Here is a 210,082-nt window from a genome sequence, read left to right on the forward strand (position 1 = left end):
GTCCTTAGGACAGCAGGTGCAATCTCAGATCTCTTTTTGTTTTGTCCTGCCTGCAGAGTGCAGAGGCTGAAATTGATAAAACTTTCTTTAAATATCTTGTATATTTCATGAAGGCTATTCCAGTTGTCCTTCATTCACCCCTGACTTTCCCTTCCTCTCCTCCTTCCTCCTCCTCCCCCCACCCCCGCTCCCTCTCTGTCTGGCTGGCTGTGGTTTTTGCCTTGGTTACTTACTCCTTGGCAGACCCAGCCCAGCGGCACCTGCTGGCTCTCTGCAGGCAGCAGCCCACAGGGGCCACACATACATATACATACTGTATGTATGAATGTGTCAGAAACAATGCAGCTGCAGCCTGCCACTGACCGCCCCGACTCCAGCAACCGGCTCCTACTATTATATCTTAGTAGTATTGGAGATCCCCCTCATCCAGGGGGCAGAAAAGAACTGCCCCTGCCATGGTCACACACAGCTTCCCGTCTACCCCTCAATAACTAGGAGTGAAATTACCAAAGATGCCAGAAACCTCTCTTAACCCTGGAGGCTGAACCATCAGGGAACAACTGAGTTTAAACTGTTCTTATGCAGGAGGCAATCACCCTGCTGCAAGCTAGAGGGAAGCCTCTGCAGCAGCTGCTGAGTGCCAGGCAGGGAGAACGCACAGAGCCTAGCATCGCAGTCTGGCTGGAGGAGGAGAAGGAGGGAAGACACAGAGAAAAATGTGACAGTGAGTTTTCAGTTTTTCAGGCTTATTCCAATAGTAAAGTTTTATTACAGACAGTACTGGTAGTAGTAATAGCAGCTTTATTTTCTCGATCTATGTCATGCAATGGGAGGGATCCATGAAGTAGGTAGGAGATGTGGGTGGGTTGCTTGCGATTGGACCATATGGGTAAGAAATGTAAATTACTTTCACCCCTGCCCAAACCCCAGGGCTCCCAGCAGCCTCTGCAGCTGGTAGCTCCAGGGTTAATTTAAAGGGCCTGGCTCCTAGCTTCCACCGAATCCCTGAGCCCTTTAAATCCTGATTTAAAGGCCCCACCTCTTCTGATAGAGGCCACGCCTCTTCCAGTTGAGGCCCATCCCCTTCCGCAGAAGTCTGGAGTACAGGTAAGTCCTTTAAGTTACTTTCACCCCTGACCCCACTGAAGTCAATGGAAAGACTCTCACTGACTTCATTGGAAGTTTGATGAAGACTTAATGCCTATATATATTTTTAAATTTTAATAACTCCCCTGCCCCTTTCCCCTCACAAATGCTAGCTTGTAAAATTTCACTTTAAAATACATTATTGAACGCAACACCAAAAATAGAGTATCTCCTCACTGAATATATTTTTACATTGATGGGATTTTTACTTAGCTAGGATGTCATAGTGATCTGAACAGAGGTGGAAAAGCTGTTTGTATTTGCAGAGGTATTGCAGTGAGCTTGATGTGACTCACCACGTGGAAACTAGGGCAAACCACTGCTCTCTGTTCACACCTATGAAAACTAAGGGCTTGCCAACAAACTAGTATATTAGCAGCTTCACTCCTGAGTGTACATGCTGTACTGGAGAAAGGGAAGAAGATGGCAATTACTTGTAATTGGATTATTACTGCACTAATCTCTCCTCTTTTTTTTTTTTCCCTCTCCCATTTAGGGGCTTACTGGGACATAGGAGGGGGACAGTTTTTTCCAACCCTAAGCAGGAGAAATGCTCCTGTGCTCCTTTTTCAGCGCTACTCATATACTCAGTATGTTGAAACTGAACACGGTCATGCCACTTTCCCTTTGGTGCTCTTGCTAGCACCCTGGGGAAAACAGCATATTTAGAAGTAGCAGCAAAATGGTGATCCTGGGGAGAGCAAATGGGGACTAAGGAGGGAGAAAGATGCACACACAGACAAACACGCACACAATGGGAGTGAAGAGAGAGAGACGCACAATGGGAATGGAGGGGGATGCGATGGGGTGAAATGGAATAACTGCTTAGTCAGGGAGGTATCCAAAGTAGTGGCTGATGTTTCAGGTGTTGGTTTTGGTAAAAGGGTGAATAAGCACAAGGTCCTGAATATATTTTACACTCTAATCAGCTACAGTGGGGTTTGTTTGTTTGTTTCCTGGCTTGTATCATCATTTTCATCATCATCATCATCTATATAGTAGGTTTGATCATAAAACAACCACAATAATGGTTTTCTTTTACATATGAGCACAGTAGTGACCCGATGGCCTAGGATGCCCCCTCCAAGCTGCTTGGCTCAGCTGCATCCTGCCTTAGAGCATGGGTATCATTTGCACAAGTATTACTGAAGGCCTAACCCTGAAGTTCCTTCTTAGTGCTACTCAGACCTCCTCACTCTAGCCAAACACCCGATTCATCTCAAACACAGAAGAAGTCAACTGACTTTGCTTCTCTATTCACTGGTATATGAGGTTCCACGTACAGTTAATCAAATATTCCCTTCCCTTTGGGCTGACAAAGGTGCCTTAGAAAAAATGTTGTTCAGAATTCATTTACGGTGTTTTATCTGAAGCCTTAAACACTTACATTGCTTGAAGTGCTATAATTGGTTTCTGTTCTCTTCATCTAATTCCTGTAATTGTCACCAGGGTAGTTCTCCTCCCACCCCTCCCAGCATTTCACTGCAATTACTGTCAAGTAGCCAGGGCTGTAAAACAAACATATTTTTGTATAAACCTTCCCCAGACCTTATCTATATCTAATCTACAATTATGTATTTTATATTGGGATTATCACCATGGCCAAAACTTAGATTAATGAAAATAACACTGACTCTCTCTCTGTGTATGTTTATAAAATATATATTTTTTAAGTCAATACAAAAGTGGTCTTTTATAGCGAGACACATAAGGCCACAACGTTCAGATATGGAACCTTCCAAACTTTGATCTTGTTCAGACCTGGTATTTTGGTTCAGTCCATGGTCCAGTCTATAACATTTGGACTAAAATACAAACTTTAATGAACAAGGCTGCTGTCTGCACTGCTGGATCAAAGTTTGGATAACACAATCCCTTCAAAGAGGGTTTTATTAATGCCCGGGTTTGGAGATACTGTCATTTTGTGCACCCTACTTATTTGGAAAGAGGAAATCCAAAGAGAGCTGTGGTTCCTAAACACATGTAGTCAGGTACATCACCAGAAATTATAACCCTTGACCTAAATACATGCAGAAGTAAAAGAAGTTCAGCCTGAAGAATTGAGGTTAACTTGCTCTGTGTAAATTGCTTCTGAACTGGCAACATGATGGACAGCCCTGGAACATTACTGTTTAGGGCTCATGATGGACAGCCCTGGAACAGTATTGTTTAGGGCTCCTAGAGAAAAGCTGGTAGGAGTAAAGTTTTCAGCATTCTTTTTGTAGTTAGGTAGAAACTTTATTCATCTGTAAAGGCAAAACAATGGTTATGATCTGCTTACGTGTGCGAATAACAAAAATGTACCAGCCTATCCAAATACAGCATAGCAATAGCAATGCACCCAAAAGGAGGGGGGAAACCTGGCACAAGATTACTTTGGAATAAATGTAATAAACAGGGCACTGTTTCTAATAGAACTGTTTCTAATAGAACTGAAGGGCAGCCCGATCTCTATGCTGTGTAAAATGACACAATGGGAAAACTAGGATTTAAGGCATCTCCCTAAACTCTTATCTTTCCTTAGATTGATTCACATCTGCACTAATTGTTATCTATGGAGTTCACATTTGTTTTTCTTTTGTTAGCCTGTTTCCTTTTCTTGTTTTAAAGAATAGTTTATCTGCACACCCTGGAAGGGTGTTACTCATAAAGATCACAAGCTTTTAGATCAAGCAAAAACATTGGCACGTTGACTGAAAAACCAAAGCATGCTGAGGCTTTAAAACAAAAGTGCCGCATTGCATTTGCAATGAGGCTGTAACTGTCTCTTGTTGTGCATTGCCAGGGTTCTGCTAGATCTCAGAGTTTGCATTTCCATGGTCAGCTGGCAAGTATATTTTTTAAGTAATCTATGCATTTGAGAATAACTGCACTAGTATTTCAGTGTTCTTAATCTCCACTGTATTTCACTATGAAGGACAAAAATGTTAGGGCTTGGGTTTTTTGTTTTTGAGTGGGAGTGTCAGATGGTTTCTATTTGTATTAGTTGGTAATTAAAGGTCTGGGAGTCAGGGAATGAGAGATTTATTCCCAGCTCTGTCACTGTTCTTCTGTATGACCTTGGGCAAATCACTTAACCTCTCTGTGCTTCATCTTTTATCGCTAAAATATAGATAGAGCTACAAGTCTTTACTTCACAGGGATGTGTGAGGCATGTAAACCATGGTGAGATCTTCAGATGGGAAGCAAAAGAGAAATCCAAAGTATAATTGTTCATGATTATTCAGTGTATACAGAAACACTCATCTGTCTTTATTTTTATTCTCAAGGTGATTTTACAATGGATGGAAGAGCAGACTCATTGGTGATGACTGTGCATCTTCTTGCCACCTCTGGACATTCATTACTCTTGCAGCAAACTCTTGATCAGCTTCTGGGGTGGATCTGTCTGGATGTTCGCCTCTTCCTTGTATCCGAACGTGTTACTCCACTGAAGTATTACGAGAAATATCACCGGAAAAGCTCTGGATTTCCTGGGATGTCCATTCTCCTTTTCCTGCATGAGGACTTTGGGGAAGAACGGATTTTTCAGGTCCATGATTTTTTCCAGCACCCTCCATGGCAGGATCACCACATGCAAAATGCTAATGGGAAACTCTGCCCTTATGCACCTGCTGGGCAGGAATTTTATGGTCTGGATGAGCATATGCCTGTATGGGGTGTACGACAAGTTCATTATGGCACTGAAATTCTGCGTGTGACTCTTTACTGTAGCTTTGATAACTACGATGATGCAGTCAGACTTTATGAGATGATCCTACAGAAAGAAGCAACTATGCAGAAGAGTAACTTCTGTGTCTTTGTGCTGTATGCAACACAAACTGTTGCTGTTCAGCTCTGCTTGAAGCAGCTGCCCCCTGGGGTCTCTGTTGAACTGAAAGAATCTTCTGTGTTGCAATTCAAGGTGCACGAAATTGGGCAGCTGGTACCTCTTCTGCCTAATCCATGTATTCCTATCAGTAGCACCCGATGGCAAACTCAGGACTACGAAGGAAACAAAATCTTGCTTCAGGTATTGGGTTTTTTGTGTTCTGTCTTTAATTCAGTAGGTGACTTGCCAGCTAGGAAGAACACAGGGTCTGATTGGAAGATATTTATTTCTTCCTTCAAATTTATCAAAAATTTATAGCTGTCCATCCCATACTCTGGTTGATTTCTCCATTAATAAAACCACCCAAAGTAACACAAAAAGATTGCCAGATATTTTTGTAATATCTCCCCCTGGGCTGATATGGCATTGTGCAGTTAGACCTGATAAATGATCACCTGAAATGCAAGTACGGTACTTTGCAGGCTGGTCTGTAGACAGTTTCACCCTCAGATGAAATTACTGTAAGTGCTTGAATTATTTCTTTATGATAAGGGTTTAGAGTGGACATGTTTTCAGAAGCTGCTTTCTAGCTGTGCTATTGAGTGCCACCCAAGGAAGGGTATGTTTGGGTGTATAGTATCTGTCAATTTTTGTGGAAGTTTTAGTAGTTAAACTGAGCAGTGAAACTGTACTGCTTAGGCTGGAGTGAATAAATCATAGTGAATAAAGGCTTGTTTCTATGGGTAGGTTTTTTCATGTTAACTTTGTTTTTTTGGCTTAAACTGACTTGTGTTCACATGGCACAATTCTTTTTAGAATAATCTTGTGTCCTTTTGCAAATTAGTTTTAGTCCATTTCAGGATGAATTATTCTGGAAAATGGTTCAAGTGGACCTGTCTGTATTTTGGATGAACTTTTCCACCTCTGGCAGTCCTCCTACTGCTATCCCACACTGCGATGCTTTACAACTGATTTTGACCTGTCTGCCTACTTATGTGCAATCTACTGGTCTGGAAGCTGGAAATTTGCGTTCACCTCCCACTCGATATTTCCCAGGAAATCCACTTCAAACGTATTGTCCCAAAAGTCCATTCTTGTTTGGCACGTTGCTCAATATAGTTCTGTGATCATTCGGGCCTTGCATTACATCTCCTCCCTAGAGGTTACATATGATCCCAGCCCACAATAACACAAACTTTGCAGAACCGTTAATTCAGTAAGGTTTCTTCAAGGCTATGGCAGGCTATCATGCATATCAACTGTTGTGCAAATCTGTTGCAGGTAGCATCCCCATTGTATAGATGGGGTAATGGAGGCAGAAAGATTAAAAGCTTGTTGTGTCTGAGGGTCTTGTGATAAGCTGGAGATAAGCATTATACACCCTGCAGGAAGCACCCAGCACTTAGTGTTATTGGGCAGTAAATGACTCACCCAGAGCTAGAAATGAAAACAATGAATTCAGTGGCTCTGATTCTCCACTTACTTTAAACCAGTTTAACTCCCTTGACTTTAATAAACGAACTCCTGATTAGCACCAGTGTGAGGGAAAGAATCAGGCTGAATAGCTTTTAGACCGTACGCTATTTGAGGCTAGAACTGTCATGTGGATGTGTTATATAGCACCTAACGCAACGGGGCCTTGATCTGTAGGCTCTTGGCATTGCTGTAATACAGTAATTATTACTAAGAGTTACCCTTAAAATGGCTTCACCTTCAAATGGTGGACAGGAGTAAGAGCTATGAGAGCAGGCCTAGTATTTGTAACATGCTTTTGAATCAATTTACCTGAAAATTTTAGAAATGTCAATTTTGGGGTTGAAAAATTTTCACAAATATGTTTGTTTTCCAGCTGGTTTATAGATTTAATAGATTTTTTTTTTTGAAAATTCAAAATTTCAATGAAAACATTTCAACTAACTGTATCGCTGAATAATTATTCCTTTGGATCTAAATTACTCAGCATTTTCCATTTAAGTATCTTCCATTTAAACATTTTTATGTCCTAGTATTTTAATTCATTTTCTCATACTTCTGTGTATAGTATAGTTTGGATTATTTCAATAATTTGTAGCAATCCTGTGTAGTTTTTAATTTTTCTCTGATTCTTTGGCAGAGTAATTTTGCCTTCATTTTTATTTTTTCTCTTTCTATTCCTTCTAGAGATTATTTGGTACAATTCCTGATAATCCATCTGCATGGCTAATTTCTTCACTGATCTCTCATTGTTCATCCTCAGTGCAGCTTTTGCTTTTGTGTTTGTACTTTTCAACCTGTCTTTCTGCAAACTAGGTGGCTACCCATCTGCTGTAGGCAAAGGCTTCACTTTGACAGATGCATTTGAATTCCCTGGCAGGAGAGGGTTAGGATTTGTTTTTTAGCTGTGACTCATCCTCCTCCTGTCAAGGGAACTAGGAGCCAGTCTGAACTTGGGGTTTGTGTTTTGTTTTGTTTTGCTTCAAGCAGCACATTGATATGCTGATAGTTTGGCATGAAGAGCCTGATCCTGTGATCCAGGGACTCTCATATCCCACTAGAGGTAATGGCAGTCGAGGGCTCTCAGCACCTCCCAGGATTGCATCTTTCATGCTGAAGAAACCACAGTATCCCTGGTTTGTCAATTAAGAAAAGGAACAAATCCTACCTAAGTCACAAAGGTTCCATATGATCCCTTACTAATGACTAGTTAGCATTAGTTAGGATACCTCCATGTTGAATGATTTTTTGGAAACCAATTTAATATTATTTAATAGTTTGTCTCTGTTAAGGGATCACCTTCCTTCTTTTCAGTCTGTCCTCCCCATTGCAGAATATATCTTGGATGGCAGTTGATCAATTACAAGTATAAAATGTCCTTGGCTTATCACACTTATTAGTTAGTCTGTCTATTCTTCAGAGAATCATAGGTGAGCATTTTTCTATTACAGCAAGTGTCAACAGGCGGCGCTGTTGCACATAACCTGCCAAGTTGTTTTGTGTTATGACTTGTCTACATGGTGACACAGTTGCAGCAAGGTGTGAATGTAAAGTGCTGCATTAGCTTTCCTTGCGCTAAGTGGACCCTGCTACCATGCACTAAAAGGTCTGTAGTGAATTTTGACATTAACAGCAGTATGAGGAAGCACACTACAGAATGTTTAGAGCATGGTCCACATGGCAACTTAGTATGTCAGGTTAATGTACAGTACATTCACACCCTGGGTTGTCACACATTAAGTTGCTGTGTAGACAGACCCTAAGTGTTTGAACAAATGTTCAGTCTTAGAAGGACATGGCTATGTGGTGTTAGTGACTTAGTTACACTAGATTCCATGTATAGGCAGTCTAAGGAGAGAGAGTTGTGTGAGCATTAGGAAAGTTTGCTCACTGCCTTGGTCTCTGGTTAGTCAGTTCTTGAGGCAGAATTGCTCTCTGGGTGTTAGTGTTGAGTTGAGATGCCTGAAAGAAGGGATTGCCCTGCATGCTGTTTGTGATTGTCTGTTCCAGGACTGGCATATGTGTGTAAATAAAACAAGTTATACTTAGAATACACCCAGACTCTGTCACTGATTTCTTCACCACTGGGAAGCCAGCTTGCAATGCCTCAAACATCTGCTACCACTTGGCAGAGGGGCAACTCTAGCATCAGACTGAGACATGGATAATGTAATGTAAGAGGGGGCAACTCTATTCAGATAAAGATTCTTGGTTATCAAAATACATTTGGTGACTTAAGGCCTGAACCTGCAAATCCTAACTCACATGACTTGTGTTTACTTGAGTGAGTAATTATATTACTTCTGTGGACTTTATTCCTTACTAAGAACTACTTCCAAGACTCAGGGTTGGCAGGCTCTCACCCATAACGAATTACCATTCTCCTTCCGATCCCCCTGGTTTTTTTTTCCTCTAGCAAATAAATGATGCAAATTGAAGTCCATTATTATGCTTATATGTGGGTTATTTATTATGAGATAGCTAATATAATTGATAAGAGACCTGATATTTCACATGCTCACCCATCCTCAGTGTTCTCAGTATCTTCCTTGAGTTATCTTTAGTTACTTTACTATTCCATTCTTTGCCCTTTACTGAAGGGTTTATAGGTGTTTCCTAATGCTCGTACTTTGTTAATATAATCATAGAAATTTAGGGCTGGGAGGGACCTCAAGAGGTCATCTGGTCCATCCCCCCATGCTGAAGCAGGACCAAGCATCCCTAGATCATCCCTGACAGGTGCTTGGAGGTTTTTAAGACAAGATTAGACAAGTATAGGGATTCCACAACCTTCTTTGGTTACCTATTCCAGTACTTAACTATTTTTATCATTAGAAAGTTTTCCCTAATATCTAATCTAAATGTCCCTTGCTAAAGATTGTCAGCTACTTCTTGTCCTACCTTCAGTGGACATGGAGAACAATTGAGCGCCATCCTCTTTATAAAACACCTTGACATATTTGAAGACTGTTATCAAGTCCCCCATAGCTGCTTTTTCTCAACACTAAACGTACCCAGTATTTTTAACCTTTCCACATAGATCAGGTTTTCTAAACCTTTTATCTTCTTAGTTGCTCTCCTCTGGGTTCTCTCCAGTTTGTCCAAATCTTTCCTGAAGTGTGGTGCCCAGAACTGGACTCAGTACTCCAGCTGAGGCCTCACTAGTCCCATGCAGAATGGGACAATTACCTCCTGTATCTTCCATATGACTCTTCTATTATAATACACCCCAAAATGATAGTGGCCTTTTCTGAACTGGCATCACAGTGTTGGTTTGTATTCAATGTGTGATCCATTATAACTCCCAGTAGTACTGCAGTACAACTGTCTAGCCAGTCATTTTCTGTTATGTAGTTGTGCATTTGATTTTTTCCTTCCTAAGTGTAGTACTTTGCATCTGCCTTTATTGAATTTCATCTTAAGAACGTAAGAAAATGCCATACTGGGTCAGACCAATGGTTGGTCTAGCCCAGTATCCTGTCTCTAACAATGGCTAGTGCCAGAGCTTCAGGGGGATTGTACAGAACAGGGTAGCTGGAGAAATCTACCCCTGTTTTCTCCTCCTGTCTTCTCACAGTCAGTGATTGAGAACTGTCCCAAGAGTGAAGTTGCATCCCTGACCGTCTTGGCTAGAAGCCATTGATGGTCCTGTCATCCATGAACTTATCCAGTTTTTTTTTGAACCCAGTTATATTTATGGCCATCACAATGTCCCCTGGCAATGGGTTCCACTGGTTAATTGTGTGTTGTGTGAAAAAGTTACTTCCTCTTCTTTGTATTAAATCTGTTGCGTTTAGTCATTTTTCCCACATCATTCATGATTTTTAGACCTCTATCTTATCCCCCCTTACTTGTCAATTTTTTTTTAAGCTGAACAGCCTTAATCTTTTTAGTGTCTCCTTTCATGGAAGCCATTCCATACCCTTTATCACCTCTGTCACCCTTCTCTGAACCTTTTCCAGTTTTGCTATAACCTTTTTGAGATGGGGAGTAGGGGAGACCAGAGCTGTGGATGCACTGTGGATTTACATAGCGATTATGATATTTACTGTCTTACAGTCCATGGTTTGGCCATCTTCTCCACATTTGCATATCATGCTATCCATTTGTGTAGTAGGAAATTGTGATGCCTGTGTAAGGTTCTGAGGCATTTCACTGTGATCCTTCTCTTATACGGCCTGGCAAAGCCAGGTAGCTGGTCTGTAGGATTCATAATGAAATCTTGATTCTTGACTTTGCTATTTTCCCACAGCGTCTGCCATTTGTTTTTGTTTTTTGGTGTTTTTGGTGATGGTCCCAAGGTTTTGAGAGCTTTGACCATTAACCAGAAAGGATTTCAGGATTTAAGGCATCATTTTGGGGACTTATGCAGGCCTTCACAGAAAAGTTAGTCTGCATTTGTTATCACACAGGTAGATTCTCATATTATTGCAAACCACTGATAAGTATCCTGAGTATGGTTTTTTTTAACTAGTTGGGTACCCACCTTATAGTAATTTAATCTAGACCGTATTTCCTTAGTTTACTTATGAGAATATCATATGGGATTGTGTCAAAAGCCTTATTATATCACATCTACAGCTCTTCCTTGCTCCAGTAGTCCAGTAACCTTGTCAATGAAGGAAATTAGGTTGACTTGGCATGATTTGTTCTTGAAATCATGTTACTTATCACGCTATTATTCTGTTGGTGCTTACAAATTGGTTGTTTAAACATTTGTTCCAGCATCTTTCCATGTATAGAAGGTAGGCTGACTGGTTTATAATTCCCTAGGTTCTCTTTGTTCCCTCTTTTAAAGATAGGTACTATGTTTGACCTTCTCCAGTCCTCTGGGACCTCGCCGATCATCCATGAGCTCTTGAAGATAGTCACTATTGAGTCCAAGACTGCTTCAGCTAATTCCTTAAGGAGCATAGAATGAATTTAATCAGGGCCTGTCAACTAGAATACATCTAATCTATCTAAATATTCTTTAGCTTGGTCTTTCCATCTTCTGGCTTGTGTTCCTTCCCCCTTGTTAATATTAATTGTGTTAAGCATCTGGTTGCAAGTTACGTTTTTAGAGAAAACTGAAGCAAAATAGGCATCAAACACCTCTGCCTTCATAATATCATCCATTAGTAGCTCTCCTTCCCCGCTAAGTAGTTGACCTAGCCTTTCTTTCTCTTATTCCTAATGTATTGATAGAACGTCTTCTTATTTCCTTTCATGTCCCTTGCTAGGTGTAACTGTTTTTGTGCCTTAGCTTTCTGATTTGTCCCTACATGCTTGTGCTAGTCTTTTGAACTCTTCCTTAGCAATTTGTCCATGCTTCCACTTTTTTGTAGGATTCCCTTTTGATTTTCACTAATGGAGTCATTAATGAGCTCCTAATGGAGCCAAATTGGCCTCTTACTATTCTTGCTATTTTTTCTTTGTCAGTATAGTTGGCTGTTGTGCCTTTAATACTGTCTCTTTGAGAATCTGTCACTTCTCCTGAACAATTTTTTTTCCTTTCTGTTCTTCCCCTGGGACCTTACCTATCAATTCTCTAAGATTGTTAAACTCTGGGGGGGCGGGGGGTTAAGTCCATTGTACTTATTCTGCTGCTTTCACTCCTTCCTTTCCTTGGAATCATGAAATCTATCACTTCATGATCATTTTTATCCAAGTTGCCTTCAACCTTCAGATTCACAACCAATTCCTCCCTGTTAGTCAGAACCAAGCCTAAAGTGGCTTCCCCTGTCAAGGTATGATTCCCCACTCTGAACCTTAGCGTTCAAAAGATGGGGTACCTGCATGAACCCCTCTAAGCTTAATTGCTAGCTTAGAAATGATAGAGCTGCCACCACCCAAAAATATAGTGTTTTGGGTCACTTTCTGACTCCCCAAACTCTTCCCTGGGGACCCCAAGATCCAAACCCCCTTGGATCTTAACACAAGGAAAGTAAACCCTTTCCCCCACCGTTGCCTCTCCCATGGCCGTCCGCGCCACCCTGAGTTTTATCCTGGGAGACTATAACAGATCAAGCTCCATGAATCTAAACAAAGAGGAAATTCGCCTTCCCCACTCCTCTTTTCCCCCCACCACTCCCTGAGAGAGAGAGAGATTCCTAACACAGAGAGAAAATCAGTTTTTCCCCCTCTTCTCTCCTTCTCCCACAAATTCCCTAGTGAGTGCAAGACCCCCTCCCTGAGTCTTAACAAAGGAAAACAATCAAGGTTCTTAAAAAAGAAAAGAAGCTTTTAAATAAAGAAAGAAAAAGTAAAAAATATACTCTGTAATATCAAGATGAAAAAATGTTACAGGGTCTTTACAGCTTATAGAGACTAGAGAGAATGTCCCCGCCAGCACAATACAAGTTGCAGCAAACAGGCAATACAATCCTTTCCAAGCAAAATACACATTTGCAATAAAGAAAAATAATCAAAGAACTAAAGCACCTTTCTAACTAGTACTTACTAAATTTAGCAGAAGAGACTTTTTCAGAAAGATTGGAGGAACCTGGATGCATGTCTGGCCTTCCTAGCCCCCAGAGAGAACAAAGCAAAAACCCAAAAAACACAAACAAGGCTTTCCCTCCACTGAGATTTGAAAGTATCTTGTCTCCTGATTGGTCCTCTGGTCAGGTGTTCCAGGTTTACTGAGCTAATTAACCCCTTACAGGTAAAAGAGACATTAACCCTTAACCCTCTGTTTATGACATGGTTACTACTTCTACCTTCTGAAACAAGAAGTTGTCCCCAACACACTCCAAGAACTTACTGGACACTTTGTGTTCTGAAGTATTACTTTTTCCAACAGATTTTAACCTTAAAACTCATACGAAAAGTGCTAGATATTTTAACACAAATCAGACTGGATTTTTGGAGTCTTAGAACTAAATCAGCAAACTAATTTAACATTTGTATGAGACCATAAAATTCAGTGCATGTGTGACTTAAAATAAGATTAGAATTTGACTCTAATGGTATCCCTGAATCTTTGTTTTTGTTTTGTTTTTTTCTTTATCAAAAGAGTGAAATTTGTGATTAGTTTCAAAGTAAAATGAAAATTTATAAATGTAATGGTACATTGAAATGAATGGATCAGCTCATTCATAAATTCTTTAGCCTGGGTTTCCACATCCAAGTTGTAGAAGATAATAATGGAACCCGTAATCATTGATGATTTCAGCATGATAGCTGCAGTTGAGGACAGAGTAGTCACTTCATTGCTGTTCAAGCAATGATTTAATAGTGTTCTCATCAATCTTTCTTTAACAGGTTCAAGGCAACTCAAAACACAATGAAAAAAATGATGGGCTTTCCAATCAGCACAATAATGCAGGTGAAGAAAAGATCCTACAGAATTCCACGCTAGCCCCCTTTCCCACAAAGTGGGTTAATCCAGAGCAGAAAAGCCGGAAGATCAGAATGATGAAGTGTAAAATCAAATCAGAACACAGAATTATTTCTGGGAGCATTAGCAGCACCCCACAGAATAACTCCTGGTCTTCATCCCAGGCCAGCAGTCCAGCAGCTACTTCACAGTCTGATACCACCTCTTTCAATGTAAGTGCAGGAACTAAACTGAACATCTCCAGCCAAGAAATCCATTTTCAAAGGCAAGAAGCAGAGACCAATGTTGACACAGGATTTACGGTAGTAAATTCTGAATACAACCCATCTCCACTTAGCAGGTTTTCAAGGGACTTGCAGGACAGCCTTCCTCAACCACAAGCACCAATCTATTCATTAGCTGCTGCTGGCTCCAGAATCAACTTGCCTTCTAAGGATAGTATCCATCTGTCGTTATCTGCTGTCAAAAAAAATAAAGGAGCAGGGCAGACAGCTTCAAACTTTCACTTGCAAATATCAAGAGCAAACCATGGAAATGAAACTGAAGAGGAGGAGGAATTCTTTATTTGACTTGAAACAAATGTGCCTGACAGACTGACTTTAAAACTGATAGATAAATGCTTTATTCTGGAAACAGAGAGAAAGCAATCTGCAAGCTGTTTAACTCTGTGTTTATACAGACACCAAGATGCTTAGGCTACCTGTTCTGTTATGTAAAAAGACTTCAGTGAGGTTTTATTGCAATAGTCACTTTATGTACAAAAATGTAATGAGTCAGAGGGCAAAACCACAAAAAATAATCATATGCAGTTACACAGTGAGTCTGATTCTTTTAAATACAGAACACCCAACAGTGTAATTGTGCAATGAATGGGAATAAGCCATGTGAGTCCTATTACTGTTTGTAAATGTTAATCAGTAGCCTGTGACACATTCTGTCTTGTGTAGTTGCATTAGAGGGCTTTGGCACTGGGGAGGCAGTGGAATGCTACACTGCTAAAAATAGCAATGTGGACATGGGAGGCACTGTATGAGTGTGTAGAGAGTTGTGCAGGGTACATAGAGTTCAGGTGGGTAGGGCACTCTACTCATCTAAAATAGTGCCTCAGCATCTACTCTGCTATTTATACCTGTGCTAGCTGGACGTGGAGCGTCTGTACCCTACATGCTGCCATAAGTGTATATTTACCTTTGGTGGTGGCATGGTCACAACGTGTGAGCAGGCTTGCAATGTCTTTCTCCTTCTAGGTGCCCTCTCATTTCTCCCTCTGCCATCATCCAGACTTGAAAAGTGTGAACATGATCATTCATATGCATTTAAATGACACCAAATCACACCCTGACACACCCCCATCAAGCTACTTTTCATATTTTTGAAGAAAACTATTTAAAATCAATCGTTTGAACTCTGTTTTCTCCCCACGAAGCACATGCCCCCTGCCCTCTCAATGCTCCATGGAATAAAGTTAGAAAAAATATGCATGATCTTTGTTAGACCTCTGTGCAATTATCAGCATGGTGAAAATCCCAATTGAATTTTAAATGGCAGGAGACAAACAGGAACCATTGGAGCTGAGAGAGCTACCAGAATGGTAAAAGGTAAAAATTCAGTAAAGGGTGCTCACCAAACGACAAATGAAACCATTCATTTAAAAGAAACAAATGTTTATCAAGATTGGATTTATTTAAAGTTTTCCTAATGGAGAACGATTACCTAGGCCAGAAAGGAGGAGAGTTAGAGGGGGCTGGACTGAAAGGTCAACAATTACGAAGAGCATGGCAAAAATCTGATAAGCCCATTTTACTCTTGTCCAGAATATGAGGAACACATGGACCCTCACTGCCAAAAGAGGGTAAATTTGGAGTCATGACAAGGAGATGCTACTTTATACTGTGCCCTCTTGAAAGTGTCTGCTCTGTCCTGGCTGATGGAATATTTCATAACAGAGGAGGAGGGCTTGGCTAGGTTTACGTTTGTCATAGACTCATAGACTTTAAGGTCAGAAGGGATCATTATGATCATCTAGTCTGACCTCCTGCATAATGCAGGCCACAGAATCTCACCCATCCACTTCTATAACAAACCCCTAACCTATGTCTGAGTTACTGACATCCTCAAATTGTGGTTTGAAGACCTCAAGCTGCAGAGAATCCTCCAGCAAGTGACCCGTGCCCCATGCTGCAGAGGAAGGCGAAAAACTTCCAGGGCTCTTGCAATCTCCCTGGACGAAGAATCCTCCCGCCGAATATGTGTGATCAATTAAACCCTGAGCTGTGGCATATCTGCGTGATCACCGTCAGCACTCAGGAAGATTCTTCGTAACTCATGTCAACCCATCTAAAATCGTCACGACCAATGGGCATACTTACTGCTGTAATCAAAGTCAATTTTGCTACTAATTGCCAAATTAGGCCTATCCTCATAGCATCCCCTCCATTAAATTTTCAGTTAGCCTTTAAAGCCAGATATGTCTTTTGCCCCATTCCTCTTGGGCTGTTCCAGCATATTCCTCTAATGGTTAAATTCGTTAATTTCAAGTCTAAACTTCTAGTGTCCAGTTATTATCCATTTGTTCTTGTGTCACATTGGGTATAGCTTAATTTTCTCTTCCTCCCTTGATTTAATCCCTCTGATATATTTTTTTAAAGCATCATTCCGTCTCGCCTTTTTGGTTAGGCTAAACAGCCAACTCTCTTGAGTCTCTTCTCTGACAGTTTTCATTTCTCAGATCATCCTAGTAGCCCATCTCTGACCTTGTTCCAGTTTCAATTTTCTTCTTAACTATGGAGGGACCAGAACTGCACACAGTATTTCCAGATGAGGTCACCAGTGCTTACTATAACATACTAAACCTCCTTATCTTTGTGAATACCTCGCCTGATGCACCTAAAACTGTATTGCTTTTTTAACGGCCTATCCATTGGTGGCTCTAGTTCTCTGTGATCAACAATACTCCAAGGTCCTTCTCTCTCTGTTACTTCCAACTGATGTGTCCCATTTTAACAAATTTTGTTATTAATCCCTAAATGCATGATCTTGCATTTTCACTATTAAATTTCTTCTATTATATTACTCCGTATTACAAGGTATTCAGATTTCCTGTATGATATCCGGTCCTTCTCTCTTGTTGCATATACCAGCTTTGTGTCATCTCTCAATTATTGCCTTTCCACTTTTTGTGCCAAGATCAGTAATAAAGTTAACATATGATTTGTCCCAAAACTGTCCTAGGAACTCACTGTACACTCTTCAGTCCTGCCAGTTCATCTTTCAGTACGACCATTTGTAGTATCTCCTTTAACCAGTCTCTTATCCATCTTTAATTTTCATGTTGATCTCCATCTTCCAATTTAAACTATTAATTCCCATTGTGACCTGTTCAAATGCCTTACTGATTCGAGGTAATAGATCCACTGCATTGCCTTTGTCTAAAAAATCTGTTACCTTCTCAAGAAGAGATCAGGTGGTTGGCAATGATCTTACCTTTTGTAAACCATTGTGTATTTTTGTCCAATTACCATTGACCTCAATGTCCTTAACTACTTTCTCTTTCAATTTTTCCAGAACTTACATCTCAGATGTCAAACTACGCTGTAGTTGTTTCGGATCACTTTTTTTCCCTTTCTTAATAGATGAACCGTGTAGCAATTCTCCGTCATATGGTCAACTCCTGAGTTGACTGATCATTAAAAATTCTTGCTAATTGGGTTGCATTCATTGTGCCAGTTCCTTTAATATTCTTTGGAGAAAGTTATCTGGGGTCCTTGATTTTGTCTTAAGCTGTTCGAGTTTGGCTTTCTCAGGTTGTGGTACATATTCTACCACTATCTCATTCCATTTTCATCCTTCTGTATCCTAGTCCTCATTGCTTATTAAGAGCTGAGGCACAGTATTATTTAGATTTGGGCATGCTAGATTATCCTTAACCTCCATTTCATCCTTAGTGTTTGCAGTCTCATCTTCTTTCTTTTGTTTTTTTTATTTTTATAAGGCTTAGACCTTTTATATTGGTTTTAATTCCCTTGCAAGGTCACCTCCATTGGTTTTAGCTTTCTCACTTCATCCTCATGTCTGACCTCATAGGTAGCTTCCTTGCTAATCCACCTCTTCTATCTTTGTAGGCTTTCTGCTTTTTCTTAATTACCTCTCTGAGATGCGTGCTATCCGTTGGTTCAACTCCTGCCTATGATTTTTTCCCCTTTCTTGGAATGCAGGCTTTTTTAGTTTTCTGCAACTTTGACTTGAAGTAATTCCAGGCCTCCTCTGCCTTTAGATCCACAAGTTCTTCAGTCCAATCCACTTTTCTAACTAATTTCCTTAATTCTTTAAAGTTAGCCCTTTTGAAATAAAAAACCTTAGACCCAGATCTATTTTTGTTTATCCTTCCATCTAGTTTGAACTGCTCTTGCCTGCTCTGAGGAGGAGTGGACTAGGGAGGGGATGACCAGTGCTGTGCCCCGTTCATTTCAGATTTAGCCTCATCACCATCCCTAGCCAATGACTGGCCCACCTGAGACTTGTGAACTCATGCTACCTGTGCCTGAAGACCCAAGAATCCTGCAGCAGAATTAAGGTCCTGCTTACTGCTGAGTACCAGGGCCATGCATATAACACTCCTGCTGCTACCTCACAAGGGCATTGAGATGGCCACTGCAGCTTGCCTGTTACAAAGGGCTGGAAAACAACATATGAGTCTATGCCAGCTAAAATAAGGAGGGTAAACACACCCTATGCTTCAGTGTGTGACCTTGATTACCCATGCAGGTCCAAAAGGATTCTTTTCCTCTTTGTGAACAACCTAGCCTAATTAGCCAGAGGGGTGCTGTGGTTTGTTGGCGTTTTGTCTTGGGGCAGGCTAACTCCCACTTTCATTCCATCTGCTTTCTCTTGAATAAATCTGCAAAAGGCTCCTGCTTAGACTTTGAACTGTGGGTCTTCTCTAAAAAATAACTGTGATAGCACAGCATCCTCTCACTCAGCATATCTGCTCTGTTCCAGGTTGTCTCTAAATCCTATTTGTGTATTTTAGTGACACAAAATAAGCTGGGTCAGCTCATATATTAGCTGTCTTTGCGTTGTTTCAGTAGGAGTTCTTTCTTTATAGGATTAAATGCCTGATTCTGAGCAGCGCTGAGCACCCTGAGTGGTCATTCAAATTAACAGGACCTGTGGTTTTCAGGATCAGGCCTTAATACTGCCAAGATGGAATCAAATGAGCGAGAGCTATTCGGGCTGCTGTTCTCCAGCAGCAACTGTGTGTGTGCTGGGAGAATGTGTTCTGACGTGTAGAATGACACATGTTCCTAATATTATTTTCATGTGCCACATATTGTCATACCGTGCCAGGCTATCCTGAAAACATATTCTTATTTGCCTGTGTCCTGTGCAAAGGAAACCATGGTGTGTGGCTTGACATGCAGAGTTATAGATCCGAGTTAGAACGTCCATTGCCAGAGATAACTGGTCTTCCATTTTATACTGATACCACAAGACACTTACTTTTTTAAAAGATATTTCCTCCTACAGTCTGTAGTAGTTTTAATCATTTTCAATAAAACAATGTTACATTTTACTGCACACAAGCTGATGATTAATAACAACACAGAATGGTATAAATTTACCCAGCATTTCACAAACCCAGAGCATGGTGATTTGCCACCACTGGAGACATGCTAATATGAAGTAGCCAAGCTAATACAAGACAAGAGACAACAGTTCAGGCAAAGATTGGTGGTGGTGAATTACTGGAGAGGAGAATCGGGTGGTGGATGGATTCCTGGAATAAGAGGTTTTAAGAGGGGATTTAATGGCTAGTGCCCTAAATATAGAAGTATAGCTGTGATGCCATGAGTACCAGCAGGGGTAGCCACCCCAGTATGTGTCTAGAGTCTGAAATGGGCTTACACTTGGGGCAACTAATTTCTTCTGTCACTTGCATTGCTGTGCTTGCACTTCTATTTTGAACACACTAGCTTGATCACTTTCCACCTCCACTGAAAACAGACCCTGATTTGGGTGGAGCTAGTCCTAATTTGCCCTAGGAGAATCAGGCCTTGGGGGTAGGGAGGGGCAGAGGGTGCCTTATGGACAAAAAAAAGCCAATGTCTCTAGTAAATAGAAAAGAATGAATGATGGTTCAAATTTAACAAAGGGAAGAGCTACACTATGCTGGTGAGTGAGATTTAAATGACTTGACAGGTAAAAACAGTGAGGAGAGAACACAGGAGTATAGGAGCAAATAATGAGATCTACACAGGCCCAAGATCACCTAGGTCCTTGACACTGAGGGTTAGGAGTTATACTCTGAATTCTCTTCAGAGCAGTTTTTCCTAGTCAATAGAGCACTGGATTAGGACTCAGGAACCCTGGGTTCTATTCCCAGCTCTGCCACTGGTCTGCAGGGTAACCTTGGGTAAAGTCACATTCAGTCACTATGCTTCAGTTTCCCCCTCCATAAAATGGGGACAATGATACTGACCTTCTTTATAAAGTGCTTTGAGTTATACTGATGAAAAGTGCTAGATAAGAGCTTGGTGGTGGTATAACTTAATATACTGGTATTTATAAAAGATGTTATTCTGTTAACAGGTGTCCCCTACGACACGCTCCTCACAAGTCGAAGTCATAGTCTTGTATTGCCATTTGAAACAACAAATAATAAACTGTTTATTCCATTACAGGCTTCTAAATAGTTAAACATCTTCACCCTTGAATGCTCCAAGCAATGGGTAGAACAACTTCCATTTCCACTAGTACCTGAGAGCCAAGGTAGGCCTTGAAACGTGCAGAAAGTAAATGTATTCAGTTCCCACTCACTACATGGAGGGCACATTGGTGGTATGTCTAGAGCTCACAGTTATTCTCTGCTTACCAGGTTCATGAAAAGCAGAGTGTAGTTTAGAGCAGTCCAGAGGCTGCTCTAACTGACAGCAGGGGCTGGGTAGGCTCTTGGTTGCCCCAAAATATGAATGCAGAGGTATCTAAAAGCCACTTCCAAGGCTTGCACCACCCTGTTCCTATCTCAAATGCAGTAATAGAATCATACAGAATTGGAGCCAATATTTCCCCTCAGAAGAAAATATTCACAATTTCAGCAAAAGGAAAATTCCAGTGTCAAAATCTGAGTGACTGAATCTAATCACATATAAATGTAGTCATTCTATTCCCATCTATATGGGGTCAGTGCTTCATGTCTTCCTGTCATAAACAGATGGTTAAGGGTTAATGTCTCTTTTACCTGTAAAGCGTTAAGAAGCTCAATGAACCTGGCTGACACCTGACCAGAGGACCAGTACGGGGACAAGATAGTTTCAAATCTTGGTGAAGGATAGTTTTTGGTTGTGCTGTATGTTTTGTTTGTTTTTCGTTCTTGGGGCTAAGAGGGACCAGATGTACACCCAGGTTTTCTCCAATCTTTCTGAATCAGTCTCTCATGTTTTTCAAAGATAGTAAGTACGTAGCCAGGAAAGGGATAGACTTATGTTTGTTTTTCAACTTGTAAATGTGATTTTGCTGGAAGGATTTTATTCTCTGTTTGCTGTAACTTTGAATCTCAGGCTGGGAGTGGGGAAGTCCTCTAGTCTATATGACTCTGAATACCCTGTAGCATTTACATCTGATTTTAACAAAGATATTTTACTTTTTACTTTTTTAATTAAAGCTTTCTTGTTAGACCTGATTGATTTTTCTTGTTTGGAATCCAAGGGATTGAGTCTGAACTCACAGGGATGGGGGGAAAAGGAGGAAGGAATGGTTATTCCTCTTTGTTTAAGATCAAGGATTTGGATCTGTATAGCTCCCAAGGCAACCCCAGGGAGGGGAAAGTCTGGGGTGGGGAAGAGAGGGGTGGTTTATTTCCTTTTTTAAGACCAAGGTTTGGGTCTTGGTGCAGAAGGTGGGGAACAGGAAGTGTGCCAAACACTATATTTTTGGCTGGTGGCAGCGTTATCAGATCTAAGCTAGGAATTAAGCTTAGAAGGGTCCATGCAGGTCCCCACTTTTCGGACGCTAAAGTTCAAAGTGGGAAAAAAACCTTGACACTTCCATTCCAGTTTTCTTGAAGTGGTTCCTCAGAAACTCTGCAGCTAATACAATCCTTTTATATGATATCCACCTTTCTACTTTTGGGTCTTCCAACCCTTCTCAGACCCTCCACTTCTAATTTTAACACCCAGTTTCCTATATATCCTTCTGATCCTCTTTTCATACGCCCAAACCATCTAAGCCTGTATTCCCTCAGCTTTTCTATAATTGGTACCACCTTTGCACTTCCCCTAATTCGTTTATTCTAAACATGATCTATCCTTCTAACTTCAAACATCCATTTTAACATTTTCATTTCCACTGTATTCAAGACCTGCTCTTGTTTAATCACATATAAAAGTAAATAAAAAATTGAATGCATTTAAAAGAATAATTGGCACTCCACACTTATCAAAGTGGAGGCTTGCTATTTATCAGGCTGGATCTACTGCAAAGTATCCTTACAATGGTATTTTCCACTGAGACCATTTACAGCTATGGAGATGAGGAAGTGACAGGTATTCTAAGAATAGTTCTGAATGATCACATGCAATGGACATCGTAGTAAATAACGATTTCTATAACAAATCACTGCCCTTTTCCTTAGCCTTATTGGTCTAACTTTCTTGGAACTGCAGGTTCAGATCCCAGCAGATTCAGATCCTTTGTCCTTCAAGACCAATGAACAAGAATGTGAGCCTTCCTAATATGATCCCTTAATAAACAAGGCTGATCTGCCCAGGCAGTGAGGGCCTCTGCCCAGTCATTTTTTGGAAGAGTAGAGATTTAGCTCACTTTTCACAGTTGAAATGTCCTTCCTTTCTGTAGGATGCTGTATGTTCGTTGGCCCATAACTCCCCAGCTTGAAGCATTTCACTAGTGCTGTTTGTCTGCAGTTTTGTGAAGTACTTGTGGGTCTTTTGGGACAAAATGCCCTAAATAAATGTTCGTATCCCAAGCTCCTGGAGCCTTTATTCTATTGCTCCATGTAAAGGCTGTCTCTAATATAAATGGGAATTGTTATTTCTTTTCAAAATGAGCAACAGTATCTTTAAAGTGAAGTTCAAAGTGTCCTGAAGAGAGACACACAAGATAATGGCCCAATCCTGTTTCCACTGAAGTCAAAGCCAAAATTCTCATTGACTTCAGTGGAAACAGAATTAGGGCCTTAGACTCTCCAAGAAATTTTACGCTAAAATAAAAAAGGTATTTCCATAGTAATCCCCCAATGTTCAGTTCATAACGGGGCCTATCCAAACTCTGTGCTTAACATGGTGTACAGAAATGGAAAAGCGATAGCTTGTTAGAGAAAACAATGTGATGGTCAGAGGTGGTCCCTGCACTCTCCTGGAGCCTTGTAGCCTTGTTGTTTTGTGGATCCAATACAGGCAGACTCCTGTCCCTACATGGAGCCCTGCCTAAGGGTTCACACACATTCTTCATGCTGCAAACCTGGGTCCAGAATCAGGAAATAATGCTTCAAAGCAATTAAGGAGTTTTTCTGAGCTGTTCGGAGTGCTGGAGTTTTTGCCCAGGGTTTTAGCATTAAATTGAAGGACACTTGGACCATGGTGGTTCCTCAGTTTTTGGTTCTTTAAATACTGTGCAGCTTAGTATAAGATAAAATCAGTCATATGAGATCTCACTGCCTTACATTCACATTTAATGGTATTGCACTGAATAATTTAACCATCTGGTTTTCTATCGCAAGTTAAATTCCATACTCACTTTAAGTTTCACCTTGCTTAAATACTGGGCCACTTTGTCTCCAGTGCGCTAGTGTGGGTATCTCACTGACTTCAGTGGGGTTATCTGAGGGGTGAGTTTGGGCTCCCACTGTGTATTGTCTCTGCCTTTTCCAATTCAGAGGCATGAGTTGTTTCCAGTGTGAGTTAATCAGAAGTGCTAAATTTGAGCTCAGCACTGCACAAGGCATGGACTGAAGACAGTGCTCTCCCCAAGGAGCTTCCAAAGAAGATAAGGCAAAGTGCAAGTAATAACTTTAATTATTTTGACCCCTAATTTGTGAACATCACAAATAAGTCTTTAGGAAGCACTTGAATGTTGGAGGTTGATAGTGTGGCAAATCAGAAAGGGGAAGCATTGCATGGATGCTGGGTGGAGGTGTTGGGTAAAAAGAGAGAGGTGGGATGGGATTGGATGGGGTATACTACCCCTGTAGGTTTTGGAAAGGCCCCATGCATATTGGCCAGAATCACCCAGAGATAGAACTAAACTCCACAGACATTCCTGTTTTCTCAACCAGGGACAGAGTGCCAGGGTGCATCTAGAGAGTAGATGTAGCTTATAAAACTCTGTGGCCCAGATGCCATACGTAAAGGGGAAGCAGAAGAAAGGAGTGACTTAGTGGTGGGCTATGCCTGAGCAACCTGGTCAAGCTTGCTAGGGCCTTGTAGAGCCCACACAAGTAGTGTCTCCCACTGTTTGTGGGTGAAGTCCATAAACAGAGTATCTAGGTTAGCATTGCTGGCTGAAGAGAAGAAAAGCTTTTATCCATTATCTTTTTTACATAATATTTGTTCTACAATCTTAGTTATAGCAAAACAAATAAAAATAAACATGCCTCAATAGAGAGCTGAATAATGATGCGCAGTATTATGCCCGGAGACGCTATGGAATTGCAACCGAGAATAAAAAGCAGAACAGAGGGGAAGAAGTGAGTCACATACTTTGTTTATACAGAGCCTGAAATGATGTAGTTCCAGTTTGATTTGCCCCTAGACTCTTGGCACTGTAGAAATGTTAAACAAGAAGGGTCAGCAGAAGAAAAGGAGGTGAGAAATTGAGTGATAAGGAAAGACTACAACACAATATCATAGAGAATTGCTAGAGGAGTAGGACAACTGATATTACAGGCTTTTTGTTTTCAAAACATTAGGCCAAATTCAAATTCTTCCCTGGTGTAATTTATTGGCTTCTTTGCATTCACACCAGAAATGGATTTGGCCCAATGGACATGATTCTAACCTTACCCTGGTTGTAGATTGAACTTGGGCCTAACTGCTGTGGAGATGCTTATCAATCATATGGTCAATAAGTTATATGTCTATAAATCGTGTCTTTATCTAGCGGTGCTGGATGCTCTTTAATGTGATGCCATAATTTGTGCTATAGATCAGCAGCCAAGCATCCCCAGAAAGCTATCTAGGCATATTGGGCCTGATTCAAAGCTTGCCTAGACTGCTTCAAGTAAGGAATAATGGCTCTGAAATTTCAGAGTGTGTCCATTTGTTTCTATTGCTGCTTTCTTGCAACACTGATGATGGTGAGCTACAATGCATTAGTCTGCAGGTGGTGTAGCTCTGGCACTACTTTGAGTAGAGCAACCAGAAGTGTGAAAGTGAATGATGGTTTACAGAACAGCATGGATTTAGGCTACAGTCTGACTGGCTGAAGGGGGTGCGAAGACATGTAATTAACTTCCTAACAAATGTACATTTTATGTGAGGGCTATTGTCAGTCTTCAGACTGCACTGCCCTTCACACAGTGTTGATGATGGAAGCAGGACTGTGACCCAGTGACTTATGTGAAATGATTTTGGTTTTCTCAATCTAATTCTCGGTAGACAATTATCCATAGGTTAACTGGCAAACTTGTTAGCATTCTCATCAGAGAGGCCCAGGATTGACTGGGCGTGGGGAATGAAATAACCCTTGACCTCTACTGGTGGTCCTTTTAGATTAAGTCTGAGGAAATATCTGCCATTTAACGGTCAGGGTGGGGGAGCTAAATAGACAATTCCAGCCTATAGGGCTGTCAATCTGGAACTCTTTGAGCACTACATTCACAAACACATTATCAAACATTTCCAAGACACACACATCAGATTTCAGTTTCACCAGACCAAAAAGATATCTAATATGAAGGACAAATTCATTCCCAAACCAAGGCCAATAGCAGTATAATCTCTGAAGGGAACATACTAGGACTATATTTTCTTTCTGTTGTATCACATTAATATGCATCTGCATCTGCTCCCATGCACCCTGCCTATTGAGCAAATCACCCATTGAACTTTTTTAAACCTCTTCTAATTCTGATGGCTTTTGTAATTACTCACTTTGTAGAACCATTCTTGCCAAGCCACAGTGGAACTAACTCAAAAGATCGCTTTAAATGATGCCTAAATAATTAATTGGCCAGCCCTGCTGAATACAAAAATGCTGCAATGGCTTCATTTAGCAGGAGTTTCAACCAAACATTTTTAGCCTAAAATAAAAGGTTATTCTCTCATCTGCTCAAGTCAGATGGTGTCAGTAATAGGGAGCGGGCAATTCTGGAGATGAAAGAGCCTGTAAGTCTGACAAAAGAGCAAAATGAAGGTGGCATTTTGGAAAAGAGGGGAGCACTCCGTGGATTCTACTTAATGCAAACTTCAGGCACCGTTGATGCTGTTGCTTTCATTCTTCTAACCCCTGGCTACAGTAACAGCACCTTTTGTCTAGCCTGAAAGTAGCAGAAGGGTATTTTCTGAAGCTCAGGGGATGAGTTGCCAGGGAGAGAGAGAGAGCAGCGTTCTGTAGCATCCTAGATACAGAATATAAAAAGCACTGGGCTTAATGCCCAGCACATATTGGCCTTGGGCTCAGGAATAAGGTAGATAGCATGGGCTAAATTAGCCCCTGGTGTAACTCCATTGAAGTAAAGTTATGCCATGGGTTGCTGTGGCCTCTTATATTGAAAAAACCTTTGGAATGGAGGCTTAAAGACTTGGGTGGAGGAACAAATGCTGGATGAAGTTCTCGGTAGGGACTAAGGCTCATGTCTCAACATTTTGGATCAAATTCAGCTCTCATTTACACCTCTATGAATCTGGAGTGACATTAGTGAAGCTAGTCCAGATTTACAATGCTGAGGTTGACACAGGAGTTGATCTCTCTCCCTTGTCTTAGCGCTGGCAGGATAGATGCCATCTGTGTGTGTTTATAGTTTGCTCTCTTCTTTATGTGCTGACACCCAAGACCATTAGGACCTGGCAGCAGTTTGTGTGGTGTGCAGCACATGGGAAATCCAGCTAAGAGGATTAGCAGAAAGACAGGAAGAAACCTGTCACTTTAGATGAGCCCAAACAAGGAGCACTTGGCAAATTTGTATTGCAACCAGCTGCAGTTTTTAACCTCATGATGATCAATAAACTGGCTTATGACATAAGATTGCTGTTGGCATTTTAGCATATGTTGCATTGAGAGCCACTGTGTTATATATTTAACTAGTATCATTAAATGCACTATTACAATTTCATTTAAATGGCTGGTAAAGAGTGCAAACTGGAAGACATGAACAATGGAGCCCTCAGGTTTATCCAGTCAGGTACAGCAGGCAACATGAGCTTCCCCATGTTGCTTTGACTCTGCCCTGACCTACCTCTACAGTGTAACTCAAGTGTCAATCCTCTTCAGTCCTTGGGCTTTGCTGAGTCTGGCAGACAATTTGTTTTTATTACCAGTCTTTTGTGACCAGTCCACATGTCAATTCACTTCATATGGCTCATTAAAGAGCCATCAGCTGGAAAAGACTTTCAGTCTCTATTGAACTGGATCAAATTACCACCAGTGACCTAGATGTGAAAGGTTACATAGCCCATTACCAATCTCCTGAGCCATCCAGCCTCCTGTTCACTTACAGCTGAAAAATGAAAAAGCCCTTTCCTCTAGAATTTTGGCTGGGTAGAGTATGTATATTCCTCCAATTCAGAATATAGCACTCGGATCATAGAACTGAGTCTGCTAGATCTACTCTGGCTCGGACAACAGGCGGACTCTAAACCAAAGGAAAATGCAAGGTCCATGTTTCAGCATGAGTAGAGTAGTTTTGCTGTATTAACTATTTATCTAGGCCAAACAGGTACACACACTACTCTTGTGTGTTGGCTGTAGACATTAGGCCTTTGCCGAATGAATGATACATCTCTACCCTGAGCACAGGACTGAATGAAACAGAATAAAAATTGAATGGAATTTCCTCATTGGAGCTGGGACACAGCATGGAACAGGTGAGGTTTTTAGACCTTTACTGGAGGGCAGACTTTGGACAAGCTTTCCAGTAAAGAGCAGGCTGAAATGATGAAGTGCTAAATTCTGCCATTCTTTTAGTGACGCAAAACTTCCATTGACTTTGATTAAGAACTGCAGAATCTGGCTGTTGATGAAAGAGACAAGGTCTTATATTCCACTCTGGTGCAAAGTGCCATCATTTACATTAGGGCCAAACTGGAGGGGCCAGGAAAGAAGCTGTTATGGCGTGTGTCATGCTGTCTGGAGTAGCTCATGATTGAGAGTGCCGACTGTCAAAAAGTAGTCTGGGGCAGACACCACAAACAGATGATATGTTCTATAATTAGATTTCACCAACCCAGTAACAAATGTGAACTCCCAAAGTACCATAGTAGTCTTATTATGGAGTCACGGACAGTCCCATTAGATGTTCCAGTCTATTTTGCCACCAAGGCAAATTGGACTATGTGGTAAATGGTCACTTACACCAAAAATCACAAAATATTCAGGTTACTCCCAGTCCCTAGAGACCCATCACTTACTCCAGATCTATCTGTACCTTAGATCTCACACCAAAGACAATGCTGGTAATCAATCCTGTAATACACTAACTAAAGATTTATTAAATAGGAAAAAGAAATGAAGTTATTTACAGGTTAAAGCAGGCAGTGTATACACACAAGTGATTTCAGACCATGGTTTCAAAAAGTGACAGATATAATATTCTGTCAGCGCTGGATGTCTTTTCAGGGCTAACCCATGCCAGGAAGCATGGGGATCTCTAGGCATATGTTGAGGACCCCCTCAGAATCCAGACAGAGTAAAAGAGAGTTAGTTTCTCCTTGTTGAGGATTTTTATCCCCTTTCTCTAGAGTTCAAAACTGCTGGGATTAATTCATGTGTAGATCTCCTTCCTGGAGAGAGTTAGAAATACAATCAACAAACTCTCTGCTCTCTGATGCTACACAACATGTCATTTGCCTTCAGTGGGTCAACTTGGATGCCAGACAAGCACTTTAGCTCAATCAACGCTTCTTTTCCTCTTTCTTGAGTTACACAGTTAGAGAGGTTTACAGTGCAAACACTCCATAAAACTTTATATCATGGGCTACGGAGGTTATAAGTGAGATTAATACATGCAGCATCCTACAAGCATTTTATAAAGTCTAAGCACATTCTTATCAGCTTATATAACATCTATTTTGATGATGCTAACTCACAGGTAAGCCAACTTGCTTTCGAACTACACATTTGAAAGTGTTCAGTAAGGCCTTGGCACGAGCTGGTACCTGATCTGTCAAAGTCATAGTGTATAGGGAGATGCTGAAATGTAGGTAGCACCATAATTATTAAGTGCTGTGGAAGTGAAGAGAACCTTGAATTTAATGTGGAATAAAATGGGAAACAGGTGCAGAGTCAATGAGTGAACATAAAAATGGCCATACTAGGTCAGACCAAAGGTCCATCCAGCCTAGTATCCTGTCTACCAACAGTGACCAATGCCAGGTGTCCCAGAGAGAGTGAACCTAACAGGTAATGATAAAGTGATCTCTCTCCTGCCATCCATCTCCACCCTTTGACACACAGAGGTTAGGGACACCATTCCTTACCCATCCTGGCTAATAGCCATTAATGGACTTAACCTCCATGAATTTAACTAGTTCTCTTTTGAACGCTGTTATAGTCCTAGCCTTCACAGCCTCCTCAGGCAAGGAGTTCCACAGGTTGACTGTGTGTGCTGTGTGAAGCACTTCCTTTTATTTGTTTTAAATCTGCTGCCCATTAATTTCATTTGGTGGCCCTTAGTTCTTGTACTATGGGAACAAGTAAATAATTTTCCTTATTCGTTTTAAATCTGCTGGGCCCAATTAAATGTTCATTTCGGTTGGCCCTTAGTTCGTGGTACTAGTTGGGAGAGAAGTAAAAAATTTCCTCTATTCCACCTTTCTCCACACCGCAACTCAGGATTACTATACCTCATATTCATAATCCCCCCTTAGTCTTCCTCTTTTCACAAGCCTGAAAAGTCATAGCCTCTTTAAATCTCTCCTCAGTTCTGGGACCATGCTTTTTTTCCAAACCCCTAAATCATTTTTAGGTTGCCCACTTCTTCAGTGAACCTTTTTCTAAGGCCATAGTAAATATCTTTTTTGAGATGAAGCGATAACCACTCGTATACACAAATAGTATCAAAGATGTGGGCGTTTACCAGGGAGTTAATATAAGGGCAATAAGAGTATTCTCCCAACTATGTCTTATCCCTTTATTAAATGATTTCCAACATTGTTTTGCTGTTTGTTGACGTGCTCGGCTGCATCACTGTGTGTCTGTCTTCACGAGGAAGAAACTATCCCACGATGACTCTCAAATGAAGATCTCTTTCCTGACTTGTACCTAAATTAGCCCCCATCATATTGTATGTATAGTTGGGTTTTTTTTTTCAATGTGCATTACTTTACATTTATCCACATTAAATTTCACTTGCCATTTTGTTGCCCAATCACTTAGTTTTGTGAGATCTTTTTTTAAGTTCTTCACAGTCTGCTTTGGTCCTAACTATCTTGAGCAGTTTAGTATCATCTGAAAACTTTGCCACCTCATTGTTTACCCCTTTCTCCAGATCATTTATGAATGAGACAGTCCTGACCCTCTGGAAAGGAAGAGATATTGTAGCTGTGATTTGGAAGTGCGGGGTGGGGGTAGGCAGGGGAGAAGGAGCAGAGGTTGCAGTCATCAGGACTGAAAAATCACCATAGTATGGCTTAAGGTTTTGGCAACAGCGATGGAAAGAAAGGGATGAATCTGGAAAATGTAGAAGAAATGACCCCGCAAGAGTCTGGATGTAAGAGAAGGAAAAAGAAGGAAAGGTGACATCAGGTACTGAGTTTATAAACTGGAAAGGATGGGGCCAAGAAGGACAGAATGCGGGGAAAGGAGAAGGTCCGGGGTAAAGAGAAGCTGGATTTAACCCATGTTCAGTCTGAAGCAAAGGAGAACTATTTAGCAGACTGTTCTGCAGGGGGCTGACATGAAAAGAGATGCAGAAGTGGATGGTAGGAAAGAAGCCAGGGGATGAACTGTAGCGTTGGGAATCACCAGGGGACATCTGAAATTATGGGGGTGGATGAGAGGGCAGGGAGAAGAGGAGGTGGCTAAGGACAGAGCTCTAGGGCACTCCAGCCAGGAGGGAGAAAGAGGGATGAAAGGTAAGAGGAGAACCAGCAAAACACTCATTGGCACCTCACCTTCTAAACACTGTATGAAAATTACATTATGGAGATCAGCCTTGCTTTTATTTATTACTTGGCCTTTAAGATGTTACCTACAGTGCAAATGAGCCTTTTATTCATCTCCCCTGCTGCCTTCTGTTCCTGGTCCCAGAGAGAAGAATCTCCTGTTCCAAGTGTTAATCTCCTAAGCAGTTTCCTCTAAGGCATTTGCTATAGCTACAGGTGGAAGAGGCAGCACTTGCTACTGAAACCAGATTTGCTGGAAAGAGGAGACCCACAGAGCCCGAGAACAATAATCCACAGCCATGCAGTGACCTACAAGGCAATTTAGAGGATTGATAACCAACACCCAGAGCTCCCTAAAGTTCCATAACTAATTGAGAATCAAGGATGAGCTCACTTGCCTTACAGGATGCCTGCAGCTAGCTGGATAAATATGTATTTGTACAGCATGAGCCTGGAAGTTGAGATTCTAAAGCAGACGCAGAGCAAGAGACAGTCCTGTGTCATTTGGTTAATATATTCTTCTACACCAAGAGCAATGGATAATAGAAGAAAGTATGAAGGATACATGCACCAGATGTTCCCTGTGCAGATTATTATTGTATTGTTGCTTTATTACTTGTATTAGGATAATGGATGCAACCAGAGATAGATGCCTCATTGTGCAAGGACCACTACAAATAGATCACAAAAGATGGTACCTGCCCCCAAGGAGCTTGCACTCTCAGTTTAGGCTACGTTTCTTTGCATGGCAGACTTGCCTCCCAGTTGTTCATGCAATGGGTAAGGAGTGTGACTTGTCTCAAAAGAAAAGGGAGAGTTCCTGCATTGTTTGATACTGGTAACATCACAAGATAACATTACAATGCAGGTGGAGATTTCAGAGGCAGGCTCAGGTCCCAAGAATATGTTGTGTTGTATGTATGTTTGTTTCTAACCGTTACGTTGTTGCTGTGGAGAAGACAATATACTCACCTGTCTGAAAAAGTCAGATCTGATCTAACCTATCATAGTAGTGTGTGTGTAAGAAAGGAAGGCATTGCCTATCATTATTAGGTTGCTGGCTTTTCCAGCATGTTACCACAACTATTCATCATATCACCAATGCACCAGCACCATCTTGTGACCACAAATGGCACCTTTTTCAGAGCATTTCAAGTCCCTTTTGTGACCTAGGCCAGGTCTACACTGTGACTTTAAATCGGTTTAATGGCCGATATACCGATTTAACGCTGTAATCGTTCACACGATGTCATCATTAATATCGAGTTAAACGGCTCCTTAAATCGATTTCGGAACTCCTCCCAAACGAGAGGAGTAGCGCTAAATTCGATAGTGATAACTCGGATTAGGGTTCGTGTGGACGGAAATCGACGTTATTGGCCTCCGGGCGGCATCCCAGAGTGCTGCAGTGACCGCTCTGGACAGCAATCTGAACTCGGATGCAGCGGGCAGGTAAACAGGAAAAGCCCCGCGAACTTTTGAATTAAAAGCCCCCGCAACTACTTTTGAATTACATTTCCTGCTTGCCAGCGTGGAGCTCTGATCAGCAACGGCTGGCGATGCAGTTTGAATCGAAAAAAAGAGTCTCCAGCATTTAGACCGTACGGGGAGATACTATGTCTGATCGCTGTATGATGTGGAGAGACAAATCTGTTTGTATCCAGCTCCGTTACAGAAACACGAATGCCAAAAGCGTTGAATAAAAAACTCCAGGATACACAGCGCTGGTGTGACAAGCGTAACGGGTAAGCCAGAGACTCATAATGGATCGCTCATCTTGAAGGGAGGGAGGCGGGTACTGAGGACTCCACAGGCTATCCCACAGTCCACAGCAGCAGTCTCTGAAAATTATTTGCAATTCTTGGCTGAGAGCTCCCACATGTCCTGTAGGTTCAAACACAGTGTCTGGTGTGGTTCAGTGGATACAGCTCCTCAGTTTATTATTTCCCCACACCACCACGTGAAAAAAAAAAAAAGGGGATACGTGCTGTTGCTTATTGGCGTTTGCTCCAATTTGTGCACTTCCGCGAAAAAAGTGCGCCAAAGGGTTGTCTGCTGTCCTTCTACAATCGGGAGGGGTGAGGCCTGTTCCCAGCACCACCCGGCTGCAAGTGTTTCTGGCCCCATCTAGGTTTCACTGGTTCTCGCTCAATCCCGGAACTAGTGGGGAACTATGGATAGCTGATTCTGAGGAAACAGGCTTACCTCACTAGTCTTGCTATCCGCTCCTGAAATCGATGGTAGCCTTATTGGGACCATGGACTCAAACAATCGAGTGCAAACAATCGATTTCGTGATCCCACTGTGGACGCGCTAAACCGATTTTATTAGATCTGTTTTGTAATATCGGTTTAAGCTAATTCGAAATAATCGTGCAGTGTAGACGTACCCCTAGTTTTCTCTCATTGGAGGTTGATAATAACTGCACTTTACAGTTTCTTTTAATCTTGCATGTGTTTTTCAAAGAACATAATGTTCAGCAACAAGCATAGGAATGAGAATGGAATTCTGGCAGGAGGAGAGCACTTGGATGTTAATGATCTAGTTTGAAAGGGCTATGGTGGATGGCAGCAGGGAGCCCCTTTCTGTCTTTTCTCTCTGGCCTGTATCTCTACTGGCAAGGGAAATGCTGAGAGAAGACAAAGCTGTTCTACATAGCATGGGGTCAATTAACTTGTGGGTTATGCTAGCAGCATCTGCCAACAAGAACCAGGACTGTGCAATGGCAAGTCTGCCCAGAAGCATTTGTGCCAGTGAAAGATATCTGCAACCGCCACCCTGTCATAGAGACTGCAACTGGCCAGCACTGCTCCATGACAGCAAGCTGACATGACAGAGCACAGCCAAGGTAAAATGGGAATACCCTGATCATAACTTAAAGCTGCACTTCTGGGGAAGAACTTCCAAGACTCCCTGCCGTCCCCAAAAGCTGAATGTCCCCAGGGGATACAGCAGGCCCAGTGGTTCGTGGAAGTGCAATCTGTGCCTATTCATCCTAGTGGGGGTGAGGATGTACAAGACAAAGGAACTGGCAATTCCAGTCCTGGGAATAGCAACTGACAGGTGGAAGTTGGGTTCCCAGTGGAGTGCAAGTACATCCATAATTGCTCACAGAGTCTTGGGCCTTTAGCTGGATGCATATTTACTTCTATAACCATGGCACTGGGCAGCCTGGCATACAGCACCAGCTAAGTGGTCATGCTGGTTCAAACCAGAGCCAGGCAATCCCTTCCCTTAGTAGCATCCACTGCCTCTTACTTCACTCAAGTCACCTCTGGTTCTTCTCTCTCCCAGGTTAATAATCCCTGACTCTAGTCACTTGGCATCCAGAAGCCTCACTAGGGGTGTCTTTTTTTTTTTTTTTTCCCTTCTCTGGAACTTGTCAGCCTCCACGAAATATCTACCTAGAAGAGACGTGAATATCACTGCAATCCTTGCTGGGGGATAGGTGTTACCATCCTTTCACAGAATATTACAGCATTATTTTCTATCTGCTTTCACTTCTGTCTCATCCTAATGGCCTCTGTACTCAATCATCCTGCAAGTTCAACAGACATCTTCACTGACCTACTCACAATACACCCCTAGATTTTTTCCTCAGAGGATCTTGGTAGATCAGAACTGACTGGGATAGATAAATCTTCTTTGTGTGCAACGCCTCATTTCTTTCAATTGATATGTTATCTGCCATCTTGCTGCCCAATCCACCCACTTGATTAGGTCCTTCAGGAGTTTCTCATATGCTTCTTTAGTTATCTCTGCCTCCAGTTTGGGCTTTCAGCTCTCACCTTCATCAACACTAAATTCACCCTAAATGTAAGGAAAGAATAAAGAATGTAATAACAGAAGGAGGCCAATTTACCCTTAATTAATGCATTTTCAGTGCTAAGAAACCATCCAGGCATTAAGGAAGATTGTCATGGAGGGATCAGGAAAAAAAGGCAGTCCTTTCTCAGCAGGTTTTTACCTTTTCCTATAGTCTCAAATACAGAACCCACACAATGTAATATGCTGTTTCTAATTATATCAGCTGGGTGTGTGGATGAACGTGTGTACACACAGACAAGTGATTAGACGATATGGAGTTCAATGCCTAAAGCACTAACACTTTAAGAACTCTATAGCAGCCAGGGCCATCCTTAGGCATACACAGCAGCACCAGCCCCTATAACCAGTCCTATCACTCAGCCGCTCCCCCGCCCCGCAAGGGGCAGAGCCGGCCCTAGGGGGGTGTGGGGCCCCGGACAACTCCCTCTGCCCTGCCTCTTACCCTTCCCCTCTGCTCTGACCCCAGCATGCCCCCATTCCACCTCCTCCATCAGTGACCCCACACTGACAGTGGCGAGAAGTGGAGCAACCCGGCACCAGCCCGCTCCAGTCCACCGGTTGTGGAAAGTGGGGCGCCAAAGCTGGGAGCTGGTGATGTGGGGAAAGGATCTCCCCCCCGCAATCACGGGTGGCGGGAAGTGGAGACACGCAGCCCCAGCCTGTTCCACTTCCCTTGCCCCCACCCCAGCCACTCTGCTCAGGTTGGGGAAAGGATCGCCCCTGGCTCTCACCGGCGACAGGAAGCAGAGCACCATGGCTAGGAGCTGGCAGAGTAGAGCAAGCTGGGGCCAGGCTGCTGTGCTTTCTGACACTGCTGGCGAGTGGTGAGGGGATTCCTTCCCCCAAGCCCCCTCCCTCAAGCAATATGGCTGGGTCCAGGGCGAGGGAAGTGGAGTGGGCTGCTCCTGGCCCCCCCAGTAATCCCCTGGGCCACTCTGGGCCTGTGATGGCCCCCAAAATGGCCCCGCACAGCTCCTGCCTCCCAGACCCTGCGGTAGGGGGGAGGCCTGGAGCCCCACACAGCAGCCCCCATGCAGGGGCTGCATAAGGCACCCAAATGGCTAGGGACAGCCCTGGTAGCAGCACAACTTTTTCTATCAGTTAGATCAAACATTTAAAAGGAGAAGGGCCTGCTCCTGTTTGAAGCGGATAAGAGCCAAAGACCCACTCTGAGGTTCCAAGTTCCCTTCCTTACCATTTAGGTAAATGAGTGTTGCTGATTAGCATCCCACAGCATCGAACCTCAAAGCTGGCTTAGTTTGTGTGCATCACAAACTGCATAGAAAGGGTGGGATCCAACATCTTTGACTCATGGATAAACTAGGGGAGAAAAATCAGTTGAGCTCTAGATTGTTCTGGAGTTTGGCTTGTGACTAAATGGGTCTCCTCCCTAAGGCTTACTTGAAAAGGGATTTATGGAGCTAAATGCGTATTTGACTGGTTCAGAATTTGGTAAAATATATACAGGAGCCCTGTGGATTACAGCCATGTGTTATTCTGCTTACTGCACAAGAATGATAGCTCTCCGACCTATTAGGGGAGATCCAGCCCTAATAATTACCCAGTCTCCTGTTGGAGAGATGGACACACACCATCTTCATTGGCTATCTTGCCTTAAAGTACACAATATCTGGGCCTGGGCCTGGAACAACTTTAAAGAGACAATAACTTGTGGACCTGAAGGGTCTTCTAGTAGTAACATTACCAAACCTTCATAAAGAAGTCAAACTCTTATGATAAAATCATGAGTTGGCCATGCTTTATTGGATGGGATGCTAGAAGAAAGATCCATTAAATCAAACAAGTGGGCTAATTATCCAGCATCTTTATACACGATAGCCATAGTTGCCTTCTGGAAGTCTGAGACAAAGACTGGACAAAGAAGCTGTGACCAGGGTCCCAGTGGGGGGTCAGCTGAGATTACCCAGTTAGGGTGAACTGCAAAGAATGGGGCAGAGAAACCCCAAAGCTAGTGGATAATTGAATACTTAGATCTACCAAGCCAGCATAAAACAGCTTCTTTATTACCTCACTGGTTGTCCAGAAACTAATAGCACAGTTCCCTTAAAGCAGCCCTGCCTCAGGCCTCCATTCAGGTACCCAAGTCAAATCTTATTTCATCATATAAAAGAAAAGGTTCTACCAATCCCAAAGGATCAGACACATTACCTCCCAGCTTATTGAATACTCCAGCTCTTACTCAAATACATGCATTTATTTAAAAACAAAAGATAGATAGCACGGTTAAAAGATCAATATACATACAGACATATGTTCAATCCTTGAGGTTTAGATACTGTGGCAAGGCACCTTCTCAGTCTCCCCAGCCTCCGCTGCTTTTAGCCCTGGCGAGACAGGCTTGGGGAATATGGTTCCCCTTCAGACACAGGGGAAGTCCGTTCCCTCTCTCTACCAGTCTTTTTTAGCCTATTTTTCTCCCTTCTGGGAGAGGATACTGCCTCTCCTCCTGGTGAGGCTCACTGTCTTGCTGCTCCTAACCAACTGGCAGCAGGACTCCATCTCTCTCTTCTCTCACACCTTCCTTCCCATCCCCCAGGGAAGGGTTTAAAAAGGTCTCAGGAAGTCCTTAGTTGGAATCAGCTGATCCTAATTAACCTCAGGTAGCTCCCTCTCAGATGATTCTAATTGATATTTTGGTAACCACTTCTCAGCTGAACCTGATTGACCTGTTGTTACCCCCCAGTTGATAGGGAGGAAGGCCTTTTAACCCTCTGAGATTGATTTCTACCCCTCTCTTGCAGCTGTCTGTTCTGAGTTTATCACAATACATAGCAGAGATGGTGAGTTTTGTAGCTGCAAAGAGTTCTTTTAGAATTTAGTTCATAGGTTGTAGTCTAGGGGTCGGCAACCTTTCAGAAGTGGTGTGCCGAGTCTTCATTTATTCACTCTAATTAAAGGTTTTGCGTGCCAGTAATACATTTTAATGTTTTTAGAAGCTCTGTTTCTATAAGTCTATAATGTATAACTAAACTATTGTTGTATGTAAAGTAAATAAGCTTTTTAAAATGTTTAAGAAGCTTCATTTAAAATTAAAATTCAGAGCCCCCTGGACCGGTGGCCGGGACCCAGGCAGTGTGAATGCCATTGAAAATCAGCTTGAGTGCTGCCTTCGGCACCCGTGCCATAGGTTGTCTACCCCTGTTATAGTCCAATGTCCAACATCATATCCAGGGTGTACCAGAGTAACCGGGATCTCAGCTTGCGACTCAAACTTCCTCTGATGAAGTTTAAGCAGATCTGAGATAAACAGGATCAGGACCCAAGGATCTTCCATACAATTTCATGTGGTCTATGACAAGTTGGAGTCCCTTCAGGAACAATAGGCTCTTATTTCCTGACCATCGTCATTAATTATTCACACAGATTAACATAAGGCAGTTTATCCATCAGGCAGTCTATCACTGGTACTTTTCTATACGAATTAACATAAGACAATCACCTGTTCCTTCACCATTTGCTATACATTTCAAAGAGAGACAAATACAGAGCTATCCGTGTTTACAATTCATTTAAATGCTAGGATGTTCTTTAGATCTCTAAATTATCAGAATACAGCATAGACAGGGACTGTTGATTATATTGTTGACCCTACTCATATATAAGGAAATGCACAAAAACACAAACATTATCTCCTTTCATGTCTTTAAGTGTTGAATTTGAGTCTTTATTTTGCAGGATGTTTAACCCTTTCTGGCCATGCATCACAGAAGCTTGTTATACAAATACTGTTGATGGAAACATGCTAATGTTTTAATTAAAGATGTGGGACTAGATTTCCAAAAGGGCTCAGCACCTAACCTATGTCATTGTGAGGCTCAGTCTGGGTTTGTGTGAAGTCAGCATTCTGGTTGTCCAGATATTTGAAAGAGCTCAAAACATAGCCCTTTTGAAAACCTGGCCATTTATTGTGTTGTTTAACCAGTTCTTGGTTGTCTTGAAAATCTGACGCACTGTCTCCTTTTTTAAAAAATAACTTAAACTTCCCTGGGCTATAATGTCAGGCTCCAGACACAGATGTGGACATTCAGAAATGAAAATAACTAATTTGCATTAGCTTATAAGTGTACAATGCAGTGTAGCTGTAGGCAGGTCAGTCCCAGAATATTTCAGAAAGACAAGGTGGTTGAGGTAATGTCTTTTCTTGGACCAGCTTCTGTTGATGCACTCCTCCCCTCCCCCCATGTGTACTCTCTAGATGAGAAAAACAAACTTTCTAGCTCTAGCTCTAGCTCTCTGTGGCTTGAAAGTTTGTGTCTCTCACTGACAGAAGTTGGTCGGATAAAAGATATCACCTCAGCCACCTTGTCTCTAAGTGTACAAAGCATTTATAATATTAAATATAAATACCTCTCCCACTATGCCCCATTACCGAATGTATTTTAGGGGCTTGGATTCTTCAGTTGGGCTGTTGTTGACTTGCTCCGTGCCAGGACAATGCCTGGCAACAGGATCTGAGGTGATCAACGAATGGCATGAAAGCATAGGGCCTCCCAGGTTGTTGAGGCTGCTACCTAATGCGTGTCACCCTACACCCAATAACAACTTCAGAGTACAAGATAATTTACCCAGTGCTCTAAGGAGTCAGTGAACCAGTCAGGAGACAAACCGCAAGAGCCCTAGCACAGGACACTAGGAGAAAGTTTACTAGTGAAAGGGACTGTGACAGTTTTGGGAGTGTATCTGTGTCGGTTTATGAATTTCATTGTGTTTTATGAACACTATTTATGATTATAACCTTCAGTGTGGATTAGAACTTCCATTCTGTGGCAAAAACCCAGGCTGTTTGGGGAACTGAAACAGGGCTTTTTAGGAGTCCTGGACATTGGATAACTCTGCCTTGGTGGGACAATAGGAGATACCAATAGAACCATTAGCTGTTAACAGCCATCTCTGCCCAGCAGCCCAGGGGGAGAGGGTACGTGTTGGAGAATGGTCTATCCCAGCGTAAGAAGAGAAGCAGAAAAAGGTGACAAACTTCTTTTGAAATGAAATTCTGTCTAGCAAAGAGGGCCAGCCTCTTGCCAGAATCAGACTTAGCAGGAGGAGAGGTGACGGGGACAAAGGGGCTCCCCCCTCAAGGACACTGATCAGCACACATGGTCTCTCTTGAGTGGAAAGGACTCTGAGGGAGGGAATGGTGTTCAGGAATTTGTTGTTTTCCATAGATCTGTAACTGTTCTGTGCTCTCTAACAAGTCAGTGTGTATGTGTGTAAGATATCCCTTTGCTAAGCCCATGTTCTTTTCTTTAACTATCTTGGGGTGTAACTAGAGAACCCAGAGTTCACCCAGCCAGGTGGATACTGCAGGAAATGGAACAGGGCTTGGGAGAGTCAAGGCTCTGGCTCCAGCATCTAAGTGGCTGGACTGCCAGTAGGGTGTCAGACACAGACCTAGGGGTGTGCCTGAGTGACCCAGAGCAAGGAGCTTAGCAGCCCATGGGATTCAGCGGTTGGATCTCTTTACAACAGACTGATGTCCAGCCAGAGGGTGTGCCTGGAGGAGGGTATGAGACAGACAAAAGCTGAAACAAAGCAATCATTCATGAAGCAAATAAACGCAATCAATCCACCCATCAGTGCTCCCCGTCTCACCAGCCAGTCATTCCCCCAGCGGGCCTGAGACTGTGACCCTGTTGGTCTCACTGGGACATGTTTGCACACTTAACATTTACTTGAGCTCTGATCTCTTTCAGGTCATTGCTGGCAGACACATGGCTGGAAGGTGCAGTCAATAGATGGGAAACAGTTTTATACAACATTAGGAATTTAATCCCACTGGTAGCAGCAGACTGGGTGCTTCTCCTGAACACACAGCCCAGCATAGTATAGAACTGGGTGAACTTTTTCATACTTGAACCTGGGTCTTCTACATGCTAGTTGAATGCACTAACCTCTGGGCTACAGAGCGTATGGGGGAGGGGAATGAAGGTCTCACCACCGCCACCTTCTCCTGTTTGCTTCTAATGAAATTGTGGTTAAAAATGCCCCAAATCTAAACAAAATATGTTGTTCAACCCCCAAACTTTTTTTCACTTTTGTTTCACCAAGAAAACAAAAACATTGTTTGTTTAGGGTCAACCCCAAAGGGATTTTTTTGCATTGTTTTGTTCAGCCAGTGAACTGAAAAATCTGTTTTTTTTGCACATCTCTAATCCTATGATGTAATAGCAAGATCCCAGCCCCCACCCGGGTTGTCCTTCCACCAAGGGTTCTTTGGCCATACAGGCCTGATCCAAATGCCTCTGAAGTCAGTGGGATGCTGCATACTGACTTCAGCAGACTTTGGCTCCAACTGCTTGATCCTGCCCTCACTGAAGTTGGTGCCATTATTGCCAACTCCAGTGTGTTTAGAATCAGGCCCTGACTCAACAATGACCTGAAGGGCATCGTCTGTGGTTCCCACAAACCCAGCCACAGTGCAGGTGGGGGGCAGAGAGGCACTTCAGAAATGGAGTCATGTGAGGAACAGGAGCAGGCTCGTTAGGCCGCAGCAAGCAGCTCACTTCAGCTTTTCATGGGAGTTAAACGGGGGCTCGCTGTCTGAGCAGTGAGTCTCTCTCAGCCAGCTAGGCAAACGCCATTGACTGGCGGTCAGGGGAAATCACAGCAGGCAGTTTGTGCTGTGGAGCCCATCCCAGGCTTTTCCTTCCCTTCTCTCCCTTCCCTGTGGGGAGAGAGCACTGGCAGCAGGGCCAACAGCATGAGCTTAAGGGCCCAAAGAGCTTGGTCCCCCTGCTCCCCACGTGGCCTGAAAAGGGGCAAAGCAGAATAACGAGCTCCTCGAGCTGCCACCCCGAGCCTGGTAAGGAAGAAGAGGGGACCCTGCTGTGTGCTGCCCATCCCTGGTCTCGGGGAGGGAGGTGAAGATCTCCAGGCGGGGCAGAGATGAGGCTGGGGATCTGAACTGAGGTGGAGGGAACAGAATTGCAGGGCGGTGAATGGGGAGTGGAATAATAACAGGATTAATTGCTTGGCAGGGGATGGGCAGATGTGGGAGGTGAGAGCCCCTGTAGGTTCGGCCAGAATCCCCTTTCCCAATAAATGTGGGAGAGTGGGCAACACTGACTGTCACATGCATGCTGGGGATGGGCAGGGGAGTTCAGAAATCACTGATAGACCCTGTGATGCTGGCAGACCAAGGTGTCAGCTCATGCCAAGGCCTTGGACCCACTGAACACTGACTAATGTATAGCTGGAAACCCGTCTGGCTTACCTGCGTGTTAGTATAGTTACAATAGATATTAGTGTTAGAAGAATGTGTTTAGCATTTAGACTTTATGGAATGCTTGCCGGATGCTACTTATATCTGTGTCCCACGCTATAATGTAATACTCAAGTGCTGACTCCATAACTGAAGCAAATCACCAAACAGGAAAAAAAACTTCACTGTATGCAAAATTCTGGGTTCCTACCGAAGGTGTCATCTCCTGCCCATCAGGAATCACTATTGAATCCAAATGGGCCATTGTGGAACAAAGATTTTGTCAACTGTTGCCACCTCCCATCCATGACAAGGTAACCTTTGGAGGACAAGGTCAAAATTCAAAATGATCTGGACAAATTGGAGAAATGGTCTGAGGTAAACCAGATGAAGTTCAATACAGACAAATTCAAAGTGCTCCACTTAGGAAGGAACAATCAGTTTCACACATACAGAATGGGAAGAGACTGTCTAGGAAGGAGTATGGCAGAAAGAGATCTAGGGGTCATAGTGGACCACAAGCTAAATATGAGTCAACAGTGTGATACTGTTGCAAAAAAAGCAAACGTGATTCTGGGATGCATTAACAGGTGTGTTGTAAACAAGACACGAGAAGTCATTCTTCCGCTCTACTCTGCGCTGGTTAGGCCTCAACTGGAGTATTGTGTCCAGTTCTGGGCACCGCATTTCAAGAAAGATGTGGAGAAATTGGAGAGGGTCCAGAGAAGAGCAACAAGAATGATTAAAGGTCTTGAGAACATGACCTATGAAGGAAGGCTGAAAGAATTGGGTTTATTTAGTTTGGAAAAGAGAAGACTGAGAGGGGACATGATAGCAGTTTTCAGGTATCTAAAAGGGTGTCATCAGGAGGAGGGAGAAAACTTGTTCACCTTAGCCTCTAATGATAGAACAAGAAGCAATGGGCTTAAACTGCAGCAAGGGAGATTTAGGTTGGACATTAGGAAAAAGTTCCTAACTGTCAGGGTAGTTAAACACTGGAATAAATTGCCTAGGGAGGTTGTGGAATCTCCATCTCTGGAGATATTTAAGTGTAGGTTAGATAAATGTCTATCAGGGATGGTCTAGACAGTATTTGGTCCTGCCATGAGGGCAGGGGACTGGACTCGATGATCTCTCAAGGTCCCTTCTAGTCCTAGAGTCTATGAATCTATGAATAAATGTGGAAGTGCTTGTAACATCAACTTGGACTCTAGTGAGGTGAGGATAAGAATCCCTGTCCAGGAGGAATCAGGGTCTCTATGCTGTCTGAACTCTGAGAGGCAAAGATTTCTAAACATAAGCAAGAGTTCCCCAAGCTGCTTGGCTTGTGTTAGCCCTAAAGGACAAATAGATCTGCTATTAACTTTTGAACTTAAGACCATATCTCATTTGTGTATGTTTATTTGCTTTAACTTTGTAAGTAACTCTCATTTCTTTTTTCCTAGTCAATAAACCTTTAGTTAGTTTTATTACAAGATTGGCTACAAATATTGTCTTTGGTTTGAGATCTGAATATATATGACCTGGGAAAGTGACTGGCCCTTTGAGTCTGAGTGTAACCTAAATATTGTGACTTTTGGAATAAAGAACTGTTGGAGAAAAACTCAGTTCTCGCTTTTTGTTTGGGTGCAGCAGAGTCAGATACTTTATTCTGTTTAGCAGCTAAAGCAGGGAGAGAGTGCACTAGGACATAGGGTCTCCCCTTCCTAGACAAGTCTCTCAACAGGTAAACAATTACAGCAAGCATTTATACTTTTGATACAGACAATAATAAGCAACAGCTGCATTTTGTTTATACATTGGTCATCCTGATGTCTTGTTTTTCTCACTTAAGAGACTCCAGTCTACGTTTCGTATTATCTACACAAGGTCGAAAAACAACTTCTCACATACTTCTTTTCCACTCGCCTCATACAATCCTCGCTTCTACAAATCTCGCGTTATTAGGGTTACAGTTAGCCTAACTTTTGCTAACAAAGACTGTCATGCATTAAGATCCCCTACAAATCCCTGTCAGTTCTTTCTGTACTTCCACAGAACCATCTGTCACTAAGTCTGGCTTGCGTGAGTGGCAAGATAAACTGGAATGCCCAAGGGGACTGTGCATTGACTCCATGGTGAGACTGTTATAGTGCTTTAGGAATTCACACATGTTACAAGGCTAGTGAAACATAATTATAATATATACAACCAGTTTGGGGTTTTTGCTCTGTTTCTTGACAGTTTGCCAGGAGGTTGGCACTCACAGTTGTGAGCACCTCAAGAAAGCATGACAGACCTCAAAAGCAAAATATATATTTTTTTTAAATATCGTGATTTTTTGGCCCAATCTCATGATTTTTGGGACATCTGATTAATGATTTTTAATCTCTTGAGGTTGGCAATGCTGAGAACTAAAATATGTATGTGCTGTCTGTGTTGACATGAAGACCAATGTGAGGTCATTGCTTTTTAAAAGGGTATAGGGTAGTGCATTCAAGCCCAGGGGTCTCACTAAATACTAATGATATAATTTAAAAAATACTCATTACTGATTTTCTTGACTATTTTGCCCATTTTTACAGAGATTTCACTAATGCTGTTTTATAAATCTGGGGGCCCAGTTTTCCTCCGGAGCATGGAAGAATCCTGCAAATATAGCACAGCTGTATTATGGTGCATGGAAGCTTGGAGCGCTAGTAAAGTTTTCTGGTGAATTCTGAGTAACTTTTACAGAATGCCATTCATATAAACTCTGGATGGCACTAAAATGTTCTGAAGCAATACTCAACAGCACACACAGAATAGTTTATAACTCAGTATGTAGTGTAAGCCATTGACCACTGGGGAGCAGCAACCCTATTGTGCAACAATGAACTCCGAAGTGTAAATGTGGCTTTTCAGTATTTGTTTCATTATCGCTGTTATGTGTAGGAAAATGGAGACTTAAATAAATAGGGCTATTCAGTTAATCTTACTTATTTGATCAGTTTTTTTCTCTTGGCCTCCAATAGCCCTTCTAGCTTCCTTGTTAGGGATGTCAGGATCTTCCTTTGTTCTCAGAGGTATCTTTACACTGTAGCTGGGAGGTGTCATTTCCAGCTCCAGGAGATGTACACGCACAGCTTTGATGGAGCTAGCGTGCTAACTGCAGTGTGGCCATCGTGCTGGTGGTGGGATGGGCTAGCCACCTGAGTTTGTATCTAGGATGGGACTGTACTCCAGCAGCTAGCCTGAGCTGCTGCCTGCCCTGCCACTGCATAGCTATTTTTACTGCACTAGCTCAATCAAAACTAGAACACGTACGGCTACCTGAGCTGGAAATTACAGCTGTAGTGTAGCCGTAACCAGAGCTTCTGGGTGAAAACTTAAACTCTCTCTTTCATTTATTAAGGCCCTGATCCAGCAAGGTACTTAAGCACGTGCCTATTTTGAAGCATGTGAAGTCTCAGTGACTTCTGTGGGGCTACTCACACTTACAGATAGGCATGTGCTTAAGTACTTTGGTAGAAGGGGGCCTCAGCAATGAGATCTTTGAGATTCCTGGTTAAGCAATACAATGAGATATCTAAACTTAAGCGAGTGCTGTCACCCTGCCTTCAATAGGAAACCAGGTAGATGCAAGGATCCATTTTTGTTCAGCTAAGCACTATAAAAACTGTATATTTTCAGAGTTCATATCAGTTACAAAGCTCTCTGTTGGTCACTGATTTATTAATTTGCCATATATTGTGATTATATAGGGTATTGTTGGCCAAATATAGTCCAGTTGGTTCTATTTACTCAAATTCTTTTTTTTAATCAATAATTTGCTCAACTTAAAAATATAAATTAGCAAGAGATTAATTTTATATCAGTGCAAGCAGGCACTTTACAATACAGCTAATTTTGTAGTGTAGAAAGTGGTAGCATGCCAACTCACCTTTCCCTCCCAAAAGGTACTCAGTACCTGCATACAACCTATGTTTTCAGAAGTGACTAGTAATATTGTATCTCTGTTATTGAGGGTTCAACTTCTGAGATACTTGAAAGGGGCCTGCATTTCAGAAAGTACTCATCATCCTTTATATATATCAAGCTGGGTCCCCCAAATCACTAGTGACTTTTGACTAGGAGATTCAAATATCTCCCCTTTGGTCTCTTCTTTCCCCTCCTCCTCCCTTACAAACACATCTGTAGACTATGAAGCCCAATTTCCCAAAGGAAGGAGGTGGCCTATTTAGCCATGAGGTAGATTTGGTTGACCAGCTTCAGCCAGTCTTAAAATTCCATCGCACAGCATTTTAAATGAGGAAATTGAAGGACTTGGGTGAGGTCAAAAAGCAAGTGGGTGTTTGGGTGGTCCAAACCCAGATCTCCCATTCCTGATCCTGTGGCCTAACTAGTGGACTGTGCTGCTTCCTCTGAATTTCTATAGAATATACTTTACCTAGTCTTCCAACAGACCGCTCCAGTAGATGAAATTCTTCCCTTAATTCTTGCTTGCATTGCCCGCAATGCCATCCTGATTTTTAATTCTCACAAGGGTTTGACAGCCTTCCATCTTCTCTGGAGCACTTGCATTAACATTCCAGTTCAGAATTCCAGCTCTATTGCTAGTTATGGTACAGGTCTCATTTCTACGAGCTTCTTGTGTTAATGTTCTTTAAAAGTCCCAAAGACTTTCTTTTTCCTCATCGCCCTAGTTCAGGAGCTGGCAGGCTGGTTATGCTGAGAGATAATTAGGTATGTAAATTTACTCTAGCAGACATGGTAGCAGTGGCTTCCTCATCTCAAATGAGTAACTAAAATTGTGGCAGCCTAAGTTTTTAATCGCATCCTAACATCAGTAAATGCCTTGCAGAGAGTAAGTTTGACAGGAAGGAAGAGGGCTTTTCTAGCTATAAGCATTTATGAAGAATCTATCGCTCTGGCATCTGATCACTGTGCAAGGTTTTAAAATATCCTGACAGCTGCAGGGCAGAAGGAAAATACATCTGGTCTAATACTAACCCCATTCTGTTCAAATCTGTGATTCAGCATATTGAAAAGGAGGGGGGAAATGTTCCCTGCTGCCCACCCACTCTCCACCCCTGTTTTGTCTTTCATGTTCTCTCCTAGCCCAGTTTGGATTCTTTGTTGCTTAGTCTGGCATGCAGGTAGTCTTCATCTGACCAGCAGAGGGAGCCTATGGTCTTATGTTCCAGCTCTAAAATGACAAGGGAGTCACCTTCCCCATCAGATTTATGAGTCACACACAGCCCTTGTCATTACATGGGAGCACACTGCCCATGTGAGCAATGTTTCGCTACCTCACACTTGGCTGCTGGAGTCCTTTCCAGACAATCAAATTACTTCTTTCTACACCATCCTTGTCACAATAAATCTCTTCAGCCACATTAGCATGACATCACTTTAATGAACAATGGTGAATTATGTGTGGTGACCATTGAGGTGTAAAAGGAATGAGAAATTAGGTCTCCAGGCTGCTACTGAGCACTCTGTTCCGGGGGTAGGGAGCATCTTGTGCCTCTTCTCCTTTCTGCATTCTGATCTGGCCAAACCACACACTAGTATTCAGAGGAGGCTGCATCCAACTATCATTCCACCAAAGGAATGTATTGAGAATGTGAGTGAGTGTAGAGGTGGGAGTTAGCATCTGAGGATGGGGAAGTCTAAGGAATTTCACACATCCTTCCGACAGATCTGGCATAAAGTAGCTGTAAACAGCCAGGATCCATCGTCTGTGTGATGGAATATCCCTGGCAGATGCAGAACTGACATAACCAACACTATATCCTGCCCCTCCGCACTAACACTTAGGGCTGCTCTAATATGCGTCAGAGGCCTAAGTGGTCCTAGCAGCCCAGGCTTGGAGAGGCACAAGTTGCCCTGGCTTGGACCTTGTACTGGGACCAAACTCAGAACCCCTGCAGGGCTGAATTCCCTTCTCTGTCTCCAGTTGGTGCCTCTGTCTCAGGCTGGCTGCACTCTTGTTTTTTCCTAGTGCTTACACTGCACTGAGAGCCTAATCTGGATTGAAGAGGCCAAAGTTCTCTGGCTGAGGCTCCACGCAGCTCTGATTCAACCCATTCCATGATGTAATTGCACAACGTAAAATGGCATTTAGTCCTCTTGCCAGAGCTATGGACCAATCCTATGCAATAGACTAGCACTTCACTGAACAACACCAAGAGTGGCCTGTTGTTAGTAAGAGCACGGGGGCTTAACATAAGATGATGTCATCTTTACAGCGCACAAAACAAAGTGAAGACAAATATTATCAGGTTATCTTACTTGTATCTGAACTTCTTGTTCCAACATCACCATTCCCCTATTCTATGCCTTGCTCTCTGCCCCATTGGTCCTTGCGTAATAATAGTTATTGCACTTTTTAACATAGTAACCATATAAAAGCAGGCCTATCTTGACAAATAGTAAATGTTAGTGTACAGACAGAGAGGTGTGTGTGCATGTGTATGTACAATGAAGCCTTTTAATAGCCACCAAAGGGATCTTTTCTGCCCAATGTACTACAATTAGCATTGAAGAATGTCCACAGCAACTGAGATTTGACTGACTGCTAGCAAAGGTAACAATCTGTGTTGGTGGCATACCCATGAAAAAGAAAGACTTACTCTATGCCCATATTTCTAATATCCACAATTCTGCTGGTTGTTAATGGAGCAACTGACTTGGGCTCCAAACCTGTACATGATGGCATGCAGGCTGATCATTGCACCCACAATGAAGCTGCTTTAACTCTGTGCTGCTGCAGCAATCCACCTGCATGCTACATATTTAAGGCCCTTCATTTTTCTATTTTATTCTATTTAAAATTTCCTGGGAATTTTTAATGCCAGCAGCACTCAGAGCCAGAAAGCAAAGCAGCTACTGTTTATTATTTCTTTGTGTTTAGGAAGTGCCCAAAGGCCCACATCGGGATCGGGATCAGGATCCTCTATGATAGCTCGTATACAAACACATAGGTGTACATGGTCTGGCCCAAAGGGCTTAAAATCTAATTTAAAGCAAGATCCATGAAAGTCAAAAGATGCACTGCAGACTGGATGAAATCAATAGATCCCTTCATGGGATCTAGCGCTCATACTTCATTCTTGGCATCAACATCTATAATTCAGCCTTATCGTTTATACTTTTGCAGTTCCATTCTTGCCGCACACAACTTCATTCCCTGTTTCTGGCAGCACACAGCGATTCTTTGGCTAACACACTGAAACTTATAATTAAGCATTTGTCTAGTCTTGTGGGTTGATCTATCATGTAGATGTGAACAAATAGGTTTATTCATCTTGCTTACTGCAGTTGAAAACTCAAATTCAGAAAAAAGTACCATGATTAAAAATGGTATGAAAGTAACACAAGGTATCTCCTGTCTTGTTTTTGGCCATCATGTCAGATTGGGATTGGCATGAGTGGTACAGTACTAGACACCCTTCTTCATCTGAAAAAAGTGTAGCCTTACTTAGCAAAAGTTTCTAGGCTCTCTAGACACTGATGTTTCTCAGCCTGACATACTCTTCACTGATACACAAAGGCTAGGATTGTCAAAGGATCCGACAGGAGGCAGGCACCCAAAACCCAGTGAAGCTGGACATCTAACTCAGTCAGACTGCTTTGAAAATTCCAGTTAAGTCTGTTTGGGTTTCTTTGTTAAAGGAAGTGAAATTGCAACGTTTGTTTATTTTCTGGCTACTTTAAAGTGACCTTAGCTTTAGAACTGCCACATTTTGACCTAAAAGCTAATCTGCATATTTATTGCTGTTCAAGGATTGGTTTAAATCACCCCCAATGCTGAGTCAAACTGGTGGTATTTGTTCAAAAGCAAACAAAAGGGATTATATTCAGGAAAACTTCTAAGATATTCTTTCCTGGCCACTACTTATAATGTAATGCTTGTTTTAACAATTCTGTCCAAATGAAATAAACTAATCTTCTTGGCCACTCCTCAAATTGCGAGTTCTGTTTTACAGCCTGGTACTGAATATAAAAGCTAGAGGTAGTTTTGTTGTATTCCTTTTTCCATCCCATGTGGTGCATTGCCATATTAGATTGGAAATGCTTGAAGACGGGGACCATGTGTTTGAATTGCACCTAACACAACAGGAACCCTGTTCTGAAACCAAGGGATTTGGCCATTACTGCAATAGAAATCAATCACAATAATTGGACGAACCCTTGGGAGAGAAGACATGAACTCCAGAGCATCCAGTGAGCATCACAAAATGTACCATAACTCAAGGTCTGTTTTAGTGACCAGTAAAGGCAGCAGAAGTCTTTTCATTTACTTTAATAGGAGTCGAATCAAGACCCGCATAGATAATGTATGTACATTCTGTCATCAAACTAGTTCTTAAGGATGTAAAGTAATTTTTTCAAATGTGCCCAAGTGACTTAGGAGCTTAGGAGTTCAGTGAGAGTTAGGCACCTAATCTGCTTAGATGCTCTTAAGAATCCTACTATCTGCATCTTTAGATACCTAAATATTTTTTAAAATCTCGCCTAAGGTCACTTTGAAAATTGGTCTTTGGTTCCAAAGTCACTTAGGTGCTTTTGAAAATGATAGCCATGAGCTCCTTGGGGTAGGGACTCTTTCTTCAGTTGTTTTGTACAGTGCCAAGCACACCGTCAGGGTGCACTAATGATCATAATGGACTACGAGGATGGAGATTTTCCAGAATGCTTAGCATTAGCCCAAATCTGCTCCCAGTCAAGCCAATAGGGTTTTTACTATTGACTTTAATAGGTCTAGTGCAGTGCTGAATGCCTGTGAAAATTTCATGTTTAGTCTTCTTCCTGTGCCCTATTTCTCTTCTTTCCCCAGCTGTCCTCACTGATTTATTTTACATCCCTTTATTTTAACTCCTGCTTTTTCTGGTGTAGCTTTTGGAAAGTCCGCTCTAAATTAATAGTTTATAACTATTCATAATCATTGAGTACCTAGCTGCCAAAGCTGAATCAACCAGTCTTGCTGGTATGTGGTAAAAGCCTAATGGTCTAAAAACTATCTTACTACATGCCTTGTTATGGGAGCCCTAGTGTTTATACAGAAACTTTGCCCTACGGAGTTTTCCTGACTTTCCAAAATACTTTGTTAGAGGAGGCCATATTTTTTGTCTGAATCTGATAATAAACAGTGTTCCATGAGAGCACGTCATTGTTTTGAACACATAAATAAATCCCTAATGTTCTATTTCCTTCTGTTTTATTATGCTGCAATTGCTTCTACATTACTCAGCACTTAGGGTTTTTTCTGTCATGCCCTGTTTGATATGGTGGGTTGGCACTGTCTTGCGCTGTCCTTGCATGTGATCTATGATGTGTGCATTTTATTAAACAGGAAATATCTTTCGATGACTCTATTTCAAAGAGATTAAATTGGTCGTGCAATGTGTCAGAATCATTAGTACAGTCACATCTGTACCAGATGCTGTTCTCTTTATTGGATCTTTTGTATTTGGTACCAAGTTTTGTGGGAGGAGAGACTGCTTGTGCTCAGCACTGTTGATAAACAGCCTCTTTATTTATCTGTCTAACTGTGGACTTAAGGAACGGATCTTTAGGCACACACACACACCCCTTTTTTGGGGGCAGGGTAATCTTGGCCTTAACACCCAGCTTCATGGTTTCAACTTTCCTCATGTCAATTTACAGCACTTTAAGAAATACTGCAAGATTATTGTGAGCTGGAAGCCCATCTGAACCTAAAACAAGGCAGAATTGCTAGAGATGTTATGAGGTATTGTCTATCCTTTATTGTGAGAGATGGACTGTTAGAATCAGAGTTTCCAGGAGGACTGGGAAACACAGTGGTGTGAGAACCTAGCAGAAGTTGAGTCAGTATCGCCCAAATATGCTATGAACTATTTACTGTGGTTGTGCCAGTAAAGACTCTCCCTTTCTGTCTGTGGATGATCCTAACAAAGCCTGTCTCTGTAGAATCCGGCTGGGGGAGTACAACATAAACAAAGTGAAGCAAGAGTGAACTATAACCAACAGGCAGCATATGGTAGCTGTGAACAATTAGCAGGTCCTTGGAATCCTCTTTAGGGGTGGGAGCTCCTTAGTCACTGTAATGACATCAGCTCATTCTGATAAGTGTTGAAAATTTCCAGACAGCGAGTGTCACTGGAAGGCCTTGTAATTCTGAATGTTTTTTTAAAGGGCAGTCTCTATAAGCATAACTTCCGTGGTCTGTGAATTACACAGAAAGCAATGTTGCAATGAAAGTCCCACATGTTTACAAAAAGTCTGACTGATTTTTTTTAACATATTGCAGTTGTAAAGTATTGTACCAGCTGACTGACCGTTAGAAGTTTTTTCTTTCAATTATATGATTTATGATAACTTGTCTAAAACCCACTTTAAATTGCAAGAATTTACATTCCACCCAACTGAGTCATGTACTTACTATTTTGTGGTTAACGACGTAACATTTAAGAGTCTAACTGAAACCATAAAAGCAAGGAATTTCTTTGAGTTAAGCCTGAAACTCTATCCCTGACCCACCCAGTCACATCTTGGTATGGAAGCTTGCCTGCTAGAACTCTGCAGTACCTGGATATTGTAGGGATCCAACTCTAAGCCTTAACATGATTGTATTTGCTGGTTTACTTCAGTCCCTTATTGCTATTTGACTAATCGTTCTGGTTTTTGTGGTGGGCCAAATTCTGCTGTGTTAGTCTGGCATAAATCTGGAAATGTTCCAGCAAATCAATGAAATTTGTGCTTATCAGATTGAGAGGAGAAAGTGTTCCTAAGCTGTTGATATAGGAAAGTGGACGGAAGATGAAAATGCTTATTTAACATGATGTGAAAACCATAGTTACATCACTGGGGGAGATAGAATCTTATAACTTCAGCACTGGAAACACAGACCTCTGTCACCTAAGCTACGGGAGAATGTCCTTTTAATGAGTAGCAGGCTATGATGCGGACAGCCAATGGAAGGTGATACTGACACACTTGCTGAGCCACTGTATTATAACAACATGGGATTTGACTTGCCCTCTGGATGCTTTGTTTGAGTCTTTGCTTTGGTTCTAATTGAGGGCTGATGAGCTATGTGCACAATTACAAAAGCTGTTACGGTTTAGATTTAATTTGTAATGTGCAATTACTGCAGATAATGTGGCTATTTTAGAGCTGCTGTAGTGTATATTTAATATTTATCTGTTTAATTTGCTTCACATACAAACAACTGTAGTTTCATATCCATAATACATTCTTATTAGTGCACTGTGTATTTTTATTATTGTGTATTCGTAGTACAGTGTGTACTACTGAATGAACAGCGACAACATGAAAGTAGATACATATGTGCAACATCTACCTTTACATTCTTAAATGGCTAGTTTTTAAAGTTAAAGCAAGTACTCCCCTTTGCAGACTAACTGCTTACAAAAGATAATCTTGAGATAACTGCTAGCACAGTGTAGCTTTAGGAGGAGTGGTCTCTCATTAAATGTTGCTTTGAGACTTAGAATGCAGCACTTGGAGTGAATTTCCCACTTCCCACAGTGTTGGTAAGAGGCACAGCTGTAGCTTGTGTCAGAGCCAAACACAGTGCCATGCCTGGGCTCCAAGGTGGCTGTATCATATTTCCCATTGGAAAGCGTGCAGGAGGACTCCAGTAAACAGAGCTGGTATAACCCACACCCACTCCAGGTGACACTCTATCTATCTCTCCACTAGTGGTGGCTAGGCTGAGTAAAAAGGTTGATGAACCTGCTACAGCCTTGAGGACCAGTGTCTTTTAGCACAGGCAGTAGATGTTCATGGTTTCAGATCCAGAAGTTTTGGGTTCAGTGACCCAGGTGTAGAAGTCCCAGGTGTGTTGTACTACAAGTGGTGGCCTGTCTTTATGTGGCTCAACCACCACTAGAGGAGTACAGAGCCCTGTGCTGAGTTGGTCTGAGTTACGTAGACTACCAGATTTGATTTGCAGGTTTGAGTTGTGATTAAGCAGTCTTTTCTAAAACTAAAAAAGTCTGTTAATTATAATGCAGTTCAACTGGAATCTCTTATTGAGAGCACATGTACTAAAACAATGCAGTGAAATGCAAGGTACCCCTCCTGCATTTATGTTAAAGGGAGGCAAATGGGTTTCTGGAAACTATAGGGTGGATGACAATCTTTAACTCTTCCCCTTACATGTCGCTTCCAGAATTGTACACTGTAGGAGCATATCTTATTTAATATGAAGAAGATATCAGATCCCTCTGTGCATAATGTGGAGACAGTTTTTTATCTGCAGTGGTTGTTCTCCTCCTATAAATGAACACACGTAAATTGTCTGTTAATTTTTGACCGGTATCAGCAATATTATTAATGAGGGTTTGGTGACTCCTACATTGAGACTTGCAGTAGGGAATGGTCCTTCAGGGGTTCATTGCTTTTTCTCAGAGAGAAAATGTTAATGGGAACAATTCTTCACATAGCACACTCTCGAGGGTCCTTCTGGTCATTGCAACTGTGTGTCATTTTTTGTGAGACATTTTTATTTGCTGGGTCCCCAAAGTGTGTGCCACATTTATGTACTGTGTCACCAAAATGCATTTTCGATCTACACTTCATTTTTATCAGCCCCAGATGCTGATGGAGGGGATAAGGACAAGAGCCAGGGAAGAGGATTTGAAAAGGTAATCTGGCTGAAACACAATTCAGCTAAGATAGAAAAGATGCTAACAGGCCTGGTACTGGACTGTGTTTAGGTGAATAAGTTGTGGGGGAGAGGTCATGATGGCTTCTTCTGTTGAGCAATATAATTTACAGTATTGGAGTTTTATCGACTCAGTCACTGCATCTGGATTCTCAGATAGCAACTATGGCATATTGTGGGGTTGTTTTGCTCATTTAATAGGAGATTATGATGCTGTGACTGCTCCACTAATGACTGCAACCCCACCACATTGACCCATATCTTCATAATTGCAACACTGGATTACACCAATAAGGTCTACTAAATGGCTCCCCAGGGAAGGACTCTGCAGCTTCAGCTAGTCCAGAATGGAGCAGCAAAATTCTTGGGATGAGAGAAGCTTTTACAAGCATATAACTCATGTTCTGCACAGGCTGCCTGTTTATTTCTGGGTTGAGGTGTTGATTAAGCTCTATAAAGCCCTAGTTGCTCTGGAATCTTGTTATCTAAGATCTCCCTGTATCTCTCAAATAGGATCCACTGGGTCATTTTCAGTGCCAGTTAATCTCTTCACAGCAGGGTATTCTCAGTGAATGGCCCATGTATCTGATAACTGTTCCTGCCAGTCGTCCATCAGATCCAGAGCTGTTGTTTCTTGGTTGTTTTCTGGGTTGCACCATTTTCCCTTCCCACTTTATGCCAGTTCATAAGAATGTCCCTACTGGATCAGACCAATGGTCCATCTAGCCCAGTATTCTGTCTTCCAACAGTGGCCAGTGCCAGGTGCCCCAGAGGGAATGAACAGAACAGGTAATCATCAAGTAATCCATCCCTGGTTGCCCATTCCCAGCTTCTGGCAAACAGGTGCTAGGGACACTTCAAAGTTCAGAACTTTTATTTAAAGATCGGGATTGATTACCCTCCAGCTTTTAGATTTATTGCACAGTGAAGGAATGCTTTAAAATTATTATATTCTGTTTCCTTATTAGCGTGCATATATATGTGTAATGCATATGTAATAAGGCATGTGGTATTCTATATATATGCCAGTATACATATTCGTGATGGGGGCAGTGCGCAAATTGGCTACAGTAAAAGTACTGAGAACAGGTATGTTTAGCCCCATCCCCCCCCCCCCCGGCTAAACAATCTAGTAACCCCTGGTAACCAAATGCAGTTGCTCCAGTTGTAATCAAGGACACCTGAGATCGCATAGATCTTTCGTAGAAGGCAGTAGAGATAGCTACTTGGTAATTAGAAACAACTGCCAGCCAATCAAGGCAGGCGAATTGGGCACCTGGATTATAAAAGGACTCACTCAGTCAGCAGAGAGGAGCCAGAGGAGAAGGAGTGTTTGTGGGAGCTGGGAGCAAGAAGGCAAGGAGCTGAGAGTGAGAGTGTGTGTATTGCTGAGGATTGAGGAGGACAAGCTTATCAGACACAGGAGGAAGGTCTGTGGTGAGGATGAAGAAGGTGTTTGGAGGAGGCCATGGGGAAGTAGCCCAGGGAGTATTGTAGCTGTCATGCAGCTGTTACAGGAGGCACTATAGACAGCTGCGATCCACAGGGCCCTGGGCTGGAACCCGGAGTAGAGGGCGGGCCTGGGTTCCCCCCAAACCTCCCAACTCCTGATCAGACACAGGAGGAGCTGACCCAGACTGTGGGTTCCAAAAGAGGGGAAGATCACTGAGGTGAACAAATCCGCCAATAAGCGCAGGACCCACCAAGGTAGAGGAGGAACTTTGTCACAATATACACACAAGTCAATAGCATTACTTTAGATTCAGTCTTTCCTGAAAAACAGGCTAATTCATTCATTCTTCTAATGAGTTTGAAAGTTGTCTCATCTTGCTGTTAGGCAATTGGACACCCTGGCTTAGCCCAAAGGGACAATAGTTTTAACCTTTGTTACCTATGTTGGGGGAAAAAAAGTGTCAGTTGTGAAACAGTAATTTAATGCCTTAAAACCTAGTGTGTGTCTGGGTTTGTAGTTCAAAGAAGGATCATCTGATCTTGCACTATTGCATAGCATATACCAGATCACTGCAGTTCTTGGGACACCATACAAACTATACAAACTTGCTTATAGTGTCACAATAGCAATTGTCTGGTTATGGCTGAGAAGGCACTTTCATTTCAAGCCCAAGTCTTCAGAGGCTTCCAACTTTTTGAGAAAATTACCCTGTGAGGTGAAATTTCTCATGCTTATTCTTAGCTTAATGATGTGTGGTGGGTTTTGTTTTTGGAAGTTGGCTGAAAATCAATTCATTTGAATTAAGAAATTCAGTCAATCTGAAATGGTTTAGATGTGTCCATTATAACCTCAGACTTTATACACATTTCAGTGGCACACAATAGCATCAGAGCAGACATTAATGAATAAAACCTGACAACACCCCAATGGAGTGGGAAAGTATTTATTAATCCCATTCTACAGAGAGGGAAACTAAGGTACAGAGAGATTATACAGTATGTCCCACATCTCACAGGGAATCTGTGGAAGACCTGTAATGAAAACCTGAACTTCTGTCTCTTAATCTTGTTCCTTACGTATAATACTATCTTTCTTCCAGATGATTACTAGCTTAGTTAGTAAAGATACCACAGAGGACAGACTTGATCAATGGATCTCTTCACAGGTCTAGTGAATATTGTCATAGAGCATATCACCTAATTCAACATTTCTTCCTGTGCTGACATAATTTGATATCTGAATGGATTTCCAAAATTATATAGCACATATTTAATGTTTTTTAAAAAATCTCACATTGATTGAAATCTTCACTAGGCACATACTGAATACAGGTCATCATATATCTGCAGCATCTGCACTCAAGGCCCACTTCTCACTCCCTCCTATTTTAGTCTTCCCTTTGTAAGTCAACTCTACATTTTGGTTGTAAGCATTGTGTGGCGATGGCACTGGCACTGTCTTTAATTTTGTAATGCAAAGTTCCTAGCACATTTGAGTTGCTGTAGAAATAAGAGATGATAATGAAGTAGGCCTGAACAGAAAGCAAGCTAGGATAGCATGTCAGAACAATGAGGGGAGAGGATGGGCCACAGATGTCATGTTAATACCTGTGGAAAGAAGAAGATGAGGGTTAATAATGCCTTGCTGGGATAAGAATAAGGGTCAGTTTAATTCATCCTTCTTCCACACAAGTAGAAATGAAGGCATATGAAAATTCTTCTAAAGGAGTGGTCCCCAACGCAGTGCCCGTGGGTGCCCTGGCACCCATCGAGGCATCTACGTGCACCCGCATACTGGCCAGCAGACAAGCATCTGCCAAAATGCTGCCGAAAAGCAGCGTCGCCAAGAGCTGTCGCCACCGAAATGCCGCTGATTTTCGACAGCATTTCGGCAGCGACGCCTCTTGACATTGCCGCTTCTTGATGGCATTTCGGTGGATGCTTGTCTGCCGGCCGCAGTCCTCGGTGGGTCGTTGTCCAGTGCCTGTCACCTGGAAAAGGTTGGGGACCACTGTTCTAAAGCATCCTTTGGAGAAATTGCAATGGACACAATCAATAGTGTACTTCAGAAGGATGGAAGTGGCATGGTTAAAAACAATCCATGAACAGCTCACATACTCATTCCTCATGTGTCTACAATAACTGGGGTAGATGTTCCCTACTGTTCTCCTGTCTTTGCAGGTGCTTGTTATCGGTGGGTAGTGATCGCTCTATTGGGGATTGATTTATCGCATGTAGTCTAGACGTGATAAATCGATCCCTGATCGCTCTCCCATCGACTGTTGAATTCCAGCTCAGCGAGAGGTGGAAGCAAAGTCAATTGAGGAGCCGCGGCAATCGACCCCATACTATTCTCATAGCTGAAGTTGCATATCTTAGGTCGATCCTCCCCTCAGTGTAGACCAGGCCACAGACTGATAAAGACTTCTCTGAATATTGGTTATACTTCGGTAGCAAGATTGGTCATGCTTGAAAACCAAGTCTTCACACAGTCTATATCACAGCTGTGAATTAACCTCATTCAAGAAGTCCTCTAATCCACAGTCTGTTACACACATATATATTTCAGTAACTCAAATGTTAGTTAGGCGTATTTGAAAATATCTTTGTCTTACCTCTTCTCCCAATGAGCTCTAATTGGTACTATCAAGATATAGATTGGTACAAATTCCAGACTGACAGAGCTGCTGATTACCTGATTATACATTCATACCCAACACAGTGGAAGCCTGCATGCGGAACAGACCATTCGCATCATTCTGTAAGCAAGGAGTTATGATGATCACCAGCCTCTTCCGTGTGAGTGGAAAATAATGCAAGAAGCTGATCCAGCAACACTGTGTGTGCTTCCAGAAGCTTAAGAAATGTTGTGATGGCCTCCAAAACCCATGTGCCCCTGGTGCAGCCCTGTGCTGTATTGTTGATTTTGCAAAGACATTGTGTTGGCGAGTTTCATTTGCTTTTTGCAATATTATGCACAGGGGAATCCAGATTAGACATTACAATTGTTTTTTTAAAGCTATTAACCTCTTTGTTGCTGTCATTCTTCCACATGCTGAGTGCAGCAGAATACCAGAGTATACTTGATACCTTTGGCAGAAGCAGCAGCTGTTTTATCTAGGAACATACCAGCTGGTTCCCAACTTCATACAGAAAACATAGAAGGATGCTCCAGGCTGAATTATATATTTTGATCTTGGCCATACCTGATTCAATTTTAAAGGGGCATAGTTTGCGCTACCATAAAACAAACACAGGGGTACTTCCAGTGGACAACTTGCTATAACTAACTTGTTTGTTGTGCATGTGATTATTTAAATTAAGTCCCCTTCAGTGATAGCTGAAGACTATAAATCACTGTAATATATTAGTTAGCTGTAACCTATTTAAGGACTTTTAACCTCTTCATTCCAGTTTTGTGTGTGTTTGCTACACTGGGAACAGAGGCACACTTGTTCGTATGTCATATCGCTTTCTCCCACCCTTTATCTGGGTCCTCTCTTTAGAATATAAGCTCTTTAGGAGAAGAATTATCTCTAAGCACAGAGCTTGGTGTGGCATCTAGGTGTGATACTACTCATAATTCAGCTTATGGCAGGGAACTGTGTCGTTTTCTCAACCTTCTTCTTAGTTGTATAATTTTAAGTCTACTATAGATAAAATAGTTTCTCTCTCTCTCTTTAATTTTCTTCCATGTTCCTTCCTAGTTTGAAATAACTTTGTCTTGATGGAACAAATCCAGTAACGCTGGAGCTGTAGTTGGCCTAATGTCTTTAAAAAACCTCCCCTTTGGTCTTTGCTGCAGTGCTGCTTCCCATGGTGTTTGTTCTCAAGTAATGTAGCTGGAACAATGACAGCCCTGGAGTCTCTGATTGAAAGCATGTGACCACAGTTTTAAACCCCTGATGTGATTGCTCTTTTCAAGCCTGCTATGAGCCATGCAGAAGGTAAAATGTTTGTCTAAGGTAAATAATATCCTGTTTCATTAGTCAGCATTTACAGGAGGGAGTGGCATTGCCCACAGTAGCAAAAAGCGTTGCTCAGAGCTGCCAGCTTGTTGCAACAGCTGCATTGCACAGTTATGATATGTAGCATTGTGGTATTAGGACACTCTAACCATTCAGCATGGGCTGGCCTATGAACCATTCTATTCTTGATAAATATATTCACCATTTATGTTCCTAATATTAATTTGGAGATAGTACGTACAGGCAGCTCATTCTTGGTGTTCTCCAAGAACAAGAAATCTCGTGGGATTATGCAGAGGATTGGGCATGTGCCAGAAAGAGGAATGATGTAGACAGTAACATTTTAGAGCCAAACTGAAGCAGTTCCATAACAACTTCCCATCCAAAGGCTTTGAGATATAACTTTGATCTAGAAACAAATGTGAAGAAATGGAAACTGACAGCACATTGTAAGCTTTTCAGGGCAGGGCCGTCTTTGTTATTTGTTTGTACAGTGCCTAGCACAATGGGGACCTGGCCTCTAGATGCTACTGGAACACAAATAATAATAGCAGAAATTAGTACTGAAATAAGGTAAACTGCCCACTACTTGTTCTGTCTGATCTGATACATTTATTTTAAAAATATCATTGAGAAAAGCCTCGTTGGTTGGGCAAGGTCATCTTACATTGTACAACCTCACTGAATCAGACCTACACTGCCCCAATAGTGAGTTTAACGGGTCATTTTTTTTTAATGAAGTGAGCAAAGACCTGTGTGTGTGTGTGTGTGTGTGTGTATTTATAACAAGGAGAAATGTCCCTTTGGAAAATCCTGAAATGACTCAGCCGATCTCCCACCAGAACAAAGAAGCTGTCTGAAATACACACAAATCTTTATCCACAAGCCTCTCTCTTTCTGTTTTACTTGCTAAGTGGCTTTGTGTGAGTGCACCCACAGATGAGAGGGAGTCAAGACTAGAGATGTGACCATGATTCATGGTGAATAACTTGATTAATTTATCCCTTTCTGTGTTCATTAATCATCTGAAATTAGATTTTCATTTCTTATTAACTTGTTTATGGGAACATATTTCAGACTATGGGTTGTTGACTATGGCCCCGGTTCAGGAAAGCGCATGTTTTCCCCATTCAGACAAGCACTTATGTGCGTGCTTGATTTTAAGCATGTGTGTAGTTCCATTGTCTACACTGGGACTGTTCACATACGTGCAGTTAACTCAATGAATGTCTTTGCAGGATCGGGGTTTAACTGTTCATTTTTACTGTGCCGTCAATTACTCATTATTGTGGTGTTTGGTTACCTAAGTCACATGTTGAGACTTTTAAAATGACAAGCTTTTAAAAACAGAAGGATGGAATTGTCTGCATAAATACTTCAGGCCTGATATCAATACCACTTTTTATTTGGAATAACCCCTTTTCCCAGCCCTCCCCAAAGATGGTTTCAAGTGCACCTTTAATAGTAAGATTTAGAACCATATATCCTAGATGGTGACTTATGAACTGTTGTTATTCATTATTTGTATTTCTGCCATGCTAGGAGCACCAGGTATCCATTCTGTAAGGCACTATACAAATCGAGAACACAAAGGAAGTCCGTGTCCAAAGAGTAAAATTGCAGAAAGCTCCAAAAAAAAAAAAAAATACTGTTAACATTTTCTCACAGAAATCATTGGCAAGTTATGACAAGTTTGTGGTTAATTTCTCTGACTTTCCCTTCCATTAGTCACAGAATCACTGACCTATTCACAGGGTTTTGGTTTGCAGAAATGTGAGGCCCAAGTTTTCAAAATTGCATGTCTAAAACATGTCATAGTTAATAAGAGTAGCTGGATTTCAGAGGTGCTGACCAACTCCACAGCCCAATGAAGTCAGATTTAAAAATGCTGGACTACATTTTTTGTGCAAACTTAAGTCCTGTGACAATTACAGCTATGATAAGGAGTCCAATTCCAACGTGATATTCCATAGTATGTTTGTAACACGCTTCCCCCAGATATCTTAATTGTGTGTAGTAAGCAGGGCTGCTGGGAGTGGGAAAGACAAAAGAGGTACTTTGCTGTCATAAACAGATAGCTAAGGGTTAATGTTTCTTTTACCTGTAAAGGGTTAACAAAGGAAACCAAACGACCAGAGGACCAATCAGGAAACCGGATTTTTAAAGCTCAGGAGGGAATGTTTTGGTGTGGTGTCCTCTTTGTGTGTGTCTTTTGTCTGTCTCTCGGCTATGAGAGGGATCTTTCTATCTTCAAGCTTCATCTTCAGTTTCCAAGTTGTGAGTACAAAGGTAGAAAACAATAGGCTTTTTATTGTTTTTTGTATTTACATGTGTGTAGTTGCTGGATGTTTAAATTGTATTTCTTTTTGAATAAGGCTGTTTATTCATATTTTTCTTTAAGCAATTGACCCTGTATATTGTTATCTTGATATAGAGAGCATTTTATGTCTTTTCTTTCTTTTTTTATATAAAGCTTTTCTTTTTAAACCTGTTGGATTTTTCTTTTCAAGTGAGGCTCTAGGGGATAGAAATCCCTGTGCCAGGATACGGTCTCTCTCAGGGAAGACTGGGAGGGAAAAAGAAGGAGGGGGAAGGGTAAATTGCCTCTCTGTTTGTTAATTCAAGGAGTTAAGTACAGTAATCTTCAGGATAACCACGGAGGGGAAGCCTGGGAGGAAGTAAAGAGAAGACAAGGGAGGGTTATTTCCCTTTTGGGTAAGACCTTCTCAGGGCATCTGAGTCTTGAGGTCCCCCAGGGAAGGTTTTGGGGAGACCAGAGTGAGCCAAACACTGGAAATTTTTGGCTGGTGGCAGCGCTATCAGATCCAAGCTGGTAATTAAGCTTGGAGGTTTCATGAAAGCACCCACATTTTGGACTCTAAGGTTCAGAATTAGGAATTATGCTTATGATATTTGCTCTAGGTTCCCAAAATGATGTAGGGGCTGGGGGCAGCCAAGCCAAATTTGAGTGTGAGGAGTTGTGAGATGGTGCATGGGGTTCCAATACCACTCAGGTTTGACCCACTATTAATAGTATGAGCAGTGAGTCACCAGCCCTGACCCGGCCCATATCCCACAATCACTGTCACTGGCATCATCGCACCAATCCTGAGTTGACCCAGCAGGCTGAGAGCCTTGAGGTAGGAATTGGGCTGCAGCTTAGGGAGAGGTGGGAGTGGAGAGGGCAGCAACCCCACAGTCTTTACCCTCTCTGACCTCAACCCCTCTCCTCGTCTTACACTTTCATCTCCAAGGTACGTTTTTTGGAAGGGTAGGGGGCCTAAGTTTCAGATTTTGCCCTGGGTCTTCAAAACCCTTTGGCTTTTTTGTAGCATATGGCTATAATGCTTCTATATTACAAATAACAGAACTTCACACAACTTTGGTCATGTTTGGAACCAGGATCATGTAAACCGTAAATGTTTTGGAAAATATCTGTTGTATATTATTTGTGGCTCTTCTCTTTGTAGGCTATTAGGAAAGAAACTGATGGAAACAATAAATGAAGCCAGTAAATAGACTTGTGTACAGTGAACTTAAAATTCCCTGTTTTATAAAAAAATAACAATTGCACAGGGCCAACATCATTAATGTTGATCTCAGTATACTTCTGTTGACACTGATAATGACCAGATGTTCAGTGAAATCCTATTAACCTCTGTTTCACAATTTCAGATGCTTCCTGTGTTCGGGCCAATTCCAAAGCACATTGAAGTCAATGGAAATCTTCTGTTGACTTCAGTAGACTTTGGATCAGGCCTTTAGACATTTTCAAAAGCACAAAGGTTGTTCAGAAGAATACTGGAAATGCAGTCTCAAACAGATTTCACCATGTTGTGAGAACTGTACATTGGTGGGCTTTGCAACATGCATCAAATCACACATTCATGGTGATGTGTAGGTGGAATCTAGATAAGAGGACAGATCATCAGAATTAAAATGGTGCAGGAAAAAGCTTGGCTCCTTCAACTTATTTTACATCTTGAAAATCCTTTTTCCTCACCCTCCCAACAGAAATTTTAATAGATAGCACAGGGGAAAGTCAGTTTTCAGCATCAGTGACTTTGCATGAAAAAGGATAGAAAATTAATTTAGGTCATTCCAATTTTTTCCCATATGTTATAACTTAAAAACTTTTCACTTGATGATGATTTGCTTCAGCTTTTAATCACTAATCTTTGCACCTCCATTCAGCCACCTGGTGATGGAATTGCAGTGGCAAGTGACACATATAGCATTAAAAGGCAGCACAAAGTAAAAGAAGACTAGATATTTCAAAGCATTTTGTTCATATTGCATGTGCAGTACTTGTTAAGAAGCAAGCATTAAGAAAGATGACACTCACTGACAATCACTATTTGAGTTAACGCTAGCAAGACAATTCTGTTCCCTTTGGTTCCATGAAAAGCAGAGTAGGTACTGCAGGGCAGATTCTCTGTCCTGTTTTGTTCCCTTGCCCACAGGACTATGTTTGTTTTTTCTTTTGTTGTGTAGAAAAGGACCAGCACACACAAAATTAGTGAGGCCCCTGAGGTAAGCCAAGAAAAGATCTAGCAGGTGAATAAATAGCTGTCCATCAGAGAAAATTAGGAGGGGAAAAGAATCATGAACTTGCCAATGATTCAACGCTTTTGTCTAAGAAAATAAACGGTTTATTTGCCAGCCTGAACAAACCACTACTTATTCAGTATGGACTAGTTCCAAGCCAATGATGAGGGCATGTCTGGTACCAAATGGTTATAAGAAATCCTATATTCAAGCCCTTTTTTGGACCGCTTACTCATCTTCTGAGAACAGAAATAAAAGTAAATATTTTGTATCTTTTTTGCAAGATTTGTCAGACCAGGGTAATGTAGAAACTTTTTTGGCTGCTCCAATACTTTGGGAATATCTACACAAGCACTTTTGTTGATATAAGGTATGTTACTTAGCGACACCCCTCTGAGTGACATAAGTCACACCGACAGAAGTGCTGGTGTGGACAGCTCTATGTTGGTGGGAGATGCTGTCCTGTCAGCATAGCTACTGCCACTCATTGGAGGTGGTTTAATTATGTCAACGGGAGAGCTCTCTGCTGCCAGCATTGAGCAGCTACATGAGTGATCTTACAGCAACGCAGTTGCATCGGTACAGCTATGCTGCTGTCAGCTCACTAATGTAGATATGGCCTTTATAAATCTGAATTTTAGATGGATTATTAATATGGCTTGCTGCACAGTATTGGCAGTGCCGCTGGGGACTGCATTTAACCAGTTGGCAAAGTTTGAGTGATCTTTTGAATTTTTTATTCCTAGTTAAGGGGTCAATTGTGCCTTTTAGGAACAACCTGTTGTAAAGGGCAGTGCAGAGCCATAGTGCCCGAGAGGGAGAACCAGTTCCTCATTAATTGTGCTGGGAGGAGTAAAGTGATCGAATCACAGAGCTCAGGCCAGAAAGGACCACCAAATCATCTTGTTTCACCTCCTGTATTTCACAGCCCTCTGGAGACTAAACTATTGTTTGCAGAGAACAGGAGGGACCCCGAGGTGAACCATTGCTGGAGGGCCCTGCAGTGGCAAGGAACATATGTAGTGAACTATAGCCAGATGATCCTAGCAAGTGACCTGAAGCCTATGCTGCAAAGGAAGGCAACCCCCGCTCTACCAAGGTCACTCTCATGTTTCTCTCCTCTTACCCTTGCCCCCTGCACAACTGGCTCTCTCTGTTGGCTGGTTCAGAGAGGGAGGGATCCCCTGCTCCCTACCACTTTTTGTCAAGTTGCTTCTGGATGCGGGGGTGTTATTATGAGAACATGTTCAGATGAAGCAATTCAATAGCAGCCCCTGTGCAAGGGCTGTGATTCTGGGCAGCCTATGCACAGACTGTGTTAAGGGGAGGAAATAGTCCTTATTTTCCGCCAAAACGCACCCCACTGCATGACCACATAAAACCTGGTAACAATTTAGAACCGAAACCTTCCAGTGGTCTTCTTCAAAAATTAAGTATCTGCCTTGCCTTTGGCTTGCCTTTGCCTAGTTGCAAAAATAGGGGAACTTAGTGCTTTATAGAGAGTTTTCAATGGACATTCGCACTGATGGAGCTTTTATACCCCAAAGTTCTTAATGGAGCTGCCCTGTGTATCATAAAAGGCCACCGTGTCCTTTGTTCAGCTGTTTAAAACGAGTTGATTTGGACATAGTTATTGGATAAAGGAAACTGTTAGTATTTAAAATTTCAGAGTGATTGATCACATCTTAGAAGGAGGCAGACGGTACCGTTATGAATTCCAGATAATTTGTATTGTGCAGCTCCAGGGAGAACTTCTGTTTTATTGATTGGGGATGGGGCTCTTAATTGTTCAGTTCTTTTCTCTTCTGGTTTTTGTTTTTTTCTTTTTTGAATCAAAGTAGGATTTCAAATGAAACCCTTCTGGCACATAAACGGTAACTCTATATATTATCTATGTTTACAATAAACTGCTTTTGACGCTCTTTAAGGATCTGGGCCAGGATTTAAAACCCCTTATTCAAAGTTTGGAATGAGATCAAACATTGTGGCTTGGACTCATCCAGTGGTGTTCCCCCAACAGAGAGTTAAACTGAGGCCTGTTTCCCCACCACCTCCCATCAAAGGAAAAGAGAATGCTATGGAACTGCAGACTTGATAGGGTAGTTTTCTAAAGCCTATACATATCCAGGCCTTGTCTCATTCCTGGGTTCATAGAGTCAGAAGCTAGGCTGCAGGCCTTTTGTAGTAAAAGCCAATATGAGCTCCCAAAGTACCTGATGATCTCAGTCCACTGAGGTGCCTAGAATTAGCCAAATGGGGTGACTATGGCCAGAGAGGGCTTTGTTGTCAGGGCACCCAGAAGTAGGGCTGATCAAAATCCAGAATTCTCAGTTTGTCGGAAATTTCCAATTTTTTTTTTAAAAAGTTCATTGGACTAAAATCTTGATATTTCAATTTTTTCCACAGAATGAGAATTCAGAAATGTCATCTAAAAAACATGGAGAGCATATTTTTTCTATTGACTTTTTGAAACAAAACTGATGAGGCCCCTTGAGCATTCTGGAGACTTGGCAGCCTTCTTTCTAGGCCCCCTGCACCAGAACAGGGCCCCCAGTGTATCTCTACATTGCAGAGGAGTGGGCAAGCCTCCCAGCCCAGGGTTGATAGACTTGTGCCAACAGGGCTTGCACTTGTGCACTAAAAATAGCTGCGTGGCCATTGTGGCACTGGCAGAGGCAACCCGTGGGGCTAGCCTGAGTCTCCACCAGGGTTCTAGGGCTTCCAGGGCTCCCAAGCTACTTTTTGACCAGTTCTACCCAGGAAAGGCACAATGATAAAACCCAGGCCCTGTATTGTAGCTGTGTTACCATGCTGGAATGTGTGGGGACAGTAATGGTGACTCCTGTTCCAAGGATTACATGCTAAGGCAATGCACAGTTTGCACCCTCTAGTTCCAGGCCTCAGTCTCTAGAATATCTCATAGGAACAGTCGCTGTAACTTGTTTTCTGTATTTCTCTAAACATTCTTGTTGCATTAATGAATTTACTAGCCATTAGGTCTGTAAGTTCAGTGCTGATCAACTTTCACATGTTTAACTGTGCTATTAACATCTCTTGGTTGATAAGCACAAGAATAATTTTTTCTCTTTTGGAAAATAAAATCTTGTGTTTTTTAAAATACTTTCCAGTTACATTACTGAAAACCTAAGCTAGACTCAGTTAAAAATGAATTCTAAACAGGTTTTAGTGTTAGTGCTGCTTGTTCCTCTGAAAACTGACATGTATGTTTTCAATCTGTAATATTGGATCAGAAACAGGAAAAGGCTGCAGTTTCACATTCCCCTTGTGTTTTAATGACAACTTTGAGAGAGAGGAAGGATAAGAAATATCTCCCTTTAATGTGTTGGTTTTAGTTCATAAACTGCATATTATGCACACAGTGAAGAAGTTTGGTAGGTTTTTTAGATGCAGTTTATGGGCTTTTCAGAGTGATGAAAAGCTTTAGCTTATGTCAGTTGGAATCTGTGTCTCTTTGCAAAGGCCCATGCTGTGTCATCCTCACTCAAGGCATAGTCCCAATCTGTCAAAAAATCAGCTTCAAGTCTTTCTGTACTGTCTGGCCTGACTTTTGCAATTAGTTAAGGGTTGTTGTAGGTTTAAAATGTTGCTCGCTTTGACACTATCCAAAATCCCTTACAGCGAAGATCCCTGTTTATTGTTAAAACACCATCTAACCACAACGCGAGAAAAAGTTCCTGCAGAAATGAGAATTTCAGCAATGCAGATTTTGTTGAAGAAACCCTGTTGCTGGCTCTGAAGGCTTTGAATGCAAATGAAACTGTTAAATTAGGTTATTTTTCTCCATAAAGCCTGCTTTACAATTCTCATTATCCCATTCTCTGCCTTTTCTCTGCCATATTAACAACACAAGGTAAGAGCATGGACAATAAGGAGAAAGCAAGTACAAATATGGAGTGGAGTAGTAGTCAGTTTGGTGTTAGACAGTTAGTGAAAGGATTATAATTAATCTGGCCAGAAAACTGGGGGGAGACCTAAGGGAAACATCTGAAAAGACTGAATTCTGGGCAATAAAATGGAGGCACTGGAACTACTGCTGCAGGAGGCCAAACTGGATATTATAGGGATTATAGAAACCTGGTGGAATAGATCAGGGCCGGCTTTAGGATGATTCCCCCGATTCCCCGGAATCAGGCCTCGTGCCCAAGAGGGCCCTGCACCTTTGGCACCTTTCTAATTATTTAATTTTTTTTACTCACCTGGCAGTGATCCAGGTCTTTGGCAGCGGGGGGTCCACGGAAGACCTGGAGTGAGGGAAAGACCCACTGCCACCAAAGACCCGGACCACCGCCAGGTATTTAAATCAGGCCCCGCAGTTCCTAAAGCCGGCCCTGACTGGGGTGCAAATATTGAAGGGTATGTGTAGTTTAGGAGTGATGGGGTAGCATTGTACATTAATGTACAAGAAATATGAAGTGATAGTATGGACAAAACCAAATCTCTCTGGGTCAAAATCGCTTTGGGGAAGGATTGTACCAGACTCTATTAGGATAGTGTTAGGGGTCTGCTATAGATCCCCAGGGTCAATCTTGGCTATGGTTACAGATCTCTTTAATATTATTAGAGAGAGAAATATATAGAGAGAAATATCTGGGAATTGTGTCAGAAAGGGAGATTTTAACTTCCTGGGTATAAATTGGAGGACAAATGCCACTAATACTGGTAGGCCCAGTTATTCTTAGACATGGTAGATGACACTTATCTTCATCAAATTGTCACTGAGCCAACAAGAGTGATGCAATTTTAGACTTAGTTTTGGTAAGTAGTGAGCACATCATAGAAGATTGGTTATAGGAATAACCTTGGCTTACGTGATCATGAGTTGATTCCATTTAAATTAAATAGAAGGATAATTAAAACCAAGTTATTTGTTGTGGTTTTTTATTTCAAAAGGGAAGACTAGGAGATTAAGGGATTTAGTTAAAGAAGTCCACTAGATTGAAGAGGTCAGGGACTTAAATGTGAAAGGAGGCTTGGAATTTCTTCAAATCAGCTACACAAAACTGTCAGAAATTTGCATCCCAAGCAAGGGGGAAAAAAATCTGTAGAGAAATGCTCCAGACCAGCTGAATAAATACTGATCTCAGAAAGGTCATTAGGAGTAAGCAGAGACCCAATAAAGAATGAAAAAGAGATTGATTAGCAAAGACAGCTATATCTTGGAGGTTAGAAAAATGTAGGATTAAAGTTAGAATTTCTAAAAGTTAAGCCAAATTTGCTCTTGTCAAGGAAATTAAAATAATAAAAGTTTTTTTGCTATATATATATATATATAAAAGGAGGGATGAGGTTGTGTCACTATACAGTGTGAATGGAAAGGAGATTAAAGGTAATATAGACATAGTCTAAAAACTAAAAGAATATTTTCCCTCAGTTTTCAATAAGGATGATAACGTGGAATTTGGGCATGAAGGCAGAATGGCGGATGGAAATGTGGTCATTTCCATTTTCATACACTCATCTGAGGTAGAAGAAAAACTTTTAAGAGCTTAGTGCACTCAAATCAGGGCGACTGGATAATTTCTATCCTACAGTACTGAAAAACTGACACATGAGATTGCTAATCTGGTAGCAAGGATTTTTTTTTTAATCTATCTATTTTGGGAGTAGTATCATGTGACTGGGGAATAGCCAATGTCATCATACCTATATTTAAGAAATGGGGAAAAAAGTGATCCAAGCAACTCCAGACATATTAGTCTGGCTTCAATAGTGTTCAAGGTTTTAGAACAAACTGTGAAGAAAAGAATAATTAAATCCACAGAGCTAAATAGTAAAGGGGGTGTAATGCAACATGAGTTTACTAACATGCCAAACTAACCTGATTTTCTTCTTTTAGACAAGAACTGATTTTTTTAGATATGAGAAGTGCAGTGGCTCTAAACTACTTGACTTCAGTAAAGCATTTGATACAATACCGCATGGAAAATTATGAATTAAATTAGGGAAGACTGAGATCAGTACAAGCATTGTATGGTGGATAAGGAACTGGTTAAAGGGTTGTGCTGAAAGGTGAATTATTGGACTGGAAGGAGGTTACTAGTGGAGTTCCTCAAGGATCAGTTTTGGAACAACTCTTACTCAATATTTTTTTTAATGATCATGGCACAATATCAAATGAAATTTTTTGTTGACAAAATTTTTTGTTGAGGGCATCGTCAATGCAAAGGAGGATCAGAATGTGATACCTGAGATGTTGATGACCTGGAGGACTGGAGTGACAGAAATGGGATGGAATTTAGTAATACAAAGTTATGAACATAGGGTCTAATAATAAGAATTTCTGCTACAAATTGGGGGGGGCTCATTAGTTGGAAGTGACAGGGGAAGGGTGAGACTTGGATGTGTGGATCAATCACAGGATGACTATAAACCACCAGTGTGATGCAGCTGTGAAAAAAGGAAAATGCAACCCTACAATGCATCAGGCATCCGGTAGAGAGAGAGAGAGAAGTATTAATACATTGTCTCTCTCAGGTGCTTGTTTGCCTGGTTCTTGCTCATATGCTCAGGATCTAACTGATTTGCCATATGTGGGATTGGGAAATAATTTCCCCCCAGGTCAGATCAGCAGGGACTTTGGGGTAAGGGGTCACCTTCCTCTGCAGCATGTGGGTTTGGGTCACTTGCCAGGATTATCTGCACATCTCCCTTCATCAGTTCCCTGCCATTTCAGGGGCCTTGGCCATTGATACACCTCAATCTCTCCTGTCCTCTCCCTGTGACAAATAAGTCTCATTTACTGTGCACAGTAATACTTGCGTCTAATTTTGATGATTGGGTATAGTGTGCAGGGCCCAGGTGGTGTTGGTGGCCTGTGACACACCGGAGGTCAGACTAGATGATCTGATGCTCCCCTCTTGCCTTAAACCCTGTGATTCTATTAATGCTGATAAGCACTTATAATGCAATAGATTTCCTAACTTAGTTCTCTGGGGAGAAATCCTGGCTCTGTTGAAATCAATGGGAGGCTTGGCATTGAAATAGAGTTTAGTTGCTGAAATGTTTTGTGGTTGCAGAGAATCGTATGACAATTAAAGTCAGCCAATGGTAATCCAACAACTCAGTTTCTGTGCCACTCCCAATATTTAAACTCCTGCTGATAGCCTAGTGACACTTCCCAGGATGATATTGATTAGGTGAAGCTCATGAAGCGATGTAGATCTAGAAAGAGACATTTGTGTTCACCTGGTATGAATCAATAATTTTCTATAAATCCAGCGATGAAATTCTGGCTCAGCTGAAGTCAATGAGGAAGTTTTTTTCCACTGAATTCTCTGGGACCAGGATTTCACCCACAGTGTTTAACAGTAAATTTCCTGCCTTACTGTTTTAGATAAGAAGGTTCCCCCCATGTACTTTTCATTTATCAACATCCATGTGAGGTAGGGATGCACTGTCCTCATTTCACAAATGGAAGGAGAAACTGAGAAACAGAAAATTGTCCATAATCACAAAGAAACTCTGACACAGTCAGAAACATAACCCAGCTCTCTTGGTTCCCTTTGCCAGCTGACCAGGACGAGGGTGGTCAAGCCCAGTTGTTGGAGCAGGCATCAGTCTGATGCCAAAGCTAAGGGTCAAACTGTAAGGAAGGAACTGGATACCAGAGCTGAGGGTCAAACTGGAATCTGTAATCAGGAGACAGAGTCAAAGGGCAAACCAGAGGTCAGGAACTGGAGTGAGCAGCTTATCAGGCAAGGAAAGGTTCAAGTCAAGAGCAGGACAGAGGCAAGGCACAAGCAGCACGACAAGGTAACACAAGAGCTGGCACAATGGTGGGCATGAGTGCTGCAAAGCCAGCAAGCTGCTCCTGCTGCTGGCTGAAGAGCCAGCGTGCTGGTCCCTGTAGCCAATCAGCTGGCATGGCCAATAAAGCAGCCCAGTGCAGGCCAATTGTACTGATGAGGCTGCTTGGAGACTAGCTCTGCTGCAGGCTCTGATTCCTGACAGCTTTTACCTTAATTACAAGACCAGTCATCCTCCAATTCTGTTAATTTCAGTTAAAACCCACTTTCCCAATGACTTTCCACTTCTTGTCCCCCTCCATCTCTTTCACTTTCCTTCTTACAATTTTGGTAAGTTTCCTATGATTACAGCTTTAGGTACTACCCTGAATGAGTTACTATGCAATAGCACAAATGGAACTACTGAAGTCTGGGGGGTTTCCCTCCTCCTCCCCCACTTGAGTAAAGGTGAAACTTCAAATCTGCTCAGCAGTGTTAGAAATCGGTACCTCCAACAAAACAAAAAAGCCGTAAATGCTAATTCCCTGGTATCTCTACTCCAGAGTACAGAGAGACACTAAGTGCATTCTGAAAGATTCATTTATATGATTTTCTGTAGGCGGACAATAATCCACAAGTGCTGGGCTGAATACTTTCATATTTCTCAAAACTATTCTTTTCAAAAGCTGACTCCCTACGTTAGCTGTAAAGCCAATATTTAATTTTTAACAATACATTTTTATCTCTTTTCCTGGATCTGGAAACTGAAGTAGGGTGGAGTATAATTGGAAAGCTGAATCATGGGCCACAATTAATGTGATGATCAGCATTTTGCTGTGCATGTTATGGATTGCTCCAGGCTGGAAAGTTTGCGAAGACTGAGAGTACTGATTTTTTCTGCTTAGCTGAATGGACATCACGCTGCTTCCTAATTAGAACCTTGTGGTCTATTTTGTCAAGAAAATATCAAAATATCAAAAAATCTGCAGGAGTGGATACATCATGTTTCTAACACACTTTTCATTCTAAGAGAAATATTATTTTGTAATGGAGACAACTTTCAAAATAGCTTGTATTAACTGATACAAACATTCTATTAGAGATTGCTGTGCAATTGTTAAGATACAGATTTAGGGGGAGCGGGGAGTATTGATAACCCATATAAAGGGAACAGTGGCATTTCTGCTCTGCCAACTTTAGTTGCAAACTAGGTATGTCAGTGTTATGTGGGCTATTAAGAACATTAAATAATTTAGATTCTTGCTAGTGAAGCTAGACTTAATGTCAGTAGGTCCTGTAAAAAACACTATAATCCATTCACTAAAGCCTCTCTCTGTTTCTCCCCCTCTTTCTACTTCACTGTTGAGCTTTCTTTCAGAATTTTTCATGTTCCCCCTCGGTCCTGTTACAATTTTTAAGAGTATGCTACCTCCACATCTTTCTCTGCCTCCCTCCTTTTGGTTTGTTAAACAAACAAGAATCAACATTCAACAATAAATTATAGAGCTGGATGAGTTGCCAACACCACCACTCATCCAAATTTGGTTGTGTTCTGTCCAGGGGCAGCTCTCGACATTTTGCTGCCCCAAAACGGTATCATACCGCGGGGGGCTCTACTGAAGCCGCGGGACCAGCGGACCCTCCATAGGCACACCTGCGGGAAGTCCACCGGAGCCGCGGGACCAACGGACCCTCCGCAGGCATGCCACCAAAGGCACTCTGCCTGCCGCCCTTCTGGTGACTGGCAGAGAGCACCCCACAGCATGTTGCCCCAAGCATGCGCTTGGCGTGCTGGGGCCTGGAGCTGCCTTTGCTTCTGTCATGGAGGGGAGGAGGTTTTTCTTCTATTGTTTGTTCTTGGATTATCCCAAATCTCTGTTCTGTAGGTTTATGACTTTTCTCAGCAGGATTATTACCTTAATAAGGCCATGGTATGCTTAGTACTGCTACTATGGTCACATGAGAATTCAGCTGGGTTTGGAACCTACCTGTTTCTTCTCTAGTGAGCACCTTGATCTATCGTGATCAAATAAGAGTGTAAGGAACTATCTATGTCTAGTGACAGCAGCTAGTGTTATCCAATATTTTTCTCCATCTAGTTTTCTTAGGACTGGGTCTCCTGGTTTAAACTTGGGCAAGCTTTGGCTGTTTTCTGCTGTAGAGCCCCATATGCCAGAGTACACTGTGATTTACAGCTGGGAGTTGACCTTTTGTGATTGTCACCAGTTGTGGAGTTTAAAGCTCTCCAAAGGCTAATAAGATCTCCTCTGTGGCCAGTACAAGACCAACCAGAGGATCAGGGTTTCTCCCCTCTGTCCTGGGGAGACCTTTTCCTCCTACATATTTCATTGCATCTCTTTAGGTCTGCACCAGATATGGACATGCCTATTTTTTTACATTGCTGAACTAACAGGTCCCTGCTATGTACTCTGTTAAACCATTCTTCACTGTCTCATCAGCAGTTCCTGCACTTTTAGAACCTTCTGAGCTCTACTGTGCATTTTCTGCACTGGGCTTCTCCTTTAGCAGGACATTTTCCTCCCTATTTCTAGTCCTCCTTAAGACCATCTCAGTGTCTGCAGTTCAGGTGCTGACTTTTGTGGTGTGTGTGTGCCATTCTCTCCTTTCTGCCCTCTCCTTCCCTTTGCCCCCACCCCCCAATGCAAGTGGCAGGTAGGGCCTTGAGGAAAAAGCCAGGCAGGAGCAGGGCCTCGAGGCGGCGCACAAGCAGAGTAGGGGGAAGGGCCATGGTCTGGGCATCGGGGCCCGTAAAAATTAATCTGGCCCTGCGGGTGCTGAGAACCCCTTATTTTTTTTCAATGGGTAGTTAGGCCCTGGAGCACACACAGAGTTGGCACCTATGAGGCTAGGAGATTAATTGCAGTGGTCCCACTAATGAGAGAGGCTGTAACACACATTCGTTGACTTTATAGCGGTATAGGTTTTGAATGAATCCAACCAATTTACTTGTCCAACTAAGCTAGTAGAGAAAACACTAGCTATGACAAGAGAACAGCTTTCCACAAAGCAGTAATGGGGCTTCGCTGTGATCAGTTGATTGTATTTTGCACTTTGCCCCAAAACTGATGTGTTTATTTAAAAAAAAACAAACATCCCTGCACACAGCTTGTCTACTGTGGAGAAGGGAGAAGGAAAAATATCTCTTTGGTCCTGGCTTTTGTTCTCTCAGATTGTCTATGGATGAAGATGCTAACTACAAAAACAGAGGTTTGGAGAGAATGTTGACAGTTGATCTCATAGCCATCCTGCTGGAAGGCTTTAAGGCAGTGTGGCTTAGTGGATAGGACTCAGATTCAAGAGACCTGGGTTCTAGCCAGTGCTGCCACTATCCTGCTGGGAGACTGTGGGAAAGGTGCCTCAGTTTCTCCATATATAAATTGGGGATAATGATCCTTAACTCTTACATAACACTTTGAGATCTACAAATGAAAATCACAATATAAAAGGTAGGCAGTATTTTAATTAAGTTACATGTTCTGTGTAGGTCTTCAAGGCAACTTGATCCAACACAAACGTACTCAATAAACTTCATTTTTTTTGTGTTGTGGTAACTGACATGTGACAGGAAGTAAGAGGCACCAACTTCACTATCCAAATGCTGTGAAGTTTTGCCTTGGATCACCATGTGACAGATACTCAGCAATTTTTCTTCTGATGCTGAGCACTTTTGACATGAAATACCTGGTCATAAGATAACAAAGATATGCAGGAAATGACTAACCCATTCTGGGATGGGCCAGCATAAGTGGAGGTAATGGAGAGCCCCTAAATCTATTTTTAGTCTTGTCTTTCTTCCTTGGAGAAATTGGTATTTCCAGGTCTGTGTGGAAATGCCTGGTGTCCATTAATAGTTTGAAACTTTTATTGCACTTCACTTGGACACAGATGGGGAGGAAACTTTCTTGCAGTACTGGTTACTCTGACTTTTACAAGCACGTGTTAATATGAAGATAAGAATTGACATAATTCTCGTAGGCTACATCCATGCTGCAAGCTAGGGGTACATGTACTCTCATCAGCTGTCAGAGAGCTAGTGAGAGTATAAATAGTCATGTAGCTGTGGTATCATGGGTAGCAGCAGCAGAGGCATGGCATAGCCATATTTAGTGAATAATAAATCATATTCACTAAATATGGAATCATTGGAAATCATACTAATGGGGAAAACAAATAGAATGACTTATCCAGGCTGAATGTCATGTTTGCCAGTTTCTGAATCTCGCTGATTTCATATCTCTAATCATATCTCAAACCATACCAGAAGCCTCTGGAATAAACTTTAGAGTTTACTCTAGATGACACACATATATCGATTTGATCCTTTTAAAATGCTGACCAGTGGCAGGCAAGTGCAATGAAAATGGTAATTTCCTTGTTCTTTATGGTGTCTATCCTATGCAATTCACAGTCTTCCTGAATTTTCTGTTGCAGAAGCATTTCCAATGATCTGGTCTGTGAAGTGCTGTAAATGTGTCTGATTTCATTCTCACCCTCTTCTCTGCACACATAACTAGCAAAAAAAAAAAAAAAGAGCCAGACCCTCAACTGGTGTAAATGGGTGCAGCTCCATTGAAGTCATTATACATCAGGTGAAAATCTGGCCCACACTTCCTGTTACAGGCAGTGATTTGAATCAGACTTGTACAAAAATATGGTTTCTACCAGAGCACTGAATCAAAGAAGGATAGTCTCTGTTTTCCCCTTGCAGTAATGTCATCACTGCTTATGTTTGACATGAACTTTATCTTAATGTATTTCAACTCTCAACTCTGTGCATGTGCCTGTTCAGTTTTTAAATCCTTTCCAGTAAGGAGTAAGTCAATTAAACTGTCTTCTTAAAACTTCACAGGTGTGAAGGCTTAAGAGCAATGCCCCAGAAAACAGATCACAACAGGAAACCTATTAAAAGATGTATCACTGATTTGGCTTTGTCCTCCAAATGCAAAGAAATTCAGGGTTAAATGTGTCTGATCCTAAATTGTATGTGTTGTGCTTTCATATTGCTGGGGCTCTCAAAATATTCTTTCAAAAGAATCAGGTGGTGTGGAATATCTGCCTAGATTCTGATTGCATTGGTTTGTTTTAGTTTTGTGAAACTCCAACTATAGTAAGATCTTTCCTAGAAGTGGAAATTAATAGCCCCTCATATTGTAATCAATGTTTTCCCAAAGCACACTAGTGATTTTAAACCATAAAATTATTTTTTTTTAAATTAAATTAAATTTTAAATTCATTCAAATAGTTAAGCCCAGAGTCACATGGAGTTACTCAGATGATCTTTACTAAATACAGTGGGATCTCACTTAAACTGGTGTAATTCAGACATTACTCTACTGAAGCCAATGGAGTTATAATGGCGTAAAACTTCTGTAAGTCAGAGAAAAACTAACAATGAAATTGCATGACAAAACAGTGCAGTGCTGACACATGGCTATAAAATTACAGTTCATGTGTTAGCCTTTCCAACATTCAAGACAATAGCCATTGTCCTTCCTCTACCAAAGTTCTTTATCGATATCCTCATGGTAAAATAAAAAAATCCATTTTATACTGAGTATTGTACACTTTTAATCTGTAGCCCCAAAATAAACAGATGTGTAGTTTACACCTGGTCATAAGGCTAACAAGAGAGACTTGTGATTTATGGGAGGCACTATTTACCTGTTCTCCTAATACAAGAACAAGGGGGCATGCACTAAATACTTTCATTTTCATGGATCATTTTTGTTGATGTGTTCCAGCCCAGTAAATCTACCTAACTAACAAGAGGGCTGCTCTCAGGGCCTGAGTCCAGAAATGAAGCCTGACAGTATGTGACCTTAAAGCTACAAAATAATGATTGATAGCAGGACTGGTGTTTCCATCTGCTGAGTTTTCCACCGTAATCTCCAGAGCTGGGGGATCAAAGAGTGTAGGCTCTTCTATTCTGACTCATCTGTTTCCTTATCTTCCCACCCTGTCCTTCAAAACTGTGGTGTTTGTTGTTCAGAATGTAGTTTCCAAATTCACGCTTAGAGTGGGCATCTTTGGTGGGAAGGGGTGTTGTGGCTCAGATGCTGCCTCTCCTCCCCTCCACCATGTGGCCTTGCAGGAAAACTGAAGAGAGGAGCCAGCAAAAGGCTACAGCTTCTAGGGACAGAATAAGCAAAGCAGGGACTGCTGCATTGTGTGTGTTTTATGTAAAATGGGACCCAATCTGAGTCACTTCTCCTCCTCCCAGTGCTCTGGGGGCTCTAGGATCCACTGCTGCCTCCTCTCCACACTGCCTTGTAGCCCTGGGGAAGAGCTGCAGAGAAGAGCCAGACAGGGACTCCATTTGCTAGGCGCAGCTGAGCAGGAACCTTGTCCACCTTTGGACACCCCAGGCATTATTGTAGAATGTTCTCTGACAACCAATTAGCGCAGGCAGAGACTGTTTGCGCCAACCATCCACCTCCCTCACAGTCTCTTCACCTCAGCTTCACACCACACCTGCCCCTCCTTCCTTACTTCTCCTCAGCCCTGTCCCCCTGCCTTGCCTTCCCTTCACTTTTCATTTAGCCAACACCCTCCTAAGCAAATCACCTCACCCAAAACATTAAAAAAGTGGCACTAACATGCAGTTTGCTGCCGTCACATTGTTCATTCTGCTGATGTGTTCTGCCCCTTCCCCCACCCTGTATCTGTCTTATCTGCTGAGACTGTAAGCTCCTTGGGACAGGGACCAGCTACTGCTCTGTGTTTGTCCAGTGCCTAGCACACTGGAGCCCCATCCTTGTTTGGCCCTTGGTAGTAGTAAGGATTCCAACAATGACACAGAAATGGATGAAAGGTTTTCTTAAAGTCTGGTACATGTCCTACTCATTTTAACCATAGTCCATTTAAATGAGATGCATGCAAAGTGGTTTCCAACATAACTAATTCATATTGTACAAGGGTACCAGCTATCATAGCCAGCCCTGGGAATTAAGGGCAGGGGGCCAGCAGGCAGGGCCAGATTAACTTTTTATGGGCTCAGCACCACATATTTGTGGGCCCCCACAGGGCAAGGTGCAAGGGGGCGGGATGGTTAATCTCCAGAGTGAAGGGTGGGCTGGGGGCAATGAGGCACAGTGCGGCGGGAGCAGCCCTGCTCTGTGCAGCCCAGCAGGAGGACTCTGTTTACCAACCTGCAGCTGCCAGACGCACACTGGCCTGCCCAGCCCTGTGCTACCAGCATCCCCCTTCCCCTTGAGAGCAAGCATGCACTGCACCGCCCCCCTGCCCAGCGCCCCCTCACCCAGTGACCTCCACCACAGATCTCTATGCCCAGCCCTCCCAGAGACCTCCTCTGCTGGCCTCCCACCACAACTGCACAGCAGCCTGCACACCACACCACACCATCGCCTGCCACCCATAGACCTCCCCACTGCCCACCACCTTCTCGCACTCCCGCCATCACATCTGCACAGCACCCCATATTCCTGAGGGGATTCTGTACCAAAAAATTTAAAATTCTGTGCACAATATTTTAAAATTCTGCAAATTTTATTTGTCAATAAAAAACATGGAGGCTCCAACATGGCAGTGGAGAGCACAGACCACTGGTTGCATGGTGGTGGGAGATTACCCTGTAGCCTCCCCCCGACCCCATCCCGGGACAGAGACTTGGCAGTGAGGCTGCACCCGATCCTGACACAGTGAAAGGGCCAGGCCTGCCCCAGAGACACCCTGGGGCCCTGCCCCCCTGTGTCAGGTCCTCCAGATGTGGGTGCCAGGCTCAGCACAGCAGCAGGATCCAAGTGCAGAGGGACTCGGTGTGGGGGATCCAGGTGGGAGTAAGAGAGCTCTCTGTGGGGCAATCTGGGTGTGGGCTGCTCAGTGGGAGATCTGGATGCAGAGAAGCTCATTGGGGGGTTCCAGGTGCAGGGGCAATGGGACTCTGCAGGGGATCCAAGTGAAGGTGTTTGGGGCTCAGCAGGGGAGGTCTAAGTGCAGGTGGTTGAGGCTTAGTGGGGAAGGTGTCTGGGGGGCTCATCAGAGTGGTACAGATGCAGGGAAGATGGGGCTTCTCAGGGTGAGCGTTCGATGGCCATGCTTATCAGGGGAGCCCCAGCTTCTGCCAAGGGGATGCTGCACTCTGGGCTCCAGCTACCCCCCTGCCGCCTCTTCCCCCATCCCATGCCCCTTCTCCACAGCTCTATCGCCTCCCCACCCCACCCCCTTCTTTCCCCTGCCTCTTTCCCCCAACCCCCACTTCTCCTGCCCCCTTCTCTTCCCCATCCCATGCCCTTCCCCACTGCTCCATCTCCTCCCCATCCCATGCCCTTCCTTCCCCACTGCCTCTTCCCCCTGCCCCCACTTCCCTCATCCCATGCCCCTTCCCCACTGTTCCATCTCCTCCCCAGGCTTGGGGGGCAGAGGGGAAACTGCTCCCCAGTACTCACCAGCGGAGCGGAGTGGTTTTGGGCCGGGTCGCTCCACTTCCTGCCACCTGGTGCGTGCAGAGTGAGTGCAGGGCTGGCCACAACCCCAGATGGCATCATTGTGACCACTTGCTAATGGCATCCTTCCTTTACCAGGAGGTTTGATTTCAGTCTATCCCAATGCTTCTAATACATGCTGGGATTGGCCAGTGGGTTGCACTGGGCAGAAGCTGGCCTTCCCATGCTCTGTTCTCCTGTCTCTGCAAAAATTCACTGCTTGTTTTGTAGGAGGCTTGGCAATTGCTCTGTGCTGTAGTTTGGATGGGGCTGCAGGCCTTGATCACTCCATAGGTTAACAGGATGCTTGGGACATGAGTATCAGGAGAGGGACATCAGTGGCAGCTCAGAATGGCTGTTGCCTTTCCCTCCCTCACTACTGCCAGGGCAGGTGCCTGTAGGGTTTAAGCTTGCCTGAACTTAAAGGTTTAATAAAGTTGCAGCCATTTGGTCATAAGATTCCAAATTTGTTTCTCTCATCAGCACCCTGCCATTAGCAAGAATTTACTGATAAATGAAGGAAAGAGAAGTGAACTTCACTGCACATAAAATACAATATGGTTCCAAACTGGAAATGTAAGAGCCAGCATTTTCTCTTTGCTTTTCTCTTCAGGCATGGATGGTTTAGGGGCAGTTCACTTGTCCGTGGAGTACCGAAGGCCAGTGAGAATACAGCAGGAATATTTCTAGCACAGTCTAACAGAATTTTCATCCATCAAGACTCAAGGGACTTCAGTGATGCTCTGCCAGCTGCTCATCCTGAAGGTAATTTTGAAATACAATCTTTCTGCAATGTTGCTTTTATCAATGTTCCTCAATCTTGGCAGTCTGGAAGTTACTTAATTTGATATACATATCACATTCCCCGCTACCCTCCAAAGCCTCCTCCCAATTTTTGTTATTTATTAGTATGTTATGCGAATGGAGTAACTGATCGTAGTAGAAGGCTGTTATCTTCTGTGTGGACCAGGCACTGGAGGGGGATGGAGACACACACTTTGTCAGTGGGTTTTACAGCTATTTGCTATACAGGAAGTGAATGCTGATACTCAGGAAGCGTAGAGGAGCATGCTCTAGTGATTGCTGGCTCTTCAGCTCTTCCCCACAACTTCTCCCTATGCCTTTCTGTTCCCAGCTCCTGCCCACTGCTCCTGCCCCTGCACATCCCCCTGTCCATAGCTATTCTCCCTCACTTCTCCCCTACTCCTCTTCTTCCCTCCTTCCCTCCCTTTGCTTCTGCTCCTGCTCATGATTTCCCATTGCTGGCTTCTATCCTTCTCCCTTCCTCCTAGTTCCTTGTCCTACCTCCTTTCACCTCCTAGTACATATTCTGCCTGTCCCAGACCACTGCCTGCATCTCTTTCCCCTCCATCAACCCTCTGCATTCAAAACAGGCTGCCTCCTCTCTTCCCTGCTGCCTGGGAGACAGCAGCTAGAGAAAAGAGAGTACAGGAGAATCTCTCTTCTCTCAATTTGGGTGACTGGTGCCAAAGGAGCAATTTCAGGAAAAGCCCTGCTCAGGTCTTGCAGTCCTGGGCTGGAGCATGCCCAGTCTCTCTGTGGGGATGGTGCATGCACATTCTGGTTGGCATCTAGGAGCTGTGAGGGATTTAACATTAACATGCTCAGTGCAGATGGAATCTTCAGAGAATTTAGCTGCCAAATTCTTCCAAGTCTCTACTTGTGTGAACTGACATATTTCAGAGCCTTATAACTTGGCCAAATTTGAAAATTTTTTCACAGGAACAGCAAATTATCTCTTATTCCAGGTCAGTGCCCTTGCCACATTTTTAGCCCTTGCTCTAAAGATTAGAGATGCTAGAGCATCTCAATGAAACTGTTGTCCATATTTTTTAACGTGGGCAAAACAATATATTTTCCTCTACCTTGTTTTTGGAAATAACTGAACCATTTTTGCTGAAACTTTCCAGAAAGATTCAGCTGGAGGTGGGGACCTGGAATGGAAAATTTCAGCCTGAATGGTTTAAGTTTTGCAGTTATAAGCAATTGAAAATAGAGTCTTAAAATGGAAAGTGTTGGGCAACCTTAACTACAGATGTTGCTACCTCTGCTGCCCATCTCACATTAAACTGGTTATGCTAATGGGAACTTGTGAGGCCAGAATCTGCCTCTCATAGAGCTACTTGCATACTAAAATACTACCTGATGTGAGCAAAAGGGATTGTGAGCGGCGCTCTAGTCTGACTGTCTGGAATTTGAATCAAGTCTAATTTTGCTGGAGACACATTGACGTTACCCTTTCTAATACTTAATTTTGGGGGCAAATAAACATTTAGCAAGTAATATGCTGAGTATGTTTAGTCTTTTTGAAAAATATTCTTTCATACCAACCTTGAGAGGAAATAAGTCAACAGGAAAATTAATAAGTTACACTTGCAAAAAAAGGTTAAGAGATGTGAACATGTGCAAATGTAACCTTCATATATAAGATCTTCCTAAACATTCTAAGATAGAAAATATTTCTGTTTTGTGGGTTTTTTTAAATTAAATGAGGCTTTCCAGTTGTTTACATGTACACTCAGATTGCTACACAGCAATTACTGTTTCATGTAACCTGGAATACTATGTGAGGAATGTGTGCTATAGCTAAAATAGCCAAATCCTCAAATAGTTTTATGTGCTAACTGCAGGTTGAACCATAGATAGAACAGCATGGTCCTTTTTAGATTAGATCATTCCAATGGAGTTTGTTTGTTCCAGTGTTTTGTTAATGGAACCTTTCAAATGAGGATTAATATAGCTAAAATTGACAAATCCTGGTTCAAAGACATTAAGTGCCAGGTACCCTTCAGAAAATCAAAATCTGCAGCTTATGTTAATATGGTATTTGTAAAAGTCATCACCATGGTTTCAAAGTTAGAAGCCCACTAAATCCCTAAAACTTCAGTCAGTGAAAAGTCAGACTCACAAACAAGCAGTTCTTGTTCTTTTTCTCTGCTTTTCTAAATAATAGAAAATAAAGGTCTCCAGGGAGATACAATTTCAGTGACAGCAATTTAACAATTTTGTTTAAGTGCTTTCAGTATGGAAGTGCTGAAATGTTAGTAAATATTGGCTTCTCCAAACAAAAAAATGGCACGGGAGTCTGATCTACACTAAACATTCAAATACCAGATCTCTTCAGATAAGCAAAGAAAAATGGTTTAAGAGAAAAATATTAGAGTAGCTGTGATGGTGAGATACTTTTAAAAATTGGTTTCACACATCAGTTCTTAGTCATAAAGGCTCTGAGCTGATAGCTGTCAAACTGTAGATAGCTGGATACAACTCTCTTGGCTCCTACCTATTTTGAAAATTCTACTTCTATATCCCAGCGTCACATTCATGCTCTGTTGTGTCTGCCAGACATTTTCCCCATTTTCCAAACATCATCAAGATTTCCATGTTTGTCTAAAAATAGCTGTCAGCAATACTTTGGTATTTGGGTCATAGAATGCTCAAATTCATTGAACATTCATAAATATTTTAAGAGATGACAGAGAGAACACTTTTTAAGACCCTATTGCATTTATACTCAAGAAAATTACTATGTAAAAATGTGCCTTCTTAACGTGCCTACAGATCTGCTTCCTGTGTACATTCAGCCTCATCTGCTTATGTTACTGACAAATATAGTTATAGGTCCTGATTCAGGAAAGCACTTATGCATGTGCTTCAAAGCCATTGAAAGCAATTCTTATACACTGTTTGAGCTGGCATAAGAAATCATACCCCCATAGTGCTCATTGCTGCTCCTTGTAGACAAGCCCTAAGTTTCTGTCACAGAAAGTTCCCAAGTGGTGGTGATTTGTAAGCCAGAAAAAAAAAATGGTACTCAACTTTTGATCCCAGGATGAGTTTCTTTCTATTTGAGAACTGAACAAATATGGTCTGGAATCAATGAGAGGCTAAATGGAAAGCCCACATTGAAATCCCTTTGCAAAGTATAATCACACTTTTAAAACTTTGAGAGGTTTCTTGTCTGTTTCATTCTATTTCATCCTCTTTTCTCAGCTGTCCTCCAGTAAGTTTCTCCTCTCTCCTCTTTGGATAAATGCCGATGCTCATGCTGTTTGATAGTGACATGACTAAATTCTGCTCATTCTTCATGATCAGTCTGTAAACGTTTGGTTGAACTTTGCTTGTAACATCCCACAAGCAGGAGAAAAACTGGAATGTTTAAAAATGTAATTATCTAGAGCAAAGAGAACAAAATTACATTCCTAAGAATGTAAGTTGCAGACTTCCGGGTGTCTTTACCAGAATGACACCTCAAGGACCATAAAAATATTGAATCTTGGCATGCTAAATGTAACAGTAAGCTGTGGAATGAGATGCCTTGGTCACCTGACAAAGGTCACAGTTACAAAGATTAATCCCCTTGTCACATGACATGGGTTAAAATCTTTTGTACTCTGACTCACGTCAGGTAGTGATGGCCAAGAAATAAAGTTCAGTCTGTTATCAGCATGCCTGAGTATCGTACCTTTATTTTTTAAAAAGGGTTTTAACTTTTTTCCTCTTTTGGGATCTTATGTATGTTTTAGATTTCTAAAAAATCTTCCTGTCTGTAAATTTAAGCATGTGCATAAGTGTTTGCAGGTGTGCCTTTAAGAAACATCCTTATTTGGGGGCTTCTCACAACTATAAGCTCAGAAATCCTTTCAGTATCGGTCATATGTTACCAGACACACTTTCTCCATTTCCCCACAACCCTGTCAAGGGAAAAAAAGCAAACTTTAGTTATTTGATTACACTGTAGGTTATATAGGGATGGAATTAAACTTGTGGGCAACTTGTTTTTCTCATAACTTTAAGTATGATAGTCTTGCTTTAAAAACTTTCAAATATGTAAGCAGATATCCTTTTTCTATGTGCTGGCATTAAATCAAAGCAATGTGTATTGTATATATAGCACTGTTTATATTTCTGTGTCCAGTGCAAATTCCTATACAATTTGACAGTCATAATTATGGAAAACATTAATTTTTTTGTGTGCTTGATTTAAAGGTGAATTGCAAAGCAAAAAAAGAGTTTGGGAAAAAAACTCTGCCATGGTGTTGGGCTGCACTCCCACCCTCTATGGGTTTTGAGAGTACCTCAATAATATAGTTAGTAGCTGAAGAGAGGCATTGTAGTAATAGGAGCAAGCGCTCTCCTATTCAGGCAAAGTTAACAGATTTCACCCATTGGCTGGAGCAATTTGGCAGCTGGTGACCTAGATACATAAGATTTGCACTGCACATTAAAATCAGTGTGCATGACAGCAATGACTTTAATATCTGCCATAATTCACACCATTCTTTGACTCTTCTTATTAAAAGAAAACAAAAGAGGAAAAAAACCACTTGCAACCATATTAACATCAATGGTGATTTTGAATTTGTACAATCTAAGTTTATTTTAAAACAAATACTTATATGTAACATGCTTGCTGATGGTGTCTCCCAGAGCTGTGCTAAAATATGAATTGTATGGAGTTATCTTGTTAGTACGCAGAAAGGAATAAAATGTGCTTGCAGTTTAAAAGCTTCCCATGGGCATACTGCTTTGAAATTTGAATTCTGTGGGCAGCACTACATTTATAAAGATTTTTCCAGTTAGTATGTGACAGAGATTTGTGCATGTATGTTCAACAGTTCTTTCAAAATCACTTCTGTGGTGTAATGCCAATAAACCTATGGCCCCCCTACACACCGAAATGTCACAAAATGATAGGTTCCTGGAACACAATAAAACAGTACTGTTCTGCAAAGGGTTAACTTAAAAATAGCCCAAGAAGTTTTAATAAAATGCCATAGTGTATCCAGTTAGGCCTCAGTCCTGCAACTGACAGAGCCTGGGCTGCCATACTGAAGTCAGTGGGGCTCTGCCTAGCTGGAGCTGTGTGCCAGCATGTTCAACTGCAGAACTGGGTCCCTATATTGTAAATTCTTGCTAAGCATTTTTAAATACAACTCAGTTGGCCAGATCTCCATTGCTGTACATTGGTGTTGCTCCATTGACTTCAGTGGAGCTATAACCAGGGCCGGCTCCAGGCACCAGCTTAGCAAGCAGGAGCTTGGGGCGGGCACTCTGGAGAGGGGCGGCATGTCCAGGTATTCGACGGCAATTCGGCGGAGGGTCCCTCGCTCCCGCTTAGAGCGAAGGACCTCCTGCTGAATTGCCGCAGATTGCGATCGCGCATTTTTTTTTTTTTTTTTTTTTTTTTTTTTTTTGGCTGCCTTATAAAAAAAGAAGGATCGCGCATTTTTTTTTTTTTTTTTTTTTTTTTTTTTTTTGGCTGCTTGGGGCAGCAAAACCCCTGGAGCCAGCCCTGGCTATAACAATATACTCCAGCTGAGCATTTGGCCTACTCTATTTGTTCTTTTTAGTCAGTAATAGCAAAAGACATGTAGGTAGTCAATACAAGTCACTTTTCCCACTCAGACACCTGACTGGCTTCATGTCAAGAGATTCTTCAGTTTTCCCTTGAAATAAGTATCTGGGCATATAAACAGATTTCTGCTTAAGTTTCCTTTACATCATGGAACTCCATTTGCCTGGGTTAAGTAGCAACAGTTCAGAGTAGTTCAATCCAATCTCTTCAGAGAATGAGCAGGACCTTGCAGTGGATGGACACTACAACAATTTTCTCTCTACTTGAATTATTTAAATTATGTGTTAAATGACTTGATCTGTACTCAGCAGAATTCATACGCCAAAGCCAAATAAGTTCAGGATAATAAGAAACATCTAAATGCAAAGAAAATTTAGGAAACATTTTGGTTTCTTGCAACTTGACACTTGTTTGAAATAAATTGGGCAATTTTTTCCAGTTAATTAGTCTGTATAATACTGTCAACAGGGAGATAAAATAGTTTTGTCCAGCAAAGTGATGATCAGACAAAATATTTAACGATGTGTAAGTTTATGGTGAATGCAACATGCCCTTATTACCAATTAAGTAGGTATAATTGTATTAAGAAATATGACTCTGCAAAGACATGGTAAAGAATCAATTGTCCAGTCCAAGAGTTTAATAAGAGGTTACTTTCTGCATAAAATCCTAGCTTATTCCAAATTTCACATCCAAACAAATAAATAAAAGGCAAATGCTTATAGAAGCATGATTTATAAAGAAGTGCAAGGGAAATGAGGGAAGGGCATTACATATTCCCATTTCACCAAGTCATTTGTTTCATTGCCAAAACACAAAAATACTAAGTTGCCTAAACCAGTTTCTCTCGCCCGCCAAATCAATTGAGTAAGTAGGGCAGAAAAACAATCTGAATGTTAGTGTCCTTAAAATAGCGAGCACTGAAGATTTATTTTTCATTGAAAATGATCAAAATGTTCAATATATACTAGGAAACTTAATTTGAAATATGTAGATGCCACCTGGAAGCTGAACATTCTAAGTCACAGAGCAATTTCTATAGCAGTTGGAACCTAATTGTATCATATGATATTATGGAACTTTTCTAAGGATATGTCCATAATCTTACTCCTGTTTAAAACTTTCCCTAGAATGGGATATAGCCATGTGTGATGGTGAAGCAGGGGTTAAAGAACTGTTCTTGGCCCAAAAGGCCACACCCCCTCACCCCTCTCAACAGATGGCTCATTCAAAAGGGAGAAGCTCACTTCAGTCTGGGTTGAAGGAGGAGAAGAGTGGTTGTGTGTAACAGCCTCCTTCCAGGAAGCTTCTGGGACTCCAAGCCGACAGGGTAGATCTTCCTAGCTACATTACAGTAAGTCAGCTGGCCGTGGGATCTGTTGCCAGCAAAGGAGCTGCCGGAGACAAAGCAGAAAGGATACAAGAGACACCCCACGTCCAACCCTGGAGATGACACCAGAGTGAAAGGGACAAGGTTAGGAAGCGATGCAGGGGATGTGCTTGGAGGTATTGTGACCTGACTTCTAAGTCAGGGTACCATGTTTCGAAGGGCCCTGGGTCAGAATCTGGTGGAGTAGGGTGGGCCCAGGTTTCCCTACCTCCCCATTCTCGCTGCTAGGTGACTGATAGTGCCACTATGCCCCTTTGAATTCTTACCAGCAGGCATCACACCACGGAGTATCGCCGTTAGGTGATACTGCTGGTCCGGGACACCTAGAGAACCCCCGACACCACTGTGCCATTGATGACCATACTCCTGGTAATGCACAATGACGTAGTACCTCATCAGAAGAAACAGTCATGGTTTCTTCATGATTTGGCATTAATCCAAAATAACACTTGGACACAATCTACTATTGCATTTTGGAGTTTAAAAACTTTGTATGAATAACCATTTTGGGGAAAACATACACAGCAACAATTTACTTGACTTTTCTCTCTGTGGTTCACATAGCTGGCTGAAGCAGTGTTCTGTGGTCTCTTTAACATTACACAGTGGGCGTTTCATTGGAGCCAAAGCCAGCTATTTACAGCAGAGTGTTTGAGACATGAAAGAAAGAAAAGTTTATATGTGGTAATTTTGCTACAGTCCCCTCTTAATGTGAATATTGAGGAATTCAAAACACTCAGCAAATTACTGGAATTTGGTATGTTACTTTTTTTGTAGATCATTGATCAAACTGCTGATAAATATTTGTGATTTTTTTAGAATATACTTTAAACAAAGAAGCTAAACTGTTTTTTACACTGCAGACTGGGAGAAAGGTTGCCTCTGACTCTCCAATACAGTTTTCAAAACCCTTGTAGATACTTTTTCTGTCAGTACAGTCTACTTTGCTATTTCCCACATTATTCTCATCCTAGGTTCCAGGTTTCTTTTTCTTGGAGTTCAATAACTTGCTATTTATTTAAATGGAAGATAGAGGAAAGACAAGGTGGGTGAGGTAATATCCTTTATTGGACATTCTTCTTGAAGAAGAGCTCTGTGTAAACTCAAAAGCTCATCTCTCTCACCAACAGAAGTTGGTCTAATAAAAGATATTACTTCAGCCGCCTTGTCTCTCCAATATCCTGTGACCAACCTGGCTACAAAAACACTGCATACAAATGAAAGATAGTTAGTTTTCAGCTAAGCCCTGGTCTTCGGAGTCATGAGGGAACTATCATTTTGCTAAGAAAGCCCTTACTGAATCACTAGAATGCCCCATGGCTCCTTTTTCTACAGGTTTTCTTTTTTCTGGTGCCAGTGCCTTCAGCCAACAGAATGAAAGCACTTCAGGCCCTAGGGGCTTGATCCTCTCTCATGTGGTTTTGGGTGATCATGGAAGTTTATGGACCAAGTCGAGATTCTCCCCCACCTTCATATCCATTCTGGAGAGATGTTACCACTTTATAGAATGTCTTGGATACCAAAGTCTAGTGACTACCTAAACAAGAATATGCCTTAGACTGTCCATACATTTCAATTAGAAGAGACCAAGTGTGAGATTGTCAAAGGCACATTAACTTCAAAAATCTCCATTTGTGCCTTTGGATATCTCGCCTATAGCCTCTTCTGGTAATAATTTAATGTTCAAGCCTCTATGTGAACCATGTCTCTCTATTGTCTGATCTCTAGTCACTTGTTCTAGCTGTCAAGTATTGTTTAATTTTTTCTAGGGTGCCCAAATCACTGGATGGACATTTTGTGAACATAACTTAATGTATCTTGGCAGACTTCACTTCCAATGTTGCAGTGTGACACACTGTGTTAGACCACAGGATTTTCCTCTTGACTATTTTAATATATTTGTTCAGCATAAGATCAGGTTTGTTCTTTGCTGTTCATATTTTGCACTGAGAGTGTCCAGTTCTCTGCCTCCTCAAGGATTATGAAATGCCTCTGTAAACAGTTATTTTAAATGAGATACTTTTGCTTGAATGTTGCAGTTAGAAAGATGGCATCATCATCCCATTTGGCTGCTTGAAACCTGCATGTTGTGGTTCCCCCCACTCTCCACACATACACACACACCCTTTTTTTTCAAGTTACAGCCTCTGGCTTAAGGTACTCTTTGACAGTAGCTTCTGTGAATCACGTTGGAGAAAAGAACTGCTTACCTATAATTGATTTTTTCCTGAAGTTAATTGATTCCTTACCTACTCACTTTCTGTGAAGAATCAGAGATACATGTGTCTGCCCCTTAATGCTGACAAACCCTAGGGGATGCTACATTCTTTCAGCAGGATCATGATGTATCTCTTTCATGTCATGGTCATTTCATGGTCATGAGCCCAAATTGTAAAGGTACTTGAGTTTTGGTCAGTCATTTGCTGGAGTATAGGCCCAAGGATGTGGCTCCGTATAAGGTATGGGGCTGATCCAAAGCCCACAGAAATCAATAGGAAAACTCCCACTGACCTCAGTATGCTTTGGATCAGGTCCTAAATCCTTACTGGACAATTAAAGATAAGCCATTCTCTCTCTGCAGGCAGTGTCTACCTTTACCCAGTTCTTAATGTCTTCACCACACAAAGCTTTTTTTTTTTTTTGTCAACTCAAAGTATCACCATCCAAAGACATCTATTACTGGCTTCTAGGTTTTTTAAAAAAAATCTACAGTTGTCAGAATGAGAGTAGACACAGGGAGTGTGAGCTGGAGCTCAGTAATAAGGTATTTTATGTTTAATCAGTTTGTTTGCCTTTACATTTTTGTGAAGCTGTGTCTTCATTTTTAAAAGTGGAAAATCTGGGGGTGGTTCTTTCCATTCCTTCCCCCTTGCTAGTCCTGGGTCTAGTTAAATCCACAAAAATGCAGAGAGAAATTGCTTAATACCACTAAATGCTGTCTTATTCACCTAACCTTGGCTAAATATAACTATTTTCTGATTTTTGGAAAACTGCCTTTTAAAATATTCATTAGATCTAAAATACACCTTGTTTATTGCAAAATCAGTGTTCTTACAGTGTAATTTTTAAGACCTCAGGCACAGTAAGTTTCTTAGAGTCCTCAGGCTAAGAGAATTCAGTAAGCTATACATGAGCTATCGCAGTCTGTGCCATACATTAGTACTATGGTATATATCTCACTCACACCCTGCTTTGTGAAGCTTGAGTGGGAGCTAAATTCTTAATTCAAACACTCCTTTTGCAAGGTGTGTAGAATACACTCCGTGCAGTGGGCCAGCATGATGACAAACCTTCACTCATTTTGTATCTCTAATGTTCTATTTTACTTTGTCCTTGAATTCATTAGCCCCAAATTCAGTTTGTCAAAACGCCCACCATGCATTTTGCAATATCTCCTTGCTTGTTGTAACAGTTACTTCTCTAATTTTGTGCTGTTTCTCTCCAGCCTTGCATGGTGCGAAGGAAAAATTGCTTAATACAGTCTAAAACAAATGCTCACAAGAAACAGCTTCCTAGGTTATTTTAAAGCCTAGGCAATTGTTATTTTACTTGTAAATTAAGATAATTAAATTATTTTTAACTTATGAAAACAGGTCTGAAAAAATGCAATAAAAAATCCTAAATGTAATTGTTTGGAAACTTCTTTTAAGATGCATTAATCTGGTGATAAGTGTCTTAGAAAAGAAGATTAATTCTCATTAATTCATACTTAATTTGTAAATTTACTATTAGCAAATGCTTATCTAACTTAGCCAAACAACTATTTCTATGCTTTTTCACAAATTCAAATGAGCATTTCATACTGTTCAGAAATTGGCAACAGTTCCATTCTTTTTCACTTCAACTTCAAACTGATTCATAGCTTTCTCTGGCCTTATTCTTCAACACAAATTAATTCAAACTTTGTAAAGAGTTAATTGTGTTAATTGGCCCCCTGGAAGGCTATAATACCATGAACATGCTTGATATAAAATTCATTCTAGAATTATTCACTCACTTTAAGTTGAATAAAACAAATGTTAAATTTCAAATTCATTACATAAGGCAATTGTTTGTTATCCCTGTGCTGTGAAAATTGTGTCTTGCCACAATCTTTTCAATCATCTTGATCACAAAGGGAACATTTGACACAGGATGACATTGGGCCAGCCAGATTAACACCAGCATTCTTGGTTTCTTGAGCACAGGCTGTAAGACATTTCTTCAAGGAGGCAACCTCAGCCTCCACTAGCACTCGGCCCAGTGCTCCCCCATTGGCCTTCACCAGCGAAGAAGACATGAGTTCAAAGCACAGCTTCTGGAATGAAGTTCCTTCAGCTTCAGAGAGGAGCATCAGTGCCTGAAATTCTAGTAGAGATGATGCAGAGGTTTTCTCCTCAGAAGCAGAAAATTCAATCTGGAATCTGAGTGATTGTCTCTGAAAAGTAATCAACAGTTTCCTTATGAAGGAGGTACTTGAATCAGCCACTAAGTGAAGAGAGCAAAGTGTGTCTAACTTATCCACAACTCAGAATAAAACTGGATATTGAGTTTTCATGGATGCTGTGGTTGTGACAAAGAACTGCTATAGCAGAAGTATTCAAAAAATCTTCCTTCTCTCTTCATTTGTCACAAATCATTTGTAAACCAAGATAACTTGTGTTGCAACAGCCAGGGGAAAGGGCATTTATGGGCCTCATCATCAATGGCAATGGACAATAAACTGTTATAAAATTCCACTAAATGAGTGTAGGCAGGTGTGTTAGTCTGGATCTGTAAAAGCAGCAAAGACTCCTGTGGCACCTTATAGACTAACAGACATATTGGAGCATGAGCTTTCGTGGGTGAATACCCACGTCGTCGGATGCATGTAGTGGAAATTTCCAGGGGCAGGTATATATATGCAAGCAAGAAGCAGGCTAGGGATAACAAGGTTAGTTCAGTCAGGGAGGATGAGGCCCTCTTCTAGCAGTTGAGGTGTGAAAACCAAGGGAGGAGAAACGCTTTATATTGCAAAGCCATCACAGGGCTGTTAACTGAAGCTATGGTGTCAATCTCAGATGCAGACAAATCCAAGAAAGAAACCAACATGGACTCCACGGCCATCCACACAGTCCAAAGCAAAAACCCCTCCAACGCATCATCAGGATCTACAACCCATCCGGGACAATAATCCCTGCACTTCAACAGCTTGGGTGGCAGGCCAGTCTTGTCATTAAGGCATATGCCTCTACCATTAACTGCACACCGAGATAGTACTCAAGTCAGAACCAATCCACAACAAACCTCGATGCCAACTCCCCCATATTACTCCAGCAGACGCCATCTCAGGACCTAACAGATCACCACACCATATACCGATTCATTCACCTGCATGTCACCAAGTAATATACCCATCATATGCCAGCAATGCCCCTCTGCTATGTACACGGCCAACCTGAACAGTTTCTATGGAAAAGGATAAATGGACACAAATCAGATATAGGAAGAATATACAAAAAACCTGTAAGAGAACACTTCAGTCTCCCGGCACACAATAGCAATCTAAAGATAGTCATCAGCAGCAAAAAAACTTCAGGACCAGACTTCAAAGAGAACGGCTGAGCTTCAGTTCATCGCAAATTGACACCATCAGCTCAGGAAAACTAAAGACTGTGAATGGCTTGCCAACTACAAAGGCAGTGTCTCCTCCTTGTTTCACACCTCAACTGCTAGAAGAGGGCCTCATCCTCCCTGACTGAACTAACCTCGTTATCTCAAGCCTGCTTCTTGCTTGCATATATATACCTGCCCCTGGAAATTTCCACTACATGCATCTGACGAAGTGGGTATTCACCCACGAAAGCTCATGCTCCAATATGTCTGTTAGTCTATAAGGTGCCACCGGACTCTTTGCTGCTTTTACTAATTGAGTGGTCTGTCCTGGGAATAGAATTCTCCCCCAGATGCCTCTGGAAACATTGTATTAATTTCCCAGGACAAACCATCAAAGCAGTCCCTTTGCCTTAACAGAAAGTGTGTGTCCTACTTTCAAATCCAAGGAGGTAATAGTTATCCCACTTCCAATCACTAGACCAAGAGTGTGGCCGGCAATATGGCTTGAGCCAACAACTAAGTAGGATAGCACAACGGCTGTACAGTGACCATGAAATCCTGATTGCATTCAGAAAGCACATCATGAGTGTTTGTCACCGGACACAGTTAGCACTGGCAATTCTAACACCAACATGATGAAGAATTCTTGTAGTTCGTAGGAGGCAAATAGGAATGATCATAGCACACCATCTTATCACTATCCTGGAAAATGCAGAGGCTTTATCTCTTATCAAATTGTGAATTGTTACCTTAATGATAACCAACTTCACATTTATAAGGAAGCAACGAAAGCTAGTGCGCTGTTCACATGATTTCCAATCATCCTGAGAGAAATTAGCAGCCAAAAGGATTCATGATTCCCCAGTGCAGCACAAAATATTTCATATAAATGCTGCAATTGTACACCAGCCTCTTGCTAAGAAGTGAAACAACAGTACCAAGTGCTTTGGCACATGAGCTAATATACAACACTGTTAAAGTGGTTAAGTAGATAAACTTATAAATTGGCAGAGTGCATTCTCAGTTGATTTAAATACCATACAACTGAACCTACAAAGGTGAAAATCTAACTTTCCTGATGCGATTGGTTGATGCTAAACAAGGTTATATTCAAGGCCACATTCATGCTAACAGAACATTCTAAGTTCTACAGCTTTATGCAGAAAAGGTTTTTTAAGCAGGAAAAGAAGCTTGCTCATTTGAAAACAAAAACAACCCCAAATCCTCAAACATTAGTTTTGCAGAAGGGATGCAAAATCCAGTTGGACCTCTGTGATGTTGATGTTTTATATTCAGTCAGAACGGTTTAATCTCGACCACATATTTGCTGGAGGGTAGGAGGAATGGTTTGACAATCTTCTCTTTTATTCCAGTGAAATAAATCTGATGCCTTCTAGAGTAAAATGAGAGCAAGCCTGACCACCAAGAAAAGCTCTGTTCTGCATCTAGGCCAAAAGAAAATGTATACACGGTATTACATTTTCAATGTAAGGTCGTTTTGGTCTCATTTCATGAGTTTAATTTCTCATATCATCAATTCTATACATTTTTTGTAGACTGTACTTATAAAATGGGTAAAGCTTTCGCTAGTAAAATGTGAGTTCTGAGTTTCCCTCACTTTTTCATATGCAAATGCTTAGCTGATCTAAAGACTCTTGGAAGTTTGTCTAATGAGGTCTTGTGTTTTGCACAAAGAAGTGCCCTGTTCAGAAGACTGAAAGCAAGAATTCTTGTCTTAGAAATAATAATGCTAGTGTCAAGGTATGCAATGGAAACTTGCCTCTGTTAGCTCTGATGTACATTCTGAATGCGTGTGTGTAGACTTGCACCATCAAAACTGACCTTTTGGTTTGTGGTGGGCATCAGGAGGCCTCTGTTGCTTCTGATCTGGGAATTAACGTGGTGAGATAGTCTTTTAAACACAACTATGCAAAAGAAAGTGTTCTCTCCTGGGTTTATGAAAAAGAAATCTTGTAACTATTGACTATAGCCAAGATGGTAAAAGTTTCTGGTTAATAGGGAGTGCTATGGAAATTTACTTTCCCTGACAAACTATAAAAGGGTGGAACCTGGAATTAGTCTCCTTATGATTTTTCCAAAATTACTTCTTAACATGCTTGTCAAAGGTGTCCCTTTCAGAAGACAGTCCCAGTATTGCCTTAATGCAGAGACTGTAATTTCTTTGTCCAGTGCCTCATTCAAGAATGAGGCCATTGATCCAAGATGTCACTTCAGTCCACACACCTTTTACACAGTTGCTCTGTGAACCCATTCCACCATGTGCATTAAACAAGATAGTGAGAATAATAAAAGGCTTAGAGGTAAAAATTCTTGAATGGAATATCTCTGGGAGCACATATTGTGTTCAAATAACTTCATGTTGTTTTTGAACCATTGCAAGAGGCTGTTCATCCCTTTCAACAGACACTCGGGTACTATGATGCTGAGCATAGTATAAATGCCTAGATACACAGCTTTGCAGCTAGTGCACTAATAGTACCAAGGAGTAATGGTGCATTTTTAGTGTTTCCTTTTGCAGGTTTTACTGTTAGGCCGCAATGCTTTAGAACTAGGAGAACTCGTATCAGTAAATGGGAGTTAAGCCCCCAGCTCCTATTAATTGATCCCCTAACTGTCCTTTGATGTTGTGCTGTTCCAAACCTTGAAATTAATAAGTGTAACATTATTCATTCATACACTGATGGTGTGTCCTAGACTGTACTGAGAGATGAAGACAGAATCCCTGCCCTGAGAACACTATTATCTAAATAGACAATATAATGCAAATATTTTTCATACCTTGAGAGTGTTTTTTACATTAGTTTATTTATAATGACAATAAAAAACATGGTGGCTCAACACTTTCAAACTTGGATGCCCAAATTTAGGCATCCAGTGTGTGATCAGCACCTCCGGATATTATGTAGTTGGCTGAGTTACCACTCCTTGCGAGTAAAGCATGTTAGTTAATGGGTGGAATCAGGGGGGGTTTTAAATACAGGTTCCCCTGCGTCTCAGATAGCATCAGGGAAGACAGCATTGAAGAAGGAGTGATGGTCTCTTGCCAGAGAGTGACTCTGGGAGGCAGAATCTGTGTGGAGTGAGGTAGGGGTTGTTAGAGGCTCGAACTTTCACTGTTAATGAATTGGAGGGATTCTCGGGATTTATCTCAGGCTGGAGAACTGATATGTATGCTAGTCGTTACTGCTCATAGTACAATCAACATGTTGGTTTCAAGAAAATCCACCAGCTCCATCTATATGTATCCTACCATTTCTGAAGTGAGTACATCCTTCCTGCCACTCCACTACATGCTGTGTTCCACAGCAACCATCCACCAATCTCCCTGTGATGGGATCTGCTGGCCTTTCAATTTCAAGGAGGAAAATCCAACTGGCAGAAAGCATTCTGCCCTGGAAATAAATTCGGTTACTCCTGTTCCTATAGCAGGGATGCATTCAGGCCCTGCAGAGGCTAAGACATTAGGCTTCCTGGGCTGGCAGGTAGCCCTTATTATCTTTCTGTTAACTTAGTGGTCTATATCTAATCTGTTCGCCTCCCCTGGGAAGAGGCATCACAGACAAACCATAGAAGGTCTCTCAGTGGCTAGCTGGACCTTTCTTTGTGACGGATTATTTGTCTTTATCTACTGTAACACTTTAACTGCAAAAGAACCTGACCTGGGGTCCTAAGTAAAGAGTTTCTGTCATCTTTGTTTTATTAATGGCCAAGTCAATAGTGCATCCCTGCAAAGGTGGAGACTTTGCTGCCAACCAGACCCCAGAGTCTTTATGGCAGGGATAGGTGACTCATGGGAAGACACAAAGGGCAGCACCAGCTAAAGGGGGGCATGTGACTGCCCCACGTGACTCCTCCTCGCCCCGTCCCCAGGCCAGGTCCCCTGTGCTCTCCCTGTCTCCTGCCCATCCCACGTTACCTGCAGTGGGGGAGGGGGAAGGCTCTGTTCTCCCTCTGCACTGGAAACAGACTTCTGAGCTGTAGGGCTCTCTAGAACGGCAGCTCCTCCAGCAGGGATTTCCCTACAGACACACACACACCCAGTTTTATGAACTAGTTGCATGCAGTGTTGCCAATTTACAGATTGTTTGGAAATTGGAATTGAAATTGAAACATTAATACACACTTTGAAAGCATATAAAGTGTATGATAAATACATGTATCTGAAAAAGTATATAGATTTGAAAAGTATGAACATAGACTAGCTTCCTTATACAGCTGTCGTTTCAAATTATGATTTGTAAGCAAAGTCTAAATGAGCTTTCCCTGACAGCTAGTGATGAGCTAGAGGCAGGGGGAAAAGGCTTCAGGACCAGATTGTATTTACATTCAGACCTAATCTACCTAGATATTCAACAAATAGAACTGTGTTGCCCAAGTGATTTTGGCTGGGGTTGAGTTACAAATCACTTGAATTTGAGGGGAGGGGCGGTAATGCAATGTTGTTATTCTTATTGTATGAGTAAAGGGCAGTAGAACTGTACTTAGCCTGTGCTGATTGAGGGCATCAAGAGAGAGGGTGGGGACAGGTGTTTTGCTTGATAGTCTGCCTGAGTCACAAGTACTATTTGACCTGCCTCTCTCCACTGTTTAAAAAGTCTTTTGTTTTGTTAAGTGACCACTACAGCTGAAATCACTGATAATCAGGTCTAAGTGCTTAGACTGGGACAGCGTTTCTGTGGAAGAGACGGCCCAGTCTGCACTAGCAGCAAGGTTCCCCCACTGACAGTTCAGCTGAAATCACTGAGAGCTGGGTGGAACCTCAAGAGACCAACTTGCAGAGGTCACAGTGGCAGGTGACAGCAGAAGGTGATAGTGGAGGGCCACTGGCAACAGAACGATGAAGTGAACGGTGGCACAATGAACAACAGTGGCCAGAGCGAACAGTGAGCAGCTGGAGGAATGAGCAATGTGCCTTCTTGCCCCCCACCTGGGAGGTGAACTCATGTGAAAGCACCTCTGAACTCTGAGTCTCCATTGACCAAGGACAACACCGGTGAGTGTTAATGAGGCAGTTAAGAATGCTGGAGACACAACACAGTTCCCGTGAACAAATATGGCTGTGGCATCATACTTCCTATTTGAGCAAGAGATACCACACACTACAGACTGGAGGCCAATGTTAAGTGCATTGTCACTTATTCATCCTGAAGCTGAACATTGATTCCAAGCAAGACAAGCAAATGCTCACTGTCTTTCTGCAAGAAACTCAGCTGACTGGCTAGAAGCATGTGGTGCAAGAGTGAAAGACTCAGCAGTTGAAAAAGTGAAGAACTCTCTCACCACATTCAAAAAAATTGCATACAAGGCTGATGAATGCACTGCTGCGTCGGAAGAGTTGCCAGCACAGGGCGCTGGCTCCTGCGAGCAGCAGCCCCATGCCGGTAGCAATTCTGGCTTGGCTATTCCACCCCCACTCCTGCCCTCCAGTGGGGCAGGACACAGACCCCAGGAGACGCAGCTGCGTGGAAGGACTGAAAGCAGTGCAGCCATGCCGGAGGAGGAGCCACTGGAGGCTGCCAGGCAGCCCCACGTTCTGCTCCTTTCGCAGCTGCACTTCCCTGCTGATGACTGTGCCCCCTCCAGGCATCTGGGGAGAGGTCATGTGACCTTTTTTGCCCCTCCCACTCATTGCCTCTGCCAGATGGTATTCCACTTCCCCTCCCACAATGAAAACCAGGTTTGTTACAGAATGGGGCAGGGGATGGGCAAGCAGTATTCAGCCCTCTGTTTGCATGGGTGTGTTGTCTAACCCTAGCAGGCTGTGACTGGCTAGTGCAGATAAGGCCTTCTGATAATGAGCCTAGTTCTAGCCAGCCCACTCAGTACCTCTTTTAGGATCCACAACTTAAAAAATCCCTCATTAAGATATTCTGTTTCTAAACGAATGTAGGTTAAGCAGGCTCAATAACACAAGCTCATACTATCCCTTTGAGACCTATTACATATCAAGCATATCTAAAATTGCTGTAACAATAAATAGTGAATGGCTTGGTGCCATTCTTTCTACCCCATCCTTTTAAACTAATTAATAGGCACATTCATACATTTATTGCTAAGAGGCCAAATTCATTCGTTTCTGTGTACATTTTTATCATTATTATTATTATTTTCTTTCTCAGCTGAATTCTTTTTTTCAGATATTTTTCCTAAAGGAATTTAAACACACTGGAAAAGATTTTCTGATGTAGTCCTACACAATATATTTATTTATGCAGATAGTAGGTGATTTAGATTCAATCCTATGCCACGATAATAAATGATAGCTTATAATGTTTAAAATGTTGCTTTTGAGACCGACTTTAAGAGACAGGCCCAGGAAATAGACCTTATTACAATACACTAAAAACAAACAGTGGCCCAGAGAAGTAAAGAAAACAAGTTTTATATCTGGGCACTAGAATTCTCCCAGATGTCAGGGTCCATATGCCATGACTTTGTGTTTGGAGTAAGCTGAGGTCATAACTGCTACAAACCAGCCAATGAGTTTTATCTCTGCATTCCCACACTTTTTTGGTTCATAGGCATGAAAAAAAGAGTCATGTCTATGGGTCAAATTGTCTGTAGGTGTGAATGGTCAAATTAGTCAATAAGCTGTGCCCATTCACAACAGCAGAAAATTTGCCCCATAGATAGTACTGGCATATGCATTAAAAAGATGAAGTCCTTTTTAGCCACAGAACTAGCTCAGCATTGACATCATCAGTGCAAGCTTCACCTTACTGTCCAGGCAGTGGAGTGGTGTCACCTCATTATGAAAGGTGGGGGAGTACCAAGAGTGAGAATGCATTATACTACAGCCTAAAAGTGAGGGGCACATGTCCCCTCATCCCCCTGATATACTTGCCCCCCCCTCCCAGTTTCACAGTTTAATGTTAACTCTGAATCCTAGTGACTGTATGCAAAAAGCAGATTTTCAAGTAATTAAGATGCATACTTTTCACATGGATATACCACAATTATATGTGAAAATCAAAGATTTGCATATGCAAATAGGCCAATAAATTGAGGACATAAATAACACTGATAGTAAAATTGCCCTAAGTCATCTTTTCCCCACTGAGTTATGCTGACAGTAACAGTAACTTTAATAATGAAAGTTTATTTATTACATAAACCCCATTTTCTGCACTCTTATCTTATCTTTCTTTGGCATAAACTGCTTGGCAATTTCTCTTTAACTACAAAACCCAAGGGAATTATATTAAACTGAGATGAGAAATTAACATGCAGAAATAATATCAGTGATTTAAATGGATTTACTTCTAAAATAACCTAGAGAATATATTTCCTCCAAGCACGCATAAAGGGAAACCAAATGAAACCATATTTTGAAAGAATGTAGTTAATTATTGTTATTTTTGCCTTTGCATTGGCTTTGGCTTTTAGTTTAAAGCTGTGTCACATAATCAACAAAATGATTTTCCCACAGCTGTAATGGAAACACTTGCTGGCATTAGACAAGGATGTGTTAATCAGGGTGAGAAAGATTACATTCATTCAAGCTCTGCTTGCTTTCTGTGGTCATTGTTAGAGATTGGTGCTTCTAATTTGCAAAAATCTACAGCTCAGTAAACATCATTATTTTCAAACTGTCAGTGTTTCTATAAATTTGAATGAATAGAAAAAAGTGGCAGACAGTGACTAAAGGAGATGTTGATATATGTATAAATGTGAAATCATTACCCATACTAAAAGTGACAAGACGTGGAACAACATTATGTGCCCAGATACAAATCTATAGTACAAGTGGGCCTGCATTATTGGCACCACTGATTTCTGTGAATCTAATTTAGAGGAACATAAAAGATCCAGTATCAGCTCTACGACATCTGCAAATGCAGCCAGTTGGTAGTTTGTTGTGTTTTTTCTCATTATTTACCTAGTATGCTACATAATCCAAGGGCTAAATTCTCTGCTGGTGTTCACAGAATCACAGAAATGTAGGGCTGGAAGGGACAGTGAGAGGTCAGGAAGTCTAGCGCTCTGCAGTGACGGAGCACCAAGTAAGACTAGACCATCCCAGCCAGGTGCTCATCTAATCTGTTTTTAAAAGTCTTCAATGATGAGGATTCCACAATCTCCCTTGGAAGCCTGTTCCAGAGCTTAAATATTCTAATAGTCAGAAAGTTTTTCCTAATATCTAATCTCAATCTCCCTTGCTGTAGATTAAACCCATTACTTCTTGTCCTACCTTCAGTGGACACAGAGAACAAATTGATGACCATTCTCTTTATAACAGCCCTTAATATATTTGAAAACTGTTATCAGGTTCCCCTTCAGCCTTCTTTTCTCAAGATTAAACATGCCCAGTTCTTTAAATCTTTCCACATTTTTTGTTGTTCTGCTCTGGACTCTCCAATTTGTCCACATTGTTCCTGAAGTATGGCACCCAGAATTAGACACAATACTTCAGGTGAGGCCTCACCAGTGTCAAACAGAGTAGGACAGTTACCTCCATGTTTTACATACAACACTTCTATTAGTACACCCCAAAATGATATTAGTCTTTTTTGCAACTGCATCACATTCTTGACTCTTGAACCACTGTAACCCCCTGATCTTTTTCAGCAGTACTACCACCTAGCCAGTTCTCCATTTTGTAGTTTGTGCATTTGACTTTTCTTTCCTAAGAGTAATACTTTGCACTTACCTTTATCAACTCATCTTGTTGATTTTAAACCAATGCTTCAATATGTCAAGGTCATTTTGAATTCTAACACTGGCCTTCAAAGTGCTTGCAACGCCTCCCAACTTGGTATCATCTGCAAGCTTTATAAGCACGCTGGCTATTCCATCATCCAAATTGTTAATGAAAATGTTGAATAGTACTGGACCCAGTACTGACCCTTGAGAGACACCAGTAGATACACCCTGTCAAATTGAAAGAGAACTATTGATAAATATTCTTTGAGTACGATCTTTCAACTAATTGTGCACGCACCTCATAGTAATTTCATCTAGACCATATTTCTCTAGTTTGCTTACGAGTGTGTTATGTGGGACTGTATCAAAAGCCTTATACTAAAATCAAGATTTGATTAATAGTGACCAGATACTCAACACAGTTAATATTGCGTTCTTTCCCTCTTGTTGTTAATATTAATTGTGTTGAGTACCTGGTCACCATTAATGTTTTTAGTGAAGACTGAAGCAAAATAGGCATCAAATACTTCTGCCTTCATAATGTCATCCATTATTAGCTCTGCTTCCTCGTTAAGGAGCAGACTTACACTTTCCTTCTTCTTTCTCTTGTCCCAATGTATTTAAAACACTTCTTACCGGCGTTTATGTCCTTTGCTACGTGTAATTCATTTTGTGCCTTAGTCTTTCTGATCTTATTCCCTACTAGCTTGTGCTATTCAAATATTCAAAACTGCTGGAACTAATATTATAGACATCACTGGGCCAAACACTGCCTAGACTTCAGGAAATAATCATGAAATGACAAAAGTTTAATATCCATTAAATAACAGGGGTCAGTGTTCACAGTCTCCTGCATGGCTAGTTACAGGAAAAAGCAAGCTCCAAAGCTAAAATCCCTTCCATGAGAATTGTTTGCTGCCAGCCCCCTCCTCTCTATAAACAAGGGCTGTTAACTTGGTGCCATAGATTGTCTCAGATGTGGAGGCACCATGCCGGCTGAAGCGGTCTCACAGACGGCTGGGCTCCAAACCTTTTTCCCTTTTTATGTTACAGCATTGAACATTTAGTCTGTTAAAATATTAATTATACTTAATTCAGATTCCTCCACGTTCACCCGTGTAATTAGAGCTGTCTCACTGGCAAGAGTAAGGGGGAGAAAAGCTGGTAGAATCGGACACTAAAGAAAATCTCCATTGTTTTATGCAACAGTCTAAAATAACTGATTAGAAAGAAGGGCATATTGCTAAATTTAAGATACACATTTTTGGTTTTTGGCAAAAAACTAATAATCGGAAAGGCAATTGCCATCTTGGTACTTGGCAAAGTGACACAGTTCCCATTGCAATACACTGCAAAGCAGAAGTATGTCAAAGTTGTAAAGTTCTCTGTTTTTAAAAGAATGAAGGTTTCATCTCATGCTTTTCATATATTCGAAGGGAACTGCATTCACTTTCCAATCCAGGCCTAATTCTGCACTATGCAGATATAAAAAAAGGTGACAGATATTTCTAAATATGGCTTTGCAAATTCATTTTTTATCATAGCACGAACATAGAAATTCCTGGTTGGAGTTTCTGTGCAGAATCACAGTGAAATAATTAATTTTATTAATGTAAGAAGTAAAAAAACTATTTTTTTTCATTTTTCCTTTAAGTGCAAATTAATAGCAGTTAAGACTTTGTGCCTAAAGTGCTGAAATAAATAGGAGCTCAGTGAGATGGGGAAAAGTTGTGATGTGAAAAATCACATCTGCATCTACACCTCTACCCTGATATAATGCCGTCCTTGGGGCCAAAAAATCTTACCGCTTTATAGGTGAAACCACGTTATATTGAACTTACTTTGATCCGCCGGAGCACGCAGCCCCACTCCCCCAGAGCTCTGCTTTACCGCGTTATAACCAAATTCATGTTATATCGGGTCACATTATATCAGGGTAGAAGTGTATTTATTTGCACCTAATTTGCTGTGTATTTGAGACTTAAACAGACTCCTGAACTTTGTCTCTGCTCTGCCACTCACCAGCTCCCGGTGATATATCTGCTTTTGCTAGCTCCATAAAACCCTCATTGTTTCAAATGAGGCATTACCATGTTTGATAACATTCTGCTTCAACTCATTCACTAAACCCATCTTCATTGGAGGATAATATACACCTTTGGGGGAGTGGCCTTTAGCAGTGGATAGGTTGTGTAAGTTCTTGTCTGTCTTTTAGAAAAGGGCAAAGTGAAATACAGTAACATTGCTAACAATAATTAAAGAGATGTGGGAAGAGAAGTTTCACAATCAGCAGATGCCTCTGCATATAAGCTCAGAACTTATATATTGTAGGTACCATTTGGGGTAGAAAAATAAACAGCTCACAGCATCTGTGGCAAGCATGTGTCTCCTATTCGTGTGCTTTAAGTAGAAGGTGGTCAAACTCCTACTACTCCACTCCAGTCTAGAAATGTTCAGCATTGGCCCAACTCTGCACCCATCAGCTTATGTGGGAGCAAAGTTAGGCAATGCTGAGCACTTTTGAAAATCCTGCACTAAACAGCTGCATGCCTCACTTTCCCGTCTGGAAAATGGGAGTAATATTCCTTTCTCCTACCCTTTGCTGACTGTAAGATCCTTGGGGCAGGTACTATCTTTTATTATGTGCATGTAGAGTGACCAACACAGTGAAGCCCTGATTTTTAGTTGGGGCCTTTAGACAATATAATAATAAACTGACCCCAAATGGTATTACAGGTGCTGTGCACCTCTCAGGATCAGACCTACTGTGGTCCCTTATGAAGTCTACTATCCATTTCAGCAAAGTTTTATTTTGCCTGAAGTTATTTATGCTGAAATATGTAACAAGGCAAACAAAGACAGCAGTGCAGGGATGAATGCATTTAGGCTGGAAGGGGTTCAGGATTCTCTTTGTAGTTTATCTTCAGTTTAGAAGAGTAAATAGAGCTGTTCTGAAGATGCATAAACACAGCCTAGTCAAGCACTGAAATCTAGGTCAGAGTTTCACTTCTGTCAAGGGACCTCATTACATATATTAGGGAGAATGTTTGTCAATTTCAGAAATAGGTAAAAAATATCTCAGGAGCTGTATAATGCAATAAAACAGGGGTATACAAAATCAATGATATTGCACATTTATAGGCCAACTTACAGGTTTAATTAGTTTGCATATAGAATTCTGTTTTGTCCTGAGATTTAAAAAAGAAAATGATCCATTGCTAATTAATTGCAGACTGTTAAGATATCCCTTAGTAATTGAGATGGAAAGCTTAGTCTTGGTTTTCCAGCAGTTTAATTCTAAGTTTTTATTCCTAATGGGGCTTGGCAACATTTGGCATCAGTTGCTAAATTGCCCTACTGTATTTATGCTAAATTATTGAACCATCAGACTGGTGTCAGCATCAGATAAGCTATTAGCATAGTTTTCAGGTTAAAAAGGGATTAGCAGATCCATGGTAATTTGAATTGGAATCATATTATATGTATTTTGAGAGGTATGAACCCATTCTATATACGAGTCCTCATTTTGAGGCTACCCTTTCAAGCTAGAGCAAACATATGAAAAAGGCTCAAAGAAAAAGCACTCAATTTTCCTTGTAAGTTTCTGTAGGTCTTGTTGTTGCTAACTACTGGAGATTTCTGTGTACAGCTTTATTGCCAGCAAATCAGCTTCTTGTGTTGTCTTCCCACCGATTAATAAATCATCATCTCTTGCACTATTTGTTCATTTAACTTTTAAAAGTTGAGTGTTTATGAAATGTGCCAGATTGGGAGCCTGAACAACAGGTCTTCCATGTAGCCACAGATCAAATACAGCATAGGCTGTAGTTGTGCAAGTATTCCCATTGTTCTGCAAATGTGTCTCCTGTGATGTGGAGTGGGTGAGTTTAGTTCAGCCTTCATGCCTGTTGAATATTTACTAGATCTATCCTCTAGAGCTGACAATAAGTATGCCACTTATAGTGGCATTTTTGTGATGTGGAGGTTGGCCCACTGTGAATTGGAGTGAGGCCAAAAACTCAGGGTACGTCTACACTGCACGATTATTTCGAATTAGCTTAAACCGATATTACAAAACAGATCTAATAAAATCGGTTTAGCGCGTCCACAGTGGGATCACGAAATCGATTGTTTGCGTCCATGGTCCAAAAGCTACCATCGATTTCAGAGCGGTGCACTGTGGGTAGCTGTTCCTCAGCTATCCCATAGTTCCCACTTCCGGTTGAGAGCACAGTGCCTGATGGGGCAGAAACATTGCCCTGGGTGGTGCTGGGTACAGCCTCACCCCTCCCTTTGTGAAGCAGCAGACAACCCTTTGGCACCTTTTTCCCGGAGTGCATTGAGCAAACGCATAGCACAGCAATCATGGACCCTGAGATCACAAACAGTATCCTGACCGTTGTCAACACCTTCACGTACTCTCTGCCAGCAGCATTCAGTACACAGAGGTGACATTTACAGTACTCAAGGAATATTTATTTACTTCTCTTTCACGTGCTGGGGGGGTGGGAAGAGACTGACGAGCTGTTCGTGAACCACGCAAGACACCGTGTATTAGCTACCAGACATTGGGCGCTCAGCCAAGAATGCAATTAGTTTCAGAGACTGCTGTGGAGACTGGTAGCTGTGTCCTCATTACCCCCTCCCTCCATGAGCATCCGTTTGAGTCTCTGGCTTCCCGTTACGGTTGTCATGCACCGCTGTGTATCACTGGAGGTTTATTTTTCAAACGCTTTGGCATTTCCTGTTCTTTAACGGAGCTCTGATAAACAGATTTGTCTCACCATACAGCGATCAGATTTAGTATCTCCCATAAGGTTCAATGCAGGAGCTACTTTTGCATTTGAACTGCATCGCCACCCGTGCTGATCAGAGCTCGGACACGTGAAAGCAGGAAATGTCATTCTAAAGGTCTCGGGGCTTTCCTGTTTACCGGCACTCCGCATCCGAGTTCGGATTGCGGACCAGAGCGGTCAGTGGTGCACTGTGGGATACTCTGAGAGGCCAATAATGTCGATTCGTCCACACGAACCCTAATCCGAGTTATCACTTTCGAATTTAGCGCTACTCCTCTCGTCTGGGAGGAGTTCCGAAATCGATTTAAGGAGCCGTTTAACTCGATATTAATGACGACGTCGTGTGAACAGGTACAGCGTTAAATCGGTATATCGGCCATTAAACCGATTTAAAGTCGCAGTGTAGACCTGGCCTCACTCACATAGGCCACAGAACAGCTGTCAGATGGTAATTACGTGCAGTCACTACCAAATGGGCTGGATTCAAACTGGCAGGAGCAGACTAAGAGTAAATGGGGCATGGATGCACAAAAATGTGAAATCCCAAGCCCAGTCATACAAATCCCATTGGGGTGTGCGAAACCAGAGTAAAAAATTCTCCAGTACCAAAAATATATAGAAACATTGTATTGCTATGCCACCTATCTCTTTTCCTCTATTAGCCCCACTGTGCACAGAAACACAGGGCTCTTGTGTGCTGTCTCAGCATAAGGTCACCCCAGTTACTTAATTATTTCACCTGGTTTGACATAAAATCAAACCTTTGTGTATTGTACAACATACAGTGAGAGCAGAATTCTGATTTCATAGTGCTTCACATCCCCTTTGCACAAAAGTTAAAGACTACACAAGGTGCAAGGCAGTGGAGAATAAGGTTCTCTGTGATATTATTATCCCCATTTTTCAGATGGGAGCTGAGGCACAGACAGGTTAGGGTTTAAAGTATGCACTGATTTTGAGTGCCCAATTTGAGATACCTAGGATCTGATTTTTCAGAGAAGGTAGCATTATACAGGACATGATATGTTCAAAGTACAACTCCCATTCACTTCAGTTGCTACTGTGCGTGCTGAGCACTTTTGTAAATCAGACCCCTGGGTCTGAAGTCAGGCACTCAGAAATTGCAGAGGATGATACTATTCAAAATAAACTTTCAAAATACATAACAGATAAACAACATCGCAAAGACTAAATGGAAGACTTAACAGAAATGGCTGACACATTTATCTATCAACACTAGCAGATAGCAGCAGTTTCTCCTCCCTTGGTTTTCACACCTCAGCTGCTAGAAGAGGGCCTCATCCTCCCTGATTGAACTAACCTCGTTTATCTCTAGCCTGCTTCTTGCTTGCATATATATACCTGCCCCTGGAAATTTCCACTACATGCATCCGATGAAGGGGGTATTCACCCATGAAAGCTCATGCTCCAATATGTCTGTTAGTTATAAGGTGCCACAGGACTCTTTGCTGCTTTTACAGATCCAGACTAACACGGCTACTCCTCTGATACTTAACACAGTAGTTGAATCTGGCCCAGTATCTTTAGTTACTCATCATTCTGGGTCATGTTCTACTCTTAACGTGTGCCCAAACTCTCAGTGCTGTCCTGCAATGATCATCTTCAGGGTTCTGGAAGACCCATTCGGATGAGTGATGGCTGGGATGACTGGTAGAGATTAAAGGTTGGGGTGTCTGGGTTTGGATAACATTGTTTGTGTTGGAAAGAAGTAAAGGGAGGGGGATCTTTTTCTTCTCTCAGTTTAAGTTCTGTGGTTGTGGACTTGACTAAGTTCTGTAGGTAGGGGCACTGATTTTTGTTTTTGGGTTTATGTTTTTTTTTATTCTCTTAGAGTTCATGTGTGCTCAGTATATATATTTAAATAAGTAAATAAAAAATCTGCATGTGGAATGAGAATAGCATAAGCCTAATGTGTAGGAGGCCACATCATTTGCTATACCTCTGATAGGTGCTTTAAAATGCTAACTGAGCTACCAAGCACATTGATCTAATGCCTAGTAAAATTAATGTTGCTGATATCAAATTGTTTAGGAATAATTAATTATTATTATTAGTAATAGTAATTACTGATCACAGAAACATCCATTCTTCTTCCAATCCTTCCAAAATAACTAGAACTGACAAAAATCAAACCAGGCTACCAGGGAGATCATCTGATTCCTGTGGAAATTGTTTTTTCATCGTATATGGCTCTTCATTAATTACTGACTGCATAATCAGGTTGAAAACTGAGACTTCTTTGATGAATATAGCAATTGTGAAATGCCTGACCCACCCCACACCATGTAATCACAGGCAACTCATCCTTGTTTGAATCAATGAATTAGTGAATTGAGCTTGTATTTTTGGAGTGCATTTAGATCCTGAGGTATAAAACAAAACTCTGTGCCTGCTACATGTTTCCTTTAATTTTTATGGGCCAAATTCTGGCCGCTATAGAGGCCTCTAACAAAGAATCTGAAAGTGTGGGTCTTTTCTTGCCAAAGCCCAGTAAGAGAGGCCTGATGGTGGGATCCAAGGGCACAATCTGTGGGATCAGGACGCATTTGATGTGCCTTTTTTTTGTCTGCACAAGCTTTTGAGATGGCAGTGGCACCCGGGCCCACACCAGCATGCAGATTACTAATGTTCCTGTCTGCAATAATCTGTGCACTGGGTTTCTGTGACCCAGGATCCAGGCCCATATTGCTGCTACTTTAGCAATGGAGGCATGCACGTGTTTGGAAGCCACTTGTACTTTTGGCCAGAATCTGTGACCAAGTAAATGTTTGGTCCGTATACAGATATTTTACTGTTTGCTAATTCATTTCTTCCTTTAATTAGGAACCTATTATGAAGAATTGGCTCTAGTATTATTTTTGACAGAGTTAAATTGATGGTGGTTATTTTCTTGCTTTCTTTTGAATCACCTACTTTTCTCTGTCCTAAATTTGCCTGCCCGGCAAGCATTTTAATGGTTATAAAACATAGCATATAAAATGTTGCTCTTCCTTATTTACCTATTTAATTTTTAATTTGCTTTCAGACTACTATCAGTATTGACTCTCAAGTATGTTCTCATGGAGGGAGAGAGACAGTTCAAGCTACTTTCTATTCAGTATTAACTGAAGCTTCCTAGAATATTATCATCCCCATGGCATGTATCAGTCCATCTGCTGCTATTAACATTATTACAAAGTAGGAAGAATTATAAATGCTACACAGAATATTCTTATTGGATCTGAATGTGGATATGCAATGAAAATACTTGGTTCTGTCCTAAGTCTCGGGCTAGGTTATATTAGGCCTCAGTTTGCTACTTTTATTCATATTTAGAATTCCCTTATTCTGCAATTAGTCCCAGAGAAGTCAATAGGACTCCTCACGTAATAAATTAGTATTTGGCAGACCCAGACCCTTGGTAAATACTTTCCACAGGTTGAATATTGTCCGCATTCATTATATAGTGTTACCTCCAAAATGTAAGGTAATGATTCTAGTTGCTGGAGAAATATCCAGCTTTCATATCTCCCTGTCTTAATCAGGGCCAGCTCCAGACCCCAGCACGCCTGCAGGAGGTCCACCGGAGCCCTGGGACCAGTGGACCCTCCGCAGGAACGCCTGTGGGAGGTCCATCGGAGCCGCGGGACCGGCGAGCGGCAAAGCCCCCAGTGGTGTACCGCTGTGCTTGGGGAGGCAAAATGGCTAGAGCCGGCCCTGGTCTTAATTACTCCTTTATAACTTCCTTTGTAGATCCATGCTGATTCTAGAACTGTGCCAGTTTCATCCACCTTTATGCTCTAATGCATTTGTTTCCATTGAGCAGTTCCATGATGTGGAAAAAAATTAAACTATCCTATAACAACATGAATAAACCTAAAGTATGAAACTTGTTCAAAGTCTGCGGTTCTTACATTAAACAAAAGTGGTGATGCTGATAATCTGGTATTGACTGCTGAGCTTATAAAAATAAAATTCACCCTAAAAAAACCAAAATAATTCCTTAAGCTCTTTTTGGTCAGTAAGCCAAAAAAAGACAATGTTACATGGAAACTTTGTCACTTATTCATTTCAACTGTAGTTTATTCAATAATGTATTTTATAGCTCTACTAATTTACACAAATGGAAGCAATATAAAATGTTTTATTACTTCCCTTTATGTTGTGGTGTTGATATACACAAGCCTATCTTACCCGAGCAAAATATACAAAGCAATTTAGTTTTGTATTTATTGGATTTCACTAACTTATTTTCCAAGTTTCCAAGTTTTCTGCTGCTTTACACAAAATCTTCTGCTTTCTTTTTCTAGTATTAACTTGCAAGCCTTTTATTTTTTGGAAATGCTTTTTTAAAATTAAACAATAAAACCCCAAAACTTTAGAATTGCATTTTTCAGCCAAGATCTAAGGAAGAAATTACAGTAGGAAGGCATTGTATACAAAAATCTCTTCAGTTATACAAGTTTTAGTTCTCATTTGAGTTGTTCTGAGGAGGGCAAGAGGGAGGAACCTCTCGTCAGATAAATGCTGAGAGAGACTAACTCTACGGCTCCTTCTCAAAAACTCTCTGATTCAGGAAAGCATTTTGGTGATTGGGGATGGTCTTCAGAATCTGCTTAAAATTAAGCATACTGCTTAAGTGTTTTCTTAAATCAGTATCACAGTATAAAGCTTGGTACAGTGTGCCTGTTTCAGAAATGAGCAGATGGTGATGTACAATAAGTATTTTTTTAAAAAAAATCATTAAGCTATGTCCCTTAATTTCAATCTATTTTATTCTGCTTTATTTGATTATATGATGCTATTAAGCAGTGGACTTAGGTCACTGTTTAACCAGCCACTACCTTTTCAATATCCTGTGGTATTTTTACTTTATTTAATCAAAGGGCTTGTGTCATTTTACAAAGCAGTATCATATTTGAACACGTTTGAGTTTGATGATGTGATACTGACCACAGTGAAGCAGTCAATGTGGAGCAGAGCAAATCTTGCTCTGTATTATGGCAGCTAGTTGTGATTAAACTGGCCGTCCAGGGATTAATCACATTTAGCTGATGGGATGCTAAACACAAATTGCCCTGATAAGAGGCTGACCACTAAGGCAGAGTCAGCACCATGTCACCAAGTTTGATTGTTCACAGCCATGTTGAAACATAATTAAAATTCTGTGACATGGATAAATCCATACACAGCCCTTAGTTACCTATACCATATTCATAAATGCAGTATGAGACAGGTCTCTCACTTCTGATATACATGTAAATTCCAGAATGCCCAGCTGGCATAGACCCAGAGTTGTTGGTTCTATGAAGCACTCTACCATCTGTAATAACATAAGAATGGCCATACTGGGTCAGACCAATGGTCTGTCTAGCCCAGTATCCTGTCTTCCGACAGTGGCCAATGCCAAGTGCTTCAAAGGGAATGAACAGAACAGGGCAATCATCAAGTGATCCATCTTTTGTCATCCAGTCTCAGCATCTGGCAGTCAGCAGCTTAGGGACACCCAAAGCATGGTGTTGCATCCCTGACCATCTCGACTAATAGCCACTGATGGACCTATTCTCCATCAACTTGCCCAGTTTTTTTTTGAACCCAGTTATAGTTTTGGCATTCGCAACATCCCCTGGCAAAGAGTTGAGATGGGGTAATCAGGTGTGGTCATACAATGGATTTATATAGGGGCATTATAATATTTATGCTCTTATTATCTATCTCTTTCCTAATGGTTCCTAACATTCTGTTAGCTTTTTTGACTGCCGCTACACACTGAGTGGATGTTTTCAGAAAGCTATCCACAATGACTCTAAGATCTCTTTCTTGAATGGTAACCCCTAATTTAGACCCCATCATTTTGTATGTATAGTTGGGATTATGTTTCCCAGTATGCATTACTTTACATTTATCAACATTTTTTGTCTCAAATGTAAAGGTTATACTCAGGGAGAAGAGGATGTGGCTAGATCATGCTATGTTCCAGTGATACCCAGTTTGTATAATGTCCAGGGGACATTGCAACCTAGTACAACTCAGAGCAGCCATGAGCCTAAACCCAGCATAACTAAGAGCAGTCCTGAAACAGCTCTTAATTACACCAGGGGCTGAACCGACCATTGGCCACTCTGTTGGATCAGAAAAACATGAAGTTGGTTTAAATCCACCTTTACTTCCTCATCCTCAACCTTGGGCCTTGCACTAAGCATAGATCAGCCAGACCTGAAGACTGGAACTTTTATTAATAATTTTATTTGTAAGAAATCAGCCAACTAATGATGGTTTGTTTGGAATGCTTGATTTTATTTATTTAAAAAATGTCACTGGTTTGGAGCAGCCATTTGTGCACTAGGTATCTATGGAACTAAGCGATTTTATTTTCTTTGCTCTTGTCCTCCCTCCCCCCTTCACTTCTGTTGTTGTCATACATGCTTGTTGTTTCTTATTTCAGATTAGACTTCAAACTTTTTCGAGACAGGGACTATGCATTTGGACAGTGCCTAGCACAATGGCGCTCTGATTCTGATGGTGTCTTTTAGTCCTACTGCAATGCAAATAACAATACAATATTTCCCACTGGCAAAATAAGTGATTTTAAGTCATCTTATTCTTTTGTGTACTTGGGTTTTAAATAAGACCTGTGCAGTTCTTGAGGTAAATACTTTCCAGAAATTGTTATCTATGCAAGAAGGTGTTTGCTCAAGGAGCTAACATGTCAACAGAAAGGAACAGCTGTGCCTAGATCGCTTCTACTCGCTCTGTGCAGAACAAACCTTTCAGTCAGCATGTGACAGCTATTTGTCACATGAATATTGCAAATGTACTGTATATATTTTCTCTGTGGAGGTTAAGGAGGGGATTGGAAGGTGGTGGTAAGATAGAGTTGCCAACTTTCTAATCAAACAAAAAAACGAACACCCTGGCCATGCCCCTCCCATGCCCCTTCTCTGAGTTTCCACCCTAACTCATTCCATCCCCTGCCCTCATCGCTCACTCTTCCCCAACCTCACTCACTTTCACCAGGCTGAGGTAGGGAGGTTAGGGTGTGGGAGGGGGTATGGGCTCTGGGCTGTGGGTGCAGGCACTGGGGTGGGGCTGAGGATGAGGTGTTTGAGGTGAAGGAGGGGGCTTCTGGCTGCGGAGAGGGTTGGGGGTGTGAGGGCTCTGGCTGATGGTGTGGGCTCTGGGGTGGGGCTAGGGAAAATCAGTTTGGGTGTGAGAGGGGACTCCGGGTAGGGGCAGGAGGTTGGGGTGTGGAGTGGGATAAGGACTTTGACTGGGGGTGGAGCCAAGGATGAGGCATTTGGGATACAGGAGGGGGCTCCAGGCTGGGGTAGGGGGTTGGGGTGCAGAGGGGTGAGGACTCCGGCTGAGGGTGTGGGCGCGGGGGTGTGGGTTCTGGGGTGGGGCCAGGGATGAGGTGTTCGGGGTACAGCAGGGGGCTCCAGGCTGGGCCGGGGGTTGGGGTGTGGGGATGAGTGTGGGATCCCGGTGGCGCTTACTGTGACTCTGAGGAAGCGGCCAGCATGTCCCTGTGTCCTTTAGGTGTATGGGCGGCTCTGTGTGGTGAGCGCTGCCTTCACCCCCACAGGCACCGCCCCCCACATCTCCCCATTGGTTGCAGTTCTCGGCGAATGGGAGCTGTGGAGTCAGTATTTGGAGCTGGAACAGCATGCGGCCTCTCCTAGTCCCTGGTCGCCCCAGTGCCTAGTACCTGGTAACTGCTTCCAGGAGCAGCACAGAGCCAGGGCAGGTAGAGAGCCTGCCTTAGCCCTGGGGCCCTGTTGCACTGCCAGCTGGCCTTTGAACAGCCCAGTCAGCTGTGCCAACCAGAGCTGCCAGGGTCCCTTTTTGACTGGGCGTTCCTGTCAAAAACCGGACACCTGGCAACCCTATGGTAAGATGAGAGTTCTGGGTACCAGGGTGGGTATCACAAGCTGGCAGGGGGAATGGAATGGATTAGTGTGCTGTTTTTATGGAGCTGAGAATATTTGGTAGTCAGGACCAGCTCCAGCTTTTCTGCCGCCCCAAGCAGAAAAAAAAAAAAAAAGACGAGTGGCGGCACTTTGGTGGCACTCAAAGAGGAAGAGAGGGAATCAGGGACTCGCCACCAAATTGCCACCGAAGACTGGAATGTGCTGCCTGTATACTGGACAGAGTGCCGCCCCTTTGAATTGGCCGCCCCAAGCACCTGCTTCCTACGCTGGTGGCTGGAGCCGGCCCCGTTGACAGTTAGTCGTGGGAGGAAGGGATTGAGTCCTCTGGGTTCTGTTGCTGGTGTTGAATATACTGAAAAGATCAGGGTGGATAAAAGCAGCTGGAGCAAGTATTGGGAAAAGATTAGGGGTCTCCTTCCAGCTTCCATTTCTCTATCCTGCTCATATGTTTTGCATTCTAAAAGAGTGGTGTTGTTTTTATATTCAGACATACAGTATTTGCTATAGGTTACAGAGTGGACATTTATTTTTCTGTGAAATGGGGCTTTTCAGATCCCTCCTGGCTGCCCAGTGCTCATTTATGGCTAGATTGTAGCTTTACCTGGAGCTCTGAGTAAGGGGCAGCATGTAACTCCTCCATAGAAAGAGTCACAATCTGTTCCCTGGTTCTCCCTTGCTCCTCTCTTGCTTCTATGAGAAAGTAATCTGATATTGATACAATCAATCCATGGCATCAACAGATTATTTTCCTTTCCACACTGGCTCAGCTGTCGTGGCTGGTGCTAAGGTTCTGCCTGTTCCCTGACTTTACCTCTTATTCCCCATCCACACATCTAAAGCTGCTTTTCTTTCCTTTATGCACAGGCTGGTGACACAGGAAGGCTGTTCAGGATAGGTCAGAATCTTGCCCTTCTTCATATTTACATAACACAGTAAGTGTATAGAATGCTGTACAATAGCTGAGCTGCTCCAAACAGAATTCCAGGCCCTGAAGCGTTTACATACAGTATACATAGAATTCCATATGATCATATAGGTGGAATGCTGCATAGAATAATACTCATGCACTTACTCTCACTGCAGCAATGTAGTACTGCTCCTTCTACTATAAACGCTGATATCTATTTCTTTCAAATGCAGCACAGTTCTAGAAATGCAGCTTTATTTACCACTGTCATGGCAAGTACCTGAGGCTGTGACCAAAGATTACATAACAGCCACATATTTTCTTTCTAATCTTTCTGCTCCTCTCTTTAGAGTTACTGTTAGCAGATTCTTGCTTGCATATCCTTTCTTGGTTTTGATCTGACCTTTTCCCCCCTTTTTTGTTCTGTTTCCATTATAGTACATCTCTGCCCACAGTGCTGTTTCCTTCCTTCGCAAGCACTTAGGGCTAAAAAACAAGACTGCCCTACAGTCAGGCAGGTCACCGTCAAGTGCCCCTAAATCACAGCTGCCGATGGTATTTACAGTAGCTAACAATGAAAAGATTTTTTACATTAATGATAATGGTGTATCAAGCAGTGAAAGATAAACCTTAAAGCAAGAATATGTTTAACGTTTTCAAAGATCCTTTTTTAAAATAGTGACATCAAAGAATGCCATTAAAGAGGGAACTTCAAAGTTTTGCAGAACAATCAGATCTCTAGTACATGCATTTTGTTGTCTGCATTTACAGTTACTAATAAAATCAGAACAATCAGGATAGTCAAAAGCCCGGTTAAGTAGCTAAAACTGGAATAAAAAATTTTCTTAGAGGTTAAAATCCTAAGCAAACATCAAGGCTGCGGTGGAAAATCAAGGGAGTGGGAAGGAATTTGGCTTCTAACAGACTGAGACGCTTAGATACCCTGCCTCTTTAAACTAATTCCTGACCTCGACAAGGATGAGAAATTTCAGAGTAGCAGCCATGTTAGTCTGTATCCGCAAAAAGAACAGGAGCACTTGTGACACCTTAGAGACTAACACATTTATTTCAGCATGAGCTTTTGTGGGCCCATGAAAGTTTATGCTGAAATAAATGTATTAGTCTCTAAGGTGCCACAAGTACTCCTGTTCTTTTTAAGGATGAGAAAGGGAGTCAAGTGCTGATGTGAAAGCTTGCTGCTGGGTCTTCTACACTACTTGCCGTAATTAAATAAGTATTTAAATTACTAGGAGCTCAGTAATGAAAGTATCCTATAGCACTATTGTGTATTGTACTCCAGTGCTATAGAAACACCACTGAGAGAAACCCCTGTCCCATAAAATCACATATTCTAGGTAGAGACAGCCACAGCAAAGACATCCTTTGTGACTCTCCCATTACAGATTTGTTTGAACTACTTTCTTAAGTCTCTGATGATTGACTGTGAAACAAGGCCCCAGTTGATTAAGGAATCAGACGCACTTGGCAGTAGAATGGACAGCTTCAGTTTAAATTCAAGCTAGTTTCCGTTTTATTAGTCCTTTCCATGTTTTGCTGCAAAATCCTTCATGGTTTTAACCCATTGCTTTGCTTCGCTAAGTGATTGAGAAGATTTGGGTTTTTGTCAATTACTATGTGTTTTATTTGTTAGAAACTTCTCATTGTAATACAACTGCTATTGTGGTGGTGCTATTCCATGGTTCCCCATTCATACCATTGAAATACACAGTTGTTCCTGTACTGCAGTTGCAGTTGTGTCCATTAAAACATTTTGCCAACAGTTACTGTAGTTCCCCCCATGCAAGAATACTATAAACATACCAGTAGAATATAATGATAACAGTTTAAACAGATATCACTATTAGAATAGGAAAAAAGGTGAAATCTGAGATTCTGCCCTGATAACTGTTGGCAAAGTTTTTAACAGTAGCAACTGCATACAAGAACACAGCTCAAATAAAAATCTGGCTAATGTGTAATTGAGTACGGGCAACCAACACTTTCCATAAACATGATTAAAGAGACATGAGTTGACCTCTAGCATCCTTTCCTGCTATTCTCAGGCAAAATTCCTATTGACAAAAATGTCCATGTTCCATAGCTCCTTGTAATGTTTCAGGCTGAACTGTGCTGTGACAGAGGAAGAAGTGCACCTCTGAGGTACAGGTGCCTGGAGGCATTATGCCTGTAGAAAGCATAATTATTCTACTGACATTGGGAGTGCAAAGGGAGAGGTGTCCCTTATTATTCCTACTCAACAGCTGTACCCAGATTTCCCTCAGCCCAGGCATTCTGACGTAAAAGGGGAGACAGGGCTGTATCAGGATCTGTGGAACTGAAGTTGGAGGACCCAAGTTCCCTGCAGGGACTGTGATTGAGGAGGCATAAGGGAACAAAGGGAATTAGGGTGGAAGCAACGGAGCCACATAGACAGAGCAATGCAGAGGGTTTAATAAAGTACAGTAGCACTTGTTCAACTCAACCTGCATTCAGCTTCACTATTTGTGAGTGAAATGTGGTGGCAGCATCAGAGCTCTCTGAAGTGCAGCAGCTGGCAGCTTGAGCCATGGAGCTCAGTCTGATGCCTCTTGGAGCTTGGATGGAGCCCGGTGGAAGGAAGAGTTAGAGTTGTACATAGGTCTGGCCATGCAGGAAGATGACAAGAGCAGGAAAGTAAAATTGTTACTTTACCTTCTTGGGGAGCAAGGCTGAGAGGTCTGCCTCACTTTGAAGGTCACCTCTGATTCAAGTCTCAGTCCTAGGAGACCAATAGAATCCCAAAGCAGAAAGAAATTGTGGAGGAGCAATTATGGGGACTTGACAGACACCCTGATTCAGAACAGGATAGTCTGTGGCACCACCACCTGCAGGAGCACCTGTTCTGGGAAAGCAATTTTGCATTGGAAAAGATATGTAGACATGAAGCATGCAGTGAAAACCCCAAGAAAAAGAATGAAAGCACTAGGAGGCACCACAACTCCTGAAATACATGTAGTGAGAGAAAAGAAGAGCATGTGGCCAGGGTTCCCTACCTGGGAGATGCAATTACTGTGGGAAACAGTGTGAACAGGTAAAGGAGAAGTGCCTCACGTTAGGATAGCATTGCAAGGAATGTAGCAAGTTGAATTATCTTAACAATGTGTACAAGGGACAGCATATCTGATAGCAGTGATCACTCTCTCTTTGCGCTTGAGAGCATATCTAACTCAAGGTTCCAGGACAGGAGAGCCTGAACAAGGGACAATACCAACCTCCAGGCATGGAACAATGTTAATAGGGAAATGCTCTATGAGATTTCAGCTGAATAGCGGGTCCTCCTGCAATTTGATTCCTGGGAATGAACTGGACTCTAATCATTACAAAGAGTAATATTATAACTATAAAAGCATAATGCAGCCTGTAGGATAATTTGACCTCATAGTGACTAACCCCCTAAAATAACACAGTACCAGCTGAAGTTTGTAGTAGTGGATGATAAACACTGCAGTTTCCTCTTGGGGAATACTGCCATATAAGCCATGGATCTGATCAGGATGCAGTGTCAGAATTTTGTCATTGCAGTGCAAGAAGAAAAAGGGGGAGCCCCATGGTCAATGGAGACAATTTCTAAAACATACGCCTGTTTTCAAAGGCAACAGGTGCCTCAAAGGAAAGATGCAGCTGGAAGCAGACTTCACAGTGGAACCTGTGCTTGTGATTACCAGGAAGGAAAATCCCTGGGGCACTTCATAATCCAGTACACAAGGAGCTTGAAAGTCTGCAGAGCAGAAATATCATAGCACCTGTAAGACCAGTACAACCTGGGTAAGCAGCATGGTGGTAGTAAAGAAGCCATCAGGCAAATTATGCCTCTGCCTAACTCCAAAACAACTGAACTGGGCTTTGAAAAGATGCCACTATCCCTGCTCATAACTGATGACCTCTTGCCAGACCTTTGCAAAAAGTCAAAATCTTTATGGTCTGTGATCTGAGGAATGACTTGTGGCACGTAAGCCTGGATGAAGAGTCCAGTATGCTAATAACCTTTGCAACACCATTTGTTTGCTATAGATGGCTACACATACCGATAGGCGTAAGCTGAACATGAAAGGCATTTCAGAGAAGACTCACCCAAGTGCTGGAAGGACTACCTGGGGAGAAAATAAGTGCAGATGATATCTTCTTTGTAAGTTGAGGGAGCAGTGACACAGAAGCTGAATTAGGCAATTACAGAAAACAGCAAGCTTTTCTCCAGTGAGGAAGGGACAAGAACATAAAACTCAACCCATAAAAAATGTGACTCATCATGAGATGACATACATTGGACATCTGTTCACAGCAGACAGACTGAAGGCAAGATGAAGGCAGTCAGAGAAATGCCAGTTCCAGTGTATGGTGAAAGGGGTTCAGCACTTCATAGGCATGATATATTTTCTGTCCAAGTCCTGTCTGTAGCTAGCTGCAGCAGTGGAATCTATATGCGAGCTCACAAGGTAGGGTGCTAAGTGGGACTGGGCAGGTCCCCAACAGCAGGCATTTGACATGCTGAAACAAATGATAACAGATGCCCTTGTCCTGAAGTACTGCTAGCCAGGAGAGCCACTGACACTCCAGTGTGATGCTTATGCCAGCAGAGCCCTGTCAGAGACTGAACACTAGTACTGTGATATTTGGAATGGAGCAATTCTATCAGAACACCTATGGCTACCTTGTACTAGTGCAAACAGACCACAAGCCCCTGGAGACAATCATGGCAAAGCTCCTTCTTATTGCTCCAAAGAGATTGCAGTGCATGTTGATGCACCTCCGACACTACTAGGTGAAGCTCAGATATTGTCCAGGATGATTACATAGCTGCATGAACAAGTTGAGGGAAAGGGGGAGATCAGGACATAGTGCAGCCTGTTAATGAATTCAGTTTCAACAGTGAAGCTGATGGAAATCCAAGAGGTTATGGAAAAGGTCATCTAATTACAGGCAGACAAGACAGCAATACTAACAGTGTGACCAGCTGAAAAGCCAGGTATCAGTAGGAGCAGAACCATATTTTCAAATTAATGATGAGGTGAATGTGCAGGATGGAATCATATTTCAAGGAGAGAGCTGTTGTCATACAAAAATACATGCCTCAAACTGGGCATTGGCAGTTGTCTTAGATGGACTTGAGTGCGTGTGTTTACTGGTCAGGAATGAGTATACAATTCCACTCCTTGATAGAAGGCTGTAACCCTTGCAGGTTGTGTGATAACCATTAGCAGAAAGAGACTCTGTTACCATGTGAGCTGCCCACCCAACTATGGGGAAAGGTGGGAGTGGACTTATTCACCCTCAGGGAAAAGCAGTACTTGACTACAGTGGAATACTATTCAAATTTTTGAGATGTATGCCATGTCTGATACAAGAAGCAAGTCAGTGATTGGCAAACTGAGGGCCCACTTTACATGATATGGCATTCCAGATACGGTATTCACCAAGATTTATCTATGTATAAATTAAATCTACCATTTAACTGGTACAGAAATAGGTGGGAAAAGTGTATAGTCAAAAGCTGTTACACATATCACAAAATCATTCCATAAGAGTGTTCCATCTTTGGACAACACTGTTGGAATTGTGTAAGACACACTGTTTCACTAAAATGTGCAGTGGCTCTGTCATAAACAGAGAGTAGAAGTTAATAGAACAGAAGTACTTTATATCTCTTTTGACTGTAAAGGGTTAACAAGTTCAGTAAACCTGGCTGTCACCTGATCAGAGAACCAATCAGGGGACAGGATACTTTCAAATCTGGAGGGAGGGAAGTTTTTGTGTGTGCTGTTAGTTTTTGGTTATTGTTCTCTCTGGGTTCTGAGAGTGACCACACGTGCAACCAGGTTTCCCTCCAATCTCTCCGATACAGGCTCTTATAAGTTCAGAATAGTGAGTACTATGTAGATAAGGCGAGTTAGGCTTATGTTTGTTTTCTTTATTTGCAAATGTGCATTTGGCTGGAAGGAGTTTAATTGTGCATTTGGCTGGAAGGAGTTCAAATTTGTATTTTGCTGAAAGGATTTTAATTTGTACTTGAATACTTAGGCTGGGAGGGTATTCCCAGTGCCTATAGCTAAAAAACCCTGTACCTAATCCATCTTAAATTTACAAAGATAATTTTTACTGTTTTTCTCTCTTTAATTAAAAGTTTCTCTTGTTTAAGAACTTGATTTTTTTTTCATTCTGGCGAGACCCCAGGGGACTGGGTCTGGATTCACCAGGGAATTGGTGGGGAGAAAGGAGGGAAGGGGGAGAGAGAGGCTAATTTCTCTCTGTGTTAGGATTACTGTCTCTCTCAGGGAGTCTGGGAGGGGGAGAGAGAAGGAGGAGGGAAGGTGCATTTTCCTTTCTGTTTCACAGTGAGCTTCCCAGGGTAGCACAGGAGGGGAAGCCTGGAGAGGCAACGGTGGAGGGAAAGGTCTACTTTCTTGTGTTAAAATCCAGAGGTGTCTGGGTCTTGGGGCCCGGGGCAAGGTTTTGGGGGGACCAGAGTGTACCAGGCACTGTAATTCCTGGTTGGTGGCAGTGCTACAGGTTCTAAGCTGGTGATTAAGCTTAGAGGAATTCATGCTGGTACCCCATCTTTTGGACGCTAAGGTTCAGAGTGGGGAATTATACCATGACAGGCTCCAAGAAAAGGAATCTAAAAAGGCTGTCTTTGGAAATAAAAAAAAACTACAGGGACTCAGAGAGCTAAGCTTTGACACTTCAAAGAATGTTGATCTACCTATGTGACAATGATCCAGTGAACTTACTATTGAATCAGTACAGGCAATTGTCATAATTCCTAATTGTATAAAGACTTGAAAGCAGAACCCCTTACGTACTCTGACATTAGAGCTAATAATTTATTCAAGACAGTAAGTGCAAGTGGGTGGCAAATGCAGCTTCAGTTGTATCTATAGATAAAAGAGAACATTCAGACTTTCAAGTTGCAATGTCTAAGTCACCCATGATTCTACCTGGGTTTGCCAACAGTAACAAAACCTATACTCAGTGCAGAGAGTCAATATTATGTACGAGAAAGAACTGAACACTGACACTGATAGTACACTTACTTGTCATCATAGTCATGGGCCTTCTTGCCCATCTCCACATGACTGGGGTCAGACAGGAAAGTCCACCGTTATAATGATATTAAATATAATACCATCATGCACCTAGTGGCATTGCAAGACTCAATGGAAAAAGAGCTGAAAATGGAAAAATCACTAGTGATAACAAAAGGGCAGAACCCTACAAACTGGGAAAGCTCTTGATCAGCCTGTAAGAGATGAGCCAAGACTTTATCTGGACCTCAGATAAAGCAAAGCAATAAGCAATTAGTATTTTCAGCTTGGAATGGTAGAAATGCTAGTCCAAATTTAACTGCGACTTCAGTGGAGTTACACTAGAAATTAATTAGGCCCACTGTATTTGCATTTCTCAGTGGAGAAAAGAAAGGTCAAAATATTTTAAATTAAGCTTTCAATCCACCTGGATTTGCCTGCTATCTCAGGTTGAGAAAATCAAAGCAAAACTATACCACAATGTTGAAAGCTTAGAAAGCATAGTATATAATATTTCATTTGTGATAGTTTTGTGTGGGGAACTAACAAGCAAGTTCATGATGCTAGGTTCAGGAGAATAATAATGAGGGGTTGGAACAGAAACCGGAAATTAAATAGAAATAAAATTTAGTCATACAAAGACCTATCTTACAGATTTGCAAGAGGAAGGTTTGATGCTAAATTATAATGATATGACAGCAAAGACTGACTGAACAGCAAATTGGCAGAGGTTTCAGGGAATGGCAAAATATCGAGGAAGATCTACATGGAATCCTTTGGCTCTAACTGCATTACTGAGAAAGCTGTGAAGCTGGGAGAACTGGTTATCATGATGCCAGTGCATAGAAAAGGCATAAAATACTGAGAGCTAATCACACAAGTTTCATTTCTTCAATAGTTAAGTGTGCCAAGAGAAAAAAATAAACTTGCTGGTGGCTGCAAATGCTATAGGAAGAGTTGCTTCAAAATGGGTCTCCTCTTGTATATGCCTCAAAGGTATCAACAGATACCTAGCAAATGGGACATTCTCAAATATCTAAGGTATTTGTATGCTCCCCCCCCCCCACATTACAACAGTATCTGAGCACCTCACAACCTTTAATATATTTCTCCTCAGAACACCTCTCTGAGATAGGGGAGTGCTGTTTTCCTCATTGTACAGATGGGCAGTAAAGGGTAAAGCCAGTGACTTGCCCAAGGTCATACTGGAATAGAACCTGCATCTCTGAATCCTAGGGTAGCACTTTAACTACTAGGCCATCCTTCCTCTTGTGAATTACAAAGGCCATGTTGGCAATTTTAATAGTCTGCAGGATTAGTTAACTTGGCCTTGTAGCATCTTTAAAGATTTTAAGCAATCTGTACCTACTTACGTGGCGATTTGTCTAAATTAGTCATTTCTTTAATTGAAAATAAACTGTGCCTCACTTCCCAATCTTTTGCTTTTATGTTGAATTCCCTCCTCCCACCCCTTGTCTGTATTGTCTCTAAAATGTATGCTCTACGGGGCAGGGATTTGTGTTTGTACAGCACTTAGCATTGTGAAGCCTCATTGTCTGGGGAACTGCAATGGTACCACTAATAATGGTTGTCACTAATACATCCATGGAAACTGAACAGATTGCTAGGTGTCTGAGCCATTTTCAGAGAACTTCAGCTGAGTACTCTACAAAGAATAGGGAGGTAGCTGTAACAATCCAGATATACCAAGGGAAAGATCGAATGCCAAAGCCCCAAAAGGAGTTAAAAGCAAAGCAGATGCCTTATCAAGAGCATATTTGCATTTGGAGAAGGTGTGATTAGCGATGTTGTTGTCATGATGTATCTCATGATGCCATACTTGTCAATATCAGAAAACATGCTTAACGGCTTTCAGTTAGACACTGCAAATGCTGTCATGTTGCAAGCATTGCCCACTCGGTTGTGGGTGCTAAAGCTGTTTGCACAAATACACTAATTTAAATGGAGGTGAGATGAAAAATGAGAAGTATCTGATGATACAAAAATGTTGTGGTTTCAGGAGGACTCTAAGAGGAGTTGCTATGAGGAAATAGCAAGGGGAAAATGGCATGCTGCCATTTGCCACTAGATGTGCTGTGCACATGTGATCTGGTACTATAGAGCAGCAGTGCTCATTCAAACAACAAACCGTAGCACCAGCATCAACTACATGGTATGGAGTACTATGGGCCAGTACTCCAGGGCAAGCCCACCCCTCTCTTTCTCAAGAAACCAGAGGGTATAGTGACAGTGAATTGGAGAGTGTTGGGCATCACATTGCAGCTATGTAATTGTAGGTGTGGTGAGCAAGAGCTGAAAGTAGAGTATCTCCCTATTTGTTTTCCCCACTTAAACCCCCCAGCCTTCAGACAGCAACTAGAACTAGCTTGGCTCTCAAAGGAATAAGCTACTAATTCCAAAATGCTTCTGAGAAGAGACATTGGCAGTAATACATAGAGTCCCTTGGGAAGGGAGTTGTGTAAAAGGAGAGTTCAAAATATTGTGCACTGACCAGATGTGAATTACCAAATTAATATGCAATGTGTTTAACACATATGGGAGCAAACACCTAAAAGAACCCATATTGCTGCATGTGGTTCTAAATGAGCCTTCGCACAAGGTTTTGTTTGAGTTACATGGAATGGATTTTTGGTTCTGCTGGACTGTTTCCACTGTTTTGAAAATTGCTAATTGAAATTAGAAGCCAGATTTCCATAGGTATTTGTGTGGGCACCTAACTTGTAGGTGCAAATTAGGCATTTGTGTATACAGCCAGCAGATAGTTTGATGCCTAGATGATCATATGCATGTACAGATACCACCTTTTGTCAACACAATTATGGCATTTGCGCAAACAGATTTAGCACCCACAATTGAGCAAGCATACATGCATACTGTCACCTTTGAAAATCTTACCATGAAGATGATACTGACTGAACATGTGATAGCTTTTCAGAATAACTATGATAGTGAATTGGAAAGATGAGTACAATTATGCAATAGTCTTATCAATACATGTCCTGATGTACATTATGGTGAATGGACACCCCAGGTCTCAATTTCCACTTCCTTGTACATTGTGTAGCTATGTAAAATTGTGTTAAATGAGTGCAAAAATGCTACCAAATCAGAAATGAAGGATGCACTTGTCACTTACATCAAGAGAATCAGATCCATATTGTTTTACACCCCTTTGCACTAACTTTGCACAGGCACAAATGACACAAGGTACAAGATAACGGAGAATCATAGCTCTGGCATGCAAATATAGCCAATCGGGCAAGTTTTGGTACTAAAGCCTGTATTTTCTTTCTGTTTTTAGGACATATTTTGTGAAAAGAAGTAGTGTATAATATGTTCTTATTCTGTGCTTGATTTTAATACAGCAAAATTTTAATACAAATTGTGCAATATTAGGCTACTCAACATCTGGCATGAGAAAGCATGCAGAAATTGGGTACCTGGAGGTTTACCAAGATAACCTGTAAAGAGCTACCAGAGAAGACTGTTTTTACAACAGATAAACCAACCTCAAACAAGCATAGCACAGAGAATTGCTAAAGAATGTGCTTATGCTAAAAAATCTGTTTCACCTTGTAATTAGATGTGACACACTGAGTACCTTTCCCTGGTCTGAAGAAGACCTCTGTGTAGCTCGCAAGCGTCTCTCTTTCACCAAAAGAAGTTGGTCCAATCAAATATATTATCTGTCCCACCTTGTCTCTCTGACCGTAAAAGACTTTGAAAAATGGATTCCCTAGAGGTAAGGGAAATTTACAATGCTCTGAATGATTCGATGCATGTTGATAACTGGAAGCTCTTAAAAGTATTAGAGCCCAGTTACCAGCTTTCCTTCTGCAAATCTTTAAGAACAATACTGTAGCTGATATATATGAATACTCAGCAGCCAGTGATAATTCTTTTTAAACAAATGGTAATTAATTACTGTAGACAGGCAGACATTGAGCAATACCACTAGTTTTCTTTTGGCTTCTGGCTCAAACTGGGAGTTCACAAGAAGAAAAGTGGAGCTGCATTGTGCAGCTCTGTCTACAATTTGAAATGCGTTTCTGGGCCTGCTCAATAACTGCTCAATCAGCCAGAAATGGAGTGAAAGCAATATAAAATCTGAAAAGAAGGAAAATGTTATACAGCCATCAATTTAAAAGAGGAATCCTATGTGGCTAGCACCACTCAGCCCCAGTCCCTGCCCCCACTCCATCCCTTCCCCCAAGTCGCCACCCCTGCCTCACCTCTTCCCGTCCCTGTTCCACCCATACCCCTCCTCTTCCCTGCCTCTTTTCAACCCCTGCCCGGAGCACCCCCCATCCCCACTCTTGCCCCTCCCTCCCAGCGCCTCCTGCACTCCACTGAACAGCTGTTTCTCGGTGTGCAGGAGGCGCTGGGAGGTAGGGGGATGAGTTGATTAGAGGGGCCCACGAACCCCCTGGAGTACCCTTGTGGACCCCAGTTAGAGAAATGCTAAAGTAGAGCCATGCCCTCTCCCTTTCAGCACCAAGTTAAGCTGACCCCATGAAGGAGGGTGCAGATATTGACTGGCAAATGAAACCAATGTGGCAAAACAGCTCTCTGTGTTTCTCAGTGACCACCATGCACCACATGATGACAATTGCAAACTAGTGGAAACAGAACACAGCTGCAGAGCACTCCCAATCAATGCAGTGTGTTTAATATATGATTTGGTGATACTGCTCTTTAGATATTAAATGCTGTTTCAGAAAGGTCTCTGATCTTTAAACATGCCAGTCTAATTAATCCAAGCATTTGTATTTTTATTTACTAATACCAATGGAGCACAACTGGACCCTGCAGGCTGGTGGACAGAATCACTAGTCAGGGAAGGTGAATAACACACGTACCAATGACAGAATTTCAATCCCTTCCTCAGAGTTTTCTTTTATTCATTTATAAACACAGGATTCCAAACAAATAGCCACTCAGAACAGTGGGTCCCAGTCACCAAAGACTCATAGACTCATAGACTCATAGGTCAGAAGGGATCAATATGACCTTTTCAGATTCTTAGCCAGCTGGGAGTATTAAAAATACTTTCTTCCCCTTTGGTTGCTGCTGCAACAGCTTCCCACTAGCTTTGTGTCCTCAACCCCAATGAGCCATATGACAGACAGGGGCCTGGGTTGTGCACTGGAGTTTGTGGAGCACCTTTCCACCTTGTTACAGACCAATACCATATTGTGATAGTGTGTAGATCCTCAAGCCCCATTGTGCTAGCTATTGTAGAAATATATAGCACAGATGTTCCCTGCTCCATAGAGCTTACTGTGACAGGTATTGCAACCCCATGCAGTATCTTTGAAGGCCATTGTATTACATTTATGAATGGTTTATGTCTGTGTTCTACCCCAGTGGGGAGGGTTACCACAACTCCTCTAAGATCTAAAAAGGGGCAGGAGGGGGGAGTAAGGCAAGTCACTGAGACTGAACAACTCTAGAGAGGTACAACCCACTGGAAAGGTTTGGATATACTGGTTCTACCTGGGTTTTCCAGAGACTCAAAGAAAGGACTTGGGGTATAAAAAAGCTGGGTTTAAACTAACATGGGGCCTTCTTTTGATTCAGCCAACAGATAGGGGGACACTGACCCTTGTGGAAGTGTTGGAAAGATTTTGGCATGCTAGGACCCCTAGGATTGATGGATAACCTCTGGTAAGCTTTTAACAAGCATACAGGAACTTATATATATTCAAAGAACCATCCAAGGTGTACTCCCAACTGCAGTGCAACAACACAATAGCAGCAGAGCCACCAGCAGCAGAAACTGAACAGTACTGGAAGAACATATGGGAGAAAGAGAAGACTCATCCTGGACCAGACATGATCCACACCTACTGGCTAAAGAAACTAACAGCAGTGCATGAACGCCTAGCAGCACAGAAGAACCAGCTGCTAGCAGCAGCTCCCACCCAAACTGGCTAACACAAGGAAGGACAGTGCTGATTCATGAAAGACCCCTGCAAGGGAACAGAACCGTCCAACTACCGGCCAATAACCTGCCTCCCCACAACATGGAAAGTCCTATCAGGCATCATAGCCGCCAAGCTACAGGACCATATGGGCCAGTACATGGAGCACAGCTCAGAAGGGCATTGGGAACAACACCAGAGGCTCAAAACACCAGTTGCTCATAAGATAGAGCAGTCGCCAAGACTCAAGGTCTAGACAGACCAATCTGAGCACAGCCTGGATTGACTACAGGAAAGCCTACGACTCAATGCCGCACACGTGGATCTGTGAATGTCTGGCGCTATAACAAAGTCAACAGGACACTAAAGGACCTTCCTCAAGAAACTCAATGGGACTATGGAAGACAACACTGGAAGTCAACTCAAGGGCAGCTTGCACAAGTGGCCATCAAGTGCGGCATATACCAAGGTGATGCACTGTCCCCGCTGCTGTTCTGCATAGGCTTAAACCCCCTCAGCCAGATAATCACAAGGACTGGATACGGGTACAGGTTCAGGAGTGGAACTACCATCAGCCACCTCCTCTACATGGATGACATCAAGCTGTATGCTAAGAATGAACGAGACATCGACTCGCTAATCCACCTGACGCGGATCTACAGTGAGGATATCGGGATGTCATTCGGACTGGAGAAGTGTGGCCGGATGGTAGTGAAGAGAGGGAAGGTAGTCAAGACTGATGGGGTGGAACTACCAGCGGGCCACATAGCAGACATACAGACCAGCTACAAGTACCTTGGCGTCCCACAGTCACATGGAAACCACGATGAGGAGGCAAGGAAGACAGCAACATCCAAGTATCACCAAAGGATAAGACAGGTCCTGAAGAGCCAGCTCAGTGGGAAGAACAAGATCCACGCCATCAACAGATACGCCCTGCCGGTCATCAGATACCCTGCCGGTATAGTGAGCTGGCCAAAGGAGGACATGGAGGCTGCCGATGTGAAAGACCCGGAAGCTCCTCACAATGCACGGAGGTTTCCACCCCAAGTCCAACACCCAGAGACTGTATACCAGCCGGAAAGAAGGCGGGCGGGCTTGGTGAGCGTCAAAGCCACTGTCCTGGATGAAACCCGGAACATCCAGGAGTACATCAGTAAGATGGCCCCCAAAGATGAGCTGCTGAGAGAATGCCTGAGGCAGCAGCAGACATGGGAGGAAGACCAAGCAGAAGAAGTGCCATGGCAAGACAAGACCCTGCATGGGATGTACCATCGACAGATAGCTGAGGTGGCTGACATTGGGAAATCCTACCAGTGGCTGGAAAGGGCTGGACTAAAAGACAGCACTGAGGCACTGATCATAGCAGCACAGGAACAGGCACTGAGCACCAGATCCATTGAAAGCAGGGGTCTACCACACTAGAGAGGACCCAAGGTGCAGACTGTGCAGAGAGGCCTCAGAGACAGTCCAACACATAGTGGCAGGATGTAAGATGCAGGCAGGAACAGCATACACTGAACGGCACAACCAAGTGGCTGGCATTGTGTACAGGACATCTGCACAGCGTATGGGCTAGACCCTCCCAAGACCAGATGGGAGATTCCACAGAAGGTTGTGGAGAATAGCAGGGCTAAGATTCTGTGGGACTTCCAGATCCAGACGGACAGGCAGGTACTGGCCAATCAACCAGACATCGTGGTAATAGACAAGGACCAGTCCAGAAGAGTGCAGTGCTAGGAACAGCTAAGACACTGTGCAGAACCCTCAAACTCCCAGGCCTCTGGTAGAGGACCCGAGGTTGAGGAAGACACATACCACCCATAGTGGTGAGAGGGGAATTTTTTTTTTTTATGTATACTCTGTAATGCTAAGAATAAATTATTGTGCTTTGTGGAGACTGATTGGTAACTAGTATACATAAGACAAAGCCCCAAATACTGGGATTGTCCCTATAAAATCAGGACATCTGATCACCCTATGGTGATGTATGGCAGTTATTGAATCTAAAAAAAGTGTAGTTGTCTACTCCTTAGCTGGTACCACAGACTGCAAATCAGTCTTCACAGGTTAAGATGCTGTTGTATCTCAGAAAATAAGGACAATAAACCACAGTTTAGCTTGATGTTATTAAATAATTTCTTTCAAGAATGAGATTTAGATCATGAACCATTAATACATTATTCCCTCAATCCGATGGATTTAAATGCAGATAAGCAATGATAAAAAAAAAAAAAGACCCTTATTTGGTCTTTTATACTGAGAGCAATGCATCTAATCACATCATTTTAGCTGTTGCATCACAAAGTGGTGCAAGGAGATGTCAAGCTTAACTAGATGCAAGAGAGAGCAAGCTAAAACCTTTTTATGAAACAGAAGAAAAGCTCATCCCACACCTGAATGAAGCTGAGTAACAGAATGCAGGAGAGAACTGAAACCTGTAATGGTACTGTAGCTTCATAAAGCACTCAGATCACATCATGTGGAGACAGTAGAAGGCAAAATACATCAAAGCAATAGAAAAAGAACACAAATACTCCTAAGCTCTAGAGGAGTCACGCAGAACATGACTGAAGAGGTGGATGCAGGAGAATGTAGCTTGGCATTTAGTCCCACAATAAAAGGGTTTTTTTAAGTGAACAGTGCTGTTGAGTAGCAAAGAAAGAAAACAGGTTAGATAAGGGACCTACTGTGTGCTGTAACAATTATGAAGGACAGTATGATAAGCAAAATCTCTTAAAATACAGAAAGGAAAATAAAATGTCATTGACACAAAATACAACGTAAAAGGCCTTTGAAGAAACAGCAAACAATGATGACAGGAGATGGAATAATAGGAATTTTACTATAAGAACTAAAGTTAGCTAATTGGTTGGCAGGGAGGAACTGAATGGATTTATAACTGTAATAGAGAAGATGGAGCACCAATAGAAACAGACAGTAGATAGCAATGCTAGTCTAGTATTGAGTTAACTGATCAATTAAAGTATCAAGGAAAAGTGGTCAAGGCTAGGTCAGGGTTAGCTAACCTATGTAGTGGTAACATCTGCTGGAGTAAAGCTGAAATAACCACCTTCAGTGCCAGCTATCACCCCTATCCTGGCATAAAGAGTGTGTATGGGTGAGTGGGTAGGTGGGGGCAGGGTTAGGGGCAGACTAGGGGTATGTAAGTACAAGAGAGGTCACGGTGTAGCTGAGCTCCTTTACACCTGATCGCTCACTGGCATAACACCAGTAGTGGACATTACAGTATCAGGGGTTCAGGCGACAGCAGCTGGCTTCCTGCAGCCATCAGTGGTTACTAGATCAGACAGCAGCATGGACCTAATGGAGACTCGAGGCGATAGCATTTATCAGGATATTGGTATTAGTAAATTTGTACTTCAAGGATATTTGATACTGGCTGAGTAACCTGTGCGGTACTTGGCAAGACATTAACAGCCTATTTGACCCAAAGAAGAAACTGTTTTAGCAACATAAATGGTCTGGTATCAGAAACACCAACATTTGGTACTCTCTGCATGCCTCTGAAAGGGCAAATTTATTTTAAAGGATTGAATTTTCTTGGGCTGAATATTATTCTGTAGATCTGATCCTTAGAGGGTATATAGTTCTTGAGAGCTGCAAAAGTCACTCAAACACAAATAGAACACTTCTCATGGCATAACTATCTAGAGGCAGAGCAGCCCAACTCTGAGGGAAATATTAATTTTTGACTTTTTTCATACCAGAAAAATGCAGAAAATATACCAAACTGCTCCACCTCTGCAACTTCCCAATATTCATCTTGAGAGAGGCCCATGTGAGGCTTTTTCGTTAACTCTAAACAAAAGAGGTGGTTGGGATATGTAACAAAGATGGGAGATATGCTAAGCAAGCATTGAATTGGTTACTGGAGGGAGAAAAGAAAGCGAGGAAAGCCAAGGAAGAACTGACAGAAGACAATGACAGAGGATATTGAATGCACTGGCATTACCTGGGAAATACCACAAGTAGCAAGTGAGCTTACTCAGTGAAGGAACTGGACTGCCTAATGTCTGGCACCGAAGGAGCTAAGGCCTAAGGTAAGGTAAACAAGAGATAATCCAAATATATCACAACAATTAGAGAGATGAGTACAAAATATAGTAAACGCTGTCCATCCAAATTTAAGATGCATTTATGCATAAAGCTAATTCTAATGGTAATATAACTACCATGTGAAAAGACAGTGGGGTGCAGCGTGTTAAATGTTGCTCATATGTGAACATGCCGGTGAACCTGGAAGGATGGCTAATAAGAACATAGTAACTAGCGCTGGTCAAAAAGTATGTTTTGCAAAAAATTGATACAAAAATCAGATTTTGAAACTGAACATTTTCAGATTTTTCCTGCCCCATTTTTTTCATTTTTCCATTTGTCTCTAACTAACTATAACTAAAAGTAGAGCAGCTCTGGCAGTACAAAGAATCAAGCCTGAGTTTTTTAAAGGATGTCTTGTATTAGTAAGTTAACAACAATCAGTGGCAAAAAGAGTTTGAAATTTTTATCAATAGTTCATGTTGAATAAACTAGTGTATATGTTGTACAGTTCCCTCTTTAGGGACCTAATCCGAAGTCCTTCAAAATACTTCCCTTGATCCCTTCAGTGGGATCAGATCCCAGATGATTCGCTGGCATTTTATTTTGCTACACTATCTGGTCCAAATCCAGAGTCCTTGCTCACTGTTTTACTTGTTCCTTACTCAGATAAAAATCTCATTGAATTCAAAGGTTTTTTTTTCCATAGTGTTTCATTTTTCATGTGTTAGAGCACTGTAACATTCAGGAAGATGAATTCCCAGAACAACACTGTTTTCATTTGTGTGGCTCAGATTTAATATTCAGTAACATTTTTCCTTTATTGCAGACGTCTTGTATGTCTTTAGGGCAGTGAGTCATTTTAGTAGTGGCACAGAACTAGATTTATTCATTTTAAATGGCAAAAAAAAATATTTTCCCAAATGTGAAAATATCACTGAGAAGAATTAAGACTCAGTTGGCTTCAACTGGATCGCTGCCCTAACTTAAATCACATGTGAAAAAGCTCTATTGAACAGTTTTGTTCTGCTTTTCTTCGTCAGCTATTTTCTTTACTTTCTTCGGTTCTTCTCCTTTATTTGCTCCTTTTCGGTCTCTGTTTTGGACAGAAGGATGGTCTTGCAGTTAAGGCACTACTCTGGGACTCAGAAGATCTAGAGTCTGTTTCCAGCTCCGCTACAGAGTTCTTGCATAACCTTGGGCAAGTCATTTAACCTCTCTCTAGCTCAGTTCCTCATGGTAAAATGGGAATAATATTGCCCTGCTCATGAAAGTACTGTAAAGATACATCAATTAATACTTGTACACAAGATGATGGGGGTCATATAAATAGATATACTTACTATTAAGACATATTAGTATTAATGTAAAATACCTTAAGTTGCATTTTTTTTTTTCAGATTTCACCCTGTAAGTGTAACTCAGAGCATGTGCCACAGGTGTTTCCTTAGGAGTGACGCAAAGTGAAAATTCGAGCATGCTGTCTTCACGCTGTTCCATTGTTGCTTGCAGTGTAGTTGTAGCCATGTTTGTTCTATGATATTAGAGAGGCAACCTGGGGAAGGGGACCAAATTCTGTTGGTGAAAGAGACAAGCTTTTTAGCTACCCAGAGCTCTTCTTTAGGTCTCTTCTTCATGCTCTTCAGGAAGCTCAGTGCCTACATTTTCATCTTCTAAATCAGTGTTTCCCAAACTTGGGACGCCGCTTGTTTAGGAAAAGCCCCTGGGGGGCTGGGCCGGTTTGTTTACCTGCTGCATCCACAGGTTCGATGGATTGCAGCTTCCGCTGGCCTCGGTTCGCTGCTCCAGGCCAATGGGGGCTGCAGGAAGTGGCGCGGGCTGAGGGACGTACTAGACGCCCTTCTTGCAGCCCCCATTGGCCTGAAGCAGCAAGTTTGGGAAACACTGCCCTAAATCATAGTGGACTGTATTGTCACTAGGCTACCTAGCTTGGGCAGCTTTTCTTCATTTCACCCTCTGGACTGCTCAGAATTACTCTTTCAGCAGTGTAGTTCATGCCTGGTAAGGCACAGCTCCCAAGTGGATATTGCCATCTCCACGTTCACCAGCAAGACCCTTTCTCTTCAACATTTTTTATCTTTTTGTCACCTCTAGGCTAAACTATTACAATTCACTTCTAATTAGATTCCCTTGTAATGATCACAAAGGGTGGAATATGTGCAGCATGTGGCTGTTTATTTGTTCCTTAGCATGGAGCTGAGAAAATCATAAATGCTCACTTTCTATGGTCTCCACTGGCTGCCAGTAAACCGAAGGATTCAACTCAAGAATTTATAGATCTATGTATAGCCCTTAATATAATCTAGGCCTAACGTACTGTAATGAATATTTCACCCTATATAATAACAATAATAGTTTGGGGCTTTGATGATGAAATGGTCTAAGCGCTAATTATTTTTTGTAACAGTCCTGTGATATAGGTAAGTAAAAATTAGCTCCATCGTACACATGGGGAAACTGAAACATAAAAAGACTAGGTGGATTGCTTGTAGTCAGCCAGGAATTCTGTGGCAGAGATGGTAGTATAATACAGGAGCTCTTGATTCCTAGTCCTGTGCTCAATCTACTAATTCACTCTATCTCTGCCCCTGTGTCTGTACAAAGCAGTTGAGATTGGCCAGGCTCCTTTGCTCTCTATCATGTGGTCTGTCTGAAGTGAGCCAGAGACAGGCCCTTCTTGCTATCAGGACTCAAGGCCCAGCTTTTTAAAGCTTATTTAGGCATTGCTCCACCCAGCATTGCAAGGCCTAGGACCCATATCTCAAAGGTATTTAGCTGCGTAACTCCATTGATTTTATGAGTGTTACTTTCGAGGATCTGGCCTCAGTGACTTAGATGGCTAAGTCCCATTTTCAGAAGTAACTTAGGCATTTATCAGTGGTTTGAGCATTGGCCTGCTAAACCCAGGGTTTGAGGGGGCCATTTAGGGATCTGGGGCAAAAATCTGTCTGGGGATTGGTCCTGCTCTGATCAGGGAGTTGGACTAGATGACCTCCTGAGGTCCCTTCCAACCCTGATATTCTATGAATGTGACAATAGCTTCTATTTAGAACAGGGCCACCCAGAGGATTCCGGGGCCTGGGGTCTTCGCCGGTGGGGGGTCCCCCGCTTTGGTGGTAACTCGACAGTGGGGGGTCCTTCCACTCCAGGACCCGCCACCGAAGGGCCCCAAAGACTGCGGTGGGGCCCTCCACCACTGATTTACCACCGAAGCAGGACCTGCCGCCGAAATGCAGCCTGGTCTTCGGCGGTAATTCAGCAGTGGGTCCCAGAACGGAAGGACCCCCCACCGCCGAAGACCTGGAGCAGAAGAAGCTCCAGGGACCCAGGCCCCGTGAGAGTTTTCCGGGGCCTCCAGAGCGAGTGAAGGACTCTGCTCCAGAGGCCCCCAAAAACTCTCCTGGGGGCCCCTGCGGGGCCCAGGGCCTGGAACAAATTACCCCACTTTCCCCCCCCTCTGGGTGGCCCTGATTTAGAAACCTAAATCTCATTGTGAATGGGATTTAGACTCCTACATTCCAGATCATCAAAGGCACCTAACTCCCACAGTTAGACATCTAAATACCGTTGGAGGATATGGGCTTAAGTGCCTGAGTTTCTTTTGATAATGGAACTTAGCTATCTAAGTGCAATGCTGAGCTGCAGCAGCAAATTCACATAGTTATGATGTAGTCATGGTGGTGATTCTGCAGTTTTTTGCAGCTCTTCCAGCATTAGCTGTAGTTGATCAGTAAGGCTATATCATCCACGTACTCAGGATCCTCTAAAGATGAATCTTTAACTTTCAGACCTCCTACTTTGGCCTCAATCAGCTTTGTCCTTAGATTAGAACATTAAATAACACAGGTGAGAAAATGCATCCCTAGTATATTCTGAAAACAAATCTAATACAACAATGTTGGTCCTCACACAGCTAAATGTACTATGGTACAGTTCCTCTACCAGCAGCACACTAAGTGCTCTGGTACCTCATATGGGGTAGAAGTATCCACATTACTGAGTCAAAAGCATCTGCAGTCTATAAATGCCATGTTAACTTTGTCAGTTTACAGTAACATTCTGCAGAGCATATATAACATGGATTTTAGATCGACCTGTACAGAAAACACACTGGTTGTTTCTCAATTCTGGGTTAAGATAGTATTTCAGTCGGTTCAATAACAAGATCATAAACACCTTCCCTGAGCCTGACAGCAGTATTATTCCCTTATAATTTGAGCAATCGAATTCCTCTCCCTTTTTAAAAAAAAGGGATGATGCAGCCCCTTTTCTAACCTTCTGGAATGTGGCTGCTTTCCCAAACTTTTAAGACAACTCAATGAAGCTGGTGAACTAAATCTTGTCAAGACTATTTATCTTTTTGTAACTGTTTGACCTCAAGCGTCATTTCCTCTGCTGTCACTGACCAGTTTTCTGCTGGGTTCGTTTCTGGAATAAATTGTAGTTTACATCTTGGTTGAGGTCTGTTCCATTAATTCATAAAAATGCTCATGCCAACTCTTAAGTTGTATTTCAATATCCTGGCAGTATTTTCCATTTTTGTTCTTAACTGGTGGAAGTGGTGAGAATGTATCATAGAACTGGCAGACACCTCGAGAGGTCATCTAGCCCCGTCCCCTGCACTCGTGGCAGGACTAAGTATTATCTAAACCATTACTGACAGGTGTTGTCTAACCAAGTGATTTTCAGACTGTGGGTCCCGACCTAGTACTGGGTTGAGGAATGTAAGGCACTGGGTCGTGGGCAATGGGAGCTGGGGGAAGGGGCGATGCCTGTGGGTGAGAGCTGCGTGGAGTCTCTTGTGCACCTCCACCTAGGAGCCGGACCTGCTGCTGGCTGCTTCCAAGGCGTAGTGTGGTCCACGATGCCAAGACAGGCAGGAAGCCTGCCTTAGCACCCCCACTGTGCCGCTGACCAGAAGCCACCTGTGGTAAGCCCATGCCCCAGCCCTGTACCTCAATCCTCTGTCCCATCCCTGAGCCCCCCCAAACCTGGAGCCTCTTCCTGCACCCCAAACCCCTCATCTCTGGCTCCACCCCAGAGCCTGCACCCAAAGCCCTGACCCCCTTCTGCACCCCAACCTCCTGTCCTAGCCCACAGCCCCCTCCCATACCTTGAACCCCTCATCCTTGGCCGCACCCCACAGCCCTCACCCCTACACCCCAACCCTCTGCCCCAGCCCTGACCTCCTTCCACATCCGAAGCCCTTCATCGCCAGCTCCACTGGGTCGTGGTCATCAACAATTTTCTTCCACTGAGTCACCAGAAAAAAAGTTTTAAAATCATTGGTCTAACCTGTTCTTAAAAATCTCTGATGATGGAGATTCCACAGCCTTCCTAGGCAATTTACTCCAGTGCTTAACCACTCTGACAGTTGGGAAGTTTTTCCTAATGGCCAGCCTAACATCCCTTGCTGCAGTTTAAGCCCATTGCTTCTTATCCTAACCTCAGATGTTAAGAAAAACTATTTTTCATCCTCCTCCTTGTAACAACCTTTTACGTACTTGAAAACTGTTATGTCTCCTCTCAGTCTTCTCTTTTCCAGACTAAACAAACCGTTTTTTCAATCTTCCCTCCTAGGTCATATTTTCTAGACCTTTAATCGTTTTCGTTGCTCTTCTCTGGACTCTCTCCAATTTGTCAACTTCCTTCCTGAAATGTAGTGCCCAGAACTGGACACAATACACCAGTTGAGGCCTAATCAGCACAGAGTAGAGAAGAAGAATTACTTCTCATGTCTTGCTCACAACACTCCTGCTAATACATCCCAGAAGGATGTTTGCTTTTTTTGCAGCAACATTACACTGTTCACTCATATTTAGCTTGTGGTCCACTATGACCCCCAGATCCTTTCCTGCAGTACTCTCTCCTAGGTAGAGATTTCTCATTTTGTATGTGTGCAACTGATTGTTCCTTCCTAAATGGAGTACTTTGAATTTGTCCTTATTGAATTTCATCCTGTTTATTCAGACCATTTCTCCAGTTTGTCCAGATCATTTTGAATTTTAATCCTATCCTCCAAAACACTTGCAACCCCTTCCAGCTTGGTATTGTCCACAAACTTTGTAAGTATAACTATATACTCTGTATGCCATTATCTAAATCACTAATGAAGATATTGAACAGAACTGGAGCCAGAACTGATCCCTGCGGGACCCCACTTGTTATACCCTTCCAGCATGACTGTAAACCACTTATAACTACTCTCTGGGAATGGTTTTCCAACCAGTTTTGCACCCACTTTATAGTAGCTCCATCTAGATTGCATTTCCCTAGTTTGTTTATGAGAAGGTCATGCAAAACAGTATCAAAAGCTTTACTAACGTCAAGATATACCATGTCTACCACTTTCCCCTATCCACAAGGCTTGTTACCCTGTCAAAGAAAGCTATCAGGTTGATTTGACATAATTTGTTTTTGACAAATCCATGCTGACTGTTACTTATCACCTTATTACCTTCTAGATGTCTGCAAATTGATTACTTAATTATTTGTTTCATTATCTTTCCGAGTACAGAAGTTAAGCTGACTGGTGTGATGGGGTCAGGTCAGACAGCTACAGGAGAGTGCTGTTAAACTGATAAGAACAGATTTTAAAATTTTACTAAAGCTAATGTTAAAAAAAAAAGTATATAATACATAGGTTGGGGGAAAAGTGTCTGTACATCTGGGTATAGTGCTTAGATTATCCACAAATATAAAGTTAGTTTTTAAAAGTCATATGATACATAGACTACATAATCAGCAATTACCCAAATTTAGGTGAATAGATTTAACAATACAGTTTAGATATTAGAATCCGAATAATTGGGTATATCACTCATGAAAAGTTGTAAGGAGATTTGGATGTAGAAAGCAAAATATATCAATGAGAGGAGATTGTCCCTCAGTAATTGAGAATTAGGTTGCTTGTCCATTTAGAAAATATAATACATGAGGAAATTATTTCAGTTACTTTCCTGACTGCGCTTCTCATTGGCATTCCAGCTCATCCCTCCTGGTATTACCAATGTCCAGTGATGTGTTCTATGTATATGTCCCTTGACCACCTGATGGCATCCGACACCATGAGTTACCGCATCAGCCAAGCTTAGCAATGACCAGTTCCGCATTCTCTCAGCACTCGCTCATTACTGGGGTCCCATGTGCCCAAGGCTCTGACGATCAGTGTGTGTGTCTGGACCTTAACTCTCCAGGTTTCATCTAGAGGGGCATATTTCGAGCTCGGGCATTGTGGAAGGCAGGGGTGCTGTTCTTAATCAGCACTGTGATGTCCACCATGATGATCTTCTTCTGGTCCTTGTTGGTGATGACAATGTCTGGTTGCGGTTGGCTGTTGATTCCTGGGATGGCTGAGTTTATGGCAACCTTCCCCATGGGTGGCAGGATGGCTCTGGCCAGGTGATCTTGGATGGTGTTGTGTTGCAGCTGACAAGCTCTCGAATGGGGCTTGCAGCTAAAAGGATGTGGGGTACTGTTTCGTTGGTGTAGCCACACTTTCTGTATTGCTTGTCCCGATTCCCGTGGCGGACAGCTCTGTTCAGTGGGATGCAGTTGAGCCAGACCCTGTGGATGAACCTCCAGTTGGCAAATTGGGTGAAGCTGCCCCTGGGGAGGAAGTGGTTGCTGCATCCCACTTGCATGTCACCTTGAATGCCTTGCTCTGGTCCGGCTTCCGTTTCAGATTTTCCACATATTAGCAGTAGATGGCATTCTTCGGGGTCCTCTCCCAGCATGGTTCTAGCTCTCGGAGTGATGATAATGTGATCTGTAGTCTTCACTTATGGCACCAGGACTCCCAGCTCCTGGCATTCCTCGCACCACATCCAGTGGTAGCTGATACACTTCTCCAGTCATCACGTAGTGTTGCAGGCACAAGTCCAGAGCAAAGCAAAGTCTCCCCTATCTCTTCCAAATTCACCTTCCAGCAACCCGCTCAGATAGGTGGTGACATCTTGTTGGAGGGGGTTCTGGCGATTTGCTCTTGATGGCATCCTGCAGAGCACTCTCTGCAATGTTCCTCACCTTGGTGTCCAGGCACATCAGAAGGCAGAAGACGTGTGCGATCATAGCAACGTCACACAGATCACCCATTCGAGGGATGTTGGCGCCACCCTGCCTGTGTGAGATGTACACTGGTTCATTGCTGGCCCTCTGTCCGTCCTCAAGGAAGATCATAGATTCCCCTTGGGTCTGAAAAGACGTTGCCTGGACGAAATCCCTTCTACTGCCATCAATATGAAGGGATGCACACTTCTTGGCACTGAAGCAGAGTCCCATCCTGTTGGCAGCCTGGCTGGTGATATCAAGCGTTTGTTGGAGACTCTTGGGGTTGTCTGCAATCAGGACCAGATCGTCTGCGTAGGCCAGGATATTCACTCTGTTGTCATAATAGATTGAAACCGCCTAGACTGCTGGAGATCACTTGAAAGAGCGGCTCCATGGCTAAGTTGAAAACGATGGGGCTCAGGGGGCAGCCTTGCTTCATGCCACTATGAATAGGAATTTTGGGTGTCTCTCCTTCCATGGAGCTTTCATAAAATTCCCAGACTAGTTGGAAAAATTTTTCAGGCATCCTGATCTCCTGCAGCATTGCAAAAACATACTGGGGGGCATCAATCCAAAAGCATTAGCCACGTCGAGCCATGCTATGGCACATTGCCTCCATGTCCTCCTGGCCAAGTGGGTAGCAGTCTGAAGGACAAAGTTGTGTTCCTAACAGCCTTCACACAAAATGAAGCTTTTGTGGATGGAGCTGATGGCTCCTCCATTAACCGACCAGTTAAGTGAAAGTTAAGAAGGAAGGTACTGTACATCTCAGGTCAGGCTTGAGTTATGACTTTCAAGTGCATTCATTCTGCATCGTGCCTCTTTTTTTCTCTCCCATAATCTTTTGGTACCATTTGGAATCCAACATTGTTTATTCATTCTCCTTAATCTCGGTTGTTCTCCTAAGATCCAAGAAGAGTGCCGGAAGGCAGAGACATTAGTCCCTGGATAAGCAGGTCCCTTTTCTCTTGGTAGCTGAACAGGGGTTACTCTAGGTTAATTAGGACATCTGGGACCAATCAAGGGCCTGCCAGAATCTGTTAAAAGCCTCCCCTCCAGCCAGGTACAGGGCTGCGCGGTAGAAGCTGAGGGAGGAAGGTGAGCTACTGGAGAGCTGGGCAATGCAGACACTGACAAGCATTAGGAGAGAAGCCACACAGGTGTAGAGGTGAAGGGCAGGAGAATCCCTGCTCAACAGGGTGGACAGCCCTTCTGGGCCCCGTAGATCTGACGGAAGAGACTCTGCCAGAGGGGAGAGACTGAACTGGGTGTCTGGTCTGTTGCCATCATGCCCGGAAGGGCTACCAGAGACTGAGAGGCTCCCCTTCCACTCTCCCCATCAGGAAGACCAGGAGGAACTCTGCTCCAACAGGGTGTGGACAGTAAATCCAGGGGCATAGGGAAAATTCTGAGGGAAAAGAGAAATACTCCAGCCTGCCGCTAAACGGAAGCGCGGGAGCCACCGAGACGGAGAGGAAGCTTTATCTCACTGTCTATAATTCCCTAGGTGGTCCTCATTTCCCTTTTTATAGATTAGTATTATATTTGCCTTTTTCCAGTCTTCTGGAATCTCTTCTGTCTTCCATGACTTTTCAAAGATAATCACCGATGGCTTAGATATCTCTTCAGTCAGCTTATTGTGTAATCTAGGATGCACTTCATTAGGCCCTGGTGACTTGAAGACACCTAATTTGTTCAAGTAATTTTTAACTTGTTCTTTCTCTATTTTAGCCTCTTCTGAGCCTACCTCATTTTCACAGGCATTGACTATGTTAGACGTCCAATCACCACCAACCTTCTTAGTGAAAACTGAAACAAAGAAGTCATAAAGCATCTGTGTTATTTCCACATTTTCTGATATTATTTTCCCCCCCTCATTGAGTAATGGTCCTACCCTGTCCTTGGTCTTCCTCATGCTCTTAATGTATTTGTAGAATGTTTTCTTGTTATCCTTTATGTCTCTAGCTAGTTTGATATCATTTTGTGCCTTGGACTTTCTAATTTTGTCCCTACATACTTATGTTTATTTTCATCTTTTGTAATTTGACCTAGTTTCCACTTTTTTAGGACTCTTTTTTTATTTTTAGATCATTGAAGATATTCTGGTTAAGTCAGAATAGTTTCTTGCCATACTTCCTAGCTTTCCTATGCAGTGGAATAGTTTGCTCTTGTGCCCTTAATAATGTCTCTCTGAAAAACTGCCAACTGTCTTCTATTGTTTTTCCCCTTACGTTTGCTTCTCATGGGATCTTACCTACCAACTCCCTGAGTTTGCTAAAGTCTGCCTTCTTGAAATCTGTTGTCTTTATTTTGCTGTTCTCCCTCCTACCGTTCCTTAGAATCATGAACTCTATCATGTCATGTCTCAAATATACATTTCTGGTCATGTCTTTCATAGGCTTCCTTAATGCAATAAGCCATATTATTCCACCGTTGACGGCCCCTCTTGACTGCTTGTTCAAGACATTTTTTCCCTGTTTTGCCCATTTCCTCCTCTCTTAACTTGATTCTGACTTTCAAGTGCATCCATTCTGTATTGTGACTCTTCTTTTTTTCTCCCATAATCTGATGGTACCATTTGGAATCCAACATTGTTTTTTCATTCTCTTTAGTCTGTTGTTCTCCATCAACTCTGTGATAGAATCCAAAAACAAACTCTCCCTCTGCAATAGACAGCTGGTCATCCAATGTGGAATATTTGTTGGAAATCACTACCACATAACTATTATAGATAACTTTCATGATGAAGTGATTGCTATTGAAGTGTTTTAATGCAATAAATACCCATCTCTGAAACTTTATTAAATGGAACATCATTGTTGCTATTGGGAGACAATGATCACATTCAATTAAGGTGGAAGTGGCCTATTCTCAACATTTGACAAGAAGGGGTGAATACCAAGGGAGGGAAAATTACTTTTGTAGTACTAACGAAGCCAATGGACCACTTCCACTTTAATTGAATTGGCTCGTTAGCACTGAACCCCCACTTGGTAAGGCAACTTCCAACTTTTCATGTGCTATAATATGTATTCTGCTCACTGTATTTTTCACTCCATGCATCTGATGAAGTGGGTTTTAGCCCACAAAAGCTTATGCTCAAATAAATGTGTTAGTCTCTAAGATGCCATAAGGGCTCCTCAGTCTGTATCAGCAAAAAACAACAACACAGCTACCACTGTGAAACCTATCACGCAAGATGGACTCTATCAGTTCCAGGTTTGAAGCAGCGCCTATATCTGATTGAGCCATAAAAATCTTCTGAAAAGGGACTAAGCTTCTTTTAAATGTACCCTCACCACAGTTATACACACACATTCTGCTAATAACCCATTAATGCATTTCAACTTATTTCGAGAAACCACTGTTTAGTAACGGATCTCCTGTTATGCACTGATCCTTGGCTATGCCAAACACAGATGAGCCAATTAGCCTTCAAAAAACCTAGGAGATATTGCTCACTCCAGCTTTGTATTGAGTATGAACCCTAAAAAAGCAAAGATTCTTATCTCTGTTAACATCATTCTTATTGCTGTGTTCAGGTGTCCCACATTGGTGTTTTCATTTACAGGCCTATTATAACCCACGTCACTAATACTTTCTAGTTAGATTGCTTCAGATAAATAAGAATTTAGCTGATAAGTGATGTTATCTGATTCCTGTCAATGAGTAAAAACATAGCAGCTAACAGTCCACTGTGCTTACAGATTAAGAGACAGAGTGGAAAACTTTTTAATCTTATCCTCATCCAGAACTCAGCCAAATGGTCTGGGGCCAAATCTTGGTCTCATGTACATCAGTGTAAATCAGAGAAACTCCATTCAAGTTAAGGTACCCCATGAGTGATGGATTTGGCCTCAGACTGGATTACTTGTTGTTGGGTTTTATTTATGTTTAGTAAATTGCTGCTGTATGTATACATATATAGAATATTTTGTCAATAGTGTGGAGTATGTTATTCTCAACCAGAGGTTCATGTCTCTGGGGAGTCATGTAGGCAATTAGGGGGTTGCTAGGTACTGAAAATTTTATTACAGTCTAAAGGAAAGAAAATCTCACTCCCCCACGTCGGGCATGCATACTCTTCAAATTCAATATTCTCTATCAATGTCTCAAAACGCATATAAATTATATAGGCTTCTCATTATAATCACTAATACTTTTTGACGTTTACTTTTATAGAAAATGCAAGGGAGTTGAAACATTTTTGACTTTGAATGAAGAATTGCCACCTGAAAAGGTTCAGCAACACTGATCTAAACCTTTTATCCTCAGCAGATGGCAGCATTCATAGGTACCAAAAAGTAAGCATTCTCCAAAATTAGATAGTGTATAGACACTGTCCTTCAGAATCACACCCTATCTTGTCAGTTTTGGACTTTGAATCAATTTTCCCATATTACTTTGATTTTTTCTCTTTTGAATTTGATAACATGTCAAATTTTTCCATCATGATGAGATATTTTGCTATAAGTGGAATAGAAATTGCTGACATTTTCTGTAGTCTTATTAGTGTCTGTATGTGACTTTAACCCTGTCCCTTCAAAATATCTAGGTCTCATCTGACAAAGCTATCTGGTTCTAAGTATAGCCTTGTAACATATTAGATATGAGTATGAAGTTCTCTTTTATATACATATGTGCACCAAAATTTAATATAAACATACCTTCATACAAATGAATTCAAATAGTAACAAGATATATATTCAGTTCAGACTTATGTACAAATTCAGGGTGAAATCCTCTCATCCTTACTAAGGCAAAATTTCTGTTGAAGTCACTAGAGTTTTTTGCCTAAGTAAGAACCTCAGGATCTGGCTCATTAATTTTAGCCTACATACAAAATCAATCAGTGCTAATACAAAATAACTAACAGGCATGATGCATGATGTTTTCTTTAGATACCTGCACACGTGTTAATAATTTACTTTATAATAGGTACAAGTACAATTATATAAGGCCATTAATTAATTAGAAAAATAGTGATTACTTATCTGGGCTAGAGGTGGCTGCCCTCTTCTACATGATCTTATACTGACAGTGCACCATGGCAACCAGAAAGTGGAAGGAAGAAGGCTGCTTTCTGGCAGCATAATTCCAAGGCTTTGCTTACAGTGAGCTGGGAACTGTGCTACCCAAACTGGGTTTTAAATACAACTGAAAACCATTTCAAGCTAATTTGGTGGAAACACTCTTGGTCTTGTCAACATCTGTGTTTAAACTAGAAACAGACCTAGAGTGAAAAATTTGGATTCAAATTTACCAAAGTTTGAGGATATTTAAACCTGGGGTTTTGGTTTGTCTTCAGAGAGTATGGGGTACTTGCTAGGTATCCATGCAGCTGGCCAGTCACTTGGCTCTGGCTCCCCCTCCTCCTTATTCCCAAAAGCTAAAACATATTAAGGTGTTGCTAAAAATACATTCCTAAGATTAGTGTTCCACATAGTTTTCACAGGGATGTTTTGTAATAATGAAAGGAAGGTGAAGGGTCTGCATGATTACTCATAGAAGGAGCAGAATGCATCTGTAAGACTATCTCTGTATTAACATTTGGTCCATATGAAGAAAGATTTTGAGAATCAGTGTGTGTGACAAATGTCAAACTACTTGAAATGCAAGGGTTTTTGCATTTTCCTCTAAATGGGTTCATTTTTGCAGAAAATGTCACTAAAGTATGCACATTTTGGAGGGGGGAAGAGCATTTCCCAGTGAAAATAAGCAAAAATGGGCCATGTATTGAACAATGGTGGCATTTGTATTGAAAACTTGCAAAAATACTCATTTTGGTTGATACTGCTAATAAAGTAAAACATTATGGAACATTGTCTGTCCCCAAATCCCTGTCCTTACTGCCTCTCCACTGGCTGCCCCCTCAGTTGTTCTGGAACTGGGGGCATTTCAGAGATGAGAGAGGAGATTGGTACAGAGATTCTGAGCTGCTCCAGACTGTGGAACAGTCCATAAGCAGCCCTGAAGAGGCTGCCATAAATTAAAGCATCCTCTGGCTGTCCTAGTTTATGCTGGGTTGTATATTGGCTCCCAGAGCAATACAGAAACCCAAGGGCATAAAGATTGTTTAAAGTGCCTTTGTCCCTCTCTTGCTGGGCTGCATCTCCTTTGCTTTGCCTGTAAAATGAAAAAAAAAAAATTAACTTTCAGACAGCTCTAATGTGTAACCATGACGGCTGCACTCCACCAGGCTCATAGGATGCCTATTTGTTTAGCTTGCAAATGACCCAAGTGGTATTAACAGGGCTGTCAGGATCCTCAGGGCTGTCAGCCAATGTTAAGATTAATGTGCATTTCCCAGTATAATACTTCCTCCTTGTCACAGTGCCATAGATGCCATCAAAATGTAAGGGAATGGCCAAAGCCCCCTCAAACCAGGACATTAGCCAGCTCCACGCAGTAACAGTAGCACCTGTGACAGAGAACACATGAGACTGAACACGCACACCCAGGGTGAGTGTCTTAGCCTGACAAAGTGTATGTGTGAGACAAGGTGGCTGAGTAATAACTTTTATTGGACCAATTTCTGTTGGTGAGAGAGACAAGCTTTGGAGCTTACACAGAACACTTCTTCAGAACTATTTTCAAACCCTGTGCAAACTCGAAAGCTTGTCTCTCTCACCAACTGAAGTTGGTCCAATAAAAAAAAATTACCTCACCCACTCTCTCTCTAATAACCTGGGACTGACATGACTACAGCAACTCTGCATAGGAAGTGTATGTGTGTTTGCTGTATTCACTGCTGGACTAAAGGTTTTGGCAGGGGAAATGATAATCTCACCTGCAAATAAAGTAAGGGATTAATAAGGCAAGAGGGGACCAGTTGGGGACAAGCCAGGAGCGAGAAGGATTCTCTGAGGCTAGAGATGGAGGACTTTAGGACAGGAGTGGAGTGATTGCACACAGGTGTGAGGGGAAGAAGTCTATAGGATTTCTCACCCAGGCAAAAGGAGAGAGTATTTTGGGTTGGGGCTCTCCAGGTAGGTGGAGTGGTGAGTCTGAGATAAAGGTGGGTAACCTCTCACACAAGCAAGAAGGTGAAGAATGGGGAGGAATTTGGAAAAGGTGAGTGGTTGCTTTCTCTATCTGGTAAGGGTTTGGTATAGTAATGTCACGAGCAGGGAAGGAGAACAGATTGGGGGCCCTAATGAAGATTTTACCTCCTAAAGTTTCTTCATTTTATTAGAGTCTATTTTCAAACTTTTCCTGGCAACTGTAATGTAAGGGATTTTTTGAGATTTATATTACAGAGCTCCCATTTTGTCCATGTGCTTCAATCCCTCTGCTCGATCTTGCTAGGGTGACCAGATGTCCCCTTTTTATAGGAACTGTCCCGATTTTGGGGTCTTTTTCTTATACAGGCTCCTATTACTCCCCACCCCTGGCCCAATTTTTCACATTTGCTGTCTGGTCACTCTACTTCTTGCTCTACTGTAGAACTACATGGGGGAACGGGTAGAGTTTGGAGAAGGGGTGGGCAAGGATATAGGGTTTTAGTTTCTGAAACCTGCTGCTCTTGGGTGTGTGCGTGTGTGTGGTGGGGAGAGGGTGCTTGCTTGCTGACTCCACATCATGATTCTATTCGGGAGATGAGCAAGGACCTTCACATTGGGTGTATGGGTACCAAGTCCTTCCTCCAGGACAGACTGCAGCCCACCAGCAGTGGTCAGGTGAGGGGTGAGGTCTCAGCCTCCCCAGACCAGCGGTGATGGTCCCTACTCCAGCTACCTCAAGCGAGGGTTGAAGGTGATGGTGTGTGTGGGGGAAGGGAGTTGTGGATTATCAAGATATGGCACTGGGAGAGGGGGGAGTTTGGGGCAGGCTGTTTCTGGGTGGTGATGGAGGTCGGGGAGTGAATGGAATATGGTTATGGGAAGGGTTGGGGGGCTCTGAGAAGAGAGGTTTGCGATGAGAACAGGAATCAGGCTCTGTCTTTGAAAGGAAGAGCCTCGCGCAGAGGGGGAGGGTAATGCGAGGGCCAGGTGTGGATCCACGGAGGCTGGGGGCGCGGTTTCCCGCAGAGGGGGCGTGGCTTTGGTAGGCGGAACCGTTTCGGTTGGGACTGGGGCTGGAGTGTCCAGAAGAATGGCGAGGTCTCGGTGCGGGCGGGGTCTGGCACGGAGGGCAGGATTGGGGCGGGGCTCTGCTCGCACCGCCCGCTCCCACCGGGCGGGGATAAATCCCAAGCGCGGCAGCGGCGGTGCTCAGTTGCTGAGGGGATTTAAAGGGACCGGAGTCGCCGCGCCGGAGCCTGGTCTGCGCACCCCGGGCACTCGCGGCAAGGAGAATAGGTGAGCGGCCCCGCCCCGGCCCTAGGGCAGCCGGGGCCCCACCCCCTGTATGAGTGCGTGGGCTCCGGCCAGTGCCCCTTGCCAGCCCCCGGACGGGCGCGGTCCTGCGCGGAGGGGCGGCTTTCTCGGTGCCCTGGGGTCGCGCTGAGCATGCTGCGGGGATCGTTACCCGCCTCCTGGCAGCCAGCGCCCCCCGATTCCTGGGGTTCTGCGTCCCCTGAGCGCGCCGCCCCGGTGCGCAGTCCTGTTCTCCCTTGCCGGATCCCCATGGTCCCGAGAGTAAGGGGTCCGCCCCCGCGGTTGCCCATCGCCTGCCTCCGGTGGGGGAACCTCTCTCCCGTCGCCCCCACTTCCTATCCCCACTCACCGCCCCCTGCTGGTGCAAGGCGGGGAGCCCTAGTGTAGACGAGGTGCTTACAGCCGCTAGTGCTTTTTATCACCTCTGTGGCCTCACATGGGGGTGCTGCAACAGTTTGTATAGCGGGAGTGTGGAGAGCCATTGAACCAAACTGTAAACCCTGTTATTGTTGGAACCCAGTGCACCCCAGCACCCGTAGATCCAGCACCTATGGCTTCACAGTGACATAGGGGTAAAAGCACCACCAGCTGCATGGGAGCTTTGTCTACGTTACACCCACTGTGGCAACGGTCAGTGTTGAAAACAGTGGAAAATTGCTTGTAGAGAGCCTCGGGTAGACATTGCTGAAGATGTGTGTTGATGCTAATATCGGAATAGTGACAATAAGGAGGCCCATAAAAGACTATGGGGTCGATTCTGCTCTCACAGCCAGTGGGGTTATATTGATCTTAAACAGATGTAAGGACAAAGAGAATAGGACTGCTTTAGGAAAGGCCAAGAGAGGGATAAACATTTATTACAAATGTTACAATGCAGCTTTGTATTGTGGCTTGTATTGTGTCTTAAGAACACTATCATTGCCATTAAAGAGGAATTACAAAGTTAAAACAGAAAAATGAGAGCAGAGGTGTACTCTGAGGTACAAGCAGGAGGGAAACATATATTTTTTTCTGATTATACTTGGAAATAGATGAGAATCTGAGATGGAGATATGTGGGAAACTGTTCTAGTCTATCAGGATAACACTCAAATAAAATGATGTTTCAGTTAACCTATGGGTATACTGTATATGCTAAATGATAGACTGGATAAAAACTGAATGCTCCCAAATGTGTGATTATTTCTTTGGTACACTTTTAAACATTGATTTTTTTAAAAAACATATTTATTTTCATCTTCAATAATAATAATTTAAAAGCTTTTTTTCTTTAAAAAAATATTTTAAAATTGAATGCATACAGCTAAAGTGTTGGGCAGCCACCTCTCTGATGGAGGCCAATAACCAGCTGGCACACAGGGGAAATCTTGGGCCAATAACACAAGGACAAATCCTTAATCTTATGAAAAATGCCATGTGATCTTTATCCATGCAATGGACAAGACCTTTTATGTGTGTGGTTTTTGTTTTTAAAGATTTATGACCACCTCTTCTGTATAGAGCTGTCCAAATTCTCCAGATTATTTTTTATTCAGTGAATGTTTTGGGAATAGGTGGAAAGTCTTCTACTTGTCAAAATTATTTATATTTGTCAATAAATATTCCAACTGCCATCCACACAGCTAACTAACTAAACTATATTGGAACAAGTATTAGCAAATGGACTTTTAACAACAGATTGAAGTCTGACTTGCGCTTTGAAAATATACAGCACTGTGCAAGTTCTAAGTATTATGTAGTTCAATTGAATAGATTATCCTGATCTCGAAAGTCTTTTCTGATGTTTTTAGTACCATCCACTTGCATAAATGGTTACATAAACAATAGTAATATAAGAAAACTGTAGCATGACTGGGGTACTTCTTAATACTTTATTTATTTTTTAAAAAAGTAGATTGTGTCTGCTTAGCTATTGAACCAAACTTCCAGGAATCAAATGCAGTAAAACTAAATCACAAGGCCTAATGCTTTACACTTTCATGCGAGTTTAGTGCTAGATCTCACTCCCTAAACACAAGAGGCTACTAGTCCAACCCAGTGGTGGATGGATTGGTCAGGATGTGCAGGGATGGTGTCCCTAGCCTCTGTTTACCAGGAGCTGGGAATGAGCAACAGGAATGGATCACTTGTTGATTATCTGTTCTGTTCATTCCCTCTGGGGCACCTGGCATTGGCCACTATCAGAAGACCGGCTACTGGGCTAGATGGACCTTTTGTCTGACCCAGTGTGGCTGTTCTTATGGTCTGACTTGCTCAATGGCAACGTCTTCAGCCAATTAAAGAACAAGGTCTACTAGTGGTGAAGGAAGTCCCTTTCAGATCTAGAGATTTAATCATAATCTCAGAGGTGGGCTGGGGTGTTTTGTGTTTGTTTCCCTAATGACTGTTTTGTCAGATATTGTTTCTTTACTTTTAATATCATAAGTGGTCATTCAATCACTGACTGTCTTCTACTGTGAGAAATAGAACACTGGTGGAGAAACTGCAGCACAAGATTGAAGGTCAACCGTGACTCTTCTCAAGTAACTTTTCTTTTCTCAAAGGTGGCAATATATTTATGTACAGAGTTAACTTAACAGGTGATGAGCTGAGGGGGTGAAGTACGGGAAGGAAGGAAGAACACAAGGATTTATTTTGGCTGGAATTGGGTAAATGATACTTTTTTTTTTTTAATGAAGTACAAAACAAAGAATAGTAAATTGTAGTTAATGAGTACCTTTGTTTTGCATCTTTAGAGCCTTGCAAATCTGCGGATATTCACAGACAATGTTTGCGGATTGGATGTGGATACAAATCTTGTATCCACACAGGGCTCTGCTTATCTTGATAGATATGGATTATCCTCAACACTTTCATTTTGGTGGAAGTTGTGGATGCTTAGTATGTTTCAGGATCAGGCCCTTTGGCTTTTGTTCACATTAGCCAGTAATGTCTTGAGTAGCAAGTGTGTAAATGCAGAAGGAGCTGTTCTGCGTAACTCAGTAAGTTAGCATGCGTAATGCAGGGCCTCCCAAAGGGGTGGGGCAGTTTGGCCTGGGCCCCACAGGACCCCCCACAAGAGTTTTTTGGGGCCTCTGGAGCAGGGTTCTTCACTTGCTTTGGAGGCCCCAGAAAGTTTTTGCAGGGCCCCGGCCCCTGGAGCTTCTTCTGCTCCAGGTCTTTGGCGGCAGGGGGTCCTTCCGCTCTGGGATCTGCCTCAAAGTGTCCTGAAGGGGTCCTTCCGCCCCAGGACCCGCCGCCGAAGTGCCGGGTCTTTGGTGGCAATTTGGCAGCGGGGGCTCCCTGCTGCCGAAGACTCCAGGCCCCCTGAATCCTCTGGGTGGCCCTGGCCTAATGGCATCTCTGACATGGTTTTGGAAATAATTTGAGATGAGATTCTTAACTTATTAAAATGAGCCACTTTCAAACTTGAGGCCCCAAGATATAATCTCCTCGTATCGTATGTTTATTGTCCTACTGTTCTGTTACCCCTTAAACAGACTTTGTATTCTTGGGCTGCTCTTCAGAAGTAAATGCAAGCAATTAATTCCCCTTGTAATCTTGGAGAAAGTAGGTTGATAGCAAAGAAAAAGAATGTTCTTATGAGTATTCCTCTGACCACTCCAAAAAGGTTTCCTGTGAATTTTGTGTAATACACACAAGCACTAAGCAGATGTATATAGCAACACTGTGTGTGATCTGACGAATGGGAGAATCTGGTGCATATACTGGTAATCAAAAGACAGCTGCATACCTGTAGAACTACCAAATGTACTTTGAAGACACACAAAATGAGGAACAGCCCAAACTGGAGATCAAGATGGTTAAATAAATGAATTCCTGTGTGTATAAAATTTGCAAGTTCTAAGATTTAGCATTTCTGATGGCAAGATAGTGAGAAATAGGGAAAGCAGGTGTTCAGTACATAAGTAAACCTGAGTGTAAAATGAACACCTGCTAATAATAACAGTTAAGATCTGTACAACGGACAGGTTAAAACTGCCATTTTCAGATGTTACAAAAGCTGCCCTCCCTCAATCTATTTTGTTTTTTTTCTGTTGTATCCATTACTGAGGTATTCCAGAACTATAAAAATATGACTTTTCTCACTCAGACTGATGGAGATTGTAGTAATCGGTAAGGGTGGTTGCTTACATGTTACACCACATATCTCAGCTAGGTGATGAAATAAATTCATGTCAGTACAACAAACGATAATTACATAAGGCTTCAAAATAATAGTCTCAGGAAGGGTATATGCAAAAATATTGCTGTTCCTACTGTTTATCAGTGACAGCAGGTAAAATAGGTAATGTCTCAACAATCTACAAAGGTTTTAGCATACACCTAAAGTCCTGAGATTTGGTCATGGTCAGTAGTTCAGTAACTGTCGTAGAACAGGGATATCATACTTTGCATCTGGTGTGTGTATTTGTGAAGAGGGGGAGCCATGTAGAACATGCAGACACCAACTAGAATGTGGAAAAGTAATTTATTTGATAAGTCTGTAAACTGGCCAAGGATAAAGTAAATATGAACCAGATTCAGTTGTTTTTTGATGACTTGGATGTCTTGCCTAGCAAGAGACAAGGTGCATGAGGTAATATCTTTTATTGGACCAACTTCTGAACAGTCCAGTGAAGATAATATTTCCACCTACCTTGTGTCTCTGATATCTTGGGACCAACATGGCTACAACAACATATACAGAGGTCTGCGGTCAGGGGCTGGCTTAGGTTAGATTTGAACTTGTGTAACTAGAGGTGAAAGGCTCTCAGTATCTTAACAGTTCCATGAGCCATCCAGTCTTTTTAACACTGATAAAATAGTATACAGCAATTTGATAAAAAGAAAGTCCCAGTGGAGGCTTTTTCTTTTTGGGAATCTTATTTAGGGTTGTCTAGACAGTTTTGATTGCTTAATCACAAACATGCGTAACATAGGCCCCTTTATTATTCATTGGGGGAAAACCAAAGGCAACCATCAAAGAATTTTCTGTTAACTTGGTATACTAAACTGAGTAAGTAATAGTAGAATTCAATATCAAAGATCACATATCCTAGAAAAGAAAAGGATAAAACAGATTAATCATCTCTGTAAGTAGTCTTTAAAGGGTTGCTGTTTTTGGCATTGTATTAGACATCCTTCGCCCCAAACAATCATAAAACTTTAATTTGAAATAACTTCATAGCAGATATTGCCAAGATACCTACTTTAAAATGAATGTAGATTAGACAGCCTATGTTGACCATAAACCAATTCTGAACTAACAAGCAAAATGTAGAATAATTTTTTCTTTTGGCTTTGAGATGGAATGTAGCATGGAAGAGTAAACCCTTCTTATGTCTTTGTTTATTGAAAGCTCTAACATTACAAGATGAGGAGAGAATCTTATTACAGAAATAACTTTCAGACTTATCTTATGGAAATATCAAGAATGTTTTCAGTGTGTGAAACCTAGCTGGATATATTCAGGTTCCCTTGCATGTTCAAGCACACCCTCTACCGGTTGAAGTTGTTACAAAAATTTAAAAAATCTACTACTAACTTGATTACACACTGAGATCTTTTGAAAGGCTAACTGAAATGTGTTTTTTTGGGAGGGGGTGGGTGGAGAAGGTAAAGCCGTAAATCTCCTGGGTTCTTGAACAGTCTGTGAAGATTACACACTAAAATTATTGCCAAGATTTGTATATTAGGACTCAAGTATCAGAGGGGTAGCCGTGTTCGTCTGGATCTGTAAAAGCAGCAGAGAATCCTGTGGCACCTTATAGACTAACTTATAGACTTATAGAATACCCATTTCGTCAGATTCACCCACGAAAGCTCATGCTCCAAAACGTCTGTTAGTCTATAAGGTGCCACAGGATTCTCTGCTGCTTATATTAGGACTCAGACCTGAAAACACACATGTGAGGAGTCTATTGAATTTTAATAAATTAAGATACACAGATGTTTTCCGGATTGGGATATTTAACTATATCCACATGTTGATTCAATATAAAATATATTTGCCACATGAATTCATGTCTAGTGTGTATGTATGTGCTGGTATGTGTGTGTATATGTATATATATGTGTGTGTGTGTGTGTATATGTGTATATATATATATATATATAGGCAAATTTTCACAACCTCAAATTAAGTATTTTGTATAAAAATGGATTGCTGTACCGAATACTAATCCACAGTACTAAAATGCTTGATATGTAATAAAGACTATACAGTATATTCTTTAGATATATTGAAAATATCTTACTGGACAAATATGGGAAATCTTCTAATCTTAGTTTGTATATTCTGATTTCTTCATTTTTTGTGCAAATTATATATAGTAATGCCTATCCTCTAATTACATATTACACACACAAAAACTGTTAACAGAACTCCATAATTTCAAAATCAAGAACTCAAAAATTAAGAAATGCCAGAAGTAAGATTGCCCATGCATATGCTTCCAAATTCATATGCATTATGACACAATTTTTAATGACCTCATCACATGATTTTTTTCTACAGGGAGAGTAGGAACTTGAAATTTTTGGCCCTGAAGATATGGAGAGCCCCTGCTATCAAGCATGGGAGAGCCAGAGCATTTAAAAGAGTGTCTCAATTTTTTTTAAAAAATAACATGGGCAAAACAATGTATTTTTGCTAAGCTTCATTCTTGGAAGTGGCTGAAATAATAATAATAAATAAATCAGCCTCAGGCAGACTCCGTCATGGAAGATTTCCGCTCCATCTATTAAAGTTGGCGAAGTTTATAAGCAACTGAAAAAAGAGGCCTTACAGTCGGAAATATTGGGTAATCTTAATCATTCTTGAAAGAATTAATTTGTACTACATGGGTTGCGGTGTGGTATAAAGACAGAAATGTGCTTTTTGTTGTGAATGAAGTTAGCAACCTTGTAACCAAGGCAGTAATGTCATAGTACAAATAAGTGCTGTGCTAGCTTTCTGTATCAATGCATGCCTGTCCTGCCCTGTTCTTCAATTATGGATGTTTCAGATGATATTTTCACATAATAGCAAAGCAGATTTTTACTTTACAAAGCAGAGGTATAAAAAGTCTCTTAGTGTACATAGAAAACACTCCTAAATAAAAATCTTGTTTTTGTTATGCTTGCAAGTACCTACAGTGGAAGGTCTAGGACACCGCATTGATGCATCTGATATGGATTAAGAACCTTCTTATGGATATGAACAAGGCAAACTTTCATACTTATACTTCAGGACCTTTTAGAAGCCTTTGATACAGTTGGCCATATAGTGCTGCTGATTGCATGCACGACAGCTCAGCTCAAAGCTGGTTTTGATTATTTCTTACAGACCGTTTATAACGTTGTGATGAGTAGTTCGTTGCCAAAAGACTTTGAATGAAGTGTCACAAGACTTATACCCATCTCCTGCTCTCTTTAATTTTTGACTGCTTAGAGCAGTTGAGATATCATGTATTCCCGTGCCACCAATATACTGGAAGAGCCTAGCTTTTCAGACACCATGTGTTCCTGAGTGTTTGTGCAGTCCTTGGCACAACTGGGTAAACAATACTGATTGGTCCTTTATACAATACAATAATGGTTGGATCTACTACACAGTGCAGATAGCTTGCCTTTTCTTTTCAGCAGCCACAATCAGGGCTGTGGCCCAGCTTCTCTGTTAGTGGAGGGGAGGAAATCATCTAGGATGAAAACAATTTGCCTTTCTCTAACCAGTTGAGTTCATATGTCTCAAAGGTTTTAGAACCAGAGCAAAATAGCTGCATCAGACTTGAACTCCTGCTTTGAGGAACTAGAAGGAACATCAACCTTGTCCCCTGAGGGAAGTATACAGTTTGGGGGTCTGATTGGTCTTGTTGCTTTTCCTGTTTATACACAATGGTGCCATGAGAGATTTAACTAGTCAGAGGAGGATTTAGCCACTATGGTCATGCTTTTTACTATTGCCAGATTAGATTACTGCATTTTAATCTAGTTGGGAATGAAGACAAATGTGTGGAAACTTCAATTTGAATAATGGTACTTTCTGAGCAAGAGAGGTTTTTTTTGTTTGTTTCCCCCTCCCCCCCCCCCCCCCAATAGTTCATCACATGAATTCTGTGCCCATTCTGGGGGTTCCCTATTTTATTGTGGATGTACTTGACTCCCTTGCTTTGAGAACTGCTGGAGTATTTAAACTTCACTGCACTGCGCCCCCCTTCTGACAAAAAAAAAAAAAATTACTACACAACCTTAGGAGGGGGGAATCGAAGCCTGAGCCCTCCCAAACCCCACTAGCTCAGGCGGGGAGGCCAAAACTGAAGCCCAAGAGCTTCCACCTAGGGCAGGGGGCCTGAAGCCTGAGCCCAGCAGCCCAGGGCAGTGGGGCTTAGACTTTGGCCCTGGGCCTCAGTAAGCGTAATGCCAGCCCTGATGATTCCATTAAAGCGGTGTTGTGACCCACTGAAAAACTCCATCTGATGGGGAAGAGAAGGCAGAACATTCTTAGCAGAGGGCACTTTCCTAAAGAATTCCATTGTAATGGTTGTAAGCCTGACCAGGAGCATGGTGCAAGGCCCACCTTTTTGCAAAACCTTTTACATCCCTGTAATAGAGAATGGCCTGCTATAATCCCTCAGGGATAAGTGAGGAGGAATCTCCAGTAGTACCTGAATTGAGGAATGGAGGAGAGAAAGGGTCTTAAGAAAAAATTCAGTGCATTCTTAACCTTGTGTCTTCTACCTAGAAATTATAGTAGTGGTTTCCCAAGAATGGATTTTTTTTGGTACATTTAATAATCTTTCTGGTCGCAATAATAAACTAACCACCCAAACCAACTTGCTTGTGGCAAGTTATTTTACTTTTTATTTTCTTGAGGAAGTAAGGTATCCTCAGTTTTTATCATTGGAAGAATGAGTGAGTTTAATTGTACCTGGGTTAATACATTTTTATGCTGATTTTTTGCAAGACTATATAGAGTTTGAGTAACAGGATTGGTGGAGACAGCCCCATTACTGGATGTCTTATTTTTTATCACTTAAAAAGCAGATTAGTCACCACTGAACATTGTAGTACTTTGGAGTGAAAATAAACTCTCCAAAAGGAGAGGCATGCAGTGAAGATAATCAAATCATGACTCCAAAGTTAACCTTATATGACCACTTTGATTTATAAACCTGATCTATTGAATATTCTGTGTTTTTTAAAAAAACAACAACAAGAATTCCCCCTCCCATGTGATGATCACTGTGTATAGTCTGTAAAAGCAGCAAAGAGTCTTGTGGCAGCTTATAGACTAACAGACATATTGGAGCATGAGCTTTTGTGGGTGAATACCCACTTCTTTGGATGCATGTGTATAGTCTGTGTCTAGAGGGATCCTTATTAAGGAAAATTTGCATGTAACCAGAAAGGGTAGTTTCCAAAATTTTTTCCACTTTTTAAAATGTGCCTTTTTTTTTTTTTTTTGGCTGTTCATAATACAGGTTAGAAATAACTTGTTTCTACATGAGATAAGGTGGGTGAGGTAATACCTTTCATTGGACTAGCTTCTATTGGTGAGATACACCCGAGGGTCCAGTAAAAGATATTACCTCATTCACCTTATCATGCTAATATCCGAGGACCAACATGGCTACAACACTTGTTTCTGAATGCACAGTCTCTAAAAATTAGTCACAGGATGATTTAACATGTTGGCATGCAGCAGTTTATAGTTACTAGAAGCCATTTATGCTTGTATTATAACTTGTGAATGGTCTAAATGTTACAGGCGCCAGTTAAATTAAGCTTTTTATTTAAAAAAAAAAATCCTAGCATATTTAACTGCAAGGATCTTCACAATATTACTAAGTCAACCAGCAGTCTTAGAAAAGAAAGATACTAGTATTTCTTAGTTCTTACTGGAGGAATCCTCACTCCTCGTTTTGTCTTTGTTGGTTTTGTTTTGTTTTAATATAGCGTAAGGGCAGGTCTACACAACAATCTTAAATAAACCTTTGTTAGGTTGACTTACAGCCACCTCAGTAATTACTGTGGTGGCTGATGTCCACATAATCCTACTTCTGTCAGTGGTGCACGTCCTCACCAGGAGCGCTTCCACTGACTGATGGGAGCAGTGTGGGGGGCTGAGAGCCAGGGCTCGCAGCTCTCTGTCGGGAGCTCAGCTGCACCTCAGGTGGGGAGATCCAGGCCTGGAGTCAGTCAGCAGCTGTGCTCCTGGTGGGGAGCCAGGACTCTGGTGTGCAGCAGGGCTCCCAGTGCAAAGCCCAGGTGTTAGCCTCAGCTGGAAGCCTGGGTAGCAGCTCGGCTTCGAGCGGAGACCTGGCAGCAGCCCACCTGTGGAGCTGGCTGGCTTGTCAACTTCAGGGCTCCAGCCAACTGCCGATGTCAGGGACTCAATATGTACACTAACATTGTGTCTCCCTAACTACACCATCATAAGCCCTATGCCTCTCATGGAGGTGGAGTTACTGTGTCAGTGTTGTAGGGCACTTACATTGGTGGGAGCAAGGCTGTAGTCTAGATCAGTGCTTCTCAAAGCCGGTCCGCTGCTTGTGCAGGGAAAGCCCCTGGTGGTCCAGGCTGGTTTGTTTACCTGCCAAGTCTGCAGGTTTGGCCAATTGCGGCACCCACTGGCTTTGCTGCCCCCAGGCCAGTGGGGGCTGTGGGAAGTGGCGTGGGCCGAGGGATGTGCTGGGTGCCCTTCCTGCAGCCCCCATTGGCCTGGAGTGGTGAAGCACAGCCAGTGGGAGCCTCAATCAGCCAAACCTGCGGATGCGGCAGGTAAACACTGGCCCAGACCACCAGGGGCTTTCTCTGCACAAGCGGCGGACTGGCTTTGAGAAGCACTGGTCTAGATACTGACATAATTAGGTCGACATAAGCTGCCTTACGTTGTCCTAATTCTTTAGTGTAGGCCAAGCCTCATGTATCATCAAGACTGAAACCTCAACCTGGCCCCACTTGCTCTCAGCATTAGCATCTTCTTGGAATCCCATCAAAGGCAACAGACTGGATAGTTGTGAATTTCTCCTTCGCTGACAGAATCTCTTCCCCACCCGCCAACCTCAATGTGAGTGAGGAATGTGGTAAAGAGAGGTTAGATAAGATTATCCCCAAAATCTTCTTCACTGGCTGTGACACTTAACTTGAACTTTGTGTGATTTCCTGTCCCCCACCCCCAAGTCCTAGAGATTAAGGGGGAAAGATGGAAAATAACACAATTTATTATTTTTGTGATCACTGTGTCAGACTTCCTGACTCAGTGAGGCTATGGTGCTTCAGTAGTTCCATCGTGTATAGTTGGGCTCCACTGACTTTCAAGGGAATGGTGTGGTTGCTAGATTTTTTTGATACTGGCTGTGCCTGGTCACTACCATGACTATAACCTGGTAAGAGTCAAAATATAGTTAGATTTCAAGTGATGATTTTTCATTAAATCACAGGTATTTCCTAGTGAGCATTCACGTGGTCGCTTCTGGGGTAGGTTAGCCAGACATCCTAATTTACTTAGTTTTCGTTAGATGGTGTAGAGAGTTGAAACGAGGGTCTTCAGTTCTGGCTGGATTTTGAACCAAGTAACACCTTTTTTGGGCCTAATTAAAGGGGATCTGCAGAAAAGTGAGGGGAGGTGAGAGAAGACTTTTGCCTCTGGTTTATTGTGATGCATATGAAGTCTTGCAAGATGTAAGGTTTTTGTTTACACTGGAAATTCAGGTCTTGCCTTTGCTAGAGGCTATGGAACACTGGTAGGATTAAGTCATCAGTGATAACATACAGAATAGCCAGCTTAATTAAAATGGGGCTGTTTTAAATATCTTGGAAACATTTGTAAACAGAGGTGTCTGTCCCTAATCTTTTCAGCAATCCCTAATTGCTGGAGACTGCACACTAGATGGGGAGGGCTCTAAGTTACTACAGAGAATTCTTTTCCAGATATTTGCCTGGTAGGTCTTGTCCACATGCTCAGAGTCTAACCGATCACCATTTTGGGGATCAGGATGGAATTTTCCCTCCAGGTCAGATTGGCTAAGATCCTGGGGGTATTTGGTCTTCCTCTGTAGCATGTGGCATGTTCACGTTTAAACTAGTGTAAATGGTGAATTCTCTAACTTGAAATCTTTAAACCATGATTTGCGAACTTCAGTAACTCAGCCAGAGGTTGGTCTATTTCAGCAGTGGGTGCGTTCTATGGCCTGCAGTGTGAAGGTGGTCAGACTGATGATTATATTGGTTCTTTTTTACCTTAAAATCTATGGGTCTATGAGTGTGTTTATTCAAATAAGGGCTTATAAGCAACACCGCACATCTGAGTAGTTTCACCAAAAACAGGAAAGACTAGATTTGACTTCCTGGTCCTTCATATTTCTAATGGAGGTTTAAGAGAATATTTCAGGCTGTCTTTGTACATCATAAACAAAAAGAGCACAAGCACAATTTTTTTTTGTTTTCCTTGGCATGTCATCTTAAAACAATGGTTCCCAAACTTATTCTGCTGCTTGTGCAGGGAAAGCCCCTGGTGAACTGGGCCAGTTTGTTTACCTGCCGTGTCTGCAGATTTGGCCGATCGTGGCTTCTAGTGGTCATGGTTCGCTGCTCCAGGCCAATAGGAGCTGCTGGAAGTGGCGCAGGCCGAATCTGCAGACGCAGCAGGTAAATAAACCAGCCCAGCCCACCAGGGGCTTTCCCCGCACAAGCGGTGGAACAAGTTTGGGAACCACTGCTCTAGAAGCTAGTTAGTTAATACCTGTGCACATCGTGCCAGCAATGTTTGAGACAGCTGTAAATCCCATACAGTTGTGCTGGTGGAGTTGATTACACTGCTCTACAGCCAAAATGCTTCTGAAATAAATGTAGTCAAACTTTACTAATTCTGGGTCACTGCGAATGAAAATGATGCTTAAAATTGTTGATTGGCTCTAGTCTGAGATAAATACCAGCTTCAGATTGCGATCATTCATTGTTTTTCCTTCCTAAAAGCAAAGTTAGTACTCATTAATGTTCCAAACCCAGTCATTTTTTTTTTTAGTCGGTACATTTAGATTCCAGTCAAAGATTGCTTATTTTTAGTCGATTTCTGGTTTAAATTGGGATCCCTCCCTTTATAAGTCACTTATCCTGCCGCCATTTCCAAGTCACGGGTTCGGATATACTACCATAGCCATATCTTGAAACATGGATGATGCAATCATAACGAAAGCTTACATCACTCTGCTGAACAAATTGCCCTATATCAGCTCTAGAAATCATACAGTGTCGTGCTCTCTTATTTGTCAGTGTTTGATTTTGCAAAGGGACACATTTCTGTTTAGCCAAAGTGAGCAGAGATGCCTCGTACTTGTGTGAACAGTGCAGATAACTTCTGCTATGTTTGTGGTGAAGTGACTTTTGCATCACAAAAGCGCAGTATAACCACTATGGTTAAGAAAGCCTATCACCTTTATTTTGGCTGCAAAATTGGAGATCAGGACAAGAGGTGGGCCCCACACATATGCTGCAACACTTGTGCAACAAATCTTCGCCAGTGGTTGAACAGGAAAAGGAAATCTATGCCTTTTGCAGTGCCAATGATTTGGAGAGAGCCAACAGATCATACCAGCAATTGTTACTTCTGCATGGTGCCTCCAGTTGGGAAAGGTGTGTCAAAGAAGAAAAAGTGGACTGTGCATTATCCAAACATTCCATCAGCTATACGCCCAGTACCCCACGGAGAAGGACTGCCGGTTCCTGATGCACCAGAATCATTCTCACTTGAGTCAGACGAGGAAGAGGATGAAAACTTCTGGTCCTGAACCATCAATGTCACAGGACCACATTTTCTCCCATCCTCTCCTCTGAACCACACTCATAACACAAGGTGAACTGAATGACCTTGTCAGGGATTTGGAACTACCCAAGAGTAAGGCAGAGCTGTTGGGCTCCAGACTACAGCAGTGGAATCTCCTGGCAGGTGATGTTAGGGTTTCCATGTTCCGTGACCGTCAAAAGGATCTTGTCCCATTCTTCTTCATGGAAGGTGATCTTGTAGCCTGCAACAACATCGATGGTGTGATGGCAGCCTCAACATCGTTCACGATCCAGATGAGTGGAGACTGTTCATTGATTCATCGAAGACGAGTCTTAAAGCTGTTTTGCTGCATAATGGCAATGTTTTGCCATCAATTCCAGTTGGTCATGCAGTCCATATGAAGGAAACCTATGACAACATGAAACAACTTTTGAGGTGCATAAACTATGACCAAACATCAGTGGCAGCTTTGTGGCGATTTGAAGGTTGTTGCTCTCTTGCTTGGTCTGCAGACTGGATACACAAAGTACTGCTGTTTTCTCTGCGAATGGATAGTCGTGCAAGAGATTCCCACTACATCAAGAAAAGACTGGCCACTCCGACAGTCATTGGAGCCTGGGAGGAAAAGTGTTCAGCATCCACCACTTGTTGAATCAAGGAAGATTTTGTTACCACCCTTACACATCAAGCTGGGTCTGATGAAGAACTTTGTCAAGGCCATTGACAAAACAACAGCAGCTTTCAAGTACCTCCGTGGAAAATTTCCAAGGTTAAGTGAAGCTAAGATAAAGGAAGGTGTCTTTGTTGGTCCTCAGATTCGTGAACTTCTTCGAGATGATGCATTTGACCATGCACTGCGTGGCAAGGAAAAGACGGCATGGAAAGCCTTCCAGTTAGTGGCAATAAATTTTCTCGAAACAACAAGGCAGACAACTACAGGTTGTTGGGGAAAACCTCCTCAAGGCATACAAAAGCCTTGGTTGCAACATGTCACTAAAGATACATTTTTTGCACTCTCATCTAGATTTTTTTCCACCGAACTGCGGAGCAGTGAGCGACGAGCACGGCGAGCGATTTCACCAGGACATTGCAACAATGGAGAAAACGCTATCAGGGCAAATGGAGCCCATCAATGCTTGCAGACTATTGCTGGACAGTGACAAGAGATGCTCCATTTAATGAATACAAGAGACAAGCCAAGAAGCGCCGAGTAGACACTGAATAGGACTAAACTATGTACATAATAGTTTTTTGCTTTTGTTTCATAATAAATTTTATTTATATAACCCTTTTGCTGATTTTTAAAGTGTTACATAAACAGGACAGGTGAAATATTATCATGTAAAGCAACCATAAACACATGAAAAGACCTAGGTTTACAATTTATGATTAAAACTCTACTATCTACACAATATACATAGACATAAAATTGTAAAAACTTAAATATCTTAGAAACAGTAGCCAATCAATTGTTTTAATTGTCATATTTGAATTCAGCACATCAAAATACATAATAAATACCACATTTTATCTCTGAAGCAGATGACTTCTCAAAAATTGTAGACCAGTGTTATATTAGTGAAGATGACATATAGTTCAGTTGCTGCCATCATCCTACTAGAGTCCAATGTTTGAGGCTACTCTGAATGTAAAAGTCCTGCTAGCAATGGAGTTAGTCTGCATTTAGTCTGGTGTTACTGAGAGCAGAATTTGACATTTTGTATTGTCTGTCAATTCAATATTACAGAACGTTTTACAGAACACTAATCTGCTAGCCTTTCATCTCTGAAGATAAATATTTGAATCCTGGGTTACATCCCAAACAAAGATGAATTATGTTCTCAACTCTCAGATAAGGGCTCTAAAAATCCACCAGTTAGTTTTGTATGTTGAGTGGTATGATCATAAAGTTGTATAAGTGCAAGTCACCTATCACTTTGGAAGATCTGCTGTAACAAGTGAAACTGAAATAAAATGGTCAGAACACCCTTCTTGACATACCTGTATTTACAGCGGCTTCTCATGATCAAGAGACTTGAAAGGGCATGCTGTATTGTAGCTGCAAATCATTTGTCCTGTTTATCATAGGTCTCAGACACAGATGAGTTTGTACAAAGCTACTGTCAGATCTGCTTGTGCATTAGATCCTGACTAACCAACATTCTTTTCTTATCATTCACAGAATATTCAAGAGTTGTGTTGTCACTATTTAGTGATGGAATACAACTTGCAGGGTCACTTTAAAAATGCAACAACACAAATAATAGCTTTATGCAACTATGCAGAGGTAGCACTGTTTCAAACACAATATTAAATATTTTAAAAGAACTAGATATCAAGTCAGCGGGTCATACTAAATCTTGTGTAACTTGACCCGCTTTCAGCCAGAGAAATGATGGCTATCTATCTCTTACAGAATCGTCCTTTATATCTGCCATACCTTTGACTGTTACTGAATTTGGGCTTCTTTCACTGCAATAGTATTTTGTACTTACAGCATCTTCCAGACAAGGATCTTAGTTCATTGTACAATTAATTTAGCTTTATGTCCTCTTGGGAGTAGGAAAGCTTTTCCATTTTATAAAGTAGGAAATTTAGTATTGAGCTTAAGTGAGATCACAATGGGAAGCCAGTGACAGAGATTACACTAGAATCCAAGTTTCTATAACAAGAACAGAAAGTATCTCAGAACGCTAAGGTGTAGAATCTTGGAAATACACCTAATATGTTTGGTAGAGTGTGGTTCATTAGGAAACGCAATTTAATTTCTCTGTATATTTTAAATATAATTTACATTTCCAAATCTATTGGGTCAAAAATTAGACAATGACATGTTTCCCAGTATATAATGGGCAGAGCCTCTGCTGGTATAAATTTTCATAGCTCAATTAATTTAAATGGAGCTATGACAACTCATACCAGTTGCAGATTTGCCACAAATTTCTTTATTGTCCATCATATTTGATGTTCAGTGAAATGGTGCTTTCTCCAACTGACCCCCATCCAGTTTTAAATAGTCTCTTGGTTTTGGGGAGCTGGGGGGAAAGAAGGAAGACAGATGTGTTGAATAAACCCCCAAATCCTACTGAGTATTGAAATTGTACCCTCTTCCTTTCACGTATAACTGAGTTTTTTTGACTCAAGACTGCGATGTAATCCCAAACTGGCTAAACCATCCTCTCAGAAGATTTGTTCCACTTTGTTTTCATTTTTTAAATAAACACACCATTTTAATCCCTCCTGGGTACTTACATGGCTGCTATTACTATAGTAATGGGAGTCTCACAATCTTTTAATGTGTTTATCCTCACAGCTCCCTCATGCAGCAGGTAACGTTGTTATCCTCATACTGCCCTGTCTATCTGTATTCATCTGTAGTTACTTGTCTTATACTTAGGTTGTAAGCTCCTTGGGGTAGGGGCCATCTTCTTCTTTTTCTTTGTTTATACAACGCCTAGCACTGTGGGATCCTGATCCATGACTGTGCCTCCTAGCATACAGTAATACAATACTGTTCTTAGTTACTACATAGTATATCATGTGGTTTGCTGCGCAATATAAAGTCTAAGGCAGAAATCCTTTAGTTTTCCAAATTGTTCACAGAAAATATATTGATTTGCATGTACTAAACCAATTTATGCAGCCAGCAAGCTATTATCGCTGTTAAGATTAATATAGTAGTAAGTGCTATAACTATTTTAAAACATTCTAAAAACTAGCAATCAGCTTTTCTTAGCAACATTTTACACATACTAAATCTTCCAGCTACTGAGTAGTAAACAGCGTAATTTAGGAGATGCAGCAAGACCAATCTACTGCACCTGACTCAGCCATTTTTTTCGAAGTAGGCAAATCTGAAAATCTAGTGATTGTCATTTGTTAAGCAACAATTTGTTAGGCAACAATAATGTCCTTGGGTGGCATACGAGCCCCTATTTTCTCATTCCCTGTCCCAGAATACTGAATACCTAAAAGACAAAAGGGAGGAAATAACTCTGAGAGGACACTGGAAAGCCCCAGAGAAGGATAAATGTTGTCTTATACCTTTGAGGGTTTGGTTGGATTTGCCCACATTTGGTGAGCATTGTGCAAGAAAAGAATTGTGAATGCGTAGAGCTGATGAACCATGGTGGTAGATGGCATGCCTAGAGACGGAACAGAAAGAGAGGACTAAAAGGAGGAAGCTAATGGTGCGTGAGGCTGGCAACTTTAGTGGGCAAGATGAGATAAGAGCCTGAGAATTTTAGGCAATTGAAGAGTTGCGAACAGCCTTTAACCAGCATGAAGAAGAGCTTGCCAACTGGATATAACTGCTACTATCAGTCGTGGCAACATATTCCTGATGGATTCATCCTGCTCTGCCTTGCATCACTATGCAGCTAGATTTTGGTCTTACTGCTTTGAAGGAAGAGTTGTTCTGTGCAGCACAGCCAGTCTCAATTAAGATTTACAAGTTTTGTTGAGCATTTCTCCTGCAGGACTGGACAGAGGGTTAGCAGCAAAAGTAAAACTTCTGTCTTTAGCTTCAGGCATTCGAGCTTTGTAAAAATACTAACTTGAAATAAAATATCTGGTATCCTGGCAAAAGTTTGTAGTATAACTGTCATGAGAATTTAAATTGTAAGGTAGTGGAATGGTTGGCACTCTGATTAAAAATAAGCAGCATTATGCTTCGGATTCCCTAAAGAATTCGTTTTTGGGCCTGATCATGTAATCTTTATTCAAGCAAAATTCCCATAGACTTTAACTCTATAGCTCTTCTTGGAAGGATCCAGTCATCCTGCCAGTAGTTCATGTGGATTTAAATGGAGAGTTGGAATTGTTTTCCCTCATGTTATAAATTACTACATCATGGCAAGGGTACATTAGGATAGAAAAGTCATTCTCCAGAGATCTGACCCCTTTAATAGTTGCACTTTATGATTCTTTCAGGAGGATATATTTAGTTTTAAATGGCAGATTTTAACTGTGGGTTTACTTCATCTTAACACAACTGATTTATTATGTTTGTTGTCCACCATTTACCTGTGTCCAGATGATCTGTAGCTGCAATAAAGGAGTTGACTAATAAAAAGGAAGAAATAAGGGAGCCCTAATTTGCTTGTGCATTTCTGTTGCCTACCTGGTCCAAAAATACTTGGCTAGCAGACTTGTTCCTTGCTGCTGTGGGGATGGTTTACTGCCTCAGACTCATCATGTGACTCTTCAAAGGGCTGGCATGAGAGACTCAACTGGCCTAGAATGTCCTGCCATCGGAAGAGCCTATTGTTGGCCTTGCTCTTACAGCAAGGGTAGTCAATTATTTTTTGTCAAGTTCCAAATTTCTTGGTCAAGATATAGTCAAGGTCCAGACTCTAGAGAAAATAATAATAAAATAACAATGATAAGTTAAATATGATTTTTGGGGTCCATTCAAAAGTGTCTGCTGGTGCGGATTTTGCTTGCGGTCTGCCTCTTGGCTACCTTGTCTTACGCTCTTCTTGATTCTTGGCCATTTTAGGACTTTCTGAATAGGGAAACTCTGACTAAACTAAAGAGAACTAAGTTAAGAAATATTTGGGGACTAGAGAGATCTCTGAATTTCTGCTGTCCACTGTATGAGGATGAGTGAATTTGACATGTTCTCAGGAAATTGAGATAGATTGGTGTCTCCAAAACATTGCAATTCCTGTGAACTCTTGTGTCGAAGGTGTAGTGGGGGAAGGGAAATATATCGGTATAGAAATTAACATTGACATTTAATGTGAGTGAGAGAGAGAGAATGAACAAGCGCATGTGCACACAAAACAAGTGTGGTATTGAATTGGGATGTGAAAACTCAAAGGAGTATGTTCTGTATCTTTTTAACCAGCTGAAGAGCATACATACCACATTGTTGCTCTTACAGGTAATTTTTAAACGTACAGTACCTTAACTTCCAACTAGAGTTAAATGTGGGTGGTACTTTGAATTTGTCTGGACTAATTAAGTAAATCAACATGCCATTGATCATTCTAAATGCTGGTATTCAGTAAGGCATTAACATAAAGATGTTCTCTGTAGCATTCCCATGGACAGATGCACCCCTCATAAAATCACTAGCTTATGGCATTTTAATTGTCTCTTGGTTGAGAGTTGTAGCACAGAGACTAAGATCAAGACCAGGTGTGCCCCTAAAAGACTAGGCCAACCCTCCAAATCAGACCTAACCCACTTCCCTCCTCAGAGCAAACTGGACCTGTCCTGCATTCTTTCCCACTTTGAATCCTACAAACTGGACCAGAGCCACATCCCTCGCAAATCCAGACTGAACCAAACCCAAATCCCTCCCAAGACCGAACTGGACTAGACCCATATCCTTCCCTAGACCTAGGGCACTGGTGGGGGAATAGGGCAGGGGACAAATTTGTTTTTCACATGCTCATTACTTTGAAAGCTTTCACTTAGTCAGTAGACACCTGCTAAGCCCAGCCGTTTACCATTTTAGTGCATTTTTCTCTGTCTTAAGAAGGGAGGTTAGGCTGGGATGGTGTTACATCTGTGGGAGTTTATATGAGAGAGACTGTAAATTGTTCACTGAATCACAAAAGCAAGACTCAAACCTGACTTGACTCTGAGAACATGGAAAATCAATATTAAGGTCTCTCTTTTGTTGTTTGCTGCAAGCAGCTATATTGCTACATTCATGCTTAAATACTATGGAAGAAAAATATTGGCATCATCTTAGATCTGTGTGAGCTATTTATAACAGTTTATCCAATGAGCTAGATTTTTCCATTCACAAGCAAATTCTTTTTTACATATTTGTGCATTTCTAATTAATTGGTCTATATGAACATATTTTAGCATATAGATGTGAACTGTACTTGTGCCATATCTGCCGAGACTAGTCATTTTTGCCACATGGTATTGTTTCTGTTCCCTGATTAGATGAATGCAGAAAACAGGGCTTTCATTACACCCATCCTGGTTTCTTGCTTCTCTCGGAGAGAGGCTCAGGACAGTTTGTGGAGCTGGGAGGAATTAGGCTGACAGGATTAGGGAATTTTTAGAATATTTTTAATTCTTTCTTTACCAAGCCCCTTGAGTCAGGCCTTACCTGGAACATAATTGTCTAAATAAATAAATAAATAAAATTACCTGTTGTATAATTAGTTCTTGGATCCAGTTTAAGAGTAATTGCATATTGGCATTTATATGCACAGTCCCAAGCCATGCAGATTGCAGCAATATCCTTAACTAGTTTATTTAATTGTCTCTGATTAAAGTTTTTGCGTAGTCCTGCAAAAGGTAAAATCTGATGTCCTGTTAATATTGTTTAAATGTGTTAATGCAAAAACTTTGGTTAAAGGTTTTGGCAGTATTGTTCAGTGACAATGTATTTTTCAGACACTTGATCTTGTTCCTTTTACATCACTGTTTCACCTATCTACCAAGTGCATTTACTAAGTTGCTGTTTTTTGTCATGTGCCTATTCAGCACAGTCAAAAAGATGCACGTAGGCCAGGAGGCAACCTTAACATTGGCATTACCAGCATAGTTTCATTGTCACAACCTGGCTTGCTTACAAATGGCAGGCCGTAGTGACTTAACTCAAAGAAACAACACCTTCACCACCACTCCTCCTTTTTGCACTGGACAATCTTTGAAAAGGAAGTCTCTTATTTCCTCATCTAGCTAAAACAAAATTTGACACTTAGGTTTGTTTACAAATATATTAGTACAAATAAACCCTACTAGTAAGAATGTTCATAAACAAAACTAATAGTCAACATGATGGATTGAAATTCAGCTTCTAGTTCACGTGATTGAATAACTTTTCCTATAATTGGTTCTGCTCTAGCCTATATCATGGCTCTCAGAGGAGGAGGACAAGGGGAGAAAAATCTTATCTGTAAGTGTCAAGGAAACTGTACTTGATTGCTGTCAACTGTGTTGTAACTAACATGGTTGTATTGTGATGTAGATAGATAGGATCTCAGTTACCTCTGTAGTTTCCCTTAAAAACTCTGTCAACTGCTACTGTTCAAATCCAGTTTAGTCTGCAGTATGCTCAGAGAGCTCCAACTCATCGTTTTGCAAACTAATAGTTGCTTATACATCAATCCTTTAAGAATGGTTATAAAAATTTTCAAAAAAAAAAAGTTTTAACTTTAAAGGGCCATAGGTTGATAGGCAAGAAGTTTAAAACGAACATAGGCAAACAGTTTTCCAAATCCTAAAATAAAAAAAGCTATCTCCTCTCCAAACTAAGGACTGTAACATGCATGCATATAGTATATATTGAATCTGAATTCCTCATCTCGATAACTTAATAAACCAAGACCCATGAAGTTCTCTCTGGATACATATACACTACAAATACAATTGTGCTGGGGGACTAGGTTGGGTCATGACTATTCTTGGGTGCATTTAAATTGTGCCCTGGTTCTGTCAACAGTACAGGAGCAAACCATGATTGAATTATGTCCCTTGAACTATGATATAGCCTTGACAAATACAACATTTCTGGTTTTTCATTTCCAAGATTCTAGCAGAATTCAAGTACACTGTCCGTTGTTGCTTTGCACCTTGTGTGATCATTTACACTCATGCAAGATAGGTGCAAACTTACCATTCTGACCTTGTAGAGTTTTACACCCACTGTGTAATCCTTTTGCCTTAATATAAATGACTATACAAATTTCAATACAATGCTGATTTGGGACATTGCCAGAATTGCACTGAAAGTCTTTGTTTATATGAATGACATAAACTAACCATATAACTCGGCACAAATGTCATTCTTTCTGTTTCTGGAGGGAATGGTAGGGGTGCTGAACTTGAGCTTTGAGGCTTATTGGCAAAGCTATGTGAAGTTTTCACAAAACATCCACTACATATGTCTGACTTTAGCTAACTTTAGAGACAGCCAGCTACAACTACACTGCATTTAGCTAATGTTAACATGTAACCGTAGCAGAGAATTTTTATGCTCATGAAAGTGGTCTTTAACTTTTTTTTGTCTCCTTTAGGTTATTTTTGTTTAGAAATCATGAACTGGCACTTCCTTCTCCTTTTCACCACCGTGACTTTAACTTCTGTGTGGTCCCAGTTCAATCCTTTATCTCTTGAGGAACTAGGCTCTGACATTGGAATCCAAGTTTTCAATCAGATAGTCAGAGCTAGACCTCAGGAGAATATTGTGGTTTCTCCACATGGGATTGCATCTGTACTGGGAATACTTCAGCTGGGTGCTGATGGCAAGACAAAGAAGCAGCTGACAACTGTGATGAGATACAGCGTAAATGGTCAGTTTTTATCTGTTATTGATTATTATTAATAATAATGTTATGAATCACTTCATAAAAAACCTGCATAAACTTTTAAGGCTGGAAGAACAATATATTTTAATGGGAGGTTCTTCAAATTGTGCTACATTGTTTACTAAAACTGGCTTGTAATGCAAAGTAAGGTTAGCACTAAGAGAAGGCCATACCTCATAAAATGTCCTCTACAGTATAGGTTACCAGATAAACATGGACCCAGTTTAGCTAGAAAATTCAAATTCCATCTCTTCTCACTGTCGTTGGTGCCATGCTTTGGGGTGACCTATAAACTATTTAGGTGGAGGGTGTAGAAAGATATAGGGATAATTTGGATCTCTTGATCTCAGAAAATCAGTTTCTGCCATTCCAAGCACCCCTCCAACAACAATACAATCTACCTGGTCCAGCTACATGGCATTACTTGCAGCTTAAGCATCTCTTGAAAGACACATTTGATCCTGATGTGCTTGGGAGCACCAAACACTCCAGAACTGGTGGTGTGTAGAGAGCTCTCTAGGTTCACTTGAACATCTGTAGCCTGTTATGACTTCCTGACCCAAAAGATTCTCCCGAATTTAGATTGCCTGTACCATGACTGGAATTAAGATTGGTGTGTATTATTGACCCCTTGCCAGTGGGCAAACCATTTTAAGACTCTACTGTTGATCTACGATTGACTGATCTGGCAGAAAATTATTTCTTCGAGTGCTTGCTCATGTTGATTCCATTCTAGGTTTGTGCGCGCCCACAAGCACAGTTGTCGGAGACTTTTGCCTTAGCAGTATCCATAGGGCCAGCTGTGGTGCCCCCTTGAGTGTCATACCCATGCATCGGTATATTAGGCGCTGCCAACCCTATGACCTCTTAGTACCTTCTTACTGCCCATGAGGTTGGAGTGCCTTGTCTTGCCATTCTCAAGAGCAGTTCTTCATAGATCTTTGTTCTACCTAATCTGTACCTCAGTGTGTCACCAACTGGTTGATCGTGATCAACTGGTCAATCCTAGAGGATCTGCCAGATGGACAGATTCCTCTAGGGCCTTGAGTACCTCTACCTGCATGTCAAGGATCCTGTTCCTCTGTGGGACTTGAATCTGGTGCTGTCGCAGCTCACAGGTCCTCCTTTTGAGCCTTTGGCTTCCTGTTCTCTTCTTCTCCTGTCCTGAAAGGTTATATTGCTGGTTACAGTGAATTCAGCCCACCAAGTCTTGGCGATTCAGGTGCTCACCTCGGAACCACCCTATATGGCCTTCTACAAGGACAAAATCCAGTTGAGACCACACCCGGGAATTCTGCCCAAGGTGATCTGTTTCATTCAAGCCAGGACATTTACTTATCGGTCTTCTTTTCAAAGCCGCTTAAGTCAGAGGAGGAACATAGACTACATGCCTTGGATGTTAGGAGGTCCCTAGCCTTCTACATCAACAGGACCAAGCCATTCTGTAAGTCTACGCAGTTGTTCATCACAGTGGCTGACAGGATGAAAGGACATCCTGTATCTGCCCAAATAATTTCTTCTTGGATCACCGCCTGCATTTGCTTCTGCTATGATCAAGTGAAGGTGCTGCCCCAGGTGATTGTCACCGCCCATTTGACCGAGGTGCAGGCCTCAGCTTTTCTGGCCCAGGTGCCTATTCAGAACATCTGCAGGGCAGCCACCTGGTCATCTGTCCATACGTTTACTTCCCACTATGCACTTACCCAGCAGGCCTGGGATGATGCTGGCTTTGGTAGGGCAGTGCTACAAGACATGAAACCATGAACTCTGAGCTCACCTCTGTAGATACTGCTTTTGAGCCACCTAGAATGGAATGGACATGAGCAAGCACTCGAAGAAAAAAAGGGTACCTATCTTTCGTAACTGTTGTTCTTCAAGATGTTACTCGTGTCCATTCCATTACCTGCCCTCCAACCCCTCTGTTAGAGTTTCTGGCAAGAAAGAACTGAGAGGGTGTAGGGTCGTCAGTGCCTAACATACCGATGCATGAGCACAGCAGTCAAGGGGGCGCCACAGCTGACCCTACAGATACTGCTAAGGCAAAAGTCTCCGACAGCTGTGGGCTCTCGCACACCTAGAATGGAATGGACATGAGCAACACATCTTGAAAAACAAGAGTTACAAAAAGTAACTAACTGTTTTTTGTTTTTGTTCATACTGGTCCCTGTGTAGGTTACAGTGTGTGGCCTTGCCAAAATATATTTCTGCTGGAGATTTGGGTCTCCTAGAGCCACACTGGCTCATATGTTTTGGGACTGTCCCAGGATACAGACCTTTGTTGAGAGTTTCAGCCAAGGGGCCAAGAAATGAATGAGACTAAACAGTCCTCTTAGCTTTACAAATAATCTCTGCAGCACAAAGTTGAGGTCCAGTGCCAGCACAGTATGGGTAGATTTCAATGCCTCTATTCCTGTTGTACTAAAACAGTCTTTAATTCAAGATTTCAGAAATTATTGGGCAATAAAATATTTTTATATTTAGTTTGTTATAGGTCTCTGAGCCCACTTAGTTGGAGGGCTCTCTTTTGGATCTTTTGGTGCTTTTTTTGGCTTTGCTTCTGTTTCTTCTGTCAAGATCCCAGACTCTCTAGCCTCTCCTGGGCCTTTTTTCTGTTCAAACACCCCTTTCTTTCAGTCTCTGTTCCTGACATTGGCATGAATCCCTATTATTCCTCTACCAGTGCCTTTCCTCTAGAGAGTAGGGTGAGACTACTTGCAGCTTCTTAGCATGCCAGTGAGGCTTAACAACAGCACAGAATGCTGGCACTTACAGAATCTTAAAGGAACTGTGTTTATGAAATGTGAAACCTTCCAAAATGTGAGTACATTTTCAGACGGATAAAGAATGAGTGACGTTGATGTTTCCTGTAACACACTGTCCCATCCTTAATTGCTTTGCTGTGCAGTTTTCTGTTTAGGGTATAGCTAAATTATTTATTGTTGCATAGTAAAATATCCATATGTTGAAGATTCATATCCTTTTATGGGATAATCTTGAATTTAAAAGCATTTTGAGTTTTCTAAACATAGCTATCTGCAAGAATTTTGAAGCATTGAAACTAACTGAATTTATTTGGTTTGAATTAGTCAGTCTTAACAATCCTAGACACTTGAGACAGGTTCTCAAACTTTTCTGTAGTGATCCATATCTTAATATAAAGTTTCTCATGGACCGTCATCTATTTTTAATGTTTGCATGTACCTCCTCTTCTCTTGTTGATTGCCTAATAACCCTGTGACAGCTACAAAAGTTGCTTACTTGGAAAGTAACTCTAGTGAAATATTTAAAGCATTTTTAGCTATCCTTTAATGCAATTTAGCAGCTGGAAGCAAGGAGGAGAGACAGTACCACGTGAGCAGCCACCAACAAATGTTCAGTGGATGGCTAGTGGGCCACAGACTAGTGTGAAAACATCCGTTATGGCATGCTCACCAAAAAAATATGCCCATAATATGGAAGACTGTGAACACATGGACATCATATGATCTATCTTACTAAAAGATTCACAGTAATATAACCAGCAGGCCCAACTATTGAGGACTTATCCTACATAGAGCTGAAATCGTCTTTTTTGAATCTTGCTTTTTTTCCCTGCTTCTCTTGTCTTGTTTAGAAGCATTAATGACAGGTGGAACTGAGGTGTGACAAATGTAGTAGTTTTCCTGTGCTGCTCTAAGGGCATGGCTACACTTACCAGTCATAACACCTTCCTTGAAGACCACTCTTTCATATACTAGAGACTTTCATGGAGCATATTGCAACCTATTAATAGTTGATACCCTTGGATAAATACTCTACTTCCTTTTAGAGGCTGGAGTCTAATACTGAATTTCCTTACTAATGTAGCCTAGTCTTCAGATTTAATTTTAGTTTGTTCCAAAAACTTTCCAAAGGTCTCTCTCTCTCTTTTGGTTAGCACACAGTTTCCAGAAAACCGTTTTTCTATCCCACCCTATTTCTTACTGAATGGAATGGAGGGATCAAAATTGACAACCTTAGTTTTTCAGTTTATGGTCTTAGTCCTTCCTTCCCCCATGACTTCTATCTCTTGAGAACTACCTTTATTCCTGTGCTTATGGGGCTTCTACTCTGAGTGGCCAGAATGAATATCCTTATTCAGTTGTAGCTGCTGGGAAGATGAGGACTCACACCCACAAAATAACATTGTAGTATTGTGTTAAGTTGCAGTGCTGTAAACATGTCAACATAAGGTCAAGATATTGCAGCTAATTTATGTTGTAGCTCTCAAAACTGTCATCAGTTACACTAATCTAGATTTGTTTTTTTGTTTGTATCTATTCTAGAATAAACATTTTAACTGTTGTCCATACCAGAAAGTTATTGATTGATATACTACACCAGGACTTGGATGTACAGTACAAAGATTAGACAAAGAGCCAAATTCTTCACTGTAAAGTAGTGTCCTTCAGATGAGTCAGAGATCCTGTTGCTCAGATGAGTGTTGAAGAATGTCTGTCAGTGGCATTGGTATTCTTTCTTTACCCCATCACGTTAATGTGTGTGTGTGTTTGGATGTTAGTAATTACTGATACAAGTTAACTCCTTTAAAACTTCTTTCATTTTCCTTTCTAAATAAAATTTGCTGTTATTTTTAACTAGGAGTTGGTAAAGTATTAAAGAAGATAAACAAGGCCATAGTCTCGAAGAAGAATAAAGACATTGTGACAGTTGCTAATGCAGTGTTTGCAAAGAGTGGCTTTAAAATGGAAGTGCCTTTTGTTACAAGAAACAAAGAGGTGTTTCAGTGCAGTGTCAAGACTGTGGATTTTGAAGACCAAAATGCAGCATGCAGTTCCATTAACCAGTGGGTGAAAAATGAAACAAGGGGTAGGTATTGAATTTTTTTGTGTAACTGTGTTAAACACTTATTTTATAGACACTAAAGTTGAGAGAGGGGTAAAATTTTTAAAAAGTGGTGGGAAGACACTGAATCATCTCATCTTAATTTATCCCGTGTGTGTGTGTATATATAATAATTTTTTAAACCTGGGTGCACCTTGTCTAATTACTTGAAGATGCATGGTATCTATTGTCTTTTAAGAGTCACTTCCATGAAGCTAATTCCAGTGATGTTATTTTCATAAACAAACAAAAAAAAACTGCAAAACCAAACACTTCCACTATTCAAACTTTTATCCACATATTGCTGAGGCCAGAGTTCAGATTTTGCATTACAGCATAATTAGCTTATATTGCATCTTGATATCTGTTGGGAGATGAAAGTGACATCCTGGGGATGCTTGCAATGTGTCATTGATTGTGGTGACGGCAATGCATGGATGTCAACAAGTGCTGGAGATTTTTCCTTTTAACTTTTCATTTCCAGGCTGTGGCTGTTTCAGCCTTAATTGTTTAGTTTAGTTAACACCACAAATGTGCTAAATAAGGCCTTGCCTGAGCACAACTCTTAGGTGGGTGCTAGAGTGTTCCCTCACTAGTGAAAACTAAGGCCCTAATACAGCTGCTACTCTTCTCAGTAAAATGACTCCACTGATGTCAGCGGGCTCTGAAATGAGCAGAGCCAGAATTCTTCAGGCTGGTGTTAGCAGCCATCTTTGCTCCAATTCAGAATGAATGTTACCTAGTGAATTACAAAGTACATGGGCTCTGTTTCATCATGACCAGCTGGCTTACATTACAACAGAAAATGCTCAGTTTCCACCTTACCTTTTTTATTTTATTTTCAGGTATGATTGATAATCTCTTATCTCCAGACATTATTGATGGTGCTTTGACCAGGCTTGTGCTGGTAAATGCAGTGTATTTCAAGGGTTTATGGAAATCACGTTTTCAGCCTGAAAATACAAAGAAACGCACATTTAATGGAGCTGATGGGAAGACTTACCAAGTACCTATGCTGGCCCAGTTGTCTCTGTTCCGCTGTGGTAAGCTCAGGAGCTAGTTTCTTGTAAATGAAACACAACTTTTTGTACCTGTACTCCTTTCAAAATGTAGGCAAAGAAGGTTAATGTGTGTGTTTTTGGGGGGGATATGTAGCATTCCTGTTTGAGTAGATATTTGTGTTGATAGGTACTGTTGGTTAAGTGGGAAAACTTTTCAAACTCCTGTCTAATCTGGATGAAACACTGAACTGTAAATAGTCAGAACCACTGGAAATCAGGTGACTTTTATTTAGGTGCATTGTTTTAGATGCTCCTGTTCAAAACCTTTGGCCAAATAAATAAGAAATAAAATGTGTCCTGTTCTTAATCAAAAACCTAACTAAAGTAGAAAAACTTAGAATTACTTTATTTTTATGTTGTATTTTAGCCATATATTGTGAGAAGGAATATGCTTTAAAAATCAGCAAATAAAAATTAAAATACAGAGTTTTTTCTTTCTTTCTTTCTTAGCAGGCCATAAGAAGTGTACACAAAGCATGCTTAAATTCAGTTTAGATTCTGTAGTAGCAGACAGCTGGAAATAGTTTTGTAGACAATAACCATTGAACCAAGGGACAGAGTAGCTCAGGGTTGCTTACCTCTGGAGGCCAGCATTTAAATTTTAAATTGAATTGCAAGTAAAAAGGAATTCACTGGGTTCAGCCTAATTTCTGTTTGTGCCTGTCACAAAACCAGAACAGAAGCCCACTTGACTGGCAGCCTCTACTCAAGAGTTCCAGTACTGAAGCGGGTTTTGCTGATCAGACTCACAGTGGATTGGGAGCATTTTTATAGAAGTGCGTGCATGTTTTCTGCCCGTGTTCTAAGATTAGACAAGTGCCATTTGTAACTTGCTTTCATATGCACTAAACACTATTACAAGGAATAAATTTAGAAATAAATCTGAAAAAATCTTACTGGTAAAGAAATGTACAACCAGCTAGCCAAGAGGGCAAACATTAATTAAGTGAGCAGTGTTAAATATGTGCTAGTTTAGCCAACATAGGAGCTTACAAATCAATCACTCTCTGGTTTAAAAAATATTAAACTATTTTGTACCTTGGCCATGTCCTGAAAATCTTTACACATTAAAGCAAAAATTAAATGCTTTAGACAGATAAAACTTGAGGGATGTGAATGAAAATTGTGGAGTGAAATATGTAGGATCTATACTTCAGAAAAGGGCAATACATCATGGTCAGGTCTTGCTTACCATTCTTACATTGCCCTAAAATTTATAGGGTCTGAATCTGGTGTAAATAGGGAGTAACTCTTTTATTACATTGTCATAACCGTGATTAGAACCAACGCCATTATTTTCAAGGCCTTTAGATGGAAAGTATTAAGATTCCTGTTGCAGAATTGAAACTCCTATTTCAGGTTAGGTATCTTAATATAGACGAATGCAAAGATTCTTGGATTTCTTAGTAGTGTAAGAAGCATATTAGAGCAAAAACATTTTGTAGACACCTCCACTCCCATTTGTAGCTCTGAAGATCACAGCATCCTATGGCAACCACAGCAGCTGTTTGCACGGAAATGTAATATGGGAAAGTAAGTGTGTGGTGCGGTTTTTAAATGTAATTTAGCCATGTGAATGAGGGAACCTGGAAACATGTAATCACCAGGCTGTCTACAGACCACTAGTTTGAGAACTGTAAACCTAATGTAAAGGAGCTACTCAGACACAGAAAATTTTCTTTAGTTGAGCTGGAAAAGGAGGTGAGCTGGGAAGAGGTAAGCTAACAGTTCTCTACTACCATCTCTGTAATGAGCTGGTTTCAGGCAAATGGTCTTAAGGCTGCAGGGCTCTGCAAACGAGGTTAATTTTCCGGTACAGAAATCCCTCATCAATTTGGGTTGGCAGATGTGGATTTTGATGCAGAGTGGGAAGTGTAGTGAGATTTTGCTGCTGTGTAGTGACTCTGTCCCAAATCTCAGTCTCTGGCACCTTGTGGTCCGTGCAGATAACTGGCTCTTCTCAGCTGAGACACTTCAAGTCTGGTTGAATCATCGGGCCTCTGGCTCCAGTCAAGTGTAGTATCAGGGTTGGAAGGGACCTCAAGAGGTCATCTCGTCCAGGGGTTGGAACCTTTCAGAAGTGGTGTGCTGAATCTTCTTAAATTCACTCTAATTAAAGGTTCTTCGAGTGCTTGCTCATATCCATTCCAGTTAGGTGTGCGCGCGCTGCATGCACGTTTGTAGGAGATTTTTACCCTAGCAACACTTGGTGGGCTGGCAGGGCGCCCCCTGGAGTATCGCTGCCATGGTGCCCGATATATACCCCTGCCGGCCCATCCGCTCCTCAGTTCCTTCTTACCGCCCGTGTCGGTCGTTGGAACAGTGGAGCACGGCTTAGCTGATCTCCACCTCCCTAGCTCTTCGCTCGTTTCTATAGTTATAGTGTACATAGTTAGTTTTCCATAGTTCTCGTTAACTTTTTTGTATTAGTAGTTTATAGTAGTTAGAGGGTTGGGGGCTAGCCCCTTCTCCTCCCCCGGTACTGGGGCCCATGCCCGGTTCACCAGGCTTCAAACCTTGCGCGCCTGTCATCGGCCGACGCCCACAGGAGATCCGCACGACACCCACAGGAGATCCGCACGACACCTGTTTAAAGTGTCTGGGAGAATCCCACCTTGTGTACAAGTGTCGAATCTGCAAGGCATTCAAGCCCCGGACAAAGAAAGAGCGGGACATTCGCCTGAAGCAACTCTTGATGGAGGCAGCTCTAACTCCCCCATCTTCGGCACCGACTCCGGCACCGGGGACAAGTGCTTCCCTCCACACCGGAACGTACCGTTCTGGCGAAGACTCCTCGGCACCAGCCTTCACCAGCTCATTCCTCTGGCAGGCACCGATCCCTCTCCCCAAGGACCAAGAGGCACAAGGCTCCTGCAGCACCAGCATCTGTACCGCAGTCAGAGTGTACATCTAAGGTGGACCGCCCGGCACCGACCTCTCCCTGCTGACACAGAGGAAACCAGTGCTCATGCACTGGAACCGCATGACCTTCTGGAGCCGGAGGTACCCCTGGACCAGGCGTCAGTGCAGGACCCACTCGTCCCGGGGCTGTCATCTTCCTCCTCCCAGGATGAGGCAGTAGCGGGGACGTCATCATCGGGACCACCTCCGGTCACACCAGGACCTTCTGCGGCGTGTCGCCCAAAACATCAACCTGCCGGCAGAGGAGGTCCCAGAGGTGGAGGACCTGGTGATTAGCATCTTGTCCGCGGAGACACCCACCCGAGTGGCTCTCCCATTCATCCGTTCGATCCAGGCTAGAGCTGACACTATCTGGCAATCCTCAGCTTCCATCCCACCCACAGCCAAGGGGGTCGAACGGAAGTACATGGTGTCTTCCAAGGAGTATGAGTACCTCTATGTGCACCCCGCTCCCTGTTCCTTGGTGGTACAGTCCGTCAACGAACAGGAACACCACGGCCAACAAGCCCCCGCGCCTAAATCTAGAGAAGCTCGGCGCATGGATTTGTTGGGCCGAAAAATCTATTCTGTGGGAGGTCTCCGCTATGCGGAGTTGAACCAACAGGCCCTCCTCATCAGATACAGTTACAATACCTGGGAGGCTGTCGGGAAGTTTGTCGAGTTTGTTCCACTGGGTTCCCGCCAGGAATTTGCAGCACTCCTGGAGGAGGGGAAGAGGGTCTCGAGGATCTCCTTACAAGCCTCATTAGATGCCGCTGATTCGGCGGCCAGAACGGTCGCTTCAGGCATAGCCATGCGCTGTATGTCATGGTTGCAAGTGTCCGGCCTGCCACCTGAATTGCAACATACAGTACAAGACCTGCCGTTTGATGGTCAAGGCTTATTTTCACAAAAGATGGACCCCAGACTGCAAGGTCTAAAGGACAACAGAGTAATTATGCATTCGTTGGGAATGCATATGCCTCAGACGCAAAGACGGTCCTTCCGCTTCCAACCTCAGCACCCTTACCCCCCACCTTGGCCACGGCAAGACTTTGCCAGAAGGAGAGGTCATAATAATCGCAGACGCCAGTCTGGACCTCAAGGGAGCAACAATTCCGGTCCCACCAAACCAATGCCGGGACCTAAACCAAACTTTTGAGTGTGCGCCGAAGAGCAGTGTACCAATTGCCTCCCCAGATCCCTTTCAGTTCTACAACCGCCTTTCCTAGTTCCTTCCGGCGTGGTCCCAGTTGACGTGAGATTGTTGGGTCCTACGCACGGTGGAGCTTGGATACTGCCTTCAGTTTGTTTCACTCCCTCCCTTCCACCCCCCCTCCTCGTCCCTCTTCGGGGACCCCTCTCACGAGCAACTCCTTATCCAGGAGGTCCATAAGCTCCTCTCAATTGGAGCTATAGAGGAGTACTGGAGGAGTTAAGGGGCAAAGGGTTTTATTCCCGATATTTCCTTATTCCCAAGGTGAAAGGGGGCCTCTGGCCTATCCTAGACCTGCAAGGACTGAACAAATTCATCAAAAAGTTCAAGTTCCGCATGGTATCCTTGGGAACCGTTACTCCTTCCCTGGATCCCGGAGATTGGTACGCTGCTCTCGACATGCAAGATGCATATTTCACATAGCAATTTATCCTCCTCACGGGAGGTATCTACGCTTTGTGGTAAACCATCAACACTACCAGTTTACTGTCCTGCCCTTTGGCCTCTCCTCGGCCCCTTGCGTGTTCACAAAGTGTATGGCGGTTGTCGCTGCTGCCTTACGCCAGCGTCGGATACATGTCTTCCCTTACCTCGACGACTGGCTCATCCGAGGGGCCTCTGAGGCACAAGTCATCAGCCAGGTGGCCATTATCAAGGACCTCTTTCTGCATCTAGGTCTGATCATCAACTTAGACAAGTCCACTCTGGTGCCTACGCAGAGGATAGAGTTTATCGGGGCAATGCTGGACTCCAACCTTGCAACGGCCAGTTTACCCCCCCACTGGTTTCAGGCCATAGTCTCACTTGTCCAAGGTCTTCAGCGTTTTCCAACAACCTCTGCCCACACTTGCCTTGGCCTTCTCAGTCACATGGCTGCGTGCACATTCATTACAAAGCACGCCAGGCTGTGAATGCGTCCTCTCCAAATCTGGCTCGTCTCCGTCTATTGGCCGCGCATCAATGTCCGGGAGCTGAGAGCGGTCTGGCTGGCGTGCCAAGCGTTTCGACGCCATCTGCAGGGCCGTTGTGTTGCAGTCTTCACGGACAACACAACAGCCATGTATTACATAAACAAACAGGGAGGGACGCGGTCGTCCTCCTTGTGTCAGGAAGTAATCCTACTGTGGGACTTCTGCATAGCCCACTCCATAGACCTAGTAGCCTCCTTCCTCCCAGGAGTCCGGAACACGCTCGCAGATCATCTGAACAGGTCCTTCCTGGCGCACGAATGGTCCATCCATCCGGACTTTCTCCATTCAGTTTTCCGGAGGTGGGGCTTTCCCCAAATAGACCTCTTTGCCTCCAGGGAGAACAGGAAATGCCAGCTGTTCTGCTCCCTGCAAGGTCGCTCCCCGGGCTCCCTGTCGGACACACTCCTCATTCCGTGGACGGGCCACTTCTGTTATGCCTTCCCACCTTTTCCTCTCGTCCATCGAGTTCTGATCCAGACGCGCAGGGACAAAGCCCGGCTTATCCTGATCGCTCCAGCTTGGCCGAGGCAACATTGGTACACCATGCTGCTCGACCTGTCTGTCACACCCGATTCCCCTGCCACTCGACCCGGACCTGATCACGCAGGACTTCGGCTCTACACCACCCGGACTTGCAGTCCCTTCATCTGACTGCATGGCTGCTGGCTGGTTGAGCCAATCGGAATTGCGTTGTTCCACCGCAGTGCAACAAGTGCTGCTCGGAAGCAGAAAGCCCTCCACGTGGTCAACATACCTTGCTAAATGGAAGCACTTCTGTCACTGGTGTACTCAGCGGGACCTTTCTCCGCAGGCTGTATCAGTCCCCACCATCTTGGACTATTTATGGTCTCTCAAAGAGCAAGTCTAGCAATATCTTCGCTGGAGAGTGCACCTTGCAGCTATTTCCACCTTCCATCCTGGGGAGGCTGGCAGTTCCGTTTTTTCCCATCCTATAGTTTCCAGATTCCTCAAGGGCTTTGGAGTGACTCTATTCCCCAGGTCAGACCAACCAGCCCCTACCTGGGACCTGAACCTGTCTTAGCCAGGCCATGGGACCTCCCTTTGAGCTTTAGCCACATGCTCGCTGCTGTACCTGTCCTGGAAGACAGCATTCCTAGTTGCTGTCACCTCGGCTAGATGGTCTCAGAACTTAAGCTTTGACTGTGGATTTCCCCATATATGGTGTTCCATAAGGACAAGGTACAGCTGGGACCACATCCGGCGTTCCTCCCTAAGGTCGTCTCCTCCTTTCATGTGAATCAGGACATCTTCCTGCCAGTCTTTTTCCAAAACCGCACTCACCGCGACGGGAACAACAGCTGCATACTCTGGATGTCAGCAGGGTCTCGCGTTTTACATAGAGAGAACCAAACCCTTCCGGCGTTCACTCAGCTTGTTTGTAGCAGTGGCAGAACGTATGAAGGGCATGGCAATCTCCTCCCAAAGGATGCTTCTTGGGTGACATCCTGTATTCGACATGCACGACTGGCTCATGTTCCGACTGGCCATCTTCCACACCCACTCTATGCGGGCTTAAGCTCATCTGCCGTGTTTTTGGCCCGTTTCCCATACAGAGAAATCTGCCGCGCGGCCACCTGGTTCTTCCATCCACACCTTTTGCACTCGCACTACGCATTGGGTCCAACAGTCTAGAGATGAAGCCGCCTTCGGCTCAGCGGTCTTACATTCCGCAACCATCCCGCTCCGACCCCACCGCCTAGTAAGGCTTGGGATCATCTAACTGGAATGGTATGAGCAAGCACTCAAAAAGAAAAACGGTTACTCACCTTTGGTAACTGTTTGTTCTTCGAGATGTGTTGCTCATATCCATTTCCACACCCGCCCTCCTTCCCCTCTGTCGGAGTAACGCAAGAAGGAACTGAGGAGGCGGATGGGCCGGAGGGGTATATATCAGGCGCCATGGCGGTGCCACTCCAGGGAGGCGCCCTGCCGTTCCACGAGTGTTGCTAGGCTAAAAATCTCCGAACGTGCATGTGGCGCGGTGCACACCTAACCTGGAATGGGATATGAGCAACACATCTCGAAGAACAACAGTTACAAGTGGAGTAACCGTCTCTTTTCGCGTGCCAGTAATACATGTTAACGTTTTAGAAGGTCTCTTTCTAGAAGTCTGTAATATATAACTAAACTACTGTTGTATGTAAAGTAAATAAGGTTTTAAAATGTTTTAAGAAGCTTCATTTAAAATTAAATTAAAATGCAGAGCCTCCTGGACTGGTGGCCAGGACCCAGCAGTATGAGTGCACTGAAAATCACTCATGTGCTCACTTCGGCACCCGTGCCATAGGTTGCCTACCCTGTTCTAGTCCAACCCCTGCTCAAAGCAAGACCAATCCCCGGACAGATGTTTACACCAGTTCCCTAAATGGCCCCTCAAGGATTGAACTCACAACCCTGGGTTTAGCAGGCCAATGCTCAAATTAATGGAACTTGTTCTTGGCACTTGTCTAAAAAGCCATGATATTAACTGAAAAAGGGTGGAAGTGGGAAGAGGGACCCTATTCAAACTAGGGTAGCCCAGCTGCCTGTTTTTTGACTAGAAAGTCCAGTTGAAAAAGGGACTTAACTGGGTATCAAAGTCCAGTTACAGAGGGTGGAGGAGGCACTGGGTCATACCTGTGCCAAACCCCTGCTCAGTTGGGGTTGCCTCCTACCTGCGTTGGATGGCTGCAGTTCCCAGCCCTGGCTGTGCAACTCCTCCTGACTCAAGGAGAGGGAGCAGGAGATAAGAGGGGAAAAGCGGCAAACAATGGGAGACATGGGAAGAAGAGCGAACGCGGGGAGCCTTGGGGGGAAGAGGTGGGTGGGGAGGTTCTGGCACTCCTAACTGGTGTCTGCTTTTTAAATATTACAAAGTTGGCAGCCCTATAAAGGGACTGTCCACTCAAGACAATGTTTAAAACAGAATCTAAATGCTTAGAGCATAATACTGGGGAAGAGTTTCCTTCATAGTCTTACAAATAAGTGCTTTTCGGCTAGATATATAGGCAGCATGTTGTCCACCCAGCTGACAGTAAGAATTCTAGTTCATAAGGGATTCCCTGTCACAAAAAAAATCTTTTTGATTAGGACACAAACCTATTAGAGTCTATCAGCCTTCACTATGTCTCCAGAAAAGTAAAGAAAAAAATTAGCTTTCAAAATAAAATGCTAGTAATTAGACATAGGAAAGACTCTCCAATTGCTAATGGATCTTCAAATTGCAATGCAATCCTGTGATATGGGACATTTTGTAGATAAAGTGCTAGCTGAAATCCTCCATGACTAACACCTGTGATGTTTGTTAGAGCACCAGTTAGTGTCTTGATAGCTAAAGGGGGTTTTTGAGAATTTTAACATGAGCTGAGCTGACTGGAGGCCTATAATGATGTGTCACGCTTTACCAGCAATAGGAGCTATTTGTGAAAATCTCTTTACTCTTGAATAGATTTCAGGATGTCTTTTTATTGCTTCCTTTTTGTGAGAAGAGACATTATTGTCAAACAAGCTTGTGATTAACTTTTTGTTAACTTCTTCCTTTTTTCTGTTAACTGTAAAATAAGGAAAACTTTAGTCCATTTCCCAGTGAAATGGTGTCCTGGAACATATAAAATGGCTTTCAGCTCCCATAGCCTTTCTGACCACTTATTTTCTTTGTACTCTGTCTCCATATATAATTTTTACTGATTAAGATCCATTCAAGTAGCTAGATTTTTTTTTCTACTTTCTTTTCCAACTAGTAAACAAGCCTGTTGGGCTTTTCATTAGCCCTGTTAGTATTTTTCCCTAGTACTTTCAGTTTCATGTCCTTCTATCCCATAACAGAACAAGTAAGAAAATAGTCTGGTTTTGTTTGTTTCCAGGTGGTATGGAAACCTCATGTAATAGTATGCTACTGATGTCATTATGGTCTTTAACTAGAGTAGTTATGGTCCCTGGTTGATTACCAGCAGCAGTTTGAATACTAGCATAATTTGGATGTAGGTGTTTACGCTGAAAAGTTTTATTCAGTATGACTGAAATCTAATTTATAGGATGCACCACTGTCACTTGCAGCAGAAGTTTCCACCATTGGATTTATGTGTAGCCACAATAAACTGCTGCTAAAGTAGCACCATGTGGGACAAAAAAAAATCCAATAATCCTTTGAATGTTCTCATACTGAAAACTGTCTTGCAAAATCCTATTAGTGTTTTAAATCTTTTAAAAATAATGGAAAGACCCTTATTGACTTTAGTGGCCTTGGATGAGACCCCATGTTTCTTTACCCACTGCACATTACAGATAGCCAATGGCCTGCTACAATCTGTAGTTCATCATGTGCTTACAAACTGCTGGTGGCCCTTTCCAGGGCAGTATCTAAGGTTTTAAGCGCTTCTCTTTTGCTGCCCTCTGTTCTTATAGTTGCTGGTCTCCTTTACTTGCCTACCTTACTGTTTCCAGGGAAGTCTCCTTGGTGAACTGTACCAGTAGGCTCTTTTACTCGCAGTTTAGAAGCAGCACAAGATTCAGTGAGGTTTAAAGGCAGATGGTGTGGCAGTTTGTAGAGATTGTTAAAGAGCATTTCTGATCCTCAGTGTACCATAGTCCTTGGAGGAAAAGAATCTGTTTTACAAAAGGAATCTCTTACTCTTTTTTGGATGGGCTTTTGTTATTTCCATCGTGTATCCCACCCATTCTGTTTCAGTAGATGCTGATGACATTCTGAAGCAGTCTGCAGCATGGCTATTTTATATTTTCAAAGGAACTCCAACAACCACCAAGTAATATTCATGTAACTTGTAGAAACTATTCTGAGATGCCATAGAGTAGATTTTTTGCGCTATCTGCATTGCATTATCAAAATGTAACATTTATATAGACTCCATGCTTATGTAAGTGAACTATACTGGAAGATGGTAAGCAACTGTGATATCGAGACTTTACAGTTACAGTAGTATAGCTTTGCCAATAGGTCTAACATTTTTACTCACTACTGCTTCTTATATCAAAGATTAAAGGCTTTTAACTGTTTGAGAATTATGGCTTCTCTTTCTCTCGTTCTCTCCCCTTAGGCACAACAAGTACCCCTAATGACTTGTGGTATAACATAATTGAATTGCCTTACCATGGCGAAAGCATCAGTATGTTGATTGCTCTGCCTACAGAAAGCACTACCCCTCTCTCTGCCATCATTCCTCACATCAGCACAAAAACAATACAGAGCTGGATGACAACCATGATACAAAAGAGAGTGCAAGTTATTTTACCCAAGTGAGTACTAATAGCTTCCAGTCTCTTCTCCCTCTTAGCCCCCAAACTAAGGAATTCTTCTATAGTCCTTCTCAGCACTTAAAGCAACTTTTAGTTGTAATTCTGATGTCTTCTATTTTATATGCTTCAATCAGGTTCACAGCAGTAGCAGAAACAGATTTAAAGGAGCCTCTGAAAGTGCTTGGCATTACAGATATGTTTGAGCAGTCAAAGGCAAACTTTGCAAAAATAACAAGTAGGTTATCTTGTTTAAATTCTTCTTCTTCTTCTGGTTTTTGTTCACGTTTTCTAGAACTACTGTTTTACAATTGCAATTATTAAAACAACCTTCTGCTTTGAAACTTTTCCACCAAAAGGCAAACTTCTACATTAACCACAAAAAGTTAACCATATGGTGTGGCTTGCAAGAAGCCAATAAAATGTCATGAGGCATTTTCACAGTAACGCTCTTACATATTCTTCAATATTTTTCCTTTTGGTTTACAAAAAAAATAATAATGTTGGATGAGACCATAATGGAAGATGTAGTTGAGGCACTTTTTCTGTTACAATTTATATGTTTTATAAACTTTACAACAATGGATTTGAGAGGAAGGATGTCTGCCAAATTGATGGTAATGCTGAGTAAAAATGGAACAGTCATTGAACTGCATAACTGATCCATAAACATTTCCTTTTTTCTGACAATGGAGTACTGACTTCTAAAAGAAAACTGGATGTCTTGTGTCTATGAATTTTGTCTCCATCAGACTTCTGATCAGTTGCCCTCCAAAAAAACCCATCCAAGACAAAAAGACCTTGCTTGTTAACACAGCTTGTTTTTATCTCATATACACTCTCCACTTGAAATAAAAGATTAAGTTCCTTTTTAGGGCTATCAAACAATTTAAAAAATTAGTTGCGATTAATTGCAGTTTTAATCACACTTAAACATTAACAGAATACCAATTGAAATTTATTATAAATATTTTTGGATGTTGTGCTACATTTTCAAATATATTGATTTCAATTACAACACAGAATACTAAGTGTAGAGTGCTCATTTTACATTATTTTTCTTACAAATATTTGCACTGTAATAAGTGCAATCTACAAGTTGAAGCATGAAGGGGCATACGAATGTATAGCATATCTGGCACATAAATACCTTGTAATGCTGGTTACAATAGTGCCATGCGAATGCATGGTCTCACTTTCAGGTGACATTATAAATCAGTAGTGGGAAGCATTATCACCTGTAAATTAAACAAACTTGTTTGTCTTAGCAATTGGCTGAACAAAAAGTAGGACTGAATGGACTTGTAGGCTGTAAAGTTTTACATTGTTTTGTTTTTGAGTTCAGTTATTAAAAAAAACCTACGTTTGTAAGTAGCACTTTCATGATAGAGATTGCACTACAGTACTTGTATGAGATGAACTGAAAAATATTTCTTTTGTTTATCTGTCTTGCAGTGAAAATATTTGTAATAAAAATCATATAAAGTGAGCATTATACATTTTGTATTCTGTTTTAATTAAAATCAATATATTTGAAAATGTAGAAAAACAAATATTTATGTATATTGGTATTGTTTAGCAGTGCAAATAAAACTGATTAATCACGATTAATTTGTTTTGAGTTAATCACATGAGTTTATGGCAATTGTCAGCCCTTGTTCCTTTATTTTATTGAAAGCAAGGTGTTTGTTTAAGACACTCAGGATGAATTTAAATTGCATTCCTGGTTACGTGTTGCTATAACTTCTGTATTTAAGAAAAAATTACTCTTGGATGACAAATTTTCAGTCTTACCTTTAAAACCACCGAATAAGCATAGAATTTAAGGGTATCAGTAGTTTTAAAAAACTATTTGTATTGCATTTTCTTTGCGGTAAAATATGTCCCCTAGTCACCTAGATGTTTTCTATCCCATTTATTTTATTAATGTCATCATACGCAGTGAGTGAATTGTGCCACTATGTTTAAATGCATTGATTCCTGCATCACTAAATAAAGCTAAGGCAATAGATTCTGATTTTTGGACATTGTCCATCACCATATGTTTGTTTTAATGCATACACACGCATGTGCAAACACTGCAATGGCATGTATCCACAAATGCCATTGCTGACGTGGTTAATGTGTTAGGGTGCTAATGTGAATTTTTTTCTGTGCTTTGGCCGACGTTTGTGTTAACTAATAGCAACATTGTGCCTGTGTGACTACTTCTCAGTTTAACAAGTGATATACTATGGTGTTATAAGAAACAACAGTCATGCAGAAGTCCAGCTAATCCGTTCCCTTACATGCAGCATATTGTTTGCTTTCTTTGCTTGGTGTCATCAGATTCACTGCTTCCATAGTGGTCAGATCGAGCAACTGCATCTTAACAACAATAGAACAAAGTCCTCTTGCTTCCACCATGATTTCAATCTTTGCTAGGGTTACCAGGTGTCCAGTTTTTGACCACAACACCCAGTTGAAAAGAGACTCTGGCTGCTCCAGTCAGCACTGCTGACTGGGCTAATAAAAGTCCGGTAGGTGGCGCAGCAGGAATAAGGCATGGTTCTGTGTGGTTCCCAGAGGCAGCAGCCTGTCCCCACTCCAGCTCCTACACGTAGGGGCAGCCAGAAGGCTCAGCATGCTGTCCCTGTACCAAGTGCCAGCTCTGCAGCTCCTATTGGCCAGGAACAGTGGTCAATGGGAGCTGCAGGGGCAGCACCTACAGACGGGACAGTGCACAGAGCCGCCTGGCTGCGCCGCCGCATACAAGCTGGAGAGCGGACGTGCCACTGCTTCCAGGAGCTGATTGAGGTAAGTGCTGCTGGGAGCCTGCACCCCTGACCTTCCTACCCACACCCCTGATCCTCCTCCCAGCCTCTGAACCCCTCAGTCCCAGCCAGCTTTACATACACGATAACAAATGTATAACTGCATGTTAACACAGGTGCTGTTCTTGTTTTGGTCACACAGGAACAGAAAGCCTTCATGTGTCTCATATTTTACAAAAAGCAAAAATTGAAGTTAGTGAAGATGGAACCAAAGCTTCTGCAGCAACAAGTAAGTAGTTCTCTCTCTCTGGTTTAATTTAATCCTTAATTAAAAGTAGCTGTACTGAAACAAATTAATTAGATTTTCTCAGAAATAGGAAATCTTTTGTGAGTGCTTAAATTGAGATCACTTCAGCAGAAGCACATAGAAAGGACAGTAAAAAAAAATCAAGTGAATTTTACTACTGAGGTTTTTGGGGGGAGGGGGGGTTAAGTGAATTTTTGGGTCAATACAGAAATTAGTTAAACATAGCCCTCCACAAATTGTAAACATGTCTCTTTACTCCACTGGCTATCTATAGAACAGCATCAAGTTTAAAATCTAGTGGCCAATTCCTTGGCTCGTAATATGCATCCTTGTGCTATTCCAGAGGCCCACATTTATGCAGCACTGCTTTAAGATGGCAGCTGGGTTTTCCTGTAGGGGAACAATCTTGAATTTTGATGTTAATTAGTAGTTCTTCCCTTTTTGTTATGGATTGTGTGGTTCTGGTGAGCAATATAAGAAGGCTCATTTGCAATAATAGCCTTGAATAAAATGGTCTCGTGGCTGACCCAGGCTGCCACTGGTGATATAAAACAATTGATAAACTGATGCGTGTTAGTGAAATGGAATGCCTAAAGGAGCAAACAGATATCGAATGGAAATCATAAACCTGTTTGATGCTTCATATTTGCACTGTTTATAGTGTGATCATGTTTGATTTGTTTAATTTTTCATCCTATTTTTCTCTTTAACTTTCTTTGGAAGCTGCAATTTTAATAGCCAGGTCCTCCCCTCCTTGGTTTATAGTAGATAGACCATTTGTATTTTTCATCCGGCACAATCCTACAGGTAAGCAATATTTTTTATTATTTTGCATGCAAGTTGAGTTCATATAGTATAATGGCTACGTGCAAACTGTAATTTCTAGGTGGGAAAGCTTGAAGCTGTCCAGTAAGTGTTGCTAAAACTAATACAAAATACGATATGCTTCTGTATTGTGCTTTTAACTCCATTTGAAATAAACCAGAAGAACTGGAAAACCTACTCCACAGGAGATCAGACTAGATGATCATGATGGTCCCTTCTGACCTTAAAAAGTGTATGGAAGGGTCCTTGGGAGAATCTATATTCATATACACTCCAAATTCACCTGAAAACAAATAATTTGTTAATCTACAATTCCCCTAACCAAAACAAAGCAAGCTCATGGAGTGTGAAACACATTCTGTAAATTTTTGTATTTTTCAGTGAATGCTCTACAATACTTAACAAATTGGATATGTGTATATATAGTAATAGTGGTCTTTATTTTATCCCTCAGGTGCAGTCTTGTTTATGGGACAAATAAACAAACCTTGAGTATGGAAAAGGTTTTCCTTAAGAAGCAAAGTAGAGACTCATTTGATACATCCTTGCTAGTTCCGTTAAATATTTTTGTACACTACTTTCACTTCACTCAAGAACTAGTTTTTAGTCAGCTGTGACTAGATTTTGAAAAAGGAGTCAATGTAGTTCTGGTTTTATGGGAAAATACAAATTGAAAACTACGATACCTTTTCAAAATGTCTGAAAGATTCTTTGAAACTACTGAATGGTTGCCTATGCTAACAAACTTACTGAGCTTTTTCTGTCCTAAGAATTTTATGCATAGCTTTTGTGGGAGGGTTTTAACAAGAGCATGACTAAACAAACCATTTCTGTTAACATTGATTTTTCTGTGGAAAATGTCTTTGGGTTTGTAGATGTCCCTTCAATACTATTTTTGCCCTTGAATGGCTTGATTGGGTATCTTTTGTGGAACTAGATGAAAAGCTCTAGCAGGTTTTTTTTATATAATGCATGTACCACTGAGGTAAAGTTTTAAAGAACTAATGTCTTGATAGATAACACATTTGCATTGACGTTCCTATTTTACTGTAATGTAAACTTGTCATTGCTAGTATTCACTTTGTATTGGATTTTAAATTTTATATTTGTTTTTTGTACAAAGGAAAAAATAAAGTGCATTATGAGCAGTCAGAGATGGCAAGGTATCACAGCAATATGCTGGTGAGTATTTCTGGGCAGGACTTCTGGGAGTCACCTGTTAAAATTCTACCACCAACTGGGAGGATGGTTTTCTTGATTCTTTTCCTAGCCTGATGAAGCTAAGCCTCTCTTCAATCTGCTAAACCTGTCCTACTGTGGATGACTTATCCCTAAGGCTTCAAAAATATGTTTGAAGAGCAAATATTTTGTCTTTGCAGTGCCCCAAATTGCACCTAGTGGCAAGTGTTTTCAAAAATGTACCTGAGGAGGAGATCTCAGTTCCCCTCCCCCACCCCCCCCAGGTCCTTTCCCACACTTCAAAGGATACAAGTTAAACAGTATTATTATCAACACAGCTCCTATCATTTAGGAACACAGTGTATCAGCAAAGTATTCCAAGGAAGAGCACTTGATGGGTTTGCTTATCACTGAGTTACCTTCCTACATATTTGAGAGCATTTTTGTCGGGGGTGTGGCTGAAGATATGGAAAGAGCAGATTCTTGGGTCCCTCATATCATATCTGTCTGTGAGCAAATGTATCTCTGTGACTTGGGGTCTGCTCTGGTGCAAGGCAACAGAGACTTAGTGTGGATAAAATGCTCCTATTCTGTTTCAGTAGAATCCTACACACATTGTGCATTAGCGTAACTGTCTGCATAAGATGCAGAGTGATGGAGAATTGAGCCCATTGTGTTTATCACAAGTTGAAGAGCATTTAAAACTTATGTGAACTAGTATGTTAACTTAGTAATAGAAGAAAATGACAGTTCCACATAAGCACATCTGCATCTGTCCAGGATTTAAATTATCACCAGTACGAGATAATCAGGACTGGTTCTTATTAAAATAAGTTGTCAACATTGATACCTGCTTATTTGCAATAGCAGGAATAAAGGAAATCTGATCATTTATTTCTAGAAAATGGTGGTGATTTTCAGGAGATCTTATGTGGAGGAGTCACACCTATGTAGGAAAGTAGCACTACATGCTCTGGTTCTGTGTGGCAGACAATGGGTAATAAAGCTTGTAACTTCTGAGAGCCCCTTTAAAGAAGAACCCGAGAACCTGAATAAAGCACTGCTGGCATAGTCAGTAGAATTTGTAACCCTTCTGCCAACATGGGCCAGGTTCTCTCTCATACTAGGATATGTTGAGCACAGGAGGTAAGAAGGGGCCATCAGAGAGCCGTTGTAGCTCCCTGACTCTGAAGCTGTTACTAGTCTCACTCTTTGGCAAGGACCTGTTGTTCTGGGATGGAGAGAGGGGCAAGTAGTGCTCTGAAATTTTAGTCCCTATATACTGCAGTGAGGCAACCTGTTTTCAAACCTGTATGTTGGTACAGCTCTCAAAGCAGCTAACTAGGCTCAGCCCCAAGCACTGCTGAAACTTGACTGCCAGGTGGTTCTTTTTTTGTGTACATTAAGGGCAGTAAACCAGAGGGCCTGAATGAAGCTGAGCTCTCTCTCTTAAGAGAGTGCCCTTCCCTTGTTCACCTCTTAATTCATCACAGATATTGGGAGGAGGAAGATCTTGTCACTGCTTGCCCTGTGATGGTAGATAACTCTTGGAAGAAGCCAGATCTCCTTGCCTACAACCTCCAAAGAAGTTGAGGGGGAAGTCAGTAGGAACCAGATCCTCTTCCCTATCTCTGTCCATGATGCACTGAATTACAGGAGTTGGATTTAGCTACTCCAGATGCCTAGTTGCATAACTGATCCTAATTTGTTGTTGCATTGGTGAACCTTTCTGGCCAGCAAGCCTCACCTCCATTAGACTCAGTCTAAAGGTAAGGATGGAAATAGGGAGCATGGACACAGAGGAGCCAGATGAGGCTCATGTGTGTTAGCTGCTTAAGTGGAAAAATTGAATTCTAAGCCCTTTTAGCACCCACAAATGTAAGTTAGCTCTGCTCTTACTTGTGAGACTTTCCAGTTTTTCCAGGATCTGACTAGAACAAGGGTGGCCAACCTGTGGCTCCGGAGCCACATGCGGCTCTTCAGAAGTTAATCTGCGACTCCTTGTATAGGCACTGACTCTGGGACTGGAGCTACAGGCATCAACTTTCCAATGTGCCAGTGGGTGCTCAGTGCTCAACCCCTGATTCTGCCACAGGCCCCGTCCGCATTCCACCTCCTTCCCCTGAGCCTGCTATGCCCCCCATCCAAGCCTCCTGCATGCCACAAAACAGCTGATTGGTTGGTGCAGGGAGGAAGGGGGAGGCGCTGATCAGCGGGGCTGCCAGTGGATGGGAGGAGGCACTGGGAGTGGGGTGGGGGGAGAAGCACTGGGAGCAGGGTGGGGAGTGGGTGAGGAGGGTGACTGCTGACATATTACTGTGGCTCTTCGGCAATGTACATTGGTAAATTTTGGCTCCTTGGTCTCAGGTTGGCCACCCCTGGACTAGAAGATAAAGGGTTGGCCAAAAAATTTTTATCAAAACAGTTTTTCAGCTATAAATTGGGTTTTCAGATAAACTTTTTTTCCAAAATGTCTGCTTACTGCAGAAAACTTAAATTTTTTGGTCAAAAAACATATTTGTTTGGATATGTACCATTATGTCCCATGTCTCTGTTCTCCTCTATGGACTGCATCTTCCATGCATCTTCCATCTTACTGCATCTCCCTGTCTGGACTGCATCTTCCATGATGAACTGCTTCCCATTCCCATAAACGATTGTGAGAGAGGTAGTCCAGCCTGGAAATCTGGCCTATAAAGGAAAATGGAATCATTAGATACCCATTCTAAAATTCCCTTTAGCGATTGCAGCAGCATTTCTGAATTGAAATATTTGCATTTTAGATATTCTTGGAGTGATTGCTCATGTGTATTCCACAATAGGGGTGCATGCTCGCCGTGTGCACTGGTGCCGGAAGTTTTTCCCCTAGCAGTACCTATAGGGAAGTGCCCCTAGCAACCCCTGGGACTGGCTTCTCTATGGCGCAGTATAAGGGGAACTGCGTGCTACCCCCACCTCAGTTCCTTCTTGCTGTCAGTGAAGGTGTGTCAGAACTGCTCTGTTCCAGCTTGGCTGCAGCTTCCCTCTTGAGCTCTTATTCGTTCATAGTTAGTAGTACCTGTAGTTAAAGTAATTTAGTGTTAATTTAGTGTGCCCGTGTTGGGGCATGCCCTGTGCCCGAGGCTTTAAGTTGTGTGACACTTGCAGATGACCAATGCCAGTGAGTGATCCACATGCGGACTGCTTATGCTGTTTGGGGGGAACCCATCTCCGCGATCGCTGCAAGACTTGATCCTTCAAGCCTCAGACCAAGAAGGAAAAGGACATTTGGCTCCGAGCCATTCTGATGGAGTCAGCATTGACCCCGACTCCAGTGCACTGCTCTGAGTCAGTACTGAACACTGTGGCTTTGGTGCGTGGCGACTGTTCGTTGCCTTCCATCAGCCTGCACCACTTCCCGTCTGGGGGACGCTCTAAAAAGACTAAGAGGTCTTCTCCACCGAGACACCAGAGCAAGACCGGGGGAGAGACTAGACCCATGTTGGGCAGCTCTCGATCCCCGTCGGACTCAGCTTTAGCGGAGTAGGCTGGCCCACTCTGTACCGACTTCCCCGGACATCCGGGTGCCCTCCACACCAGAGGCTCTGCAAGCAGTCTGGACTGTTATGTGTCTGCCGGTACCAGGGGCATCACCACTGTTGGCTCCTCAGTCCAGAGGCAATTCACCGCTTGGATCTCTGCAGTTGCTGCCTAGTCAGGACTGTTCTCAGTCTAGGGAATGTTTCTGACGCCATTTGCCACTCAGCATCCACCCCGTGCGCAGTCTGTGCCAGTCCCCATCAATCCCCACCAGGTTGTCTGGCTGGGTACCAACTGGCAGGGGTTCTAGGCACGGCTCCGCCTCGAGGGACTGTAGACCTCATGAGGAGAGCGTGCCCTGTCGAGACTGGGACAGACTGCTCCAGAGGTCCTCGTCTTGGAGATTCTACTGTAGCCTGTCATGGTACGGGCAACGACGCCATTCCCATTCTTTGTCTTGCTCCAGGACCTCGCAGTCCCAGGCATCAATCACCAGCACCTCACCATTGCGGATCCACCTGTCAGATTTGATAACAGAGCAGCTGCTACCAGGGCTACTCCCACTCCTCCATGCCGGGATCATGGTCTCGTGGTTGGCACCATTCCTAACGCAACTGCTTCTCTCGGTCCTGGGACAGCAGCAGGTCATAAGCCAGCCCGGCCTCACTTCGTAGTCGTCAGTTAATGGGACAGGCTAGTCAGGCTGAACAGCCTGCTCTGTCGGTGCCACAGCAGGTGCAGTGGCACCAGGCTCCTTGGCTGGCACCATGGTATTAAAGGGGTCCCATGGCCCCCAACGCAGCCCCCGGTGGTGGCTCGTTTGGTGGCCAGAGCCTCAAAGAGACAGTCGGTCTCCCTTTATCAGCCTCCCAGGAAGGAGTCGGTGGGGCATTCATCTCCGGTTCCACACCTGGAGGGTGACCAAGTGATGGGACTGTTGGCACTGGTGGGTACGCAGAGTACCGCACCCCTATCCTTGTCCTCCCCTGATGAAGCGATTACGGCCCTTCCTCCTCCTGTTCCACAGAAGGACTCTAGGGCCCCCCAGGAACTGTTGAAAAGGGTGGCATCAAGCCTCAACCTTCAAGCGGAGGAGGTGGAGGAACCCTTGGCCTCCCTCTTCAACATCCTCTCGGCCTCAGCACCAGGCAGAATGGCCCTCTCATTCTCTGAAGGAGTGGCAAAGATTTCGAATGCCTTATGGCAAACTCGGGCTTCCTTTCCCCCTATCTCTAAGAGGGCAGAAAGGAAGTATTTTGTGCCTACCAAGAGGCATGAATACCTGTATACCCACCCTGCCTCCAATTGTTTAGTGGTCGAATCGGTCAACCACGGGAAGGCAGGGCCCTACTCTAAAAAATAAAGACTCAAGCAGGCTGGACTTATTTGGGAGAGAGGTTTTATATGTTCTCAAGTTTCCAGTTAAGGGTGGTGAACCACCAAGCCCTCCTGAGGAGGTAAGAGTTCAGTCTGGGGGGGTCTCTTTGCCCAAATTTGAGGGCTCCCTTCAAGAGCATGACAAGGAGGAGTTCAAGGCTCTGGTATGGAGGAGGGTACAGCAGCTGACAGGGCAGTCCTTCAGGCGGTGTCAGATGCTGCGGATACGGCTGCAAGATGTATGGCCTCCACAGCCTCCATGAGGAGTGGATCATGGCTCCTGTTGTCTGGGCTGTCCATTTGAGGTGCAGAACTCCTTGCAGGACCTTCTGTTTGATGGCAAGGCCCTGTTTGCAGAACAGATGGACAAGAAAGTACACAGCCTGAAAGATTCCCGCACAATGCTTAAGACCCTTGGCCTCTATGTCCTGGCTCTAAATATAAGCCCCCTTATAAAAAGTTGCAGGACTATAAGAAACACCCACAGAGGCAGTCCTGGTCTGCCCCCCAATCTGGGCCTTCCAAGGGCAAACCAGTGGGAAAACAGTTTTGACAGGAGGCCTGGGGGCAATTTACCAGTTCATAGCAGGAATCTACCCACCATAAAGCTTCCTTTCTCCAACTGGTTGTGTGCTTTTCTCCTTGAGCGATCGCAACTGACCTTGGACTGATGGGTCCTCAACATCATCTCCCGGGGCTACACCCTCCAGTTTACCTCTGCCCCTATCCCTCCTGAGGGACCCCTCTCACAAGGCCCTGCTCAAGCAGATGGGGTGGCTCCCTGGCCTAGGAGCAGTGGAAGTGGTGCCAATGGAGTTCAGACACAAAGGTTTCTACTTCCGCTATTTCCTTAGGCCAAAAGGGGGCTCAGGTCCATCCTGGACCTGTGAGAATTGAACCAGTACATGTTAAAGCCCAAGTTTCATACTGTCTGTGGCATCCATCACCCCCTCCCTGAATCCTGGGGACTGGTACACCACCCTCGATCTGCAGGATCTGTACTTCCACATTCATTTATTTAAGGGGCACAGACATTTCCTGTTTCATGGTTGGGCAGGAACGCTACCAATTTACAGTCGTCCTGTTTGGCCTGTCCACTGCTGTCAGGGTATTCGCAAAGTGCATGTCTGTGGTGGCAGCCTATCTCAGATGTCATGGGGTTCAGATCTTCCCGTCTCGATGACTGACTGGTCAAGGACAGCTCTAGATCGCAGGTGCGGGATCACGTGGTGCTCCTGTTCATGTGCGTCACTCTGGGCATGTTAGTAAATGACACTGAGCCTGTGTTAGTCCCAGTGCACTGCATAGAGTTGATTGGGGCAGTCCTGGATGCAACATCAGCCAGGGTCTCCCTTCCACTGGACAGATTCAAGACCCTAAAAAGGGCTCTTCAACACAGTCACAAGGTTCTCCGTGACCACAGCCAGAGCGTGCCTCCAGCTCCTGGGTCACATATTGGTGTGCACATATGTGGTTCTCTGTGCCAGACTCAGGATGAGGCCCCTACAGCTCAGGTTGGCCTTGATCTTCTCCCAGGCCAGAGAGAGACTGTGCCTGAACCGGTGATCACATCCGTACAATGTTGATCCTCCCTGGGCAACATGCTCCATGGGGTCCTGTTGAGGGGCAGGGCCCCATCAGTGGAGCTGGTGTCCGACGTGTTGGACCTGGGATGGAGAGCCCATGTCGGGAACGTTCAGACTCAAGGTCTGTGGTCTGCACAGGACCTTGCCCTGCATATAAAAGTCAAGGAGCTTAGGGCGGTCTGTCTGGCATGTGTGGCCTTCTGCTCAGCTGGAAAGCAGAATGGTCGGGTTTCTCACAGTCAACACGGCCTCAATGTTTTACATCATCAGGCAAGGCAGAGCTTGCTCCTCTGCCAGGAAGCCCTCAGGATGTGGGACTTCTGTATAGCCCACAATATTTACCTACAAGCCCACCATGTATCAGGTGCCCAGAACTCATGGGTAGATCATCTGAGCCGAGACGTCCCCTCTCAGCACAAGTGGTCACTACACCCAGAGTTGGTGCACAGGATTTTTTCAAAGGTGGGGTACTCCCCAGGTGGACCTGTTTGTAACACTGCAGAACAGCCGGTTCTGCTCTGGGGGTTCGGCACAGGTGCCATCTCCAATGCCTTCCTCTTATCCTGGTCAGGCCAGCTTCTCTGTTTTCCCCCCAATCCCACTGATTGGCAAGGTCTTGGAGAAGATAAAAACAGACAGGGCCTGGGTCCTCCTGATTGCCCTGGCATGGTCCTGGCAACATTGGCACAGGACTCTCACGAGCCTGGCGGTCACCCTGCTGTGGCCATTACCATCCCACCCAGACCTACTCTTCCAGGACCAGGGCTGCCTCTTCCACCCCAACTTAGCGGCACACCACCTCCTGGCGTGGCTGCTCAATGGTTAGGCTAGGAGGAAAGGATGTGCGCTGAATGGGTTCAGTGTGTCCTGGAAAGCAGAACGCCTTCCACACGTCGGGTCTACCTGACAAAGTGGTTTTGATTTTCCTGGTGGGTAGTTGATTGGGGCGTGTCGCCCATGGCTGCTCCAATCCAGCTCATTTTAGACTACCTCTTTCACTTTAGAGCCCAGGGCCTAGCGCCCTCATCTGTCAAGGTGCACTTGGCAGCCATATTAGCCTTCCACCCGCCACTGCACGGCCGCATGGTATTCTCCCATGCTGTGACTGGTCGATTTCTCAAGGGATTGGTTCATCTTTTCCCGTATGTTAGGCCCCCAGTCCCGCAGTGGGACCTGGATGTGGTGCTGGCCCGATTGACAGGTCCCCTGCTTGAGCCGCTAGCCACATGCTCCTGGTTGCACCTGTCATGGAAGGTAGCCTTCCTAGTGGCAATCACATCAGCTAGATGGGTCTTGGAGCAGGGCCCTCACCTTTGAGCCACGTACACAGTGTTCCACAAACATAAGTTCCAACTCCAACTGCATCCTTCATTCCTCCCTAAGGTGGTCTCCACCTACCACGTGGGTCAGGATATCTTCCTGCAAGTGCTCTGTTCCAAGCCCCATGCGTCCAGTGAAGAGCGCCGCCTCCACTTGCTGGATGTGCAATGGGGCACTGGCTTTTTAACTGGAACGTACTAAGCCATTCAGGAAGTCCTTGCAGCTGTTCATCGCCTCAGCCCAACGCATGAGAGGTCAGCCGATCTCCACTCAGCAGCTCTCCAACTAGATCACCTCGTGTATTTGTACCTTTTATGACCTGGCAGGAGTCCCTCCGCTGTTTGATTGTGAGGGCACACTTGACTAGGGCGCAAACCTGGTCGGATGCCTTTTTAGCCCTGTTCCTAATCAGGACATTTGTAGGGCTTCCACATGGTCTTTGGGTCACATGTTCACCTTGTATTATGCAATCATCTCCCAAACCAAGGAGGACACTGGGTTCAGCAGGGCTGTACTCCGTCCCGAGAGCCTGTGAACTGCTACCCACCTCCAACAGATCTAGCTTGGAGTCACCTATTGTGGAATGCACATGAGCAATCACGTGAAGAAGAAAAGACTGTTGCCTGTTCTGTAACTTCCTGTTCTTCGAGATGTGTTGCTCATGTCCATTCCACATCCCGCCTTCCTTCCCCTCTCTGAGTTGTCTGGCAAGAAGGAACTGAGGGTCAGGGGAGTGCGCAGCTCCCCTTATATCGTGCTGTAGAGGCACCACTCCAGGGGTCGCTGGGGGAGCCTGGTACTGGTAGGGGAAAAACTTCCAGCACCAGTGTATGTGGCGAGTATGCACACCTATTGTGGAATGGGCATGAGCAACACTGCTTACGGAAAAGGTAACTGTCTGTCTTTTTTGTGGAAAAAGACACATTTTGGGGGGGTCAGGGAGGCGGGGTTGTAGGAAGCTGTTTTCCACTCAGCTCTAGTTAAAGCCTCACTAAGAAATCTGACAAACTAATATTAAGGAATCGGCAATTACAACTTTTTAATTTAGAACATAAGCTTTGTCAAACAGGATTTGGGCAGGAGCTATGGGTGAGAATGAAGAGTGTGAATGCTGTATGGTAAATAGGCTTTGAATTAAGGTGAGACCAAAAAAGCGTTCATGTCTCCAGAAATGAAAAACACCAACTTTACTTTGTGTCCTAACTCAGCCTGCTTCTCCCCTTAAATAACTACTTTACCCTTCCCTTCCAACACTGCAAAATAAATAAATAAAATAAACCAACAGAAAACCCTTGTCTTGGCATGGGATGAAGTATTTGAATCATCGGGTCCACTGGAAGGCTTCCTTTGAAAATCAGAAGATGGGTCAAAACTGGATTTTCAGCAAAAACATTTTCATCTTTAGTTGTGGAGTCTGTGACCTTTTTGTTCATAATTTAGTGGCATGTCACTTATTGAATCTCTGACTGGGAGCAGTGAACACTTTTCCAAGTAAAAGCTGCAGCACAGAGCTAAACAAAGACAGTGTCAGTGAAATCTACCCAGCCGCCTACAAATTCTAGGATCTGCAGTCAAAATATTTAGTATCTAGGACTCCTTTTGTGAATTCCACAATTCTTGATGCTCCCTATTGTAGAATTGTTTCAGTACTAACACAAGGCTGAAAAGTTGATTGAAATGCATAACAAAGGTGATAATAAGCAAAATGAGTCTGAACAAGATATTTTCTGATTTTCTCCAAAACCTTAGTTTAAAAGAGGGATAAACAGAAGGTCTGGGAGAAGGGAGAGAAATAGTATCAAAAAAGTTAATGGCAGGATTGGCCACTGCTCCAAGACCCATCTAGCAGACTCAGGGGTGTTTTTGTGATAAACCCCTGTCAGCAACAATATTGTTCCCACAAATACAGCCTTTTGAGTTCGGTGAGTTATTTCATATAAAATATCCGAATGGCCACTGATAGAGTGATGCTATAGCACAGGACTGTGCTTGTGCTTTGTGCTTGTTTTTCTCATAAATTATTATTGCACCATAGTCTCTACTGGCTGCTTCCCCAGTTCTTTAAGGCTTTTTGCATATTCACCCAAGACCTTCTGGAAATTGGAATTTTGATGCCTTAATTAATGTGTCTCTACTTCCATCTTCAATTTACTTAAAGGAATGTTGTTGAGGTGGCTTGGCCCGAATTACACTTTTTCTTCTACTGCCTCTATTTGTTCCATAACCCATATAATTTTCTATCTCTACCCCACAAAAGATCCAAAGGATTCTGTGCCGTTTTCTTTTCTTCGAGGAGAACTACACTGGCTGTAGCCCTGTAGATGTCTGCAATCCCACAATAACTATCCCTGAGGAGGTAGAAAAATATTTCTGCCTCAGTATTCAAAACAGAGATTGGCAACAGTGTGACCATATGGAAGCGAACTTGCGCTTTTAATTACAATCTACCTCTTACTGGCATCCTTTTGGAAGGAAACTATTTTCCCTAGAGAGGTAGTGTGTTGTACTGGATTGATCACTGGCCTAGGACTCAGGAAATGTGGCTTCTATTCCCAGTGCTGCTGCTGGGTGACCTTGTGCAAAACATTTCACCTCCATTTCCCTAGCTCTAACATGCAGATGATGATGCAGAGTTCCTTTTATGAAGCACTTTCATATCTACTGATGAAAAGTGCTTTATAAGAGCTAGGTATTAAAATGTGGATGGTTCACTGGGAAGGGAATGAATATGGGCAAATAATTTTATCTGCATTTTTGGGGTGAGCCTCTGAGGAACAGGAAGAAGAAAAGAAACAGAGGGAGAGAACCATTAGTGACTATTTCCTACAAGAAGGGGTACAATCAAGAAACTCTGGCTATGAAAGTGCATCCTCTTTATAAAGCAATTAAAGGTGGTGAGGCTGGGTGGATACATAGGATTTCTCATAGTTAAATGTGTTTACTAGAAATGAACTTTTTTTTTTTTCTGAAAAGGAAATTTCATTCATCTGGTGGATCATGTAAGGTTTTCATAATTTCAGAGGTTTAAAATATTTTGTCTTTCATGTTTTCTTAAATCTTATTACATTTTTGAAATGTTCTTGAGGCCTTGCATGCTGCATACACCATCAACCTGGCCCCCTTAAGCCTAGTTCTATTTTTATTTCTTAAATCTTGGCCATTAACAGAAAAAAAGCAAAATTCTCAACCATGTAAACCTGATTTAGCTCTATTGCAGAGGTAGGCAACCTATGGCATGCTTGCTGCCTTTGGCACATGAACTGATTTTCAGTGGCACTCATACTGCCTGGGTCCTGGCCACAGGTCCGGGAGGCTCTGCATTTTAATTTAATTTTAAATGAAGCTTCTTAAACATTTTAAAAACTTTTTATTTACTTTACATACAATAGTTTAGTTATATATTCTAGACTTATAGAAAGAGACCTTCTAAAAACGTTAAAATGTATTACTGGCACGTGGAACCTTAAATTAGAGTGAATAAATGAAGACTCGGCACACCACTTCTGAATGGTTGCTGACCCCTGCTCTATTGATTTCAATGAAGCTCTGCCGATTTCCATGTGCTGAGGATCTGGGCCAGAGAGTTCAACCATGGCAACCAATTTCAGAAAGTTACTTCTCTTAAAATGCTGTTTGTCACCTGGCAATATAGTATTGTAGTAGCCCAAGGCTGATAAAGGTTAAGAAGAAATTCATATCCACATCTAGGACCAAAGCTGCAACCTGTACTAAGGAGTGGGTACAGAATAACTATTTTCCCATCTTATCACATGTTTAAAAATGGAAAGCGCTTTAGCTGTAAGCTTGTAATCAAAAAATGTCTTATAATGCAGGTTCTAAGTTTAGGCCTCTAATTTGAAGTATGGCTAATTTATGGTTTGAGGCAGTGGCTGCAGCTTATCTGGTGCTGATTATTTGCATTATCATAGTGATAGGAATCCTATTACTCCAGGTGCTATACAAACATAGTCCAAGACAGTCTCTGCTCTGAAGAGCTTACAGTCTAAATAGACACACCTAGGCAGAGACAAGAGGCACAGACAGGTGAAATCACTCAGGTCACACAGCAGATCAGAGACAAACTGGTAGAATCAGCTGTCAGTCCCAGTGCAGTGCGCTATCTACCGGTGACATTATGGAGATGATCAGACCAGACTGCGTGTACGTGACACCACCACTTCTGGACTATACCCCTGAATTGGTATGTTCGCTGATTATGCTTCTCTGTGCACTGTGCATATTAGTTTATGGGCTGAGTGAGGTGTTTTTAGCTTCTGGAGTAATAAAAGTACCTCAGTGTTTTGTTCATGCCAAACCCATGTGCCCTTGCTACATTCAGATCCCTCTGGAAATCTCATTGGTGCCATTTAAGCTCCTTAGTGAAAGAGAGACTGGGAATCCTCCCACATACTTTTTTTTTCACCTGCCAGGACTTCAGGACCTTCCAGACCTTTCATTTCCATTCCTATTTCTCAGTGACCCTGAAATGCAGAGTCACCAAATCCAAGTGTACTAGCTCCCAAAGGAATGTTTATGCAGTAGGATGAGACATCAGATTTTTTTATGAAGCACTTACCACATTTTGGGGTACATCAAAAGCAAATAATAATGAGCCAGATTATTTCCTGTGCCAAGATCCACTTGGTTCTAGAGAGAGGAGGTAACCACTAAGGAGCTGGGTTTGGTACCTTGATTTACAAGCCATATTTGCTTCAGCACTGATATAATTTGCACCAGCTGGCTAAGACCCCTAATGTACCATGCAGTAGTTGAGGGTTGCTGAAATGCACCTCTGCTCTGTACCTGACATGCTCCACTATCATTATGCCACCTGATCTCCCCTTGTTCCAGGGGAATTCTTAGCTGGGAAGTTAGTTTGTGGCATCTGAGAAACACAAAGATCACCAGAATGAGGAGAAAGACGTTGTCTTAACATGCTAACCTATTTACTTATCTTATTTAACACAAAGATGGTTTTCAACCTCATAATTTATTTCCTTCCCTAATCCTATCTTCCAAAAGATGAGGCCTCCCTCAATGCGTTAATCACTCATGTCAGGCCAGGCCTCATTACAATGTCCCTGTTCCAACCCTGCCTGGCTGTAACTGTCAGGCATGATCCAATTCCTGTCAGCCAATCACTTGTAGAGGGCTTTAAAGTAACAGAATTGCCTCCAGCCCCCGATTTCCACTCTTCCCATATATCTGCAGTGCTGCTGGTTTTGGCCTTCTCCTTTCAGTTATTAACTTGACAATTAATAGTCTACACACTTTGTCATCTTTGGTCCCTATCGCCATAGGATGGGATCATCCTTCTAGGGACTGAGCTCTGTTAAAACAGAACTTAATTATTGGCTTAACTTTAAACATGTGCTTAAGGGCTCTGCTGAATCAGGATCATAGTGCTTAGTTCCTTATAGACTTACCATAATCCCTAGCTGAGCAGCATCTTTCATAGCAAAGTGTCCACTCATGTCTAGCATACATAAGGAGCTAGGGAAGTTGGAGAATTTGCTCTGTGTTTTCAGTGACATTTCATTTTTTCTTTTTAAAAAGTGTTGTACAGACAAAACTACACAGGATCTTTTCAGGGGGCAAGACGAAGATGCCACATTTATTATGATAATTTGATTTATGACTAATAACTAATATCTTAATCCTTATAGACACACTTTATACCTAATACCTATACACCCATTCACACACGCACACCCCCATCAGATGTTCTGCAGCTGCTGCATAGTTACCAGTCCTGGACACAGCTTGAGTTCGTGGCTTGATTTTGCAGCTTGGGTTCGTAGCTTGTGGCGGTAACTGGCCAGGAAAGCCGGGCACAAGGACGAGTTGGGTCTCTGCTGGGTCTGCACCGATGTCCTTCCATGTTGGCAGCAGAATGTTACCCTCCAAAGTCTCCCATCTCACCCATCCTTTTTGTAGACTTTAGTTTGAATCCAGAGTCTATAGGTCTTGCTGTGTCACGCTGCCTCTGGGTTTGGTGATTGATCACCTGTCAGTTGCAGGCGTGACTTTCAGCCTCGGACCTGGCTTTGATCTTCCTTCTGTTGTACCTTTTCTTTTTAGGGTGGACTCTTCTTACTTTGTTAGGGCTCTTGTCTGCATTTTCAGCCAGTGAGATTTGAACTTTATTTCATCAGGACAGGCTGGGGCTGGAGGTTGATTCCATCATTCATACATACCTCAGTCACACATCTAAACTAAACTAATAAGATTACAGCAGGGTTTGCAAAAATGAAGGTTGGAAAAGCTTTTACAAAATGGAGTGAGCGTTTTAAAATGGGGTTTGAATTACAATATGGCAAACAGTGAACAGAAGTTACAGTATAGACAAGTGTAGTGGATGACAAACAGTAAACAGAAGTTACAATGTAGGCAAGTGTAATAAATGGTGAACAGAAGTTAAATGAAATTGTTTTTAATTGTTCACTTTATTAATGTATCAGTTCTACAAAAGAAACTTTTTTTTATTTTTAAATCATTCTACAAGAACCAGGTTCAATGAGCCAATAATGTTGGTGAATTTCCTAGCCTTTGATGGCTTTGTCACATGTGGTAGTATTTAAACGTCCAATTCTGTATTTAATATTATCTTCTTTTATAACACCTCTTCAAGGGGATAATATAATTTGCCATCTGTAAAGTGTATTGAGACATACCCTGTATAAGATTTGGTACTTACAATGAACAAGGCATGATTATAGTACCCTCTTGTGGCCAAAGTATGAACTTGCCTTTGTATTTAACTACTGCAAAGAAAGCCCTTTACTTACAATTAAATGGTTGCATCCTATGGAGCCCTAACCACACATTAAAGCTGCTCTGCACTAACAATGAGTGCAGAAGGGAAAAAGATCTAAGAAAATTCAACCGCAATGATTTCTAGATTTCTCTTTGAGATTAGTACCATAAGGAATGAGACAGCACAAGGTCAAAAAAAAATAGTTACAATTTTCCAAATCTTTGTTTTATTTTTTGCCAAAATCCCATTTTTGTTAGCATTGCAATGGCTATAATGGATCAGACTAGCGGTGCAGCTAGTCTAGTATCCTGTCTCTGACAGAGTGGACAGTACCAGGCCAGTTGTCTCAGAGGAAGAAGCTCTGCAGCAGGCAGTTCTGGGGTCACCTGCCTCCAGGAAAAGTTTCCTTCTAACCCCTAATAGCTGGTAGCTGACTTTTACCCTGAAGGGTGATATCACTTTCAAACTTATCTGTTGTTGTCAAGGAGCCATAAGATCAGTGCTATGCTCCTAGCTTTGGAGAACAGTCTTTAGGAGGAATCTCTTCAGGGAGCCAGTGAGGCCTCATTGTCTCCTTAAAATGAACCTTGGGGGCTCCAGCACTCCTGTTTCACACTGAGAGCTCTGTTCAGCAAGTCCCTCTGAGACAGGCTCCTGGTAGAGACTTGTCCATTCTTCAGGGATTAATGCACCTCACCACGCATTTGCGGCAAGACTCAAACAGTGTTGTCAAAACAGTAGTGCTTATTAGTCAATTGGAGTGCAGGATAGAAAATCCTTAGGTTGGCATGGAGAAAGGAAAGTTGGAGCATAGCCCAAGTTCTTTCTAGTCTGCCCAGAGCCCAGCCAAGCTCTCTCTGTTTGACCTCCTTCCTCAGATCCCAGATGAGAACCCAGCCTCCTTCCAGTAGCCAACTCTGATCCCCAAACCTCACACGTCTCTAGCTGGGGGATATTGCTCAGCTTCCTTTCTGAGAAGTGGGGAAATCTATATCCCTCTGGGTCATTGGTCGCTCTCCTAGGCTAGTTTGATGCCGCCCTGTGCCAACCTGGGTGAATCCAGCCCTCTGCATTTTGTGCAATTACCATGTCAAAATAGATCGATGTTTTACTGTCATTCTTTGCCTAGTATGTGTCATGTTTTAGTGAAATATCTACAGTGTGTGTGGGCGGGGGGGGGGGGGGGG

At 42.4% G+C, this 210,082-nt stretch overlaps 2 protein-coding genes across 4 annotated transcripts in view; both read left to right on the plus strand.

Annotated features, from left to right (window-relative positions):
* Positions 1 to 15,730, plus strand: part of FAM124B (family with sequence similarity 124 member B) — a 37,006-nt gene extending 21,276 nt beyond the window's left edge. Inside the window, exons 3-4 of one of the 2 annotated variants that reach the window (XM_032777913.2) lie at positions 4,416 to 5,158; positions 13,676 to 15,730. In XM_032777913.2, coding sequence (XP_032633804.1) covers positions 4,427 to 5,158; positions 13,676 to 14,320 — 1,377 coding nt within the window. In that variant the 5' untranslated portion in view covers positions 4,416 to 4,426 and the 3' untranslated portion in view covers positions 14,321 to 15,730. Of the gene's footprint in view, positions 1 to 4,324; positions 5,159 to 13,675 lie in introns of those variants that run through there. The other variant, XM_032777912.2, reaches the window with a different exon arrangement.
* Positions 15,731 to 81,631: 65,901 nt separating this feature from the next.
* SERPINE2 (serpin family E member 2) lies at positions 81,632 to 194,328 on the plus strand. Of its 2 annotated transcripts, none has more exons than XM_075068546.1 (9): positions 81,632 to 81,654; positions 172,720 to 172,995; positions 177,631 to 177,858; positions 178,719 to 178,916; positions 189,077 to 189,275; positions 189,410 to 189,510; positions 192,228 to 192,314; positions 193,056 to 193,139; positions 193,612 to 194,328. In XM_075068546.1, exons 2-9 carry the CDS (start codon positions 172,740 to 172,742, stop codon positions 193,647 to 193,649), a joined length of 1,191 nt encoding a protein of 396 aa, XP_074924647.1. In that variant the 5' UTR covers positions 81,632 to 81,654; positions 172,720 to 172,739; the 3' UTR covers positions 193,650 to 194,328. The 2 variants fall into 2 exon arrangements, with proteins under 2 accessions (XP_074924647.1, XP_032633807.1); XM_032777916.2 differs by lacking the exon at positions 81,632 to 81,654 and adding an exon at positions 149,869 to 149,962.
* The last annotated feature ends 15,754 nt before the right edge of the window (positions 194,329 to 210,082 follow it).

Source organism: Chelonoidis abingdonii, chromosome 8 (genome assembly GCF_003597395.2).
Source record: "Chelonoidis abingdonii isolate Lonesome George chromosome 8, CheloAbing_2.0, whole genome shotgun sequence".
Classification (NCBI taxonomy): Eukaryota; Metazoa; Chordata; order Testudines; family Testudinidae; genus Chelonoidis; species Chelonoidis abingdonii.

Bases quoted from the DNA above. Each gene is read 5' to 3' on its own strand.
- SERPINE2 (XM_075068546.1), top strand. From the start codon at position 172,740: ATGAACTGGCACTTCCTTCTCCTTTTCACCACCGTGACTTTAACTTCT. The intron at 178,917-189,076 runs GTAAGCTCAGGA...CTCTCCCCTTAG, and splicing joins GTTGTCTCTGTTCCGCTGTG to GCACAACAAGTACCCCTAAT. The intron at 189,511-192,227 runs GTAGGTTATCTT...TTGGTCACACAG, and splicing joins AAACTTTGCAAAAATAACAA to GAACAGAAAGCCTTCATGTG.